The following is a 204,338-nucleotide window of genomic DNA, read 5'->3' on the forward strand; positions in this document are numbered from 1 at the left end:
GAGGCTTTTCATACGCTTAACTATTTTTATTGTAAGCATGTAAATCCCGGAACTATGGTTGAGCGGAAACAGGAAGATGGAATTTGTATAGCCAAAACCAAACGTCTGCAGCTTCCTTCTTGTTCAAAATACCCTATTCATCGTTCGATTCAATTTCATCAGTTTATTCTATTCATTACAGCAACAAATAACAATTTGTTGAAATTTGCCGAAATTAAAGATTACACAAATATAAAGATTGCACAAATATAAATCACAGTGTATCGTAATCCAAAAATTATAAAGAAACATTGTGCTCGTTATAACGTAGTACTGCTGCTGTAACAAAACGTCAAAGTCGAAACAACAGTACCTCTTAACAAAAAGGAGGCAAACAAGTAGAATTCAACACACATTATCCTCATATTTTGTCGCAAAGCAACTCCTTTTTTCAAGGGTACGACACAAGGTATTGAAATAGGCCTTCCATGGCCACCAGTGCAAATAATCATGGGCTATAACCACAAAACAGCGAGTAGACTTCGCCCATTACCAAAGCTAAAAACTACTCTCTTCCTCGCTCTTTTTCGTGAGATACAGTAAATTGAAGTTCAGGCTGGGTGTTTTTAATTTTTCTTAACTTTGAGGCTGGAATTTTCTTAAATCATTAGGGTTTAGGCATTGCATTTATCAGCTATTGCGCTCTAAGGTGGTGTTCAGGCTTCATTTGCCAACAAAGTCAGAGAGACATCCTTTATTTGACGAAAAGTTTTAAAATTCATTAACACATCACCCCTAGATTGTAAAAAACTCCTCGTTTCTAAATGGTATCTTTCAAGTATGGAATTTTGTTCGAAATTTCATTATACAGTACCTCAGCCTCAATTTATTTCTAATTTTTAACGAGGCTCGTGTGCTAATCAAAATGTTCAAATAAGAAAGAGTGTAAATATTCCATGGTTGCACTGTAGGCCCATATGTATGGTCCGATAATTACACTATGACAGCCGTGATGTACGCATACTGGCATTTCAGTAGTTTCTTGTTTTCCTTACGTGACTAGCAATAAATACCTTTGTTTTTATTACGTCAGGGTTCTAACACTTACAGCTGCGCGACAAGCTCAGTTTCTGGGAACGTAGCTAAAAATGGCGGATTACTTCAGTAATGCGGGGTTAGTTTTCCGATGAACACAGCACGAAGACGGATTTCCCGCTGACCAGATGGCTCTTAAGCCGCTTAGCCTGTGTGAAAGAGTTCTGTTTGTGTCATCCGTTGCTACACACAAACTAGAATGTTTCCTACTTGCAGTAAGCTAGTGAAGTTGCACGGAGATAAGACGAGAGTATAAAATCCTTAAGCTCAAGGAGCTAAGCGACCGGGGAAATGATTTTCCCGGAGCGGTTCGGTGAAATTTCACGACCGCATTATGTCCAGTCAAGTCTTGTCCAGTCCGTACTCATAAAAATTGATACAGCGTGTTCAAATTTTGCCGTTTGAAGAACGCTTTCAAATGTCTTTAGGGCTGGGCTTTACACTCTTGTTTTCATAAGAGCCAGTAAATTTAGGTTTAGGCTGACTGTTCTTAATTTGTTCTTAATTCAATAGGGTGTAAGCAGTGCGAGTGCTAGCTTTTTTGCTCTAGAGAGGTAGTCAGGCCTCATTTGCCAACAAAGTGAGTGAGACAACCTTGATTTGCCAACAGGTTTGAATATTCACCGAAAAAGCACCCACACATGGCTAAAAATCCTCGATTTTGAAAAAAACGTTGTTCGAAATTTCATTTTGCACAAGCTCAGTCTCAGGTTGTTGTTAATTTGTTCTTGACTTTTGACCAATTTAGAGGCTCGTGTTCTTATAAAATGGTTCTTATGAAAAGAAGTGTAGTTCGGCTGGAAAATCAATCTGGAATGCGTCTTACTCGCAGTAAGCTAGTAAAGTTGCACGAAGATAAGTATAGAGTTCGGCTGGAAAATCAATTTGGAATTATTCTAGTAATTCTAGCTTTTCTCTGCTTCGGTTTCATGAAGTTTTGATGGCTCATTTTCCTCTTCGTAATTTCCAAAAAATTGGGTTAACTTGAACACGGGAAAAGCCTTTCCCACAATCTGATACCATTGCCATTGCCTACGAAAACTTATCTTTTGTTTTTATGCATGCACCCAATTTTAAGCTAGTTGTCCGAGAAGAAACAAGTTGTTATCATGCACTTGAAAATAAGCTCTCAGCTTCAGAGGATTCTCACATGGGCCTAATAGTATTCTAAACGAGAGACCTAAAGTGGGTTCTCAATCCAAATTCTACATCATCCTTTGGAGGCTATCCCTGTCATCTCTTGAGGGCTGTTCCATGTCATATTTTTGGGGCAGTTCCGGTCAACTTTTGAAGACTATATCTGTCATATCTTGGGATCAATTTATGTCATCTTTATAAACAGCTTTTATCATCTTTAAGAGATTAATGTTGTCTTATCATGTTTGCCTTCAGTAGTGAACTCCTGTTCGTATGTCTTTGTCAATATATGGCTACAATTCTATTTAGTATTAAATATAAAATGGGCACAGTATCTGGTGAAGACAGACTGTCAGTACGCCAGACGCAAACAGCATTGCGACCACAGTGCCAAAGACTGCAAGAAAGTGGTATGAAAAAAGTAGAATAACATAAGCCACGCCTTGATCCAGCCTTTTTTCATTGTTTTTAAGCAAGTTATATTCGGAATAAAGAAGGATACTTCTCAGAATTATGCTTTACGTACTGTCCAGTTACAGGGACTGGGTATACACAAGCTAATGATAAGCCAATCAGCAACCGTGTGAGTTGTATTACGCTCACTGATTGGCCGATTTTTGATTGACAATTGCTGAAGCCATTTTAGTATCTGTCGATTGATCTCTTCAAAGGCATGGACACTGGTAAAACAATACTAAATTAATAACATTCTTTTTTGTTCCATTGAATTGAATAAAATTTACTCTCACCCCAAGAAAAAAAGAAACTGTTCGGAAATTCTGTAATTCAGTTTGATTAAAATAAGTATAAACTCTCAAAACAAGATTTGTTTTGCGAAAATTCTTCGTCTTGTTATTTTGAGTGAAATACTGAATCATTCATTTGTCTCCACCAACCCTGTGAAACTATTGCTTCTGGAATTCCTTCAAATTAATTGATGGACAAAAATTTTCAGAATTTGATAAAGGGGTATCGAGGAAAACGAGGATATCAAGACACATCAGGATGAAAATATGGTCTCGATTCTTATCGTGGAATAGTCTCGATAGAATACTGTAGTCTGGCAAATATTAGCATATTGAACAGTGGAAACTCAATTGACAGTGGGAAATATTTTGAAGCCAAAGACATTTTTCTCGTTTCAGTACGACCAAAAACTCATTAACAGATCCTGTTCAGTGCTTTTTATTCCTGTCCAATTCCTCAATAACGTTTTAATTCTACAGTTCAAGGACAGCGCTTCCTTTGCGGTCCGTCCTGACGTTTTCCTATCTGTTTGTTGACGGTGTTTTGAAAAGAGGAGGTTAATGAAAGAGAGGCATCTATGTCAGCATAGCAGCAAAGATCAGGAGAAGTTGATGTCGAGCATAAGCAGTTTACTGCAGAATTTCCGATTCTTCGTATCTGTTTTTTGGGAATGTTAGGTTGAATGAAGGCGGCGAATAGTTTCTCAAAAGGAAAAAATAGAGAAATTCAGGAGTGGGGGCAGGGAGCAAAGATATTAGTTAGCCCCCACGTCGGCAGCCAATCAATTTTGAATTTCCCAACACCGTCGTCACTTGATTGATGTTATACCGTTTAGACGATGTCAGAATGAGATAAAAAATCGATGGACCAATTTGAGAAAACCATTCTATATGAGGCACATCGCCATAATGCATGCTATCTCATTTCATACTTATCTGTAGGCTGTTTGATAGATTCTTCGTCGGCACCTTGAATATTTGTCTCTAGCGCCTCTCTTGGCAATATTGCTTATTTTCCGTAATTTTCTCTCCGTTAGACGTTTGTTTTAAAGCAAAACTTCTAAACACCAGAATGCCTGATGATCGCAACAAGTGGGAAACCCAGAGTAGCAGCTTAGAACCGCCCTCTCCTATACGCAAATATCGTGAACACCAGAATGTACACAACAATCTATATCGTGGAATTTTCCTCAAAACAGGCGCTTTTGTAAAATTCTCAAACGCCTAATGATGAATTTTCGCCTATTTAATGAGTACAAGAATTCAGAGAAAGTCCGATTGTTACTGGCTTTCCAAATGACACCGGGGATTAAGTGCCTACGTGAAGCTTCTAATGAACTGAGAGAAACCAGTTCTATCAAGAACAATATGTTTATGTAATACCACGAAATTCCCGCCACAGCCAAATGGTCCCTCGCAACAGCATTGCATCAAGGGATATATCGGTATTATCAATGTAACTTCTATGACATGCCGTCTCGCTAGCAACAAACTACAATGTTTGGATACGATTTGGCACACAAATGAAACGATATTAAACAAGTGTCGGTTGGCTTGGTTAGGCCATCGGGTTTTGACATCATGGTTTATTCAGGGTAGCACGTGATTTTAGCCCGATCTCAGAGAACTTCAGCCAATATTTGCTGGAACTTAAATGATTGATCTTTGCAATTTAAAAAATCGTGAACTGTAGGAGTTTTCGTGAATGGGGTAACAACAAGGTGTGGCCTAAATGGGCCTAAGCATCTCGTTCTCTGATCGCACAACGAGAAGGAAATATTGAAATTGTCTACCGACGGCCAAGAGGTCTGGTATTCTCCACATGCACAACTGTTTGCTAGAATTTCAGCCTTCTTCTGAACGATTTCATCCACATTTCTCTGATTTATGCTTTAAAAAATACAGTCTATTCCCAGAGCTGAAAGTGTATCTCCTCTAGTTTTTACAGTTGTACTCAGACCGCGTTGGTTTTTATACCATGCACAACCGGACAGTTTCGCCCCTATTTCCATTGGAACGTAAAGGATTGTAGAAGGAGCCTCCGGACAACGGGCACTTCTCTAACGGACAGACACGCTGTATCAAATATATCCGTTAATTGGAAGTTCTTCTGTCTTCTGTGTTTCCTAAATTCCATTATTTTGTTAGTCTTTAACATTTCATCATTTAGCATTCCCTTTGACGTCATGCTTCTCTAAATTTCTGGTACCCATCGTCTCGATCTGTGCATCTCAAGGCGAAGCAAGACTCGAGCCATTTCTCCGCTGCAAACGTCTCGCGAATCAAAGATTTTCTTGAAACTTTCCAATCTTTATGTAATATTCTGAGTTGTGGCTTATTTCTACTCAACTAATGTTTGGCGCGCCAAAATAACAACATCCTTATCCGGCTCCAAATAATTTGTAGATGTTTTTCAAATCAACTTTTGATTGATATTTTTTGTGATGTCCTGTTAGAAGTGTTCAACATATTTATTGGGGGATTTTAGGCATGTTCTCTGATTCTTTGCACTTTCCCATCCCAATGTCTTTTGCATTATCTTGTTTTTATCAGGGCTAATGGCGAGTGCTACTCTAAAATGTCTAGAATAGGGATACTCAGGGTTCTTTTTGGGTTTAGACTTCGGATAAAAGAAATTCCGTTTGGGGGTAAGCCGCTTATTCAAATATATTTATAGGCTCGTGACATTATGGATTATTTTTTCGGGTCTTAAATCTTAGAGAATACGGAGATAAGGAAATTTGATTGTCAGACAAAATAAAAAAAGAAAGCACCGTGAAACCAAACATGTTAATTAGATATGTTTGTTTAGGGAAATATTTTTAAGGGTTAATAAAAAACTGTTTTAGGCTAACTGAGCACCACTATAGATATACCAGATTAGACCCTGCAGAGTCAGTGGAGGGGCCTAAGGTAGGAAACCCCCACTCAGAAGGCTATGTGTCGGCAGGTCCAGTTTACCTATCGTCAACTCTTTAAAGGGATAAGAGCTAAGAGCGGATTAGGAAGTATGCCAAATTTTATACAGTTTTTTGTTGTCGGAATGTTGGTTCGCCCCATAGAAATAACTGCTGGTATTTGCCATGATTCCGATAATTATTGGATTGCTATCTTATTGAATATTTTTGATCCCCTACTCGAATCCAAATCCAAATCACAAATCTTTTAACTCATATTATTAAATTTATTCTGAGCTTGGTGTATGTATACTTCAAAGATAAAAATTATTATTACACTCTTTTTTTAAGAACCAGTAAATTTAAGTTCAGGCTGACTGTTCTTAATTTTTTCGAAAATCTGAGGCTGGATTGTTATTAATTTGTTCTTAAATTAATAGGGTGTAAGCAGTGCTACTGCTAGCTTTTTCGCTCTAAGGAGGTGTTCAGGCCTCATTTGCCAACAAAGTGAGTGAGACAGCCTTAATTTGCTGACAAGTTTGAATATTCACCGAAAAAGCACCCACACATCGCTAGAAATCCTCGATTTTGAGAAAAAACGTTGCTCAAAATTGCATTTTGCAGAAGCTCAGCCTCAGCTTGTTCTTAAATTGTTCTTAACTTTTGACCTGTTTTGAGGCTCGTGTTCTTATAAAATTGTTCTAATAAAAGAAAAAGCGTGTATGAATATTGTTCGTTTGAAACTATCTTGTCTCTTGTCATAATGAGAGAGACTCTTTTTCATTAGCTTGGGCAAATCGAGTAAAATATCAAAACCTAAATGTTTATTATTATAAAAACAAACAAAATATAAACCAGACAATCTTTTTACTAACCTGACCATAGAATTATCTTTCTCTCGCCGTGATTTTGATGACTTCTGTTGAAATACAAGCAGCTAGTGGGGCCTATTCGCTGCTGAACCAATCAACCACGTCCTTACTCTTCAGAATGGAACGTTGAATATTTGCCTTCCCTTTCTTTCAGAGACCTCCAAAGACCGGAAACATTCTCTCCGGGAATCACAGATATGTAGACAATGCGACAGGTACTGTTAGTTTATTGTTTTAAGTTGACGCCCGGCTATCCAAAGTCATTTATAAATGATTGCTTTCCTCTCTGTGCAACCGCAGACACCAACACAATGGGATGTATGGCCCACAATGACTCATTATTAAGGCGCCTGCACAGTTCCATTGTGATGTCATCCCACTACCTGAAGATCATTACCGTAAATCCTCGAATTAGCCCCCCTGGGGTATTTTTTTTCACTTTGTTGGATGGGGGTTATATTGGGGGGCTTATAAAATTAAAGTAGACATTAGGGAGACATTATCAAAAGACCTCGTATATTCAGGGCCGGCGAAAGTGGAGGGGTTCGGGGGCCATGGCCCCCCACTTTTCTGCAGATCTAAAGGAAAATTTTAGGCAAACGTGGAAATAAATGTAGTATATCATTCTGTAAGTAACTGTGTTTAGTAATCCCTTACATATGCCTTAAGCTCTGGCTTTGTTGCTAAATTGGAAAGTGGGAATAAGATCAAAGAGTTCGGTCATTGTCTAAGTTGACAGAATTTTGTTTTTTCTATTGCCTAAACTAGGCTCACAAGGTCTATTTCTCAGGAACAGCTCAACAAGGTATAGCTCAACAAATTTCTCAGGAACATTACAAATAGAGAGAAATCGCTAGCGATGTGGAAGGGAAAGAAACTAACGAAAAGAGAAATTTTGAGGACATAAGAGAGAAAGAATGACCAGATTTGTTCTATAAAAGTAACTTCAAGAAATCTTAAAATTTTGATTGTATCGATAATCCATTCCTACAAAAAAAGAAAATCTAGACGCAATTATAAAGAAAGCTTAAATATATTGCCTCAGATTTTCCTTCAGTCAAAATCTAATTTAGATACAGTCTCTGGGCCATCCCAAAAAAACAATAATCCTAAAAATTTTCTTGCCGCCAACCATGGTGGCGGCCTAACCTAAGCCCTTTCAGGACTTTCATATTTGGCCCTTCCATTTTCAAATACGTTTCGCTGGCTTTAATAAAGCCATTTTACCATCTTACAAATCAACCTAACTCTCAGAATTAATATTCATAGGCAGAATGCTATTTTACTGCTTTAATCGATTTGCTGGTAATCATTCTCATCATTCGTGCACCCAACCCTGAAACATTGTATTGTGCAGTTGGTTCTTTCAAATACGTTTCGTCGGTCTCGATATCTTAGTAGTAATTTCTTTATGAACATTTATTTAATTATTATCAAAAGTATGAATTTTTGTCGTGATTCAATAAAACGCCAAAGGCAACCTCACGATGGCAAAAATCAACAAATCGAGAAGGGGCAGTTCGAGAATATATGGAAGCGGTTGGGGATTATTCGAGGGGGGTGGGGGGCTTATTGACAACTTGTAATTCTCGGGGGTGGGGAGCTTATTGACAGTTTGTAGTTCTAGGGTGGGGCTTATTTAAGGAGGGGGCCATTTCAAATAACATCTTTAATTTCAATGTTGTTTAAACACTTTTAGCAGCATATCTTAAAAATCAAATATTTTTATTCTTATTATCTAACTGTCAAAACTCCCTAAAGAAAAAAGCTCTCCAAGTTTACAATTTTTGAGTTAAATGAATTCTTTGTACCGATATACCAGATTGCATGAAATAGCGGAACCATGATTTTGTATCAATGTTTTATCAGTAACAATCATAGTGATCTTAAAATTTTCGAGTTACTTGGATCTAATAAAATTAAGAATATCATAGAGAAAAACAAACTTGTTGAAAAAACCAGTTTTACGGAGGAAATATTTTATGGCATGAGTGTGGTTATTAAAGTTACGTTAAGACGGAATATTTCCACATAAAGGGTTGCCAACACAGAATTCGTCCAAACAAATATGAAGGTGGGTGGGGATAAGCCCCAAAATTTTCTTTGAATTTTAACAAGGGAGGCTGAGCTCCCCTAAGCCCCCTCCACAGCATCACTGTGTATAACGTGTTGAATCGTATTTGAATTCACAGTAGATGAGTATTACTTTTACAAAATCTTCTTGGTTGCTTTTTTTGATGAATCTTTGTAATAAGCGTGTCAGACTTTCGTGGATTTTAGCACACTAGAAAAAACCTGACCAGGCAACGCGAAAAAGAGGGGGGCTGGGAGGGGCTTTAGCCCCTCCACCTTTTGCAAAAGATGCCAAATATTAAGTAACAAACTACCAATAAAGCCTCTTTTTTTATTCAGTTTTAGCCCCCTCACCCACTTTTTAGACCCCCTACTTTTCCCCCGACATAATTTTATAGAAGATGCCTTATTTTGGGAATTGACCTTTTGCAATAAAGGTTTCTGGTTTATTTCAAAATATATTTTTAAGGGTCTAGAAGATTGTTAACGAGTTAACGTTAAGATAACGAGGCTGCTTAGTCTTCAATGATCGACAAGAAACCACTATAAAAATTTTTTTTATGTTTTTCTTGCTGAAGTAAAATTTCAACAACCCACATACTCACTCTTATGAATTAAAGGTTTTCTCTACCTTGACCCGATTGCTTTGATTTCATATTTCTTTTTTCTGAATAGAATAAAAAACTAGATTCGTTCATTTTTACTCCTTTTCAGTTGCTTACTGAAATGCTTAAAATCAACTTTATACAAATTTTACTTTATACAAACAATTTTGTTTGGAATCGACATAACATAAGTTTTATTGTAAATAGAATTTCTATAAATTTGTTCGTGTTTTAAATTATTCATCAAAGTATGGCATCTCTTCTTCTAAAACAAGCAAATTGTGAGTTTGCAACAGAATATGTTGCCCACAATGGAATAACCAATCAATGGCCTAGACAGAATCCTATTAAGCCATTTATTTGATATGAAAATAATTACACGTGGTAACATTGTAATATACACCTGAAATTCACGCCAATAAAAGGCTTTGGTTATCAAATGAAATCACTATGAATATGTCGCACAAGCAGGTGTCTGTATAAAGCCTAGGTTTGTGCCTTGGTCAAGATGGAAACAGCTTAAAGTTAGATTTTATGCCAGAATGGTTTTTTATCATATAATTAGTGACAATGGTTTCAATACATCTGTTGGTAAAAGACGAGGCCAGCCTCGTTGCGACATTTGTAATCCTTCTGATTACTTTTGAATTTTTGAAACATTTAGTCAAAAATTGAACACATATATTTCAACTCCCGCATTGTAGCAATATGCTGAATCTTTTCATGCCCATATATATGTAAATTCGATTATTCGGAATATGTTAAATATAAAATTGGAAATGGGGGAAATTATGCACATAATTCTTCGTGTTTGTGTTTTTAGACCTCCCAATATTCAGACCATGTCTCATTGCTATAGATGTATACTTGAAGTTTTTTTAGCAGGATTTCCCCTGCCAGAGGAAAGAGGAAACTACTTTAGCGAATCCTCAATCAATGTATCTTTTTTTTTAAATCAATTTGAGGCTTATCTTTCCCTTATTGATTTTTCAAAATATTTTTTGATTCCATCATATGATTTTGATTAATGTGTCGTAAAAGCTTTCTCGAGCTAAAGTCTTTGAAACGGGGAAAGGAAAAGAGAAAAGAAAAACTCAAAGTCAGGAAAACATTACGGTCGCACGGCCACTGACCGGAGGAAGGTCCACGAAAAACAATAGAAGCTCCAATGACAGACCAAAGCCACGCCCACTTTCTATTGTTTTGCGAGGAAGGTTTGCCTTCTGGGATGTTTTTGTCTGGAGGAAGGTTAACAACTTTTCTGGACTCTGGAAAAACGTAATGATGTCATAAGGCACCATTGCTTGATGGAGCTCATGCCATAGTAGCTGCGACCCTGTACGCATGATCCATATGCCTACGGAGCTTTTTCTTTTCAAAGAAAACGATTTAATTTGTTGTTAAAATCAGAATGGAGAAATGACAAGTTGGAAAAATGACAATCAAAAAGCTATAACCTCCCTCATTTCAAATGGCAAATGTTGCTATGTTTTTTACCAAGAAAATCAAACGATTATTTCATGGTAGGCATTACAAAGAGTTCCCTATTCAAAAAACGCTTTATCGATAGGGAAGAACTGTTTCTCTCTTAATTTGTTTCTAAAAACGTCAAGAATTGCCCAATCAGCCTTCCAAAGTCTAGCCCTAAGTTGCCGTCTGTTTTGGCAGCTGTTAGATTTTAAGACTTCAGTCTTTTTTCGCTTGCGCACGCGCGATACAGTCTGCTGATTTGATTGGCTAGCGAGCGGATTTGGCTCTCTGTAAACAAAAACAAGCATGTACACAGTCATTCGAAGTGCGCACTGCATCAAAGCGGTCGAACCAATGCGTTTACAAAACGTTATGGATACTCCCATTTTAGACTCTTGTTCTCCACCCGCCGCGTCTTCATATACTCCTTAACAGTAAAAAGCAAAAAGATTCGCGAATGGTTGAATATTCAGATAATTTTTAATTTCAAGATATGTCTATGATCTACTCACTTTTCGCGTAAATGATTAAGTGGCTGTTTTTTTGATAAAGTTTGATTTAATGATTAAGATCTATTGATCCAGTTAGAGGATAGATGAAGGGACAGTCACCAGAACCATCTGGCCAGCAATGTTGACGATGGCTTGTTTTGCTGTGTTCAAGATGATTTGCACAACCTCAGTGAGCTTTTCCTTTATCTGAGGCCACATTATGGCGATTGCCTTTTTTATCTCTTCCATGATAATGTCTTTAAGAGCCACAAGTTTTGATTTTATTCTGTTCCAGACTAGAAATTGAATACAAGCCGATCGTTATTATATTATAAAAAAGTATGTCATAAAATTTGTTTGATACTTCTAAATTATCTCTTGAAAATTAAAGTTAATAAAGTTACCAATTAAAAAAAACCAAAAACAAAGCATCAAATTTCTATGCAAATATTGGCACATAAAATTATAACTTACATCGAAATTCCGAAACAGATTATAGAAAGCAACGAACTTTAAGGGACCAATAGTTTAGGAGCAAAAAAATTAAGATAATTCTTTTAACAATCTGCTGCAGGCAACAGTATACGTTAGGAACCAGTCCTCTTTCCTCTGTCACTTGAAACTTGGACATTTCTGAGATGTTTTATATATTAAAGTGTTTACTGTTGGCATATGTTCTATGAGACTGGTTCCCATTCTATGAGACTGGTTCCCATTCTATGAGACTGGTTCCCATTCTATGAGACTGGTTCCCATTCTATGAGACTGGTTCCCATTCTATGAGACTGGTTCCCATTCTATGAGACTGGTTCCCATTCTATGAGACTGGTTCCCATTCTATGAGACTGGTTCCCATTCTATGAGACTGGTTCCCATTCTATGAGACTGGTTCTATGAGACATTTCATATTTTTGGGAAACTTTTTCTTGGACAGAGCTTTCCATACTTCTCTGGATCACTGTTCTAGTAAAGTAACTGTAACGAAGCATGCAAGAAGGAAAGCAAATATAAACAATATTTTAGTTTCTCTTCTTCTTCAATATTCTCCAACTTAACGTTACAACATCTTCTGCTACCTATCCAGCCTTCATCTCCGCTTCAACTTCCTTCTCTCTCTCTCGCTCACTAGTCAGAACAACAAAAACTCTCATTCCAGTCTCTCATTACTCACATTCTCACATAACAAACCGTGTTCGGCAAAAATCGTACATTTTGCCATAATTTATGAATTTTCCATAATTGATTTTTCAAAAAGAAGAAGTATCCTGCTTGTCTTAAACAGACAGTATGATATTGAAATTTAAAATAAAGACCTTGTTTCTTTGGTCGTCCTTTGATTAAAACAATAATCATTTTCTCTAGGTGTAACCCAGAAAATAAGGTGCAAGAAAAGTAAAGCATAATAAGGCTTTAACCGAACGAGCGGCCAAGACTATCGGTGAACAGACAAAAAAGTTTACTTTCTATCGCCTTGTTACTGCTGCATACATAAAATTTACCTAAGAGGGGATTTATTGCTCGAAGAATGTTTGAATTTCTTTGGAGATTTTGAATCCTTTCATAGAGAGGTTTACTTGGGGCATAACCAATGGATGATTTTTCATTCTTTAAAGAAGTTTTCCGAGATGATAATTCTACGCATACTGACGTAAAGAGCCGTAGTTACTCACAGTCTTGGAGGAGGCCTCGTTTCACATTTTTGTCGTTGGAAACTGCTACTAGATCATAGGCCCCATCTGCAATACTGTCAAAATCAGCCTCCATTTCTTTCTCTGCAGCACCAGCAAGCTCCATGTCCTCCTTCGCACTTACAGCATCAACGAACGATGCAGCGGCACCAGCTGCAAAACAATCGTACTTTAAGTTAATCCCTACCCTTTTGAATAGTAATGTAGTTAAATTACAATCTCAAATTATTAACAATTTGCCCCAAAGACGGTTGCCAAGAAATGAAATATTACTTAGTGCCTGATAGTGGCTAACTATGTAGAAAAACCTTATTCCAGGAAGTGGGCTTGCTAGGTGCACCAGCCCTTGTACTGCCTGGAGAATACCGATTTTTAAGGTCGGTGTCACCACTGGGAACATTTTCCCGACTGATGCACCTGCCCGTAAGACGAAAAGGTCTTCGGGAAAAGAATGATAGCCAGATTGGAAGAATAAGCAGACACAGAAAAAGAGGCGGGTGGGAGGGGACTCAAAAATTGAACATTGCTGCAGCGGCAAACAACCGTTTGCAGCATGCATAAAACTTGCAGAGGGGGCGTAGCACTCGTGCATCCCTTATAAACCTACAAATGTCCCGGATGTCCTAGGATAGCCTGCACGTGACAGAAAGTGAAAGCGAGGTTAAATGATAGCATCAAAGGGGTGATTAACTCTGTTTAAAACCGGGTTCTAAACAACATTTATGCTTTATGATTGGCTGGCTGTCTTTTGAGTTCGATGCTTATAATACTACTAAAGAAGGATTCACATACTTTTTAGGGACATAAATAAACCGGAAAGGCTGGTAAAGAGCATAACATAACCAAAACTTCGATATATCTTTATACACTATAGTGGCCTTCCACTTTTTGATATCCTTCGATCACGATAAACTTATCTAATGCCAGTTAGGCAGAGAAGCAAATCTTTATAAATCTTCAAGTGTCTCGTTCTCCACGTTTAAAGGAAAATAATTCACTTTATCGATATCATTTGCAATGTCTCCTACTTGAATTGTCCATTGATGGGCAAAATTTTTTTTACAGGGAAAAATATTATTAAAATCTACAAGTTTATTCATTAATGTAAATGGCTGCAATTTTAATAGCTCTTACGAGAATTGCCGCTCTTTAATCTTTATTGAAAGACCTATTTTAAGGAGTTAATTCAAACTTTTTCTAAGTAACAACTTTCCTGTGTTACTGTTGTAACAAATCAAATTAAAAAATTTCCCAAAAGTAGTAACCGAATCAGGATCCTAAAAGGTTGAATCTTCACCTTCAGAAATTCCAAGTTTCTTCAACACGTTTACGACATATCTCTCGATTATAGCATTACTTTGCTGGACGCTGCGAATCGCTCTGAAGGCGGCTCCCTTGATTTTCAGATGCGCAGCTGTCACTGCGACCTTGATTCTCCTTTTCAATTTGTCGAGATCTGAAATGATAACGAGACTGATCATCACCTTCGAAATATTGTTATAACAGTCATCATGGAACCTCCAGATAAGGTTCATAACCATACATTACAGTTGTCGCACAGAAGAAAAACAGGGGGAAATAGAAGCAACGGGTAGTATCAAAATAGCCTGTGTTAGACCCAAACCGCTTTTTCAGTGTGCTGCAGTGTTACTCTTAAGATATCTTTTTTCAGTAGAGTTACATATAGAATAGAAATTGACCAAGAAACATTGTTAATATCATCACACAGGCAAGTTGATTCGACAAAGTCGTTCGTGGTTCTTTCGGAGAAAGCAGACAAATGTTTGTGTTGTTTACTCAACTTTTTTCACTACTATCTTTTCAATCGTTTATTAAGATTGAAACATGGAACAATCAAACTGCATTATCACCTTGCTGAAGTGGCTGCTTTTTCTTCTATTACATCCTTATGAACGAGAAAAGTATTATAATCCCTCTGGATTGCAACCTAACTTTCTTGAATACCCATACACACTTATCAAAGTCAGCCTTTGTGTCCCTTATTCCCTGAGATTAGATGATCTGTCTCCAGGCACCGAGAACCATATAACAGATAAAAGAGACTATAATTTTTTAGGTTGCACACCCTTAAAACAAAGAGCAATACCCGTAAAACATTTATCGGATTATTCTGAGACTAAGCATCCCACAGTCCTTGAATCGTTCATGATATCATCTAAATACCAAACCATGTTTCTATAATACCACAGCTTACCAGAGTGATCCCCATCTGCGGCATCTTCAATGATTTTTTCGATTAGGTTGGCAATCTTTGCTGCTGCACCCTGAATTGATATGATTGCATTCTTGGTCATCTGTGTACGGGAGCCTTCAATTGCTTTGAATTTTTGCTCAACCTCTGTAGAACCAAAAAATAGGACAGTAAATAGACAAAGTATATAGAAAGTAGGCTAATGTTTGGGGAAGAATTTACATGTTTTGAAAACATGGGCAAAAAGTAGCAATGATATCTAAATGAAATAAAATTTCAAAAAATTCGAAATTTGATGCTTCTGCTTCTAGCATTCATATTCTTAAGCCTCATAGAAATTATTAAAGTGTTATACATCAAAATACACAAATTTTTAGAAAAATTATTGAAGCTTTTCCTTTCTATTCTAATTATTTCATAAATTCTACAACGAATTATAGATCATAGCTTCCAATTTTTTATAGATTTTACAAAGAATTATAGATTATAGCTTCTATACGAAGACTGTGACAAAATAGGCTTTTATGTGCTCAAGATTTTTTTGGGCTTTTTTGAATTCAACGACTATTGCTCTGAATGTTTTTTTAGTAACTTAAACAAAGACAATGTGTCTGAGAAAATAATACCCATGAAAGGAAAATAGATTTTCGGATGGAAGATTTTTCAAAAGAGGAATGTCCAATGTAATGGTAACGAGTTTCTTGAAAATCAACGAAGAAGCAAATTGGTTTCATAAATTTTTTATATATATATTAATATTATTTGGTTAGAAAAATAACAAAAGTTGATCAATAAGTACATTTGTTATAGTACTTTGTATCACCGAAGGAAAAAGTATTTTTTCCTTCTCTGCGTTCCTTAAAAATCAATTCACTGCTTGTTGATAATAGCTATAATAATATGCAAGTTATAAAATAATATTAAAATATAAATAATATAAAAAAACAATATTGAAAAATAATATCTAACCTTCAATCAGTTTTGTGATATTGGTTCCGTTTCCCTGTTTTGGCTTTGCATCTTTGATCAACTCAATAGTTTTGGCAAACAGATCTGCGTTTTTCTGGGCTGATGTTGCAACGGCTTTTGTGACTAACAGCACAGACTTTGTGGCGAGACTTTTCATGTTCTTTTCCAGGGTTTCCAAGCGTTTGCATACCTACAACAAAACTGTATTTATCACAAGCCATATCTCCCTTTTCAATCGAGCTGTACCTGCTTTTCTTATGAAGAACATGACTCCAGTCCAGTGCTAGTTCCTAAAGCTCCTTATTTTTGGACCTCTATTGATCAAATTGTAGTATTTAATGTTTGTTAATTTCAACTGCACATAAAGTGCCAGGGAGAGAGCACAAGCAGAAGAAAGGCATTGAAATTCTAAAGGTTGATTTCTACTGTGGCTGGAGCACAAGGCCAAAAGACAAGAAAGCAGTTTAATATATGTTGAAGTACCAAGTAAATCAAGATGTATCTTCTCATTGCAAGTTATAGATATATCAACAAGTGTGTAACTATTCCTTGCTCCATCGTCTTACAAGATTGTCCCAGGAGCTCTTGTTTCGAGAATTTGTAAAACTGGATATAAATATTATTGACGCGAATGTATTTCTTAAATGCACAGCTCAAAAGGCCATCAGAATATCTTCATTGCATTATGAATATCTTGCTACAGTTTTGTCAAACTTTTCGAAAAATATTTGACTAAAAAACGGTGCCATTATGCATCAAAAGTACACCATTTAGGACCACTCAAGAGTTAAAGAAGCAAAAAAGTAACAGGCAAATGTCTGCAGTAATAACTGCAAAATTCTTACATCACTTGGGAGAGCTCCATCGCAATCAGCTGATGCAGTGCTTGCGAACAAGACACACGCCAAAAGGCTCAGCAGAAATGAGTAATTCATTCTTGGAACTGAAAAAAAATCACGGAATATCTCTTGATTCTGCTCGTGTAATGGAATTCAGTTGATATGTGATAAATAATTTGAATGATTGCCGATTTGTGCTTCACGAGACTTCATTTTGCTTAATGAAAGCATCCATTTGAAATAAACTAACCAAAAAAAGAGTTTGCACCTTATTATACTTTGTGATGACACTCATTTTTTGCATTTTTAATAATGCACAATCACATGCAAATAGGATTTAGCAAGAGTCTAACACATTGAATGGCTTACTTAAATTATACTACTATCAAAAAACAAAATTAAATAGACTTGTAAGCTTTTTATATATTGGCAATAACCCTCATTCGTTAAAATAGCTGCTTGCTTCTCCGGTAATGTAGAGCTTGATTGCAAAATATTCCAATTACATTACAGAAGGATGGCAAACAGAAAAGGAAAATTCAAATTGTCTATGTGCACCAAAGTCAGGGATGAGTTGGGAACCCAGAAATATAAGTCTCGGTTTGCATAAAAGATAATTTGATAGACTGGGAATAGATTTGAAGTGATTCTTTCTCTTCAGGGCCATAATGAGTTCCGTTGGTTCAGAGTTGAACTAGACATAAAGACTGTAAATACTTTCATTGTTCTCAGCTCATAGAGTTAACTGAGATAGAATATGCTGAGTTAAAGTACACTAACCTGGAAAAGAGGTCCTGCAACACCAACTTCAAGAGAAACGATCGATGCAAATGTGGCTCATCCAACTTCCAACAGCATCATTTATACCTTTCATTCCTCAAACATTCCATGATAATATAAACACAAGTTAATGCGCTGTTAAATCAATTCAAAAATTACTTCAAAATCGTTAATGGAATTTTGAAATGTTATTCATTCTCTTGCTTCTCCTTCAAGCTAACCAAACAGTTATTGATTTTTGAAACGCACAATTGGAACATTTTGTTTGCTAAAGAAGTGCTAATCAATTAACCTAAAATGTCTCAATTGAATTAACATACATCGAGGGATTACCTAACGAGTTTTTTACTTAGGGTTTATTCATTCAGACTCCTGTTTCCCTGTATTTCGGATTAAGTATATCAAGGACCGGGTAGCGATGACGTATAGATGAAGATTGAATAATGAATTTGAGAAGTAATGTTGAGAAGTAATGAATTTTCATAGGCATTGTCGCAAAAAACTGAGACGCCACAAGATGCTATTCATTATCATCAAGAGAGAGTTGTAAAGAAACAAGGCACTGTAGCCATTGCATAGTTTCTGTCATTGAACTGAAACTTGTTAAAATATTGTTCATGTGTTTTAATAAGCATGTTTTAGATTTGTTTAAAAAGGGCATTGAAGATTGAACATCGAATATGGTCTTTTAAATAATTTCAACTGAAGACATCCAGCAATGGATCATTATATAAAAGGGTTTAAATGATAAAATAGCTAATCATTGGCATAAACAACAGTTAATTCCAATATTATGTGACTCATTTGATATAAAATCAGGAGTTCTTTTAATCATTATCTTAGATTTTCCATGTCTTCATAAATGAATTTGCTCCTGCACGAAAATATCAAATAAACTTCAACTAGGAACAAGAGTTATCATACTAATACAGTAGAGAACAGTTTTGGAGAAAAAAAGGTTTTTGTAAAAATATGGAACGATTTCTTTTTCTAAAATGGCATAAAGTGCTTTACAGACACTATGTACTGTCAGTCAACCTTTTCGAGTAAGCAATAGGCTCTGCGGCGCGTTAACGATCCGAAAAAAAAATTCAGAATTTGTCTTACGTTGACAATAGTGTACGTAAAAATAGGTCTATCAAAATGCGTCGGGAAATAGTGTCTTAAAATGCTTGTTCTACACGTGGTGACTTTTGTTCTACACGTGGAAGCATGTGAATTATTATTTTTCAGGTATGAACACAGGTTTTTAAAAAGTTAAGTTAAGTATGTGTATAAATCCCCATTTAAACGAGCAAATTTTGATGGAAAAATTTCGTGACAAGTTTTTTCTTGTAGATGGGTTGCATGTTTTTTGACTCGCCTGTAGATTTACCAAGTAAAGGCAGTACTTTCTTTGCTCCAAAGATTTGAGGCAAAAAAACTCATAAATGGACAACAAACTTTTACATTACAACAGAAGCTTCAAAAACAACGAAAAGATAGAGATCACTAGCTGGTATCCTAGTTTCTCGTATAAGCTTTTGAGCATGTACGCTTCACACGATTTGACCCATTCTACAGGATGTATTTCTACAGGAGCTAAATGCTTTGCAAAGAAAACGCTGCTCATGAAAATTTCTCGTCTGCACGAGGGTTGTTTGAGCCGGAAACTATTACAGATTCTGGTATACCATTCATATTAAACAATACTCTATTGTGGGTACTGTATTTATTGAGAACTTTGAAGACTTCAAAGACCAAAACAAGAAAATTCAATCTTTTGCAAAAGGTTTTTAAATTGTTGCACCATAGAATCTTTTTATAGACAGCACAAGTTCGCTGTGTATATGATTCATTATTGGTCCTTTATTATCAAAAATTAACAAAATTAGCATTACAACTATTGGAAAGCCTTTTGATCTGCTGCTTACATATTTACACAAATGCTAGTTTTTCATGATAATACTCGTTCTTTGTGTGCTTTAATCATTCCTATCACAAGTTCGACTTGTTTCTATGGAGACATCATAGCAGCACATCCCAGAGTCCTTTGTATTTTATAGATGACTCTCTCTTTACTGTCACCGCTACATTTTAGCAGCATAAGATGGGCATCGTTCATGTGTAATAGTCATCGTTACTTTGTTTCCAAGATATCCAAGGAAAGATATTCAATAGTTTCAAGACATCCAATTACACACTCATAAAAATGGAGATTCGCACGAGCGAATGATATATGAGATTTCAGACATCTTATCAGCACAATTTAGTTTCAATGTGATGAAGTCATAAAGATATTTTGAGAATTTGTGACTTTACACCATGAAATCTTCTTTATGTAGCGGTATCTTTCTCTCAACTCTTAATCTTCATATTTGTATTTGTCTCTACCAGTTGGAAATACTAGAGTCACGTCGCCCCTTATGGAACGATTTCAGTAAAAATTGTTTTCTCGGCTTTTTGGTACTTCCTAATAAAATAAAAGTACTACAAGCACATTCTTTGCTGTATAATCTACATGCTTGTGTAAAGACAGTCTTATCGGCTTTTCTCTCTTTCTGCACGAGCAACATTACTATAGGCTACTTTTCTTCGTGAAAAACTTAGGCCATCGCCCCTTATGGAACGACTCAAATTTGGGCATGCAGAAAAGCGCACAATGGAGAAAAACCGGGAATTATCATCTGCCTTCTTTCCTTCTACCTTTGTCATTCGTCAGTATCAAATCAGACTTTCGTTGAGCCATTTGTTTTCAAATTCAGAGTAAAGAAAAAAAGTTATCCCCCAGTTTGATTTTCTTACATGAATGAGACCTGATCACGTGTCACACGTTCAGCCACTGATGAATTGTTGAGAATCACAACAGGAAGCCCGCCGTTCCATCGAAGAAGCCACTAGGCCAATGAAAGTGCTCCTGATAAAAAATCCCGGTGAATGAAAATTGTGCAATCTATTGTTTGGTTTTCAACGAATATTTGTTTTTGGGAGAGGAAGAAACACGTTGTGGGGGTTGGTTTTGTTTTAGCTAAAAAACCGACCGAGGGAATGACCAAGACAGTTGAGGTGCAGGAAAAAAGGAGGGTCGAAGGTCTAATGACAACTTTTTCGTTTACATTCCGCTTACTTTTAAAATATTCTCCTAGCTTTTAAGAACAAAATGAAACGACAATAATTGGCAAAGAAATAAAGTAATGTCGTCAGCAAAATAATTTCGCGCGTTTTTTGAAGATAAACAAACCTAAACTCCTTCATATTTATTTTTATCATTGCACAGTCAGAATTCATCAAAAAATCAAATCGTTCCATAAGGGGCGACGCGACTCTATCTTCAAAAATTTAAGGCGCAGAATATTGGATTAAAAGGCATACAAAGAACACGATCTCTAAAGTCCATGTACATCGTTTTTGAAGATATATATTGCAGCATTGGTGCCAACTGTATGCTGGTTGCACTTGGCATCAAAATTCTCTCATTCTGGCTTTTCCTAACTAATTCATAATTAATAGAGAGTGCGGGAAAATAACCGACCCGAGCGAGGCTCGAATTCACGACCCCTGACTTTCTACGTCAAGTGCTCTACCGCTGAGCTATCGGGTGTTGTCTGTAATTCATAATTATGGCGTGAAAACTGCTCAACATAAGACTCCTTCTCAATTCTGCAATTCGTCGAGAACTGCTCAATTATGTGATTCTAAAACAGACTTTAATTTGCACATTTAGAATAAGAGTTATCTAAGGAAAGAAGACGAATTAAGCTTTATAACTACAAGCTATAATTAATTATGAAATATAAATTTTCTACTCTTTTAGTGCTCATCATCTTCATCGAATCCATTAAAAACTTTACGACCACACATGATCTAAACTTTCCCACACATAAGTTTTTCATTTCTAACTTTGCAACAGATATCCCCCTTATTAAATCAAAGTAGAATTTCACAAAAAAAATCAGTGAAAACTATTAGCAACAATGCAAGAGTTTCATGTTTTATCTGAGACAATTATCTTCCCGAAGACATCGCAGAGAGTCAACTAACACAGCCAGTTTATAACAACTGTGAATACTTCGAGCTTTTTCGAAATCTCTGTTTTTATTTGGAAGGCAATAACAAAAAAGGTGAGATTACAAGTATTTGATCATTCGTTGAAAGGAAAACAAAGTTTTGTATCTTGCAAACACAGCTTTGCCGTTATGTTGAAACAACTGTTAAATCAAGAATTGTTTGTAAATAGCTATGTTGTCTGTCTTACCATTATTCATTTTATGTTTAATTTAAGAAAAGTAAACAGAAGTTTACTGATGCAAGCTAATATAATTTATTCTATGATCTTATTGCTTCAAGATATCGGCGTTAAAACAAGCAGACAAACGGGGACGAAGAACTAAACAAGGACGTGAAATGAAGGTATTAGATTTATACTGCGTTTACCAAAATTTCTAGAATATTTACAGAAACGTCGATAAATTTCTTTTCCAAGGACTTGCTATCAGAATCGCTTCTACATATCTCTAAGTAAGTTTCAAAATCTAAGATAACTCAAACATAAAGGCATTTTTAAAGTTCTTTTTTTAGAAATTTAAACTCCATTTTAACTCTAGGAAAAGACGCCCTTTCACTACAAGATTTAATAAACATTAATAAAATACGCCAATTTGGCGAAAAGGTTGCTGGATTACACTATCACACTTTCCGGCAAAAGTGTTCATTAGAATGATTGTTGCTCAACGCAAGGAAAAGTGAGAAGTGAACACTAAAGAAAAGTGACTTTAGCCTTTAAAACGCAATCATGATTACAGATAGCTAAGCTTTCTCCATCGCTTAATGCGCAATGTATGATATATATAAAACGGGGATGAATCTGTAAATCTGTAAATCTATAGTTTGGTCATTGCGGTTGTTCAAACTACGAGATTGAACATACAGTAATTAATCTTTTGCAAGAAATATATTCTGCAAATCGCTCAAAAGCTGACTTATTAAAACAAGCCTTCTTTTTAAGAAATATGGATAAACGATTTTAGGAAATGACAGCCTTAGAAAACAATTAGCATGACAAGGTTATAAATCCAGACACGTTGAACAGCATTTCTTTAATCATTGAAAGGCACTGTCCAATCTATAAATTTACAGACTCTGAATTGAATCAAGAAATTCAGTAACAAAACTCGTTTACCTTCAATTAGAATTTAATGCCACTTTTGCATTCTGTGTTGTACACAAATTGCTCTGCCATACCTTCTAATTATGCTAATGTAATCATTGTCATAAATCACAACATTGCAGCTACCAACACTCCGGCCTTGTTATCTTAATATCATTGTTAGAAGAAAGTACGTTATCTTAGTACTGTAGAAGAAAGCATGTTTAACAGGATAGTAAAAATTATTGTTGACCGGCCTGTCATAAATTGCTCAATTCCGTATAGGCAGATCTATACACGCTTTACTCCAAGTTTCACGCTTCTTTACACGTAAAGCGTGCAGCTCTGTTTAGCAACTTAGAACTGTCCTGTTCTACACACCAAAAACAGGATGATGATATAAGTTTGATATCTGAGTATCATTTTTGAAGTCAAAATGACAGTTAGATGTCCGTACTTCCATAAGAACAATTTCCGTAAGAATAATCTTAATATGTCCGTACTTCCATAAGAATAATTGCTCTATTGCTAGACTAGCTGTTTTAAACTGTTTTGTAATTTGTTTTCAGACTTTTATCGCGATTGCCATTTGGTGTATTTTGGAGGCGTGCAATGGACAGTCGCCTTGCCTCACTGAAAGCAATAATGACAAGCTTTGCGCTGGAATGCAGCAGTTGGGCAGTTCGCTGTATGATGACATGCTTGACATTGACAGCAATGTCCAAGATGCAATCTACCGAAGTATTGAGGAAGGAGGCAAATTGTTGTCATCAGCAGTTCAATTTCTCAAGTCAGAGCTTGTGAATGTGAAGGCTTCGACAAGTAATGGTATGAATTACAATCAAATCTGTGACGAAAGTAGTTACTTTTAGTATACATTTGCATATCCTTAAGAACCTTCTTAAATCTAACTCAATTCATAACACAAGAGGATCCTATACTAAAAGAATGCATTTTAGGGTGCATGGTAGGCCCACAGGCTTGTTTTCAGGGGTTTTCGCAATCAGGCCCATGGGCTTGCTGTGTGCACAATTCCCGAAACAACAGAAAACAAGAAAAACAGAACTTCGATACTTCTTTCAAAAAATTCATTAACTGACAGCTCGACTTTTAACGTATTGCCTTGCGTTACCTTAATTTGGTACATACAAAAGAAAATTCACAAGATAGTGAAGAGAGTGGCACTAACTGCCATTGACTTTAGCACTGTACTTTATGTTGACTTAAGCACTGTACTTTATGTCGACTTTAGAACTTACTTTATGATCTGTCTTGCATTTTACTATAAAACCATTCAATTTCTTTGACTCTACGTTTATTTGCTCTATATCTGTTGAAAATACCTCGATATTATTTTTATCCCATAGGCTTGTTGGGTGAGCAAATTTAAAAACACAGTTAATAAAAAACCAAGAATGATAATAATGTTCAACAATTTAGATTAGAGAATAAAGGATCAAGAATTTATCCAATGGGCTTGTTGAAGGTATCCTTGGTCCGATGCTATTTTATTGAAGGTATCCTTGGTTGCCTGCTATATCTCGGCAGGCAACCAAGGATACGGTAAGTCCAAAGTCTAAAAAACGATAAGTCTAAAGAATGTTCAGAGAGAGCAAGCAACCGATTGAGAAAGTATGTGTCAATGGATTCTCATCTCAATGTACTATTTTGTTCTTCTTCAGCTCCCATCGAAGGTGCTTCTTTGGCAAATTTGAAGTCTCAAATAGAAACTGCTGCAAAAGCGGCGGTTACAACAGCAAACGAAGAGATTTTGAAGGAAATGAAAAATGTTATCGGAAGAGTTGAGCAAGATAGTGCCTTCGCGAATGCTGTCGCAACAAATCTTGGTTTTGTGTTCACATCTAGTAAGTCTCTTACATACGTTAAGTACTTCACAATAATTGAACTTTTGATAAACAATTATTCAAAAATACTATTTTTTCTTGAAACTACATCCGTTTTATTTCTAATTGTATGAAAGCTGACTCCTAAAGTTTGATATCTGGCTAAAAAAGTTTTAAGCAATAATACCATAATATGATGATGTTTATTTTGCAGAAGTGATAAACAAAACGTTTGCGGTCACTGGTATTTTGAGCCAATGATTTGACGAGGTCCTGGGGGTCCTGTGTGTTATACGACAAATTATATTTAGATACCTTGGTACCTTTATTGAGTTTAAAGCCATAAAAAAACACACACACACACGTTAATAATTTTTTCTCAGAATTTTCACCTTTCGGCAGGCTGAAAAACGTCTTCGAACTATGTTGTGACGTTTTATACTCTGAAGATTGTCAGACGAAAAGCTTTATTATGACTCAAAATGTTTTCCAAGATAAAAGCCTTCTTTTAAATTTTGTACCAGAACAAGATTGTTTAACAGCTAGTTTCCGGTTCCTTAGAAGAAGATATAATGGGAGGCAACATATAACGTAAATGCCTGAATAAAGAAGCACTAGTTTGGCATAGATTCGTATGAAGATATCTCTTGACAAATTAAATATTTTTCTTCAGTTTTCTTTCCAGAAATATCACCAATTTCGCCGCCTTCACCTTTTGTCATTTTATAGAAAACAAACATTATTTCTAGGGGAGAGAGGAATGATTGAATTTTTTCTTCGAAATTGACGTTGGGTCTCCAAGACTTTTCGACAGGAATTGGACATTAACACAGACCTGACATTTCCTTTTTATTGTTTCAGAGAGGAAAAGAAGAAGTGTAAGCAGCACTGCCGATTTGGGCAACAGTGTTGATGGCATCGTCCAACAATCTCTTTCTGCTTTGAATGACACCATAAAGAAAGCTGACTTGAAAATGCAAGCTGCCTTTAAGAGTGTTCTCATTGCCTTCACTCAGAGTATCAAAAATCTGTTATCTGGAAAAGTGCAGCTAGGTGAGTGGTAAATAGACATTTCATAAGCGTTCAAAATCTGCTTAGATTCTAGCTGCAGAAGAAGCACGAAAGGAAGATTGTTGCCTGCTTGTTATTCACCACAGAGTCACTTGGTTCATTCATCATTCCCTATTGACTTCATAGATTTATAAGCCAATTTTTGGCCTAACCATGCATTTTTATACTAAACTACTTAAAATTCACCCTTTTGTTATCAAACCCTCATTGGTTCTACGTTCTGCCAGATATCGATTGCTACACACAATCCATGATAGTTTTATTGCTCCAAATTTTGATATAATAACATCATTTTTATTGGAGACTTATAAAAAGTCTATTCATCACAGTGCACAGTAAGACCATATTGTACATTGTAGGCAGATAGCTCGAATTTTTCTACAATATTCTATGATACCTGAGATACTACATACATTGAATCCCACTTTCGTGCAATATAGTTATCTAAAATATATCTCTTTAACTGTACGTGATTTACCAATTTCTATTTTTTTCATTAATATCTTTCAATTGAAAGTTCCACTTTCATTATTAGACCTATGATGCAGTGTTGAAATCTTTTTTAAATCATTTTTTTTACATTTCAAACATTTCTTGTGGCATTCAATAGTTCCTTGTTGATCGGCTTGTAATTAACTGTTGAATATTTCATTTGTTTCTGGAAGAGATGAAGCGTTGGTCTCTTTGTTGCAGATTTTGATCAAATCAGCCTCAATATGAACAAAATGCTTGAAGATGCAGCTGTTTTGCTGGTAGAATCCAGCCTCGTACGAATCAAGCAAGTGATCACTCAATCAGTTCGGCACTTCCAGCAAATTATTGAACTTGCTAAAGATTACAAGTCGGGTAAGTGCTGGCCTTATCTAGTGACACAACGAGGCAGGTTTTCACTTATATCAAAGACAAGGGATTGAAGCGCGGTTAAGTCTCTATTATGAGCAAGTCAGTAAGGGTCTTCATGTCTTATTTGAAGTGGTCACAGTAAGGTATCATAAGGTCTAAAAGTCGTCTACGCGAGAATTACCTAACAAATTGGCTTCCTTCTAAGTGACTTGTTGTCCCATTTTTAATTCTTACTGATTGACATGATATGAGTGGATCCTTGTCAATAGGAACTTTGAAAAAAATCAAAAATTGAAAAGGTCCTCCAAAAGTCATTCTAAAATTTAGAATTTAGCAAAAATGTGTCAATGTTTTGGTAAAAAGTAAGAGACATGCTAACAGGGTTGCGTTGATGAGGTTCAGTTTTACCAGCCTAGGTACTAGAGCCTCAAAAAGCAGTCAACAAGAAATTGAATCGATCAGTATCCTAAACTTCTACTGAGACTCTGGTACCCAGGGTTCCAGTTTTATCTATTGTATATTTAAAATGGGAAAAATTATCCTGCTATCTTTGCCAATTTGTAAACCGATCGTAAAATAATTTAAAGCCGCCTTTAACACAAATGGAAGATCTGAACAAAATGTCATGTATCTTTATTTCAATTCCCTATAATTTTGGAAAATTGTCAAGTCTTATATGAATTTTAATAGACTTTAAGTAAGATTAATAAATTAGCACCTCATTATTTTTATAAATTGAGAAAATATAATGTTAAACGTCCAGTTGCATATACAATGCGATTCGATGACAATACGTCAATAACTATTTTTGATAGATACAACCAAGCTGCGAAACATCTTGGAACCCGCAAGAACCAGGGTCTTGGACGCTCTTACAAAGACACGGGAAACCTCAGACGAGGCTGGATTGTTGAGTAGAATTGACGCTGCGGTGGAGACAACCCGTAAATATTATATGGAGATCAAAGCTTTGGTGTCGTAAGTTGCCATGGCACGCAAAATGGCGGAACAAAGTGCAATGCTGTATCGTAAAGGATTTAATAATATGGTTCTATTTTTATGGATATACCCCATATACATGTTTAGTTGAAAGCCTAAAATTGTTTGTTTGAATTCTGTTCTTTTGCTTATTCATACAAGGGTCTATGAAAAGTGAGCAAATTTCGTAGCATCAGGTATTAAGGGTATAAAACATTTTTCATGACATCGTTTTCAATAGAGACCATCTGGCGATTTCTAGAAGTTTAAGGGTGTCTTAGCCTAGTGACTCGATGCAGATTTATCATGTCCAAATATAATTGCTTCAATGAGATAAAACTGCTCGGATAGAGTCTTAAGTGCAATATATTTTGCCTGTTTAGTGGGGGGGGGTGGGGGTGGGGAGCTGCAGCCCTACCAGCCCCTATGTCTACCAGGCCTTTGGCGAGTTGTAAGCAAAAAGATAGAGCCTTTTCATACAAGCTCTTGGTTTTGAGGCCATAACTTACATTGACACTAAGATAGGAACTATTGCTTTTTTAGGATGAGTGACGACACTGGTTTTAATAACCAGCAAATTTTTTTAAAATCTGGATATAAAGAATAAGAATTTTTTATCTTAAACCTTTTTTGGCCCACGAGTCCTGCAGTAACGCAATGAAATTTTAGAACCACATTGAAGAGTAATTTTCCGGCAATAAAACTACCTTTCTACTAGCTTGCCCCGTACAGAGTTATTTTAAAAATTTATTCGATTGTAGGCAAGAAAAAATGGACGAAGAAAAGATCTCATTAACATGATTTTTTCCACAGTTGGAATGAGGGCCCTGACTTTTAAAGAATTTTGACGTTTGATAATTTGTGATGCTCTGGCGTACACGAAAGGCTCCGAAACATTAGATGATATCTTGCAAAAATTTCATGTAAATATTTCTTTTACTTGGTTAAAGACAAAATGTTGTTAAGAGGTTCTCGAAAATTTATTGCGTACAATGTCTTCAAAATTTTGAAGGTAACCCAATACTTTTGAACGTAACTGCGAATGAAAAAAAGAAATAGAAAATAAAATAAAATAAAATAAAATCAAATCAAATCAAATCAAATCAAATCAAATCAAATCAAATCAAATCAAATCAAATCAAATCAAAACTTTTTCTCAGCAACAAATCAATTAATTACAAGATACATCATGCTAGTTGTCAAGATACAATCATTAATAACAATAAAGATTACATTACAGGGAACAACATAAGATATTATATAAGATCAGCTGATGGACACATGGAAAAAACTCATGAAGGAGCTATCAGAGCCATGTGCCCAGTTTGACGCGAAATGACGATAATTTAATATTATGAATAATAATATTATGAATTTGTTTGAATAATAACAGTAAGAATCAGAAGTCAAAAAAATAACAATTTAAAAAAGAAAAACAGAAATCAAATAATAATGGTTTACAATATGCACAAATAGTTCAATTGTGTTAGAATGGAAATAAATAGGACTAAAGGTTCTCTAGAAGGTAATTTTTCATGCTCTTTTGAAAGATTGCTTGTTTGAAACCATACAAATAACAAGCTCAGCTTGTCAGAAAACTAAGAAAAATGGTGTAATACCAACCGCAGCCCTGCTGTACTGGGCGTTGTCCCACAGCCTTGTGCTGAACAAGATCTGGGAGCCAGTATGCTATTGAAGTACTGTACCTGCATTAAAGGGGCGTGTATCAGCATAGGCATTCTATACTGTTTATTCTCTTTCATATAGAGTGTTATATATGTATATAAATATATAAATATATATATATATATTTATGTTATATATGTTATATATATATATATATATTTATAAGACATATTTTGTGATTATGAGTCCTTGCTAGCTCCTCAGCTAATCCACCAGGCAGAGCATTTCGGGGCTTATGATCAGTATGCTCTTTTACACCTGGGTGCCCCCTCACCCCAGCATCCAGAGATGATGCCAGCAAAGGTGTGTCAATTTGTTGTAGCAGTGTATATGTGATATGTATATTGTAGCCAAAGAAGCCTGTATCATCCTTTGAATGTAGAAGTATATTGCATATATAAAAGAAACAGAAAACCGTGTTACTGTAATATCGAATGAAAGCCATGCGCCGCAAATTGAGTGGAAAGCGAAAAAAGGTATATTTTCGTCACGAGGAAAAAGGGTGTAGTTTTCTCACAGCAAACCCCTGCTTCCGCTATTACCATCACATGACGCCATAAAAAGAGAGCTCTCTGATTGGCTAGTGTTGAACTACTCATTGCCATACCGGAGTTAATACCCGCGTAGAGCTAGCCCCGTATGCCGGGGCGAAATATTAGCCTTTACTGGTTTACGTGTTTTTATTGTTGTTTATTCTTGGCGTATTGCGGTGTTTCATATTTGCTACATTTTTATCGACTTTTGGCCGCAAGAACTCCTTGGAGCCCGTCGAGCAGCCTGCTACAGATTTGTTTACCTCCGCCTTTTGAAATAGTGGCAAAGAGAGAGCTGCAATAGGGTTCAGTATGGAAAATTGCTTGTTTTAATGAATGGTTTTCTCGTGGCTCACAAATATTTCAGTGCTTTTTCTGATGCAGGTAGTTAGAGGAGATATAAATCAACAACACATAACAATTTTTTGGGGTTTTTAAGCAGAATTTTAAAAAATATGGCTCTTTTAGTTTACGTAGTTACGGGGGGAATATAGCAGTGGTCTGTCGTGTTTTCATGAGTTGAAAAAGTATATGCTTGCAATTTTTATCTTCATATTATTTAGAAATAACTTTTTGAGTCTTATATCTAATAATATAGACGATTTAAACATATAATTCTTGAATTTTTCTGTCTGTCGTTTAGAACCTAATATGGCATGAGTAGGAAAGTGCAAATGTTTTATATTTAGTTTATCAAATTGAATTTGTAGAAAAGAAATTTGATATGAATCAAAATAAAACTAAGGGTCTAGAGCAAACAAAGAAGTCCTGGGGGGTTTAAATGTTTGGCTCCACGGCGTAAGCAAATGTAAAGGTAAGCTGCTAGATCATGATCACTTTGCACATAATTTCTTTTTCAAGACGCGAAAAATATGTATTGATTAAGAAACGTTTATGTTATTAAACAGGAAAAAGAACACAAGTGATCCAAAATAACACCAAGCCAAGCTTGAATTTCATCGGCTTCTTATGTCATTGATCTTTGAGTAAGAAGACAAGCTTGACATTCAGGCAAAATGTTTGAGGTCCATATTTCAAATTTGTATGTTGCTAGCAGGCGCGCAACCAGAAATTTCAGAGGGCAGGGGTCCAAGACACGAAAAGGGCACTAATTAAACTTCAGAAAAGGTCCACCGGGGCATTTGTTTAGGTACACCGAAAATATGAGCAGTTAGTAAATCTGCAAATATTGTACGCCAGACAAGGGAAACTGATCAATAGAGAAAAGTTGTGGTGTACGGTTTATTTTGTGGTGAGGTGTGATGAAGTTTAGGAGGCCCGAAGGAGGGGGGAAATGGAAAAACAATGCCTCTTGCGAGCGAAGCGAGCAAAAATTTTGCCACCACACCCTTGCAAATAGCTTAAATTCACTAATTCGTTTAAGATGTTTTACTTTTTAATTGTAATTTTGTTACTTTTAATAAATTCCATTTAAAAACGGAATTCATTGCTTTGTGAGGCTCCCTAGACCTCGAGGCCCTAGGGTAATTTGCCCCTTTGTCCCCCTCTCGGCGACCCTGCTGTCATCTCCTTTTCCCAGCGCCAGCTCACTTTTGAATAGCAACCCATCATCTTCCATATCCGAAGACATTTTGCGCTTTAAAATATTATTATTGAATTCTTTGCTTCGCACTACAGATTGGAGGAGGTTGAACTGTTCCACGAGCCTTGCCTTCAGCTGGTTTCTGTCTCCAAGTCTTGCCTTCAGCTGATTTGTAATACTGACAAGGAACGGAACAGCTGAACATCAACTTTTTGTGCCATATTTACTGCTTGCTAATACCAGTCCGAAAATATTTCTCTGCATTCGCTCGTTTCATGCAAAGGTCTTCTATGACCCTGTCAACTATGTGACAGGCTTGAAAAATGTCTTGGTTTTTATTCTTGTAACTTTTTACCAGAGGTCGTAGAGGCTCTATCCCGTTCAAAATCTTGTGCCTTTATTTTGGTTTTTGAGTCGCAGAACCATTCTTCTTCAAAGCCAGTGCGTAGCGCATCATAAAACACGCTGTAGAGTTGGGGCTTGAAGATAGACTCTATTACTGCAACATGATGACGTTCGACCAAACAAGTGCGTGAAAGTTTGACTAAATCATTTATCTGTATTCCTGCGAGGTCCATTACATCTCCGGAGTGTGTCATTTACTGTATGACCAACCATTTTAGCGTAATAGTTAAAATATTCAAGCAATTTTCCAGGAAAAAGGGCACTTTTCCCCTTTTGAGAAAAAGGGCAGGGGTCTGGACCCCCAGGACCCCCCCCTCCCCCCCGTAGTTGCGCGCCTGGCTAGTGTGTTTCGACTTTTTATGTTACAATCTTTGTTTAATAAGCTCAGTGACACTTTTTCATTCTCGTTTTGAAACGGCTAAACGAGGTCAGAACAAAAGGGTTATTACGAACGTTTTTGGATTGCCATGGCGGATGGCACAAGTTCTTACAAAATTAGAAGCTGATACCCATCTGTAGAAGAGAATGACCAATAAACGTATGCTTTACGTAGGTAAGTGCACACGATATCTTATGTGTTTGTTTAGTCAAGTAATATTCTAAAACATTGCAATCTCCAAAATACTCGATGTAATGATTTAAAACTGGCAACAATGAGGAAATGTTGTTTTCATTAACAACTTCACCCTTCATTCTGGAATACTTAACTTCTAGGGACAGGCGAAAAGAAAATACGTTAAGTTTGACCAGCTAAGTAAAAACATAAAATGAAACTTAAAAACAATGTTTTCAGGTTCTTACTTGTCTCTTACTTGGCGGCTCCTTTATAACACTCGTTTTTTCCTCCAAATAAATATGACTATAAATTGCACCCTATTTTACTTGCAGGTACATTTTTAATCAGCTTTGCGCTTGCAGGCACAAAATATTATTAATGATCCCTGCTGAGGGAACACCTAAAAAGAAGATCCATTAAATTTAGATCTGGAAAAATAGACAGTACTTGTGCACCTGACAATTTGATGAGATTTTTTATGTGCACATAGCTAAGGTTGGGGGAGGCGGGGCTGTCAAAGTCAGCCTAACTACGCAAAATGGTCTTGATGTATAAACAATGTGGTTCTTAGTTGCAACTCTTAGTTGCAATGCAGTTATCAACCTCATCATCAATATGATCAAGAAACATGCCAATGCACCTTCTTATGAAGCCTTCACAGATTGTGTTTGAATCTGAAACAAGATAAACTTTTATCACAGTAAAAGCTTTGAATGGATTATTTTCCCATGTTTACAAGCCGTAGTGCAAGTTCATTATGTCTGTGATTATTTTTGTTAATCATCAGAGTTTGCAATTATCCTAGTAGATTTTATCTTGGTGTAACTTTCAGGTGGCCTGGCAGAGGAAGTTGATGACAAAATACTTCATGCTGCGTTTATTCCATTTGGTGATGTGATTGATATTCAGATTCCATTGGATTATGAAACTCGTATCCTTTATATTTCTTTATGACATAATTTTGTACTTAGAATTCTAGCACTTAAGCTTCCTTAATCAACAATTTAATTGAAAATAAAGCACATGTTTATTTTTCAGCCACAGTACATGGCCCCCACCATCAGGGGGCCAGGATGGTCATGCCCCCACTTTTAGCAAAGCAAATAGTTTTAAAACTACAGTAAAAGGGGAAAGGTGCATTCGCCCCGTTCTTTTGCTGGCTTTGGCCCCTGCTTTCAAATTTGTGATGCGGGCCTTGCAGTACCTGTCTGAACCATATATGGAACCCCCTGCTTTAGATCATAATTACCCTTTCCTGTGCAAAAAAAGAAAATTTTTCAAAATCATGTTGTGAAACAGTTTCTTTTAAAAAATTTGCAGTTTCTTTTACAAGTACCAAAACATGTTTTTAAATCAAGTATTGTAGCAACTCATAAGTCTTTTCAAGATTGTCAGCAGCTAATTTGTTGTAATTTACAGATTTTAAGTGAGAAAGTATATTACATTGTGTCTATTATTTTCAGAAGTTATTAAAGGCATTGAGTCATGGTAAATAGGCTTTCTCTATAGGGGGTCCTTTGGTTTCCGCGTGATCGCTGCTGTCTCATGTGATATTGGCATCCATTGTTGACAACTTGCTATTGATGGAAACTGTTATGTTAATCAGTACGAGGTGAGTTCATGTGACCAGTTCAAGGTCAACCAATAGCATCGCCGTCATGGAATTCAGCGGATTTTGGCACTTAGGGTATACCCAGTCTATTTATCATGACTCAATGCCTTTAACCTTTTGGTTCTTGCATTCTGGCAGCAGTAGTTTTGTTTTGCTTATTTTCTACAGTACCTGGACTCATGATTTCTATTTAAAATACACTAAAAACACTTTTTACCTTAAACCTATATATCAGAAAAACACAGAGGGTTTGCGTTTGTTGAATTTGAGTTTGCAGAGGTTTGTATTTGATTTATTCTATTGAATAATAAATGATTATTCAATTATTATTTCCACTTAACATCTATTATTTCTGTCTTTGTTTGTATGAAATAGGAGATTAACAACAAAACAATTTTTCTTCTCAAGTTACCCCTCCTTTTGCAACATAGTGAAAGAAAGCAAAATCCTAGAGTATGGTTGATAGCTTAATCTAAAACGAGGTTATTATAGATAGGTGTCCCCTAGATGGTCCTTAATCACCCCTTTTTCAATATCTGATAAGAAGACCTAGGGGCAAGGAAGATCCCTGATTGACAACTTTACTTTAGCAAAATACAACTGCTGACCCTGATTGCTGCTCTATATTTTTACAGGATGCTGCTGCCGCAATGGATAATATGGTAAGTTGTGTGATCACAATTTGATGGATCAGATTAATATACAGTGAAACCTTGCACATAGCTTCAATTCTAGCAAGGGATCAGCACCGTAAATCCTCGTAAGCCCCCCTCGAAAAAGCCCCCCCTCTCAAATAAGCCCCCACCTTAGAACTACAAATTGTCAATAAGCCCCCCTCGAATAAGCCCCCACTGCTACCGTAAATTCTCAAATTGGACCCCTTAATTTGATAATTTTTGCCATCTGAGGTCGGCTATGGCGTTTTATTGAATTACCACAACAAATTCATACTTTTGGTAGTAATTAATTAAATGCTCATAAAGAAATTCCTACTAAAATAAACGAGGTCTTTTAATAATGTCTTCTTAATGTCAATAATGATTCTATAACCCCCTCCCCCCTTCGTATAAGCCCCCCCCTCGAATAAGAAGCCCCCATCCAAAATTATCAAAAATGAATAAGCCCCCAGCGGACTAATTCAAGGATTTACGGTAATGGAGTTGTTGTAGGTTTAGATGTTGTTGCCTTATATGACTTTGTAGTAGATTTATTTCAATTGAATACTGAAATTCTCTCTTGTAATCCAGCCCCCTATATGGATTTCATTAAAGAAGAAACCAATGGGTTGCAAATGTGCTTGTAGTTTAAATGATTGCAGACATTCAGCATAGTTTCTCTCAATTCTTATTTGATGACATCAAGGGTGAATAATGTTTTAGCCAATCAGCCTCATTTTTCCAGGAGAACATGTTGAAAATTTATTCCCGCTTTCTAAATGCATGTTGATAAATTAATCCTGCCTCTCTGATTATTTGGCCTTCCTAATAACCCTGCAGCAGGTAAACAAGAGAGAATACAGTATCTATTCTCATAAATGATAGAATATCTTTTTAACGTACCCAGAAGATTTTGAAAACAAGGTGTTAATACACATGCTGGAATGAGTTGGCAAAGAAACAATAGCAAGCTTGAGAAAATATTTTTTCAAGGCAAGTAATGTATTTTTAGCTTTCATCTCTTCATTTGAATTCTCTGAATTACATTTGTAGAATGAGTCTGAACTTCATGGAAGGACAATTCGTGTTAACATTGCAAAGCCAATGAAATTCTCAGAGTCTTCAATGAAAGCAGGTAGGAAATATGCTTATATTATATGCTAACTTCTGTAGTCTTTGAGCTTTTTGCTCCTAATAGATAACTCTAAAAATTACATTTGCAAAAATAACTATCATAGCTCCTACCACTTTCCAACGAGAAAAACTCTGCAAGTAAAAATGCCAAGGAAGCATGTTAGACTAAGTTTTTACGAGGCTCACAAAGCACTTACTTGATAAAGAAATGGAAATTGAATTGCAATAAAATATGAAATCTGGTATTCTGTGAATGGTGACAAAATTGTGTAATCTTTGAAGGCATTTCCTTATGGTTAATGTTCACATCCTATTTGCTGTTGTCATGCCACGTTGCAATAACATATACATTCAATTTTTACCTGAATAGAGTTTTAAGAACAATCATTGTTTCTCTAATTTATCAAAAACAAGTTTCCTGGATGCATGGCTGCATTACTAGGAGAGGTGTTTATTACTCCCCTGCTACAAGTCATACAACCAGGCCTGCGTATTGCTAAATCCATCATCCACAATCAACAAATTTTGTTTCTATACATTATGCCATAAGTGTAGAAAGTTGTACACATTTGGTCACTTGCAGTGGCGGACACTATGGGGGGGCAACTGTGAAGGACAATGGTCTTTTGTTCTAAAACAATGGGAAATGTGACGTCATCTTATTAAAACATTAGGCTTGCCCCCCAATATTTGATCAAGTGTCCGCCCCCGGTCACTTGCCATCATCTTGTTAATTTTCTTGTATGTCTTAAAGTCTGCATATAGGAAGAAAAACACAGAATTAAGTCTGGTGAAATAGTTTGCAGAGCAGATTGCAATGTAAAATGTTAGAAGTTCTATGTACCTTTTTGATGAGATCACATTATATCTGTCGTTTGCAATTGTAATGCTTGTTGTCATTCGTGGTTTGTGATTTATCTTTGATTTTTTTAGTTTGGAGTGAAGATTCCTGGCTGAAAGACCACGCTGGAAAGCCAGAAGAAGGTATGCAAAATGGTACAGAGGCTATGGACCAAAGTGAGGTGAACAACCTTTGTTTAAATCTTGTTTTAAAATCTCAAGATGGCATTGATTACAGAATTTTTGTCAGAAACTCATCAGAAGATATAATGTGGGATGATTTCAAAGAAAAATTATGGATATTTTCTTCTGTTTGTGCTATTTTGAAATTTTATGCAGTAAACTATTTTATGCAAGGTTTATTGCTATGTAAAAGAAGAATGTGATAATAGCAGAACTGTTAAGTCACTGTTACGAGTATTATTGATGGCAATGAAGAAAATTGTTATGTTCTTCAAAATTCAAGATTATCTTTTCGATCAGCAAGTGTTTTTTTAATAGAGGTACCTCTTTATCTTGTGATTGCAATGATATTTTATTGTCTGCTGGCCATTAAAAGTTTATCCATTACCCAGTAACAATAGACACAACACAAAATGAAAAATGTTATCCTGAACAAATATCTGTAAATTGTAAGGTGTAAATTCGTATTTGGGGTAAAACTGTTATACAATGAAGTTTGAGTATTTTTCAAAAGGAAACAGGAAGTTGAATTGGAATATAGCAGTTTTTTGCCCTCAAGCATATATTTTTTGATGGATTAAAGTCAGGGGCGGACACTTGATCAAATATTGGGGGGGGGGGCAAGCCTATTGTTTTGATAAGATGACGTCACATGTTCCATTGTTCTAGAACAAAAGACCATTGTCCTCTAAAGTATTGAGGGGGCGGTCGCCACCCCTCGCCCCCCCCCCAAGTGTCCGCCACTGATTAAAATTTCTGTTATTTCAGAGCAAGTTTGGATGTCTTGTAATTTTACAGATAATTGGGAGTTACTTCTCTTGCATAAAGAGGTGCTATTTCTTATTAACCATTAATTCTGTCCAAGAAATTACTTTTCAGTTACAAGAGTTACCACTTCTTGAGCAATGAATCCTTTCGTTACCATTTTCATTTGCTATTTTAGAAGCATGGCCTTTCGTTGCCAAATAATTTGTAACTTTCCCCTTGAAAATTTTTGGCTATCACCCTTAGTTTTCCTAGATTAGGGGTTGTGAAAAACTTGCTAGAAGTTAGGGCGATTTCATTCATTGATAAAAAACATCAGTGTTGCCCATTACTTTGTCTTAGGATGGAGAGCCGGTTTCTAGAGGAACAAAGAACGCCAAAGTATTTTTTGATATTAGTATGAATGAGCAATACACTGGAAGAATTGTCATGGAGCTCAGGCAGGATGTTGTTCCGATGACTGCTGGTAAGTTTTCTATTGAAGGGACTGCAGTTGTTCGTTAACCAAAAAAGATAATCATTGATTCCGTTGGTTTCTGTCACTCAGTGTATGTAACAATATGATGTTACACAGTAAATTAGAATGCTGCCTCAGTTTTCCAAAAATATACTCGATTGTATGTTTATATATTTGGAAGAACCCTTTTGCTACAACTGTTTCAGTTCCAAAACGCCTCTTGTCTCTGCTGAGACTCATTTTTTTTCATGAATCAATCTCTAGAACATTTTAAGATTGAACATTTGTGAGGAAAGAATTTTTTTGCAGTGTCCATACAATGGCAGACAACCGATGAAGCTAGACAGGACCATTAAACCTTTCAAGCATTACCATGCAATTAAACAATAAACAATGATGGGAAAGCGTAAAAATAATTGTCTTGCATATAAGTTGTCTATGCATAAAGCCTGTAACAGATCTTCAAAATTTCTTCTTTTTGATTGCATCGCACATACAGAGTTGAAATAAACGCTGAAAACATGTTTTCTCCACGTGAAAATCTGTTGGGCAACGTATTTGAGCTGTAGCCTGGACTTAGTCCTGACAGTTAAGATATTGTTTGAACGCTCATTAGCAACTTTCTCTGATCTTTTTAATAACTGAACTGGGCATGTCTGGAGTCATTAAAACTATGGATACAGGAACCAGGGGTACAGGAAACATGTTCTCCCAAATTTTCAGAACTTGAGGAATTGTATCTAATTACATCTCACGGAAGTGCAGCTTTTACAAATTCATTATTTAAATAATAGTTTATGTGCTTTTTTACACATTGATTAATGCTACTTCCTTCTTATTTCTGCAGAGAACTTTCGGGCATTATGCACTCACGAGAAAGGATTTGGATATAGAAAAAGCACATTCCACAGAATTATACCAAAATTTGTATCTTTTCATCTGCATTTGATCTTTGTCAAACACATTTGCTCTTTATTATACGCATTTTTGTTATGCAATATACTACTTTCAGATTTGTTCGACGTATTTTTTGTCCTGATTTATTTTTTTTCTTGGCAAACTTTTGTTGTATTAATCTGAGTTGGGTGTCGCATAATCTTATGACTGTAGAATCCTTTCTATTCACGTTTCATTTGCATTTTGTTTTGATTTGAGACTGAAAGTACTATAGAATCTTTAATAAGTAATTAGATGTGTCAAGGAGGAGATTTTACAAAGCATGATGGAACGGGAGGTTGGTTTCCAACTTTTATTCTTGTCTTCTCTGTAGGTTTTTCATATTGAAAACACCAAGACTTCGATAAAGAGACAGCCAAAGAACACTAAAATATCAATATTTTGACCCAGCTTTCTTTTCATGCTTCAATTTATACTTTGATTTCATTTGATGTAAATTGCAAATGAAATAAGCTTGAAAATTTTCAAAAAGCTACGAAACAGGCTATTTTTGTTGCAACATCTTATTTGCCGCCTCTTATTTGCCACTATCTAAAAAGTGCCTAAGTTGATTATCCTTAGATTTGTCGTACCGTTTTTCACTTACTGTAAGCATTTACTATTGATAATTGGTTCTGTATTAAAAAAAGTAAGGATATTATCTTTAAAAGTTTCAGATTTCAATCAAAGTCGTACTCTTTCTTTTAGGCAAATCAATATATGGCAGGAAGTTTGACGATGAAAACTTTGTATTAAAACACACTGGACCAGGTAATGTTTCCAGCAGCTACCATTCTTCTTCAATACGATATTTAATATGTACGAATTCTTCTATATTTTTTGTTTTCATTAAATTAAAGTTTGTATCATTAGGACTTCTACTAACAGAATATTGAGCATTATTCTTTGTATTTCTGAATAAGTCATTCTTTGGGTACTGCATTTTCCCTCCTTTTTGCAATGCTAATTACCTTTCTTCATTTCTTCCGTATTCTACTGTTACTTAAATATTTCTTCCCTTTATTTCCTCTTTCCAACCTCGATTTTACTCACTTAATATCAACTTTTGCCAATTTTCTTTTCTATCTCTCTTTTCCTCTTTGTTTCCCCTTGCTGTTTATTCTTCTTCGTCTATTTTTCCTTTTATTCCAAGAGCAAACTTGTGTAGCTAATTCACAGCACCTGCACATACAAGTGAATTGATAATCCTCTTCAACTTTATAGCTGGTCATTCTTCTCGTTTAAACAGACAATTGTTTATGTTCTTTTTGCCAGGCATTTTGTCAATGGCAAACTCAGGGCCTAACACAAATGGTTCCCAATTTTTCATTTGCACAGAGAAAACTGATTGGTGAGTCTCTTATAAGCACAAGAGTTATCTTCTGATCTGGAGATTTTTCAGATTCAAGTAGCATGAACCACAATTAATATGCAACAGAATTGAAGATCTTTGATTCCTCTAGAATTGAAGAGTTTACAATATGTCAGCAACCTTGGGTGATAATTGCATCGTAATGCCTTGTCCCTGAGTGTATGGGTGGAGATAAAAATAATTTAGCACTTAAACAGATAGTATATATCATGTGAATTAAGCCAGAAATATATATGCTACAAATAGGATTAGGGCCCTGTAATCAATATATCTTACAATATTCATTTAGCCTCGATTCACAACATTGTAATGCCTGACATATTGCAAATTGGTGGCTAAACAGATAAACTCCCTTCGCCTACAAAATTTGCTCCCACCCTGTACTCACCATGACAAACTGTAGAATATTGAATAAGCCAACACTGAAGCAAAGCGAGTTTTTAAAGAATTCTAGAGTATTTTTTGATATAAGTATGAAGGAAGAATATACAGGAAAAATTGTCATAAAGTTCAAGCAAGATGTCGAATCAATGAATCATTTTGTAATAACTGATGGTTATCCTCCAGCCTCTTTCTTCATCTAGTAGTCCTAATATGCAAATGATCTGCTTTTTTCATAAATATTACGTAAATGGGTAAATGAACTGATGTCCACAAATGACTTTTTTCTAGGTTGGATGGTAAACATGTTGTCTTTGGTCAGGTTGTTGAAGGCCTTGATATTATGAGAAAAATAGAGGTGAGTTAACGATGGCTTCCTGTCGAAAGTCATGTCATCTATGAACATGTTTGGCCTCGCAAGATACGTTGCATACCCAATTGAAAGGAATGAATCAAGGCAATTTTGAGCAAAATCAAATATTAAATGACCAAATCTTATTAAAAAATTTGGTATTTATTGACTAACAGATGATACTGTGAGATAACGAAAGCAAAAAATTTGTTCAGTAGAATTTGTTATCGGAACCAAATTCATGTTAGGGTGACTGCCCGTTCCCGTTCAGTTGATTCTCATTCGGTACTCTAAGGAAATAGAACACATTTTGGAAGTTATTCGAGAGAAAGGCTGCAGCCCCTGGTTCCGAGAGTTAAGATAATAATCCCTGTATTTTATTAGCTTGTAACACTGCTGTCATCACTGTTTTCTTTCTTCGCTACCTTCCTCTTTCTCTTTTGCTAACTTTTATCAACATTCCTACATATAAATATCACTGCTTTTAAACTTTCTTTCTTCTTACTGTTATTAAATGTATATATATTTCAAGAGGTTGCTCCATGATTGTGTCTGTTTCTTGGCCTCTCCACAGTGTTGAATTCCAAGAAATCAGTGTATCATGCTTTATTGAGAACCATTTGCTCAAAAGTATATTAATGACTGTACCAAAGGATAAATTAAAAGGAACTAAGCGCATAAACAACGAAGCTTTTCTGTTCTCTGACCAAACTGGTTCCTTCTTTTCAGCTGTCTTATATCCATTGCTCCCCACCAGGGGCAGACATTTGATCAAATATTGGGGGGGCATGCCTATTGTTTTAATAAGATGACGTCACATTTCCCATTGTTTTAGAACAAAAGACCATTGTCCTGAAAAGTATTGGGGCGGTCGCCCCCCCCAAGTGTTCGCCACTGCTCCCCACTTTCCCCGTTTTTTCTGAAACTTTCGCTCACCATGAATTATCCGTAATATAGAACGTTTCGAAAACGGTTATTGCTAATATTGATTTAAACTTTGTGTAAACCTCTCTACTTATCATCACGTATTGCTTATTGAAATAGCTACTGAAAATTTATGTATGGGTTGCTGTTATAAAAAAGACCGTTACTGCAGGAGTTACCTGTACAGGATATCTGTAACCTAAGAAGGCCTTTCCTCGCTAAAAGATGAGATCCTTGCGGAAATCAAGAAGTTCCCAGCTTGTACGGGCGGCATTGAAAAAAATTCCGTTTTGAATACATAAAGCAGTAAATTCTACGAAATGTATAGTGAGATTCAACTACAATGTAGATAAGGTGTGGGGGGGGGGGGTTAACACGATCGTTTAGGGAAATATTTAGAAAAACAATGGCCTTTCGAAGCATCTTTCTTGTTTCAACAATTGAATCTAAATAATCTACAGGCACTGCATCTTTACATGGATACACACCAATGTGTTAGGGGACACTCGCAGATGATTCGCCAACTGCCCCCCCCCCCCTAAGAAAGTTTTCTGTGACCACGTCCTTAAATCTTTCGGAGTGCTTAGGAAATGCCCATTTTAGTTGCAATTGTTGAAAATTTCTTTTATAATTCTTCACCAGGCTGTGCAAAATCATTATACTTATGAATCATTGACATGAGGGCACCGTTTTTCTCTTGATAAACTTATAGGCATTGATTCCAAAAAGTAGCTTAGGTTTTCTGTGTTGTCTTGTAATTATCTGATAGTAACATGGTGTAAGATCATTGCAGGTTCCATCAAAGCATGGGCCTCAGGCCTTTCACCCCTCCTTACCCCCTCTACACACTCCTGGAGACACATCATTGTGGGCCTTATGACAAGACATTTACTATTATCACGTGTTGACTCATGGTATCATTGATTGACACTTTAAGTTAAGCCTTGCTTAGTCATGCTGTGAACACGCTTTACTACTCTTACGCTGAATACGTAATGTTGCCTAGTTTTATATCCTGATCGTATAAGTTGTTTTGTTATGTTCGTTCAACCGTAGTTTATCTTTCAAGAAACTCTCCGTGGAATTTTATAACCTTGCCCCCTCTAGACACTCCTGGAGACACAACAACCTATTTCTTACATATTATCCCTGCCTAAATGAATCTAAGAAAGGAAGTAATTGATTCAAGAAACTACTCTCAGCTCTTTCTTCTCCTTTGATTTCAACACAATTCGTTATGAGCATTCACCTTCAAAGAAATATTTCAGCATCACTTCTCTCTGATGCCTTGGCATTACCTGGGAAGTGTTTAATCAAACAGTCATTTCAGATTGTTATTTCATTAACACTTTTCTTCATTTTCCATGAATTGTACTGACTTTGATATTTCTACTTTTTTCACAACTAGTCCTTTCTGTATTTTCAAACCTTAATGGTAAATGTCGCGTTTATATACAAAACTTGGGCTCCTCTCTAGGGAAAGTTGGTTTTTCTCCTCCTGCAACTTTTAACAATTTACAAATCTTTGTACCCTTTTGACAAAATATAGTCAAAAGCCATTCGTCTCATGCAAGCTGTAGCCTTGCAAAGCAACTTTACCACCTTCCTCGTCTGCCCACAACTCAACATCCCACAACTCCTTTCCCTCCCAGACCTTGAAAACTCCAGGATGCTTTACCCTGGTTCAAAAACTCTTATAACCTGTTCTATAACAAAGCTTAAACCAACAAACTTGATCTCATCTCCTTTTAATCTCCTTTCTTTCATTTTTATGGGCTTTGCAATAGACCTCATGGCCTCTCCCTATGTGTGATTTTATTTTATTAATGTGTTATAAGATCAGGCCTGGCCGGAAGACTTTTGACAGGGGAGCAGTAAACAGCTCTCCTAGTAGTATTCAGGTGAGCTATAAGAATAGAAACAAAGAAAAATTTGATTTCAAGGAGAGCAAATTTGCTTTTTTCAGCAATTTAGGATAGCAATCTCTAGCTCCCTTCCAGCCTTTGAGGAGAGCCTGGAGTGGAGCAAGAGCTATGGCTCTCCTCAAATGGCCAGGCCTGTAAGATGCTCAATATATTTTGCATTTAAGAATGCAACAAATTTTGAATTTTCATTCATCTACCTGTACAAATAAAGTCTTGTCAACATCTTGAAACTATCAACCTTTTATCTCCAAGGCCCAGGGAGCAGATTCTGGAAAGCCAAAGAAAAAGGTTGTGATAGAAGACTGTGGAGAACTCGAATAAGATAATGGTTGAGGTATGAATGCCTTCAGTGAAGACAGAACCACAAGATTAAATAATACAGCTGTTGTATGGCTGGAAATGTCTAGCCTTGTGGGTGGCCTAGCCAACTATTTCTTTGGCCCTATATTTGTATACCCCTTATATGGTGCTTTGGTTTGATGATAGACCAAGAGTTTTTGCCAGCATCATTACAGTGGTAAAAGGAGAAGTGGACATTTCAATGATTGGAAAGGTCCAGTAAATAATAGCCACAAACCTGTTTATGCTCAATTAAAAGCCAGGGAACATTTGTATGTTAAAGAAAAGTTTTTTATCAAATAGTGTTTTTCAATGTTAGAAGCAGCAAAACTACTTGATGCTCATAAAACCTTCTGAAATGTGAATGACAAAATCTGTTTATGCAATGTGAATAGCTTTTACAAATATGGTCACCAATTTTGAAACACAAGATTAAATTCTTTAACTCTGATGGGCTCTCTTCTCAAAGACCAGCCTTTAAAGTTGTATAAAATTCTTCAGTAGGTAGTACACTAAAGATGATTTATTGTCTACTCCAAAAAATTTATTTGTTATTGCAAACGTTCATGCATGCTATGCTACTAAGTACAATTCAGTATAAATCAAGCCATCGTTATTTAGGAATGTGATTATCAGCAATGTTTCTAAAAAGCTCCAACTAGACATTAGCATCTTTGGAAGGACCAGAGGCAAAAAGAGAGATAAAATTGTCTTTGAACTGATTGTTTAATTTAAGCAGAAATGATGAAGTGTACAAGATAAGCATTTTTCAATTTCTTTGTTAGTTAATTGAACGCCAAGCCACCTTACAGGTTTTGTTTAGTGTATAAATTGTGATGTTGGATCATAAGCTTTGCTTTCGTGGTCCGCAGGATTCGCTCTTGATTCATATGTGCAAATTGTTACTCCATGCTTATGGGGCTGAAATATGAAAGTATCTTAGTAGTGGATTTAGATTTAACCTAAAAGCAAAAACTTAAAATATGTCACAGACATTGCTCCTCATTATTTGAAGGGGAACATTTTGCATAGAAATTCCATCTGTCACAAGTGTAATCCTTGGGTACCAAGCTCATGTCAGAGAAGGGTCCAAATATAAAATATGGTCTTTAAAATGGTCTTTAAACAGAAATTTATTGAAAATTTATAATTAAACTATGCTTTAAACAGACATTCGAATTTGGTTTGAACTTCTGTGAATATTTACAAAAGAAAAACTAAATACGAGTGAATTAAAACTAACAATAAAATACTTGAAAATGGCTTTGAAAAAAGCATTATGCTCTAAGGAGTGTCAGACGAAAAAGCTTTTAGCCAATATGTTGTAAAATGTTTACTTTTTTCAAAGCTATTTTCAAGTTCTGTGCTGCCAAAGAAATGGTACCATATGAAGTGATACATATCCTTTGGCTAGGGTGGGCTGTTAATAACTATAAGTAACTTTTTATAGGTAATATATCTGCATTCATTAAGTTTGACACCCCTTCATAACCAATTACCCTTTGCTGTCACAAATACAATTACATCAAACTTCTTAATTTTGCCTTTTCCCTAACCTCCAGTTGTGTGCTTGTTAGGAATCTTTGAATTTCATTTCTTGGTATCATAGTTTATAGCTGTTTATTTGAAAAGTATATTAAGTGATTACCTGGGTGAAATCTCCTTTGAGTCCAATGTAGTATACTCTTGTATTGTCATTCCCAAAATTTGTAGGGAAGTAAATTGACAAATGTTCCACATTAGAGAATCTTGCAACTCTAAAAAGATAAATAAAATTAATACTTTTTACAGCAAACTGGGGTCAAAAATGTTTCCCCAGGCCACCAAACCATGTTCTATAAACACTTAACTGATGGTTTGGTGGACTGGGGGTAATGGAGCAAAGACAGATATAATCATATCTTTAATAGCCCATATTAAATCATAGCAAATGCACAAATTTAGAAAAAGATTATACAAAGGGAATAAACCTAACTGGTTAAATGAGAAGAAATTCTAGACTTGCAAGCTTCTTTGTATTAAAGGTTCAATGTCCATTCAGAAATTAAAGCTTAATTTTGAATTGACTCATTTTCATTTTGGTTAATTTCCAAAAAATGTATCATATCTAATTGATGCCACAAAAAATACACAATGAACTCTATCATCAAAGACATCAAGGGTAGAGAAGTATGCAACAGTAATAAAATATGCAAGGACTCAAATCATACTTGGTGTTGTATTCTAATTCTCCTTTATAATCTGGTTGAAGATCAAATTCCTCGTCACAGTGTTGACTTGTGTCATCAAAGCTCATTTTTGGTCTGTTTTTAAATCTACATAAAAAATATTCAATTTTAAATCTCAGATTGAAACAAAGCTTAGAGCATGATTTTTTTCAAGGACCAAGATACGGGGGCAGGGCCTTGGCCCCCCAAAAAACTTAAATGGCATAAGTAAAATACTTCTATTAGTAAAATACTTGCTCAGTTATCAAACATCACAGCTATTTTATGTATCTGACTGGCGATAATCCATAAAGATAATGCATAAAAGATATTAATGGGTCATTTTTCATTAATTTAAATGTCGCCAAAATCTAGATTTAAAGCAAAGCAAAGTCTGAAGAGGGGGCTTTATATGGGTAGCAAAATCCGCAAATTTGCTACTTTTTTCGCATAATTGGCAAGTCTGCTACTTTTGCTAAATTAGCAATCGAAAATGAATATCTTGTTAATGTTCCTTATAAAATTCGCAGACAAAAATGTCTGTTATTGTATTCTGTGTTTGGATTTGTTCACTGAAATGCCTTGAAATTTGTAAACTTTTGCACAAATCTCTTTTCCATTTTTCGCATCATAAAAAGTGCATGTTTGCCAATGTCTGTTTTGCCAATGAAATTAATTATTCCCCTGAGAAATCGCGATAAATATGCACCGAGGAAAAATAAGGCCAAAACAGCGGTGAAAATTTTTAGAAACGATTGTCATATCGAGGAAAATCATGATGAAGGGTCACACAATTCGGTCTGTAATATCGAGAGTATGTTATATAGGTGATTTGTTATACCAAGGGAATTTGTAAGAGGTTCGACAGAATCAATCGACAGAATCAAGGGGCCAGATATATTTTTGTTATACCAGAAAATTAGTTATAGCCGAGTTTCATATTATCGGGATTTCACTGTAGCTTAGCCCTATGATTATTTCAAAATTTTCTATTTAATTCGCAATCCTGACAAGGTGTTAAGCCTTTTTTGAAGTGGCATGAAATAATAGTACCAAGGAAAGATTTACATTTAAACCAATCTCGAAAACCAACAAAACCAATCATTGATAGAGAATTTTGCTCTCAGAATAAAAGAAAGCGTGTGACATTTTGCACTCCTTGAAAGCAATAGACGTGCGCCAGGGCGTGTGTGATCGCACGCCTTTCCAACGAAATCCTGTTAAACCAAGCTTGTATAAATTTTCCATCATTGAATCTATATCTGTTAAAATCCATAAACAAATTATGATTGTTAAGAATTGTTGCCCTGAGATCATTCTAATAGAAGACGATTTGTAATGGGAATATCAAATCCACTATTTTATAACTCAACTAACTACCAACAGAAAAACATGCGAACATACATAAACAAGTCTTTGTTAAGAAATCTATTGTGTAATATAAACAATGCAGGTTTACACTTTGTGTTGAAAGAAATACAAGGTGACATTGTTTTGTTCATTGTATAGCTAAAGATTGTATTCTTAACAATGATGTCTGTCATGAATCAACAGCATATTTTACAATATTTGACACAACCCTGAACAATCCTTCAATATATTCACTTACAGTTTCATTTTTGATGGATGCATATCATTCTCTCCCCCAATAACAATGACACCTTTTAACTTGACATTCCCAGTAAATCTATAAAAAAGACAAAAAACGATGACAAATAAACTTTACTTCAATAGACAGTCTTCGTTTGCCATGGAGTGGCTTCCTGGGGCCGAAAACTTAAGTAAAATCAGCATTAAAGACAATATCAACATATACTTCAGTGGATTAACATATACTTTGAAAATTTTTTGCCAGTTGCAAATCATACTGCTGATCTATCATGGCAAGGATATCGTGCAAGGAATCACAATATATCATCCAGGCTGGAAAACTTGCATATGCTTGCAGCAACGCTAGACTTCTTGTGCTCGCACCTTGCTCGTACCTTGCTCTAGTGACCCAAAATATCCAGAAATTCATATATTATACTATAGTTTTGTATAAAATGGGCATCCTTGCTCGCAGCTCGAATGCTTCCACTCAAATGCTTCCACTCGCAGGTCGGAGCTTATAATGTGCGATTGGACGCATTGACGCGTCCGCAAAATAATCATAGGGAGTTTTCCAACCTGGTATATCATAAGGAGGATTCATAAAATAACTGATTTGACACAGGTCATAGGCATAAGTGTAATAATAATGCGCATCAAAATCAACTTACGGAATATTGAATAATAATTCTTCGTCTGCATCACTTTGTACATACTGTAATAAAGAAAATATAATAAAATAGGCCAATACAATAAGGAAAGGAGAAAACATTTCAACAACCAAGATATCGTCTGATAAATCAGTCAAGTCCAGTCCATCTCATTTTTAAAATTCTCAAAGTACATGTTTCAATCGTTTCAATATGAAAAACATTAAAAACAAAACTTATCATAATTCAACGTAAAAATTGGCCTACAAATAGTAGAATGTAGTACGATTTACCAGCAGCACATAAAGATGCAAGATATATAATTTATAATTCTACTAAGAGGAATAATATATAGGAAACCTGTATCTATGATCTCTAAAATCCACTCATAACAAAACTAGAACAATTAAAAAGATGTTATAAAGTTTGAAAAATGAACACAGTTACCTTGTCTGTCTCCATTCTTTTATCCCAGGCTTTGAAAACAAATTTTCCTGATCCATCAGTTTCTTCATTTAAACATTCTACTTTTTGTATATCGATTTTTGTATACAGACTGTACAAAGCGCCAAGATCAGGACCTGAATGATCGTGTTCATGATGCTCGTGGCCGCAAGAATGACCGGCCATCTTGTTAGGCCATTATAGAGTTTCCTCGATTTCATGATGAGATTGATTAATCATTTGGGACTGTTGACAAGTCTTTTGCTGGTGAAATTTCTAAAAATGGCTTCAGATCGTGGAAAATGGGAAACTGTGGTCACAAAGAAGAAGGGTCAAGTGTCCAAAAGTGACGTTAAAAAGGCCAAGAAGAATTTTGTTGATAATTTTTCTCAACACAAGGCAGAGTTCAAAAGTACGTATATCAATTATTGTAGTTTATGTACACGTGATGTGTTTTTCTTTTTAGGCCCATGGGCACAGATCAGTGGCCCTGGGCAATAATTCAAATTAATTCATTTCAAACAAAAGAAATACAAGTTAAAGTTGAATTACATATACATGAAGTGATTACTGTACATATTCTAAATATAAACCAATTACAATAATTGGTAATACAAAAACAGTTTAATACAATTAACTTCATATATTGTTTTTACGCGTTGTTCAGGACCCTTAGAAAAACTCCTAGAAGGGCCATCGAGATAAAGGCCCTGCTTTGTAAGCGTTGCTACTTAACTGAGTTGAAAACTAGGAACGATTATCATTATTTGTTGTGACGATGCCAGGGCATTTGGAGGCAGTTTTGTGTATAAAGTAGAAATGTTTTAAAACTGTAAATAAATGATCCATGATGATCTGTCTTAAAAAGTCTAACAAATTGAAAATATTTCAGCTACAAAGACTTTTTTAGGAAAGTGAAAGTTTTTTATGCTTATAATGTCAATTTTGGCATTTCTGCTTGAATGACACTTTAGAGGAATGTTTTGGTAAGCAAGGATATTAGATTCGGTAGGAAACATCTGCTGTCAGCTGTTATATATTGTGTTTTTATTCAAAAGGACAATGGACTCTAACATCTTGAGTCAAGTTGTTTATGCCAATGTGATCCTGTTCTTTTTGTAGGTCATAGCAAATTAAATATGAGCATTTTTCCTGAGCGTTAACCTTTATTATCAGAATATATTACACCAGCTGCCCTAATCACTGGGTCATCCTCATTGATTATCTGGGTACAGCAGAAAGTGCCTTCCAATTTCATTTTTAAACTTTATCTTCAAGCGTGTTACAGAATTTATAATATTTATCATGTTTTGGCTACATAGTTTTTGCATGACTAGTTTTCCCAATTATGTTGATATGATATTAGAGATCTGTTTTGCCTTGTTGGAAAATGTATTCAAAGAACTAGTGATTAACGCTGTTGTTTCAGACAACTGTAAAGAGATTTGTATTGGTTCAAGGGATCCAAGACTCACACATTTTTTTAGCAATATGCTCAATGAGTAAGAAATAAGGTTTCGGCTAATGTACTTTGAAAAAATAAACTGATAAACAGACATTTCTAATCCATTCTGTATTCTTTATCTACATGTTCTAAAATGCATTTTTTTCTGCTGATTCTCAGGCAATGTTAGAATCTTTTCCATTTTCACAAAGACCTTGAAATCCTTTCCAATTTTTCATATGCTTAATTATAATTTAAAATTGCATTTAGTTTCATTTTATAAATAAAGTCAATGTTATTGTAAATTTGCCAAACATGAATGCAACTGTATCTGTGTTCATCAATTCTCTCCATAGGAATTGTTATGTTCATTTTGTCTTCCTACTCAGTGAATCATTATGTTTCTTGAAGTGTACAGTATTACATTTTCTAAATTGTTTGTAGGCATTTGGTTTGCTAAAAAGTGTAGGTTTAAAATATTAACTGTTGGTTAAACATCTTTAACTGATGAATTTTATTATTTTTGTCATAAAGATCCTTTAGAAGAAGCTGAAACCATCTATAGTGCAGCATTTGGAGAAAAAAGCTCCCAATCAAACAAAGAGAACAATGACCCTGACAGCAAATATCCATCTTTTCATCCAATGGAAGGCCAGAAAAAAGGGACTCAGCAAAATAGCCCTAAAAAGCAAAAGCAGAAGAAACATAAGACTGCAAAGCCATCACCTTTAGAAGGAATTGAGGATAAGATCAAGGAGGTGTGTAAATATTTGCATTTTGATAGAAGCTGCAAACATATTGGAAACCATCTTGAAAGTTTATTCAGTAAATATATCTCTGTTTAGTAAGAAGCTAACAAATACACAGCTCAAATATTTTGAAAATTGATAGAGCATTCTAGAACCAGATTTCCTTTTTGGTTTTTAAATGTTTGGAGCAAGCTATTAACAAAAGATCAAACTAGTTCATGGGATTTTTTTGGAAACATGTTTATAGAAATTCTAGATAGTGATAAATTATTGTGAAACCCATTGAATTAAAAAAAAAATGCTGCCTATAGCAGACTAGATGTTACCAAAAACATAAAAATAATTTTAATTAAAACTTTAGTCAATTGAGGCTTTACACAAATTGTTTCTTTTATTTATTATTTGATAAGGAAAAGTTTTTTTGCATTCACATCTTGTCTTTACTGTTTAAAATACAAACATTTTTTATTTTATCTGAAGTCACTAACACATTGTTGGCACCACACAAGTTTCTGTGATGAATTTAGATCCAAGTTTTAATAAATCTTTAAGGAAGTTTATCATTGGTTTTTGTATTACATTACAGTTAAGTCTCGAGGAGCTTTCTTTAGTCATAAGCAATGTTGAAGAAAAGTTTCCAAACCATTCATTGGTAAGTATTTAGCAGAAACTTACCTTTTGCTGATAAATGTATTGTAAACAGATACACCAATTTTTAAAATAAACTACACCAAGCAACAAAGCATCTGAATATGTCACCTGCAATGGAAAAGACATATCATCATGTGGTCCCACTGACAGAACCACTGACTACAAGAATGATTGTTTTATTGAAGTTATATTTAGAAATTGTTTAGTTTTGATCATATAACCTAGAAAACCATCATAAAATCTCTAAATATTCAAAATTGATAAAATATTTTGCAAATTGGGTGAGATATTTCCACACCACCTGATCACATCCTTTCCTAATCAAATCGTTGTAATTTCATTTCTAATGGACACAAGGAACAATAACAGGACTGCTAGGCAGGCTCCAAAGTCTATGCTTTTAGCAAAGTAGAAATGAAATAAGTATTATGTGAAATATGTAATAAGTAATAAATGAAATATGTGCTGATTTTTTTCCCTGGCATGCTGGAACTGGTAGACAAGTTTTCACAATACACATTTTTATTGTAGTTGATGCCATTTTGTCAGGTTATGTGGTGAGAATTCAAATAATTTTAGAAATAAATATTTAGGATGTCTTCACCTAGCCAAGAAAAGCTGTTGCCTGATTCCCCATTAATCCTTTTTGCAGGTGTTGCAATACTTTTGTTTTGATAGTATCCTGGTTCTGATAGTTCATTAAAGTCTTTTTAAAATATATTAAATACAGGTTTGGCTCAAGGAGGTTGCATCCTGGCTACAAAAGCAATTCCCTGGACCAGCTGAAAAGGATTTGATGCTTTCAAGTCAGCCAAAAGGTTATTTTTCTATTTCCAAGGTTATTTTATTTGACTTTTCCCAGCTTTAGTCTTTAAGTTATATTTTGCACAGAGAGAAAAAGAGAGAAACTTTTTTGAAGTAGTGCTACTAGTTAGGAACCTAGAAGCATTCTCTCTTGCAACAATTACATGTTCTGCATAAATATGAATCTAGTGCACATATCTGCTTGTGGTATGTTTAATAGTTTCAAAACTGCTAATAGTGTCCTATTTCTACCAAAATCTTGTTCTCCAAGATATTTAAGCCAATAAAGAACTCTTGAATGAGACAGGGTGTATCAAGAACTGCCTCGTTTTGGTAGAATAAAAATGGCTCGTTTATATTTTATGGAGTAAAAGGAAACTTGAACTCATTCTCTTTCGGTTTTGTTTTCTTGGTAATCATTTCAATAAAGCCCTGATTTTCTGCTTGTAAATTATGACAAAGCCCAGTAAGGTTGAATTTGAATGATGAAAGTTAAAGTTGAATTTAAGTGCGAGGATGGATCAGTTGCTAGAGGCGCTGACTACTGACCCAAGGATCCGTGGTTCGAGTTCCTGGCATTACCAAACTTTCACCCAGAGTCGGGAGAGTCGCCAGCTCTCTGTAATTCCAGGCATAGGAATCATAAGGTGTGGTCACATCGAGAGGAAGGACCAGGACACTGCTTGATAAGCATAAGTTTCTCAGTGTTCTAAAAACTACCTTCAGATGTTAGGTAGAAACAAATACAAAAATGAAAATTAAGCCAAAAATTGACAATAGGTTGTTTTGATTGAAACTGATGAAGTTTGCACCCTTTTGCTAAATGTTGAGAGAATCTATTAAAATGTCATTTTTCTTCAAAAATTCATTGTTCATGTACTCAGTAACTCTATTTCTCTGTGCTCTGAACTAAGAGGCTGATATTTTATGAATTATTATGAAAAGCCTTCAATCTGGTTTTGAATTGACTTTTGCAGGCTTCCCCTTGTGTTCAGTTGACTCAGATGTAAAGAAAGCATTGCTAGAGCTTTTGAAGAAAAGCACTGATCAATCTATTGAGATGTTGTTCTGCTACTGTATCACAAAGATGATAGAGGAATTACAGCAAGGTTTGTTTATTTTCCATTACATGTCTTTGAAATATGTTTGTAATTGTCATGTCTGACAATTGCAAGTTCTGTACAGTGCTGTACTGGAAGGCTACCAAGAGCGTGTTGTTGGCTTGGGAGACTTTCTGTATTACAAGAAGAGCTTTATCTTCCAAAGCGGTTCTAAACTCTAAAAAGATTAGTTAAGAAGTTCCTTTAGATATAGTCTCAACAACGAGTTTCTTTACGGTATTATGTACTGTAAATTATAGAGTATGAGCTTCAACTCTTTAATGGGTAGCAATAAAAGCGATCAAATATGGCCTTGTCGACAGTTTCTTGTTATCTGATTTGTCAGAACTAGGGGGGCGTGTCTGCTGTATTTATAAGTGAAAGGTTTGAAGCTCATGCCGCCATTTTGATGTATCGAATGGTCTGAGACCTGGAGAAACCCAAACACTGTGTAGAATTTGCGGTTCGATCAAGTGTGCTATAGAACGACCCATGCATCTCAGTGTTGTCTTTAGCAGTGTACCAAATACTGTCTGCCTTCTATGGAGAAGATTCTGACGGGGTGTATTCCCGCGTGTGTGCGTGCTGTATTTGATCAAATTTATTGTTAAAGAGGACACAACATCAACTGACTAATCGTGGTTCGAAGAACTGGGTGTTATTCACAAAACTTTGCAGATATCATGTATTTGTTGATTGATATTCTCTGAGATTTTTTAAATGAGTTATCGGTATTACTGGGTTTTTGATTCGCTTCTTTATAATTTTTTGGCATCTATCCTTCTGAAAGTTTCACATCATGCTTTGAATTGTTTACAGGTTTCGCTACGCACAGAGTTTGGATTTTATGTTATTAGTGTTATCCTGGAATATTCAATTTCAAGATCACAATCTTTGGCTCATTCTTACTTGATTACTTCTATCTTTAGTCGAATCTAAATGGCACTTCCTTCCAGGAAGTGAGGGCATTAGCTTGTCCTGTTATTATTTTGAGATCACTTGTTTGAATCCGTAAACTTTTACTATTTCACAAACTCAACCAAAATCGCTATAGATTCCAGAAGCTTTTTGATACATACTCTGTTCTGGAATTTCCACAGAATTGTCTATCTCTCCTGGTGGATGTGCTGGCTCACCCAGTAGCAGAATGCTCACATGTAGCGCAGTTTTCTTAGTTTCCATCTAGAAATAAATTAAGTAACTAGGAATTTAAGTAAAATTGTACTAGGAATAAGTAAATGCTAGTCATAAACGATGTTTCGCATGCTATTTATTCCTAGTACAATTTTACTTTAATTCCTATTTATTTTCTGGTATATTTTACAGCACGCAAGCTGGTACGTCTATAAAATCTTTGTAGTAATAAAGTACCCTGCCAGCTGTATATATAACTTATGATTTCGATTTCCAGGCAAATTAACCATTGGTTTGCGAATCCTGATTCAAGTCATCGTCAGCCACTCACCAAAAGTCTTAATTACAAAGTTAGATGACGTACGTTCCTGACTTTTTCTTGTAATAATTCTTCCTCTACATTGTCCTTAATGCCGTCTTCAATTATGTCGTATTAAAAAATGATGCTTCCATCAAACATTATATGCCATTATTTTCTCTGTTCCTTGCTCAATTTTCTACCGAGATTTGCGTTTACAGAAATGAATAGGAACCTCGTTGTGAATGAATTCTAGTTTAAACAGGTATAAATGTAGCAATCATTAAACCCTATGCCTTCTATTTTTCCAATCTTTACATCTCGCAATAATTCTTCATACCAGTTTCCACATTCCACTTCATTTCTTCCTCTTCCCCTCTATTTCCGACCCTATCATTTAAACATTCCTTCTCATATCTTGATAATGCTTCTTCTTTTCCTCCTATCTTTCTTTTCCCTTTCTTACCTTCCGCCTCGTTTCTTTTATTGCCCTTTATCTTTTCTTTCACCTTTCTACTTCTTGTCTTTCCTATTTTCCCTCTGTCTATCCGCCCCTCACCCTTCTCCCTTCCCCCACTATTTCTGCCTTTATTCCTTATTGCCCTTCTTTATAGCCGCCAATCTTTTTCCTCGGAACCTTTTCCTTCTCCCCTACCGGCTTTTGTGCTCATCTCTGTTCGTTTCCCCTTTTCTAATATGCTCTGCCCGTAGCTTTTGTACTGTTCAGACTATCCTGTACAACATGCATATCGTTTCTCTAATGCTTAATTATCTCTATTTGTGTACATCGTATAGACTGTTTAACAACTTGAAGGTCTATTTTTAGGTATTAAGTGGCAAATCAACATCCCAGGAATCATTTTTAGCTGTAATTTGGGCCTACAGCCAGAACATGAGTGATTTCAAGGCAGGAATCAAAGGTTAGTCTTTTGATGATATTTCTTTATATTGGTCTAACTATTTGGTGTTAATGCCCCATTATACGAGGGGAGAACTGTGTTCATGGTCATACTGCTGCCAAAATCAGATGTCGTAATGTGGCAGGTCTTTACTAAGAAGGGACGCTTGGTGAAATTGGAATACAGATAATCTAACTGCCAAGGATAAAAATACAGCACAAAAATCCCTGAAAAATGTAGTAAAAACTTGACGTTTCCCCATAATATTAAAACTATTTTCAGAATTTCCAGTCGTGTGACATTTTTCCTTGAGCTTGCCTTGCCTCCAGTTTTTTCCTAAATGCTCCTTAAAATTGTAAAAGTTCCCCAAAAGACCTTTGAAGATGATAATGTACTGCCTGGTTAAGTTATAGCTTTGTCAACTCTGTATCATCAGAAACCCGTTATACATAATTTCTGTGAGGTTTCACAACAAAAACGGTCCTTCCTAAAAGAAAAAGCTGTGAAGACTCTGCAGCATTCTTCCACTGGTATAAGAGGGCAACACTTCAGCATTTTATTCCGTGCAATGGAAAGAAAGGGGAATAGTACTTGTTTCTCTGTTTTTTTCTTCACATAGCTTTCATTTCAAGCTACGTATCTATTGATACATATATCTATTATCATTAATTTAACCTTGTCGATTTTCTTGGACATAGATGACATATCTGGCTTGTTCCTTTAGATACAACGGTCTAGATTTAATAGCAACGCTCGAACTAAAGCCACTGTCTTCTCTTCATTTTAGTTTGGTGGGCAGTGATGATGCCTTTGTTGAAAGTCAGCACACATGCGCCTCATGTCGTACAGTACATTGAAGACTTGATTCGGTATGTTAGAACCATTTGATCACTAACTGTATTTTGAGCTTGTTCCACCCTAGGCAGCTCTGCGTGTGTCTAAGTGTGTCGTAAGTTATTCTGAAATGGAGATCCCTTTTTACTATTTTAAGACATTGACAGCTTGAAGTGGAATATTAGGAGAAAAATACTAGTAAATTTGATGAAATGTGAAAGTTTTTTTCGATGGAAGAAAAGACGATGAATTGTTTGTATAGCGTATAGCTATCTGTACGCATTCAAAAAGAACGATCGGTAGCACAGTGGATGACTACGAGGAAGTTCATTGAGCGCTTTTTCGTCAACAGGCAAAGCACAAGTAATCCACCATTCTTGCATTTGGGTTCAGGCTGTTGTATCGATGTAAACTGGAGTGATCAATCTTTTAACGGACACCTCCTTACAATGGAAGCCTCATTACATTGACCCCTTCCTAAAATGGGTACCTTCCTACAATGGACACCTCTGCATTGGCCATCTCCCTACAGTTGTCACCCCCCCCCCTGTGACAGTCGCTACCAAACATAGGACACCTCCCTTTCATAGAAATGTCCCTGCGATCGACACCTCCCTACAATAGACGCCTTCCTGCAATGGACACGTTCCTAGAATAAGCAGACATTTTGGCAGAGTTTTCTTTCTATGCATCATCAAAGAGTTTGTATTCAAGTTTGCATAATCTGTTTGATTTGCAGCAAACACGAGAAAGGCAAAATCAACGATTCGATGATCGATGCAAAGGAATTTTATGAAATTTTGGTGGTCGTGTTCTCATCAAAATCACAACTGGCGAATTCACCAAGGTATATGAACATTTTTTCCATCCCTTCATAATCAAAAATCGCTTTTTAAATGAGACTTGACGATAAAGTTTAACACACGAAAAGATGAAGGTTCCCTCTTATTGAATATTGCCAATGTTTTCCGATAGCATCTCTCACAAGTGCTGCCAGAGCCACAGACGAATCTCTTGCCTCGCATGATAGGAGAAATACCAAAATAATTCGTCTGTTAATTATTCAAGGCGGGGCTCTAGCATGCTCACAGATTTGGGAATGATACCACCTGTGATGTCAACGGCAACATATAACTGTACGCGGGACTAATGGTATGAGGTCTTATTCTTTTCCCAGGTTGAAAGAACGATTCGATACACTGTATCCAACATTCAAGGTAAGATAATGTAGGTTTTTTCTTGAAAACTTGCCTGTTACATCACGACCTTTGTTGGCAAAAACTGATAAACGTTTGCTTATGCTCACTTAGGTATACTGATAACCCAGTGCGGCTATCCTAGAATCTTTCCTCTTCGTCCACAAACGAGCTGATTTCTTCCGTCAATAATCCCAACCAGGCTTATTTAATCTCTAGCTGTAGTTGATAAACACCCTTAATAGTTTGCCTATCCCTTATAATTTCATGGTTTCTTTTAGAGGATGTACTTCAGTGACAAGCCAGAAGGGACTAACAGAAATAAGTTCAAGCGTTTGCTCACGATGTTAATGACAGACGATGATGCAATGCAAGCTGAGGTAAGCAGCCAAGAGATTCTTTTTCCATTCTTTTCCTAAGGTGCAAGGCTAAGCCACTTTTCAAAACAAGTAGATGATTGCAGCACGGGATAGACACAGTGAAGAGTTTTCTCCAATTTTTCGTGAACATAATATATTTGAATTTGTAACAATACAAATAACTGAAATAGCAATTCGTGATTGTTTACATTTAATTGTTATTTGATTGGTCAGTAGTTTTGGTGTCTGCAGTATTAACCAACCAAACATCTGAAGCCTCCTCTCGGTATCTTGCAAACATTTTATTGCAAAGCGACTCAATAGAAGATTTTTATTTCTTTCTTTAAAGAAATTTCCAAATGACGTGAAATGCCCACTGCAGAGTGGCAGTGAAGCTGAAAGGTTTTTCAAGGAAACCAAATGCCCAATTTTGCGTCCGCGTTAGCAATATTTCAAAGCTTCTTCCAGGAAGACCTTTGTATTTTCTTTGTATTTCTAATGATTGTCCAGGTTTAAAATGTCAAAGTTTCCTGTGGATACAGTTACACGTCAAAAGCTTTTATTGGAGCAAAACTGTCTTTTAGTAGATGAAGAATCGTCTCAATTATTCCAACTCCGTGACGAACACTGTCCCTACTTTAGATGTCTTTCTGAGCCTCTCAATTTGAAAATTCCTCGCTGATGAAAGTTTTTCAACCTGCTTTACCTAGATCCTTCGTTTGCTGATTCTGTGCATGTCAAAAGATGAAAAGTGCTTTGATATCTGGTTGGAAATCTTAGAGAAAAATCTGAAGACTTCAGGGTGAGATATTTTTTTAATTAGGACTCACGTGCTTCTTGGCGAGAAATCAGAAGTTTCCGTTTATAGTTTATGAAGTTGCCTGGAAAGCATACCAAAAGGCCTTAATTCTGTCTCCGTTTTTACTGGATTCCAGGCTATCGAATTTTATACAACTGTTTTTACTACCGATCTAAATATTCATTCAATGTTTCTCAGTATTTTCCAACGCCAAGTTTTGTTGTCTGAAAAGTAAATTGGCAATGCTCTGGGATGCCTGCTTTGTTTGGTCAAAAAAGTTTTTGTCACTGTTTCATTGTATCTTTTCGATATTCTCCATTGCGAAGATTGGCTTTGAAAAGAGCAAAATGGATGGCAATAGGCCAGTCACAAATGCAGGCACTTCACTATCAAGGTTGCCCAATCAGTGCACCTTACCTATTGAAAATATTACCAATGGATAATGGATAATGGAAAATATCAACTTTTTGAAATGCACTATTAACACCTTTCCAATATCAATATCCGAAGAAATTTTCATAGAGTGATTTGCTCCTCGCTTGAATTCTTGTAAAAGGAATTAAGTTGCTCACAAGCTCAACTTCCACAAAATCATAGTAATTTGTAGAAGGCATTGGTACTGAAACTGCATATTTCAAATGTTTGTCAAAATCTAGAACTAAAATTAAACTAGGCCTAGTGCCTTTGTGTAAAAGCTCGGTGCAAGCCTGCTAGGAAAACTGCGGAGGAGCGCCACTGTTACCGTTTTCTTGAATATTTTCCTCCAAGGGTGATAATGAACTCTTTCAGTCTACAATATAGCCGTTAATATTCGAAAAATGACCGGGAGAGACCTATCTATTTGAAGTCAATCTCTTGTAATGCTGCGAGAGATTTGCTATTTCGTACTTGTAGTTCTGAGTTTTACAATTTTGCTTTAACAGTGTGCTCTGGGGATATATTTATGACAATTCAGAGGATGTCAGAAACGAGGTATTATTTCTTTAGAATATTTCCAGTTTTTTATTGCTTTGAATTTCGATAATCCTAGATTTCTTTGTCGGTAAATCTTAATCATAACTTGTGATTGATTTAAGCTGGAAAATTTATGTAGCGAATAAAGCATATAAATATTGCTAATCTGATCTCGGAGTTTACATCTTCTGAAATTTCTCTTCATCATATGTAGTCCAACATCCCCCATCAACTTGTTACTTTATTTATTATTTATTTGTCATTTAATTGCCTTCTCGATGTATTTATTGATTTGATTTTTCTAATCAGCTGCTGAAATCAAGGAAATATGCCAGCAAGAATGTTCTTCAAGAAAAGGCTTTTGCTTTCCTGACGGATCTGAGACACATCAAACGAAAGGGACACGGCAGTAAGGTAATTATACCTTAAATCTGACTATAAAGTGACGAATTGCATTACACAAGTCAGATGTTCTCCGTATGCCCTGCAAATTTCGCCAATCAAGGGCCAAAATTAATATTAATGCTAGCGACCTATTTTGCGAGGATTTCACTAGAAATCTTCAATCTTCCATTTTCCCAGTGACCTTAAAATACCTTTTGATATCAAGTTTATTTTGACCTTAAAATCTAAGGTAAAAAAGGCGTTTCGATTATGTAAATTCGAACGGTTTTCATATCTGAAACCGGTGCTTCGATACCATTTAAAATTATTCAGTTTTTTATGCTTGAAACTGTTTTTTATTCGAAAAGGGTGTTAAATTTATGCAAAATAATCGGCAGTTCCAATTTTATCTATGCGATCTGCAGCGAACTCACACGTCGTTGTTAAAAGAAAGCATAGACGGCCTATGGTTGGGTGAATTTACAAAATATAGACCAAACCAAGATGTTGTGAAATGAAGAGAGAATTTGCCATTGTGAAATCAGAAATCAATTTCCAGTATAACGTGATCGAGAAAATTATCAAGTGTTTGATTGAGAAAAACTTTTGCTTTTGCTAGCAGTTTACTTCTCTTGTTTCAATATCTGTTTTTAATTGGACAGGATTTGACCTGCCAATCAAAAAACGTCCAGTCACGTAGCTTTATCTAGTCACGTGTCAAAGGACTTATCTTTCACGTGCTTACAGACTGAAAGCTTTGTCTTTGAAAGTCAAAACACTTTAGCAAAGTCATTTTACAATAGTATCTGAAGTGCCTCAAATTAATATAAGGAAAATAGAATATTTTTCAGAACCCAAAAAATCGAAAACAGATATCTACAGTACGTAATAGAGATGTTTTTGGCCATAGCACTGTTTGAGAGATTACATCTATATACAGGTGGCCGTGAAATCAAGTAGTTATTTCATCATCTCACCATTGTTTCATGCGATCTTGTGGCTATGTAGTGATGATTGTTCTTGGTTCTACTTGGACATCTTAATGACGTCACATTTTCCATCTATAGGTTGGATTTGCAGAATGCTATGAAGTCTGCTCTGTAAGTATACATAGAACGGCTCTATAAATGGTCCATAAGAGTAATTAATCATATCATAATTATATTTGTATTTTTATTAGTATGTTGTATTCATTAGTATGTTGTATTTTTATTCTGTTGACTACATTCTTCTTTGAACGATGTTCTATGAACTATAATGAAGTAGCTGTTTTGCCAGTCTGTTATATAGTGCTCCAGGCTGTATAGGAGGAGCTGTACATGCTATTTGGTGTCTAGAACTGGACGGCTCTAAGTTGCTACTCTGAGTTTCACGCTTAATTTGACCATTAGGCAACTGCTAAATGAGTACAGCGCGGAACACGTAATTGCAACTAAGAACCATCGTCTTATAACCACCAAAGCATACAACAATTAGGGAACCAGCATATTTTCTTGTTATTATAAAACGTCTATTCCTGGTTGTAATCTTGGGCTTTTATTTCTGCAGAAATTCCAAAGTGAGAAGATGACAAGAAAAGAATCGAAATCCTCACTCTGGAAACTAACGAAGTACACTTTGTTTGCAATGCTTGCGTTTGTTGCAATTGATGTCTATACCTCCAAAGGATATAAAGGTAAGCAAGACTCTGTTGTCTTTAAGCTCTTCTCAAAAAACTTTCATGGTGAATCCAGTACTGTTACCGATTATGCCTCTTGTACTGCAAAATTTGACGATATCATGGGAAAAGGGAATATAACTAACTAAAGTACTTTTCATCCGACACTCTTCAGAGTGTAAACGCTGGATAAGACCAAAAGTAAGCAGAAAATCATATCCAGGTACAGATCGAAGTTAATGCAAGGGAAAGAATTGGCATTTGATTGCTTAAATTCTTTGATATCGTTGAACCAATTTTCATGCCTAAGTCAAATTTTAAATCCATTAGATCGATTCATTTAATGAAGGATTTCTGTGAAGGGTATTCTAGTGACGAAAAGATGTCGTGTTATTTGAAGCCACAAAGATGTTTACAAGCTTTCTATGGTCCTTTACAGAAATGTATTGTAAAAGAGCCCGAAATCTACAGTAATTCCTCTCAGTATGAGGCAAATGCATCATTAAGGAGAGTGATTATTTATGACCGATTTTTAATTGTGATGTACGGCGAATGTTTAGTCTGGAAGTTGCTTTCCTATGAAAAAATATCGGTGTCACCGTTTCATCAGCGATTTTTTTAACAAATGTATTTTGGCACCTCGACCGCAAAAGATTTTGTGACCCGCGGGCCATGTTTATCTCGCTTAGAAAAGGGTAGCTATACAGAGTATCTCAGAATTTGCAAGGATGTTTATTTTGTTTCTAGGAAGTAGAACCGAGTCAATTGCAGTGAATGCTGGGATAAACAGTCACGTGGAAGCTTCATTGGTTCAGTTAGAAGGAATGGTGGGCGTTGTTGCTAGGTGAGCATGTACAGGCTAATTTATTTCGGCACACATTATAACGAAGAAACAGCCAAGCTTGATCTCTTTCGTTGCACATGTTGTTTGTCTGGTGTAAACTGAAGGAAAATTCATTTAGATAGAAATAAGTTATTGGACGTTTTGTCTGTCCTCGAACTGTACATTCTTTGGAGATACAAAATAATCTTTTTATAATTCAAGATATTTTATGTTTCAAAATTATTCAAACGGCAATTTTTCATTAACTCTCATTAACATTCTCTATTTTTAAAAGAATTGCATTACAATTTCAGTACTCCCTGAATTAGAACCAGTTTTAAATATGTTTGTTCCCAATAAGTAGTGAAAAATTTGAACTTGCCTATTTTTACCCAGGCTATTTTATTATAGTTCAAAGAGTTGATAATATACAGTTTGGTTTTATCAATCCACAAGCTTGCAAACGCAATGTATTGGAAAATTATAACTGTTTGCAACGAAATTTTCAATCATTTTTCTATCGTTTTCTATCAGGTTTAGAAAAGTACTCATCATTTCTCCGATCCATTGGCCTTAACGCTCAAAATCATCCTAAAAGAACGAAATAGGGCGTAGCATGGGTGTTGTTATTAAAATTTGCTTGTTATTGTACAATTTCCTTATGATCTTCGACCTTTTGCCGTCCACTGTTAATGATATTGTAATGCGTATTTGGTTTGCCAGCCTCTTAGCAAACGCGGAGAAGTTAGAATGACCTTAAGGATCATCTACGTTTTGGTTTCTGGTCTTGTTCTCAGACGAAAGCATATGCAAGTTTTTATTCTATTTTAAAATGGACTTGTCACTGTATCACTGAAATCTTTGTTTACATTTTCAGGTGGTCCAGAGACAATGTACCAAAATATTATGCTAAAGTGGCGCCCTACGTGGATCCTGTTATAGAGACTAGCTGGGAATACACTACAAAAATATCAAAAGCTATTTATGAATACAGCAAACCTGCTCTAGATGTGATTAGCAAATATATGGAAAAACTATTTGAGAAGGTAACTTGATAATAAATGTAGTGGAAGATTGACAGCATATGCAAACATTTAGAAAGCTGTGTCACGGGCCTCTCTCCACTAAACTTTTATAATTGAGATAGCACAATGTTGTACAAAATGTCAATATTACACGAAACAGCGAACAACTTTGCAAACACTGAGCTAGCTTTTTGTTTCAGAATTCTTCGATTGTAAAAATTCAGATAACGAACTAAACATGCTTAAGATTGCTACAAACCTTTTTACCGTTTCTTGCCATCAATGTCGCAGTCTTTTTTCATCTACGCTTGAAACGTATTCGATAAAATTTATTTTGTGAACAATTTTGGGGTGCTTTTCCCTGATTGCATAATCAAAGGATTTTCGCGCAACTTTTTTTTGAATGGAGAATGGATTGATCAACTACTTCAGTATTATCGACCATGTGCTCTTTAGATTTGATTAGTTAATCGTTTACCTTATTTTTTTATTCTTCATAGTCAAGTTTTATATGCAACTCTAAAGTACAGTTGATCTCAGTTTGCCTCCCTCGCAAATTTTGCTGCGTTTCTTTAAGAATTGTATGGTTCGAGCACTGTGGGTAAGAAGACCCTAATTACCCATGTTCCACCCTGCATTTGGCACCAGAGTCACATCGATTTGAGTAGAGAAATGGAACAGAGGGAAAGAGAAGCAAGGAAGCAGAGGGAAGTTTTGTTGTTAAGGAGAGGAAAGTTAAGGCCTTGATTATCTCCTTCATTTTTTGCGCTTGAATTTATGTGGCTCTGGTTCCTGGGACACTCGTGTAAATGGCTGATTATTACAATGACCCCCCGTGCCATGAAAATCATGTTTTTGTGTTCTGAATAGTTTTTCTCTCCACCAATCTAGATCGATGAACTCATGCCAGTGTACCGGGACAGAATCGTTTCACATGCATCAACCGCCTGGAATGCAATTGTACCAACCGTCAAACATCATTTAAACTGCACCGTAGCATTTATCACCACCAACGTACCAATCGCTGTCGACCACACATCACGTGTTTTAACGAGTACCTGTACCTGGGTCTACGAGCTATATCCACCCTTCTTCGACAAGATGGCAATGCATTCTCACTGTGCTTTACACTGCGTCCGGGACTATGTGAACAAGGCCTGGCAAACGTTTGTTGATTATGGACCGGTTGCAATTGAGCTTTCTGTGGATTCATTCCGGCTTACTGTTGCCACTCTTCAGAGCTACTTTGCCAACGGACAACTTTGGCTGCAAAACGCATTAAGGTATTAGACATTTCACTTTGAACTGTAGGTTACGCTTTTAGTTAAGACTGTAGGGTAAATTGTAAGTGAATAAACTTTAGATTAATCCAGTGTCAACGCCAAACTGTACATGTGGAAAGAGTTCAGCGATATAGCTGCGACAACGTTTAATGTTGTGAAATTAAATGATCGATTGGTCGTACTCCATTTTTGAAGACTGACATACACTTTTGCGCAAATTCATGGAGAAACTCTGCTTGCAGTATGAGGAAACTGACATTAGGATAAAATGAAGAATGCCCCCAAAGAGTGTTTAGTTACCTCCTTTTCCGTTTCCTAGATTCTTTTAGTAGCTGTTGCCAGGAACTGACATTTGATTGGGCTACCACATCCCTTTTATACTTCATATCTTGTACTTCAGTCAAAATTTCTATTGTATTGAAGAAAGAGCTATTAAGATTACTTTTGCAAGCTTCTTGAAAATGATTGTTCTGGTTGCAACCCAACACCCCCCCTTCCATAAGTAACTTGTAACGGGGCCGAAAGTTCCACAAATACACCCTGGGAGCTCACAAAAACACGTCTGACTCCTACTTTTAGTATAACCTGACTAACATATCTTCATGAATGACGTAATACAGTGGAAAGGAGGGTATACCTACTTCAGTGCTAGTACAAAGATGCACCTCCCCCGTCCCTGAGAGTGAACTAAGCTTTAAAAGGATACAGATTGTGTTCACAGAAAACTGCTCACGGCCTAAGTGAATTCTTTTTTGTTTTAGATCAACCGATAGTGGAAGCAACACACAAGCAAGTTAACTCACGTGTAGGCCTTAAATTATTCGATTCAATTTCTCTTTTCTAAGAGATTTTCACATCTATTTTGTTGTTGTAAAACTATTTTCTGCTGGGAAAATTAATATTGAATTGCGTGATAGAAAATTTTTCTTCTTAAGCCTCCTTCTAGACCATAACATGGGAAAGCGGCTATCGTAAACATTGTCAAAACAAGACACATTACAATCATAACATCAGTTTTGCTAACCCACTTTTTTCTTCTGTTTATCTATCCAACCATCCTGTTTTATTTTCACCTCCTCTACCTTAAAAGATCTTGATCCTCAAGAGAGAGTTTTGATAACAAGAGCTTAGTGCCTGTCAGAGGCCCTCTTACTCATAGGCTGTGAATAGATTCGATCAGTGGCGCCATGTTTAAATGTTGCTGATAATGAATAGAAGCTAGCGTTTTTTGTAGAAACACTGATGTAGTTATCCACGCTCTTTCTTAGCAATGATTTAGCTAACGCAGCTTTAAAGGCTCTTTGCGCAACCGGCATGCTTAGCGGCAGCTGTCTTGAAAAATTGTTTGTTTTTTGTATTTTCATTCAGTTCGATATTCGGCCGGTTTTGAAAAAATAGTCGCAAAGCATGCTGGTTGCGCAAGATTCTTTAAAGCCCGTGTCATAACAACTGCTAAACCAACTGGTTAGTGAAGTGATTACCAACGTTAATCATCTTAATTAGTGTCAACACAGAGTTCAGAAAACGCCTCAGCTTTCTTCCAAACGAAATTTTGTCCCATTTGCCTTCCTCAGAATTTCCTTGTACCTTTTCATTAGTAAAATTATCAATGGTTTGGTCTTAATGCTTTGTCAGAAAAAAGAAAAGCTCCAGCAAAACGTTAAATTTCTCTCACTTCATAAGTTATGCCTTCCTCAAAGCTACTACTTTGTTTCATGGCCTTCCTCCGGCTCACAGCTGTGGAGCCATAATTTTTTCTGGACTCTGGTCAAACACCTTGTTGAATCAACTTTCTGACCTTTCAAGGCTATATCATTTTTGCATTGCCCTGTGTTCCAATGAAGAGATTCACTCATATAACACAAGCAGGTATAGACTTTCTTTATTTTGAAAATAATAATCTTAAATATTTCATTCTTAATGTTTAATTCGATTTAGTTTTTTATATCACATTTACAACTTTATATTATTTCACGGAGCTTACAAAATAAATGGTCTTTCTAGCAACACTTTAGTGAACTGCATGGCACAACTGTTGTAAGTCTTGCTCAACTGCTCTTTGGTCCCACTGCGGATAAACCCATGGCAGCTATGATTACATGATATCAATGCCATTCCTTTGCTGAGTCATAAGGAAGTCTATCGAAGCTTGCTTTTGCCTCAGTTGGGCCCCATGTCTCTCACGATCTTGACTTCTTTTACTAAACTTAATAATAATGTTCCATCTATATGTTTTATCCGACTCAATTTATTTTTATAATCATATACCATATCAAAAACTTTTTAATATTGAAATTTGGCTTACAAAATAAATGGTATTGAAAGCAACAATTTGTTGGAACATATACATTGAACTGTTCTAAGAACACACAGCTTTCGTAAGTTTTTGTCAGCTGTTTCTCTGGTCTCATCTGGGGTAATCCTTTGACGGTTATGACCATTTGTCAATTCGTGATCTCCCCACGCCTTCCTTTAGCCAATCATAACAATGCTTTGCTTTTGCCTTAGTTAGGCCTTATGGGTCTCAAGATCTTGATTTCACGTACTAAACCATTCCTCACTGATGGTCTTCCATCAATCAAACCAATTTCGACTTGGCATTTCAGAGAACAACCACCCCCATTCCTTCTTTCGCGTTTACCATCGGCGCAAAGATGTCCCATTTATTCAGGACTGGGTCATACACTTCAACTGAGCTTGTTTCCTTGTTCATGCATGCACCGCCAATAGCCAATATCTTATCACCGAGCGCAGCAACCGCAACACTTTCTCTTCTTGTGGTCATAGATGGTAGGAATTGCCATCTGTTAGCACGGGGATCAAAACATTCAATTGAGTTTAAGTCCTGGTCAAAATCACTACCACCCAATGCATATATCGCACCGTTCAACACAGCAGCTCCGAAGTAACGACGGCGAAATCCCATCGATGACGTGAAATACCATTTGCCCGTTCGAGGATCGAAACGTTCCATTGTGTTAAGAATACAAACACCGTTGTCACCCCCCATTGCGTATAGAGCTCCTTCCAAGGAGACAGACGCGAGGCCTTCTCGTTTTGCGTTCATGTGTGGCAGAAAGCTCCAGTTGTCCCTGGGGTGAAAAAAGATGTTTTAAGCATTTCGTAAATCACTGAAGGCCTAAGACAGCGATACCTACGCCATGCTCTTATATTGTTTTTCTACATAACCTAGATTTATACATTGCGTTCAATCCTTCACAGAACTCACTTCTTTGCTTTCACATTATTCTTAATGTAACGATAAGATTCTTGTCATGACGGTGAAGTATCAGGTCGTTGGCTAAGCGATGGGCTAGGCCCACGGGCCTAGCCCCAAGTAGATAGCACACAAGAGATACTCGTTCTTTGATGTTATGTTTATCGTTAAAACAGTAAGACAAAATTATTCTAAGTAGGATTACATTATATTAAAGCACAACAAAGGAACACTGTGAAACATCACACAACACGATGACAGTGACGCACATTTCCCAAAAAGGGAGTTACTAACACAACAGCGCGACAAACAAACATGTGACATTAACACGCAACATAATCAAAGATCTAGCTGAACATAATAATAATAATTACTGAAGTTTACTAATGTTAAAACGTTACATTAAATTCGTTGCCTCCATCTCGCTGCATTGTTTGTTCTCTCCTTTCCTTCACTGAGAGTACGGTTTGTCAGTGTCCGGGCACATTCATCGAATATTTAAAAGCCTTTCAGATAACGTACATATTGGGGCAACGGTGTGATACTAAAATCTGCGTGGCAACCAAATCTGCGTGGGCCCACTCCAAATCTTTTTTTGCGTCTGGATCATCTAATTTGCATAACAGAGGCCGCTCTGCATGCAGCCCATGCGAAAGCTATTTTGGCGCCTGTACCTTGCATAATGTCATAAAATCTTACAACAGGATTAAATTTTTTTCAATCTCCCAAAGGTTTTTAATCGAGAAAGAAAAGAAAGATACAACATTTTAGTCCAAGATTGATAGCACATACATTCGGCCACAAATTAGTAAAAATAAACTAACGAGATAAAATAATCAATATTTTGGAAAATAACATTTCTTTGTGCGTTGTAAATACTATGATTTGATTTGATTTCTTAGGGAGAGTAATTAAGTATAAGACCTCACGGAGAAAAATGCTGATATACACTTTTTCTAAATTATAATTTTATTTCAAGAAATTTATAAAAGGCATCTCTAAGGTCCTCAAATTTGATTCCGACTTCTAAAATGGCTGCAAGGGGGAGCAGTTTTGTCCCAGGTTCTCAAGGTCTGTTATCATGGACACTGGAAGTGGAACGACTTAAGAGCAAGGGGACAAGCTTGAGTAAAGGGCCTTTGAAAATAATTTTCAGCTTCTACTCATTCCTCCTACTAACTACTAACTGACATTTTATTTCTAAGGTCCTCAAATTTGATTCCGACTTCTAAAATGGCTGCAAGGGGGAGCAGTTTTGTCCCAGGTTCTCAAGGTCTGTTATCATGGACACTGGAAGTGGAACGACTTAAGAGCAAGGGGTCAAGCTTGAGTAAAGGGCCTTTGAAAATAATTTTCAGCTTCTACTCATTCCTCCTACTAACTACTAACTGACATTTTATTTCTAAGGTCCTCAAATTTGATTCCGACTTCTAAAATGGCTGCAAGGGGGAGCAGTTTTGTCCCAGGTTCTCAAGGTCTGTTATCATGGACACTGGAAGTGGAACGACTTAAGAGCAAGGGGACAAGCTTGAGTAAAGGGCCTTTGAAAATAATTTTCAGCTTCTACTCATTCCTCCTACTAACTACTAACTGAAATTTTATTTCTAAGGTCCTCAAATTTGATTCCGACTTCTAAAATGGCTGCAAGGGGGAGCAGTTTTGTCCCAGGTTCTCAAGGTCTGTTATCATGGACACTGGAAGTGGAACGACTTAAGAGCAAGGGGACAAGCTTGAGTAAAGGGCCTTTGAAAATAATTTTCAGCTTCTACTCATTCCTCCTACTAACTACTAACTGACATTTTATTTCTAAGTTCCTCAAATTTGATTCCGACTTCTAAAATGGCTGCAAGGGGGAGCAGTTTTGTCCCAGGTTCTCAAGGTCTGTTATCATGGACACTGGAAGTGGAACGACTTAAGAGCAAGGGGACAAGCTTGAGTAAAGGGCCTTTGAAAATAATTTTCAGCTTCTACTCATTCCTCCTACTAACTACTAACTGACATTTTATTTCAATCTTCTGTTTGTATCTTGAAAATTGGCTTACTTTGGCATAAGGATTTATTTTACAAGTTTTGAGAAATGTCGTCATGAATTGAGCACTGCAATTAGAATTTCAACGGAATCTCTCTGATTTTTACAATGGGGCGGTTTCAAGGGTACTTTAATCAAATGGGCACGCTGGCCCCTCTTGCCCCTCCTATCAAAAGGCAACAGGGGCGGTTGACCCTCGCGCCCCATTCTCCGGCGTCCCTGTCTGTAATGTTTCGTAATGTAATTCTTTTTTAAGAATGGAATCAACAAACATAACAAAAGTAAAGGTAAATTTTTAAAGCAATTCAAAGAAAATTACTGTAAGAAAAATTCTGAAATGTATCCTAAGCTAAACTAAAGACTGGTGTCTTATTAAGTAATAAATTTCATTTTAAATCAGGATTTGTTAAAAGAAACAAAATTACGCCTGTAAATGTATAAGGTTTAAAATGAATAAATAAATGCAAGCTAAGCTTAAAGGCGTGGTCGCGATGGCCCCTGCCATTGAATAAGCCCCTAATCGTATTATGCGGATTCTAATCTATGATAAATTGAACATATTTGGAGAAATGAAGGTAAATAAATAAAAAGAAATTCCAAAATGCTTTTGACATTGATGTAAACATCGATTATTTAGAAATGTTCAATTCTCATAGTGAATTGAAAAACTAAAAGAGCCTTTGATAATGGGCTAATTTATTTCAATTTTCAGATGGTTCTTTTTTTTCCCACCCTTGTTTAAGGCCTTCTCTTCAATTTGCTCTTACTATAATTAACAAACTACCAAAAGAGAGAGGGGCCAATTTAAAGATTTACATAATAAAACTAAAAAAATACTACTAGGTAGAAGTTGCTCAAAAAAATTACCTTCCAACTATCATTAAAAAATGGTAATATTAAGTTGTAGTAATTACCACTTTGTGCAGTATTGTACACTGGTACCAGAGCAACATAAATTCGAGCGCGGAAATTAGAAGATACGAGTGTATAAGCGGAGGACGTTCCTTAAAATGGGTCTCTAGTTAAGCGCTCAAATTTTGTGGCTTTGGTACCCAGGGTAGCAGCATTGAGACGGTTTTGTGCAATGATTAAAACTGTTTTTAGTCTTAGTGGGCCACTTTACATCAGCGTAATGTCAAACGCAGCCTTATTGCACTTGGCACCACCACACAGTCTTACGCAGTGATACATCTTGGATCATGTTTGTCATTATAGTAATGCGTCAAAAGAGAAGGGACAGGTCTCAGTACAGTATGGTGTATACACTTTTTATTATAAGAATAAAGTCTATAAGAACATTGAGGCTAAAAATCTCTGAAATTTAAGAATAATCCAAGAAGAGCACAAGGCTCAAACTTCACCAAAAATTAAATTTTTTGTTTTTTTGAGTCTTTTGGAAAGCAAAACAAGTCTGTGTTTCACGCTGTCTTGAAATAGACGTATCTGGTCTTGAAGTCCTTAAAACTTAAATGCAATCCGGCTATACCTTATGTCGCTTAAAATTAATTTAAGAATAATCTGAGGCTCATAATAAAAAAATTAAAGAATATTGAAGCTCATCAAAAAATTAGGTATTCTTATAAAAGTGTATTGCTTCATATCTTTTTGTGCATACAAGGACGAAGAAACCATCACTAGAGTGGTGGAGGCCTGCATTAAGGGGCATCCCAGCAAAGTTTCTATAAAATGCCAAAGATATTGAAAAGACTGTTTTTACAAGCCCTGATATAGTGCAATAATATCATAGATATGTTTTGGAATTGTTGTGAGCGGTGCCGCCGAAAGGAGCTAGAGGCCCTGGGGATAGAGGGAAAGATTTTTGCTAAATTTTTGCTACCACGCGCTTTCGATTGTCTTAAAATACATTTCCGAACATTTATTGCAGTCATTTTCTTGCCATCGTTTAAAACGTTGTTCTTTTTTGGCGTACCTTTTTTATCGCTTCTTTTGTAATTAGTATTTGATTTATTGCATTTTGAAAAAGAAATGTTTTACTTTTTGAGGCCCCCTGAAACCATCAAAGGCGATTTCCCCCTATTCCCTATTTGGTGGCCCTGGTTGCGAGTTGGTTGTTTTGATGTTTCTAAAAGCAGATTGCATGGATAAATTTTAGAACATGGCTCCAAAAAGTCATCCCCTGCTCTCTTTGCTCAGTTCGTAAGGCATCTAAGCATTTCAAGTGTAATTTTTGGTTATGCATATAGCAAAATGGGGAAACAAAGTGCAGAGCATGTGCCCATGATGTATAGTAAGGGTGTGGAATGGAGACGGTTTGCACTAAAAGGTACAACAAAGAATACAATGTGAGTTAACCAATCCCAATCTCGAAAACTTTTACACCTTTCTACGCTTAGAATAGGAATTTGCAACCATATACTTTGTAGCTCTTTGTCCTACTTTCTACTTTCTTTGTAATTATGTGGATGATACTACTATCTTTCCTTGTGGATCCGATCTGCACGTAATATTAGAATCACTCGAAAGAAACGCTTGCTTGTTATCACAATGGTTTGAGGATAGTTACATGAAAATGAACGAAGAAAAATGACATCTTCTAATATTCGGGAAAAAAGATAAAGGGGTCTCTGTATAAATCTGATAAAAGAGAGTACCAAAGAAACACTTCTTAGAATAACCTTCGACAAAATGTTAAGCTTCCAATCTCTGCAAACCTCTGCAAAAAGGCCAGTCAAAAACTTCTTGCTGTAAATCGCATATCAACATTAATGGCTGCACCTCAACTAGTTCTAGCAATGAACTCCCGATAAATTGAAACTTCACATTTCCAATTTTTCTGCGTGGGCTCATTATTTTCGATTCTTCTCCAAAATATAGCAATTTTTTACCAAAAACGTTGATAATATGATAGTTCTCATCGATTTGAAGCATTAAGAACAGTGACAACTTGTAGACTTAGACAGGGGGCAGATCAGGTAGGCCACGCAGATAAATTGAAACTGCAGATTTCCAATTTTTCTGCGTGGGCTCATTATTTTCGATTCTTGTCCAAAATATGGCAATTTTTTACCAAAAACGTTGATAATATGATGGTTCTCATCGATTTAAAGCAATAGGAACAGTGACAACTTGTAGACTTAGACAGTGGGGCAGATAAGGTAGGCCACGCAGATAAATAGAAACTGCAGATTTCCAATTTTTCTGCGTGGGCTCATTATTTTCGATTCTTGTCCAAAATATGGCAATTTTTTACCAAAAACGTTGATAATATGATAGTTCTCATCGATTTAAAGCAATAGGAACAGTGACAACTTGTAGACTTAGACAGTGGGGCAGATAAGGTAGGCCACGCAGATAAATTGAAACTTCACATTTCCAATTTTTCTGCGTGGGCTCATTATTTTCGATTCTTCTCCAAAATATAGCAATTTTTTACCAAAAACGTTGATAATATGATAGTTCTCATCGATTTGAAGCATTAAGAACAGTGACAACTTGTAGACTTAGACAGGGGGCAGATCAGGTAGGCCACGCAGATAAATTGAAACTGCAGATTTCCAATTTTTCTGCGTGGGCTCATTATTTTCGATTCTTGTCCAAAATATGGCAATTTTTTACCAAAAACGTTGATAATATGATAGTTCTCATCGATTTAAAGCAATAGGAACAGTGACAACTTGTAGACTTAGACAGTGGGGCAGATAAGGTAGGCCACGCAGATAAATTGAAACTTCACATTTCCAATTTTTCTGCGTGGGCTCATTATTTTCGATTCTTCTCCAAAATATAGCAATTTTTTACCAAAAACGTTGATAATATGATAGTTCTCATCGATTTGAAGCATTAAGAACAGTGACAACTTGTAGACTTAGACAGGGGGCAGATCAGGTAGGCCACGCAGATAAATTGAAACTGCAGATTTCCAATTTTTCTGCGTGGGCTCATTATTTTCGATTCTTGTCCAAAATATGGCAATTTTTTACCAAAAACGTTGATAATATGATAGTTCTCATCGATTTGAAGCATTAAGAACAGTGACAAGTTTTAGACTTAGACAGGGGGCAGGTAAGGTAGGCCACGCAGATAAATTGAAACTTCACATTTCCAATTTTTCTGCGTGGGCTCATTATTTTCGATTCTTGTCCAAAATATAGCAATTTTTTACCAAAAACGTTGATAATACGATAGTTCTCATCGATTTGAAGCAATAGGAACATTGACAACTTGCAGACTGAGACAGGGGGGCAGATAAGGTAGGCCACGCAGATAAATTGAATCTTAACATTTCCAATTTTTCTGCGTGGGCTCATTATTTTCGATTCTTGTCCAAAATATAACAACTTTTTATCAAAAACGTTGATAATATGATAGTTCTCATCGATTTGAAGCATTAAGAACAGTGACAAGTTTTAGACTTAGACAGGGGGGCAGGTAAGGTAGGCCACGCAGATAAAATTGAAACTTCACATTTCCAATTTTTCTGCGTGGGCTCATTATTTTCGATTCTTGTCCAAAATATAGCAATTTTTTACCAAAAACGTTGATAATACGATAGTTCTCATCGATTTGAAGCAATAGGAACATTGACAACTTGCAGACTGAGACAGGGGGGCAGATAAGGTAGGCCACGCAGATAAATTGAATCTTAACATTTCCAATTTTTCTGCGTGGGCTCATTATTTTCGATTCTTGTCCAAAATATAACAACTTTTTATCAAAAACGTTGATAATATGATAGTTCTCATCGATTTTAAGCATTAAGAACAGTGACAAGTTTTAGACTTAGACAGGGGGCAGGTAAGGTAGGCCACGCAGATAAATTGAAACTTCACATTTCCAATTTTTCTGCGTGGGCTCATTATTTTCGATTCTTCTCCAAAATATAGCAATTTTTTACCAAAAACGTTGATAATATGATAGTTCTCATCGATTTGAAGCATTAAGAACAGTGACAACTTGTAGACTTAGACAGGGGGCAGATCAGGTAGGCCACGCAGATAAATTGAAACTGCAGATTTCCAATTTTTCTGCGTGGGCTCATTATTTTCGATTCTTGTCCAAAATATGGCAATTTTTTACCAAAAACGTTGATAATATGATAGTTCTCATCGATTTGAAGCATTAAGAACAGTGACAAGTTTTAGACTTAGACAGGGGGGCAGGTAAGGTAGGCCACGCAGATAAAATTGAAACTTCACATTTCCAATTTTTCTGCGTGGGCTCATTATTTTCGATTCTTGTCCAAAATATAGCAATTTTTTACCAAAAACGTTGATAATACGATGGTTCTCATCGATTTGAAGCAATAGGAACATTGACAACTTGCAGACTGAGACAGGGGGGCAGATAAGGTAGGCCACGCAGATAAATTGAAACTTCACATTTCCAATTTTTCTGCGTGGGCTCATTATTTTCGATTCTTGTCCAAAATATAGCAATTTTTTACCAAAAACGTTGATAATACGATAGTTCTCATCGATTTGAAGCAATAGGAACATTGACAACTTGCAGACTGAGACAGGGGGGCAGATAAGGTAGGCCACGCAGATAAATTGAATCTTAACATTTCCAATTTTTCTGCGTGGGCTCATTATTTTCGATTCTTGTCCAAAATATAACAACTTTTTATCAAAAACGTTGATAATATGATAGTTCTCATCGATTTGAAGCATTAAGAACAGTGACAACTTGTAGACTTAGACAGGGGGCAGGTAAGGTAGGCCACGCAGATAAATTGAAACTTCACATTTCCAATTTTTCTGCGTGGGCTCATTATTTTCGATTCTTGTCCAAAATATAGCAATTTTTTACCAAAAACGTTGATAATACGATAGTTCTCATCGATTTGAAGCAATAGGAACATTGACAACTTGCAGACTGAGACAGGGGGGCAGATAAGGTAGGCCACGCAGATAAATTGAATCTTAACATTTCCAATTTTTCTGCGTGGGCTCATTATTTTCGATTCTTGTCCAAAATATAACAACTTTTTATCAAAAACGTTGATAATATGATAGTTCTCATCGATTTGAAGCATTAAGAACAGTGACAAGTTTTAGACTTAGACAGGGGGGCAGGTAAGGTAGGCCACGCAGATAAAATTGAAATTTTACATTTCCAATTTTTCTGCGTGGGCTCATTATTTTCGATTCTTCCCCAAAATAAAGTGGTCTCCTTCAACAAAAACGCTCGCAAATGGTATGTCTGAACGGAAGAGGAACACAAAAAGATTGTAGACTACCTGAAACATTTCACGTTTCCTTTATCTTTGCGCATGCGTGGGTATAATCCCATATTTTTCTCCTCAAAGTTTCATTCATCTTAAAAGTAGATGTGAGAATGATTTGATGTTGTCGTCATGTGACGCAGCGTTTGGCATAATGCATCTTGCCCTGATGCAGTAGCCCACGCAGATTCTGGTAACCACGCAAAAAAAAGTATTACAACGGTTTCGAATATCTAGAATGCTTTAAGTGGAGGCTCCTAGCCCCCCCCCCCTCCTCCTCCAAATGATTGCCTACAATACTCTAAAAATAACGACACTGGTTAAATGCTTACCGCACGGGATCGTAGCGCTCCGCCGAGCAGTATTCTGCTGTTGTGAAATTGCTCCCGCCCAATGCATACAACCAACCATCTAACTCAGACACTGCTAACGCATGTCTAGCTTCGTGCATAGAACTCCGAAATTGCCATTGATTTGAATCGAGGTCATACACTTCCATGCAGCTCAAGGCTGACTGTCCATCGCATCCTGTAAGCGGTGAAATGTAATTGGTTTATCATTGATTTATCAACCAATGGAAAACAAGAAAGGGTTTTACATCCTACATAAGCTTTTTCGGTGTTGTAATATGCAGTTGTGCAAGGTTTGTTTTGTTGATGGTCTGGTGGGAAAAGGTAATTAATAGTTTCTTAAATTAATGTCAGGCAGCTAGAAAAAATAGATCGAACTGCCCAATATACAGTAAACAACTGTGGCGACAGGCAACGTGGAGCAGGTAGGCTAGGAGGGGGGGGGCTTTAGAAGAGATAGCGGAACCCCCACTTTTTACGAAAGATGCAAAATATTAGTTAGTGAACCACCAGTAAAGCCTCCTTTTATTCGGTTTTAGGCCCCGTACTTTTAAGGACCCCTCACTTTTCTCAACGCTCCGCGGTGCCTGAGGGAGGGGGTATAATGTGCATACACCAAAAGGAGCTGATTTTAACCCCCCTCTTTCTCTCTTGCTATCCCCATAATCATTTGTTGTTGACTAACCTAGCCAACGAGACCCTTTAGATAAAGTTCATAATGATTAATCCATTCTTAACGTGCGTAAATCATTGCAAGATGAAGTTCATATTTAATTATGAGCATATCATCAATTCTATAACGCATGTTTTTCCCGTGAGCATCCCCTTCTCCCCCCTTACTATGGTCGTGCGCCTTAGTTGAACCACCTCCTACCCATATTTAACCCTGCTCACCTCCAACAGCGTATATCTTTCCGTCATACGTGGATACTCCGACGCCGTCTCTTTGCTTGTTCATGCCTTTCAGCTTCTCCCAGTTATCTTTTGCCATTGAATAGACCTCTAATGAGCTGAAAACCTGAAGAATTATCAGAAGTTGCTCATCATCTTGATATGACTGACAAAAGGGGGTTCAAAAGATCTAGCGAAGGTTTGCAATAAAAGAAATGATTCGGTGTGATGAATCGGATCTCCATGGTCAGAGACGCAGAAACCATCTCACTCATTTAATTTAATATTCTTTTTATACAAATATGCACATCAGCAATAAAGTAACTAAATAAAAATTTACACATAGAAATGTAACAATCTTCCAGAGGATGTGTTTCAATTCTGTATATGCATTTTTAGTTGTTTTTTTGAAACGATCATGGAGTATTTTTCTATGCTTTGAGTGCTGTTCAGTGAGAGCTTTTCTTGGCAAATTCTATACCCGAGAACCTGGATACCTTTGCATTGCCTGGTTATATAGGTCAAGTGCGAAGACCATGGTTCGTATTTGTCCTATAGGCTTTCGGGACAAAGCTTTTTCATTGGCTTTCGTTGGCTTCCCATATACCTTCAGGGCAGAAATCTGAATTTTAAAGGGGAAAACAACTTCAGGGTATTGTCAACACGCCTGTTATTAACAATGTTTAATCTGAATCATTTTCTCCATTCGGGGTCCACCTACTAGAATTATTTGATGAGTGATCAGGTATTTTAGTTTTGAATATCATACAAAACTGCAGCGAGACAGCATTGCAAGAGAATTGTCTATTCTTGGCATGAATCAAGGCCATAATGGGTGTACTTTCATAAATTAACGCACTTTCCACCTTTGCTCCCATCCCACTTCCCAAGCCTTTAGTTGCAGCTGCTATTGAAATATAAAACATGCACTCATTGCTATACAGTGAAGATCGACACTATGCCAATGTCTGCGGAAAATTCAATTTATGCTAATTATTCACCTTCTGGTGGACTTCGCCTCCAACCAAGTAGATCTTCGCCTCTTTGTGAAGTGACCTCGACTGGAATTCATGCGGCGCATTGTCAACTGACCAATCAGGAATCAGATGGTGTGTCTTCGCTGCATTCACAAGCTTCATACAAGAGCTACTGTTTTCAATTAATGGCTCATGTTCAACACAGTCGACTGCAGAAAATTAGATAAGATTTGGAGTTATCGAAAAGTGAGGGGAAAGGAAAGTAATTTTGATCTGGTAAGTAATAAATTGAGTAACAAAAAGGATTACAGGCATATTTCAACATGAAGATTCCACAGCCATCTTATTTCTACCCTGCCTTATTAAAGTTACTTCTGTTAATTTCTGTCCCTTTCACTGAACAATTATATCTCATTCGGTTCTCGTTTTCCCCTTAAAGGCCCCTTTGATTTACAGGTGACGGTTTTTGGATTTTTATACAGATTCGCGACCTCAATCTGCTGTATACAGAGGTTTTAGCGCCTTCTACCATAATTCGTCGGCCGAGTGGCATAACATTTTCCAGCTTTTGCCAATAACCTTTTTGCATTTATCGTCATTAAGCTTCGATGCAGAGTCCAGAAATGTTGGCAGGTTTAAGCCCTGAAAAGGTCGTTCAAAGAGAAAGAATTGCAGTTACTGTCCCTTGTTTTTCAGGGTGTTTTGGAAGGTTTTCAATGTTCGGACTCTGCTTTGACCAAACAATACATGTATTTCACCCAGCATCAAAATATTTTTGAAACGATACCTATTTCTTTGGGTGGAAGCAGATGCAAACGCACATGTTTGAATAGACTTGACAGACGCTTTTCCCTCTTCGCAGTGTCATGCTTCACCCATACCATCAACGCCTCGAATACGTCTTTCTCCGTAGTGATACCGAGGCTTTCAGATGATAAGAGCTCTTCGACCTGTTCGTAAGTTGCTTCCAGAAAAGCCTCGGTCCTTGTCACGTGTCGAAAATTTTGCTGAGCATACTTCAATGAGTATGACCTCAATGTCTGACAGTTATGAAGATCTGCAAAGACTGAGATTTCCATACAGTTTGATGGCGTTAATTTACTTGAAAGAAAAGCACTTGTGCTGTCTTTAATTACCGTAAAATCCAGCATATCCGCAGCTGTGAGAAGTTCAAAAACAGTTTCAGCTGAAATTTCAATCGAGCTAGTGTAACAAAACGTCACGAGAGTTTGAAGAGATAAAAACGTTATATCCTTGAGCTCTATGACATCTTGGGCACTTTCTTTCAGATTTGTCGTAAACATGGTAGTAAAATAAGGACTGCAGGCAGCAAGTACTGCCTTGTGTGTTTTGATTTTCTGCCCCTCAGCTATCAAGGTAACGTCACATAGTGTTTGTGACTGGTAAAATTCATTCAGTTTGTTCAAAAGGCTGTTTTCATGGTGTGAGCTCTCGAAGCAAAACATATCTTTATTTTTCCTGGCTTCCTGTTTTTCAGGCCCATCTTTCAAATAATGCTGCCTTTTTTCTCTCATTTTGAGAACTTTTGTTGCTGTAGATGTCGGATGTTAGATATCTGAAACAAAGTCGATAAATATTGAAATTGTATCAAGAGTTAACGAAAAGTAAGTTCAGTTACAAGAACAGCAGTTTTTCTGCTTTTTCAGACATTAACTAACGGGCTAGCCCCTTCTCCATGTAATCGAAAGTTTGCCCAACACAAAGCATGCTATTGATACCGGGATCAATTTATTCCTTCTCGGTTAACCGGGCCGGCCCGCTCCAAGTTATCAGCCCCTTAATGGTCTTTGTGTGCAGGGTTTACAACAGTCACAGTGGTGTCACAGGGGCGTAGCTCATGTTAAAATTGAGACCACGCCCTATTGACCTTCTGTGAATTTTATATGTAGGAGTCAGCATAGAGACAGACGCTAACTCTAGCTTCTATCTAGCCTTAAAACTAAAGAGCACGTTATTGAAACGAATTTCAAATCAGCAGATAAGGAGGGGGACTGCCCATCCAAATGCTTTTCATTTGTTACTCTGTAATAACCAAAATATAAACTGTAACGACCCTGCTTTCATTAAACAGACGAAACTGCTTTTATAAATGGTATGGCATTTCAGTTTTTGAGAGGATGCCGACTTGATGCTTTGTGAATAATTAATAAAGAGCATCAGCATTATTATTAGGCGGCGGTGTAATGCGCTGTTTCCCGCAAAGTAAAGGGATATAGAAGTACTTCAATTTGAAACCACAGGAGCATCCAATATAATCTGGTTCTCAGTTGCGGATAGTCGGCGAGACCTCGCTCTCTCGTGATTTCGAGTGTTGCGTGTTCTCAAACAAACGCAAAATATAGTAAACCGTTCTCGGTGGCCTTAAAAGTAGCTTTCTTACTGCTATCTAATAAAACCAATGAAACCATGTAGCCATTTCCTTCTATGGTAAATGAATTGCACGTAAGCTGAAGCTAAGGAGGGTCTTTGATGTTCGATAAAAAGATTGCATTAATTCAGATGAGTACAACAATAATAGAAATGGTTAGCATAACACTGTCAGTGTACTCTAACCGCTTCACGATTTCGCTTTACTTTGTCTCCAATTAAGTGGTTTGTTATCATATTTTAGCTTTATATTAGGTTTTCAAGAATAGATATCAAGTTGACATGGAAAGATAAAGTTAATTAGCTGAACACTAAGATATCTTCATTGAGTACCGCTGGGCAAATTCCTGAATAGGGGCAAAAAGGTAAACTTGATTAACAGGTCGAAACTTTTCTTTGGGGTTGAATGAGGGATAATTCTTTGCCTTTACGAAAAGGGGGCAGATTCTTTTGTTTTTGTCAAGAAGTGTTGAAGGTTAAAGGGGGCAATATCCCACTTGTATAATGATAGAAAAAACCCTTAACTTTGTATTAGGTATAAATAAGACAATCTTTTGGCGGTACGGAACTTTAAAATGGCTTTGAAAAAGCAAACATTGAGTATACTGAAGCTTTCAGTCTGACACAGATCGAAAACTCTACGCTAGGAGATTTAAAAATAAGACCGGCCCTAACTTAAAGCATGCGAATGTCGAAAGATGAATCCGGGTAAATTTATGTTCGTGCCTCCAATATTTACCCTTACAAATTTAGCTGCTCGTAGCTCGACAGCTTCATCAGGAATTAATTCACATTACTTTGAACATTTTCATTGTTTTCTGGGATTCCTCCTCGATGAAACCGTTTTAAAACTTTGAAACGTTGTAAGAAGAAAACGTGTTTTAATCTTTATAACCAATCTTGCTAGTATCGTAAAAGTTGCATTATAGGGAGCGAAAAGGTCCATTCGTATTTTCGGTAGTATAGATATTTGTCTGTACGGAAAGGGGTTTTGAGCAATCTTAACCGTCCCTGATGAGCATTCAACTGTAACTTTGCCAAAGGGGGACACCCCGTTAACCCCAACATGTTTTTCCACGATATGATTCTCACTCTACTTTTCTTTTAGCTCATGGATTTTTTTAACCTAGTGTCAGGACATGCCAAATGAGCCTCAAAACTTTGTTGCATATCACGTCACTGATACAATTTCTAAACTGGATATGAATCATTGTACATGTGATTCGGAAGTAGAAACTGGTCCCACGGCTCTAATCTCGTTCCTTGTGGCCCATGTCTTTTTTTAAAAGCTTCACTTAAAACCGCGATAATTTACACACTTTCATCGTGACGGTATTCTAAGGTGGGTTTTATGAAATGTGAAGGAAATATAATGTCTAAGGAAGCCATGAAAGATTAAACGGGATAAAAGAAAAGACCCGGAAAATACGTCCATTGTTCCGGATATAATCATATGCATTATGAAAGGGCAAAGAAATGTTGAAATCGCTCATGTTGCCTGGTTCAACTTCCCATGGTTCAGGTTATACGTGGTTTATGTTTTGAAAACAATGCACAAAGACCATCCATCAATTCGAGTATCCATGGCCAACAGAAAGTTACCTACCTACCATTTTGTGTTAATGGACTGTTGCGGATGAAAAGAAAGAGAACGTCAGCAATGTGATCGAGTGAGGATAATGGACGTCGGAGCACAGTCTGGAGTGCGTGTGTGTGTGGGGGAGGGGGGGGGGGAGGTGTTGCCTCTAGACCAATGGGCAAACTTTTATGGTAGATTTACACCATCATTTTTGATGCCACAACCTGAATATCATACTCCGGCAAAATTGAGGAGGCTATGCCCAACCTAGGTTATCCACGTAACTATTACCCCACTCCCCGAATAGCCCCCACCGTTATCGAGAAGAGATAAGGTTTACTAGGAGACCACTTAACAGGAGCGTTTCTCCCCTCAAACCCCCCATCTTCCCCGAAAACTAGCTTCCTAAATGATACTGCATCGATTTATCTATTTTTCCCAAATCCAGTGTCAATGCGATACTTTTGCCAGGAAGAAGATAGTCACCCCCCCCCCCTTCGCGCTTTTTATTGACTTACGTATGCATGCACTGTTGACCGAGGTTTGAAAATTTAATCACGTAGTGTTTCTTGGGAGTTCTTCAATTTTTTTAGCATTCTAACACACCGGCTATTCTCGATATAGTATGACAAGAGTGTGAAGCCGAAACCACGAATCAAGCCGTTGGGTTTTGCAAATATTCAGCAGCTGTTCATTTAGGTCGAATGATAGCCAGAGCATATTTTCATTTCGGTATCTTGTAATAATGTAAATTTTACTTAAGTTAAAGTAGTTAAAAATGCACGGATATGGTAAAGGGAATGGTCAATTATAGTTGTCGGGCAACTTATAGTCCCCAGCCCCTTTTGTGAGCAACTTTGCGCATATCTTTGATGCTCGCAAGTATAAAGTTTTACAATTTCAAAGAGGCCCACAATTACAAAGTTCTTGTTTTCATTTAAAAACCTTTCCATCAACATCATGCGATGTATTTGCAGTTTTAGTTGAAGTATAATCGTATTTCGAACAATATCAAAGAGTTTCATGATATTTCATTGTTGTCAATATCTTGAATTTATACAAAAGCTTGTGTACTTCAAACTTCTACCAAGGTGATCAAGAAATCCATGCTTCAGGTAAACAAAGATTATTTAACATAAGTTCCGTTAGATCATGAATGAAAACAATACCGAGTTCGCTTTCTCACTTCCATTCATACAAATATAAGTAGTTTTTTCTTACTCCTAGAAATAAATAGTACTAAACAAGGAAATTGAAAAACTTACCATCGAAAACCAAATGTCCTTTTATGATGTGATGCACATACGGCCTTACAAAGTTTAAAGTTTTCGTCCAGCGTGCTATGTTTTGTGTTGGAGCTACCTGTTATTTCCTTTTATAAATGAGGTCTTCGCCACCTGTCCGCTGTTAAATGTCTTTATGCCTTCAATGAATCCCATCTGATTACCCCCGTCGATTGTTGACTTTCTCCCACAAATTATAGATTATTGCCAATTAAATCCGGGCGTTATTACGATTGACGTTGTATAACGGACAGAAAACCACAAGTTAAAATACTCTATCAGCTCCCCTCCTGGAAAAATACATTAAATTTCAGGAACTGCAAGGTATTGAGTAAAACCAGGGGTGATTCTGTAAGGATAATGTGGTCTGTGGCTTGATATTCTGTTGAAACCTATTGTTTATGGTTCAATGAAATTTTATGAGTCTATGGGAAATGTCTCATGCTGAAATTACTTTCTTTGACGATAATATTCGTAGCCTATTAACATTAACTTGTAATTTATCGATTTCATTATCTCTTTTTATCGTTTTATTGCATGAGATAATGTATTTTTAATCACTTGGTGCCATATCCGATCATAGATTTCCGTCAAGTCGGCATGTCGGCGGTCGTCAAGTCACGCAAAATATGGACACCATTCACCTATGGCCCCCCCCCCCCCCCCCCGTGATGTGGATTGCTCGTAAAAGCGTGTCCTGTATACACTCTTTTTCTTAAAAATACTATAATTTTTGTCAAGCCACAAAATTTTCTTAAGAAATGTTCGTTTTGAGCCTGAATAAATAATTAAAGTATTCTTAATTGGTGTTAACATAGCTGGTGTTAAATAGCTGTTAATTAGCTGTTTATTAGCTATTATTTTGTAAACCAACATTAAATGAAGTGAATGAAAGAAATCTTATACGCTTTCAGGAGGGACAACGCCACCTGCCCTCGAATAGAAACCACGCTGTTTTAAATGGCGAGATGTGTCTGTTCTGCAATGTGCCTGTGAAGAACATGACATAACAGGCAACTGCTGAAATGAGACACAAATACAGTAGAAACCCGCATTGAAGAACCTAGGTTTTTTCTGGCAGCCTGAATAGGTTATTAATTAACAGGCTGAAATTCTAAATTCCAGTCTAAAGGTTCTTTACAAGGTCCTTATATATGTACATGCCTTGCACCAGTGCCTAATTTAGCGTGGTCTTGTACACTAATAGTGGTTTTGAAAATCCAAATTGTCGTCTTGAAATCAAGAATTAGTGGGAGGATAGTCTCTCTAAGCGTTATGTTTATTAAAAAATCTAAAAAGTAAATGAGTTGTTTTTTCACATCATATTCTAATCATTTTATGTCTCAGAAATGCATTTTTAGCCAATCTAGGGCATTCAGTTTTAAAAATTTTCTGGGCCCCCCTAGAGGGGCCTAAACATTTTTAGGCATAATTAGTGGTATTGTAAAAGTCCCTTGTATTAGGCACTGCCTTGCACACATTAACAATGTTTTCCACCGCAGGAATTCTAATGGACACACTTAAACCAGCTTTTTTATGTTAAATTTCTACCAATCTAATGAATTTGTGTTGTTAGATTGTCCAATTAGAATGCAACAAACCATAACCTGATTTACTTTAAAAACCCTTTTTTCTTACATATATATTTAAGAACCTTTCCAAATTCCAATCTCTTAGGGCTCTTGATTATGGGGTTTTAAAGGTTGCCTCAATGTTCTTATAAAAACAGGTTCTTTTATGCGGGTTGTCTTATAAACAAAACTCTTATAAGAAAGAGTGTATATTTGATCCCAAAAGCATTGTTGAAACTGCACATGCGCCGATATTCGCCAATGAGTTACCAAGCTTAGAATCTGCGCCAGGAGCTGTTGCGCAGATCAAATTCCTGGAAGTGAGAATGCAGCGTTTATAAGGGAGCAGATTTAGGTCTTTTTATCGCCAAACAGGTATGTATTAGATGTCTTATTCATTGTTTTTCTTTTCAAATACTAAATTAAGAGGAAATATATCGCACGTTGCAAGATATTTATCGCGTTTGGTTTTGCTTCACCGCTATTCACACGTTTTTATACTTGGATTGATTTAGTACTAAGTTCAAAAAGGGCGATCTTTCCGAAAGAAAAATCCGCAAAATAAAAACTTCAAACTCTTCTTTTAAAACTGGAGATATTTACAGTTTCTTAATTTTTCTTGAGCCTAGTACCAACGTATTTTTTTCATGTTTGGCCATCCTAGAACTAATTTCTTATATATCAGTTTCTTATAAATGAAAAAAATGTGGAGCAGCGCAAACAAATTATATTTTTGCTCTCCTACTAAATTATTTAACTAAAACCCATATAGGATGACACCGAGAGTGTCATCGTTTGAAAGTAACCCTCTGTAGTTTCTGCTTAGCTGAGAGATGGATAAGTCTTGTTCTTCTTATGTTTGCTGATTAGATGTCTCATCTCAACCCGAAAAGCTTTTTTATGATACTGAAAGCATTTTGAAATAGTTTTAGCAAGGGTGTAAGGTGTAATAACATTTAGGTATTGGATGTTTTTTATCTAATTTTAGTTGCTAAATATTTTTCATAAATAGATAAGTTACAGTCGTTTTTCATCTTATATAGAAGTGGAGAGGAGGAAATTTGAGTTTTTGGGTCTTAAATAATACACAATTTTATTGTAGATTATATTCAAAGAATTTTACTTTTTCGCCTCGTTCGCGTTTCAGCCTCTGTTGTAACTGCAGTTGGGAAAGCTGCACCTGCGAAGAAAGTGAAAGACGACATTTGCTACACATTTTAAAAGAAATTTTGAGGATTAATATAATGGCGATTCCTAGCTCCGTACTCGCCATTGGCTGGATACCATTTGTCGTTGTACTAACGGTATGTTCTTACTTCAAGCATTCTTTACTGATTCGTTGAATCGGTCCTCAAATGTCGGCTGTTTTTATTTTTGTTATCAAATTTTAGGCTTTCAGCGCGAATGAATGATAGAGAAAGTCTCGCTTTGCAATTCTCACTTTCTGTACAAATCAACTAAAAGAAGATTTGTTTTCATATGCTGAAATTGATCTCCCTTTTATTAAAGTTTCAATATTGCACATGAAACTTTTTTCTGAATAACGAGGACAACATTATTTTGAATTTTCTTCACAGCCCGAATCTATTATTTATTTTGAATCAGCCAAGCCAGTATAAGAACTTTATTTCAATAGAGTCTAACAGTTGAATTTGCTATTTTCCTTGAAAAGTATTTTTTGCACAAATGCAATGTTGTTAGGCCCACAAAAGGGTAAAAAAGAGGTCATTCAGTTAAGATTAATTCTGCTTGATGCATTCTATTTAGTATTTTTCCCTCCTTTTTACCACAAATTTTGATTTTTGCATTGCACCCAAAACCTCTTTCAAGAAACATCACAATTTTTCTCATAAAAGTATTAAAAGGTAAACATAAATTGTTCTGTTTATTCCTTACAAAAGTTATATCTATTAGAATAAAAAATTATAAAAAATTATTGAAGAATTGGGCTTTTGTGTATAGAACAGGGTAGTTTTTTGTATCAAATCCTAATTTCAGGCTAATTATGATGCTCAAATAACAGCTACTGTCTAAATAGTGTCTTACCGCTACCTTTTTTATAAGCACCAGTAAATTTAATGTTCATGATAACTTTTCTTAATTTTTTCGAAAATCTGAGGCTGGATTGTTTTTTATTTGTTTTAAATTTTTTATGGTGTAAGCACGTTTGAATGTTTACTGAAAAAGCACCCACAAATGGCTCAAATCCTTGTTTTTAAAATCAAACATGTTCAAAATTGCTTTTTATAGTTTGTTCTTAATTTGTTCTTTACTTTTGACCAATTTTGACTCTCATGTTCTTATAAGATTTTTCTTATAAAAAAGAAGAGTGTTAACAGAAACTATTTTTTAGGCCGTACAGAATGGTTGCAATTTTTATTCTTTGGAACACTGCATTCCATATATAGTATTGTGCAAAAATTGTACCCAGGATTATCAAACATATTTTGAAAGAAGATTACAACTGTTTACTAGATTCTTTATAACTATGAAGGAATGTAAGCGATTAATTGTTCAAACTGAGGGCTATTCAAACTGAGGGATGTGCCATTCTTCCTCTTGTTTTGTTTGCTATCAATTTTAGATATAAAATTTGTTTACAATTTGTTCAGTGTTGCATTCTCTTAGGATGAAAATTTGAGCTGTATCATTTTAGGAGAGCCATATAGCCCTTGCTTTCCTTAAGATTCCCCTCAATTACTTGATGGAAGCTACAGATTGGTCTCGTGAACAAAACCACCCTCCTTCAGAACAATTATTCCTTTCTTTCTATTTTAATATATCTATGAATAGCTCACAACTGGAAATTTTTAGAAGAGCTGTTTACTAATCCCTTTATGGCCAGGACTGGGTTTACATGTTTTATTTTTTTCTTAATATTTCTTAATTGTGTTTTGTTTCAACTGAATGAGAAATATTTTTTATGTTCTTGAGACTTCTGTTTATTGAACCTATAATTTCTTTTTGATTTCACAAGTTTATCATTTAAAAGTTTTATATTTCTATTGCAGTTGTCCCTCATCTTTGCCTTTTGTTACATACGCTTTTACCAACATCATGAATTATCAGAAGTCTCCTGCACATTAATTTCTGTTGTTGCCTTGTTTATCACGTTTTTGACAACCATCCTTGTACCTGTTGATGTTTTTCTTGCATCTTTCATGAAGAGTTCAGATGGTTTCTTCAAGGTACCCTTGCTTATTTACGTAATTTATACTCTTTTTTCAAAGTATCAAAAATATAGATATTTTTGAAAAGGTACATTTTTTATAATTTTTAATGTGTACATTTCCAAGGTACCTATTTACATAACTGATGCTTTTTTTATACATATTAAATATTTAAAGTAAACATACTCCACAGATGAAGTATTATTTTTACTCATTTTAACTCATTTGTGTGATTTACAGCTAAAACAAACAACTGATTATTTGAAGCCATTTTGTGATTTGCTGAATTCCTTAAAATGGTTGCTGTTATAGCAACATAATTTCCAGATGCAATGTTTTCTTATTAACAATTTTGCAATTGCAAAGTGACAAATGCTGATTGCAAATTAGGATGTTGTCTTTTAGCGATGCTGTCTCACAGACCTTTTGATATGTCACAATCTGAACATTTAAGTCTACTGACAGTACCTCTATTATCACCCTTTGTTCAAATCATTTCTATGAAAGATAAATTTACAGTGAATTCTCAATGATAGAAATTCACTGACATAGCTAAAGAAATGATCCAAGAATATCTTATTTTTAGGTAACTTTGAATTTTCAAAACTCTAATTTTTAATTTAGAACAAAACTAGTTACATTTTCTGTCCTCAGTGCGGGCTAAAAGTAAGTGAGTACTTGGTGGAGCCCCCAAGATGAAAAAAGCCCCTCTGACCTGGGTGATAATATACATAGGTCTTCTGGCAGGCACTCCAGAATTTATTGTTCTTATAGACCTACCAAGTCACACACATTTTGCATGGGACACATGCATTTCGGTCATTTCTCACTCTCACACGCATCAAAGCAGAATTCTGACGCATTTTGCAAAAACTTCTTGGTTTATTTAAATTTTTCAATTTTTTTCAAAATTCTAGCAAAATCCCTTTTTCCTAACAAGGCATGTTAGCATGACAACAGCGACTAGACAGTTAGATAACTATATAATTAGATGACCGAACAGCGAATCCAAACAGGTTAAGTGATGTTAAATTTATTGGCAAGCCTACACAGATAGAGGAGCATAAAATCCGTAAGTTAGAGTTTCAATTCAGCAGATTGCAATTGGAGCGGCCAGAGCAGAGTAATTTTTTCTCGGAGTGATATTTGGGGTAGCAGTTACGCAATGACGCTCTGCTTGCTCGTACGCCTACATTCTTTCCTCTGCATTTCTGGTCCACAGTGTTGTACACTTTTCCAATCCTTTGCGCAGGTGCACCAGATTTAATTATTTCATGATTATGTACTGTTATAAATTCTTTCTCAATAAAAACGGAATAGAATGGCAAAAAAAGCCCCCTCAATCCCCCACCTGCTTCTGCGGTCCCTGCTCAAAAAAGGCACCTCCGAAGAACAAGAGGGCGTGGCAAAAAGAAAGTTTCTGGGGCTACACACCCGGACCCTACTTATGAATGTGTGGGAGTCTTCATTTGTTCTGGATTGGTTTTTATCTGCTTTTGACGACCAAACAGTTTCCCTTCCTTTTAAAAAAACTCACTCATTTTCAAAACTGAAACTTTACAGCTGTGTTCTTATGATAGTATGTCACACGTTAAGGCAAAACACCTACCTACGCTTCCCCTCCAATCTCAGCTACTTATTTTTATTGCTGATCTATTAATATAACCATTCTTTTCCTATTTCAGAGCTGGGCACAGGATCCTTCTGCAAGAGCTTCCATGCAGGAAACTGTCACTTATGCTTATTATAGTAAGTTAAATCAATGCTATAGTTCATCTTTGTAGCAGTGCACCTTTGGCAATTAAATATTTAAAAGCTTAGCAAAGATAATTTGCAATTGAGATTCACAATTTGCATACCTAGGAAGCTGCATTGCTTTCAAATTAGCTTAGCGAATTCCCTCTTGGGAGACTTTTTTCATATTTGAAATCCTTCCTAGTTAAGTCGTTCTTACCTGAAATTTTTCAAACCTTATAGTTTACTTTTCCTGTTTTTTTCTCCAAAATAAAATTTGTGATAGGATAACTGTTTTTTGATGAAATCTATGAAAAAAGCTCAGGAAAGGTCCTCTCCCAAATTATTAAACTTCTAAGATGACATAACATAAATATGAAACAGTCATAGCACAATAAACTGTAAAGATTCAAGTTGAAAAATTCTTGAACACACCTGGATATTTCACCTATATGATATTTCTTTTCAAAAATGGAGGATCCAGTGGTTTTAAGTCTTTATTGCTTTATGCTTCTGTCTTTGTCTGAAGCATATTGCGAGGATAAGCTCAAGTGCATTTATTATTTTTTCAAACCCATAAGCAAATTGTAAAAATATTTCAGAAAAAACTTTTTGAATAAAACTTAGGCTCCAATACTTGACCTCTCAAAATTGAAAAATATTTCCTTAAAAAAAGGAACTTATTTCCTGCTCACAAAATTTGACTTATTTATTTATAAACATTTGTTGTTGAGGATTTTCAATCTTGAAAGCTTTAGCATTTTTAAAAAATGATTTACTCAACTAAATGTTTTTATTCACAAAGAATTTCTGTGATAGTTTCAACATGAATAAGTTAAGGCACTGTTTTTTTCATTTGAAAGCAAGTTTTATTTCCTGTTTAGATCTCTTGTTTTGGTAGATACAAAGAACATTTTTACAAGCTGCTATTTTCAAAGCTCACTTTTGTTATGATTCCTTGTAATCATTTTGCCTTTGTATTTGTCATGTTGTTCAACAATGCATACTCCTGTGTGTCCTTTCAAGTTGTAAATCTCATTTGCAACAACTTGGCAACCATTGTCTCAACTGTGGTTGTTATAGGGTTATTTCAGGCCAAATCGAATTATAATGCTATAGATGCCAAACCAAGAAAATTTGGAGGCATTTGACACAGGTTAAACAAGCAGTTGACCAATCAAATTGTGTGCAGAGAAAAACATGTGAACAGTTTCCACCTTTTTGCAAATCAGTGAAATTCTAGAGCAGGGGGCAGTGGTTTCACCTGAGCAGTTTCCAATTCCTTTCTTGTGCACATGCTCTGATCAATTTGGCCTAAGCTATTTTTGGATTAGCTGTACTTATGCATGTCAAATGCCTTTAAAATTATCCCCTTATGTTACATTTTCACTTCAAAGAGACATCTAAACAGTCTGTTGTCAATTATTACAGGCCATCAAGCCTTTATATTATTAAGTGATAAACTCCAAATTAAATGGTGTCTGTTACAACAGCAATAATTGAAAAGATGGGTTCAGATATAAGAAAGAGTTTGGCCAGGGAAGCAAGGGGAGATGAATTGTTTGGTGGCTGGGGGTCTTTAGCCCCTCAATAACTTTCAAAACAGTACCTAATGCAATATAGAAATAATCTTGCTTTTGGCATTTTGGATTATTAAACTCAGAAAATTTGTAGCCCCCGAATTGGAAATCCTCCATGGTCCCTGATGCCTGGCTGAAATGTTCTTTCAGACCCATTTTAGAGAAGCTTTAAGCTAGTGTATTTCAGCTTCAAATTTTAGCTGAATAATCAGGAAAATTGGTTAAAGCTTACATAGGACACAATTCTGTATTTGCTATCATATCCTTTATTTCAATTGAATTATTTAGCCGAAATCATTTGATTAGAAGTAAGGGTGCAGGTACTTAAAGTTTTTTAACTCCTAGATAAAAAAGAATTACATGTTCTTTATTGTTTTTGAATCTCTCTCATTACTTGGGCCATCTATTTTAAGTAAACCTTCATTGCTCCCAAGGATAGCAAATAGGTCTTTCATATCAGCTTTTGATTAAGTCAATCAGGACCCAACATTTGTTGATAATCTCAAATTTTGATAGTCCATGTCCATGTACTTAAACTCTTAAACAATATTTTGCAGGAAGAAGGTATGTACCAGTAAAACTCCTTGTTATGTTATTTTTCAATTATATCCAATATTTTACATTGATATTTTTTATTCTAGCACTGTATGGCTGCATTGCGCTGTTCATATTCATCATTTTGCCCTTCATGTATTTTTTCTATGAAGAAAAAGACGATGACGAAACATCCTCTTCTGTATGTAAATTTACTTTATTTTAAATCCTTTGAGATATTTGGTAATATTTTGCTTGAGAAATTACAAATCTTCAATAAACAGCAACGGATAAGAACCTACAATTTTTGTTTTAAGTCTGAATAAGTTATTTTATAATGGGGTTTGAACAGAAAATCAGGCTTTTTAAGGTTCTTAAAGTGTATTCCTGAAAGTAAACTTTTGGATCAACCCTGTCAGATATTTTCAGTAGGAAAATGTAATTAGATAAAAATCTTTAACTGAAATTAACATTAACGGAGTGGAAATAATTGCAAGTAGCTACAACACTCTTCCTACTTATATCAAACACCAGGCTAATTTCAACAAGTTTTTTGCTGTTCACACATTCTTGATGAAGAAAGCGAAGGAGTCACAGAACTAAAATATTTCTAACTTACTGAATTTGACTTAATAATATTTTTTTTGTTTCACGTAATTTCTTTCAAGTTATAAAATAGATTTAATTTTAAGAGCCGAAGAGCCACACGTATTGTGGATATGCTCATTTATGCCATAAAATAATAATGAATAAAATGATAATAATGGAAACTTTTCATTTTCGATTCAATTAAAACTACAATTACAAATTTCACTATACAAAGGTAATTTGCAATTGGCTACCCTGGGTTTACAAAGAAAAAGATTATTACAAGCACCATTTCCAGGTTTAAATTTCTACGTTTAAACAACAGACGTGTGCAGTAACGTCCGCACGCTACCGCTCGACAACGATAAATGCTAATAATAATAATAATAATAATAGTAATAATGCTAATAATAATAAAAATAATAGTAATAAAAATGATAATAAAAGAGGATTTTTGAGGCTGTGACGTACTGATTAGTTTTAAGAGATTCCTTAGGATTGATAGCAATGAAAACTTAAAATTTTCTGTATTTTGTATTTGTATTTAAATAATTAAATGGGTTTTTAGAGAACAAGCCTGCTAATGTGTAAGGCACTCTGTTTGGAAGCTTTATCTAGAAATAATGTTTAAAAACGCGCCTAACATTGCTTTTTAGGCTAATACATTTTTAATATTTCATAATTCTTAGACCACTATAATCATTCTGTTTTGTCGTGTTCACTCACAATGTATCATGATAAGGCAATTTATATTGAAAGAAATGTTTAGAAAAGGCTCATTTCGCCACAACGCAAACTAAAAGGGATGAAATAGGGGGGGGGTAGGAGTGCACCCGTTCTTTTACAAGCAGCCTGCCATGATGCTGATGTGCCATTTCTCCTTCAGCGAGCCTGCACTTCACTCAAGTACACTGCTGTGTTTTTGCTGTTGGCTTTGGTTGTTCTTGTTACAGGGTAGGTACTCCGGCTAATGAAAGATTTAGTAAAATTTCTCAATTTTCAATTACATTTCTCAATTGAAAAACAGATGCATATTTTGTCATATGTACTTTTTTTCAGTTCTATCAGCTTTAGAACGTTGATAGATGTATATTTTCCAAAGTTGTTATCCAGATGTTGTTTGGCCTTTGAGAGTGTGCATGAGGTCAATTTAATGAACATTGAGGTAAAAAATTGACGCACGACCAATTAGGCTTTTGTATGAAGAAAACTATGACGAAGTATTATCAGTTGAAAAAATAAGGAGACTGCCTTGGTTGCGGTTGTTAGAAAATTCTTCGAACAGTTTTTTGGCGGTACAGAACTTGAAAATGGCTTTGAAAAAAGCAAGCATTTTACAACATATTGGCTAAAAGTTTTTTCGTCTGGCATTCTTCAGGGCATAAAACGTCAGAATAAGGGTCCGAAAGAACACGATGAAAAATATATCCACAGCCATTTTCAAGAGTATTCTTTCGCTTATTTCATTAAGTCATTGGATCAATGATTCTTGGTTTGCGACACCTGAAGTTTCGTTCCCACCAATGCAGTATTCAAAGTTAGGCAACACCCTTGTGGAGAAAATTTTATCCTGTCGGCCTTGGCCTGCTGAATAAAATTATATAGTTGATATATGTATTGAAATCTTATAATGCCGAAACAGAAGAAGCAACAGCTTTGTCTACGGAAAAGGTCGCCAAGGGTGCCTTCAAGTCACTGATAATTTCGTATGGTTAATGTATACGACAAAAGTTATAAGGCCGAACAAAAAACAACTGCCTTGGCTACGGGGAAGGTCGCCAGGGGTGACTTCAAGTCACTGATAATTTCGTTTTGGCTCAGTGGAATGGTCGTTGGTTTGCAATGTAATAACCCAGAGTTCGATTCCGACCAAGTGCATTATTTACAACTGGGCAGCACCCTTGTTGAAATAGTTTCCTTCTGTCAGTTGTAACTATATAAATTGACTCTTGGTTCTTCTTGCTAGGGCTTTTGTTCCATTGCGTGCACCCCCTAGCAATGTGACAAGTGCTGGAGATAAGCTAAGCTATCTCAAGGAAGAACTCAAAGTTTACACACGTAAGCAGTTGCATATTCTTTCAACGTTCATTTATATCTCAATCTTTATTCATAGCCATTTCTTCTTTGTTTATTCCTTTATTGATTTATAATTTTATAGGTCCTTTAACTTTATAATTTTAAAGGTTATATCGTCGGTTTTTCATTTGATATTTATATAATGTTAATATCATGAAAAGGAAGAAGACTATTTTTGCATAATTCGTTTGGCTTTTGCTCCACCTATGCCCGAAAATGAAGATTATGCTATAATCAGCAAAAGAATATTCAACTATGTTTATATCTGATAAAAATATCTCACCGCACAGCAGGACCATATATTTAGTCCCCGATTCTGAAAAATACTGTTTACAGAGGTTCAGAGACTCACTCATCCATTTAGAACCGTACTGTTTGTTATTCCAAGTCTGTTAAACATTACTTTGTTAATGGCTTTGAAAAAAGCAAACATTTAGTAAACCAAAGCTTTTCGTCTGACACTCTTCAAAGTTTAAAACGTCAGAACATAGACCGAAAACTCTATGCTAGAAAATATATATACCCAGTTGTGGATCGAAATGGGCCAATCAGAAACACGAGCACATGACTCTTGAGATTGACCAATCAGTGCCGCTTGCCTATTACTTTCTTAGAAACTCCTGTTATTTTAAACACTGTTAATAACCCATCAAAAGGGATCCTGTATATTTTTGCTAGCGATATATCAGAGATATACAATGACCGTCATGGTTTTTCACCTTTGAAGCATTATGCTTTCAAAACCTCAATGGCTTAGTACGCTAATTGCACAAGATTCATTTTGGATTTTACCTTTAGTGAAAAGTTTTTGACTTATCTTTAGTGACGCAATCGGGATCAGACTAAACGGTGAAAAGCAGTGACGGAATCTAAAAAATAACAAAGCAAAATGAATAAATATAGAGAATGAACAGCTCTGCCTATGTGGTATCAAGTAGTTTTTTCACAGACATTTAAAACAGTAATTTTCATAAGATAGAGAATGGCATCTGATACACCATTCACAAATCCTGAGCAGAGTACTACAAGGTGAAGTGATTTGAGCTAGCTTCACATTTTTTCTGTCAGATGCTGAGCAATGCATCTCTGTTATGGTTGGAGTCCTTTCTTTGTTTGGAATCACGCTGCTTGCATTCTACACGGTATGTAGCTGATTTTAAGCCAATTTACGCGACAATTGGGACTCTTGTGAGTGGGAATGTTGGTAGGGGCAATTTTTTGAGTGGCCATGTGTTGGAGAGGCGCTACTGGAGAAGCGATGTCTGGAAGGGCAATTTCTGGAGGGCAGATTAAAGGGGGCAATGACTGGGGGGCATTATTGAAGAATTAATGTCTTGAGGAGCTATGGCTGTAGGGGTAGGTTAGGGAGAGGCAAAGAAGAGTGGGGAATGTCGGGAGTGGCAGATGCAGGTAAAAATTCATGGGAGGGCATTTTTGACCAGAAAACTTTGGCCAAGGGTCAATGTCCATTGTCACCTGGCTCCAAATTTGATATTGGCCACTTCCATAAGATGCTCAATTTTTATGCATGTTTCATTCTAGCTGGGGTCTTTGCCTTTCTTCTTCGGATAAGATAAATTTTTTTAAAACTTGGCGAATGTCCAGATTTTTTTCATAATTGAGAGTTTTCCTATTTTAGGGGTATGGCTTGAGTGCATTGCCATTAAAGATGTTGTCTTGTTGCAAAGGAAACACGGCAGAAGAGGAGGCAAGTCAGAAATATTATAATGATCTTCTTTTGTTTTTATTTTAAACCACAGCCTCGCATTTTTGTTGTTCTTATCGATCGTTGTTTGTGTTCTTTGAAATTTTTTTATATTTGCGTACAACATTTTTTCTTTTCATTTCTCCATTTTTTGTATTTTATAAAACATTGCATACCCTTTCTTTTGTTGACACAAGTTTCCCCATTTTTTTCTGCAATGCCTCCTTCCTTTCTTAGTGTTTTTGCCCCCTCCTTTGCTTTTATTTTCCTGTTCTTGAATCTTTAAATCAAGCAATTTCGACTTCTTTATACATTTTTCACCTAACTTGTTCATCTCTTGTGTTAAAGTTCTTTTTCATTTGGACGATGGTTTAAAATATCTTTTTGTCACCTATCATTTTTTACCCATTTTTTATGTTATTTCACAAAGTTGTTTCTGTGGATTGAAATTTCAAATGAAAATATAACATGTTTTCACAATCTTACTTGAATATAAATGTACTTGCTGATTTTGAATATTTTTCTTCCTTTATTAAGGATGGACCTGTCACAAATGGCCTATCGCGAAGGGAGCGTGACGAAACACGTGCAAGAATGTTGCGAGCCAAAGCGAACAGCGGCAGAAACCTGACCAGGTGGGAGCGAAATCAGCTGCGTAGAATCGAGGAAGATGAACGGTTGCGAAGGAGAAATGAAAGACGCAGACGAAATGCAAAGAACAGCATTTGCGGGAAAATATCATTAATTTTGGCGCCATTTAGAGCCCTGTTCGGCGTACTAATGTTGTTGTTGTCATTGCTGATTATGACCGCCATTGTTATCACAAGGTAAGATTTCGTGTTCATGAGACAACGTGCCATGGGTTTGTCATTTTCTTATGCTGCCTTTGGTTTCGTCCCTTTAGTGTCCTAAAGTAATGCACATGTAATTTCTTGATAACTTTGTTATTTTCAAAGTCTTAATTGAATAGAAACAAGAAAAAATGTGAATTTCACAAGAATTAGTCTTTACATTTGTAGGTATAAAGCGATTTAGCCAAAAAGATTGTCTGATTTTAACCCAGTGGTTGTAAATAATTGGCAGACTTAGACAATGTCCTGACATGTTTTTTTATTCTTGATCCATGCCCAAGAATATTAAAACTCACTGTCTATGTTATGCTTGTAAAACGTCTGCTAGTTTTTTATGCAAACGTTTTCTATGTTTTCTATGTAAGCCCTTTACATAGGGGTTTTGTCATTCTAACACGAGTTCATTCTGGTTTCGGAGTAGCATCGCTTGCATGTGAGAAGATTTGAGTTCATTTCGGTAGCTAAACAAACTACTGGGTCTTAAGTTGTAAAATTATTATACTTTGGAGGAGCACGTAGAATTTGAAAGCAACTAAAATAAAGTTGGATATCTCGCCTATACATTTAATGTCGTCATACAAATTCATTATAAACAAAATGAAATATGGTAAAAATTTTGACTGCCCTTAGAGCCTCTGCCAGATCAGTGCTTGTGGCTTTATTTAAAAACTTGATTTCCAAAGTAAGATGCTATATTCAACAGTATGATTTATGAGGAATATGTTATATTCAACAATATGATATATGAGGAATAGGATATGTTCAACAATATGATATACGAGGAATAGGATATGTTCAACAATATGATATACGAGGAATATTTTATATTCAACAGTATGATATATGAGGAATAGGATATGTTCAACAATATGATATACGAGGAATATTTAATATTCAACAGTATGATATATGAGGAATAGGATATGTTCAACAATATGATATACGAGGAATATTTTATATTCAACAGTATGATATATGAGGAATAGGATATGTTCAACAATATGATATACGAGGAATATTTTATATTTAACAGTATGATATATGAGGAATAGGATATGTTCAACAATATGATATACGAGGAATATTTTATATTCAACAGTATGATATATGAGGAATAGGATATGTTCAACAATATGATATACGAGGAATATTTAATATTCAACAGTATGATATATGAGGAATAGGATATGTTCAACAATATGATATACGAGGAATATTTTATATTCAACAGTATGATATATGAGGAATAGGATATGTTCAACAATATGATATACGAGGAATATTTAATATTCAACAGTATGATATATGAGGAATAGGATATGTTCAACAATATGATATACGAGGAATATTTTATATTCAACAGTATGATATATGAGGAATAGGATATGTTCAACAATATGATATACGAGGAATATTTAATATTCAACAGTATGATATATGAGGAATAGGATATGTTCAACAATATGATATACGAGGAATATTTTATATTTAACAGTATGATATACGAGGAATATGTTATAACGATATTAATATCTGATGAATATATTTTATATTATTTTATGTGAATATTCGTGAAAATACTTCCAGACTCATCTACCTTTGCGTATTTGTTTCAGCATCGACAAAAGCAGGAATTCTCTCGGCTATAAATATGGCTATGCGTTGCCAAAGCCCACCATTTTCAATCCATTGAACGAGCTCATGTTGTTCCTACAACAGGTATGCCTAGCATCACCCTCGTAATATGTGACTATGTATATTACAATTTATCACATATGTAGTATTTTATGTCATATGAAAAGAGTGTTTGTTACTTTGGCACTGAATGCAAAAAATTCCTGGAAATAAGAAATATACTTTTATTAAAAGCTATAGCTAAAAATAGATATTTCAAAAAACTTGAAAAACACATTTTTTATCAAAATTTTAAAAAGAAATTCTTATTTTGAAATGATTGGAAGTAGTGTAGACATAAATTGTGCAACAAAATCTACACAGAGATTCTCAAAATGAAAAACAAGGGTTGAAGGTCCGGAAAAGGTGCTTAAAAATCAACTTTAAAGTGCGGTTAGGTTGCATTTATTTTTAAAAAGAGCTTAAAACCTGAATTTATAAAGATCTCATTGAATGCTATTTGTTTTAGCTAAACTGAACTCCTTATATGTAAGTCCTTATTTACGGGCTGCAGCTGTGTTATAAAAGTAAATATTTTGTTCTTTCTGGGAACGTATTCAATTTTCTGAAAAATTGAAAATTTTTTGTTTGATTTGCATTTTCAATTTTTTTGCTTTAATGGCACGAGATAGAAACTAATTTCTACCTTTTTGTGTTTGAAAAACTTTTATGACAACTTTGGAGTTTTCTGAGAACCTAGTTTCCAGGTTCCGATACTTTTTGCCATCTTTGGAATGGAAGGTCTTTCAACGATTTATTATTCATTTACTATTTGATATATTTAGCTGTTTTTTTGTGTATTTGGCTTTTAAGGCACACAGTTCACTGAAAGAAAATATTTATAATCATTCTAGATTTCAATATTTTTTATATTTTTGATTAATTTAAGTATAACTTCTTATATTTATATTGTTATTGACATTTTATGAATTTGAGGTTCTTCTGTTGTAGGTTTTTCCTCTGGATTATTTGCTTTATCTGGGTATTGTGCTATTCCTGTTCTTTGCCACAATGACCGGCCTAAAACGAATTGGCATCTGGTGCTGTTGTGTTCGTGTATCTTTTCAACCTGTTCTAGAATGGGATTCTAGTAGTTGCATATTTACCTGCATTCGGTACAGCAGCACAAAAATCTTCACCTACGTGTGAATCGATAGTGGCCTAAGCATTGGCTAAGCGAAACTTTGAAAGTCATTGGTCTGGTAAGGTCATCTCTTCACCAGTAGCAGTGAAGGGTGGCTTTGAAGGCCTTAGTGCCCTTGTTAAAATTCAGAAAGATTTCGGGGGGGGGGGGGGGGCTTGGCCTTGCATAACAAGCAAGCACATGTTTAATTGACAAATTCGGTATTCACAACTCTTTACTACGCTATAGATTTTCCCGAGAATGGAGCTTATCCCTATTAGTATTTTTGTATTGTTGGATAGTTTGAATGACTTTATATACACAACAGAGAATCGTTAACACAAATGCAAGAATATTAGACGTGGTTCTGGGTGGCTCGTCTAGAAGATGCCAACAGCACAGTCATCTTCCTAACATTTTAGGATGGCACCTCTGCTTTTCACGTTGATAATTTGGAATCTATCTACATTAAAACAAAGATGCCAACTTGAGAAGACAGAAATTTGCAATGTCTCTTGGACCATTCAGCTAGCTGAAAGAAAAGCTGCCACCAATTGGTCCAAATAAGAGACCAATCAATCATGTTATTTGCCCTCTAGCGTTACTTTCGATCTGCGTGCTGAAGGTAAAATTTATATCAGATTGTGAGCAAGATGAAAATGAACCCCTTGCACAGTTAGAATATATAAGAGAGCTCCCAGAGGTTCATGTTGTAGAAAAGCCACTTAAAATGGTTTCCACTGACTACATCAATGAGCAAGTTGAAAACAGAGTTTTCAAAGATAAAGCTATGGCATATGTTGCTGGTTATTTGCTGCGCAAAACATACAGCAAGCACAAATGCAAAAGTGTTCTGTTCTCTCAAATAACAATGGAATGTAAAACCAGAATGTATTTATGATGTTTAAGGCTTATGAGTCTAGCAGTAAATTTTCTGGACTTGTTGTACCATCTGCTGACATATTTGCTTATATCAGCTAGTGCTGATATAAATTTCTTACAATTTGGTCATTTTCAGACTTCAATACTTTAGTCGCATGTGTAATGTTTCCACAGTTTTTTGAAATTTTGTGAAAAACGCCCTTGTTAAATAGGAAAACTGGCATGTATGTAGCCTGTCAATACTGGAAATGGTGGTTGGGCATATACATTCAAAGCGAAAGAATTCGTAGAAGGATTTGACTAGAGAGTCATTAGATAAATAACATGTGCAGTGCATTATAATGACTATTACAGACCCACTTTAATTAACTACCTGAATTGAATGTAGCTCAGTCTTGCATGTCGTTGAGTCAAAGTTATGTCCTTAACCCAAGTATCAGATGTACAAGATCAGACCACAGCGGACTATGCCTCAAGCTCTACTGCTAATGATCTTTATGATGATGTTGATCGTTGTTGCAATCAATGTCTTGCTCTTCACGATGGCTCCCCAATACACCTCGTTCGGTTCTCAGCACTTTGTGGTAAGGCATTTGTTAATATATTTAGAAGTGTTTCTCGAATGTCTGTATTGTACCAGATTGCAAGCAGAAGTGTTTTAAAAGAGTTTTAGAACAGATCGCACATAAAGGTGGAACAGATTGAATATAGCCTTTAGAACATTAAGGCTCAAAATCGCTGAAATTTAAGAATAATTTAAGAGCAAAAAAGGCTCAAACTTCATCAAGAATTAAGTTTTTTTGTTTTTGGAAAGCAAAGTTTAATGCTATATGTTTTGAAATATCCGTATCCGGCTTTGGAGTCATTGACACTATAATGGGACTCAGTTACACTTTGTGTTGCTTAAGAATAATTTAAGAATAATATTAGGCGCAAAATAAAAAAAATTAAGAATATTGAGGCTTAGCAAATATTAGATATTCTTATAAAAAAATGTGTATTGAATTGAAAAAGACAAGAAGTGCCACTAAGAGAAGAATATCTACGCAACTTTATACTGTCTTGAAATACTTTTCAATGGATACTAAATTTATTCTGTATTTGGCATTACCCCATTGTTCGTTATTTTTAAGGGAAACACCAGCAGTGGCCTCCTGAAAAAACAAATTTGTTCAACTGAATCTCCTCCAGGTTAGTGCTGAACAGCTTTGTATCTTTTTTATTTTTTCATTAACTAGCCCTTATCTATATTTTGCCATCCCAGGACTAGCCCTTATACACTGAGAACTTGAACCCAGACATGATATGACACGTGCACGACTCGAACCCACCAGTAACAGCATTAATCATTGCCCTTACACTGCAACATTAGCTGGCACTTTACTGCTCACGTTTTCAAGCAAAGGCCTTCAGTTTGCGTGTTGTCTACCGGATGTTTTAGAAGGCAAGCTATCTCTAACTCCATCTAATACTTTGTTTTGAAGGACAAATGTACCCCTTTACCACCCCCCTGGTCTTTTTTCTTTTTTATCAAAATTTCTAAAGGGACCATGTGATGAAATAATATTCAATATAACGTCATTTGTTTATATTTAAAACAAACTGTTTAAAATTTCCGTTAACTGCCAGGGTAAGTATGAATCCAGTATTGACCAGTTTTTTCTTCTTTGAGCAGATGAATGTGAGATGACGAGGATGGCCGTTCTTCTAAACAAACTGTTCTACAAAGCTTGGTTCTTCGGTGTTTACTACTACTACGCTCAATGGTGCCTTATCGGGGTGTGTAATCATTATTATTTCTTCATAACTGCACTTAGTCTATAATTTGGTTCGTTTTATGGTCTTATAGCTCTCTTCGTCCATGCGAATGGATCTTCCAAGTCAGAATTGAATCACAGCGTTCTTGAGAAAGGAAAGATCATTGTGGGTTGAAAATTTGGCCACGCTGTTCTTTTTTGCTATTAACCATTTTGTTTAAGACCTCGTTATATAGTTCAATTTCTACACACAACGTACAGAAAAACGATCACATCGCCCGATCACATTGCCCGACCACATCACCTGATCGCATCGCCCAATCACATTGCCCGTTTACATTGCCCGATCACATCGCCCGATCACATCGCCCGATCACATTGCCTGATCACATCGCTCCTTCGCATCTACCATTTACACCCGCCGTTCACATTCATCCGGCCAATTAAAATGCCATGGCAGTGTTAACAGAGTTCAGCATAAACGTTTATTTATGATATGCCTTAAATTTCCGGCAAATGCGGTTCGTGTAAAATCGTCATAAAAGAGTCCGCACTTTTCGTTTCATGAGAAGCTTAATCCCGTGAACATGGCTCATGCTATCATTATTAATATGAAACGAAAATGTGTAAAACCACCCTGTTTACATTGGTAAATTGTGACCTAAAATCACAGCCGGAAGACTAGGAACATCAACGTCAGTCTCAGTATATTTCAGTATATTCGAAAGTATATTTTTTCTGTTGACCATGATCCAGCCATCTCTCCTCTTGAAGCAACTTTTGGTTTGCTATAGAATGACGTCAGGTAGTGTCATGTGATCTCTGCCTCACGTGATCTCTGCCTCAGCATAATACGTCTAGGATTCGTGGTCATATTCAATCACAACAGATGTCCCTTTTCAATCTGATTTTTTGACCTCTGAATTAGAAAACACTATTAAAACAAGTGGCTCAGATTCGTCACTCTGTCCACACCTTTCAAAATCGCTCTTTCCCTTCCTTTAATTTCCAAGAATATATCGGTGTGTGAATGAAGATGCTTTTCAAAGCTAAGATAGTTTCAACGTATTCTTGACGCCCTTCACTTTCACAGCAACTGTATTTTACCCACCTTTTTCTCCATAAATCGAAATGGCAGCACTAATTTTGTTTGGTAATTTATTTCTTTTCATTCAGGTGTTTGTAATTGGATTCATTGTTTCACTGATCAAATGCAAAGAACCAGATTATGACGAAGCGGACCCTGAAGATTCAGATGAAGAACAACTGATAACAGCTTAAAGTAAACCCGGTTGCGTTTGTAGTTGCATTTTTTTTCCGTTCTTTCAACTATTCACGAAATCAACGCTTTTCTTCCTTTGATTGGAGACAGGCACAAACCAATGAGGTATTAGCTTAACTGTATATGTTAGTTTGCTAATAAGCGCTGTTTACAGTCTTAATTTAAATGTTAAGCTAAGCGAAAGTCGCCTAGACATCCAACTTTTCGTCGAGGTTAATGGATAGCTTCTTTACCGAATAGCTTCTGTGCCGGATAGCTTCTGTACCGGATAGCTTCTGTACCGAATAGCTTCTGTACCGAATAGCTTCTGTACCGAATAGCTTCTGTACCGAATAGCTTCTGTACCGAATAGCTTCTGTGCCGGATAGCTTCTTTACCGGATAGCTTCTGTACCGAATAGCTTCTGTACCGAATAGCTTCTGTGCCGGATAGCTTCTTTACCGGATAGCTTCTGTACCGAATAGCTTCTGTACCGAATAGCTTCTGTGCCGGATAGCTTCTGTACCGGATAGCTTCTGTACCGGATAGCTTCTGTGCCGGATAGCTTCTGTACCGATAGCTTTTTGTATCAGAGAATTCGGTTGTTGCGTTAAATTTCTAAATTTGCATCAGTGCAGTAGCTTCAACGGAGACAAAAGCTAACTTGTTTTTCAGTTGATTGCCACGATGCTGTTGGCTGCCTGTGTTTTTATTTCCCCGAAGGAATGGCTCCGAAAGAGTCGTCAATCTAGTTTCTTTCACCTTTTACCTTTATTGGTTTCTGCAAGTTTGAGAGAAATGCTGTTAAGCTATTCTTGGTGTTAAATGTTTCTTCATGTTGAATAATTACCTGCAGAATAACTTCTTTGTAATTGTTGGCTTTTGTGTGAATAATTATACTAAATTTAGAAGCAGTAATAAATACGATCCTATCTTGTCACAGTACTAACCTGAATGAGCATCACCTGATTTACTTCCTAAATACCCGCTCGCCTTTCTTTAGATCCCTTTCCCGACGTGCAAAGGGCACCATTTAATATAGGTATTTCCTTCCAAAGGTAAAAGCACATGATTACATGTTGACACTACCGCCTCGGTGCATCAGGGGTGTCACACAGTGACACATTGCCCAGTTAATGAGTGATTCTCCATTACCTGTGCTATTACCAATGTATCGATTGATTCCTGAGACCACGAAAATTGTAATTATTGTCAAAGACAGGACCTAGCTGCATATCTATAAGATCAACGAAGATTATCAATGTCACTATGTCACTCCGCCCCCCCCCCCCTAAACCTCGTTTCCCTGCTTTTTGATGCTTCGTAGATAGTTCAGGATAAATCTCAGTCTACTGTTTGGGACAGTTTGAATAAGCACAAGTCTAAAGCTCTTGAGATGATTGCAGTCGTATCATCGTAGAAGTATGGTACATTTGTGAACTCAAAACAAAGGCTGTTGCTTTTTATGTGTTTGCCTTTACACGTTCAGTTTCATACCTGGCAAAAAAGATTTTTACTGGCATTTTGGTGAAAGGAAATCATTCGCAAGAGGTACTGTGGCAATATGTAACATATAGTGGTAATGTTGAACCATGCATTTATTTGAGTGTGGTTACAATCAAGTATGATCCTTCGTTGTAGAGCAATCGCGTAGTCATGAAACGAAATTTGATTGTTAATTACGTAGTACGGGATTCTTTTATTGTAGTTCAGATTCAATGTATATAGTGAATTAATAAACAAATATGTTGTGTATCTTTGCGCTTACAATGGTATCTGAAGATCATCAGGAATCGGCATTGTCACTTTCTGGCTGATCGCAAAGACTTTATCTTTGTACTGTGCAATGCCTGGGGCTCTATTTCTTGGGCTTTGTTTCTTGGCCTCAGTTTCTGGAGTTCAGTTCTGGGGCTTCGTTTCTTGGACTTTATTTCTTGGGATCTGCTTCTAAGGCTCTGTTTTTGAGCTCTGTTTTTGGAGCTCTGTTTTTGTGGCTATGCATCTTGGGCCCTGTTTCTTGGACTCTCTCTTTGTTGAGCTCTGTTTCTTGGACTCTCTTTGTTGAGCTCTGTTTCTTGGACTCTCTTTGTTGAGCTCTGTTTCTTGGACTCTGGTTCTTTGGCTCTGTTCCAGAGGCTCTGCTCCTTGGCCTCTGTTCCTGGTGCTCTGATTATAGAGCTCTAATTCTGGGACTCTGTTTTCGGAGCTCTGTTTCTGGGGTTCTTTTGACGATATCAGCTCCTGCATGAACTCCTTCAAAATAAGGAAATTATAAATATGCTATCACATTCATTATTAAGCGAAATATGCTCAGGGAAGTCACTCAAACTTTCTATATACGGGAAGGTCCCCTGGGATAAGGTGCCAGAGCCGTAGCAGCCTTAAAGATTTGGTGATGGGAGTGAAGGGTGAAGTACTATAATGTTTGGCGTTATAATTATATAGAAGTAGAAGTAGACGCTGTTTGACTGTGGCAATGATAAAATATCAGCTTTAATCTTAGAAAACCAATCCCACGAGTGCTTGTGACAGACCAGATTTGAGCCCTATAGCTGAGTTTTATAATAGATCAATATTTTCCTTTATACATAATTTAAGATTTTTGTGTACCACGCCCCTTCTCTTGCCCCCATTTCTTATAAGCACCAAGGTTTTCAAACAACATTCTCGCTGTGAAAATTCGCAGTGTCGGGCTCAGAGCTGTCTGTAAAGCTCGATGACCAGAGATATAGCACTGTAACTGACCTTTTCAAATGATTATTTTGTCCTGTTGGCAAGCAAGCAAAGCAAATAATTACCAGTAAAGAATATGCCAAAGAAAAGAAGTCGTAATGCCCAGCTGACAAGGATGAAAGACCATGCCAATCGACTGAGTTTGGTTTGATTGTCCATACAGATAGAGCCGTAGCCATAGGGCAAGTGAGGGGTGTGACACCCCCATTTGAAACAAATCCGTTTAAAAAACGAGGAGTTCTTTGCCATCACTCACATCGTCGGCAAGTTGGACTTGGAAAACCCACTTTTAGCACGATAACTATTGAGGGCCCCGCATACAGAATGTCGAAGATTCGCTTTTTTCTTTTATAAAGGGACAGACATAGAATAGAATTTTAGAGTTCGAGCTTTGGATTGGAAATGTTATTCAAAATTTGAAAACCTTTTCAGAATTTTTCTACTGTTAAGGCCTAAGGCTTTGCAGGCACCACAAAGCAGTCAGGAGGAAGAGATGAGAGCCCTCCAGCTTTTGCAAAAACACGTAAAGAATTAAGAAATGGACCAGCTTCATTTGATTCGGTTGTCGCCCGCTTAGTCTTCTCAACGCTCCGCGGTGCCTTGGCCTCTGTTGGGAGTCCCATGCTGAGGCTTTCCATTCGTAAACAATTAGTAACTTTGAACCAAAAGACACTGACGAAAACTTGCCTCTATTTCTGCCTTTATTCATTTTTGCCCATCTCTTTGTGTCAGATTTGTTAATTCGTCGATTTCGGATTACTGTTCTCCAATTACTGATAGACCCCATTACACCCTCCCATCCTCTTGGACAGGATCTTGGGCGAAGATGATAGAATCTCCATTCCGTGTCCAGTGGACACAAATACTTTTTACTTTTGTATTTCGGGCTGGATTTATTGTATTAATTTTTGCTCATTATTCGACATTACTAGCCTGCGCCCCAGTCCACAAATGCTGCCACATAAATGCTACGTACATCGGAATTGTCTAGTTTCCATACTGCTCGACCTGATAGTAGGGTTAGGGTTGGGGTTAGGGATAAGGTTAGAATTAGGGTAAACAAATTACGTCATCATGTCGAGCAGTATGGAAACGTCATATGATAGTGATTTCCGCCATCGAGGTGTTTCTCTTTGCTGCACACCCAATGCTGAATAAAAGTTTTGCTTTCTTTGCTTTGGAAAGCCTTAACAACGCAGTCAGCAAACGATTTTTGGCTTGGAAATTTTTCCAGATTCGCCTGACTGTACGTTATCAAGTACGTGCTTCGCACAGTTTTGAAATGCAATTCAGCGTCGACTTCGAATGTGTTCGCCATTATACCGTTTCTAAACGCCATTATACCGTTTCTGGCCAAAACTCGTGAGACTGCTACCCAAATGCAATTGGGTTCTTATTCAACGTGACCCCCTACCCCCTACATCAATGTTGGGGTGTTTGTATGGGCTAAAATCGAATGCTGGGACATTTAGCTCTCAAACGACACCAACATTGATATAGGGGGAGGGGAAAAATTTATATGTCCTAATTTTTCTTGGGAAAAATTGATAGCATGCCGAATTTTTAAATCAGTGTCAAGAAGTTTTGGCCACGATTGTAGACAGCTCCACGTTCATCACGCTCAACTCCATTCGGTTTGGTTCTCGTATCGGTGATTCACGGTTTGCCATGGCAACGCGAAAACGAGATTGTTGTGTCTTTAAAACAGCTTCATCTTTGATTGTAAGCACCGAATTTTTGTAGATTAAATCTTGGTTTTACTCTCCACTGTTTTCAATCAGCAACTCGGCCAAGAAACAAAACTTTTGGAATCGGATATCAAGGACTTTGCATTTGGATACCTAGAAATGATTGCCCGACCAATGTGTGGAATTGTGGCTAATTTAGGCCATGGCCATGGCGTTTCTCAATCAATGACACATTGACCGCGAACTGAGTTGGGGAACATTCTTGCCATAAAGGATCTTTTGGAATATCAAACCAACCATTGCGACAGGTGGAAATGGATTTATGAGTCTAGAATTGAATCCCTAGCAAGATTTGAGAATGGCCGCTATAGGTTGCAGTTCAGAGATGAACTAACAACCAAGTTTCAAAGCAATTTATGATGACAGTGAGCGGCAAATACATTATCCTTTGGATATATCCGTATTGCTGTAATATCTAAATTTGAGAAAATATGGCCGGTACCTATGAAAGCGCAAGTGACTCAAGCCCAAATGCAAGCAAAGCTGATGACAGACCGCTGTTTCTGAAGAAAAAGGATGAGCCCATTGGAACAGTTCACAACTTCGCTGCAGTCCCGCCAGACTTTGAAGGACAGCCAGAAACCGGCCATCTCATATTCAATGCAAGTTTTGAGAGTGGGAATCTTGGAAGAGTTGACTTTGTTTCAGAATTTGAATATGATTTGTTTATTAGGCCAGATACCTGCAATGCAAGATTAAGAGTTTGGTTCAATTTCACAGTTACAAATAATTTTGCAAGTCAAAGAGTTATATTCAATATTGTAAACTTCAGCAAGACTAAAAGTTTATATCGTGATGGCATGAGCCCTTTGGTGAAGTCATCAAGCCGGCCACTATGGCAAAGGGTGCCAGCGAAAAATGTTTTTTATTATAGAAGTCCAGAACATAGAAACAATTATGTGATGTCTTTTGCATTCTCATTTGACAGGGAAAATGAGGTGTACCAGTTTTCATATTGTTACCCATACACATTTAACAGACTGCAGTTATATCTGAATAAAATAGAGGAAAGGCAACTTGATTACTTCAAAAGAGAAGAGCTTTGTCTCAGCGTGCAACATAGAAGAGTTGATCTTATCACCATAACATCAAAAGAGAATCAAAAAGCTAATACGAAAAAGCATGTGATTTTTATCACTTCAAGAATCCATCCAGGTAAATAAAGTTTACTGATTTATTATAATTTTAATTGTAATCATTGTAAACGTGTGGCATTGCCCTCTTGCAATCTTATCTTGAAATACCCCAAGAAAAGATGATCTTGTGGTATTTCTAATGTAATGGCTTGTAATGCAATCATCTTTTATAATGTAATTTCTATCTTTATTTGATTTCTTATTAAATAAAACCCTTTTAGTTATTTTTAATTAAAATATACTTTTCAATGTAAACAATATTGGGATCAATTGTTTGAAAAACTTTCTAGTAAACATTTTAATGTGCTTTTCTTAACTTTTTGGTGCTCATTTCAGTTATCTTAAGTTTTCTCAAAAAAATGTTTTTTTTAAATTTTGGTAATTCACAAGCAATGCCAGTGTTTAAGGCATATTTATGTGACACAAGGGTTTCTTTCCCTTCATATGCTCATAATCCCTTGTTGTCAACCCTTAGGTTCTTTAGAAAGTGAGACCTTTAAGCTAGTTATTTTGTTCTCTTAGGTGACAAAAAATGTAAAAATTTCAAATATGATGATATGTTGTAAAATTTGCCCCTAAGTTGGCTCTAAAAATGCTCTTGAGTTGAGAAGAACCATACAACAAGTCATTTTTTCTGAAAATGTGTTTCTGCTTGCTTGCTTTGATTAAATGACTGCTTTTCTGAAACCAACCACTTTGAGGCTTTTAAATTTTCTAGGGGACACCAAAACCAAGGGCACTTGGCCCTAAACTTTGGAACTGCTCCTTTTCATGAAAGTGCCCTCTTTAGATCATTTTATAAATTACCCTTTTTTTGTTTGAGACATGTTTCCTCTATCTAACTGTTTTCATGTATAAAAGTAGGATTGCAACACAAGGTGTAAAAAACTTGTAACAGGAAGGCCAAGTTCTAAGCTAGAAGTATCTTCTCAGCAGTTCATCCAAAATAATTAATTTCTCACTCAAAGCATTTGACTTCAAGTAAGGTGTACTTTTGTATACCTTTTTCCTCCAAAATTTTACAAATGCTGTAAAAGCTCTATCAGGCCCCCCTCTCATTTAAGCCTCCTCTCTATTAAGCCCCCTTCTAAAGCAAATATTGAAAAAGCCCCCTCCTTTCTATTAAGACCCCCTCTTTAGCCCCTGATGTGGAGCAAAGAATGGGTATGTGCAGATTAAGTGGGTCTCTTTTCGGGTGTGCTGATAATAAGATCATGTGCTGATAATAAGATCATGTGCAATAGAAATGGCCCATGTAAAGATTTTCTTTTGGGCATGGGGAGGCAAAAGGATACTGATGTTGATCCTTTTGAAGGAATCCCAGAGGATGAAAGTTGTTTATAAGATGTCCCAGGGTTATCACTTGATCCTGGTGATTCTGTTGAAGATAAGGACATTGTAATCGGTTAATTTTAATATTAAGCTCTTGAAGCTGCTAGCAAAGTTTTTGAGAACGTTTGTATGACATTTTATAACAAAAATACATAAGGGCATTTTATAACATTTTTACCTCTGAATGTTAACAAGCCCACTCTTTTATAAGCCCCCCTCTCTTTTAAGCTTCTCCTCTAGGATTGAAAAGTTAAATAAGCCTTTTAGAGTAATCGCTGTTCCACTAAAAGTTAGAAAGATAAGTTTAATTTTATGAATAGTAGACTTTAGATTTCAACCAACAAACTAGGGGGCAATAAGGAAAAATGTTCTTGAGGAGGGACATGGTCTCAAGGGGGACCGTTTTCAACAAGACGGGACAAACATTTATAAATAAAGAGGGCTAAAAGTTCTAAAATTACCAGGGATAAGGACAGATTTAACCTTCCTGGAACTTCTTTTAGGCCGACTATTTCAATCGTTTAGGGCTATGACATCCATCACAGTCCTTGTATAATTTCCACCCTTGTCAGAATACAATTTTAACGCATTAATCATAGAGACATTTTTAGAGTTGCTCGTTCTAATGATTTAGTTGCTGCACTCAATGACCGTAGAGCATATCATTAATTGAGGGTGATATATCGTTTAGGGGGGGAGCTAAATATGCTTAAAACCAACAGCAAGGTACCTTTTGTGTTGTATTAAGAACATTTTGGAAGTTATTGTGGGGGCGAAAGCCCCGCTCAGCCCCCCTGCTTCTACAGTCCCTGGTTGCACTCTTCATCTTTTCGTAATATTTTCAAAACTTTGACTCTCTATGAAGCTACGAGTAAAAGTGGCTTGTAATTGATAGAAAATAAAATGTAACATTAATATTGATTTTCTTGTTTGTTTTACAGGAGAAACGCCATCGAGTTATGTATGTCAGGGCATGATCGACTTTTTGATTAGCAACCACCCGATCGCCAGGGTTCTTCGAGATTACCTGGTCTTCAAATTTGTGCCTATGCTCAACCCAGACGGTGTTGTTCTTGGAAATTATCGTTGTTCTCTAATGGGTTTTGATCTTAATCGCTATTGGCTAGACCCATCCACGTGGGCACATCCAACCATTGTGGCTACCAAGCAGCTTCTACTATCGATGAATGAAGACCCGAAAATCAGCCTTGATTTCTATATAGACTTGCACGCACATTCGACAATGATGAATGGCTTCATGTATGGCAATGTGTATGAAGAAGAGGACAGATACGAAAGACAAGCGGTGTTCCCCCGTCTATTATGCCTAAACGCCGAAGACTTCTCGCTTTCCAGCACGTCATTCAATCGTGACTCGGTGAAAGCGGGAACTGGCCGACGGGCCCTTGGCAGCTCGTTATCTGCACAGACCAACTGCTATACGTTAGAAGTTTCATTCTTCAGCTATACGTCTGGACTAATGGGGACAACGCCTTATACAGAGGAAGGCTACTTCAAGTTGGGACGGAATGTGGCGCGAACGTTCCTTGATTATTATCGCTTGAATTCCTTAGTGGCGAACAGAATTCGGGCGGAAAGTCGGCATTTAGGGAAAGACAGTAGCTCTGAAAGTTATTCAAGTGCCCCCGGATCGCAGGAAAATATACAGAAGCCCAGTAACAGTTTTGATAACATCCGCAGGGTTGCAAATCTCTCAAAGGTTACCGAAAAGTCTAATCGTAGTTACCGCAGAAGTTCGCATGTTTCCCGAGATTCTGGTTCGTCAAGCTCGTACGAGGAGAGCACGAGCGATTTCAAAGCGAAGAGGCAGCAAAGCAACAAGAATAAGCGAAAATAAAGAGGGTTCATCGGGTCACTAAAAAGATACACATTATCTTCTTTCTATTATATTTTTGAGTTATTAGTTAGAATACCAGAGTATTTGCAATATGCACAATTCTCTATGTACATATTATCAAAAGAAGGCATTTTATCTCAATGGTTTGACTTAATGTTGCTCAGTACTTGAAATGTAAGGAAAATGTTTTCATTTTTGGTAGTCTGCAAAGCATTTATCAGACGCCACAGTGTAAGGGGGGTATCGGAGATTATATTCGCGATTCTTTGTCTGATTGCTGGATGGGGCCTAACCTCCCTCCAGAAAGCACCTTATTTTTTTAAAATCTTTCCTAAAAATCAATGACAAGAAAGCATACACCATAGTACTTTGATTTGCTTTGAAAATGGCATCGAAAGAAGCCAATCATTTTGCCGCCATCATTTTCTGGGTGATTTCTGGACATCTTTAAAAATTGCTTCTTCTGAGCAGATTCATCTTAGGAGTAGCCTGTGTCCCAGACCCCTAACTTGAAAGTAGAATTAGGGGTCTGGAGCACAGGCTACTTCGGAGTTGCATCTTCTCTTGACTTTTTTCTTTCTTGGTCTTTGTACTGATCCATTCTGGCCATATTTTTGAATATCAATAGTTCGAGAAATAAGGATAGAGTAATGGTGACGCCACGAGTGAGGGGGCTTGGTGTACGCGCTCTCCCAGTTCTCAGCAGGATCGATTTATAATTCTTATAAATTTAATATTTTTGCGAAACTCTATCTTTTTGTACTGCCTGTACATAGCTAACATAAGTCATTGATGTGTCCTGCTTATTGCACCCGACATGGGCGTTTTCTCTTGGTGGGAGGGCGTCTTCTGACACCTAAAATGGAGTGGCTCGAATCTTGTTCTGTCCTTCCTCACATTGGCTCCTGGCTACGTCACTGCAATAGAATCCGGAACTGTTAACTGATCTCCGACTATTCTTTACTTGTTTGCAGGCTTTGTCAAAGGGCGTGTGTCGTGAACCTGATTGGCAAATGCAATACAATTATCTTTGTTTAGTACAAAGCAATTGATCTTCATAACAGTATAAATTCATGATAAATTCATTCCCTGTCTAAATCGTTGACAACGGAGGCGTATTTACCGGAACGAGACTCTCGCAGAATGTATGTGCGCACCAATAAGATGGCAAACTACACAATCATCCTCCAATGAAATCCCATTATTCGACGATATTCCGAGCACCGATGGGTGAGTAAATTATAGTTCTCTTGTTCGGGAGATAAATCATGCCCGTCTTCCATACATGCACTAGCCCCCGTTTCAGGGTCATTGCACATGCGCATTATCACTTGATGCCCTGGCGGGAAGTACAGGTGTTGTGTGGTCCCAGCAGAACAGCTGTGCGAATACTGTTATTAATGTGCATGTGCTATGACCCTCAATACTGATTGGTTTAAGACGGTATTGTTTCGAAATAAAGGACTGAAGGTTTCGTCTCCCGGACAATCTCATGAACGGAGCTGGCCAATCATCTTTATTCTCACGGGTGCTCTTGCTGGGGAGACGAACCAGCATATGCCTGAAGGACCGCTAGCTTTATTATATGCACATACGCATTGTTGTTTTCACTCCGCGTAATATATTATAAGGCACTAAGGGAATTAGCCTGAATTGAATAAAAAGACAACGGAGATTTAGAGAAAAGGGTGTCATGAAAAGAGTGAGAATGAAACTCGTGTCTATATTGCAACCATGATATATAACAGTTTTGGTAAAATGCTTTGAAGCGCTATTAGATGTAAATTTTGCTTTCACCCTAATGCGTATGCCCATATGATGCAGTTTTTCATTGGTCCAGACAGATGCATAGAATAAAGGCCTTGAACCAAGCAATTTAGACTCGTTTCCCCATCAACCGACATTAGCGAATCAGTTGCATTTTCTACAGTGCTCGACATCACCAGGGAATCGGTCAAGACGAAATAGCCAATAAAATTTCAGGGAATTTTCAGGAAATGGCTATGGAACTGGCAATGGCTTTTGTGTTTCATGGTAACTCTCGTTGGCATTGAAGAGGTACGAAGAGCATCGTGCGCTGAACTTTCAAAGTATGTATGAAAGAATGCACGAGAACTTTCGGCAAAAAAGTGCATGGTTAATGAAATTGTAGAGAAGACCATTGGGATGTTTCCGAGTTTTACTGGCACGGGAATAGTGTTGACTCGTTCGATGGTTCACAGCTCTTTTCCGCAAGTATAGCAAAGAAGGCATCGGCCTAACACACCTATCAGGTAAGACGGTAGGACACAATCTTCTTTGAAATAATTGCAATACATCAGTAATGCCTCTGAAAATTACATCTCTATCCGATAAAGGAAAAGAGTGAATTGGGTGCGTTGATTTTGCAACTCAAACGCTAATCATTGATGTTTTCATTTTGGATAATGGTGACACTGTGAGAAACACGACAAAGCGTTTCTTGAAGTGTTTTGCGGATTGTTTTGTTTTTCTTTGTCCAAAAAATGGCATTGACGGCCACCTTTTGTGATTTTTCTAAAGAAAGAACAGTTTAGAACTTTTGGAGCGCAAGAGGGGGGAAAGCTTGAAAGAATTACAATGGCTGTCAAAAATCGAGAGGCAGTTCACTCTTGGAAGCAGTGTACAAACTTCTCACGAAAACAAAAGGATTTCCAGGGAGTTTCAGATAAGACAATAGGATTTCACCAAAAGTATACAGGCTTCATGGAGTGATTTGCCCCTCGCCAAAAGTCTTGGAACACAAACAGCATTTTTTGCTATGTACATTTGGCAAGCACTCTAGATGAAAGTGAAGTCAATTTCTGTTTCTCACAACACATTCCAAGTTGCCAAGATAGATTTCAGCCAGTGTAACAAAATTCTGTTTGTTAAACGGTTTCTGAGTTTTCACGGGAATATACCCCCTTATTAGTACATGACCATGCTTGCTTTGTACATGAAATTTAGTACAAATGCTAATCATAACACAGTTATGTTATTTGGATTCACAACCATCGTCAAAATGCCCCAAATGCTATTTTCAGATCATGTACTCATTCCCAGACCTCTTACACGCTTACCTCTATAACTCCGCTAAAAATAAAATCAATAGTAAGCAACTTGTTTTGGATACTAATTATAACACACTTAAAGGATTTGGTTCGACACGCATCTTCAAAATGCCCCAAATGCTATTTTTAGCATGCTTACTTGTTCTAAGACTCCTAAATCGATTATCTCTATAACTTTGTTAAAAATGAAATCAATGACATGAAAACTGGTATAGATACTAATCATAACACGGTAATGTGATTTGGATTCACAACCATCGTCAAAATACCCTCAAATGCTATTTTTAGACCATGTACTCGTTCCCAGACCTCTAACACGCTTATCTCTATAAGTGACATGAAAGTTAGCAAGAATACTTATCATAACAAGCAAGAAATTTAGAATGATTTGGATTCACACACGTAAAGGATATAAATCTACTTCCATCTTCAAAATGCTAAACGAATGCTGTATTTAGAATGTGTAGTAGTTCCCAGATCTCTAAAGAGTTCTTCTCTGGAATGTCGCTAAAAACCAACTAAATGCTATTAACCTTGTATAATGCTTGAATATCGAAAAGCTTTGGGTAGAGTTGGCTACTGAAAAAAATAAAAGGGGATACCGATCCAATATTTTCTTCCAGGCATCGCGAGATACTGTATTCCATGTTTCGGTATGCACCATCCGTTTTTTAATCAGTTAAATCGTTTGCTGGTCGAGAGAAGCCTACTGCATATCAGACATGAAGTCTTTCCCTGGTAGAAGTTAATTCTTCAAGCAGGTCATTAGTGCTAACCGACAAAGACTTTACATTCAGGAGCAGATCGAGGTTCATTGGTGCCCCAATCACTCACCAATCTGGGTGCCCCCTCCTTTTACCAATGACCCAAGGCTAAGAAAAGGGGAAGATGATATCAGCTTTGTTGATTTTTGTTTTGAAAGAAGACAGGTTGAAAGAATCTGGGGTGCAAGAAGGGTGTTCCAAAGCGTTTCAAAGTTTACAAGCTCTAGGAAGAAATCATGGCATTAGACCTATCAGATATAATGCTGCTAATCCACCTAATAATAGTGCGTTGCAAACAATAAATGTGGTGTTTAGGATGATGAAGTTTTCTGCCAGACAAAATCAAAAACCTTGGTGTAGGAGATCACACTGCAGTTACCAAAGGAGTCAATAACAGAACACCAAACATGGGCAGCATGAGCTGGAAAGCCCCGGTAGATCTTGCTGACCAAACCCTTCACTAATTGGTTACTCAACAAAAGACTAAAGCTCAGACCAGGTGTCCTGGAACTCCTGTAACACCCACTAGACCTGTCACTGAGTGAATACAAACAGTTTCTCTAGATCAAAAAAATAAAAATATACCGAAAGTTAGAGATAACTACTTACACTAAGTGCTTATTCTTATCTATTGGAATTTAGAGAAAGAATCAAAGAAGATGGTTGGTATATTACTAATGCAGTGGAATATCACGGATACCGTACACATTACATCTTAGCCACACAGGAAATATGTGACTTTGCTAAAGACCAACCAGTCATATTGACCAACAGATGCCAGAGTGCAAAGCGCTAACAGTCCTTATTTTGTTAACCTGATCAAGAAGCAGAAAATTGACATCAGTCTGTAATGGTTTTGTCGATTTCTTTTACATTTACTAGGGAACATAAACTGACCAAGAAACATAATATTGAGATCAATTTACATCAGCTTTGCCAATTTTTCATTTGCCACATATTTTTTCTTTTCTTGTCACCCATTTCTCATCAATTTCGTGCCCCCTTTGATTGTGGTGCCCTAAGCACATGGTTAGTCTGCTTCGTGGTTAATACGACCCTGCATGCGTTGATAAATGGGTTTGTTACCTAAATTTGCGCATTGCTGGCAGTATACAAAGCAGGGTAAGTAAAAAGTTAAGTTAAATTCCTCCCAAGTTTTGACATTTCAGGACCACTGCCATGACGGGTGCGAATTAAAGTCGGTTTGGCATTGTTATCATTAGTATCTCAATCAAGTTGCTTGTTATTGATTTCATTTTTAGCGAAGTTGTAGAGATTAGCGTGTTAAAGGTCTGGGAACGAGTGCATGGCATTTGGGGGCATTTTGACGATAGGTGTGAATCTAAATTACATTACCGTGTTATGATTAGAATTTGTACTAATTTTCATGTCATTAATTTCGCTTTCAACAAAGTTATAGAGATAGTAATTTCAAGGGCTTGGGAATAATGAATCGTTCTAAAAATAGCTATCAAGGGCATTTCTCAGACTGGGTCCCGATCCCATCTTTTTCAGCATGTCAAATTGTGTGTTTGTACAAATTTTCATGCTTTTATCATAATTTGTGCATTCATTCTGTTTATCTCCTACACTAATGAATTGTATAATTTTGCCTCCGAAAGATACTTTGTGAATGCATAGGATACTTCAGTGCATTTTCGAAAAATCAGAACAATCCTTAAAAACTCTCTTTTGCCCCACTCACGCATAGACGAAAACTAAGTTTGAATTCTAGTTATTGTTGCTATACTATTTAAATTTTTTTGATTAGCGCAAAGAAAAAATATATAAACAAATTATATATTAAAAATAGTATTTGAATTCCGAGATCATCTTTGTCTCTTTCGTCTGTGTTGGATACCTTGGTTTATCCACTGGAGCTTGCGTTATTCTCCTGATTTGTTCTTCCGAGAAATCCCTTTTGACACCCTGTATTTCTTAGAAGTGGAATTCAGCACACTGGATAGCAAGGGAATCAAAGAGGCCTCGAACGGCTGCCCGAGTTTTTCATGCTGGCAAGAGAAGCCTATTTGTGAAAAGATAATGCATGAAGCTATTTGAAAACATTTCTGAAGTAAGTAAATCTTGAAATTTCTTTATTTAAGCAAACGACCCGGAAGATTGGATAGTTTTCTCCGCTTGGAAATGCTCGGCCTAACTTCTATTGTTGAGTGCAGACTTTTGTTTGGATCACCACCAACACTTTATCTTATTCGAAACCAGAAAAACAAAAATTAATTTGACTTGGAGTAAAGCTTAAAGTTGACCTAAGTAATGAGTTTCTGCACTTAAATGCTCCTGTGATACTGCAAATATGGCAAGCATTCTTTTCAAAGACCTAAGATTCTCGTTCCCGCCCAGTCGTAAATTTTTAGTACAATATTCGGATCGGAAGCAGTGATAAAGTTTAAATGATAAAGTTTGAATTTAGCTATATTCAGGTTAGCAACACAATCTTTTCAAATGAAATTGTATCTTTCCGATGACAGTCATTAATGCTAACACCAACTATATGAAACAAAGTTTGCCAGAGATGCGATGCAACACCAGAGGCGAAGCCAAAATTGTTTCGGAGTGGTACAGAAATTATTTTTGCCAACAAAAAGGGCGTGCCTCACTCTTTAAGGATGTGGTCATAAGATAAATAATCATATATGCCGCTTTTATGCGTTTCTATTTCAAAATTCATACTTTAGTTCCATACTTTTAAAGTTCAACTACCACAGAAATGTTAATACGTTACAATTGTTGCAAAAATGTTACTTCTTTTGCCTGCCAAATTTCTTTATGTGTCCACAGACAAATGGTTGGGACGGGAACATCACCCCCATACCCCCTTTGGTGAAAACCCAAACGAGACGCAAGGAATTACTGTCTAACCTTTGCCTGAATTGTAAATAAACACACCAACCATTTGTTTCACATCGTTGTGCCAGCCATGAATTTAATATTTTAGCCAAATAGACTTTGGTAAATAATGAAATTTGAGAAAGGTGATGCTGTCAGCCTGGTCTTGTATTTTGGCTACCGTTTCCGTCTTTCAGCCAGATATCTCATATTTAAACATTTAATGACAAAATTTGGCTGTTGACTCTTTAAGTTAATTTACTAGCTGAAACTGTGTTTATTTTGTCAAAATTTGTATTGAAATCAAAACTTTTTAAGATAAAATACACCTTTACGATAAAATTACAGACACCTTTAACAATAAAATATAAGGCACCTTTACCGATAAAATATAGGAGAAAATCCAAACATTCCAAACATCAGGAAGAAAACATAAACATTCCCAAGAGTATAGAGGTAACATAGGAAGAAGCACGAAAATTCCCAAGAATAAAGAAAGAACACAAACATTTCCAAGAATAAAGGAAGTGGCACAAAAGTTGCAACGAATCATGGAAGAGACCTGGTAGACATTGCTGGGATCAAAGTGGGAATAAAGGGAGGCAAAAATATTCCCAAAGAATATATAAAGAACCATGATGAAAACTATACCCATAATTCTGCAAGGCAAAAAACATTTTTCAAAACAAAACAAAATTATCAAACAAATTTTGTAATGTTCTTTTTCCCCAAAATTTCAATCTTATACATATTTCATACTTTCATTTCTAACTGAACATTCATTTTTCAATGCAAAATTTCCCTCCTAGCAATTTTGTAATTTTTTCCCAAAATGGTGCCTAAAGTTCTGCATGTTTCTTCAAATGGTACCCATCACTCCACAACTGATAATTCTGCACTTTTAAGAGTTCCCCTAAATATTGGCATGTCCCCGTACCTCAAAACCTATTAAGGTAAGATCTCTTAACTATATTTTTTTGCGTGTAAATCCTTACAGGCCCTTGTGTTCCCCTGTGTTCCCTGTGTAGGATATAGGATATAAGTTAATGTTTGAATGTATAAATTTTAAGATAATTTTATGCTTTATTTCTAGATTATTGTTAAACAAACCACTTTGAAGATGAACAGAAATTGAATTCACGCATTGTTTGCAATGAAGGCTGGTTGAAAAGTCCTTAAAATGGATATGAAATGTCGCTCTTGTGAGAAGACTTTAGCAAGTGCCAATGAACTATTCTTCTTTGTTAAAAGCAGCAATGAGGTGCAGTTGCTCATCAAGCCAGAATGTCGTGCAGTTTTAGAGAACAATGTGTTTTTGCTTGTGCCTGAAGCAAAGAAGAAGATGCGTGTAAAATGCAAGAAATGCTTCGAGAATATTGGATGGGAGCTGCCTTATGGACCAAATGGGATATCGTTTTTAGCCTTTGGTACAGAGAAAGTTATTTTTCTAGGCGAAAAACTTTCTAGCAAGCAAAAATGGCGCAACGTTATGACAAGGTATCTGAGTATTGAAAAAAGAAACATGGAAAATTTCTTTGGGAGAACACTTAAAAGGGAAACTTATGAACAAGTACGTGGAGGAAGCAAAAAGGGTTGCAAGGAGATGATCAGATTTCCCTCTGTGGAAACAGATTATGAGTGGTATTCCTTGACCCTGAGAAAATTACCAAGAAACTACCAAATTGATGCCTACATTGAGGCATTGCAGCAGGATCTGGTAGTTGTGATGGATACTGGTCTTGGTAGGTGTTTTATCATTACAGAGTTGATTGATTTGCTGATGTCATGAAAGTACAATAAACTCCTGATGACTCGAATGCCCAGTAACTCGGAAATTTGCTTCGTCGAACTGATATTATATTTTCCCTTGCAAACAGCCTTTATATAAAAATCCCCCGAAAGCTTGAGCATTTGCTATCTCAAACCATTTCATTGGTTTGAGTAATCGTGATTTTACTGTATAATTTTTGAGTGTATATCATGTAGCATGTAAACATAAATCTGCATATGATGAAACAAATTTCTCCAACATTGATTGTATTGGAAATCATTTAATGAATTGGCTAACTTTGTATTTGTAATTGTTCATCAAATCATTGTTACTTTTGGAACTGAAACAGGGGCAGATCTAGAGCAAATTTGAAGGAGGGGCAGTTGTTAGTGGGGGCGCTAAAAAATTTGCAAAAATTGGTGACGAGGGTTCGCTGTATACAACAATTTCAGATCAATTTTCAGAATAAACAACATTGAGGTAATCCTTGAAGAAAATTAACCTATCGGTCTCAGAATTCTCATTCTTCAAAAGGGGCACAAAATTTCCAAAAAGGGGCGCCAGACTTGCTTCAACTCGTTGAGGGAGGGGAAGCTGCCCCTAGTTGCCCCCCCCTTGAATCCGCCACTGAACTGAATTTATGACGTCATCAATGCGAAGTCTATCAGCATTATCAATATAGCAAATATCTTCATTATTGTTGTTCCAGGAAACTGTTAAATTGGAAGGTGCTATTTCATGGTGAGGTTGGTAAACACATAGGGCTCAGGGGCTGTTTATACCGAAAAGTAGCACTTTTCAACTTTTGGCTATTGTTTTTAAATAAATTAAAAATAACGAAAGCCCTCCCTATTTTATAGCTCTTGCACCCCCTGTTTTTTATATAGCTCTTGCACCCCCTGATCAGTGCTCTTTTTTTATAGGGAAGACACTCATTGCTTCGATGGTTATAGCGAAAATGAAAATATTGAATCCCAATCGAATGGGACTGATGCTTGTAGACAGGATACCACTTGTTTTCCAACAAGGCCAGGCAATCGCAAATGACACTGGGCTGCGTGTTTGTCGTCTTTGCAGTGAGAATCGAACCTCGCGTCACGTGAGACAACTTCATGATGGCACGTACGATGTCCTCGTTATCACGGCTGGCTCATTCAACGAGCTGATCTCTCGGGAAAAAATCGAAGTCTGTTGAGCTTTCGATCTAAATTCCATTTCATTTTTCATTAATTTTTCTTATCCATGGCCACCCCTCAACTACCAGACTCACTCGGTATCCATGGCAACCCCTCAACTACCAGACTCACTCGGTATCCATGGCAACCCCTCAATCAGAGAACTGGTCGGCATGTTTAAATATTAGAAAATGATAATTAGAATACTGCTAAAAAATGAAACGAAATCTAAAAGTAATTTTAAAAGTTTAGAAATATTATATATGAATAGATAAATAATTTGATTTCAAATATAAGTAATTTTTGATTTTTCTAAAAGTGAAAACAAAAGCGTGTTTTATGCAGAGATGTGCTTCTATTCACAGATATCGAATTTCAGTGTCATAGTCTTCGATGAATGCCATCATGCAACGGGTGATCACATTTACAGGAAGGTTTTGCAACACCTAGAAGCATGCTCCCCAAACACGAGGCCGAGAGTCCTGGGACTGACTGCGTCACCATTCAAAGCTCAGAATATCATTAAAGGGAGAAATCAATTGGAAAAGTTCAGGAGATGCTTTGTCAACGCCGCATTTTTCTATCCTGATATACCAAGATTAAAGAACGTAGCTATAGAGGTGAAGGTTGAAAGAAACATAGAGCAAAGCAGGTTTATTTGTAACGTCATGAGGATCATCCAGCAAACTATTCGCAAAATCGGAAATTTTGTCCGTGGCTTCTCAACTGAGGCTGACATCAAAGAGTCCCAGTTGAATCTTCTGAAAGGCCAAGTTAAAGCAATTCGTGAAGTATACCCTGATAATAGAAATTTAATGGTAAGCAAGCGTTTGAAACAACAATGTTAGATCTGAGTCTATTTTTAAAGGTATCTGGTTCTCTAACTCCGTCTTGCGTTCCGGTTTCGGTCAGAGTCTGGAAAACATTACGGTCACAGGGCCACTGGCCGGAGGAGAGTCCACAAAAAACAACAGAAGCTCCTATGACACAGCCAATCCACGCCCACTTTCTATTTTTTTGTGAGGAAGGTTTGCCTTCTGTGATGTTTTTTTGTCTGGAGGAAGGTTAACAACTTATCTGGACTCGCATAGCAATTTTGACACAGAAAATTTTTTTTCATTCTCCGAGAAATAAGTTTTGACAAAGCCTAAAAAATTTGGCGATCACTCGGTCAAAGACCATGAATAAGGCTGACAAAAACAAGAGAAATGAAGACAAAATATCTGTTTCCAAAGTTTTTGAAGGGAAGGATTTCTATGGTTTGATGGTATTGTTACAGTAGACCCTAGTTATAGTTATACCAAATATTGCGTGAAAACTTGTGACTCTAAACGGATCATAGTTAGAAAGAATGATAAGCAGTTTCATTGTCTCTATCAACCCTATTTCAATTCTCACTCCTCTATCAAGTTCCATTGACCCTGTTTTAACCTTTTTTCTAATTTTAAAGACTCTTGCGCAACCGCCATGCTTTGCCACTGTATTTTCAAAAACAGTCTAATATCGCACTGCATGAAAATACAAAACACAATCAATTTCACATAACAGCTGCCGCTAAGCATGCCGGTTGCGCAAAAGCATTTAATCTTTACTGTGTATGTCACACGAGGGTACGTATGTGGATTTGAGCTTGTGTTTGTAACTCGGTGAATGTGTCTGTCCTTTTTTTCATGTTTCTTCTAAATCTTGTTATTCTATTGGTGGTGCTATTGGCCGAACGTTACGTTACGTTAGAATATTGCATTAGTTAGCTTACCTGATTATGATTTGTGTAGGTACCGAGTGTGGTTCACCTTTTCCAAGTAGCAAGTAACGAAAAATCGTAGAATTATTATAAATACTTCTTACGCCGCCTTGAAAGCGATAATTGCAACTAAGAAGTTTCTCTAATTTCCACACTAATTCTCCTTATTTACCTAAAATCTTTTGCAAAATTGGAAGCTTTGTTGTTGAAATCAGGGGTTTTCGAAAGTAAAATGCGCACACTATCATTTTTTTCCCAAAAGTACACACATTCCTGTTGGCACGGTATCCATTATCCCAAATATACTCATATTTGCATTCTTGTAAAACTACAATGTTGGATATGGATGTTGAGACAAAGCCCAGATCACGTGTCCGGTATCATACATATTGTCCGTGTCCGGTATCAGTCCAACTCACTCCTCCCTCAATTCAAAGTTTAAATGTTTGTATTTTGTGTCTGAGATATCAACTTTGATCTTAGATAGGGATTGTGTGCGAAATCTCATAAGCGTCTTTCCGGAAACGTTGCATTAGATAAGTTATTTGTTTTATAGTTTGATCGTTTGATCTGCTCTACAGTCCCAGCAAAAAAAGTTTTTTGTAACCGTTTCTAGGTCAGTTTTGCCACCTTATTTTTGTATTGTCTTTGTAGACTCTTGTCACTGACGTCCTTTTGCTGATTGAAACAATAGAAGTTTGTGAGTTACTTGGAGTAAGCCAATCAATAGAGGTATTAACGAAAAATCGAGACTTGTCTTTAGAGATACAGCAGCTCACGAGGTTCAAGAATTCAGCAAGCGTGGCACCAAGGCTCTTAAAACTGGAAAAGCTGCTAAATGAATGCAGCTCAGAAACAAAAGCGATTGTCTTTGTTAGAACCCAGATCTCAGCTATTCGTTTATTTGAACATCTAGAGGAGAATTTTCCGGACATGAACCCTGGAATCATCTTGGGACACGGTGGCTATTTCGGAATGAACTGGGAAGATGAGCAAAAGCCTGTTTTGAGAGATTTCAGAGATGGGAAAACAAGACTGATTTTGGCGACCTCTGTTTTAGAGGAAGGCTTGGATGTCGCTGAGTGTGATTTAGTGATTCGCTATACTGGTAAGATGGCTTTATACATTGACTACGATTTCAAAAGTCTACTATAGAGTACCAAAGCGTGATGTCATCAAAAATCTATTTTTGGAATTTCTTAAATTGGGCCACATAATCTGAAAGAACGGCATAAAATACCTCTCAGTATGCAAAATTAATTAGCTATGTTCAAAATTGAGCGAGATATGGCCAAATAAAGATTTCAAGTTTGATAACGGATTACTGTTATTCTGGCCTGGCTCAGAAAGTTATACCCTGGGTACCAGACTCACTATATATGAAATAAAATAGAGAGTCTGGTCTAGTGCGCCCCATTCTCGTTCTGGTGTGCTTATATTAACCAATCAGGAGCGAGTGTACAGATTTCTGTACGTTCAAAGGTCACAGCGAAACAATAAACTTAGCTCTGGTGTAAAACATTGAACAGAACACAACATAAATAAATGCTAGCGACTGTAACGATTTAGTTTGAAGATGCTGTTAAAACTGTACTCAAAGAATATTTTCCGCATGTTGTGGAACTTAACACAGAACAACATTGAAAGCCTTGTTTGTAGAGAGAAGAGACACCTTCGCCATATTGCCAACTGGCTTTGGAAAGTCTCTGATATTTCAGGCAGTGCCTCTCATTGCAAAGATATTAGGCCTTGTAGTGAAATGCAGTAAATAAGAAACACCGCAAGGCGCCGAGAACAAACAACAACAAACACAAGTAAATCAGTTATGGCTAATATTTTCCCCGGCATACGGGGCTTCGCTTGTCATATTGGCCATATTTGCTGTGGCGAACTTCCAACGTGATGATTCTAACCGCCGCGGTGTCCAAGCGCTATATTAATAATACTGTATTAATAATGTCAACTTTACAGAACTATATAAGATACATTGGCTTTAAGATTTCCCAAAACTCCTCCGACTACCAGGGGCGGATCTAGCGAAAATTCTGAGTGGAGCAGAACCTGAGGGGGTTGGGGGGCGGAGCCCCCGAAGAAATTTTAATGACTACGCCCTTTAGATTCTCTGAAAACGACTTTAATTTCATGCGAATCTCAGATAAAATTTCTAACTAGCACAAACTTTTAAATAAAGCTAGTAGCAATTTAGAGGTTATAAAAATTTTGTTAAAAAACTGCTTGAAACTGTACTTTAGTTGACGGAATTCTTTCTCAACAGAAACACGCAACTAATTCGGAATTTTAAAATAATAAACCAAACGGAATCTTTTATCTTTTCACGGCAGTAAAATTTCATGACGTATAAATGACAAGTCACGAAAGAATGGAATTTCACACCAAACGTTTTTGTTGTATTAGCCGATTACTAAAGCGACATGTGCCCTTTAATCAAATTGATGCCTTTGAAAGTTTCCTTTGCGGTGGTTTTTCGCGGAAATAGCAGTTTGTTCATCGGTAGAAGTGTCATTCTTATCAGTTTCAAAAACTCGCCTATGTAATCGTAATACTAAAAAATGCTAATGGTCTGAATTCAATCAACACAAGCTGCATTTGTGAATAGCTTTTATTATCTCTTAGATGAAGGAAGACAAACATTAGTTTGAAAGACAATTTATAGAGTATTGAAATCGATTATATCATATCAGTCATTAGCGACCCAACCAGATTAGCAACGTTTGATACCAATTCCTTTCTCTTCGTATATTCAAAGAAAATCATAATATTAAAATTACATAAAACTCCTGAATTCAGAGCAGAGCTCCGTGCTTGAGACAAACACTCTTGATCGAGGGGCAAATCAACAATTGAAACCCTATAGCTCTTTTTAAAAATCCTTAGAAATCTGTTTGTTTAGAGGGAAACTGGCAGCTGAAAGAGTAAATTGCCCCTCGCCTCTGACAAGAGCTTTGATTCTATTTATTACAGCTAGCTACATTCCCACAAGTATTCCCAGCGGCCAAGGCATAAGGACCTTTTGCGCTTTTAGATTAGACAAAACGATCTGTACCATTATTACTTCCAAATAACTTTGTGATAAGAAAGTAATCTGTTAAATAACATGACTTGCTTATAGGCCTAAATGAAACACTATCTCATTGGGTTTATAAACGTCCACAACGACAGCATCAAAAGAGGGCTCCCTTAAACGACATACATAATTGACATTAGTAAACGTACCTGTTTTGCCGTCTCTCTTTCAAAAAACTCAAATCCTTGTCGTCAGTTTTTTTTCGAAGCGCCGTTACACACAGAACGTTACGAAAGCTCAAATTCGAAAGAGTGCGCTCCAACTTGCTCCCGATAACGGATTCAAACCAATCGCAGAGCTGGATTTTGCTCCAGTTGCTCAGTAGTTTGATTGGCTAACCAGCACTTCCTGGAGCAAATTTTCATCAACTGGAGCAAAATCCAGTGGTCTGATTGGTTTATTTGACCATGACGTATTTCATATGGAGCAAAATTGTGAACATCTCCTCCACAGTCAACACATTAGCAACTCAGACGACAAAATGTAAACCAGTTCTCTAAGGCACCTATCTAGTCCACAGGGGTTGTTTGGGGGGGGGCATCAGGAAGTATTAATTGATGATTTATGAAGTAACAGAGCTAAGTTAATATCAAACAGGCACTATAATAAATTTAGAAAATTCTGACTGGAGCAGCTGCTCCGTTTGCTCCGGTCTAAATCCGCCACTGACTACTGAGTATCTTTGTTATTTATCCGACAGTCTTGTTTCACAGGCCTAGTCTGTTAAATAGACTTCAGTTCTTTCAAGTAAGTTCACCCGAACGAGAATGGGGCGCACTAGACCAGACTCTCTATTATTTTATATAGTGAGTCTGGTACCCAGGGTAAGAGAGTTATGAACCAAGACCAAATTACAGAGGTTTGACCACTGAAAAATTTCTGAAATTTTAAAAAATAAATTTTTATGACGTCATCACTTCGGTACTCTATTGAGCAATCAACTTATTTCCTTCTTTAGAAATATGTACTCACTTCTTTAGTATTATTCCCTTCTTAAAATGCATAGTGTTTCCAAAATACACAGTGTTTCTCTCTAAATTGCCTCTCCCATCCCATCAAGTGATCTTGCAAGTCCCAGAAAACGCGTGCTGGACTTCAAATTTATAATGCCAAAGACTCAAAAAATAAAATATTTTCAAAGAGATTGCAGGTACACCTTACTCGGGAAATCATCGTCAGGTTCATCCAATAATTGGAAGAATTCCGCCTTTTCTTGAAAGTTTCCTATTCATAACTTTTGAAAAATGGCCGGTCAGGATTTCTGCAAATGGTAGCCAACCAAACGAAGTGACTCGATAACGCTTTCTTTCAGGTCCTAATACACTGATCAACTTTATTCAAAGTCGAGGTCGTGCTCGGCGACAAGATAGCAAATTCTACGTATTCATTGACGAGCAACAAGCACAGACAGCGGCTGACCTGGAGTGCCAAGAGAGCATTCTTCGCCACCTTATTAAGGTGGAAGGGTCGAGGGATTGTCTACCCTCAGAGAGGTCAAAACAAATCAAGGCAACCATTGAAAGTGGCCGCCCTAATCAGACAGTTATGGTGCCTCAAGTTCAGCCTGAAGGTAAATCTAAGTCCTTCTATTGAAACGACTCTATAGTTTTTAACTAGGATTGTTAACCCAAAGGCCTTTCCAGTGGGGCACCGGTTTTCCTGGCACGAGTCATCAGTGGCGCAATAACAAATACCTCGCGAAAATATACTTAGTTTTCTCCTTTGAGCCACCAAAATGTAGATCCTAGAATAAGCCCCCTTTAATGAGCCTCCCTCGAATAAGGCCCAGCCCCAGAAGTAGAAATTGGTAATAATCCTCCTCGAATTGTCATTTGCGGGTTCTACCCAATACAAGTACAGACTTACGACTACCCAAGAAAATATCTAAAGATGGCCAAAGTTGCTTTTTTGAAGGTTTACAGGCATGGATTGCTCTTCCCATCGAAATTAAACAGGTATCTTCCCTGCAAATTTTGAAAACCAAAACTAAACAAAATTTTACTTTTTTATTTAATATAGGGTAAATCAATTTTCAGCTTCCTCCATCGGAATAGCTTCAGTCTTAGAAAAAGCTACGCCGTCTGTTTCTTGCAATGGTTTCGTAAAGCAAATCCAAATACACCATCTGATTCCGTTAAATTTGGTGACCAAATTCAGTAGACAGTATTGTCTCATATATGTCAAGTTAACGTATTTTGCGTAAGTCTGACGTCATTTTATTGATTTTTTGGGTCTTATGACGGAAGATCTACGTTTTTCCCACTTGCGATGTGTCTTTTTAAACAGTTTTTTTTAAAAATCAAATGATTCCTTTGCGCCTTATTCAAATTCATGAGAGCGTAGTAGCTAGCCGATGAGCTACAGAACTCAGTATATTCTGACAAAATATTGAATTCTAAAGCTGAAAGATTATTCGTCATCGAAATTTTGTAAAAAAAAATATTCTCAGCAAATTGAAGTTTTATTGGTTGTTCCTTGAGTGAAGCTTTGTAAACTCTGATCCGTGCTGTTTTTCATTACGCATTTTGTTACTGAATTTTTGTAAGTTACATTAAGTTCTTGTTCTTCATTTGATTTAAAACAAAAATAGCAAAATGACCAAAATACGGTTTTCATATGGTTTAATTACTATTTTATGCACAAACGTATGGTTTCAAACGCAAAATCTTACGGCAGGACACCAAAGTGCCTTACCAGGTGTAGTGTCGCAAATATTAAAATACACGACAGTCTAGCTGAGGCTTGTAGTCCTATGAGTCATTATGTCCTCATGAGAATCAAACCAAGAAATAGCACATATTCATCGACTTTCCATTTGTTAAAAGTAGCAGTATACGTGTAAACCAAATATCCATGCATAACACGATATTTATATGGCTTACTGAATAAGTATACATGGTTATATGGCTCTTGGGGGGTAAACTATGCCTAATTTTGGACGGGGACGTGCCATTTTGGTTAAAATTTTGGACCCATAATTCCCCAAATGTCTGAAAAAATGTGACCTATAATTTCGCAAACATGATGAAAACTATACCCATTATTCTGCAGAGCAAATAAATTTTTTAAAGCACATAAAAAATCATTAACCAAATTGTGCATGTCCTTTGCCCAAAATTTCAATATTACACATATTTCATACGTTTATTTCTAACTGGACACTCATTTTATTAATGCTAAATCTCCCTCCTAATAATTTTGCAATATTTTCACAAAATTGTACCCATAATTCTGCATTTTTCTTCAAATTGTACTCATAGTTCTGCACAAATTTTAAAAACTAGTACCGATAATTCCGCACTTTTCAGGAAAAATATACCCCTAAATAATGGCACGTCCCCATACCTTCAAAAATGTTAATGTACACCCTCCCCCCGAGATATGGTTATGACGAAGGCTTAGAAGCCCGAAACAGAAGAAACACCTGCTCTGGCTACGGTGAGATCTCCTGGGGTGGCATCAAAGTTCACTGATCATCTCATTTGGCCGTTTGATTCAGTTGAATGATCTTGGATTTTGATGCAGGAAACTGGAGTTCGATTTTGAAAAGGTGCATTTATTTTACAATTGGGCAGCACCCTTGTGGAAATAATTTCCCTCTGTCAGCCTTGGCCTACTGAATACATACATTTATACATATGTAAATAAATATGTCTTCAAACAGCAGCCTTTAGAAACATAACTCTTTGTATCCATTACTGTCCAGCTGCAACTGGCTAGAGTTATATTATCCGGTGAAGTGTAGCTGGCACTTTATTTATGTCGATATATCTGGAAGGAATGTCACGTGCTTTTTTTGTGATGCCTAGCTTTCTTACGCTTCTATCAAGACCAAAATGAAAGTTCTTCGTATGTGTCTATTCTATAAAATTTCCCGAATCTTATCAGATTTTTTGCAGGCATAACCTCGTCTTTGCTCCTTTGTTTCTGATGTTTTCTTGTACTCACCGTGAGTGCGAGGTATTTACATTGTTTCAAATGTAATTTTAGGAGATGTGTCCAGAATGTTTGTGGTTGAGTTCTACTTGCGTACAACAGAAGACGAAGCACTACTATCAGACGCGTTAGTTTGTGAAATCGAGCAGTACGACACATTCAAAGTACATCGGCTACTTCCTATTGAAAAAGGCGCTGAGCTGGCTTCAGGCACCTCAAGAGTATTTACTTGTGAAGATAAAGCATTTCTGACAAGCCTCAGTAGCGAGCTCGATGACGTAGAACATGCATATGAAGAATTTTGCAAACAATGGGATTTCGAAATGACTTCACTCCCTCGCAGATGCAAAGTAACACATGCCTGGTGCAAATATGTCTCAAAAAAGCCATCTTTATCAGAAGTTCAAAGAATTTGGAATCCTATCTCAGTTGAGTTTGGGAATTTTACTAGCAAACAGATATTTGAGTGCTCTTTAATTGAGCGCTCTAAGATTATATGCCAAGAAATGGAAGTAATGATGGAGGAAAACCTAAGGTTAGAGTTTGATCAAAAGGATATAACTCTAGAAAAGCTTGTTGGAGAAACAACATTCATCATGTACATCCCATTGACTTCGCTTCATGAGTTTGCTGTTTGTTGCGCGTCTATGGATGGCCAGACGCTGCATCTTTATTTGCCTCTCAAGACACCACCAAATGTTGGAACTGAAAATAGAAACATTAAAGACGCAGTCGTCGATAATAAGGTTGTTTGTATAACTTTTCCATCTAGCTCGTGGAAAGAACTCCGGAGAACACTTGCGGTTCCAGAAATTATGCCAGTTTCCGTTTTCAACACTTGTGTGAAACACGAGCATGCTTTTGAATATGCTCAATCAGTGAAGATAAAAGAAGCAACTCTTGAGGGTTACCAAGTTCTCAACAACAGTCTTTGGCTCATGAAAGTGTTGAAAGGAAAGCGAGAATTTTGTTTACCGAACAGGAATTTGTTGTTTCTCTACGAGAAGCTTGTAGAAGCTCTTGTTGGTGGCTATACAGGTAAAATAGCACTTCTGTTAAGGCTGAACCCATTGGGGGTAATATTGGATATTCTGCGGGGTGGTCCTTTTTGACATTACACCATAACTAATCACCTATCACGCCGTCCTCACAACCGACGCCATATTTTTCCCTACCATTGCAATCATTATCACCACAATTACCATTATCAACACTACCATTATTTCATTTCGATCACAATTATTATTTTTGTTTTTATAATCATTTTTATAGTCATCACTATTATCCCTTACACCAGTCTCTACAGCACCACACACATTCCCTCACATCACCCACCACCCTTCCCTCTCCCACTTCCATTATCCCATTTTTTCATCGCTGCGCTGCATTCACACCATTCTACATCAACCAATCCGGCATCACTATCTCACATTTCAAATTCATTTACTCGTTCGTTTTATTTACTCTGATGAAGCCCTGTATGCCGAGGCAAAATATAAGTATGCATTCTATTTAATTTGTTTTGAAAATTTATCTTATTACATTGGACTTTCAACGCCGTTTTGCTTTGTTCCTGAATTTTACCTTCATCCTTTTTACACCCTGCAGATCTAAGCTTTATTGGAAGAATTTACGTAAGCTCGATCATATTCAATGATATTGTAAACGTACGAGCTATTGTTTCAATGTATGATATCCACAACAACTAAGTTTTTGTTCTTTTTTTGCTGCAACTTGGATCCTACACTATTCGTGCAAAAAAGCCAAAACATATGCATGTTTTTTTAGCTTCTTCCAGAAAAATTCTACTTTCTTCCTACACACCCCGTGTCGGCAAATAAAAATTATTCCCAAACTCTTTGAAACCCTTCTGTTCATCTTCTTGTCCTCATCTGTGTTCCCCTTTCGTCCACCTTCACGGTGTAACACAAAACATTTAATTTCTTTGTTCATTTGCTGAAGTTCCGCTTTCTTCCCACAATGCAACTTCTCTATTTAATGCGTTTACAATATCGGCAACCAAAGAAGATTTTGCCGCTATTTTGCTTTCAGTACCCTAAGCTGTCTTCATTACTCCTTTCTTGGCCTTATATACTACAAACCGAAAAAGTATCTTGTTTGACTTGAATGCAATCACTTTCAATCCCTCTAGGTTCTCTGTACCTCTTCCTTCTTCTTTCTCGACTCTTTTTACCGTGCCTCTATCAATGAGATGTTTTTCTCGCTCAAGTCTAAGCTCTTTGTGACATTTTGCTTTTATGTTCAATTATTCATTCTTCTTCTGTTTTTTCAGATTTATGGGAAACAGCCTTGAATTACGTTATCCAGAATGAAAACTGCTTTTGGATCGATCTGGAGACAGCTTTCATTAGGGTGCTAGACAGCTTGCAGACTTTACCTAAGCCAGCTATTTTACTAGCAAAAGTCCCGGTTCCCGCCTTTCACAAAATGATAAAGAGGGTTGTAATAACACCTAATAGATTGGTGTGTCTCCCAGCCACCCCTGTCGCAGAGAGTCGTTTGCTACGTTACTATGGCGACGAGTACGAGTTTTTGATCGTCAGTTTCAGAGCAGAAGAGTTTCAGGAGCTCCATTCCGTTGAAGATAAGGAGTTGCTCCGTCGTATAAAAAATTTCATCACAAATGGATTCACAGCAGTAAAGCATTACTGGTTTTTTTGTTCCAGTGCAAGTCAGTTAAGAGATCGTAAAGCCTACTTCGTTGCTGCACAGTCATATGATGAGGTATGCCTCTTGTTCGAGTACAGGTTTAGGGAAGAGGGGTTCCTAAGCATAAGGGCACAAATTTCCAAATTCTTTTGGCTCCAGCATATCATCCTGTAGCATGAAGTGATAAAACTTCAATAATACTTAATGAATGTTTGTGACATTTTAACTTTGATCATGGGGTCTATTTGGATGACAAATTGAAGGAAGGGCAGGGAGCTCTGATAGCAAATCGAAATAAGGAGCTGTTAGTTCAGTTTATAGGATAACAGAAGCTAGTCCAAGCTTTGCAAAGGTTATTATCACTAATTTTTGCATGCATAATTTTTGCATGCTTAAATTTTGCATGCATAATTTTTGAATGCATAATTTTTGCATGCATAGTGCTGTTGTTGATGCAGTTCTTCAATCACAAACAAATGTTCGGGCCGTTCTGAAATTCGAGACATGATTCTGAAATCGTTGACATTTCTAATGATTTTATTGTTTTTTTCATAGAATTGAACCCAAAATTCAAAATGATAGAATCCAGAGCACAACCCGACTAATTTTTTTCTATATTCTCAATGCAACTAGATATCTCAAAATATGACTTTTTAAAGTCTAAAATCACTTCATCTTTTGAACGATATTGCTTTCTTTTTTGTCGATATATTGTCTCTTTTATGATGTATTTTCTTTTTTATCACTATATTGCTTTTCATTACAATATTGGCTAGAGCAAAATCTTCAAGCGCCGTATATTTATTTAAGGATATTTAGCTTGATTCAAAAGCCAGTCTTTAAGGTTACAAAATTCTTTGTATTAGGTGATACATGAAGAAGAAATGGAAGAACAAAAAATAATATTATCGATGTACAGCCTTGAATTTCTGAGTTCTTTTCCTTATTCTAAATTAGGTTTTTTAAGGTCTTCTTGATACCTTTTTCCAAATTAGATTTTCTAAAAAAGGGTTCTTTACACTTTTTCAAATAGCGTTCTCCTCCGCTTTCTTAAAAAGTGATCTCCTATCTTTTTGAAAATGGACTTTCCTTCATTTTCTATAAATAATTTTCCACCCTTTAGCTGATCTTAAAATCTTTTTTGAACAAGGTACAAAAACTGCGAAGTAAAATTGTACTCAACAGAAGTGAGCAGAAGTCGACAGCCAAATATCTGAGCAAGCTTGGTTTGTTTTGCACTTCAGACAAGCAAATTTTGTCTCTTTCTGAGGAGAGGATGGCAATACGCGATGACATCAGAGCCTTGAACGGTGACTTAGTCACTGATGGCTGTGGTCAGTATACGAAAAAGTCTCTTACGGGGATACGCAGGCATTTCACATAGTGCGACAATCCAAACGTTTTGTGTTCTGAATTGAACAAGATTTTATCCTTTAATAAAATATCTCGTTGGTAGCAAACTTGAACTTTGTTGTTAAAACGCATCATTGATCTCACAATACCATTAAACACAAAATACACCTGAGGCACATAATTTTACAGCACATTACATATTATAAGGATATATATGCTAAGTATGTATTCTTTTGCCTTATTCAGATGACTTTTTGGATGCTAAACGATGCAACCAGATAATGTCAAACAAAACACAGAATCCGGAATACAGAATCTGGAATACAGAATCCGGAATACAGATCCGAATTCTGGAATACGGAATCCGGAATATAGAAAATGGAATCAAGAATCCTATACGTAAAGAACGTACTCCGGATTCCAGATTCCGGATTCCGTGTTTTAAAGGTAGCCCAACCAGATAGATCCCCCAATAAATTAATTGCTTGAATACCCCTTTAGTTAACACTTTTTCGTTATGTTATGGTTTCCATATGCCAACAATATAATAAAATCTTTGTTTTGACCATTTGGGTTTGACTCAAAATATCTTTTTCATATTCCGATCCCTAGGAAGTTAGGCCTTACTTCAAATTTTTTGATAGCAATATATTTTGTGCAAAACAGTGATATTGACATCAAATGATAAGCTTATAAGCAATGATATTCACAATGCTTTGAACAAACGACCACATCAAGTCATTTCTCTAACCGATTGCTGTGTTCTCGTTTGATTCACATAGTTAGGAAAAAAGAACAAATCACAGTGATTTGACAGGGAAAAGCCTGTGCTAATGTGACCAGATCTCAGCCAATACACAACACATTTCACTGATTTTGCACATTTATAGGTTATTAACAAATGTTAACAATTATCTTTTTATTCAGGTAAAGTTTCGAGAAAGATGGCTCAAAAAATCTCGTCTCTATTGGAACTTGAAGATCATGTTCCCTCTGCATTTCAAATCCGAGTTGGGGGTATCAAAGGTGTTCTTGCTGTTGCCAGTGACAACGACCCTGAGCTGCGGCATTCTGACGTCATCTATCGAGAATCGATGCTTAAGTTTGTGAATAATGATAAAGAGTTATGTGTTGTTAATTGCGCCAATTACCACAAGCTTTTTCTTAATCGCGAAGTCATTACACTCTTAACTAGCATCAACGAATTATTGCACCGAACAACGGACGGCAACATATGGATGATTGAACATACCATTAGAGTATTGCACGAGAAAGCCCTTTGGGATGCTGCAAGAATTTTTGAAGATTCAGTTGCAGCAAGGGAGGCATTAATGCAATTCCTGCCAAAACAAACGGTGCTTCAAGTTCAAAACAGTGGCTTTGATGTGCTGACTGAACCATTCTGGTTTGGACTGCTACGAAATGGTAAGTGTTGGGCGGACATGAACAATCTGGCGAGGTACCATGTTTTGCTTGAGGTGATATTTTTAGGAGAGCGTTTCCTGACCCTAACGGCCTGTGATTCGTTGATGCCGTCAAAAAACTCCTCCACGTGTATGACACGAGGTTAATCGGATTATCCGAACCGGATTCTTCAAATCAAGAAATTCTGGATAAAAATAATCCTACATTTTACTTTAACATTCTTGTCTTCGATACAACGACATTGGCGTCGCCAGAATGCTTTGCTCGGAAAGCCCTCTTGCTATATGTAATTTCTTTGGAATCATTTTTAATGAATGAGTTTTCTGCAGATTCAAGAAGTAAGGGCCTAATCAACCTAAGTTTCTTCCATCTTTCTTTTATTGATAAATGCAAGTCTTTGTGTACTTCCCCATCCCCCTGACTCATCGCTAGCTATTGTGCTCAAGGGGATGCTCACGCCCCATTTGCCAACACAGTTGCTGAGCCAACCTTTATTTGACAACAAGTCTGAAATCCTGCTTTTGAAGAGCTCAAAACAAATGGGTTCTTCAAACCAGAAAACTAAAACTGCTTTCCACAGGGAGTTTCACACCCCTGCCATGCCCCATCGTGGGAACGGCCCTGCCTGTGTCAGGTTTAAACAAGAAAACCTTAACTTTCATTTGACAATTTTTGCATGAAGTAATGACTAAAGGTTTGCCTATTTTCTGCTTATGCAAGCCAGTCTTTAATTTCTTTCCCCCAAAGAACGGTTGTTTATTTTTCTCAAAATGGGCCTCTCAGTCCTATGACTCAACAGGTACTGTACTTAAAAGGACATTATTGAGTTCTGTAATGGGCTTTGTCTTAGAAATATGGACGTCTGAAACCCCCTTTACTAACTTCACAATCAGCACGATGATATAGAGTAGCCTTGGCCATTATCTATTTTGTGAGTGATCCACAAAACTGGCCCATCTAAGAACATTTTCTGTGATCATGACCTTCAGTCTCTTTGAAAACTATGGAAATACTCTCTTTTGGTGCAATTGTCGAAGAAGTTTTCTTTAAAGGGATTCTTAACAAGATTGTGCAAGAACATTGAACTCACGAATAAAGGACTATTGGTATCGTTTCTCTCTGTAATAAACTCACAGGCATTGATTATAGGTACCCCTTCTTCTCAGTGGACAGGGTTTCCAGTCTACAGATCAAGGATTGAGCCTCGATTTGCTATACCTCATTGGCCATTTCGTTTCCATCACTGAAATCCTATTTACTATACCTACACCGGTATGTACTATACCTATCTATTAAATTCCAGCGTACAGTTTGTCAGTGATGTCTTTGAGAAGAAAGTCAAGGATACTTTTGGATAATGGCTGCCTTCTGATGGGTATAGCCGACACGATTGGCCTCTTGAAAGATAACGAAGTGTTTGTTCAATTTCAAGAAGATCCAATAAAGAGTCCCAGAATCATCACAGGCCCAGTTCTAATATATAGAAACCCCTGCCTTCACCCCGGAGATCTACGCTGGGTGACAGCTGTCAATCACCCTAACTATCTGCCGTGGAAAAATGTATTGATCCTTCCAACAGAGGGGGTCAGTAATTCATTAGCAGCTGATTGCAGCGGTGGGGACCTGGATGGGGATCTCTTTGCTGTGATTTGGGACGAAAGATTTATTCCACCGTGTCCAGTGAGAAATCCACCCTTAAACTACGCCGAGCTATCAAGGGGAGCGCCGGAAAACTTTGTTCCTGACAAAGAGCGTTTGTTATTTGCCGATGTCTTCTGTCTGATCGTTCAAAACCATGCTTTAGGTAAATGTTACTGATCAAAGCCACTGTGATTCAGTTGATACTGTCACGTGCTCTATTATAGCCAATAGAAATATCTGTTTAGATTTTGATTTTTGAAATCTTCCTCATTTCCAAACTGAGGTTGTAAATTGTTTAGTCCAAAGCCTTTTCCCTCCACTCTTCTTTACAGCTGCTTTTCCACCAAGCGATTCTGTTCTGCGTGTTAAACAGTCGCGTGTTGTTCGTATCGCGAACGGATTTGCCCAGTTGAAAACCGGCTTTACGGCTTTCCACCATTGGATGCCACTCGGTGGGCCTGATCATTCACATCACTTTCATCATCTTCATTGTCACCCACGTAATGATTATAAAACTTTCACATTGTATTTTTACAGGCCAAGTTGCAAACCGGCATTTGGCACTATGTGATCAACTGCCTAAAGGCGCGTGCGACGATTTGGCCAAGGAGCTTGCCAAATCACAATCACAAGCAGTGGACTTTCCAAAGACTGGCATTTTGCCAACGATACCTAGAGAAGCTTTAGGGTAGGTGCCAAAAAGGGTCAGTAATAGCTTAAAATATATCAAGTACACGTTTTTTATAAGAACAACTCTTATAAGAACACCAGCGAGGGGCAAATCACTCCAAGAAAATCTCGTACACTTTTTGCGAAAATCCTATTGTTTTATCTGAAAGTCCTTGGAAATCCTTTTGTTTTAGGGAAAATTTCGTACGTTATTTGCAAGAGTGAATTGCCTCTCGAACACCAGACTGAGATCTGCCCGAAAACAATGTCTGTATTATTGGCTGAAACTATGGAAGGAGGTACTTCCTTATTGGGTATGACTGAATTTCGTAAATAACAATAAAAGTGAAGTCAGTCTTTATTTCTGAGCAGTTAGCCTTTATACGGGTACTACAAGCTAGGTGTGGAAAGATATTTTCGGTCCCTATTCTGACGTTTCATACTCTGAAGAGTGTTAGAAAAAAAACTTCAGTTTTTTGTAAACTTTCCCAAGACGAAAACAGCAGAAAACGGAGCAAAACAGACTATCTACCCACTTGTACAGGTTCTCCCCCTGTCGATATCTCTCCTTTTGTACATCTTGGACGGTCCTACTGTTCGCTCCTGAGAATTTATTTGAAGCATACCCCTACAAATGTTTTTTATATAGTTCTTTGAATCGCTATTGTTTTATTCGATGAAAAACTCATATATAGGATTTGTCTATTGTTGCTGATTCACCCCTAATCACATTTCACCCCTAGCATTAAGTTTCCTGATTTCATGGAGAAGGACAGCGGTTATTATTCCGAGAAAGTTATTGGTGAATTATATCGTCGCTGTAGATCTTCTGTTTTCGACTTTGAACTGGCGATTGAAAAGGGACGGTCATGCCAGTAAGTACTTTTCTATTTCATGGGACTTTGAATAGCACACATTCGCAGAACTTCCATTCCAAGACGTAAGACTTTTTTGGGCTTGTTATTTTAGAAGATTGACTCTAAAATTGGGGGATGAGAAGAGAGATGGGAAAAATGGAGGAGGAAATGAAAAAGAAAAGGGGAAAGGGGAAAAGGAGCGGGTGGAGGGGGAAAGGACAGAGCTTGGTTACTGCTATTCTAAGAGGTTTTTCGGCACATCTGACCAAAAGATTCCACTTTTGGTATTCATTATTTTAAATCCCCCCCTCGCTCCCAGCTTTCTTGTCCCAATCCAAGCATCAGGTCAGTGCTTATTTTTATAAGTGTCTTTTCTCATGGTCCATGAGGTCAAAAGCAATATATTTCAAATTTGTTTTTTCTCTGCAGATCAAGCTTTGACCTCGATCTGTTTGTTGATGGGTATGAGGAATACATAGAAGATGCAAAGGAGGGATTTGAGGCATACAAAAGATGTATGCAAGGAATCATGGCGCATTACTCTCTAAAAAGAGAGTCGGAGGTAGTTCTTGGACGGCCATTAAGTTGGGACCCACTTCTCAAAGCAGACAAGGGTAAAGTAATGGAAGCAATTGAAGGCTCCTATGAAGCAGTAAAAAGAAAATTCAGAGCTGAATTCTTACGAAATGTTTCAACTCAAGAAGAGCAGAGAAAGAAGGCCTATGCCTGGTATGCCGTTGCTTACGATCGCAGAAATTCTATGGTGGGTAAATCCGTGGTAATCTTATTCAACGAGGGATGGAGCATAAGATACTTGACTTTATTTTGCATTCCATTAGAAGGGCTTTGGTCCATGTTAATGTTATAGTAATTTTATTAGTAATGTTTTATGAAATACTAATATAATTTTGCAAATATAAAGTAATTCTTCAAAGATCGTACCAAGCAGAAGGTTATGTTCAACTCACAAATTTATATTCAAATCAGATGAAGGTTATTTTCAACTGAATCTAGGTATTTTTCTTAAATAAGAGTATTCATATAGAAAGCTACTTTCTGTTTGCAGTTAACTAACGTTGATTTTTTTTAAGAAAAATTTTGATTCATTTAACAGGCATCCAAAAACTTCTTCAGTTTTGCCTGGCTTGTTCACGATATCCTTTGTACAATAAAACAAGACAACACAACTGCAACGATTCTAAAGCAGGATATGGTTCTAAGACTGATTGACGAGAGCATCTATTCAAGATTTTTCCAGTGCAAATCACGACTTGAATCGATGATCGCTACTAAGGAAAACATTTTGCGTTGCGTGAAAGCGGAGATAGATCGTGTTGCGGGAAAGAACTGTTTTGCTGTGGAAGCATACGGCTCGGCTTCGATGTATCTTTGCAGTGAAGAATCTGACTTAGATGTATGCCTGACACCACTCAAATTGGCATGGGAAATGTGGGCACCTGCAGGTATGGATTTTCCCTTTCCAGGCACTATATAGAGCTTGTTGGACTAGTCTTTTAACAATTGAAGAGAGCAAATGGTATTAGAAGCAAAAATACCTATGTACTTTTCTTTAGTTTTTATTGACTCGATGTTATTTCTCCCTAGATTTGGTAAGTTTTAAAAAACTCCAACCAAAGGACCAAGCAAAACACTTCTTGGAGATTATCATTTCGAAAGCCGTTGATAATATTTCAAACAGCAAGGTGCACAAGCTCAAAGCTACCGTTCCAGTTATAACAATAACAGTTGGCGATCAAAACAGAGAATGTGCTGTTGACCTCTCTTTCAACAATATCGGCCTTGCAAAGACATTGTTTATGCACAGGCTGTATACAAGCAATTGCAAGACATTCATTTTGCTATGGGTGCTTGTTCGATGGGCTAGGGCTGTAGGGATGATAAAATCTGGAATGGAAGCGCAGGACCTCCCGCAACAACCCGAGCTACGAAGAGAAGAAAAGACTGTAAATGTCGAAGGTCTGCTGGCAACTGCTGAGTTCTATGTACTGGTCATCCATTTACTTGATTTGAAACCAACAGAGGAAGAATTTGAGAACAAGAAAGAAAGAAACAAAAAAGCGAAGAAGGTTTGTTTTTTTTGGATTTTTTCTGTAGACAGGGGGTGTAGTACGTTACAATAGAAGTATCTCTCCCGCTCCCGAATGAAGGAGTAACGCAGCAAAGCAAAGTCTTCTCGCATCTCCGATCTTTGTTGTTTGCTGTCCTTTAACTTTTACAGGTATCACCTCAATCGATAATAGATTCATTGAGTTGGTAGCAAATGTTCCTTGAAGCCAACGATTGTGCTGTTTGTTGCAGGGTGAAGTATCTAGACCTTAAAAGCAATCGATAGATATAAATATGGCTCGAGCCAGCTGTCAGTTAATATTAGCCAATCAGTGGACGTATGAGTGGATTCACATTCACTGATTGGTCAATTTGTGATTTAAAAAAGGCTTAATCCCCTTTATTTTCTCACGATTGCCTTAAAAACTGTTTGGATCTGTCCTATAAGCCGGTTGAGGAAACCTCATGCTCGCGTATGCGACTAAAATAAACTAAATAAACCACATATTTGAAAACTTCTTGCATTCATAAATGTAGTTTTAAGAGAATAGAATGCATATGAACGTATCTAGGTGGGCAAAGGCGACAGAAGGTGCATGTGGGGAAAATGCTGGCCTAAGTCACTCTGACTTGCAAATTTTTATGCTCAAAATGTTCGTGTGATTGAACGGCTTGAAAGGCCACAATCTCAAACATAATCAGGATGTTCTACCTATGTTGCAGAACCCGTCTCCCACTATATCGATTTAAAAACGATGGCCAAAGCTGAACTCGAATCCTTTTCCTCTAAACGCGTGCGACTCTCCCGAACTCTTACTCCCTACCTCCCTTGATCACGTGATCTTACGTCAACAGTAACAAAACACTATTTTCTACAGTGCATTCCAGTAATAATTCAAAAGTTTTTACCTTGGTATGCATAAAGCATTTTTGGAAAAATCCTTTTGTATGTATTTGCCTTACTTCTTAGTTAGGCAAACGTTTAGGGGTTCGATTTGCTCAATTGCTAGTTGGAAATTCAAGCGAATTTTTGTACTTATTTCATTCAATTTTCAATTATTTTAGCATGTTAGCCCATTCAGCAATGCTGGTTCACAAGGGGCCATGCATCAACGTAAGTAAGAAAAATCTGAAGGGACCCACTTGAAAAGTTGTAAGGGGCCTACCGGGAACTTTCCCGAGTCCTGCTGGGCCACCACGTCCCTGGTAGACTCATGCTTATAATAATGGTTGATTGCGATATAGCCTTATAACTACCCGTGTAGTGGGCTTGACTTGCCTCAACCACAGCACAAAGGCGTTCAACAATATTTGGACAGATCCTTGACTAGTAATTTGCCATGAAACAAATCATGTTCTCAAATGTAGGTGTGCCCATTAAAAAGACTATTTGTACAAGCCAAGGAAGCCAAAAAAGACGAGGAACATCAGGTTGCTCATATGCTGGTGACGTTCTTTCGCCGTGGAGCTTTGATGGAAAAATGTGAGAAAGATGTCGAGCTTGTGTGGCCTGATGAAAACATCCCCAACGTGATTCTTTCTGCCCAGGTAAAAATTATTTGGTAGATTTTTATTTCTTGCTTTTCCCATTTCATTTATCTATCACATTCATGGGCGCCGAGGCAGGTTGGAAAGTGGGGGCAAGAGAAACTTTAACAATCACAACAAAAGATTTTGGAAAAAGCTCTATTGTTTTGCAAAATAGTGTCGCCACCCCCTCCTCCGTTGGAGGCCCTGACTTTCATATTGTTTGTATCAAAAACTGGACGGCTAAAATTGCAACGGCGAGTTTCAAGAAAAAACCATGTTTTATGCTAACGAAGCGTAGAACTCCGAGTTGCCTCTTAAAAAGAAATAGGGTATTTAGCATTATTTGAGCAGACTATTATTTGAGTAATGTTCACTGTTATATATTGTATATGTTTCACGTGTTTGCTACTTCTTGCCCTTGTTCATTTTACTACTTTTTTATGTTTTCATTTCTTTCTTCTTTTTACTCATCCGGATTTTGGTTTTATTTCCTACCGGCGTTATAGATCTTTGTGTCCTACCATTTTTGTAATTTCTCATTCTATTTTGTTTCAGTCTTTCGGCATCCCTTCCTTTTCTACTTACATTATCAACTGTGATTTATTTTTCAAATTATGTTGAAATTAACATACATGCTGAATTTTTCCCCAGGTGATCAAGCTAATTTCTCTCTACTGCATGAATGGCCTGCACAGTGTTTTCGCAACACGCAGTGTTTCAACCATGCTATCTCAAGTAAAAGCAACTTCTGAGAAGGAAGTTACCTTTTCCCGGAAGCTCCCCAAATGCCTCGTTCATGCATTCGGAAAAGCAACAGAATTTCATGCTGCAAGGCTAAGCTCTGTGACCGGAGCTAATGTAAAAATTTCCATGGAAAACATCGTATTTGGTGAGTTTCCATTGAAAGGTTCTGAGTAGGAGTTAGTTATAGACTAGCTGGCGATTCTAGCCTTTTTACTATTAGCTAACACAAAAAGGTGAGTGTCAGAACCGTTTGGATTTAACAAATATTGAGGTATGTGCTGTAGAAAGTGTGAATAACTGCATATTATGAATAACTGCATACGCGGGGGAGAATCTAACTGTTAAACAAGTGTCAGGTTTTTTATCGATATCTTCAATCTATAGACGAATTTGCATGACATAGAAGATTTCAGCGATACTCCACCCCCATCAAATCAATGCCTATTATTCTTTCTCCTGTTATTTGTGCCACAGTTTAGCAGAAAGGCCAAATTATTAAGCGTACATCGTTTACCTGGTCTATTAAATGTACATGGTTTACATATGAAGTTAACGAACACGTAACGCCTTGCAGCCACGGGGTCAAGATCTAGCATTATGAAATTAAAGGAAGAGCTGCACGCCCTGTCTGTAACCAATCGTGCTTTGATGCTGGGACGACTGCCAAAGAAAACATCACGATATTTCATGGAAGGATCAACTTTGGTTATAGCGAAAGGCAACCCATCAGCGGATGCTATGGTAAGTAACAAAAGGGTTATGGATCAGAGACCGTAATAAGTAGTCGATAAGAGGAGGGGTTTTTGAATGAATAAAGTCGGTTATATGCTTGCGTTTTTCTGACCCATAGCTGGGTTTATATTTCCATTTTGTATTTTTGGACCCTTATTCTGACGTTTTATTCTCCGAAGAGTGTCAAACGAAGAAGCTTTTAAGTATGTTGCAAATTGTTTCTATTTTTCAAAGCCATTTTCAAATTCTGTACCGCTAAAAATTGTGAATATCATTTTGTTGAAAACTGAGGATTTTTCCGAAGAAGCAAATATCGCTTTATCGACATAAGTTGTTCCTTTATTTGTTTCCAATTATTTACATCGCCATTTCTTAAGTCTTATCAACCAATGTAAAAAAAATTAAAATTTTATCGAATTACAGGCGGTTAACCGGCTTACGAAAATAGGAGGGATCCATCCATCAGAAAAATAGCCTATGGCCAGCCTGGTTTGGCGAGATCCACGAGATAGATAGGCAAGGGAGGATCTGGCCTGAGCGAAAAAACGTATCTATACCATGCGGGAAATGACAAACAGATCACTGGCTTGCTCGCTTTGACCTTACATGAAACAGACTAGCTCAGACAGGCGACATGGTATAGATAGATAAACGCGTGCCCAACCTCGGTAATAGACGTGTGGGCACGATGCTAGCCAAGCCCACAGGCACTATGCCCCGTCAGTCAACCATTCAGCGTGTTTAAAATCGACGAAACATTGAAGTTTAGCCGATTGGCTCCTTAACAATAGGTCTATTGTATAGTATAACCAATGGGAATTTAGAGAAGCCTCAATGTAAACGTTCGGAAATGTTATTTCTCTTCGATGACCTGGCAAACCGGGCTAGCCAGCCTCTACACAACCAGGCCTTTTTGTTTTGATGTACCAAGGTCGTTTTTGATAATTTTTTTCGGACCTTCCTTCAATAGAATAAAATAGTCTAGGTTTCTGTATCAATGAATTTTCCCTCTCTTCTTTTTATAGTTGCAACAATGGGAAGTTTGACGATTGTCAGTTTTATCTTTTCCCTCTCGAATTAGTTTTCAATTGCGGATCAATTTGATTTCTTCACCACTGGAGTGTATCCAGGCCTAAAAGCAGTTTGAATAATTCAGGAACAAAATCTCCTCTCTATTTTTTGTGTTTATTTATTTATAAAATTCTTTTTTAATAAAACATTTTCATTTATGTATATGTCTGGTGCTAGAGGATAGTCATGACAAATTGCCCCTCCTGGCCGTTCTTGTAATAGAATAAAGTAGTATTCGTTAGGTAATTTTTTTGTAACTTTTTACATCGAATTAAAAAATCCCTTCACCAGCAGAAAAAGAGTTAATTTGCTAAATTTTCTGTCGATGATTTTTCCCATATATGACCTATTACAGGTTTTATTTGGCAAAAGTGTTGGACCATGGAATATGTTGCACCATCTAGGGGAAAGACATCACCCTACATTGAAAAGTGAACCTGTTCATGATTGGATTGGGAATGCTGTTAGCAGGTTCAGTGAACGGCTAATGCAACAACTGTGCAAGCTGCCCCTCAAAAACCAAACTGTCATCGGTATGAAAGAATTTCTTGCCAGAAGAATTTAGACAACATTTGTATTACTTTACTGCATTTATTCGCAGGGGAATGATACATCCACTATACATTCCTGAAATCAATTTTATTTGTGAAGACTTACGTATAACCGTCTCTAAAGTATTCAAGGAAACTAAGGCAATTTTCACCTTTGTCTAATGATTAAGGTTATTTTCACCTTTATCAATCAATTTGTCAGTATTTGGACAACATGGTGGCAACGTTAAAAAATGTGAAAGATTCTGATGTTGTTATGTTGCATACGAATTGTCCCTACCATATGCTTTGGGGGGCTGGTTAGGGGGTGGAGGTGGCTGAAGAGTCTTTGTCTCATAAAACCTTTGCCTCTCCCAAGTCCGTAATAAGCGCCGTGGACCCTGATTTGTTGAGAGCTCAAAATCATGTAAAATCTCAAACTGGATTTGGCTGTTTTCCCAGATGAAAGTTTGATGCGATCTTGATTTCAGATTCGCTCAGCACGTCAATAACTTTCGGTTCATTTTACACGGTAAACATTTCCCAGAGCCTGCCACCGACCCAAACAACATTGTCAGTAGATGAATTGGGAATCAAGATCGAGAAGGGTCGTCGAAATAGGAAAAACTGGCAGCGGGGAGAGTTTGTCGCAGAACCAGAGCCAAATAGGTTTTTCGCGAAAGCTAGATTAGGCCCAGCAAAAGGGGATCTTGCTGTGGAAAAAAAGAAGCCAAAACACAGAGATACTAAGAAAAGTTCGATTACGTCATCATTCTGCAGCGGAATACTTGCGCAGAACAACCACGACAAAGCGGTTTTACAGTTGTGCGAAGAAGCGTTCATATCTTCCCTTGCTGAATGTGGCTTTGCTCTAGGAACGAACGGGTTTGATCGCAGCGAAGTTGGTTGGAAAGTACATAGCCTGCCATCATCTAGCTACGAGGTGGTCATCAGCCTTGACCAGGAAATGAAAAATAAGGCTGTAGAGGAGCGGGCTTTGAAGTGGATCAGTGCAAATTTCGTTGACGGTGATGGAAGTGAAGCGGTCAAAGGTCTTCTAGCCAATCACGATATCCGAATCAACATCATCAGCAGAGACTCGGTTCCAGAAAACTCGGATTTGTGGAAAAAAGTCGTTCCAGAGCCGGACATTCCTATTCTTGAGCTGAAAGAAGGTAAAATTTTTTCAAAAGCAATTTCTGAAGCAGTCAGCTACAAATGTCTTCACTAACTTGTTGTATTATTTTTTTGCTACCCATGAATGTCCCTCTTCTTATTTGGCCCCTCAATTCCTGGCTAGACCTGATGAGATGTATGACCCCCTTGCAATAGATGTTACTTCTCGCTGTTGGTTTCCTCTAGGAAGGAAACATAACCCTACCTGCTTTTGTAGCATATTACTTAAAGATTGCCCAAATAATTTTTTTTCTCACATATTCAAAATGAAATCCGTGTAATCTATTGGTTGGGGGTTGTTGTTTCACGGCATCAGCCACATACTTTATACCGAGTGTTGCAGATTTTGCGCTTTTATGCAAGTCAACTTATTCGGCTCACAATCTAGCACGTGAAGAAACGAGATCATTCATCAACGCCAACAATGTTTTACGCTCAAGAGGAATGTAGAGGAGACAAATGTAGATTAGAATGATAAAGCTATTAAGAATGTAGAAAAATGTTGTAGAGGGGAAAAATTGTCGAATGAAGGAATGTAGACAAGAACAATTCAGAAGGCAAGAATGTCAACAAAAATAATGTTGGAGAAAGGAATGTAGAAGAGACGTATTTATAAGAGAAGAATATAGAAGAGGAAATTCTAGATTAGAAGAATCTAGAAGAGAAGAATGCAGCAAAGAAGAATGTAGAAGAGACGAATGTAGAAGAGAAGAATGCAGCAAAGAAGATTCTAGAAGAGAAGAATCTAAAAGAGAGGAATGTAGAAGGGACAAATGCAGCAAAGAAGATTCTAGAAGAGAAGAATCTAGAAGAGAGGAATGTAGAAGGGAAGAATGCAGCAAAGAAGATTCTAGAAGAGAATATTCTAGAAGAGAAGAATCTAGAAGAGAAAATTCTAGATTAGAAGAATCTAGAAGAGAAGAATGCAGCAAAGAAGAATGTAGAAGAGACGAATGTAGAAGAGAAGAATGCAGCAAAGAAGATTCTAGAAGAGAAGAATCTAGAAGAGAGGAATGTAGAAGGGAAGAATGCAGCAAAGAAGATTCTAGAAGAGAAGAATCTAGAAGAGAGGAATGTAGAAGGGAAGAATGCAGCAAAGAAGATTCTAGAAGAGAAGAATCTAGAAGAGAGGAATGTAGAAGGGAAGAATGCAGCAAAGAAGATTCTAGAAGAGAAGAATCTAGAAGAGAGGAATGTAGAAGGGAAGAATGCAGCAAAGAAGATTCTAGATGAGAAGAATCTAGAAGAGAGGAATGTAGAAGGGAAGAATGCAGCAAAGAAGATTCTAGAAGAGAAGAATCTAGAAGAGAGGAATGTTGAAGGGAAGAATGCAGCAAAGAAGAATCTAGAAGAGAGGAATGTAGAAGGGAAGAATGCAGCAAAGAAGAAACTAGAGGAGAAGAATTTTCGAATGAAAGAATGAAGAAAAGAAGAATGTATAAGGAATAAAGACGACAAAGAAGAGTTAAGAATAGAAGAATAGAACAAAAAAAGACATTAGAAAAAAAGGGTTTAGAGGAGAAGAATGGAGCAGAAAACAATTAAGAAAGGAAGGATGGAGCAGAGAAGAATGTAGAAAAAAGTAATGTACAATGCCTGCCAAAAGTCTTGGAACACTGACATCAATTTCCACGGTCAAAACCAATCATCCCCCTCTCCCCCACGGAAAAATGTTGGTTTACTATCAAACGGACTAGGATTTTAGGAAGCACTTTCTTTTGCGCTTCTTTTATGATATTTCTCTAAATCATCAACATTGTTTGAGGGGGAAGGGGGCGGAAGTAGCAAATTTTTTTCATGAAAGGAATGAAAGATATCAAATGCAGCGTAAATTGGTGGGTGTTCCAAGTACTTTTGGCAGGCATTGTAGTCAAAAAATATAGGCAAGAAGAATATAGACAAGAAACTTGGATAAATGTAGTGATTGTTAAGTTGTAGGATTGGTCAGAAACAGAAGTGGTTTGAACTTTGGAAATCTTAAAAAATATAGAATGCTTATGAAAAATATTCCTATTTCTGGATTTGTCAAACATGGAGTAAAGAAATGAATATTTGAATTCTAGGAAAACCGGTCGTCCACTCTGCGTATCCACAAAAAAGCAAATCCTTTTTTACACTTATCCGCCATGTCTCGTCGTGTCGTACATATTTCAAAGAAAACTTTGACTCGTATATCGTACGTGGCACTGACTACAGCGGAAAAGACTTCAAAATCAGACGTACATTTTGTGACATTGGCCTGAAATATAACCCAGAGCGCCTTCGCAGTGTAATTAGAAATGGAATTGAGGCTGAAGATTGTCGTGCCTTCGCAGAGGAATTGTTTACAGCTGCTTTGCAAATTTCTGATGCTTTGAATAAGAAAGTAAATTGCCAGTAAGCCAAAAAGACTGGTCAGTAGTATGCTTTTTTTCTGTAAGGTAAAAATTGTGATTCAATATCAAGCGACATCCATCAGTAAAGAGTTCTGGTAAAAGGAAAAACTTTCCAAAAAACTAGTCCACATTCCAGTCTGTAATTACACATCTTTTAAAAATTTGTCAATGCATTAGCCAGAACCGTACAAGGAACATATCTACATAGAGGCGGTCCTCGTTTTCATTATAAAAACAATAAAATAGCCTTTACAATGTCTTTAGCCAAAGCGGACAGATAAAAGGCTTGAACTTAACTACTGCATTTCTGAAATTTAAAACTACAGCAAAAAGGTATCATATATAATTATGTTTATTTTGTCATTCAATCAGTCAAAACATTGCTTATTAAAAACTATTAGATTTTTTGAAAGCAGAATATCTACTTATGTGAAGTTCGAGATGGAATGCCTTTCTCGCCCAATCACCCCCTTATGTTTTGTTTCCTTATGTGTATCTGTTAATAAGGCAAATTAAATAGAGAAAAATTAGTTTAAAGTTTCATAGATAATAAACATGGAGACTTCTATTGTTGCAGTTTTGTTTTTAGACTAATTTTGTCCTTGAAGTTTTTGCATCGTTGTTATTGTATGACAGTATTGTTATAAATGATATTTTCAAAAAGCAGTTCTTTCTCCTGTGGGTATCTTTTATTAATAATATTTTGATGAAGAAAAAAGTCAAAGCTATTATATGTAAACTGATATCCTGGAGCTGTTGCTACAGCCGTTGCCTGATATTGACAGCAATTCCTCAATGCTATCTTATCACGTCAAATAAGTTACGAGTCTAGGGCAAACCTACGGCGAAATTACGGTAGATTCATGGTAAATTTGTGGAATATCTAAAGTGAATCTATGGCTAGGGCAAACCTACGGTACATTTACGTTGAATTCACGGTAAATTTGCAGAGTATCTAAGGCGAGTCGACCGCAAATGTACGGGAAATTGATGATAATTATAAGTTGAGTTGACGTCTAAGCTACGGCAAACCTGCAACCAAAGTTTATTTTCATCAATTTTATACAATGCTGGAAAAAGCTGCAAGTGCTTTCAATATGACTACCCCAATTTTCACGTCTGAAATTGACATTTCTGTTTATTGTTGCCGTGTTATTTTTCTATCCGGCTGGAAACGATTAATTATTTCAAATATTTTATATTAAGGCCCATTAAGATCGAGAATGATTTTAGAGGCGCCTGCGAATAAAAAATTATTGCATCAGTGAGAGGCTACCTTTTTACAGTTATTTATACATGAAGTACTACAAAGGGCCTTTACTTCTTCAATAGAGTTCTTAAGCAATGACGTCACAAAAATCTATTTTTAAAAATTTTGAACTTTGATCCCATATTTCGAAGAAGCATTATAAATAGCCATTAAATGTGGAAAATCAGTTAAATATATTTCAAATTTGCTGAGATATGGTTGCATTCGCAGAGGCTGTGTTACCAAAAAATATGTCCGCCCATTTCTTTCAACAACAAAAATAGCAGTGACCAGTCAGCAGAATTTAAATCTTTCATTAGCCACATCTCACCGATTTTTTTAAATATCTGATTGATTTTTCGTACTTCGGAGTATTGCTTGGTGATCTTTTAGGTTATGTTATCAAAGTTTTAAAAATATTTTCATAACGTCACACTTAGGAACTCTACAATGCATTCTTTTAGCAGCGAATATGAAATATGATACAAAGTTTTTTAATTGCTAGGTTTTTTGACGAAATCTTTGCCCTCTTACTAAAAAATGCTTGATTATATAAGCAAAAAATTTCATAAATTGTATTCTACGACGTAAGTCCCAAACAGTTTTCGACCAACAACTCTAGTTGTATCGACTCTAGCATAGATCCAGTCAAACTCATTCATTTTTTTTACAATCCGAGTATGAAATCGTTTCATTATTCCTTTACAAGTCTTGTTTGAGTGTATGATAGTAAATGATCTTTTCACTTATATCAATAAGTTACCTATAAGAAACTTTCTTTTGAATCGTGTCTGTTTAAAAGAGAAGTGTGCTACATAATACTTCACTTTTAGTTAAATCCTATTTTCGTAATTAGCGATTGGCAGCTGTGACAACTTTCTTCCTGTTTTCAGTTTAAATTCATTCTGTTGTCCTTTTGAACTGACATATCTTCTTCTCAACCAATAGACGAATAAGATTATGGCTATTAATATGTTAAAACTTGCTCTAACTTGGTTTATAATTGCTTTGTTGCTTTCGGAGCTGTAGCAAGACAGCGGCTGTTCATTTGCAATTATCAGCAAAGCAAGAACCATGAAACTTGAAAGCAAACTTTTCAGTTTTCTTTTCTTCTCGTATAAGATTTCAAGAAGGCAATAAACAGTAGAAAATACTGCGATCGTACACCACAGCCTCCATTTTATGCTATTGCTGCATGTCAAAACCGAGGCATCATCGATTGCGTGAATGAAAGCAAGCACGGCGTTCCAAATTACAAACAAACAGACGACGTATAGCCAATTCGGGGAAAATGTTTTCATCTTCGTTTCTTGCGATGAAAAATTGTCCTCATCTATGTTAAAATAACTCGTATTAGTGGATGGTTTTGAAAACTCATTCAAGTCTTCATCATTTGTGACCATTAGATGGTTCTTCGCTCCACGCCTCGTTTCTAAGGCCGAAGCTAACTCGTAAGGGCTACTGATCAGCCTCGTATCACATCTGTTATGTGGCTTGAAATTGATTAGCGCATCAGAACGTTTTTCGATCATTTTGTGCTGCTCCTTCAGGTTTCTGAATACACCACGCATTTCACTACCAGGTACTGAAGCATCGGACGACAGCATTTCACCATCAGTCGACTTGAACGAGCTTTCAGAACTCCTATCTATATTCTGGAAGCTGTTCTTTTTCCTGGGCAGTCTTTGCGTTTTTCGTAACTGGGAGATAGTATCATCCATGGGTCTACGTTTTTCAGTTTGCGTTTCCCTCTGTTCTTTGTACAGAATAAATGGCTCAGTATGTTCTCTTGACACTTTTCTTCTATCAGTGTGAAATGGCGCTTGGCGAGACTCGAATGATTCTCTTGTCTTCTGTATGTCGCTAGGCGGAATCGCAGTTACGAGTTGCTTTTCTGTTTCGAATCGAATTTTATTCCCGTTGTAATTATTGTCGCTCTCCTCAATAGGTCCATAAACCTCGTTTATATCTGTTATCGGTCTTTCATTGCAATTGAAATCTAACCTGCTTCTCTTACTTGCTAAACCATCCAAATTATTCTGTTTTTGCGAAACGGTACCCATTGATTTAGTAGTTGCATGCTGCAATTGATCTGTCAGAAGCAACGCTCGATCAAGCATGTCAGGGCCTTTTAACTTTGCTTTCTCTGTTTCTTTGCATTCATTTGATGCTTGCATTGTTGCTATTTGTGCAAACGGTTCTGTTGTAACAATAATCGATGGGTTTATAGGTGGGTTTCTGCGAGGATCCCGAATTGTGTTTGCTTTATTGTTTTTTGGACGAGACGGGATGGTTAGTTCTTCTTCTGCTGCAATAGAGTATTGCTCCTCACCAGCATTGGCTTGGGAATGGACTATTTTAACCCTAGCTTCTTTTGCTGACGTAACCATGCCAAAAGTTTCGTCACGGTTGCTGTTTGGAAAACTGAGCCTCGTCTTGGCAACCCTTACCATGTCGTAACTCATCAGAGGCTCTCCGTGTGCTCTGGCTATTTCCTTCACATTGTTTCTTAAGCTAGCAACGTCTTCCTTAATACCTTCAGACTCAGTAACCTCTGTTAGATGCTCGCATATATATCCTTTATCTACGTCATTGCTATTTCTAATAGCATTTCCCCACTCAAATTTGTCAGCCTGTGCATTCGGTTCTCCATTCAAGTTTGAACTTTCAAAGTCACTCCTGTTCTCTGTGCCAGTATCATCTTGGTACACAATGTTCACACTTCCAATCATTTCTTCTTTTGTATTTGAAGCTATATTTTGATCGTGTAACTGGGCAAAGTCTCGCTGTCTTCCTACTTTGATGCTGCCATGCTTCCTAGGCAAGCTCGACTGAAATTTATGCAAAGTCCCCTTTCTTTGGTTGTTTTTCAATTGGATCTTCTTTCTCATTGTTTTATTCCTATACTTCATACGAAAGTGACATTCTAATCACACTGTTCTTCTGCCACAAGTGCGCATTTTTGAAAGCTATGTAAATTCCCCCTAGTAAGCCAGCGATCATGAAAACGATTGCTTCAAGGTGATTCTGTTCAACAGTTCTAGATTAATTTTATTGTAAGAACTAACCTTATCTATCTGTTTTTCCAGAAAGCGATTCCGGTCGATCCAGCATTGTAAACAACATTGAAACATCGCATGTCCTTGAAATCATATTAGAAGCAGTTTCAGTCTCAGGTTGAAGGGCTCTCTTGATAAGAATGCTAAAAATAACTTTATCCAAGGAGTATAGCTATTCTTCCAGAACACCTTGTAGATTCTTGAATTAGCGAAATCAATTTCAAATTTCTTTCCAATATTGATAGTAATGCAGTACGATCAAAATGAAGTAAACAAACTTGTCATGCCACGCATACGATCAAATGTTCAGGTTTCTTGCAAATATTATTTTGCATATCTATATGCTATACCAAAACAACATCATAATCAAGCGACTGTGCTAGGTTGCATCATCAACAGGAATATTGGTTATTCGTTCCGAAATCGAGAGCCATTTGCCCAGACACGAAGAACAAAACGTATTTTAAAGTGTTATGCCAGAATCAGACTTCTTACTAGTATGCTCGTAGCAAGCATTCTAGTTTCAAAACGCAAGTACGATCTGCGATTTCTTAAACTTCTGTCGATGAAAAGCAAATGAGATCTTGCATTCCAGCATCTGTTTTGACTAAGACAAATCTTCTTGCAACTTGGTGTTTTGGGTCACAATACAGGAGTTTAAAGATTAATGAAGATCAATATTGCTTTTGTGTTCAGGGGGACGACATTTGTCGACCACCTCTGTGATCAACAGCTCACATGTGTACATTTTTTACAATTAAAGGTGCTTTTTAAAATATATATAACTGAGTCTTAGTGATTATCGTAAACGGTATAGGCGTTTTGAAAACATTTTTTGAGATTGGGGTGTCAGAAACATCCAAAAACTGCCGCAGACCACCACTACTCATTACAGTAATATGTTAACAAAAAAGGTGACATGGAAAAAATATATTTTTAGATGACTGCAAATAGGCAATATAACCCGTAATTTGACGTACTATGTTTTCACATACAAGAGATTGTTGTCTATGTATGTTCGCCAATCTTATTTAACTATGTACTTTGTAGGGACAAGCAAACAATCTTTCAAGTTTAGGAAGAGTTCATTCTAAAAGTTGAGATTTAATAAGCAAGTAACTAGCGAAGCCTCAAACCAAACTCCTTGATGTTGAGTCTTGAGCCTGGCCTGATGCCCATGCTAGCAGATAACGAGGCTTTTTGCAAGTCAAGTCTTAATCAATTGCATTGTAATGACCTATATCAGTAATGATCTGGGGATTTTTTGTCACAGTCTTTTCTACTTTAGGCATCGACAGATATTACACTATCAGTCATTCAACCATTGGCCAATCAGCGAGCGCCATACCAAAAATATGATGTTCTATTGGCTACATTTGATTGTCAGGTGGCTTAAGCAACTTATGTACCTGACGATAGCCTTTAAAAATCGATAAACTTTGCCAAGATCTGGCACAAGAGAAAGGATCTATGCCTCTATAATTTATTTTGTTATGCTGTAGAATATTCTTAGCACCAAACCTTGTGATATTAGTTTGATAAAATGCTACGCATGATGGTAATAAACCTTAAAGCTGTTGGAAATTTAATTGATAAAAAAAAGATTTCGTGTTTTACTCCATGTTTTATTCCGTGTTTTTTTTGCAAGGACACTTCTAAACCAAATTGTTAATTTTCTTAAAAAGTTTTACAAGAACCATTCTACTGCTGTTTCAACCAAAACTACGGCTCTAACGATTGATAATTATTTCATTTTCCGATTCAATTAAATGCGAAGCCTGCAAATGAAAACACGTGTCTATGAGTTATATTCCCAGCACCATTAACAATCAAAATTTGCAAAGTCAATCAACATTCAGTTCAGATATTGAATTCGTGCCTTTCAATTCCTTAAACATATTTGATGGACTTTCCAGAAGCTCATTAGTTCTTCTTGCAATCGGTAGTTTTATCACGGGAGGGAGAAGTGGGCCTTGAGCCCCACTAACTTGTGAAGTAATTTATCGATTTATTGGTAACGATTGATTATTTCTAAACATGTGCTCCCTACCCCATTTTAGGGAGCCTATCATAGGGGGGTCTAAAAGCAGCAAAACCGTGCATTAATCAGTCAAAATCAGCAATCCGCATTGAAATATTGCGCAAAGACTTGGTTGCAATTGCAAAACGTGATCATGGCAAAAAGCAAAATACTCCCTTAAAATAAAAGGGAAACATCGCTAGAAGTATCTTCCTGGCAAGTTCCTATGACTCTCACTTTACAGACAACAGGATTTCGAAGATAATTGATAGAGAGTGCGGGAAAATAACCGACCCGAGCGAGGCTCGAACTCACGACCCCTGACATTGTACGTCAAGTGCTCTACCGCTGAGCTATCGCACGTTGCGTTGGACCAAACCGCATTAGCATATATTCATTGCTATTTTTTTGAAAACTCTTCGACTTACTAAAACCGTAAACCGTTGCCAATTCACAACAAAAGACGCAAGACGCATTTTATGCTGAAGCCACAAGCCGGAGAAAACCCATTGCCCATTCCGTAGGCCGCACGTAAAAAGGATCGAATCTGGAAAGCCGCAAACCTATAATAGGCCCCCCATTTTGAAATCGAGATAAAAACGTTTCCAGTCTACCCCTTGCATTTCTGCTTGTCACTGGAAACAGAAACTGTTGATTTTCAACTGTGAAATAGTTACATGCATTACGCACTCCCGTCTAGCGATGATCTTTTCGAAAAATCTACTTTTTATCTGTTTAATATTCTTTGAATTATAGGTTTTCTCTGCTGATAGTGTTGAAATGGTCCAAAATTTTATCATCTTCGTTCGATCTGAGCCCAGCCTTTGTAATTGCTAATTGAATTTCCATACGTGTTCCATGCATGCACGTGCGTTTTCTTCAAAATGATTGTCAACTTTCGTCACTAGATTTCCTTCTAATGTTAATAATTCATGAGTCCTGGTTAAAGATTGTCATCTTTTCTCTTCCCACAAAAAGCGAAACACGTACAAATCTTCGTCGTGGTTAATTTTTGAAATTTTTTATCATCGCTTTGATAAAGAGGATAAAGAAGACAGAATCTGTAACCAATTTCCGTGCCTAAAGAATTTACACCTTTTTTGAAGCCCTGTCTAATAGGCTAAGAGTACTTAAAAATGGTTTTTAAAAAGAGAAACATTCATAATTAAACTTTATAACTTTGATCAAAAACACTAAGTAGTAAATATATTTCCCAGTTGTAGATCGAAAAGGGCCAATCAAACGCGCGAGCAAATGAGTTTTATTGTTGAATGATCGGGTCAATGCCAAACAATTCGCCATTATAGTTTTTGGCGCAATCTGGATTTTCTTGCACATGTTGTCTAATTGCCGACTCACGACTTTTGGTTGATGTTTTGGATCTGCTAGACCGAGGAGGGTGTCCCTTCGGAGGGAGAGTTTCTTATGTTAGAAAAGACATGCTATCTTATTCTATCTATTTCCAAATCTTTGGGTTGTGAGTCCTACGTAGCTTGAATCGCACTAGTGAGTATACTCATAAATAACGGAACTCGTTTGGGTGGTTGGAACACAATGCTTTTAAATCGACGGAAAAGCTCTCCTTATATTGAGAAAATGAGGATTGATCTGCAAAGAAACGTTTTTGCTAAATCTGTCTTCCAAATCGCAATAAAATGTTATCAAGCCATGACAGTTCAAGATAAACTTGGTACTCTTGTGAATTGATTTTTAAGACCTTGGTTTAAGAGCATCATATAAAGGCTTGCCCGAGGCCAATTCCCTTATTAACATGTGACAGGGTACGCATTTTCGGTGCCCCGTGGGCCTTTGTTTTTGGCACAGATTGCACGATGGTGGAGTTTGTGTTTATTGTAGCAGTGCACGAGTAAGCATTACATGGTGCCTGCGTGCAAGTGTGCATTGGCCTTGGGTATATAAACCTTATGTTGGCAAAGTTTCTTTCTCGCACGCTAAACGACAACCTGGAGTTCGACTGTGGAGAGCAAAGGTTTTTGTTTGCGATACCAATGTCTAGGTATTTTCAGGTTTTTATATGCATGTTCACTTTCTACTTTTTTCTTCGTGCATTAGTTAATGGCCGAATGCCTTGCGACTTTTGCATGAACAAAGTGTTGCTAGTCGGCGGAAGAAGGCCATTGTTTCTTTTTCTCAACCCCCTCAAAAGTTGTTGGAGTTTTATTTATGACCGTCTTTGCAATTGGTGCACCAACCGCCTAAAAATAAATGATCCAAATGATGAGAGACCTTCTGAGGGTCCTCTTACCCTTTTTTACTAACGGCATTAGTTTGGTAACCTGGAACAACAATTAAGCGTAAAAATCGGAGTAGTAACTCAGAACCGTCCTGTTCCATACACCAAATAGCTTGAACAGCGCTGTCTATACGGCGGCATCGAGCATTTAATGACGGACCGGTAAACAGTGACTTTCATTAATTTTCGACTCATATCAGAAGCATATATTATACTGGCATTAAGATTTCTAATGATTGTAACTTTGGTATTTTGGACATTATTTTGGTTTTAAATAACAAAATTATCGTTTAGTCATGTTTTTGATTGTCAGCTCTTGGTTTGACGTCATTGCTTGCTTTCTATAAAACCCGAAAATAAAAGACATGAACACCCAGTGAAATGTTTCAACTTTTTAAACCCAAATGTCAATGCTATAGTGACCCAAAAATTTGGTACAGATAACATGAAAAATGGCCTAATCACTTCCCAAGAAGTAAACTTTGTTTCCCAGCCCCCTTTGATTTCTGTGAAATTTGTTCAGAATACAACATTCTGCCTGTGTAAATTTTTCTCAAGCTGAGGCTCGCATTCTAAAATCATTACGAAACTTGCCTGCTTAGGACAAGAAAGGCCTTAAATAATTAAGGCAAAATAGTTTATATAGTGTTTTTACAACAGAAATTTAATCGTGGGCAATACATCTGGCTTTTATGCTCGCTTCTGGCTGGATAGTGAGAATAAAGAAAACAACAAACCAAGCGGTTGTTCACATCACAACAGTCTATTTCCAGGGGGTAGTCGGATACGTTGACTGTTATTCATAGTTTCTTTTGTCTATTTATTCCATTGTTCGTCATTCTTACTCGCATGCTGTTGAATATTCAAATCTATCTAATTTTCTTCATTGAGTTAGTATCTACCAAGCAGTTTTCTCCGTCACCGGAATTTTCCCTTGAATATCCGTTAACATTTTAGCCAGTGTATAAAAAGCTGGGGGTGTTTATAAAGAATGGTTGGCCTCGTAAGCAATCTCGCTTCTTTGACTCTAATAGAAAGAGCAGCCATATTCTTCAAGCATGAAGTAATAAATCGTGTTGTGAATACATAACCTAAAATAAAGTTTTATTTCAATGGATACCTTTAGTAACAACAATAATACTTTCTCTATACGCTTGTTGACAATTGTTGACCTACCTAATTTTAGATACAATTTTGATTTATCAAATAATTGTTCTATTGTTGTGTAACTTGTTTCTTGTGGAAGGGGTACCCATAGCAGAATCAATACATGCTGGATTTGGTCTAGGGGATATCATGGAACCATTATGCATCCATTATTTTGTGCAAAGCAAAAACCGAGGGGCAAACCACTCTAAGAAAATCTCGTACACCATTTGTGAAAACCCTATTGTTTTATCTGAAAATCTCCAGAAATCCTTTTGTTTTAGGCAAAATCTCGTACGGTTTTTCCAAGAGTGAATCGCCCCTCGGCAAAAACAAACTAAAACGGATTAGAAAACAAATGGAAGTTACACCCCCAAACCCTACCCTTGTCTGGAGAATGAACAACCACTTAACTATGCATCCTACTTTGCTTGGGTGCAGTAGCGTAGTGAAGGGGACTCAAGAAGGGGTGGAGACACCACTCTCTCCCCCCAACTAGCAAAAATAACTTCGAAAATGGCCATTTTCTGTCGTTTATAAAGATGTGGACCCATTTTCCTTCGCGGAACTCGCCTTTGTACCCTCTCCCCCAATTTTACCAACCTGACTACGCTACTGTTTGCTGGAAAGAACGTAAATTTAAAGCAAAAAGGTGAGCAGAGAGTATGGTCAATTCAATGCAGCTTATTATTTGTTCTATCAATTATAATAGAGAGCACTGGGCAACAGTAGCAACATGCAACCAGTTAAATATCAGGAGATCGTTAAACAATCCTGACTCTACCCCCACCATCTCCTACCTCCCCAGTTGACTAGACACAAGAAGTTTTGGAATTGAATGATATTTGTAGCTTCATACCACATCCATGAAGGATTAAAAGACTGTTAATCTACAAAAGCCTTCTTCAAGCATTCCTTAAACGATCGTTTCCTTTGAAAACAAGAAGTCTCGAAAAGAAGACAGGCATTCAGCCCGAAAATAAGTCTGTTTAGTCCTTACGATGTTTGCATTGTCGAAGATAACAACATTTTCCATGACAATTCCTGAATCCGTGCGGCTTAAATTTATATCATTATCTGACTGGCAATAATTCCATTTGCTTCTTTTCGCATTGAAGCTCCTCGACCTAGCATTCATTCGCGTTAGCAATAAACTCCGTACTTTACAATCAGAGCACAAATCCACTGGCCTAAATCCCTCAGCGTCTTTCACAAACACGTCCGCGCATGAGTTTAATAAGAGTCTTACAATGTTGATATCATTTTGAAGCGCCGCAAGATGCAACGGTGTCCTGTTCTGTTCCCCTTTTCGGTTTACATCAAGACCAAGTTCAACAAGTACAACTGCCAGTCTTTTATTGCTGTCTTTGCAGGATCTGTGCAACAATGTGTTCCCATTTTCATCCGCATCTTCGAGGTAATTCTTAACAGAAGGTGACATACGGATTATGACGTTAAGTAACGCAAAGTCAGAGCTTTCTATAGCTTGGCCGAGAAGTTGTTTAATAACTTCTTGGTGCCTAATCCGTGGTTTTGATTGGTTAAACGCATCTGGTGGATGCTCTTTCCTTCTTATTCGTGGGCTCCCTCGCCTTCTCGCGTCTGCCAACCTCGCTTGTCTACCTTCTCCTTGCATAAACCTCGTACATAAACTAGCGACAATGCCGTAACCCCGTAGTCTATCGACATTCTTAGCGGTGGTAGGTTCTCGTACTTGCGACAAATCACGAATCCACTCTTGATTTCGAATACCGTGTACGGCTTTCTCGAATTTCGAAACATTGGCTTTTACTCTTGGTTTTGGGGTTAATGGTTTCGGCGGGTATGCAGTCTGCTTACGTCGTGGTTGATCCATGCTCCCAAACTGTGCTCAATATCTGTCTGCAATGACTTCCTTCGCACGGGATCACGGATAAATGGGGTCACAGACTTTGCCTCAGCCTCTGTTGCTCTTGATATCCAATTGACCCCTGCAGCAATCCTCTCTTTTCAAGCACAACTGTGTTCTTTAAAGCAAACGAGTAGAATATTTGAATAGCTTGATTTCTCTATCGCTTCCTGCTCAAAGATTTCAAAAACTCATGCATATTTACCGATGTTGGTTGACAAGAAAAGACCGAATGAATATCCAATGAAAGCGGAAAATACAATAAATTAACACAACTTGCTTTAGGATAAAATATTTTTCTCAAGCTTTTCCTTTATTTTTTGCGGGCAAACAGTTAAGCGTTTAAATCATTTCAATTCATCATCATATTGTTCTCTGTGGCTTTTCTATCGGCTTTCTATTTCTCAAACATTTACGTCCAAGAATATTGGTTCAAATTGTTCACCTTTCAATAATTAATTCAAACATCCTAAAAATGATTTATTTTTGAACGCTTTTGTTTGATTTGTAGTCTCTTTTATCTTGACCCACAATTTCATCCAAAAACGAACGTCCATAAAACAGCCTGACAGTTTTCCAGATACTGCCGTTGCCAAAATTGCTCCACCACGAGGTCTTGCACTTTCGACAAAAAACTTTGTTCCTATAAAATGGATTTTGCCATATATTCTCTTCAATGTGTACGGTTTATTATACTTGCAAACTGCGAAACGTTTCCAAAAAACAATTTTCAAGAAGTCAAAGCAGCCAATCGATACAGCTGATTAGTCTGATAATGATAAAAAGTATGGTTGAATAGAACTCACAGACAACTGGGGTCAGAAATGTTATATCTCTATCGTGCTTCCAGACATCGGATCACCCTGTATGTTACCAAGTAGTATCATTCATTTGAAACGGCGAAATTCTCGATTTAGTCAGTTTCCTGCTTGAGTCAATAAAGCGGTCGATGAAATCTCACTAAAAAGACCATCGGTTGAGATGATCTGTGATAGATGACGTCATAAGAGGCAGCCAAACTATTTGTTACGATGGTAAAATTTCTGATTTTCCTGAGATCATGAGACATTCAACTTTGTACTCGTGTTGTATTGTTTTCCATGCTTTAAAGCCCCTTCCTTGCAAAAAGTGATATCAGCTCTTATATTGAAAGTGATACCACTAAGAGAGCTGTTATCAAGCTGAACCAGTTCACAACACTCGCGTGCGCATCCTAACAACACACCATGCTCTTAGCTGTGTCTTCCCGTTTTCTCGCAGTAATGTCGACCAAACCCTGTAATTTTCATCGCTATTTTAGATCCAATCCTACTATTAAACACCTGTGTCCAGCTGGCAATATAAACATAAATCCGTGAACATTCAGATGCTTGATACCGCACTGTACATACCCAGTAGTTTAATCTATTGTCTCAACCATTTAACGATGCCTGAATTACAATCATACGCCTGCCTTATGACGTAGGCAATTAGATTCATTTCAACATCGCTTTGGATTCCTCCGCAGTGCTTAAGAAATGCAGCTTGTGCTGTGCGTTCTCGTAATTGCATGTTCTTGTTTTGTATTTGAAAGTCATCATTACTTTTTTGAAATCTAGTAAATGTCATTATTAGAGTACTGACGTCATCAATTCCACAAGGCAGACGAAGCCCTTTTAGATAGATTTTCGTAATTTGGAACAATTTGAAGGAGTTATGTTTTCAAAAAGTGTTTTCAAAAAGTTCTGGAGCTATGTTTCTTCCATAACAGGAGCTTTTGGGTTCGGTTCGATCTGCAGGGCAAGCCTATTGTTTTGATAAGATTTCTTCGATTTGATAAGATAGTGCATTTTCAACCCCCCTTGCCTTGCCCCCCCCCCCCAGGTGTCCGCCACTGATAAGAATGTGAGGTTATTCTAAATGACTGGAATGCACAAGCGTAGAAGCTTGAAAATGGAGGCCGATTTGACAGGACTTTTAGAAAGTTTGAGGACGAAAAGTCTTTTTGTGAAAAGCTACAGTACCAGGACAAAAGTATTGCAGCAACACATAATGGCGTCAGAAACAGTTTTGCAATTTTGTAACATTACGACGAATAATTCCCTTTACATTGCTATAAAACCATGCTTAGTCAACAGTCTAATTCTAAGAATTGGGGACTTGGACAGATTTCTTGTCTTTACCAAGAATAATTTTACCATTATTCATTTGAGGTTTTAACAGAATTCTTGTCTTTGCTGAGGGAAATTTTACTCTCGCAGATGTAAGGGCTCCAGCGTGCACGCGTCGCGGGCGTAACTGGGGCTATCTAATTCTAGGAATATCTTTGAGGAATACGAGATTTTTAGAACTACCGTACTGACGTGAGACGTGTACGAATGCCTCCCCCAGCGCCAGAACTAATTTTTTTTGAGTTAGGCGTAAGCTGTTGAGACCAAGAGCTTTGAATTTTCTGATCGCTTGTGTTAAGGGGCTCTTCCTTTTATAATGCCCCAGGTAAAAATATCGGATTCTCCAGATAAATTTTCCTAATTGTTATAAATTTGCGTGGTTGGAACTCTTTCAATTGAAGTATCGAGGAAATATTTTCGTTGTAAAAAATTGTAGGATCATGTTTTTTGCATTGTTTATGTTAATTCGATTCTGATTTATGATGAATCGCTTTAGATACTTGACTAAATATAGCATATAAGGCTAGGTATCAAATATTTGAAGTTTTATTGCCATAACTTCTAATTCACTCTAAGAAAGCACCATGATTTTAGACGTAAAAGGGCGATTCGCGATTTACAATTGAAGTCATTGACGTTACATCTCCCTATCTACAGAACACTGTCAAAAAGGGACCTCAGATTTGAAATCGTCATGTTAATGTGAGTCTGTACAGTGCAGAGAACTTCATGTCGTTTGGACTGTTCGGTCGCGAGTTACTACGTTTTAAATGTTAAGATAAATCTAAAGATTTGACCGGAATTCGCTACTGGAATTGTTTTCACTGGGGTAGAAAATTTTAAGGAAATGTACAGGAAAGCTTAGTTTTGAAAACGGCATAATTTGTGGCCGGCCTGTCCAAACAAGAGAATATTTTTTGACACAGATTAATTTTCATTTTACAATATGATTCCAATTCTATAATCCATTTTTAGCAAATATGAACGTTAAAGAACTAACAACGCTAAATGGGAATCACGAGTTATGTGGAACGATGATAGATTGACTCAGTTTGCCATTTCGACGTTGGCAGGCTAGCGATGTTTTTAGCTTTATCAGCAACCCAAGACAGATAACACCGATATTTTCCCCTAACACAGTCCCCCAGTTCAAATGCTTGCATCTCCGCGATAGAATGCTTGTACTATTTAGGCTTGCTACCCGGCATCACTTAAGGCGTTTGTCTCAAAACCTTTGTCTATGACTTAAAGACCAATGAAATCTTTCGCCCTTAAAATACATTCACCTGTTTTGTTTCGAAACAAACATCAACTCCAATCACACTTTGCACGAGCTTCAGAAACAGGCGAGAATATTATAACGGCTGGTATAAATTAAGATGTTTCTTGGTACCTGTAGAAGGTCAAATGGGTAAAAGTCACGTCACAATATTTTTACTAAGAGGCCTAGCTTCAACAACTGGTTACAAGTTTCAGATATGGCTACCTAGATTAGGCCGAAAAACGAGGGACTGGAAATACTGGTAAGTTTTTCGTATATACTTGTTTCATCATTGCCTTTTGATTCCGCAGAGTTCCATTATATGTTCTTTGATTCTCCCTGTTCTTTTGATATGAACATGTATTCTGGTTTTTCCTTTATCTATTTTTGCTTTGTCTATTGAATTTACCGGTGAGAGCAGCAAACTGCTCAAAAACATTTTTCTTATTTTGATAGACTTTATCCTGTGAACTCTTATGTTGATATCACTTGGCATCCATGTTGATATTCTTGCCGTAGTAACTACACTGCAAGCCATTTTATCGTCAAAACTGCATTGCCATTTCTCGCATCAAAGGCCGGGAACTGAACTCGTCCTGTGACGTATCTCAGTCCAGTTACATTTATAGCTGAAATATCCCATAGTTAATAATGAAAATAATCCTTCTACTTTGGCTATATAAAATCTGATTCTTTGATAATCAGAGCTACCATGCTATACATGTGTAATGCAAGAAGGCATTAAGCTTTGAACTTGATAACTTGAAAATTTCACACGAGAACAAATTACCAATCCTTCTGAAGATAAAAAGAAGATTTGTCCTAAGTAAAACGACAGAATATTTACAAACTACACTTTTTATTTTCATCAAACAATGTTCATTTGTATTCCCTATAACAATTAAAAATTTAGTTTTCTTATTGAAACTCGATGTGCTGCCCTTCTTTCCTTTACCTTCAACTTTTCATATCTTACAATTTTTGTGACTATCATTGTATCGTTACTACTTATATTTTCAGAGCAAATTGCAAAATCCTTAAGCATGATGAAAGAGGCTGAATTGACCTCTGGAGGTATCTGGTCAATCCCTTCCCATGAAGATAATGAGGATAGTCGAAGAAAGAGAAAATCAAAAAGCACTATCATTGTCTGTTCAATAATTTTACTTGGAGTGACTGCTGCGTTGTCAACATGGCTGTTTGTTGTCAGGCCCAACTTCTATCCCCATTTGAAAATTATGTCAAGGGCTGTAAACGAGGCTACCTCGCTTAGGCATCACATTAGCAGAAGGTCAGAAGAAGTTGATGAAAGCGAATTTATTGAGACTGGCGCATCTGTACGGAGTAAGGTTGAGAAAAAGAAAGCGAAGCATGGAAAAAAGCACGAACAAGTTGCAGTCAAGCCAAAAACCAAGGACATTTTTGACGAGGTTGGAGAGGGCAACTTTCCATACAAAAGCAATCGCCTTCCAAGGAGCTTGCTCCCTACCGATTACTACATAAAACTCGATGTTGATTTGAAACAAGATTCCTATACTGGAGAGGTTACTATCGATCTTATTTGTAAAAAGAATGCAAACTTTGTAATATTTCATGGCCGGAAAATAAGAATAAAAGATGTTTCTTTCGCATCAGCTATGCATAGCGGTGAAATAAAGGTAAAGAGGATTTTGTTTTTGTCAAAAAATGAGATGTATTTGGTGGAGACAACAGAAAGCTTTCAAAAAGGTAAAGAATACGCTATGAAAATCGAATTCGAATCCGACTTCAATCCGTGCCTTGCAGGATTCTATAAAAGCCATTACCGAGCGCAGGATGGAAGTTTTAGGTGAGCTTATCCATATTTTTATGATTAAATTCTGTTTGTACTTGAAAGGCGAATTTTGATCATGAACCAGTGGTAAGGATCTCAGAGTAAGGGCAGTTTTCAACACTCTTAAATTCCAGGCATAGAAATCACAATGTGCGGTCATATCGAGAGATAGGACCAGGAAACTCTCCGATAAGCATTGCTTTCCATAGTGCTGAAAATACCTCCGACATACAAGTTCGAACGAATACAAGTATTAAGGCCAACGGATTAAGGCAATATTGCAATATTGATGCTTGTATAGATTGTCAGTTTATGATTTTGCGAGTTTGTGTAATTTTCCAATGTTTTTCATTCTGATTAACTTTAATCGAAACTGCTAATTGTAGGCAAAACAATAATATTGTTCTTGCCCGCCCCTTGGCATTAGGCTTCCTTCAATCGTTTTCTTACTTTCGTTTTAAACCTAGAAGCTTGCAAACAATCCTTTTGTGGAACAAAATTTAAAAATGGCTTAGAATAAAGCAAACATTTCGAAACATGTTATTAAGCTTTTCATCTGACACACTATACTTTCTATACTTTCTTCAGAGTATAAAACGGCAGAACATAGATTGAAGGCTATACGCTAGGAAATATATATATACCCATTTGTGAATCGAAGTAGGGCAATCAGAAACGCGAGCATATGACTGTTGAGGTTGCCCAATCAGTGCCACTTGCCTATTGAAAATATTACAAGCTTTCATTTGAAAATGATAATTGGTAATGATGGAATGTTCCGTTATTGAATTTCTAAGAATTTTCGAGCTTGTTAGAAATTAACTACAATGAACTTCTGCTTAAATAAGTAATTTCGTTCGTTTTTTCAGAACAATTGCTACATCCCATTTTGAGCCAACAGATGCACGGGCTGCGTTCCCATCTTTGGATGAACCGAATTTCAAAGCAAAGTTTCATATAGCAATCAAACACAGAGCCAAATACTCCGCTTTGTCCAACATGCCTGTCGAGAGCACAAGGGATCTTGGGAATGGCTGGGTGGAGGATACATTTGAAGAGTCGGTCAGAATGAGCACCTACTTGGTCGCCTTTGCAGTGGTCGATTTCAAATACAAAGAAGCCAAGACGGATTCTGGCATCAAAGTAAGTTAATGCGCAAGCTTCGTGCAATGATATATTTGTCAAGGACTGCGGAATGGGGGGGGGGGGGGGAAGGAGGCAGTGGCGTTTATCCCTTCAAAAGATACAAGTAGTATGTTACTAAAAGCAATGAAATGAAGCATCCTTTTGTCTTTGGCTAGATAAAACCAGGTACACTGGACAAAATTGATGGCACTCGTTGCCACTAGAAACAAAGGAGTTTCATAACTTGACTGAATTTAAGAATTTGACAGAAAAAAACTAAAAATCGTCTATTTAGTAACTGCAGCTGTGGAATTTGTAAGAGGTTGTTCAGTAATTTAGGGCTTTTATAGATAACCGCATTATTGTATTGTAATTTGGATAGAGAAAATATAAATAGGAGTATAATAGTTTTACAGTTAATGGTTGGTAGCTAATAGTTAATGTTTGGCTTTAATTAGGTTATAGTTAACCGTTGGCTTGAATTATCTTTACAGCTATCATGATGCCATATTACCTTTGTTCTTTTTGCATATGGAACTTGGGTAATCACGTGGACGTTTCTCTTCAATGACGGGGGAGTCCCATGGGTCTATTGCAATACAAATATCATAAAGCAGTTTCCCGTTCCACTTTTTTAGCATTCCAACAGAGTATTTATCAGAGAATATAGTTTCATATCGGTCCGGGTATTACACTAAATTTCCGATCGCCTTTATTTTTTTTCTTAATTACAATGCTTGATTTTATAGGTACGAGTCTACGCACCAGAAGGAGACTATGACAGGATCGATTACCCACTTGAAGTTGGAGCCAAGGTCATTTCCTTTTACGAAAAGGTTTTTGGTGCCCCTTATCCGTTGCCAAAACTGGGTATGTACATTTTGAATGTTGGGTTAATTTTTCTTATGCATTTCAGTTAGCTTCAACTATGAAATTTTGAGCCTTACAATACCAAAAAGACACTAACGGAATTAATGAACAAGGAGTGAAGAGGGAACAATAAGTATGATCTTTAAAAAAATCATTGCCTTTAGTCAAAAAATTGTATCAATATACCAGACCAAAATGTACAGCACTGCAATTTGAATTTAATAATTATGGGCGTCCAAGTAAATGTCCTCTCCCTGAAATTTAATTCAGGCACAGACTTTTCCATAATAAAAAATATATCGAGAGAGTTTGATTTTCTAGATAAAACCTTTTTCATTTCTGTAAAACCGTGAGGCATAAGTGAAATTTTTTTACCAAACGTCAGCTAAGAGACGTTAAAGAAAGCTATTTTTACCAAGGTATTCATACTGTAGGCATACTTTAAACTAATTTTATTTTCTTATTATCAATTACCCTTAACTTTTACTTTTATTTGACGAAAAGTTTAAATAATTGACTTGGGTGCGGGCATTGTACGTACGAGAGATTTCAGATGCTTCGGATGCCCTGAACTTTTGATGCTTAAAATGCCCATCAAATACAAACCACAATGATTTATTAAATAAATGTTGGGACTAACTTAAAATGTGTAAATCTAAAAGCGGCATGTTCCAGTTTCTATCTTAATTTGTCTCTTGTCCGCACTTGCGGCTTGCAAGCTCTTTTTCTTGAACTCATTTTTACTCAACTCCTGCTTCTGTAACTGTGCTATTCAAACTCAAATAAAAACCATCCATCTTGATAACTTTTTTCAATTTTTTGGTTTAGACCTCCTGTCAGTGCCAGACTTTTTAGCCGGTGCTATGGAAGACTGGGGACTAGTCTCGTTCAGAAGTTCTTATTTGATTTACGATAAAGAGTACGTCACGCTTGACCAGAAGAAGATGATAACACTTGTGATCGCACACGAACTTGCCCACCAGGTATTGATGTAGAAAACATTGCGACTCATTTCTTTATCTTGTAAGGTGTCCTTCAGAGCTATATTGATTATAACTTCAAGGGCATCTTTTCAAATGAAATTAGCAACTTACCAACAATACTTGATAAGAAATTGTCAAATGTTAGTAGGGCACTGCGCTCAAGAGAAGTTTCCAGGAATGCTGACAAAGTATATGAGCAATCCGTTACTTGCAGACAAATTCCAAATCTTTCTGACTAAGCACCCCTTGATGACAAAAAGCTCCTCTGTTTTGAAAAGGGTTTTTTCCTGGGGTAGTCACATCCCTCATGCCCCCGTAGCTACGATCCCGAATGCTAGCTCCCCAATAACTGTAACAATTTTCTTCGGTAAATTCTTCCAAGCCACGTCTCATGGCCATGCTCTTCAAAAGATGGCGTTTTTTCCAGTGAAAACGAATCATAATTTGTTTTCTAAATGAAAAATGTCGCGCCTTCCAATAATTTCGCTATCCAAATAATCTCACACTGGGAAGGTGTGGTTCGGTCACAAATAGATTGTTGTGATTTTGACGGGAGCTGAAAACGAAATAAATTGACTGTGTTTTCAATTGAAACCCTTTTGGGGTCGATAAATGAATAAGGTCAATGATACGCATAGATCATAGACCATAGCAAATATTTTCAGTTCCTCTGCAAAAGGTAATGTTTTTACAATAGTTGTGAATCGGTGACTGAACAACTCTGGACAACCACAGCACTTTGTGACGTCATTAGCGTTTTCATTTTTTAAGAGCTTTCGAACCCTCGACCTGTGCCTCTGGTTTCCTAAGTATTTTAATCTTTTATTTCTAAAAAATTCAGACGAGATAATTCTATCTTTAGTCATTTTGTAAAATCTTAGCTTTAACGTAATCTTGAATCCTTTTTAGTGGTTTGGCAACCTGGTAACAATGAAATGGTGGAATGACATCTGGCTTAATGAAGGATTCGCCAATTATGTTGAAATGTTAGGAACAAATGCAGTCAACAAAGAATTCAAAGTTGTAAGCAATTTCCTTTTTGGAGATTTTAGATAAGAAGTTCCAGACTTGAGATATAATTAGAGTTTTTTTGTTGGTCTAGTGAAAAAATTATTAAAAAGAAAGGGAGGCAAACGTTTATCACAAAGAGTCATCGTTATCACATAGTTTCGAGATAACCAAGTTTCATATCACTCATCCACCTCACCCTACTCTTCCAACTTTTTCACCTGTCCTTTTCCTTCTTCTTCTCCATTTGTTTTTTTTCTCCTCCTCCTTTTCCTCCTCTACAGCTTTGTTCTTCTCTTCCTTTTTCTTCTCCCTCACCTCCTCCTCCTTCATCTCGTTCTCTTTCTCTTTTTTCTTCTCTTCCCCCTTTTCAATCTTCTCCCCCTCCTCTTGCCCTCCTCTACCTCATCCTTTTCCACCTCTTTCTCCTCTTCCTCTACTCTTTCCCCTCTTCCTCCTCCTCCTCCATCTCCACCTTATCCTTCTCCTCCTCCACCATGAACCCCTTTCTCCACCACCATATCCTCCTCCTCACAACTTTTTCTCTCTTATCCTTCTTTTATCTCCCCCTACGAGAATGAAAAACAACAGCGTTTTGGCTGAATATCGGGAATTGTGATACCACAGAAACTGTTTGTGGCGCTCGTCTTTGCAGGAGAAGAAGGTTTCAGACACTTGTTGTATTCAAATGAAATTCGTTGAGGACCTTATCTATTGAAAAACGAAGACGATGTAGCTGTAAAACAAATGCTTGTACAGAGCCAATGCAGGTGTTAACCAAGACAAGTTTCGATATGATATAATTATCCATCGTTCCTGTACCAAAATTTCGAAGGGCTTCTTTTAATAGAATGAAAACTACTCCTAATAGTGTTTTTGTTGGTTACGGCTTAAAAACGATTGTATTAATAAACCAGTCTTGTTTTGTTATTACTTTGGGCTACTGAAACAGCAAAAGAATTATGATGTCATTCCTCAAAACAGGATTAGAAAACTCAATCAGTAGTGTGAAATAGTCAACTCTCAATAACTTGATTTAGAACTCTGGTATTTATACATCTCTCCCTTTCAGCTTGATCTTCAAGTTCCAACTGGCTGGCAAGCGGCGATGTCATTAGACAGTTTACAAAATTCTCATCCGATTGATCAAGAAGTTGCCACGCCCTCAGAAATTGATGAGCTCTTTGATGCAATTTCATACAACAAGGTATGAGAATAGTCGCGCGTATTCAAAGAAAGTAGCAAAATTTTCAAACTTTTTTGCAGCTTGGAGGGTGAATATGGGCATCGATTCTATGACTTTTTGATTATTACTATTCTATCATAATGTTTTGGCTTTTACATTTTTATAAGATGCAAAAAATATCAAAAGCAGCCAAACAATGGGTTTGAAAAAATATATTCCAACTAAGATGTTCTGTAGCTAATTCAGATTGATCTGCAACACATCCCTGATATTTTATCGTTTTATACTACCTGAGATGCTAGGCAAGCCATTGAAATTATGATTCAAAGAATTACTAGACTAACACCAATAAATAATCTTTGTCTAGGGAGCTGCTCTTCTAAGAATGCTTAAAGCATTTCTAGGAAATGACTTTTTCAAGGGAGTAAGAGTGAGTATTAAAATTTTAATTTTTTTTCCACCTCAATGTTATTGTATTTCCTTTGTTGCTGTAAATTGCTGTAAGGTATGCTACCAGAGCCTTATAAGCACCGTAACAAGAAATGCAAAAGAAGCGATATTATCTTTGATTTATCCTTTAAAGTTTTCTTAGTTTTGATAAAGCTAGCTCAGTATGTGTCAAATTGCACAAACGAGAAAGGGGAAGCTATTGCTATTAAGTAAGTGAATTATCATAGCCAATCTTGTGTTATTCAATTATTTTTTTAGGACTACATCCAAAACCACAAGTTTGGCAACGCAGAGACCGACGACTTGTGGCGACATCTTAAAAAGGTATGGCGGTTTTGTTGTGTGTTCAAGCGGGTTCTTAAAGACTGAGTTTTCTTCAAAGACCCTATTCCTCTTCAGTGGACAAATAAGTTATGCAAGCATCCGTTTCTTACACACGACAGCTTTGCAACGCTGTCAAAAATGGAATTAAGAATATTGGAATAGTGACTATGACAGCAGATTAGGGACGATGTAACTGTCTGTAGTAGTTTGAAGAACAAGCTTTACCAAATGCATAAGCAAAACCCGCTGCTTAGCAAGCCAGCTAGTTTTTTGGAGCCATCATAGAAATTCAGACAATCATAACTCTCTTTCTGTACGATTACATTTTACTTTTTCTTTCACAACTTTGTTACTGCTTAATCTGACAATTTTTGAACAAACTTTTGGTGTACAGAACAGGACAGTTCTAAGTTGCTGCTACTTCTAGATTCACGCAGAACAGTTGCCCGATGATCACATTAAGCGTGAAACTCGGAATAACAACTTAGAACCGTCTTGTTCTATACACCAAAGGCGTGTAAAACTCGGAGTAGCAACTTAGAACGGTCTTGTTCTTTACACCAAAGGCGTGTAAAACTCTGAGTAACATCTTAGAACCACCTTGTTCTAAACACCAAAAGCATGTAAAACTCTTCCTATACAGCATCGAGCACTTTGTGGCAGAGAAGGAAACAATAGTTTTCATGACATAGCTTCTTCTTCTTCTTTAGATGTCATAGAAAGAGTTTGACTTTTCCTTTTCAGCTTTTCTGTAGTCAACTGCTTGAGACAAGTTCTTCTCATTATGACACCAAAGAAACCTATTTGTCTCTTTATGATGTTTTGGAGAAGCATCCTCGTAGCTTCGCTCTTCTTAGCAGTTCTTCATTGGTACCTCTTTCTGTGTATGATATGCCATCACTCCTCTTAGGGAATAAATATTTTTTTTATGTCAAAAGATATGTTTTTTACACTTGGAAGCGATAAATTATACGTATGGCAGTTAATAGTAACATTTTCTATTAATCGTTCTAAATAGGCTGATCACACAAAAAGCCTGAAAATTAAAAATATCATGGATACATGGTCAAAACAAAGCGGTTTCCCAGTTGTAACAGTGAATAAGGATGGCAATGATCTGGTCATATCGCAAAAGTCTATCTTACTAGCCAAGGCAGAGAGTAAGAAAGCCAAAGCCAACGATGAAGAAGAAGAGGAAGAAGAGGAGGAAGGAGAAAAACCAAAGGAGTAAGTTGTTTAGATGCTGTATGGGAAAACATTTCTTTCCAAGTGTGAGATGCAATTTTTCTAGTGTGTGGAGATATCTCAGATACTAAGGTTGTAAGGCTCGAGTCCCTTTCTTGACCAAACGTTCACTCGCTACCTATCTGCAATTCCAAGCATAGGATAGAAATCACTAGGTGTAGTCACATAGAAAAATAGGACCATGGTACTGCTCAATAACATACCTTCTCAGTGTCCTAAAACTACTTTCAAAAGCTGGTAAGCAGCCTATAATATCTTGGAACCACCATTAGTTTTTCTACTTAAATACTTTAGGGACGTAATATGGATGACAAAGCAACCATCCATTTAATCCTTAAAAATCAATTCCCCTTTTGCATCACAAAGATACAATAGCTACCAAGTAAAAAGCTGGTAGAAGGCTTTAATGATTTAAACATATATTGATGGAGACGTTTATCTTAAAGCACTTTTTATTCTTTAAATGCTTTCTTTATACAGATTGCTGTAATGTTTTGAATCTTTCTTGCAGCCTGCATTGGCACATTCCGTTCACTTACTTTTCTGACGTTGACCCAAAGTCAATAAAAGCCGTCTGGATGAACAACGAAACACGTAAGAATTCAGCATACCGTTTCAAGTATTAAAAACACCAATAAAAGTTTTAAATATCATAACAATCTTTTTGCTTTTTTTCTGTGTTCGTTTTGCAATAAGTTATGGATGTTGTTTGCGATGCCACTAGTTGATGAATCATTGTTTACCAGACTTAAAACAGTGAAAGGCCATGAAGACATGTTTCACGAGGAGCAACCCACTCTTAGAACTGGTGTACGAGATTATCACCAAAACTAAAGATTTTTTGAGAATGAAATATGAACTTTACCAAAAGTGTTCAAGATTTTCAGAGAGAGATTTGCACCTCGAGTTTTTATGGCAGATTATAAGTTTTTGCTTCTTCTACTATATATATCACGTTTGGCAGTAAAATGGAATTTGATTCCCTTTTGAAGGCGTAAGAGTTCCAGCTCCACAAGGTTTCAAATGGTTGAAAGGAAATGCCAATAACGATGGATACTACGTAGTCAACTACGATGATTCTACATGGAGAAGCATAGCAAGACAATTGAAGAACAATCATGAAGTAAGTGAGATTAGTTACATTGTAAATATACTTGGTAATCAAGAGTGAAATGATTTATTTTATCAATTTGTTACAACAGCGCATAAAACTTGGCACTACTAGAGAGGTTAACGGTCGCTGATTGGTAAAAAACGAAAGAAACAATCAAATGCGTCTTTCTTCCTTTTACCTTGCTTTTGATCCAAACCTGGATATAAATCTTTTACTTACTTTCGGTCATTATTCGATGTTTATACTCTAAAGCGTGTCGGACGAAAGGTACTTAAGTATGCCATGTTTCCGTCATTTCGTGCCATATCAACTAGAAATTTTAAAGCTCTTTTTCCAGGTTACACTCCTGGTTTTTACGCATTTTGCACTGCTGAATATATAATTATTTGAATCTTTTCTAATATTTAGATAAAGGTCTCTTGATAATTGATTATGATGTTTACCTAATTCATTTTTTAAAATCAATAAAGATTTGCTCAGTAACAGGAGTTGAGTCTCACATCTATCACACAAAAATTCTATCGACTTCGTAGATCATTCCACCAGTTGACAGAGCTGGACTAATTCACGACGCTTTCAAATTGGCATGGTAAGCTCCTTTATTCAATACTTATCTTAAAATGCTTCAGCATACGACTTTAAACTCATTGAAAGCTTGGCATGTTATATACAAGGGCAAATATGAAAGCTAACAGAGTGTAACAACTTCCCAAATGGTTGGAAAACTGAGTCCAAAGCTGAATTAATGGCGAAAGAGATTCGGTCGTGTTTCCAGACATTTTTAAAATATTCATTGCTTGCTAGTCTTTTTCCAACAACAGCAAGTCCCACTTAAGACCGAATTCCCGTTAAAAAGATCATGTTAAGTTTATTATAGTATTTCTATAATTGCTGTTTCCAAATATCTTTCAAAATTGCTGTCGGGCAGGTCTGCCACACATGGGTCGCTGGCTTTCCCTACAGCATACGCTGAAATCCCCTACGTTCCCCCTGCGAACATAACAAACGTTTCCCCTTGTTTCCCTTACATATCACCTGTTTTACCTTAAAATTCAAAATACTTTCCTACAGATCCAAATTTTTTTCTACAAATCCTTTGTTCTCTGTTTACTCTCGCCCGTCTTATGTTGCGACGAATAGCTTAATGTATCTATGTACGATTAACACAAGTGAAAAATATCAACATTATCAAGTGCAGAAATTTTTTTAGGTAGAAATTGTTTTATTATTATTTAGTTTTAACAATTCATCTCATTCAAAAGGACGTTGACTATACCAACTTAGGTGTGGTAACTGACTGTACTTGATTTTCTGCTTTTCTGCGTTAGATGCCTGATTTTCTTCAACCTCGATCTTTGCTTTTCTTGCAGTGATGGCATCATCGACCCACTCATACCTCTAAAACTTACGAAGTATCTTAAGAAAGAAAAGCACTACCTCCCTTGGGCAATGGCTAGAGCGAAACTTGATTGCGTTATTATACAAAATAAGAAAATCAAGAAATTATACAAGGTAAGACCATGTGAAAACGATTTACTTTTGACACTCGTTGCCCCTCTGACTCCTTGTTTTTCACCCGGTTTGCGCAAATTATCAAGTTAATATTTCCTGAGTTTAGAATTACAATTTGTTGACAGAATCAACTTCTAATGTCTAATGTATTGCTATCTTGTTTCCTATAGAAATACTTTTGGTATTTAATGTCCCATCTGGTCGACAAATCTATGCTTGATGCTAGGAATAAGGCACCAACAGATCCTTATGAAGTGTGAGTTTCAAATACCTTAAATTTTCTTTCTTTCGTAAACATATAATTGAATATACTACGCTCGTTATTTTACCAGTAAGTCAGAAAATGCTTCGATGCCACATATACTTAGCAGAGTCCAGAAAAGTTATTAACCTTCCTCCAGACAAAAACATCCCAGAAGGCAAACCTTCCTCAAAAAACAATAAAGTCGGCGTGGCTTTGGCATGTTATAGAAGCTTCTATTGTTTATCGTGGATCTTCTTCCGGTCAGTGGCCGTTCGACCGTGATGTTTTCCTGATTCTTATACTTATACCCTAAAATTCTTCATACCAGGGTGCAAAAGAAAGAATAAACTATTACTTTATCGTTTAAAGGAGACCTTTTGTTGATACTTGGAAAATACAAATAGATAAAAATTTAAGTTTGAAAGGGAATGCAACGTGGCATAATTTGAAATAGAGTAGGGATCTGCTCGATGGACAATGTGTTTGAAAGAGAAGCCAGTTGGCCTCTACAGTGGTGGATTGTAGAGAAGGGTGTCAGGGTCATGTTTCCAACATTTTTAGTGATACCATTCAAATGTATACAAATTCTCTTGATACAATGCTCTGCAGCTGGAATTAGGCAAATCAGAAAAACGCAAGCACAAGACCAATATAATTGACCAATCAATACCGCGTGCCTGAAAAAAAATTACCACTGGAGTCCAAGAGGGAACACGAACTCCTTCTGTCTATACAATGGTGGCTTTTTCGTTTGTATGTAGATCGATTCCAAAACTGCTAGATGGAAGGACGACTGGGCTCTGCCAATTATCTGAAACATGTTGTCATTATAAAGTTTTGCACAATCTGGGTTGTCTAAAAGATGTTGACCGATGGCAGAATCACTTGTTTTAGCAGTGTTTCTAGACTTACAAGATCAAGGCGGCTGTTCTCTTCGAGGGGCGGTTTTTGCTTCTTATGATAGAGCATGCAGTTTTATTCTATCTCCCAATCTTCAGGTGGAAAGTTACAAACTAATGCTAATTGCTTCGATGCGAGTGATATGAGCTTTTGTGTAAATAGTCGTAACATCGAGGCCATATTCTACGGAAATTTGCTAATTGCAAAGCTTCATTTTAAACTTAAAAAAAGTAGCCATTGTTGTAAATAAACAAGGCCGTGGAAAAGCGTATGGCCTATGGCCTAATTTGGATGTAGCGTTTTGTCATCTTTGTAGCAAAATGAAAATGTGGCAGATGAAATAATAAAAAATCTGACCCTTTAGCAAAGATAGAGAACACAACTCTTTATAAATTCAAGAAGGGCCAGCAATTCTTGGACATTTTGGAAAGAGCTGTTGAGACCAACCTATGTTGTGTGTGATACCTAACACCGTCTTTCCAGGATTGTAGGACTCACACCAGATGCAAAGCACAAACCCGAAGTTTTAATCGCACATCGATTGTTTGATGACTGATTAGTAGTTTGATGTTTTCATTTCTAAGTAATCAGCCAGCCGTTTTGGTCTGCTAGCCAGCCCGTTCTAATGACGTCAGACTTCTTTTCTTAGAACGTAAAGAATTTGATTAAAGGCGTATTTCTTAGCTTTCTTACTTAAAGGCTTTCGCGCAAACGGCCTGCTTTGCGACTATATTTTCAAAACCGCCTAATATCATACAAAACGCAATAAATTTCTCAAGATAGATGCCGCTAAGCATGCCAGTTGTGCAAGAGCCTTTACCAATAAAACATCGGCATAAAACCAAAGTATTGTTGGATAAAGCATGTTTTCTTCGTTTGGCAATCATGTTTTACGTTATTTTATGATGCTTTGTGATGCTTTGCAAAATTTGATTTCCATCAAACATTTCGTAAAATATCTTGTCGTTCTCATTTTTCATCAATAATTCTCCATCCGTTGGCTACCACTCTAAGCATTTGTGTTTGACAACTTCTCGTTTTCATTTGATAGGTTTCAAAGGTTCGACACTTTCTCATTTGTGATGAAGTACAACTTTAGAAAAGATTTCAAAGAAAAGCTTGGAGATTTGTTTCAAGATATCAAGAACAATGAAACGTAAGAAATTAAGCATCAAATGAGAAAAAAATCTAATCATATTTAGCATAGGAGTCAAACCTTGATTGGCTGCAAAGGGAATCGCCACAAGGGGTGTCTTCATCAAATTGAACCAATCAATTTGCAACAAACAACATATTTGGTGATCTATTTCACAGCCAATCAAGAACTGTTTACAATCTACAGTTATTTTTTTATTTGTGAATTAAAACATTGAATGATGCAAATGCTCATAACGAACATGAAATATAATTAGTTTTGAGCTTAATTTTTCTAAATGCTACTATTTTGCTAATTCATTTTTGAAATCATTCCTTGCCAAAATAATAGATGCCAAGAGCATGTTTTGATACGCACTATTCCTATAAACAAAAATGGCTCACAAAGTTTCGAGTATCTAAGCATTCCTTAAAAGTTCATACTCAACATTTTTTTAGTTTCTTTTACAAATAGAGAATCGCCTTTTATTATAATTTTTTCAACGATTGTTTAACAATCAATTTCAGATTGTTTTGTCCATCCTTTAATGCAAAGATAGCGTTTCCTTGAATTGGCTTTCTCTAAGACCTGGGGAGGAGTGAGTTCTCTAAGACCTGGAGACTAGATTTGTTCCGAACCAGTGAAGTCACAGACACGAGTTTATCAGCATTTTCAACTATCACACATGAAACTGCAGTCTATGTGTACACACTGTGCTTTAAATCAGGCAAAAATTACTACAAAACCTTGACTCGTATCCTTAAAAAAGAATTTTTGGTTCCCATCTGCAAACAAAGTAAACCAGAGATTATCAAGTATATATTGAAAATCAGAGTACACTGCAAGTATGAATACTTTTAAAACCTTTTACTTATTTATTGAAGGAATTCTGATTTGTCGGCTGAATTGAGAGCTTTAGCTATGGTATTTGGCTCAGATCCTAAAGACGATGAAGATTTTGACTTTCTCTGGCAATCATACGTGAACGCTCCGTTAGATGCTGAAAGAAGATTTATCATGAAAGCATTTTCAAGAGTGAAGGATAAGAAGAAGCTTCAAATGCAAGTATCTGGTATTTTACCTTCTTTTACTGGGATACGGGGGCAGAGTGAATTGATTAAGCGGGTGTTATAGAGTTTCAAGATGCTTTAAACGGGACACAGGGAGTTGAGACACAGTTGTTACCAGCTGCAGTTTTGGGAGACGATGTAACAATCGACATTAAATAGATTTGCTGTGTACACTGGAGGAGCATCATGGTATCGGTCACCTGGCTTGATAGGGGCATATAATAAAGAGATAACCAAGCTTGGATAAGGATTCCATGAAATCAAGGCAGAGTGATATAACTGGACCCTTTCCATTATCTTTAGTTATAAGTTCTTCGAGAACCGGTTCTGACAGCGACATAAAACTTTTTTATCCCTATTTTTAATGTTTGTCAGTTAGAATAAGTTGAAATTTCCTTTACATGTGATGAATCTTTATACACATGATATGTGGCGCCCAACATCTTTAAAGCGTCATGCTCTATACACGAAAGCGTTTGACTTTTTGTTTATGCCTTCGATTTTTCGTACCATTGTAGCCTTGACCCCAGTATCTTTTACAAGCCCTTTCATTTCATCATTATCTACCCATTTATTGCTGACCTCGTAAGCTTACTTTTTGTTTTCATAATCTAGAATTCTGGATTCATCTTTGGATCTTAAGAAGGTGAGAGTCCAAGACACTATTCCACTAATGATGACACTAGTGAAGCTTGGTGGACGAAAGCAAGTGTGGGAATTTATTGAAAACAATTTCGATGGACTAGCTAAAAGGTAATTCAAGGTCTACTTTATCTTCTTAAAACTAAACGGAAAGTTTATAATTCAGTTTACTTCATATTAATCATTTAGCCAGCATGCATGTTGCTAGAAATGTCCATCAGAAGGTGGATAGCATTGTGGAAAATGACATTTCTCAGTTTATAATGTCTCTTAAATGCACGCTCCGATTGAAATGACTGTTGAGTTTCAAGAACCATTTTTGGGAAATCAGAGATTAGGACTATGTAGGCTAGGTATTTTCTATTTCAATAATCTTTTTCCCACGGCACTGAACTCTAGCTCAACACTAGCTAACAGTTCCCTTCACTGCTTGTAGAAGCAGAAATGGCACGATAGAATTCTTTGTAAAAGGTTTCTTCTCAAAGATACCCTACTGGCATAGACGTGATAGCAAATTTGTAAAGTTTCTGGGTTTTTATGGTTAGAATATACCTTTAGAATGTGCACCCAGATTGTGATCTTATTTAGCAGTTGAAAAGCTTTACCACCTTGTAACAAAAATTCAAGGAAATCATCCATCCATTGAAAAGGAACGTGCATGGAACCGAACTTCAATTTATTGCAAGAGAAAAGGAAGATACCTTAATCATAATGTAACAATCGATAAAATGAATAAATTTTAAGGCCCAAGGACTCTTCTATCACTACTTACTAGTGTTATTGGGAGTCGTTTTCCTATACCAGCCTTATTTTGGGAGTCCTTTTCCTATACCAGCCTGACTGTTTTTCCATCAAGCAACAGGATAATTGAATGGAAAATTATTTTGCAGATATGGTGGTAGATATCAGCTCGGTAGCTTGGTTGCAGAGGTTGCCGGAGGATTTTACAAAAAGAAAGATTATGAGCGGGTATGACCTATTTAAGAGCTAAAAATAGCTTTAATAAATTTGGCCATCAAAGGCAATTTTCTATAACTCTTATGAAACTTCATGAGTACGATGAGGATGGCTTGGAGGAGACCAACCAGTTAAAGGTTCAAGCTTTCTTTCAGGCATTATTGTAATCTTGCTATTGGGCTCTAAATGGTTGGTTAAGTCAAAAAGTGCTTTTTCAGCAGATAGCTTGCTAAGATTGGTCCCAAGTAATTTGAAAGTAACAAAAATAGATTTTTGACGTAATTCCTTACTAATTGAAAGATTTTATGAGCTTTTTAATTTGATGCAAACATTAGTCTCGTATTGTTGTCACACAGAAAACTTGTCACAATTAGCTTTTGAGCAAATGGCTTTGCATTTCATTTGTTTTGCAGACTGGCTTTGAACGCACAATTTTCGCTCGTATCACTATCAAACACAATCTGTTACTGCCAATTTAAATCTTTTCAACGTCTCGATTTTAAATTTCAAGAGACCTTCCAAATTATAGTAAAATATATCAATTCAATCAATTGCTCAGTTTTTAAGCTATTTTTTAGCTTCTCGTAATGTAGGCTTGAGGCTTCAATTATTCTCTGTTAGTTTCAGACAAATAGCCTAGTGCCCGAATCAAGAACTAATCATTCACTAATAATAATTTTAGGTTTTAAAAATTAACACACACATGTATGCACTCTATTAGATAGATTGATAGTATTCTAACAGAGAGGTTGAAAGTATTCTCGTTCAGCAGAGCAAAAAGTCCTTAAGCATGCTAAAACTCTTTTTGTTCAACAGGTTAAAAAGTTTATAAGCACACATAGCCTTGGTGAAAAAGGATCAAGGACAGAGAAGCAGGTTCTCGAAAAAATGAAGACGAATGTAGATAAACACAGTTCCAGTACAGCAAAAACAAAGTCAGAGAAGATTGAAAAATGGATAAAGAAAGAGATTAGGAAACTTGAAGGAAAAGTGAATATGAACTGGTAGTTAAAAGTATGTTTAGATGTTTCAATTCAGTAAAATATAACATGAGATGGATGGCTGTCTAAAATGCAGTAGATATGAGTTTTTCTAAAAGTCTAGGACAAAAAAGTAGTATAAATGATGCTATTTTGAATTTTTCAATAGCTATTGATGTAGCAAGGTACTTAAAAAAATAAATGAAAATTAGCTTTAAGTACAATTTATGCCCTTTTGACTTATGCTCAATTTAGAAGAAATTTTCTAAAGTATTATTTTACCAATTTTTTTGGCGGTACACAACTTGAAATGGCTTTGAAAAAAGCAAGCATATGTTACCATTTCTAATATCAATAGAATGATTTATATATTTAAAAGTAGAAGTTTGAAGTGCAAAAAGAAAATTCAACTTTAGATTAAAATAGAAGACGCTGAAATGGCACTAAATGTAAATCATGAAAATGTCGTACGGGGAAGTGAGGGGGAGGGGGAGGGGAGGGGGAGAGAAGAGAAAGAGAGAAAGAAAGAGACGGGATTAAGATCTGACATGGTTGTCGGTCGAAACTTCACTTTTCTACTTTGATCAGCAACCTAAAGATACAAATATCCAAATGATAGCATGAGATGAATGATGCACGATGAAATGGATGATGTTCAGTACACTTGAAGAAAACTAAGGTCATATTTACGGTATCGTAGGGCTGTTCAAACGTTTGGCTACTTAATCTAGCTCATTACTGTATATTTTGTTTTGCAAATCTTTTTGAAATGTGTAACCAACTATGTAGTGAAATAAAGCATTTTATTTCGGAATATATTATTGATATTATTTTGAACTAAATTAGCTCTCTACCAGCTCAAATGAAAATTAGACTTACTTATTTTTGTTCAAACAACTTGACATTAGTTTGAAATAAGTTGCATGTTTGTACTTACTCAGTCATGATTAAATGGCAAGGATTTGAGCTTTCGAATTTTTATACAAAGGATTAAACAGCAAACGATAGAAGGTCTTACATTGTTTTTTTTTATCAGACCGGGCAAACCTAGATGGATTTGTTGACAAAAAAATATCTACTATTCCTATAAACTGACCTTACAGTCCATGTTCTTATTTTCTCAATATCTTATCTTTTATCTTTCTTGTCAATACAATTGACTTTGCAGCATGGTCGTTGAATGCATTTGATTTTCGTATTAAAATATTTTTTGGAGTATAGAATGGTAGTTTGAACAGATCCAAAGAAAGCTCCTGTAAAAACAACTCTTAAAGTGATAAGCAATAACTGAAACTAGCAACCTATGGTATAAAGGTGAGATGATAAGCCCAACCTGAGCTCCCATCATCAACCATACTATAGACCGGGTTACACGATCACTTTTAACCATCACTTTTTTCGATATTGGACCAACATGCTGAAAATTGATCGTGTAATATACTAATATTGTCAATTTTTGCTGCAGAATTTAGTGCGTTTATCAGGTGTTAATCCTCTATCATTAAAAGAAAGAACGAAAGCAGAGTAAAATCGAGATCATTACTTTTTTCAAATGCACCGAAAAATTCTTGCGTCATATAATGTTTTGGTGAGAAGGGAACGGCCTAGAGTTTCGAGAAAAGAAGAAAAAGACGTGAATTGTGCTCAGAAACATAAATATTAGCAGAAAACGTATATGAATAACTATTTGGAGTGAATCGAAAAGCAGCACATTACAGAAAAATAAATGCAGTTTAATAAGATACACTCATTTTTTTATAAGAAACCATCCTCAACAGTGAAGTGAGTAGCCCAGTTTCTTAAGGTTTAAAAATTTTTCTCGCAACATGTAAATATCAATCACGTTCTTCAGTTTTTCTTTAACAATATTTTAATATATTTCCATACGTTTTGCCATTTTTGGATTTTGTTTTGGGAAATGACGAATTTCCCTTTATTTACGACAAATTAGTTGCAATTATTTCCCACATTTCTAAACATAATAAACTTAAAATATTGTTTTACTGTTTTTCAAATTATTGAGACATGCCCAAGCAGCTTCGCCTTCCGCTCCCAGGCTGCTTTGTGCTCGCGCGAAAAACAAAGGCTATTCAGTTCAATACTTTCACTTCCACGTTGCGAACTCAAAATGGCGTCGTCTCCTGGTTCCTTTCATCCTAGCAAATCCCTTGTAGATCTTGCTGGCAGGCATGCTACGTTTCAGCCAAGTAAGGATTTGTATGCAAATGCACATGTCAAAAACATGAATGAGTACCATGCCATGTACAAACGGTCTTTGGATGATCCCGAAGGGTTCTGGGGTGACATTGCCAAGAAGTTCTACTGGAAGGAATGGTACACGGGGGATTTTATGAAGTACAATTTCAATGTTTCAGATGGACCCATCAGCATCAAGTTTATGGATGGTGCTAAAACCAATATTTGCTACAATGCTTTGGACAGAAACGTGAAAGATGAACAGATGGGAGACAGAATTGCTTACTACTGGTATGTTTTGTTATTGTTATCTTATCCAGTCCATTGTGTTATCGTGGACAATGTGTCAGTTTAAATCTGGATCACTAGGGGCTTGGGGCTAGAAGCAACTGCCAAAATCCGATATGATTCGTATCGAAAATTTATCTTAAATGGATATTTTGATGTATGTATGTATAATAATCTTTAATGTGAATAACAAACTAAGTTTGAAAACTTGTTTTCAGTTTGGTTCACAAATTAAAAGTACAAATAATCTAAATTTAACCAATAAGGAAATAAAAATTAAAAACAACCTAACACATAATTCAAATAATGAGTTTTAACCCTTTAATGTTAGTTAAAGATGCTATTTTAAAATCCATCCATACCTATTAAAAGAGGTAGAAAAAGGAGTCAAAGAAACAAACAACTTGGAAAATCTGCCGAGGGAAGTTAAAAATCAAAGAAAATCATTGTCATATAAGGGGAAGTGGCGTTATCTATGAATAAGAAACATGAATTATGAAATCATTATTACTACAAGCCAGTATGGATTCCTTGGCTGCTGCACTCCCAAGAAACTTTTGTAAAATAACAGGTGTAAACTTGCACACCCAAAAAATGGGCATGGTTTGGATGTTTTTTGGATGTGGCTCAAATTAAAAATATTTTTTCAAATATGGTAAAATGACTTTTTAAATTTGTCCGCAGCTGAGATTGGAAAAAGTGTGTCATTGAGTGATCTAATCGATATCAGGGCTGCAAAAAAGTTTCAATGGGGTCTGGGGCAAAACTGAAAGACAAAGGCACCCTTGCAAGCGAAGTGAACAGAAAATTTTAGTTGAAAGGTATTGAGTCATGATATAAGGTGAGGGTATACCCAAACATACCCAATCTGCTGAGTCGTGATTTTGGTGCCCTCAATGCTATTGGTTGATCTGGAACTGACAGTGTTGGAAAAAATGTCAGAAAATGTGTCGGAAGAAATATGCACACACATTCAAGAATCACCAAGAAATTTGATGAACATTAAATTGTGCACACTTATGACAAATGCACTCTTGCACTCCCGGGTGATAACTTGTGCACTCCCGAGATCTCGTCAAAAACTGCCATGAAATCCAGACCGGCTTATAAGTCAAACTGTTTTTCAATGCTTATAGGTAGAATTGTGATTCTGCTCACAGCCTATTTTGATGAATTTTTTTCTATCACTAGAAAAAATTTAAAAATATACATACTAAGAACAGTTGAACTAGAATAAAGTAGACAATGTGTCCTTTTGTAAGGAGAAAGAAAATTTCATCCAGTTCCCACTACTAACAAAACTTACAATTTAAATACAAGCACTGTATCTCATGGAAGGTAGAAATCACAAAACTTGAGGTGTCCTGAATGCATCAAAGAAATATATCTTTCACTCACGAGGTAGGTTTTGCTTTAATTTGATGGATACCTCACTGGTCTAATCATTTTGTCAATTTGAGGAATATGGCTTCCAAAATTATTCTGTTCACAGTTACATTTATTGCTGTTCTACCTGAAGGAAGCAATTTGTAAATATTCCTAGAATTCAAACACTTTATGTCAATACCAGGAAGGTGCAAGAGCTGAACTAAAAGAAGTCTATGCTGCAAATCGAAGAGAGTGAAATGCAAGAGAAAGTTCTTTTAATCTTCTTTACCAGAGCCTCAAGCACAGATAGGGTCTGTGCATTCAAAATTGTGCCTAAATTTGTGTTCATTGAAGGTACTAAAGTTCAAAACAAAGTTTAATCAGAAATAAAATACATGCTATATTGTGTTTATTATATGTAGGTTTTTAAGCCTGGCCTAATGATTCCTAGAAATTTACGCTTGCACTAATCAATTAATGATGATTCAGATATCAAGTAGGAGTCCTTCTAAAAACAGTGATTTTGAAAACCAAACAGTTCTGCCTACAGTTTGTTCATTTCTTGGATTATACATGACTTGCCACTCGGGTGGGATTTATACATGCAAATACTCAGGATGGTGTGTTACTTCTTTAAATGACATCCCCCTATTCCTATGACATAAATTTTGGCAAAAAGTGTCATTAGAACAGAATTAGAAACAGGTAGTGAAAATTCTTGCTTTTTGGATAGCTTCCTGCATAAGACTCTGGAAATCTAGTTTGTCCAGAAATCTAGAAATCCATAATCATGCCAAGATGCTGGTGCTCAGTATTTTCAGTTACCACCTCATTTCCCAACAGTAAAGGAGAATGGAGGAGTTTAACTCTTTTATTTTTGCTTACAAGTACTTGCAGCTCTTTTTGTATTATTTTTGATTCACACAATATTCTTTTAGGGAAGGTAATGATTCAGGTGACAGCTGCAAGATTACTTATGGAGAGCTACTGAAGAAAGTTTGTCAGTTCTCAAATGTTTTGAAGAGTTTAGGTATGTGGTCTGGTGGAAATTTTTCCTGACCTTTTTCTGCCTTTGACATTTTTGCACATTTGTTGCCTAATGTTATGAATTATTGTCTCATATATTCCGTACAATTTAAGGTGATACCAAAATTTGAAAATAAGCTGACATATGCTGTTTTAATGTTTTTTTCTGTGCTGCTGTTGAAGCATCCCTATTTTCTTTGCTTGGTAATGAACCCCAAAGGGCTGGTGCCAGCAGGAAAAGCTTTGCGAGGACTTGCACAGTCAATAGCAGAAAAGAGGTCATTATCTTTATATTTGTCACAGAAACCACTTTCTAACAGAATTGACAGAGTAGAAAACCTGAGTTAATAGAGTATTGTGATTTTTTGACAGTACTTTTTGTATCTTATGGGGAAATCACTATTTCATTCTCAAAGCAGTCTTGTATCAATGTCAGACAGTTCTTCTTGTCATTGTGGTTTTTAAGAAATCCTTGGTCAGATAAAGATTTCTGGAAAACTTTCCTTGGAAAGCCAAATGAGTGTGCAAATTAAAAAGATTCTAATAAAGATTTCAGATAAAGATTTCTGGAAAACTTTTCTTGGAAAGCCAAATGAGAGTGCAAAAATTAACTGACATTGTCCTGGACGCTAAAAATGATCATGAATTTTATCTGGAGCAGCACTGCATCTCCCTTTACCTTAGCACAACAACATCCATTAATATTTTGGTGACCAAGAATCTCCTTCCTATGTATTTAATAGTGTCGTCAATGATACTGCCAGCTTTAGATTGTCAGTGGAAATAGCTCAGTTCTCATTACTGAGTATAGCATCTCACCCCATGCATAACTTAGGAACTCCTCTGATAAAATGGATATATGATAGTTTTTGGTGACTGACTGTGGGATGTACCCGGTCCTGGCAATTATTATAAAAGCACAACTAAGGAGTTTAGTTTTATACTTTTATTGGTTACATTTATACTTTTCGTCATACACTCCTCAAAGTATAAATGTCAAATGATGTCGTTAAAGGTATGCGAGAAGTTACTTTCAATAAAAAAGCTGGATATAAATGCTTATCTTTGGACATTAATTGACGTTTATACTGTGAAGAGTATTGGATGGAAAGTACTTTTTTATATGATTTCTTTCCGCTCTTCAATTATAGTTGAAACCTGACTTTGTCTAATTTTTCAATAATTTGTATACTTTCTAGGAGTTAAAAAAGGAGACAGAGTAGCAGTTTACATGCCAATGACAATTGAAATCACCGTAGCTGTGCTAGCATGTGCAAGAATTGGTGCTGTTCATTCAGTTGTGGTATGTGTCTTTCATGTTCGTAAAATATGCTCCTTGGGAACATTTAAGATTATTAATTTGTTTTCAAAAAGTTTCATTACTAAAAATATAGAATGAAAGTGAAATAAAGCCAAGTGAATGCTATTTATTGCAAAATGAAAAAAGTTGTGTAGTTGTTTTGATCACCTAGTAATTGTATATATCAGTCAAAAGATCATATTTTTGATTTGGTTTCTTCAATGTTGATGATTAATTAGTAACAGATTGTCATGATGAAGAGTATGATATTAATTATTCCAAACTTAGGTCAAGTGCACTTATAGAATTCTTAATTACTTTTTGATGGTTTCTGTTTATTTGTAAGTGAATAAAAGTTGAGAATTCTTATATAAATTCATTCTTTTGTCAGTTTGCTGGCTACTCAGCTGACTCACTTGCAGAGAGAATGATCGATGGCAAATGCACAGTTCTCATCACTGCAGGTATGAATTTTCCCTCTAAAGAATTTTTTCCAAACATTTTCTTTCAAAAGACTCGCTTTATATTTATCAGTTCTTCATTGGTTTAACCTGCCTGTTTGTAAGATGTACTTTTTATCAGTTGCATGAAAATGGGTCTAAACAAAAAGTTTGCTATGTTAGATGTAAGTTTTCTTTGTAGTCAATTGTGCTTGAGCACAATATAATTCAATCAATTTAGTTTTCAACCTTAATAGCTTTTTAACTTTATTAGCTTTGTTACTTCTTGCATAGATAAAATTTAAAACAAGATTCCTTGAACTTTTGGCACTCAGGTTTTTAAATACTAATTTTTTATCCAAATACATAACTTTTTGGCTATTCTCCTAACTATGTCTGGTGGTCTTCATCTGTTAGGTAAAAGTCGAGTCTTTCTACTGGGTTAGGTGTAGAAGCTTGGACGATGTCCTTTTCCTGCTAAGTCAGAAATTTTCATTGGCTGGATGACCTAGTTTTCAAAAGGTTGTTTTGCACGAAGAATTTGAGATTGTCCTGCCTTAATTTTAAAAAGGAAAACCTGTAGAAACAAAATTTAAATATTTTGTCATAGAGGGGCACACACATATTAACAAAGATTTTAATTTTTTAACAAAATTTCAAGGAATATATAGTAGCATAACGGAGGCACCTGTGACCTTTAGGAAAAAACTGAGAAGGGCCCCTGCTTACAGCCTGCAAGAAGGTCTGATCCAAGGATGTAGAGCAAGTCAAACGCAAAAGCAAGCTGGAAAATGATTATTTTCCTTGTTAACTAGAGAAAACTTAGTTATATGCTTTCAAAGTTTATAGAAATATATAAATTTTACTAGTGCAATGTGAATTTCCACCTTTTATCTGAAGCCTCTACTTATCGAACTAAGGTGCTCTAAAGTTTTTTTCGCCAGCGGGTATATACACTGACTGATTGAGTCGTTATAGACCTTTCTTCTTAGCTTTGTTGCCATTGTGAAATTTTGTTTGCCTTAATTTAGCTTTAATTATTCTGATTTTTAGTTTATTGTTTAAATCCAAATTTCATTTAGTAGTAACCTGTTGTGGTCCTTGCGGGACAGGCAACTTTAGTATGGTTGTTTGTTTATCTTATACCACATATAACAAATGAGAAGCCAAGGGGGAGCAGATTGAAATGCCTGTTCCCTGCGATTTTCTCAGACATACACCTTCTTGATAAACTTTTTGTTTAATTCTCACCACCTATAGTTTGCATTTTATAACAATTTAGCAATGTTTACCATATATTCTTGCATAGCAAACCAGGGGTCCTATTTTTCATCAAAATCATCAAAATCTGTTTCTACATTCAAGTGTAAAAGCTTTAGTCAAGCTAGTCTTGTATCCTACAGTTATAAGTCTTGTTGCCAAGGATGTCACCACCAGTGGAGCGTGCTTCTCCTTTTTTAATAAATACCCTCTGTCATTTTCTTATGTGGCTTCTATCAAAGGCAGCTTCTTATCAAGAAAGGTTTATTCATTTTTTCTCCATAGTTCCTAAAACTGCTATTCGATAGTACCTTTATTCAAGGGCAGCTTCTATTTGTTAAAAGCTGATTTCTAAAGTTGTGTGAATGGTTAATTGATTTAAACAGATGGATTCTATCGTGGAGCAAAGCTTGTGAAGTTAAAAGAAATTGCGGATGCTGCTTTACGTGAATGCAAGGAATCGTAAGAAATTCATATTGCTAATCTTTCTTTGTTATATCTGTTGTTTATGACACGTATACAATATTATGCTCTAGACTTAGAAACTCCGGGCCTAATTTCATTTCAAATGGTGTTGGCTTTGACTTAAAGTTACAATTCTTGCCAAAATTTTTGGAATAACTAAATGGTAAATTTTGGGTTCCTAAATATTTGTTGCAATAACTAAATTTAAGCACCTTTAAACTATGTGAATTTCTTTTTAGAAAGTTGTATACCAAAATGTTGCGTAAGTTCGATATCATACATTTTCGTAACTAATATTATATAAATAGCATTTTACAGGGGAGGGGAGAAGAATTAAACACCACCATTGATAATTTGATGAGGTAGTAAAGGCATTGCTTCATCAAGTTTAGGCAGGAGTATTTTTGTGTTCAAAATATTTTTTGGCAAGGTCTGTAAATTTTATGATAACGTAGATTGAGCCAGGGTTTCCATTTGGTCGTTTTGACGGGCAAATTCCTCAATTCCGGCCGAAACAGCAAAAGTTGGTTGAATTTTGGCCGCATGTTGAAAGCCCCAAAGATACAAAGAAAACTACACAGACAATACTCAACAATCAACTCTAGCACAGACAATATTCAACATTCTATTAAAATAGTTTAAAACTTGCAAATAATGAAGCAAGAAACAAAGTAAAAGATAGCAGAAAATTGAAATTGAAAGCAAGTGGGAGCTTTTGTAACAAACAAAGCAAATTTTGATTACACTATTACTCCACAGGATTAGCATAAATGTAGCTTTTTGTATATTTTGTTTGGCTGGCCGAATTCGGCCGTCAAGTCTGAAATATTTGGCCGCCAACCATTCCAAGCATCTGGCAACCCTGGATTGAGATTTTCTTCATAAAAATTGTACAAGCTACCTATAAAGACACGATTTTGAACTGCTACGAAATTTAAAACATGTGGAGTCAGTGACTTTGGCCTTAAAAGAGAGCTTTTACAGTCGATGTTTTTGTAGAAGGAGATTGAAACTTTGAATGTATGAAAGTGTTTCTTAAAGCAATTTTATCTTCGGATGCTGTGTACAATGTGAATAAATTTATGAAAGGTCACGACAAATTATATCTAGTGATAAAGAGATTTTACTTGTGGTTGAAAGAACAATGCATTTGTCATTACTGTTCTTACGTCATCCTAGAAGATTAAATCTTTCGTATTGCGAATTATGAGAAGGAGATAAACTTCGCACGAGAAGAGAAAGCTGATTATCTTGATCATTTTTCCGCCGAATCTTCTCCCTCGTTAAAATCGCAAGGTAGACATTAATTGATAATGAAAAATGCCGCAGGCTCTCAGGCATTTTGAATACTAATATCATCGTTGTAACCCATATGAACAAGGAAATGGGAAATTGAATCAACTTATCTATGAAAATCTGCGGTAAGAATAAGCCTTTGCTTTCTGTGTGAGTCATACAATCCTTGCCAAAAGTTCTTGGAACACCCCGAATTTAGAGGATGTTTAAGAAAATTAGAAGTTTCGGTTGTATGATAAAGAAGTAGCAACCTTTCTTCCAAATCAATGTTGGTCAATATTCATATAAAGACCTGCGATCTAAATTGTCTGATATGATTGTGAGAGTTAGATTTATAAACTGAAACTGTTCCTTGTCGTAACTATTTTCATATGATGCTAATGAACGTATGAGTGGTATACGCAGGCAGGCATTTTGGTTTAGGCATGAGAATTCAAGACCAATCTTTCTTGATATTTTACTATTGCAGTGTTAAAAATTCTTAGATATGCTAACACGAAATGGATTGTTTTCTATCACTGAAGAGCAGGGGTGGAAGAGAGGGATTCATAACTTATGTTCTTTTTACCTGAATTTGACCCTTCGCCGTTTCTTCAAATTGTATTCTTAATGGCGGCACTCATTTTTTTCAAAAAGGGCAGTGGATTGGTTCGATGCGTCTTGAGTGTTAATGTTTACGATTAGTTCTCGATCTATGTGTCTTTTGCTGCTTGCCACTTAAAGACATCCAGGCCTATACATCGTGTGTTTTGCCTGTTGCAATATTGTGATGTTTTTATTTCGAAGACAAAAAAGAGAGTTAGTTTCTTTGGGAGATATCGTGTTATGTTTTTAAATGAAGCTTCGGGAGCTTTGATTTAATTACTTTAGGTTAATGTTTCAGAGGGCTTGCAGTAAAAAGATGCATCGTTTTGAGGCACATCAGTGAGACAGATGAAAATGGGGCAAGTGAACAGAATGGAGATGAACCAGTTGCTAAAAGGCCCTGTAAAGGATTTCTTGTATGTTTACTATTTATCTTTTGAGTCTCTTTTGCTTTAAACGAACTCAGTGTAGCAACTACTTTCTTTTAGTAATACATTTTAGGCGTCCTATTTAGTGTATAGAACAGGATGGTTCTGAGTTGCTACTCCGTGTCTCACGCTTAATGCGATCATCAAGCAAGAACGTCGCTTACAGCTTTGCCTATACGCCTTCGGGCACTTTATGACAGACCGGTTAACATAAATTTGGATTACTTTTAGGCAAACATAGTTATCAGTAAAATTTTTAAATTTTTTTAGTGTAATGACTCGAACAAGCCACTGTAATTTATAGGGGGGAAGGATGTTGGGGTGCTTAAAAAGCAATAAGATTTGTGACTTTAAATCAGAATGAGAATTGAACTGAAAAAAGTCATTGAAATAAATTATATCAAACTAAAAGTGCTCTAATAAAAAACATTTTGGGGTAGTTACGCATAATTACGGGACTTATCGAGGGAGGAAGCCTGTTAAGAACTCGGGACAAAAAAGGGGGCTTTTCGAATGCAGGGGCTTCATTGATTTGTTAAGCTTATTATGATCAGACAAACAATGTCGATTTGCTTTTCTCGAATTTTTCCACACTTTGAGAATACTGACAAAGGTAGAGATTCATTAACAAACGTGCTTCTCTCATTTGATTTCAGCAGGTTGAGTGAGGTCTCCTATAGGCTCACACATGCGGCTAGTAGCAAGAATACCGGAGAGCATGATTTAGAAATATAGTACAAGCATCTTTGATTCTGAATCTCTGTTTATCCCATATAGTCAAGGTGACTTTGAACTTCTTGGACTTTCTGTAGTTATTTATGTAGTAGGTTTCATTAGGAAGTACATGTTCTTTCAGGCACCATGGAATTCTGACATAGACAGCTGGTGGCATGAGCTGATGCAAGATGCGAGTGAAGAATGCGAGCCAGAGTGGATGGATGCAGAAGATCCTTTGTTTATACTCTACACCAGGTAAAGCCAAGGCTTGCACTCAGAGCTTGTATATCAGGCCTATCTGTAAGTAATCGCTCACCCTTTAGTGCTAAAACTGTAAGAAAAGTTTACGTATGCTCGCGAACGTTAAAATTTTAAAGATTTCGCGTATTGAAAGTAAGCAGTTTTGTTGCAATTTGCATAGTAGTAAAATGATTGCTGGACCTTTTAAAGTTGCATTAATCGAGCTTATTTGTCTTGTATTCCTGCACTTGTTACTTCCTATTCCTTTCAGTGGGTCAACTGGTAAACCAAAAGGAGTATTACACACAACCGGTGGATATATGCTCTATGCAGCAACGACATTTAAGTAAGCTACGCCGTTTTCTCTAGCATCAGTATGTAGTAGATGTAACTGTATCATTGATAGCTCTGTGATCCGCTCGCAGTCTCTAAATGCCTTTGTAGCGTTTACCGTCGCAGAGGCCTTTGAAGGCAGTAATACTGTTTGAAAAGGAGGTTTCCGTAGCCTTACTTAAGCAAAGCCTTGTAAGAAGACATTTTATGCGATGTTGAGCAGTGTGGGGCATTAGATAATTTTTAGTGGTCATTTCATACCAAATTTCCAATACTGTATATGGCAAACTTTTTTTTGATAGTTTATGATTCCTAGGTATAGGATAATGATTATTTCCAATACTGTTAAGCCAGTCTAGAGAACATCAAGGCAAGGAATCGTGGTATTTCGGTACCGACATTCTGATATTTCCATTATCAGTGGGACAATGTTTTCTCTTATTGCCTCAATATGCCATATTGGTATCATGTTACTATCTCTCAATTTTTATCATATGTTTAAATTTGGTTGTTTTTATGACTATTGATTTCTCGATAAAACTCATCGACCTTTTAATCTACCCTTATCATAAATACTCTATCATAAAGACACAATGCTCTCAAATTGGCATTTTTTTTCCTTTCCTATTTCCCCTAACTTTTTATATGTATTTACTGTCAGTATTTCAGCTTGAAGTAAATCCTTGTGGACCAATGCACCTAAATCCGGCATGTCAGTGTCACCTTTTTATAGCCGCTAAAAAAGAAGTCACAAAATAAAGGGCGTCGAACCGAGGAAGGGTGTTTGGGAAATTCATAAAAGTCCACAGATCACTTCAGCTGTCAGTAATAGCAAGCCAATTTGAAGCATTGCGTCCCTTTGTCCTTGTGCCCAACCGCTTCGAAATAAGTCCGACCCGCCCTAGTAGTTTTCTATTTAGCAACTCGCGCTGATTCAAATAGTTCACATGGTTTGGATATTTGCCCTTTGCTTTCTTCTTAATTGAACAACAAGCGTGACTGCTTTATCTGTTTGATTAGGTCATACTGTTCTGACGTCATAGATTGAAATTTCAGATATGTTTTCGACTATCACGCTGATGACATCTATTGGTGTACTGCTGATGTTGGCTGGATAACTGGTCATTCATACGTCGTTTACGGTCCACTGGCAAATGGCGCTACTAGTCTTATTGTAAGTATAGGAATTTAGCTGTCGACTAAAAGACTTGAATTTGTCGCTATGCTCTTGCAGTTATGCTCTGTCTGATGGCAGAGTCACTAGTTTGTGCTGTGTTTTTAGAACTACACGATTGAGAAGGCTGTTCTCTTTGAGGACGAGAGGCTGTTTTATCCTATCCGCAATCTTTGGGTTGTGCGTCCTACGTAGCCAGAATCCCTCTGGCACGTAAATTCGTAAACAAAGAAACTCTTTTGGCTTGTAGAAACGCAATCCTTTTGAACTGATGGAAGGGCGTTCCAGTACTGTAAACAATACGAGGATTGACAGCGTTTAATGACCAAACGACGACTGGAGATATCAATGTGTGAATGAATAGAAATGGCTTTTTGCTTGACCAGTCAGTAATAACAATGTTAACGCAAATTCGTAGTTTGAAATCTAGATAGTCTTAACAGAAAATTTGCAACTTACTTTGACAACAGAGAAACATTTAGTGAAACATATTGTGTATTCAATATTGACAACATAATAAGGAAGCGTTAGAATAATTGGTCAGTCTGCCAAGTTTCTTGTTTAGATATTTAGTTTTTATGTCATTCGTAATATTTTGAAATAACTTCGAAGAGCAAAACTTATATCTTGTTTTTACATTATCATAAACATATATTTTAGGTATATTACAAGAATGTATATCTTGAACGATATATAGAGTGTAAAATACACTACCTTCTATTTGACTACATAGTATTTATTCTATAACATCGCAGAATCTTTTAAGCCTTGAATGCTATTTGGCATAGATTTATTTGATTCAAACAACACGTGATATTATTTGTCGAGTATGTACACTATAGATATTCCACTTCTCAGGATAATTCAGTATTTAAAATTTTTCTGTAATGTTTTGAAATTGCCGTTCTCCAAAGTCTTCAAAATGGCGGTCACCAGCCTCACAACCATGACGAGGATCAGTTGCCTTGTTTTCGTTGTTTATTTAAAAAGCTTTTAAAAGAGGATTAGCCTGTTCACCTAAATAAGGGTTTAAAATTTTGTACACCCTACTGTTTTCATCCGATATTGTTTGGTATAAAATATCTAATTTAGGAGGGTTTATCTAGTTCGAAGGCACTCCATTGTACCCACACGCAGGCAGATGCTGGGAGCTTGTTGAAAAATACAAGGTATCATTGTTTTACACGGCGCCTACAGCCATCAGAACTTTGATGAAATTTGGAAAAGAAGTTGTGTACAAGTAAGCTAGCTTGATTTCATATACTGTTTATGAAAATAAGTTGGTGAAGTATAATTTTGTCCAGTAGAGTGTTGTTTTTGAAATATAGTTTTTGACACTAGTTTGGCTATCGCGATGTTTTGAAGAATTCAAAATCTAAACTAAAACGTTGTTCTTTTGTTTGTTTGTTTATACAAAATTACTTTGTGTAGTTTTATCGAAACATTTTTTGGCAATAGGTTATGTCTCAAAAGCTTTTAATGAATTTGTGATTCCAAACAAAAACTGCATTTGAGTACCTTATGTTAAGCCATAACCAGACTGATTAACGTAGTTGGCACTTTGAAAAGAAAGAGCACAATCAAGGAAATGCTAATGCGAAGGGAAGAGAATCAGTTATCGCAGAGAGGCAGGGAAATTAACAAGCTTTTTTAACGTTACCAAACATCCAATTTCTTTAAAATTAGGCCTAAGTCATTCAAGTCCTCGAGAGACATATAAAGTAGACATAGACAGAGACATAGGCAGTGGATCAATATAGTCTGCAGTTGCACGCAAGACCGTTAAAACTGCTGATGAAGTGCTGATTTGAAATGATCTTTTCTGTGATTTCATTGGTTTAGACAAAGCCAACCGTACGCTGATTGGTTGTTACCGAGCAAAATATTTAAGCCATCATTGCTATTTATATACCTGATTCATGATATTTGCTCGCACAGGTATAACCGTTCTTCGCTGAGAGTTCTTGGAACTGTTGGCGAACCTATCAACCCGGAAGCTTGGCTCTGGTATTACAAATACGTAGGAGAAGAACGTTGCTCGGTTGCGGATACATTCTGGCAGACAGAAACCGGAGGGCATATGATCACCGGGCTGCCTGGTGCTACAACAATGAAACCAGGCTCAGCAAGCTTGCCCTTCTTTGGCATTGTACCAGCTATTGTTGATGAAGAGGGGAACGAGCTGGAAGGGGAATGCGATCAAGGATACTTGGTGAGTGTTGCTGATCTCTATTTGCTACCGCAGCTCAACTGTCTACTACTTTTCTTTAACACGCGAGGCTAATTGATGTTGGTAACATATAACCTGTTTGAGGATGTTTATATTTTTTGTAGTTTTTATTCATGAAAAGCTATGCCGCTATGCGGGGCCGCCGAGAGGGGGGGGGGGGCAAGGGGGAAAGGTGGCAAATTTCCCCAGGGCCTCAAGGTCAAATAGGCCTCATAAAATGATTAATTCTATTGTAAGTATGGAATTAATAAGACGGGGCGAAAGAATGCTTAAAAATATTAAAACTTTTTAAAAGATTGCAGGAAATGATTATAAGAAATACTCTGCAATTTATTTTAGGCAAATATTGAGGACGTGGTCGCAAAAATTTTCTGTTTGCTTCGCTTGCAGAGGCCCTCGTCTTTTTTGTGTTGCCCTAGGGCCTCCGAAACCTCTTGGCAGCCCTGCTGCCATGTCTTGATAGTAAATTTTGAGTTCTGCTTAAAAGCAACAAAAAAATTAAAAATCATAGTGCATATTTATTGGTAAGCACGGACGTCCAAAGTGCTCACTTTATCGGTGAATTGGAGGTTGAGTCACAATATGGTGTCAGGTTTTTTATATGGTTTACAAGATTCGTCTTGACTATACTCTCAAAACATTTCATATGCATTGTTTGTCCTATACCGAGAAGCTATACATTTATCAACTTCATTTACAACAGGTATTCAAGCAGCCTTGGCCTGGAATGATGCGAACACTGTACAGGAACCAAGCTAGATTTGAAAGTGGTTACTTCTCGAGGTTTAAAGGCTACTACTTCGCAGGCGATGGTGAGTAATTCATATTTTTTTTAAATAATTGACTCAATATTTTAGTATTTTTCTCGTGACACCTTGCTATTTAGCTCTCTGGTATACCGAGTATTTCAGGTTGCCTAGTAACATTTTCCTTATTTAGTTCCCTGGACCATATATTTTAGAGTAACTTTAAGCCTAGGAAAATATTAACGAGTTTAAAAGACAATATAATTACAATTCAGGTAACTAAGATTATCTTACTTGAAGTTACCCATGAATGGAAAATGATTGGCTCATTCGAGTCTTCCTGCCATCTTCGCCCAGAGTTGAAAAATTTCCTGCAGGATTAGTGAACTATCCCGCGTTATTGTTCCCGCTTTTTTCATTCCCGCTGTTTTGTTCCCGCGTTTTACAAGTTTGCGAGTTTACATTCTGACTGAATCCCGCGTTAACTTCCAGGCGCCAAGCGTGACAAAGATGGGTATTACTGGATCACCGGAAGAATCGATGATTGTATGAATGTATCTGGACATTTGCTCAGCACTGCGCAGATTGAAAGCGCCCTTATAGAACACCAGTCTTTGTCAGAGGCTGCAGTGGTAAAAGTTTTGCTTCATTGTATTTCTATTCTAAAACCTCGTCCTTTTGTATAAATTAATTTGGATTTTGATTTATCCTTTTGGTCTTGGACTTGAAAACGTGACCGGGTAGCAACGATTATGGTGAAGCAAAGATGTAGAGGGTCACTGATCGCGGGTTCAATCCTCCCTCGGTCGTGTTTGTCACCCTCATTTTCTCTGTTTATTGACTCCACTGTTTTGAATGCTATTGACTTCGAATTTCTGGCCAATTTGCAATCAGTTACTTTTTTTCATTTGATGCATTAATAGACAGTATCGCCCCTAAATTACATAACAATACACGCCAAAAGGTATTCTGTTACAATAGTGCGTAGGTGATAGATTTAATTATTAGTTAACACGATAATCCCCCACATTGGAAGCTTATATGGTCGAAGGAAATTCACTCCTGCAAATAGCGTACGAGATTTCTACAAAAACAAAAGGATTTCCAAGGATTTTCAGATAAATTGATAGGATTTCCACCAAAGGTGTACGAGATTTTCATGGAGTGATTGGCCCCTGGTAACGCGATTCAAGGCTATGAGTATTCGTCTTTGGTCTACAATGATTACAATGATTACACCAGCAGCTGGAGTGGTGTTTTATATCTTCCATTTCTTTTCCTGACTGTTGCTATTTCTTCCACTTCCCCGTCTCCCACAGCTAATACTAAGTTTTTACAAGCTCACCCGGAGAATCAAAGTTTGAAATCCCTGTAATGCACGTGTTTTCCCATGTGCTATATCCACTTTGGCCATTATGACATTACCAATGGAAGTTACGAATCATAAGAACTTTCGAAGCGGCAGAAATGTTAATATTGGGAACTTAATATCGGAAACTGGATGTATCCTTAGCCTTGTAGAAATTCAAATTTGCAACGCGAATAGAACTTTAGAACTTTAATTTACAATTGAAATTTTCCATGTTAAGCGGACTATAGTCTACAATCAGCAAATCAGTGTGTGCCGAATCATTATTTTGCCAAAGCTGCATGTTGTTTATCATTGTCAATTTTAGAATTTTTTATTTTTCTCCAGGTTTCTATGCCTCATCCTGTGAAAGGCGAATGTGTCTACTGTTTTGTGTCGCTGAAAAATGTAAGTTCTTCAGCAAAAGTAGCTAGTCGTTGTTTTATTATGTATTCAAAATGGCAATCAAATTTTCCTTTCTGTGCAATCAGTTTACTGTTGTATTAGGGAAATGTTTAATGGCTATCTCTAAATGATAATAACGAATTTTTGAATCGCACGATTTCGATAATCAGTGTTTTTCTTGTTTAAACAAAAAAGTTATTTTCCCACCTAAAAACACATATGCCACTATTAGGTGGGACCTTACGTAAATCGCTTCCAAGTTGATTGCTGTCTGGATTTTCTGCTTTCTGCTTGTTGAAAATCTTTATAGCATCCTTTTTGTGTTATAAACAATTTTTTGTCTACTTTCCCGTGGTTAAAAACTGCAGTCGTGTTTCTACAAGTTTTATTTGATGGTTTTTGCCTGTTTTTTTAATTTTTTTCAAATTAATTTTTTTGAATTGTGAAATTCCTGCCAAGTTTTTAATTTTTTGATCAAAAATTTGGGCTGTGTTAGAGCTTTCGATGTAAAATTTTTCATGTCTGAGAGGTAAAATTGCTTTATTAAGTATTTTTTGCACCAATGAGCTGCATCATATTGACTTCCCTTTTTATTACCAAGACCTTGTTAAATTCTTAAACATTTTCTCAACTTTTTGTAAAGGGTGAAATTTTTGACAACAAGCTCATGGCGGCTTTAAGAGATCGAGGTATTGTTTACTATAATTTTCAGACTTTTCCTTTGATATCTTTTGCTATTATTTGTCAATTATTCTAAAGATTATTTACTTTACTGTTTTAAGTCATTTGCTCTCAGTGTCAACACACATTAACTACGGCGAAATACTACAAGCATCTTCTCTTCAAAGAATTTTCTCCATCTTTTTCAACATCCATCATTTTTCTCATACAACGTTTCATAAGTCTATAGCCACACCTAAAAAGACCATTCCAACGGGCAGTAGGTTTTTGTTGTATTCTGGGATAGCATTGCGCAATAAATATAAATGCCAACGGAACCTATTATATTTAAAACAAAACGGTTTCATTAGGCTACTTTTTTCATTTTTGCTTTTAAAAGCTCTTACGCAAGCTTTGCTTTGCGAATTTATTCTCAAAACCGGCCTGATATCATACTGCATGAAAATACAAAACACAATCGTTGACAACACAAGGACAGCTGCCGCTAAGCATGCCGGTTGCGCAAGAGTCTTTAAGAACCGAATCGATGTTCTTTTTAGTGATTTTTTTAACTTATTGTAAGGAATTTTTAGTATGAAAATTTTGATATTTTCACTTCCATAGCCTGTTAATTGTATTATTAGTGTGCAATGCTTAAATGTCAATATGCTTCCTATACGAAAGGATAACACTTCTGACTTCAATTGGTTTCTTCCTTGCAAATCAAATGTAAGATATCGTGTAATTGCTTTTCAGTGAGACATCGTATTGGCCCAATGGCACAACCTGAAATTATCCAGAACGCCCCCGGCCTGCCGAAAACCCGCTCGGGCAAAATTATGCGGCGTGTGCTCCGTAAGATCGCGCGTGATGAGCGTGACCTAGGCGACATTTCAACAATGGCTGATTCTACTGTTGTTGAAGAACTTTTCAAAAATAGGCCTGTTGTTGATCTATCTTAATCGCAGTAGATACTGCTAGAACTTTGTAATTACATCATCCAGCTTTTCTGGGATATCAAGAAGACCTTTCATGCGTACATTCGCTTGAATTGTATATTTTGAATAAGAATATATCGATTTTGACGAGTGGTTTTGTTGCTTCTTAATGTTCTCTACTTTTGTCTTTTTATGCATCTTTTTCTTGTAGTATAGGAACAAATTCAAGATGTTTTAGATGGTTAATTCTTGGCGGTATAAAATTTGCCGAAAAGCTGATTTTATATGTAAACCCTATCCCCGATGAAACCCAGCAAAGAAGATATACCAATTCTCTTGAACTTTCAATCTCTAATTGACCCTATATCGTAGGTTTCGGCATACTCGGATATACAGGGCCTCCGACGATGGGGAGGGGCGCTTTTTTGTAAAACAAAGTTTTCTGAAATCTTTTGCTATGGGCGTCGGAGTCCTTGGTAAATCCCCTCACTTTATCTTGACCGAACCCTTTTATCTATTTGTGGTACTTTATTTATCTAAGTGTGCTGCTTCTACTGGTATTTGATGAAATGACCAAACAGTTAGAGGCAACTGAACTGCCTAACTATTAATTGTGTGCTCAGAGCCAAATCGTTCTATGATTTTGACTTTGACCGTCTGTCCACCCAGCCGAATGGGTATCCCATGGCAACACTAAGGAGGCCAAAGGCTCGAATGAATAGGAATTGACCCCCAAAATATCAGCCCGCTTTTGGCCCAAGCAAAGTGTCTCACATTTCTGCAGCCTATCCACTACATACCTGTAGACTGTACAAAAAAACTCATATTTGTAGTAATGTACCATTGCTATCTTTTAAAGTGTTAGTGTACCAGTCGAAGACTTCAGGAATGCACCGTTTTCAAATTATGCAGATAAAGGAATTATGTGGCTTATTATGAAGGTGGGTTACAGTCTTCCCCAACTGATTAATCTTAACTATTTCTCTTAGCTAAAAGAAGAGTGAATTTGATGTTGTCGTGTTACATCAACTATTGGTCCCCTGTATTTCCGGCTTTTTAATTTGCAGACAATAGAACGGGCCTAAGTCATCGATCCGTGACAGGATAATTTTTTGCCAGAAGACGATAGGCGTTGCAAGGCTTCCAACTGAAGAGCGGCAAAGGTCTTTCAAGTATGTATAAAGAATTTGCAATAGGGTCAAACTCTTACATTTACCCTTTTAATGTATTTCCAAAATTTCTCAGCTCAGTACCTGTTAATACTTAGCT

At 36.6% G+C, this 204,338-nt stretch overlaps 12 protein-coding genes across 14 annotated transcripts; 8 read left to right on the top strand and 4 right to left on the bottom strand.

The window, feature by feature from the left end:
- Nucleotides 1-11,335: 11,335 nt before the first annotated feature.
- LOC135689062 (uncharacterized) lies at nt 11,336-17,935 on the bottom strand. Its single transcript, XM_065206166.2, has 7 exons — nt 17,854-17,935; nt 17,080-17,177; nt 16,235-16,424; nt 15,269-15,412; nt 14,351-14,509; nt 13,036-13,206; nt 11,336-11,661 (listed from the first exon to the last, which is right to left on the bottom strand). The coding sequence occupies exons 2-7, from the start codon at nt 17,167-17,169 to the stop codon at nt 11,459-11,461; spliced, it is 957 nt and encodes a 318-aa protein (XP_065062238.2). The 5' UTR covers nt 17,170-17,177; nt 17,854-17,935; the 3' UTR covers nt 11,336-11,458.
- A 4,148-nt stretch (nt 17,936-22,083) lies between these two features.
- On the top strand, nt 22,084-27,828 carry LOC135688903 (uncharacterized). The gene is made up of 6 exons (XM_065205961.2): nt 22,084-22,242; nt 23,548-23,806; nt 24,661-24,843; nt 25,684-25,875; nt 26,587-26,739; nt 27,552-27,828. Exons 1-6 carry the CDS (start codon nt 22,237-22,239, stop codon nt 27,716-27,718), a joined length of 960 nt encoding a protein of 319 aa, XP_065062033.2. The 5' UTR covers nt 22,084-22,236; the 3' UTR covers nt 27,719-27,828.
- Nucleotides 27,829-32,283: 4,455 nt separating this feature from the next.
- Nucleotides 32,284-44,678, top strand: LOC135688905 (peptidyl-prolyl cis-trans isomerase E). The gene is made up of 13 exons (XM_065205963.2): nt 32,284-32,434; nt 33,270-33,368; nt 34,285-34,328; nt 34,685-34,711; nt 35,759-35,840; nt 36,773-36,861; nt 37,970-38,093; nt 38,932-39,011; nt 39,276-39,318; nt 39,729-39,791; nt 40,296-40,371; nt 41,065-41,131; nt 44,227-44,678. Exons 1-13 carry the CDS (start codon nt 32,407-32,409, stop codon nt 44,293-44,295), a joined length of 891 nt encoding a protein of 296 aa, XP_065062035.2. The 5' UTR covers nt 32,284-32,406; the 3' UTR covers nt 44,296-44,678.
- Nucleotides 44,679-45,020: 342 nt separating this feature from the next.
- Nucleotides 45,021-49,419, bottom strand: LOC135688906 (PITH domain-containing protein CG6153). Its single transcript, XM_065205965.2, has 6 exons — nt 49,208-49,419; nt 48,782-48,825; nt 48,130-48,207; nt 46,524-46,628; nt 45,962-46,070; nt 45,021-45,234 (listed from the first exon to the last, which is right to left on the bottom strand). Exons 1-6 carry the CDS (start codon nt 49,388-49,390, stop codon nt 45,133-45,135), a joined length of 621 nt encoding a protein of 206 aa, XP_065062037.2. The 5' UTR covers nt 49,391-49,419; the 3' UTR covers nt 45,021-45,132.
- A 15-nt stretch (nt 49,420-49,434) lies between these two features.
- LOC135688895 (transmembrane protein 214-B) lies at nt 49,435-66,518 on the top strand. The gene is made up of 20 exons (XM_065205952.2): nt 49,435-49,616; nt 51,183-51,406; nt 51,984-52,049; nt 52,779-52,866; nt 53,830-53,961; nt 55,364-55,446; nt 56,211-56,304; nt 57,071-57,152; nt 57,857-57,964; nt 58,295-58,334; nt 58,595-58,693; nt 59,383-59,474; nt 60,395-60,443; nt 60,735-60,839; nt 61,877-61,909; nt 62,358-62,484; nt 63,214-63,310; nt 64,167-64,335; nt 65,206-65,597; nt 66,359-66,518. The coding sequence occupies exons 1-20, from the start codon at nt 49,487-49,489 to the stop codon at nt 66,393-66,395; spliced, it is 2,247 nt and encodes a 748-aa protein (XP_065062024.2). The 5' UTR covers nt 49,435-49,486; the 3' UTR covers nt 66,396-66,518.
- A 117-nt stretch (nt 66,519-66,635) lies between these two features.
- Nucleotides 66,636-84,667, bottom strand: LOC135688899 (kelch-like protein 20). 2 transcript variants are annotated; one of them, XM_065205958.2, is made up of 7 exons: nt 84,478-84,667; nt 81,938-81,980; nt 80,033-80,821; nt 79,270-79,454; nt 78,272-78,395; nt 77,360-77,555; nt 66,636-68,689 (listed from the first exon to the last, which is right to left on the bottom strand). In XM_065205958.2, the coding sequence occupies exons 3-7, from the start codon at nt 80,778-80,780 to the stop codon at nt 68,200-68,202; spliced, it is 1,743 nt and encodes a 580-aa protein (XP_065062030.1). In that variant the 5' UTR covers nt 80,781-80,821; nt 81,938-81,980; nt 84,478-84,667; the 3' UTR covers nt 66,636-68,199. The 2 variants fall into 2 exon arrangements, with proteins under 2 accessions (XP_065062030.1, XP_065062029.1); XM_065205957.2 differs by lacking the exon at nt 81,938-81,980 and having other exon boundaries at nt 84,478-84,666.
- A 1,668-nt stretch (nt 84,668-86,335) lies between these two features.
- LOC135688901 (putative lysosomal cobalamin transporter) lies at nt 86,336-106,745 on the top strand. Its single transcript, XM_065205960.2, has 16 exons — nt 86,336-86,441; nt 87,214-87,370; nt 89,078-89,254; nt 90,922-90,985; nt 93,192-93,286; nt 94,559-94,626; nt 95,639-95,730; nt 96,817-96,890; nt 97,388-97,456; nt 97,991-98,280; nt 99,921-100,023; nt 100,930-101,034; nt 102,424-102,567; nt 103,117-103,174; nt 103,659-103,762; nt 104,917-106,745. The coding sequence occupies exons 2-16, from the start codon at nt 87,311-87,313 to the stop codon at nt 105,019-105,021; spliced, it is 1,608 nt and encodes a 535-aa protein (XP_065062032.1). The 5' UTR covers nt 86,336-86,441; nt 87,214-87,310; the 3' UTR covers nt 105,022-106,745.
- Nucleotides 106,746-109,127: 2,382 nt separating this feature from the next.
- LOC135688900 (cytosolic carboxypeptidase 6) lies at nt 109,128-113,949 on the top strand. Its single transcript, XM_065205959.2, has 2 exons — nt 109,128-110,637; nt 112,892-113,949. Exons 1-2 carry the CDS (start codon nt 109,914-109,916, stop codon nt 113,806-113,808), a joined length of 1,641 nt encoding a protein of 546 aa, XP_065062031.2. The 5' UTR covers nt 109,128-109,913; the 3' UTR covers nt 113,809-113,949.
- Nucleotides 113,950-119,566: 5,617 nt separating this feature from the next.
- Nucleotides 119,567-151,675, top strand: LOC135688892 (uncharacterized). 2 transcript variants are annotated; one of them, XM_065205947.2, is made up of 23 exons: nt 119,567-119,717; nt 121,584-122,232; nt 123,185-123,447; nt 123,802-124,254; nt 125,835-126,288; nt 129,578-129,835; nt 132,256-133,239; nt 134,495-134,946; nt 136,022-136,205; nt 136,471-136,671; nt 137,152-137,649; nt 138,953-139,453; nt 139,828-139,978; nt 140,703-140,834; nt 141,246-141,579; nt 141,931-142,279; nt 142,422-142,903; nt 144,252-144,431; nt 145,065-145,302; nt 145,732-145,898; nt 147,316-147,493; nt 147,982-148,665; nt 150,730-151,675. In XM_065205947.2, the coding sequence occupies exons 2-23, from the start codon at nt 121,671-121,673 to the stop codon at nt 151,044-151,046; spliced, it is 8,022 nt and encodes a 2,673-aa protein (XP_065062019.2). In that variant the 5' UTR covers nt 119,567-119,717; nt 121,584-121,670; the 3' UTR covers nt 151,047-151,675. The 2 variants fall into 2 exon arrangements, with proteins under 2 accessions (XP_065062019.2, XP_065062020.2); XM_065205948.2 differs by lacking the exon at nt 136,471-136,671 and having other exon boundaries at nt 150,730-151,674.
- A 6,707-nt stretch (nt 151,676-158,382) lies between these two features.
- On the bottom strand, nt 158,383-164,418 carry LOC135688904 (uncharacterized). Its single transcript, XM_065205962.2, has one exon. The coding sequence runs from the start codon at nt 162,622-162,624 to the stop codon at nt 161,686-161,688; it is 939 nt and encodes a 312-aa protein (XP_065062034.2). The 5' UTR covers nt 162,625-164,418; the 3' UTR covers nt 158,383-161,685.
- Nucleotides 164,419-166,079: 1,661 nt separating this feature from the next.
- On the top strand, nt 166,080-185,583 carry LOC135688894 (endoplasmic reticulum aminopeptidase 1). Its single transcript, XM_065205951.2, has 20 exons — nt 166,080-166,330; nt 167,089-167,896; nt 168,751-169,024; nt 169,756-169,876; nt 170,705-170,859; nt 171,769-171,882; nt 172,940-173,074; nt 173,421-173,483; nt 173,762-173,827; nt 174,846-175,054; nt 175,584-175,666; nt 176,065-176,195; nt 176,720-176,775; nt 177,557-177,698; nt 177,869-177,954; nt 179,894-179,998; nt 180,862-181,038; nt 181,663-181,800; nt 182,580-182,658; nt 183,463-185,583. The coding sequence occupies exons 2-20, from the start codon at nt 167,112-167,114 to the stop codon at nt 183,652-183,654; spliced, it is 3,111 nt and encodes a 1,036-aa protein (XP_065062023.2). The 5' UTR covers nt 166,080-166,330; nt 167,089-167,111; the 3' UTR covers nt 183,655-185,583.
- Nucleotides 185,584-185,717: 134 nt separating this feature from the next.
- On the top strand, nt 185,718-203,216 carry LOC135688897 (acetyl-coenzyme A synthetase, cytoplasmic). Its single transcript, XM_065205953.2, has 16 exons — nt 185,718-186,113; nt 188,417-188,508; nt 189,704-189,807; nt 190,196-190,268; nt 191,891-191,966; nt 194,149-194,266; nt 195,135-195,250; nt 195,507-195,581; nt 196,625-196,742; nt 197,849-197,982; nt 198,681-198,954; nt 199,676-199,784; nt 200,211-200,350; nt 201,415-201,474; nt 202,115-202,160; nt 202,888-203,216. The coding sequence occupies exons 1-16, from the start codon at nt 185,755-185,757 to the stop codon at nt 203,091-203,093; spliced, it is 2,100 nt and encodes a 699-aa protein (XP_065062025.2). The 5' UTR covers nt 185,718-185,754; the 3' UTR covers nt 203,094-203,216.
- The last annotated feature ends 1,122 nt before the right edge of the window (nt 203,217-204,338 follow it).

The sequence above is a fragment of the Rhopilema esculentum genome, chromosome 9 (assembly GCF_057945365.1).
Source record: "Rhopilema esculentum isolate cy_ngs chromosome 9, ASM5794536v1, whole genome shotgun sequence".
Classification (NCBI taxonomy): domain Eukaryota; kingdom Metazoa; phylum Cnidaria; class Scyphozoa; order Rhizostomeae; family Rhizostomatidae; genus Rhopilema; species Rhopilema esculentum.

Coding starts and splice junctions, on each gene's coding strand:
- LOC135689062 (XM_065206166.2), bottom strand. CDS start 17,169: ATGAATTACTCATTTCTGCTGAGCCTTTTGGCGTGTGTCTTGTTCGCA. Junction 16,425..17,079: donor ATGGAGCTCTCCCAAGTGAT/GTAAGAATTTTG, acceptor GTTTTGTTGTAG/GTATGCAAACGCTTGGAAAC. Junction 14,510..15,268: donor CGCAGATGGGGATCACTCTG/GTAAGCTGTGGT, acceptor TTATCATTTCAG/ATCTCGACAAATTGAAAAGG.
- LOC135688903 (XM_065205961.2), top strand. Junction 24,844..25,683: donor TGGTTTTGTGTTCACATCTA/GTAAGTCTCTTA, acceptor TTATTGTTTCAG/AGAGGAAAAGAAGAAGTGTA. Junction 25,876..26,586: donor ATCTGGAAAAGTGCAGCTAG/GTGAGTGGTAAA, acceptor TCTTTGTTGCAG/ATTTTGATCAAATCAGCCTC.
- LOC135688905 (XM_065205963.2), top strand. CDS start 32,407: ATGACCAATAAACGTATGCTTTACGTAG. Junction 32,435..33,269: donor TAAACGTATGCTTTACGTAG/GTAAGTGCACAC, acceptor TGTAACTTTCAG/GTGGCCTGGCAGAGGAAGTT. Junction 33,369..34,284: donor TCCATTGGATTATGAAACTC/GTATCCTTTATA, acceptor CCTATATATCAG/AAAAACACAGAGGGTTTGCG.
- LOC135688906 (XM_065205965.2), bottom strand. CDS start 49,390: ATGGCCGGTCATTCTTGCGGCCACGAGCATCATGAACACGATCATTCA. Junction 48,826..49,207: donor AAAGAATGGAGACAGACAAG/GTAACTGTGTTC, acceptor TCTTTATTACAG/TATGTACAAAGTGATGCAGA. Junction 46,629..48,129: donor CATCCATCAAAAATGAAACT/GTAAGTGAATAT, acceptor TTTTTTATGTAG/ATTTAAAAACAGACCAAAAA.
- LOC135688895 (XM_065205952.2), top strand. CDS start 49,487: ATGGCTTCAGATCGTGGAAAATGGGAAACTGTGGTCACAAAGAAGAAG. Junction 53,962..55,363: donor GATAGAGGAATTACAGCAAG/GTTTGTTTATTT, acceptor TTCGATTTCCAG/GCAAATTAACCATTGGTTTG. Junction 59,475..60,394: donor AAAAATCTGAAGACTTCAGG/GTGAGATATTTT, acceptor TTGCTTTAACAG/TGTGCTCTGGGGATATATTT.
- LOC135688899 (XM_065205958.2), bottom strand. CDS start 80,780: ATGAGAGAAAAAAGGCAGCATTATTTGAAAGATGGGCCTGAAAAACAG. Junction 79,455..80,032: donor GCTTCCACCCAAAGAAATAG/GTATCGTTTCAA, acceptor AATTTTCTGCAG/TCGACTGTGTTGAACATGAG. Junction 68,690..77,359: donor GAGCGCTACGATCCCGTGCG/GTAAGCATTTAA, acceptor TTTTCACCCCAG/GGACAACTGGAGCTTTCTGC.
- LOC135688901 (XM_065205960.2), top strand. CDS start 87,311: ATGGCGATTCCTAGCTCCGTACTCGCCATTGGCTGGATACCATTTGTC. Junction 95,731..96,816: donor AGAACTCAAAGTTTACACAC/GTAAGCAGTTGC, acceptor TTTTTCTGTCAG/ATGCTGAGCAATGCATCTCT. Junction 98,281..99,920: donor ACCGCCATTGTTATCACAAG/GTAAGATTTCGT, acceptor TATTTGTTTCAG/CATCGACAAAAGCAGGAATT.
- LOC135688900 (XM_065205959.2), top strand. CDS start 109,914: ATGGCCGGTACCTATGAAAGCGCAAGTGACTCAAGCCCAAATGCAAGC. Junction 110,638..112,891: donor CACTTCAAGAATCCATCCAG/GTAAATAAAGTT, acceptor TTTGTTTTACAG/GAGAAACGCCATCGAGTTAT.
- LOC135688892 (XM_065205947.2), top strand. CDS start 121,671: ATGGATATGAAATGTCGCTCTTGTGAGAAGACTTTAGCAAGTGCCAAT. Junction 133,240..134,494: donor TCTTGTTGGTGGCTATACAG/GTAAAATAGCAC, acceptor CTGTTTTTTCAG/ATTTATGGGAAACAGCCTTG. Junction 145,303..145,731: donor CATGGAAAACATCGTATTTG/GTGAGTTTCCAT, acceptor AACGCCTTGCAG/CCACGGGGTCAAGATCTAGC.
- LOC135688904 (XM_065205962.2), bottom strand. CDS start 162,624: ATGGATCAACCACGACGTAAGCAGACTGCATACCCGCCGAAACCATTA.
- LOC135688894 (XM_065205951.2), top strand. CDS start 167,112: ATGATGAAAGAGGCTGAATTGACCTCTGGAGGTATCTGGTCAATCCCT. Junction 170,860..171,768: donor CACACGAACTTGCCCACCAG/GTATTGATGTAG, acceptor AATCCTTTTTAG/TGGTTTGGCAACCTGGTAAC. Junction 175,055..175,583: donor GAAGGAGAAAAACCAAAGGA/GTAAGTTGTTTA, acceptor TCTTTCTTGCAG/CCTGCATTGGCACATTCCGT.
- LOC135688897 (XM_065205953.2), top strand. CDS start 185,755: ATGGCGTCGTCTCCTGGTTCCTTTCATCCTAGCAAATCCCTTGTAGAT. Junction 195,582..196,624: donor TATGCAGCAACGACATTTAA/GTAAGCTACGCC, acceptor TTGAAATTTCAG/ATATGTTTTCGACTATCACG. Junction 197,983..198,680: donor GGAAAAGAAGTTGTGTACAA/GTAAGCTAGCTT, acceptor TTGCTCGCACAG/GTATAACCGTTCTTCGCTGA.